Raw genomic sequence first — 213,563 nt, 5'->3', positions numbered from 1 at the left:
TGTGTCCCAAATGGTAACTTCATAGAGCAGTTTAATACAGCCTCTGGTTGGTAGTATGTAGCCATTAATCTGGTGAATATGTTATTTTGCATCCCAACCAGATCAGAAAGAAGGATCACAAGGAATTTCATCCACGTGGGAAGTCTAGCGATATACACTTACGGTCTTACCCCAGGACTATGTTAACTCTCTGGTCCTCTGTCGTAATATAATCTGAAGGGAGCTTGACTATCTGGACATTTTGAAGAACATCATATTGGTCCACTATACAATGGACCCTTGAACAACACAAGTTTGTACTCCTTGGGTCCGCTTACATGTGGATTTTTTTCATTAAATATGTATTACAGTACTACATGATCTACAGTTGGTTGAATGCGAAGATGCAGAACCACATATACAGAGGGCTAACTGTAAAGTTATACTTGGATTTTTTTTTTTGTCTGCGAGGCATGTGGGATCCCTGACCAGGGATCGAACCCGCACCCTCTCCAGTGGTTAAGGCAAAGTCTTAACCACTGGACCTCCAGGGAAGTCCCTATACTTGGAATTTTGACTGGGCAGATGGTCAGAGGCCCTAACCTCTGCGTTGTTCAAGGGTCAGCTCTATATATAACATCATGCTAACCAGATCAGAAGAGGAAGAAATGGAAGTATATTGGAGGGCCTGGAAAGATAACATGTATTCAGAAGGTGGGAAACAATCTTATAAAGATTCAGGAAACTGCCACATTGGTAAAGTTTTGAGAGGTCCAGTGGTCTGGGACATGCTGGATATCCAATCTGAAGTAAAGGACTGATTATTGAATCTCCCACCTTCCATCACTGAGAAAAAAACACATCACCAATCTACTTAGGATTTAGGAGCGATGTATTTCACACTTGAGAATACAACTCTGACCATTGAAGGCTGTCAACTTCGAGTGGGACCAAAGCAGAAAAGGCCTCTGCAGACATGTGACCCAGCAGACCCAGTGAGACTAGAGTATCTGTAGTAGGAAAAGATACCATGTGTGGTTTGGCAAGCTCTAATAGGAGAATCATAATGTAGACCCACAGGGCTCTGGAGCAAAGCCATGCCATCTGCAGCAGAGATATACATACCTTTTGAAAAGCAGCTCTTACAGTGCTACTGGGTTCCAGTAGAGACAGAGCATCTGATTACAATTCACCAAGTGACCAAGTAGCCAGAACTGCCCATCACAAGCTGGGCTCTGCCTGATTCTCCATGTCATTAGGAAGGGTGGGCCCAGCAAGAACACATTGTAAAATGGAAGTGACATCTTTGGGTTCAGGCATAAGCAGGGTCAGAGGGCACAAGCCAGCTGAAAAGTAAGTGGCCCAGACTCATGTCATTTACCAGGCATCTCTCCCTCAGCTCACATGAGCGTATTGGGGATTGTCTTAGTCCATTCAGGCTGCTATAACAAAATACCATAGACTGGTTGGCTTATAAACAACAGAAATTGATCTCTCACAGCTCTATAAGCTGCTAATTCCAAGATCAAGGTGCCAGCAGATTCGGGGTCTGGTGAGGGCCCACTTCCTGGTTCATAGACAGCTGTCTTCTCACCGTGTCCTCACATGGCAGAAGGAGCAGGGAAGCTCTCTGGGGTCTCTTCTATAAGGGCACTAAGCTGATTCATGAGGGCTCTGCCTTCATGACCTAATCACTTCCCAAAGGCCCCACCTCCAAATACCATCACATTGGGGGTTAGATTTCAACATATGAATTGGGTAGGGGGGGCACAGACATTCAGTCTATGACAGGGATCCCTTGTGAAGAGGGATCAGAGAAGGAATAAGCTTGTTTCAGACATGAGTTGGCACGGTTTGTGGGTAAAAGCCAAAAATTGACTGCTGCTGCATTGCAACAAATCAGGAGTGTCCTTGAAAGACAGTGGTGAGGGGAAATCCCCCCAGGGGACAGAGATTTGGACAGTACATCTGGTCATCCACTTTGCGTGGAAAGAGAAGGTAAGAACATACACAGTCACAACTGGCCTGGTTGTTTGGTCAGGGGCTTGAAAAGACAAAGAGTGGAAGATCAGGGACAAGAAAGTCTGAGGATGGACCTATGGGAGTAGTCTTGAAGTGGAAAGGTCTTTGTATTACACGTTAACGCCCACCAGAAAGCATCCATCACAGATGCACTGAACAACCAAGTAGGAAGAATCACTTAGCCACTGCCTGTCATCAGCCACCCACTTCTGAACAATGAATACACTGAGTAGAGTAACTGGTGGTAGGATAGAGGCTATGCACAGGCCCAACAGTGTGAGCTCCTACTCACCACGGCTCAGTTAACCACTGCTGTGGCCAACGTGCAATCTGCCATTAACAAATACCAACACTAAGTCCCTAATACAGTGCTATCTCTCGAGGAGAGGAAGCAGACACTTAGGGACTAGATTCCCCATCACTTTTGACTGGGATTGACACATACTCTGAGTATAGGTTTGCCTTTCCTGACCATAGGGTCTCAGCTAATATCACTCTATAAGGACTTATGGAGTACTTGATCCGTTAATATGGGACCCACATTATATAATTTTTAAAAAATTATTTATTTATTTTTTGGCTGCGTTGGGTCTTTGCTGTGCGCGGGCTTTCTCTAGTTGCGGTGAGCGTGGGCTACTCTTCATTGAGGTGTGCGGCTTCTCATTGCGGTGGCTTCTCTTGTTGCAGAGCATGGGCACTAGGGCATGCGGGCTTCATTGGTTGGGGCACGCGGGCTTCGGTAGCTGTGGCTCAGGGGCTTAGTTGCTCCACGGCATGTGGGATCTTCCCGGACCAGTGATCAAACCCGTGTGCCCTCCATTGGCAGGCGGATTCTTAACCACTGCACCACCCTGGAAGTCCCTGAAAACTTTTTTTTTTTTTTTTTAATTTATTTTGGCTGTGTTGGGTCTTCGTTGCTGCGCGCAGCCTTTCTCTAGTTGCAGCAAGCAGGGGCTACTCTTCATTGCAGTGCGCGGGCTTCTCATTGCGGTGGCTTCTCTTGCTGCAGAGCACGGGCTCTAGGCACGTGGGTTTCAGTAGTTGCAGCATGTGGGCTCAGTAGTTGTGGCTCACAGGCTCTAGAGCACAGGCTCAGTAGTTGTGACGCACGGGCTTAGTTGCTCCGCGGCATGTGGGATCTTCCCGGACCAGGGATCGAACCCGTGTTCCCTGCACTGGCAGGCGGATTCTCAACCACTGCACCACCAGGGAAGCCCCCCTGAAAACTTTTTTAATGAGAAAAAGATCCAATAATTTTTTTTAACATCTTTATTGGAGTATAATTGCTTTACAATGTTGTGTTAGTTTCTGCTGTATAACAAAGTGAATCAGCTATATGCATACGTATATCCCCATATCCCCTCCCTCTTGTGTCTCCCTCCCACCCTCCTTATCCCACCCCTCTAGGTGGTCGCAAAGCACCGAGCTGATCTCCCTGTGCCATGCAGCTGCTTCCCACTAGCTATCTTACATTTGGTTGTGTATATATGTCAGTGTTACTCTCTCACTTCGTCCCAGCTTACCCTTCCCCCTCCCTGTGTCCTCAGGTCCATTCTCTACGTCTGCATCTTTATTCTTGTCCTGGCTTTAGGTTCATCAGAACCTTTTTTTTTTTAGATTTCATATATATGCGTTAGCATATGGTATTTGTTTTTCTCTTTCTGACTTACTTCACTCTGTATGACAGACTCTAGCTCCATCCACCTCACTACAAATAACTCAATTTTGTCTCTTTTTATGGCTGAGTAATATTCCATTGTATATATATGCCCCATCTTCTTTATCCATTCATCTGTCGATGGACATTTAGGTTGGTTCCATGTCCTGGCTATTGTAAATAGTGCTGTGATAAACATTGTGGTACATGACTCTTTTTGAATTATGGTTTTCTCAGGGTATATGCCCAGTAGTGGGATTTCTGGGTCGTATGGTAGTTGTATTTTTAGTTTTTTAAGGAACCTCCATACTGTTATCCATAGTGGCTGTATCAATTTACATTCCCACCAACAGTGCAAGAGGGTTTGCTTTTCTTCACACCCTCTCCAGCATTTATTGTTTGTAGATTTTTTGATGATGGCCATTCTGACCGGTGTAAGGTGATACCTCATTGTAGTTTTGATTTGCATTTCTCTAATGATTAGTGATGTTGAGCATCTTTTCATGTGTTTATTGGCAATCTGTATATCTTCTTTGGAGAAATGTCTATTTAGGTCTTCTGCCCATTTTTGGACTGAGTTGTTTGTTTTTTTGATATTGAGCTGCATGAGCTGCTTGTGTATTTTGGAGATTAATCCTTTGTCAGTTGCTTTGTTTGCAAATATTTTCTCCCATTCTGAGGGTTGTCTTTTCGTCGTTTTGATGGTTTTCTTTACTATGCAAAAGCTTTTAAGTTTCATTAGGTCCTATTTGTTTATTTTTGTTTTTATTTCCATTTCTCTAGGAGGTGGGTCAAAAAGGATCTTGCTGTGATTTATGTCATAGAGTGTTCTGCCTATGTTTTCCTCTTTGAGTTTTATAGTGTCTGGCCTTACATTTAGGTCTTTAATCCATTTTGAGTTTATTTTTGTGTATGGTGTTAGGTAGGGTGTGTTCTAATTTCATTCTTTTACATGTAGCTATCCAGCTTTCCCAGCACCACTTATTGAGAGGCTGTCTTTTCTCCATTGTATACTCTTGCTTCTTTTATCAAAGATAAGGTGACCATATGTACGTGGATTTATCCCTGGGCTTTCTATCTTATTCCGTTGACCTATAGTTCTGTTTTTGTGCCAGTACCATACTGTCTTGATTACTGTAGCTTTGTAGTATAGTCTGAAGTCAGGAGCCTGATTCCCCCAGCTCCATTTTTCTTTCTCAAGATTGCTTTGGCTATTCGGGGTCTTCTGTGTTTCCATACAAATTGTGAAAATTTTTTTCTAGTTCTGTGAAAAATGCCATTGGTAATTTGATAGGGATTGCATTGAATCTGTAGATTGCTTTGGGTAGTATAGTCATTTTCACAATGTTGATTCTTCCAATCCAAGAACATGGTATATCTCTCCATCCGTTTGTATCATCTTTAATTTTTTTCATCAGTGTCTTATAGTTTTCTGCATACAGGTCTTTTGTCTCCTTAGGTAGGTTTATTCCTAGGTATTTTATTCTTTTTGTTGCAGTGGTAAATGGGAGTGTTTTCTTAATTTCACTTTCAGATTTTTCATCATTAGTGTATAGGAATGCAAGAGATTTCCGTGCATTAATTTTGTATCCTGCTACTTTACCAAATTCATTGATTAGCTCTAGTAGTTTTCTGGTAGCATCTTTAGGATTTTCTATGTATAGTATCATGTCCTCTACAAACAGTGACAGTTTTAGTTCTTCTTTTCCAATCTGGATTACTTTTATTTCTTTTTCTTCTCTGATTGCTGTGGCTAAAACTTCCAAAACTATGTTGAATAATAGTGGTGAGAGTAGGCAACCTTGTCTTGTTCCTGATCTTACAGGAAATGGTTTCAGTTTTTCACCACTGAGAACGATGTTGGCTGTGGGTTTGTCATATATGGCCTTTATTATGTTGAGGTAGATTCCCTCTATGCCTACCTTCTGGAGAATTTTTATCATAAATGGGTGTTGAACTTTATCAAAAGCTTTTTCTGCATCTATTGAGATGATCATATGGTTTTTATCCTTTAGTTTGTTAATATGGTGTATCACATTGTTTGATTTGCGTATATCAAAGAATCCTTGCATCCCTGGGATAAACCCCACTTGATCATGGTGTATGATTGTTTTAATGTGCTGTTGGATTCTGTTTGCTAGTATTTTGTGAGGATTTTTGTCTCTGTGTTCACCAGAGATATTGGCCTGTAGTTTCCTTTTTTTGTGACATCTTTGTCTGGTTTTGGTATCAGGGTGATGGTGGCCTCATAGAATGAGTTTGGGAGTGTTCCTCCCTCTGCTATATTTTGGAAGAGTTTGAGAAGGATAGGTGTTAGCTCTTCTCTAAATGTTTGATGGAATTCGCCTGTGAAGCCATCTGGTCCTGGGCTTTTGTTTGCTGGAAGATTTTTAATCACAGTTTCAATTTCAGTGCTGTGGTTTGTCTGTTTCTATTTTCTATTTCTTACTGGTTCAGTCTTGGAAGGTTGTGCTTTTCTAAGAACTTGTCCATTTCTTCCAGGTTGTCCATTTTATTGGCATATACTTGCTTGTAGTAATCTCTCGTGATCCTTTGTATTTCTGCTGTGTCAGTTCTTACTTCTCCTTTTTCATTTCTAGTTCTGTTAATTTGAGCCTTCTCCCTTTTTTTCTTGATGAGTCTTGCTAATGGTTTATCAATTTTGTTTATCTTCTCAAAGAACCAGCTTTTAGTTTTATTGATCCTTGCTATTGTTTCATTTCTTTTTCATTTATTTCTGATCTGATCTTTATGATTTCTTTCCTTCTGCTAACTTTGGGGTTTTTTTTATTCATCTTTCTCTAATTGCTTTAGGTGTAAGGTTAGGTTGTTTATGTGAGATTTTTCTTGTTTTTTTTTTTTTAAATTTTATTTATGTATTTATTTATGGCTGTGTTGGGTCTTCATTTTTTTCTTGTTTCTTTTTTTTTTTTTACACACCACACTGTATTTTATTTTTACAAGAGATAAATAGACTGACACCAAGCATTGTACATGGATGACCACAACAAAAGCAACAATGATTGCAATTACCAAACATGAAACACACTCATACTATGTCATAATATTGACATTCAGTCCAGTAATCCTCCACTGTAACAGCTCCTTTACTTTGCAGTGAAAATTGATTTGTATATTCTTTGCCTCTGAGTCCTTGTGGGATTTTTTTTTTTTTTAAATTCAGACAAATTCACAAAAATTATACTCATCCTCATCAGTTCACTCAGTCCCATGTAATTAATTTTTTTTTTCATCTTGATCTTTTGTTAGCAATTTTATGAGTTCATCAGTTTTTCATTAGAGTTCTGAAAATGCTTATTCATTCAGTTCAGCAGTACAGTCAGTTACCAGAAACCTGTACTTGTCAGAGTCTTTTCCATGAATTTCTTAAAGATGAAACCCTTTTATAGGAACATATTTGCAAAAGCATCAGAGTACACACAGAACTGTCTGTAAATGACAAAAGACTTAAAAATGACCACAGTTAAAAATTTGATGAAAGTTCATAATAATGCAGTTGACAAGAAAATTAGTTATTTCTGAGATATACATTTTAAGGTAATAACTAGGATTATGACTTATAACATTATACCAGAACATATAAGATTTTTAGAAATTTCATGTAATATCTGAAACATTTATATTAACATATTTCCATACAAATAACCCAATGAAAGTTTAGTATTAGTTGTTTTGTTTGTTTGATTTTTTATACTGCAGGTTCTTATTAGGCATCAATTTTATACACATCAGTGTATACATGTCAATCCCAATCGCCCAATTCAGCACAACACCATCCCCACCCCACCGCAGTTTTCCCCCCTTGGTGTCCATATGTCCGTTCTCTACATCTGTGTCTCAACCTCTGCCCTGCAAACTGGCTCATCTGTACCATTTTTCTAGGTTCCACATATATGTGTTAATATACGATATTTGTTTTTCTCTTTCTGACTTACTTCACTCTGTATGACAGTCTCTAGATCCATCCACGTCTCAACAAATGACTCAATTTCGTTCCCTTTTATGGCTGAGTAATATTCCATTGTATATATGTACCACATCTTCCTTATCCATTCGTCTGTTGATGGGCATTTAGGTTGCTTCCATGACCTGGCTATTGTAAATAGTGCTGCAATGAACATTCGGGTGCATGTGTCTTTTTGAATTACGGTTTTCTCTGGGTATATGCCCAGTAGTGGGATTGCTGGGTCATATGGTAATTCTATTTTTAGTTTTTTAAGGAACCTCCATATTGTTCTCCATAGTGGCTCTATCAATTTACATTCCCACCAACAGTGCAAGAGGTTTCCCTTTTCTCCACACCCTCTCCAGCATTTGTTGTTTGTAGATTTTCTGATGATGCCCATTCTAACAGGAGTGAGGTGATACCTCATTGTAGTTTTGATTTGCATTTCTCTAATAATTAGTGATGTTGAGCATCTTTTCATGTGCTTCGTGGCCATCTGTCTTCTTTGGAGAAATGTCTATTTAGGTCTTCTGCCCATTTTTGGATTGGGTTGTTTGTTTCTTTAATATTGAGCTGAATGAGCTGTTTATATATTTTGGAGATTAATCCTTTGTCCGTTGATTCGTTTGCAAATATTTTCTCCCATTCTGAGGGTTGTCTTTTGGTCTTGTTTATGGTTTCCTTTGTTGTGCAAAAGCTTTGAAGTTTCATTAGGTCCCATTTGTTTATTTTTGTTTTTATTTCCATTACTCTAGGAGGTGGATCAAAAAAGATCTTACTGTGATTTATGTCAAAGAGTGTTCTTCCTATGTTTTCCTCTAAGAGTTTTATAGTGTCCAGTCTTACATTTAGGTCTCGAATCCATTTTGAGTTTATTTTTGTGTATGGTGTTAGGAAGTATTCTAATTTCATTCTTTTACATGTAGCTGTCCAGTTTTCCCAGCACCACTTATTGAAGAGACTGTCTTTTCTCCATTGTATATCTTTGCCTCCTTTGTCATAGATTAGTTGACCATAGGTGCGTGGGTTTATCTCTGGGCTTTCTATCTTGTTCCATTGATCTATGTTTCTGTTTTTGTGCCAGTACCATATTGTCTTGATTACTGTAGCTTTGTAGTATAGTCTGAAGTCAGGAAGTCTGATTCCTCCAGCTCCGTTTTTTTCCCTCAAGACTGCTTTGGCTATTCGGGGTCTTTTGTGTCTCCATACAAATTTTAAGATGATTTGTTCTAGTTCCGTAAAAAATGCCATTGGTAATTTGATAGGGATTGCATTGAATCTGTAGATTGCTTTGGGTAGTATAGTCATTTTCACAATGTTGATTCTTCCAATCCAAGAACATGGTATATCTCTCCATCTGTTGGTATCATCTTTAATTTCTTTCATCAGTGTCTTATAGTTTTCTGCATACAGGTCTTTTGTCTCCCTAGGTAGGTTTATCCCTAGGTATTTTATTCTTTTTGTTGCAATGGTAAATGGGAGTGTTTCCATAATTTCTCTTTCAGATTTTTCATCATTAGTGTATAGGAATGCAAGAGATTTCTGGGCATTAATTTTGTATCCTGCAACTTTACCATATTCATTAATTAGCTCTAGCAGTTTTCTGGTGGCAGTTTTAGGATTCTCTATGTATAATATCATGTCATCCGCAAACAGTGACAGTTTTACTTCTTCTTTTCCAATTTGTATTCCTTTTATTTCTTTTTCTTCTCTGATTGCCATGGCTAAGACTTCCAAAACTATGTTGAATAATAGTGGTGAGAGTGGACATCCTTGTCTCGTTCCTGATCTTAGAGGAAATGCTTTCAGTTTTTCACCATTGAGAATGATGTTTGCTGTGGGTTTGTCATATATGGCCTTTATTATGTTGAGGTAGGTTCCCTCTATGCCCACTTTCTGGAGAGTTTTTATCATAAATGGGTGTTGAATTTTGTCAAAAGCCTTTTCTGCATCTATTGAGATGATCATATGGTTTTTCTTCTTCAATTTGTTAATATGGTGTATCACATTGATTGATTTGCGTATATTGAAGAATCCTTGCATCCCTGGGATAAATCCCACTTGATCGTGGTGTATAATCCTTTTAATGTGTTGTTGGATTCTGTTTGCTAGTATTTTGCTGAGGATTTTTGCATCTATATTCATCAGTGATATCGGTCTGTAATTTTCTTTCTTTGTAGTGTCTTTGTCTGGTTTTGGTATCAGGGTGATGGTGGCCTCATAGAATGAGTTTGGGAGTGTTCCTTCCTCTGCAATTTTTTGGAAGAGTTTGAGAAGGATAGGTGTTAGCTCTTCTCTAAATGTTTGATAGAATTCACCTGTGAAGCCATCTGGTCCTGGGCTTTTGTTTGTTGGAAGATTTTTAATCACAGTTTCAATTCCAGTGCTTGTGATTGGTCTGTTTATATTTTCTATTTCTTCCTGGTTCAGTCTCGGGAGGTTGTGCTTTTCTAAGAATTTGTCCATTTATTCCAGGTTGTCCATTTTATTGGCATATAGTTGCTTCTAGTAATCTCTTATGATCCTTTGTATTTCTGCAGTGTCAGTTGATACTTCTCCTTTTTCATTTCTAGTTCTATTGATTTGAGTCTTCTCCCTTTTTTTCTTGATGAGTCTGGCTAATGTGTTATCAATTTTGTTTATCTTCTCAAAGAACCAGCTTTTAGTTTTATTGATCTTTGCTATCATTTCCTTCATTCCTTTTTCATTTATTTCTGATCTGATCTTTATGATTTCTTTCCTTCTGCTAACTTTGGGATCTTTTTTTTCTGCTTTCTCTAATTGCTTTAGGTGTCAGTTTGGGTTGTTTATTTGAGATGTTTCTTGTTTCTTGAGGAAGGATTGTATTGCTATAAACTTCCCTCTTAGGACTGCTTTTGCTGCACAATAATTTTTTTAATTGTAGTATAGTTGATTTACAATATTATGTTATTTTCAGGTTTATAGCAAAGTAATTCAATATTTTTGCAGATTATATATTCCATTATAGGTTATTACAAGATAATGGGTATAATTCCCTGTGCTATACAGTAAAAATCCTTGTTCCTTTATCTATTGATATTTTATACAAAGTAGTTTGCTTCTGTTAATCCCTTATTCCTAATATGTTCCATCTCTCTCCTTTAGTAACCACAAGTTTTTCTGTCTGTGAGTCTGTTTCTGTTTTGTATATACATTCTTTTGTGTTATTTTTTAGATTACACATATGAGTGATATACAGTATTTGTCTTTCTGTGTCTTATTTTACTAGGCATAATATTCTCTAGGACCATCCACATTGCTGTAAATGGCAGTATTTTACTCTTTTTAATGGCTGAGTAATATTCCATTATATATGTGTGTGTGTGTGTGTGTGTGTGTATATATATATATATATATATATATATATCACATCTTTTTTTCACCATCAAACGTCATTTATTAGATTCAAAATGATGTCATCGAAGCAAACGAAAGATTTGTATACATTTTTCTTTTTTTGGCTTCCTTGCAGAAATCACATATTATAAAAAAATTTTTATTATAGTTGATTTTCAATGTTGTGTTAGTTCCAGGTGTACAGCAAAGTGATTCAGTTATATACATATATATAATCTTTTTCATATTTTTTTCCCTTACAGGTTATTACAAAAGAGTATGGTTCCCTGTGCTATACAGTAGGTCCTTGTTGGTTATCTATTTTATATATAGTAGTGTGTATATGTTAGTCCCAAACTCCTAATTTATCCCTCCCCCGCCTTCCCCCTAGGGTAACCATAAGTTTGTTTTCTATCTGCAGGTCTATTTCTGTTTTGCATGTAAGTTTATTTGTATCTTTTTTCTTAGATTCCACATATAAACAGTATATGATATTTGCCTTTCTGTCTGGCTTACTTCACTTAGTATGATAATCACTAGGTTCATCCATATTGCTGGAAGTGACATTATTTCATTCTTTTTTACAGCTAATATTCAATTGTATATATATATCACATCTTTTTTAATCCAATCATCTGTCAATGGGCATTTAGGTTGCTTCCATGTCTTAGCTATTGTAAATAGTGCTGCTAAAAACACTGGGGTGCACGTATCTTTTCAAATTAGTGTTTGTAGTTCTTTCCACATATATAACCAGGAATGGAATTTCTGGATCATATGGTAGTTCTATTTTTAGGTTTTTTTTTTTTTAATATAAATTTATTTATTTATTATTTTTGGCTGCATTGGGTCTTTGTTGCTGCACACGGGCTTTCTCTAGTTGCAGCAAGCAGGGGCTACTCTTCGTTGTGGTGCGCGGGCTTCTCATTGCGGTGGCTCCTCCTGTTGCAGAGCACAGGCTCTAGGCACGTGGGCTTCAGTAGCTGTGGTTCACAGACGCTAGAGCACAGGCTCAGTAGTTGTGGCACACAGGCTTAGTTGCTCCGTGGGATGTGGGATCTTCCTGGACCAGGGATCGAACCCGTGTCCCCTGCACTGGCAGGCGGATTCTTAATCATTGCACCACCAGGGAAGTCCCTACATTTACATCTTGAGTTTTTCTATCTGGTATGAGGGAATGTTCTAATCTACTTGTTTTACATGTGGCTGTCCAGCTTTCCCAGTACCACTTGTTGAAGAGACCAATAATGTTTTGCTAGTTATATTTTCCCTAATATATACAAAAAAATAAAAATAAAAACATAGCCAGTAAAGGAAGAAATATTTGCCCATGTACTTCATCAAATTATCTCATGAACTACCCAATCATAGTGCTCCCACACCTAGGGAAGCACTTATACACATACTTCCTTTTTTTTTAATCTAATGCATCCCCATGGAGAAATTCCCCTGGAATTATCACTAGTTATCTTATCTCTTCATAAGGAAAATCATCTTCTAGAGGTACCTGACCCTTACTTACCAAAATCAGGTTTTGGAAGTAAAGCAAAAAATTAAGAAATAATTTTTTGTGGGCCAAGTTAATTTGGGAAGCCCTGGATAGTGTGAGAAAGTGGAACAGCCATGACAAAGCCAAGACTAAGAAATTAGCATAAATAAAGGTTTTATTGGTCAGTCTGGGTGAGTGACATACTGACATACCCTCAATTCACTGTTCCACACACCCAAGGTGCTGAGGCGGCAGGAGGAGAACTAAGCCCATTGCTGGTGAGCAAAGGGTGGGAGGGGGAAAGAACCTAAAGGCCTCTGAGGGTTAACAAGGCTACCGGGACCGGAACCAACGTCCTAGGAACAAATCCAGGATGGAAAAGGCATCATCCAGGGATGGAGGTGTTGGTGATTCTGGACCTAAGGAAGAAAGTGATACACAGAGAGTAAGTGAAAGAGACTAGATAGGGGCAAAGAAGAGGAGTAATATTAAAGGGTAGGAGAGTTAAGGGTTTCCCTTTCCCAAGGAATTAAGAAATGGATCCCTTTGATTCATACTCTTTACTTACCATCCCTAGGAGAGCCACCTGCTTCTTGATGGGTTACTGTGGTCTCTTTCCGGCCCTCACTGTCCACCACAGTCCGGCGCTCCTCTACTGTCTACAAGGAGAAACCCCCACCATATCCCTAACATCACTAAAGGTGAGTTAACTGATTTCTTTACATAGGTCTTCCTTTCCAGAACATTCTCTGCCCATAGTTCCCTTTACCCGACTCTCCCAACTCACCCCATCTGGCTTAGTGATCTTAGTCACAGAGACGCTCTTGAAATAGGATTTGGGCTGGGGCTGCAGAACTGGGCCAAGGCCCTCCTCGGAAACCTGGGTATCAAGATCTAGAAGGGCAGAGAGAGGAAAGAAAAAAGAAAGAGTCCAAGGGAAAGAAGGGAACAAGTGTGGCAGGAAGAAATTTCAGGGAGGGAGAACAAAGGGCTGGTAAATGTCCTTTCCCTCCAAACTCACCATTGTCCTCTCTGGCTCTAGAATGGGGGGTCACAGGCCATGTATCATCAAACTGCAGAAGAAGCCAAAGTAGGTTAAATGACACCTTTCAATTAAATTTGAGGGGATCACAGAACCCAAACTATTTCCAAGTTCCAAAACTACTTTTCCTCAGGAGAAATAATCCCAGCCAGGATAGCTTTATTTACTTACACTTTCCTCCTTCCTGTTTTATGTATCCCTCTACCAAAAAGCATTCCTCAACTGATACTTTTCTGTCCTCCCTCAAGAAGTCTGCTTTGTCCAAGAATCATTTAAACCAGCAATTTTTTTTAAACAGAAAGCAGAACTCACATTTCCCCCCAGAGAAAATCCTACAAGAAGCTTAATACAGAAAACAAATAAATAACACCAAGTGGAGGGCCTAGGACTCCAACCCAAGACTGTTAAGATTCCAACAAGGTTTCTAGTCTTTGCAGTCAGTTTTCTCCACAGGCTCCCACTTCAGGCCCAGATGTACTCACCCTATGAAAAGGTCTCTGGGAGCCCCAGCCTGGTGCTGGTTTGGAGGATTCAGTTCTTGCATCACTCTCCAAGGCCCCACGAAAGATCCTAGGCTGGTGACTATCTGGATACTTAAGCATTGAGTCCCGAAGCGTCTGTCCTTCCTGCCGTCTCTCACCAGGTGTCTCTGACTCAGGACCTGGAAGTTCTGCAGAAAGGTGGCAGGTGGATGTTGGGGACTTGGGACTCCTTTAAATCTCCTTGAAATCATCACTTTTCTCACACTTCCCAACCCCCAACTACTCTCTGCAGGTTCCTTTTTTCACCCACCGACCCAGCAGAAACCACAGGGCAACCACACACCAGGAGGGCGGGAAGGCAAGGTCCAGGCCCCCATCTCGCTGAAGATGTTATTGAAATCCCGTACTAGGTCATCAAAGCCGAAGTTATCGTGGAAACGCATCCCTCCTCCTGGGCTGAAGCTGAAGCCGAAGCCAAATTCCTCGGGGGGCTGGGGACCCTCAAACCTCGAGCTCCCACGGCCCCACGTGGCTCCTTCTTCTTCCTCATCATCTTCATCTTCATCGCGAGTCATCCCTCCAAAAAAGGGATCTCTGTGGCTAGGGGTGGAGGCAGATCGGCCACCAAGATTTCAGCACTACTTAAACCATAAAGTCAGTTAGTGGGTGACAAAGTGAGACAAGAGTTGCGATCTAGGAAGCTGAAGTGAGGGTTAAGGGGACTGGCCATCGGGTTTGTTTTGTTTTTACCAAAGTCAGTCCTCACCTCGTGGCTCCCCCAAACGCTTCCGCTCGGCTTTTCTTCACTGTTCCCCAGCCCCTCCCTTCTCTCCCAACGTCCTGCTCACTTGCTCATTGTTCTCTTCCCCAGAGCCCTATTGTCTTCCCCACCCGCGCCCCTGTTGCACCACCCCAGACTGGAGAAAGGTTTAAGCGGTTGTTTCCTCTCCTCTTAACGACCGCCCTGGTTACTGTCGCGGGGTGAGTGCTCAATGTTGACTTCCGTTCTCTCCGCAGGAGTTGAAGGAGCAGGGAAAAGGATGTTTTTCCAAAAATAGGGTGTCAAGGGTCAAGCTCCCCTCAGAGGATCCCGCCCCGCCTTTTCTGGTCCGGACCCGCTCTCACCTCCGAGGTCCAGAAAAGCCGAAAAAGCCCCGAAAGAGGTCAAAGAGGCTCATTCCCGCAGTGGGACTCGAACCTTCGAACCCCACAGCTGGTGGCAGCCAGAGCTACGCTGTCGGAAATTGAGCGAAGCGTCAGACCACGGTACCGGAAAGCAAGCCTGCGATCGGACACTGTCGTAAAACGACCGTAAGCCGGACTGGGTGGGGGGGGCACGGCAGACGGGCCTATCACGTTCCAAAGGCTCTTATACTCCGTTTCCTGTGAAGGGAGCGGGCGTACTGAATTTTCGTTTTCCAACGATCACCTGCCTCCTAAGCCAATTCTCCTTCCTGCCGATCAACCCGCTCCAACAGGGTGTTTCGAGGGTTTGACACTGGATGGCACCAGAGGCAGCCGCCAGAGGGCAGCCCACCCGCACAAATGAACCGGACCGAGACCCTCCCTCACCGCCGGCCCACCACACCCATGGGCTACCAGTCTTCCTTCTAAACCCACCTCGCCCCTTTCCTCCGTCCAGTTTGTTTCTTGACTGACACAATTAAGTCTAATATTAGAGGGATGGATAAAATGTTGCATTAAGCTCCTTCTAGTATAGTGACTTCCCCAGAGTTGAGTATAAGATAAAAGACAGAGGAACGCATGGATTTAACTCCATCTCTCCAGCTATTAAGGAGTTTGTCATAACTATAAAGGATTCTCCTAATTCTTCCAGGCAGGGTCTGCAACCACCAGGATAAAGACTTTGTAAGAGAGCAAGGGAAATCTATTGAAGAGTCTTGGGAGAGAATCTGGGGCTGTAAGTATCCCCTTTTTCGGGTCACTGACTTGAAAAGCCTCCCCCTCGCTCTACCCCCACCTCCATCCCAACCCTGGCCTTGCTCTAGACTCCTCCTTTTCAAGGGGTTGGATATTAGCTACTTGAAGTGAAAGCACTCAAGAAGTAAGAACTACTGCTTCAGTTTTGCTAGCCAACAGTGCATGTTGCCCTCATTTCTTTCCAGTTCATTTGCCTGGACCCATCTAAATTAAATTTTGATTCTACAAAGCCATTTCTTTCAACTCCTGCTTAATCCTCTCCCCTTCCACCCAATATCTTGCTCTCCCTTCACTGCCTAAAATCTGCTGTAGATCTGGAGGAAATGAAGATTTGCAGTGATTCTTTCCAGGCACCACGCTGTGTAATTCTTAGGGGAGGGGGGGGAAGGGAATGCCCTCAAGGGCAAGATGATACTAGCACATTAAGGTCAGAGGAGTTCTTAAAGGGCGAAGATTTCATTTTATTCCACTGCCTTCGGGGCCTGCTAGAGAAGGCCCAGTTGGTACAGTAATATTTATTCACCAAGCTGGTCATCGACGAGACTGAGGATATCCTAGACGGAGCAAGAATGGGCAGAGGCTGAAGGTAGAGGTTTTCTTTTTATATATACAAGACACATTAATCCATTAAATTTGAGGACACAGTACAAAAAAAAAAAAAAAAAAAACACTTCAACTAATTCATCTGACAATGCTGTTCATATTCATGACGCCATTTTTTTGTTGTTGTTGTTTTGTTTCCTAATAATAAAGGAGGAGACTTAGGGCTGTTGGGCTGATATATATTTGGGGGTCCCCCCTCCCTACCTCACCCACACACCACCAGGGTGAACAGGAGGAGGAGAAGGGAGGGCAGGGCCCACAGCAAAGTTTCATAATCTTGAATGCAAGGGGGGAGGAGAAGAGGAAAGGAAGAAAAAAAAAAGGAGAAATACAAATCCTATAATACATACAACAGAGTGGGGATGGTATGGGAATGGGACAGACATGAAGCTGAGGCATGGGATGGGCCGCTGGGGGTGGGGGCAGTGGAACCCCCCCACATTCCTTTCTCTCTTTGATGCTGTTTCCATAGTTGCCAGGCTGAGAAGCCCTCTCAGAAGATGGGACCGGGAGAAGAGAGTCAGGGCCTCAGTTGGCCCCCCAGCTGTAGCTGTTGTAGGCAGACTTGTTGGTCTGGGGCTTCTGCGGGATGGAGCTGGTCTGGCTACGTTGCCCGCTGCCCGTCTGCAGGGGAATGGGAGGGTGAATGGGGAGGAAAAAGATGTCTAGTTAGTGGGACAAATTTATGACATCTTCAGGTGGAAATCTGGAAATTGTTTTACTCTCCCATTCCCCTTGCTTAGAAACTACTCTGAAGCTTACTTCTCAACCATAGGAAATTTGTTTTATACAGCAGTTAGAGCACCTCTGACAAGTAAAAAAACACTCTCAAACTTTAAATAAGGGAAAGATGAAAAGAGGGCGGGATACTTTTAGAGACAAGATAGTGCATCAGTTCTACTAATTTTCAATTTCACCTTCTCCTCACCCCCCAAACCCACCTTGCCCTGATCCGAGGAAAGGCTACTCTCTAGAGAGAATTACAGCCTCTTGGAGATGAGTGATCACAAGGTGATTTCACTTTCACTGATCCCCATGAATGCCTCAATTTGGACATCTGTCTTTGAGAGCAAGGCAGCCCTTATTCTAGCTCCGCAACCACCTATGAGGAAGGGGGAGAGGTCACCTGCACCACCCCAGGGCTCCCCACCCCTACCACACATCTGCGAGCCCATTTCAGGAAAGGTAAGAGAGACAGTCTGAGGCCCCAGGCTCCAGATGCTGCCCCAAGAATCCTTTCCATTCCGGTAACCAAGTGTTTCAAGAGTTGGGGAAGGGTAGAAAGAAAAAGAGGACACTGAGGAGAGGAGGACAAGAGAGGAACGGGAGGCCAGAGAGCTCAGCAAGGTGTCTGTGTTTGTGTATCCCGATTTGTGACCGTGCAATCTTTTCTCTTCAAGTTCCCTGAGACTGTGGAGGTGAAATGGGGACTGAAAAGGAGTGGGTTCAAGCATATCATCATTCAGTTTCATTACCTGCTCCTCCTGCTGGCGCTGGCAACAGAGAATCATCTGCAAATATGGTAGCTGAGGCAGAACCAGGATATATGGAAAATAAAGGGACAAACTTTGACAATAGAACTCCACCATTAGAAGGGAAAGCTATAATGTCAGGGAAGGGGGAAGGCTGGGAGAGGTAAGAGGGGAGGTGTGACCCAGGTCTGATAGGATGAGGACAACTGTGCTATGGGAGGAGGTGGAGGAGAAAGGCACCAAAGGAACTGGGCAAAAAAGGTTTCAATCTGGCCTCTTCTCTGACATCTCCTTTGCCGGCCACTCGTGTTGTGTGCGCTTGTGTCTGTATGTGCTGTGTGCCCATGGCTGGCGCTGGGGAGGACTGGGTGAAGGTGGTGGTGAGGAAGGGTAAGAAAAGGAAAGGGGAGGTAGTTTTAGGGTATAGGAAGGAAGAGGAAGGGAAAGGAAAGAGGGGGAAGGGCTATTACCTGGCCATCCTGCTGCAGGTGATGGTGAAGGATCTGGGAGTGCGGTTGCTGATGGGGGGTCAGAATGTGCATAAAGGGGGCAGGTGGGTAAGCAGCAGCTGTGGCCGGATTGATGGGCCCCCCACTTCCTAGGGCTGAAGGCAAGTTGAAGGAGGCAGCAGGAGTACCGGAATGAAAACCTTGTTTCTCAAAGGACTGCTATCCAGGAGAATGGGAGGAGAGAGAGTAAAAGGGATCAGCAAACTAATCCTCAGAATTTCTGAACCCAAGATCCCCCACCCTCAGAAAGCAGCATGGTATCATAGAATGAATGCTGCACCTGAAGTCAGACATTCAGGTCTCAGCCTCAGCTCTACCCTTTAACAGCTGTGTGATCCTGAGAAAATTAATCTCTCAGCTTCATTTTCTCTTAACATAAATCACGGATGCTATTAACCTCTCAGTTGTAAGGACCAAATGAGAGGATAGATGTGAGAGCACTTCGTAAATTCTAACATGGTTCATGAACACAGTGAAATCTGCTGACTACTCTTAGCACAAACAGGGATACCCCTGGAGTTGGGTAAAAATTAGAACTCCTTGGATATTTCAAAAGAAATGAATACACACTGAGGTATCTTGAGTGTTAACGGTCTTGGCCATGAAAGACTCCACCATAACTCCTCATACTTTACATCAAACTTTTAATTATTTATGGTGTGTGTTGGGGGGAGCAACACAATACAAATCTGTGGATAATTCAGATGCCTCACTTTAGCTACTGGGTTGTGTCCTCTCCTACTCTGTTTATAGATATACTTACAAAAAGAATGGAAAGAACTAGTTTCCCTTCATTCCATATCTGTTCTCTCGGAAACTTATGAAAAGGTTGGGAGTGGGTATGTAAAGGGCCAGGATAGTTGCACAGTAAATCACATGACATATCACAACAATTTACCACACTGCACCTTCCTGTAACATTTTTCTTGCTTTTTCCCAGAGGGCTAAATTTAAACTTCTTCAAGAAACTGAAGTTTAGAGACACTCATTTTCTAGTAGAATGGATTTCCTGACACCTCTCTTAGGGTTGTTCTTCACTGTATTTTTTTCCCCCTTTGGCCGCGCCACTCAGCTTGCGGGATCTTAGTTCCCCGACCAGGGACTGAACCCGGGCCATGGCAATGAGAGCGCCAAGTCCTAACCACTGGACCGCCAAGGAACTCCCATGTTCACTGTACTTCTATCATTCCAACTCCACCTCCTCTATGTCATTTCTTTTTCCACTTCTATCCAGAGCCAGGCACCTACCTGGGTTTTGGAGTACACAGAACCCGAGATATCTGGCACGCCTGTGTTACTGGAGGTGACTGATACACCTGGGGGGAGGAGGAAACAGACAGGAGGATTAGCTCAGCTAGCTGCCTGGCCCCATCCCTGGGAGATGATGTGTGTAGTAGCCCTTCTAGCTATAGCACTGCAAGGGAATTTTGGTCTGTTTTTCCAGCTTCATGTCAGTCCTGAGGGATAAGAGTTCATGACACAAAAGCTCCCTAGGTTCTCCTGCCCTTTCCAGATGTGTACTGAGTATTTATGTGAGAGTGAGGTGTGTTGTATTGGGGAGGACTAGGGAATATAGCCAAACCTCACTAGCATATGGTTTTCAAAACACTTTTCTGTGCCAAAGCCCAACAGGATTGTATTAAACTTTTAACGTCCATTTCAAATCAACTGACCCAAACTCCACTCAGTTCTGCAGTCCTGCTCATGAATGGGCTCAAAATCCATGCCTCCACAGCATAAGGTAAGTATTAGAGGAGCACTCCTATTCAACCCCCAAGAGCACTTTCATTCTCGGAGCCTCAGTTTACTTAGTCCAGCTTCCCCAGTCTTGGCACTTCTACGCTACAGACTTATGATTTAAAGAGCTGGCACAAAGGCTAATTTCCATTTACTCAGTTTAAGCCAAAGCATGGAGAGAGAGGGGTAAGGAAGGTAGATAGGGGTAGGCTATCTCCTACAGCCTAGGTGGAACACAAAAATCCAACTGTCATTCTAGTTTACAACTTCACCTTTTCCACGAGATAAAAGCTCTAATCCATACTCGAGCAACTTGCATGTTTCCTATTGAAAACCTCCCTACCACCAACTACAATTTTAAGGAAACCACAATAGTACAATTCTCCATTTTGATTTGTACTCCTTAAACTGAACTACACATACTGTACCTCCTAGGGTATGGGGCAAAAAGTCAAGGATAGGAAAAAGCCATCAGGTAAAATAACCCAGCAACTTACTTGAGAAATTGTATACCAATATTGAAGGAAAAGTAACTCAAATTTAACTAGGAATTTAGAGCATCCTTTCTAAATATGTTAGTTTTCAGGAAGTGAGATAAAATGAAATCTCAGAAAAACTTTGCATTTCAGTTTATGTCTTTGGATCATTCTCCTCTGCTGTTAGAACACTTTGTTGAGAGTTTTTTTGAAGCCCTAAACTGACCAAATCACAAATGAGGAATTCTCCATTCACCCACAATTCAACAGTAATCTCCCTTCAAACTCCAGAACCCAAATCCTCTCTAGACCAAGGCAGCCTTCAAAAGCTAAGCCCACCTTGGACAGCCACTTTAGAATCTTCCCAGTAGAAGTGGCATCTTACTCTGGAGAACCCTCCCACATCACAAGGCCAGATAGTTCTAGGGAGGAGCAAATACCAACTAGGAAAAGAACAGAACTACAGAAACCAAGCATGAGAAAATACTTCCCATCTCCAAAGTATCAACTCTACACTTTAAAGGCACTTAAGAAAAAGGGGACAATACAGGAACTAACATGATAGCTTTTTCCCTTCCCTTTTCAAGCCCCAGGTGCCCATTTGGCAAATCACTAGTAATAGGCATAACTTTAAGAACAGGAGTTCATTTATGTAAAAAGCTAAGCTAATGAGGAGGTTTGTGTGGAAGGGTTGAGAGTAAGGTGTAATAGGATATAAATGGAACATTTTTGAGAGGAACCAGAAGAGACAATGATCTTTACTGCAAAGGCTCAAACAGCTTGCTGACACCACTTGGTCACCCCATACAGAATGGGAAAAATGGCCGATTCTCAAGCCAGGTGGTAGGGAGGAATTTAGTTCCAATGTGCCCCTACCTGGTCTCATTCTTTCCAGAGGGTGGACTAGCTAAAAAACAGCTTCTAGTCTAGAGGCCTTAATTGGCCTGTTGGTTAAAACAACTGGAAATGCTGGAAAAAAGAGAATACTTTGTGTAGTAGCCCTAAATGGCCTCGGTGTAAGCATCTGAGACCCTAGAAAATAATGGGCATTGGTTTCCCTATCATTCACCAGTAATTAGCAATCTCCTCAGACTACAGTTTTCTTGCTTTCCTTCCAACAGTCAACACCCCCTGATTACCCCCACTCCCAAGCAGGGATGATCATACAAACACAATGTGGATGGCCGGGAGGAGAAACAAGAATCTTCCTCCAGAGATTGGTTGAGAGAACCAATCTCTCCCAGCATGGCAGCCCCTGGGAAGGCTGGTCACACTCACAGGACAAAATTACTCCAGAGGGCTGGGAACAAATACAAAGAAAGTGAAATATCTAGGTTTCCAATTAACCAAGGACAGAGTTCTCACTGTCCAAGTTAACTATATGAACGAAGGGCTGACGGTGTACCAGTTGGATTGAGAGGGGATGAGAATTTCCATAGTCAAGGAGATGTCTAACCAAACCTCTCTCACACATTCTTAGCTATACCCACAAGTGCAAAACAACTAATAATCCACAATCCCTGAAAAGCCATCGAGGGACTAAGAACAATGTTCCAGGCTAGAACAGTTTCCACAGCCTGAGTCATCAACTAGCTGGTCACTAATGACTTTATCTGATCTCAATCAGCCACTTGGCCTTTGGGAACCAGATGTGGGAATTAAGCCTTGGGAGATACTTTCCTAACAAAAGCTCTGAACACCATCTCTTCAGCCTTTCACAATGACATGACACGAACTTTTTTGTCCTTTCTCCTCTGCTTATGTCAGAGACAAGGGGAAGATCTAAATGGAAAAGTGAAGAGCTATAATAAGCATGGAGAATCGGGCATTTTCTACAAATAGCTTTCTTGACTAACCAATCAACAGGCTGGGAACTGAGGCCACTTCCCCTCCCCCACCTTAATAAAATCACCATACTGAAAAGTTAACAGTTCTTTGGCTATGCTGGGGTTTGATTGAAAAGGCCACCCTCCACCCTTCATCCACAGCACAACATTGGCTCCTAGTGTCCAGAAAGACATGCACGGAAAGAACGCCAGAGTTAGCTAAAGAAATACCACAGTTTATTGAAGACTACAAATATTTTGTTACAAGTTGAAACTACATGCCTTCCAGAAATCAAAAGCAACAGCAGGTGTGTGCATTGATGCTTCGGAGGAGGTGCTGCACCGCTTGAATTCGAAATGGGTAAGACAGGGTCAGACACATGGGGGAGAGGGAAATGGGGGAAGGGCAAGTTCAAAAGCCCAGAAGGTATCCACCAACTCATTTCCCCAAGCCACGCAGGCCATGGCCACAGCTCAGCAGGCTCTCCTCAGTGGTCTGGTTTCTGAAACAAGACTTCAGTGCAAATTTACACACACACACAAAACACAGCCCCCAGCCTTGGGCCAAATTAGCTCTCTGCCGTCCAGAAATGCTTGTAAGGGGGTGGATATTTTCTTCCTAAAAGGAATCAAATACATAAAAATAAATGAATTCAGAGGTTGATGAGGAATGGGATGACAAGAGCCCTCTGTGGGGTTGGGAACTGGGGATTCTTAAAGGGCTGTTATAGGAGGTCTCTGAAATCTTAAGGGAAGTATGAAGCTAGGATTTCCAAAATCAGCTATGCCATTTTCTTCTATTACCAATCATCTACCTCTTCAAATTCTTGAACCTGGTCCAGCTAAGACCTAAATCTAACATTCTTGGAATAGGGCCACTCCAAGACAAAAGCTTATAATCCTCCCCACCAAAGACTAGGGTGGACCTGCTCAGTGAGAGGGGGCCCTAGGCACAAGGAGTCTGGGTATTATTAAATCTCAATGGGGTCTCTCAGGATTTCTTTAGTTTAAATCTTGACCCACTCTAAGTCATACAACACAGTTCAAAGCTCCACCTGTTAGATCCCAGACCTACTGCCCTCTTTGCTCAGCTCAGTTTCCCAATAATTGAAAACCTTGGGCAATTTTAACCACCTGGAGCCCATACAAGGGTGAAGAACACAGATGTAGCTCCATCCAAATCACCATGTAACCATAACTAAGCTAAGAATTTTAAAGGACAACCCTCAACTCCAACCCCAAGCAATGGCAACCACCTCCTCCCCATACACATCTACAAGGCACTGAAAAAAGTAGATGGAATTGTTTTATTCGAAGACTCTTACTCCCTGTCCTCCAAAAATGGAGAGTAGGTGTCAGGTATGGGAGCAGGGATAGGCTAAATATCTTTTAGGTCAGCACCCATTCAGAGGATTCCCGTATTTCCCTCCCTGCCATCAGAGGTGCAAATGGACTTTGCAAAGAGACCAGCCATACAAATGAAGGAACATAAAGGTCCAACTCTCCCTCTATTGAGTATTCATGCCTTACTCCTTTCTCTCCACATCTTCGGCCCTCTAGATAGGCAATAAAAAGGGGCCACATGAGAAAAGCAGTACTACAAAGAGATTTAAGCCAAACCTACCACAGCATGCTAGCTAAGAACCCATTTAACTCTTCTATTCAGTGAATATATCCCCTATTGTACTACCAGTACCTTAAATGTTAACACTTGCCTCCACTGACATCTCAGTAAAATCTTGGGGCCCTCTGCTTCCCACCCAAAGTTTAGGCCAGCCAACATATTCTAATAGCCAACTCATGCGCCAGGGCATTCCCGTCATGAGTAGTGGATACACATTCTAGCATTAAGCTCCTCTGTTGGTGCTGCTCAGACAGACACCCAAGTCAGGCAGACATTAACAATCATACACGGAGCAGCAGCACACCCTCACCAACCCTGTTTTCTCAAGCACCAGATCTTCCTCCCTGAAGCTCATTTAATGACATCCCACAGACACCAATGACAGCCAGGGTCAAGGTGAGCTTACCAGTGTTGTATCCATGAGACCCATATCCACTTGGCTGTTGGAAAGGGGTGGCTGATGCATTCACACTGACATTCACACCATGCTGCTTGGAAGAGGTAGGAGCCACCTGAAGAGCAATAGGCCAGAACTACATTGAAATGGCAGCAAAGTACCACTCAACCGACCCCTTCTACTCCAGAGACTGGGCATTCAGCTGGCTACCCACTCTGATGTATGCTGTCCACAGTTTACTTAGCAAAATGGGTTCAGGGAATGAATGAGAGTCTGAGGGAAGCAAAGCTGTACATTCCCCCTTTAGCTAATTCTATGAATGGGTAATCCCTTATCCCAATCCCAGCCCCACTCCCTCTCCCAGGCCAGAAAGAGGCTAGAGGTGGAAACTGTTCCTCTTCATTCATTATTAAAAAGTCATCTAGCCTTGAAAGCAGCTAGCATAGTGTCCAGGGCTAGGATTCTTCACCACAAGTAAAGACCAAGCCCAAGTACTTACAGGGAACACAGCAGGCCCATACTGGAAGGTGCTGGGGAGGCCCGGAACCCCTGTGTAGTATGGCAGGCTGGTGTAACTGTAGCCAGGAGGCAGCGCCGGGTTCAGGAATGTCTGCTGCGTGGTATGGTGAGTCTGTGTCTGGTTCTGCTGGGGCTGGGCCAAGGTTGTGGCCGGGGCCGGGGAGGAGGCATCCCCACGGCCGAACTTTGTGAGGTCACCTGTGACACGAGAGGCTAAATGTATCTGCCTCTTTCACCCCCCAACACCAATGCAGAATTTCCTCTTCTGGTTTCACATGATTCCAGGAGAGCCTTCAGAGACTATTAAAGTTCAGTGCTTTGAATTACATTTCTTTGCGGCTCCATTTAGCACTGCTCAGCACACACTCCGCACAGTGCTAGTCAAGGACTAATGTTGCATGACTGCGCAATACTGTGGCAGAAACCGGCTCCCAGAATAAAGCTCCTGTATGATTTCCCTGCCCACCTGTTTTCTTTCATCTCTTCCCCACCCCACCCCCTCCTTTCCTTCTCTGCTTCCCCTCCATGGGGAAAACTCCATGCTGGACTTGAAAAACAATGCTAGGTCAGGGAAAATGACAGGTCAATAAGGTCAACAATAGGTCAGGCCCTGGCCTAGCAAGGCAATGAGACTGCCACATGAGTAAGGAACAGAAGCAGAGATGAGTAGAGGAAGGCCAGTTCAACCACAGTACTTCCTGGAAAAAGCTAGAGAATAGCTGAGGAGTCAACACATCATCCGGAGTCACAGGGAGACAACAGAAAGCGGGATGAGAAGCCAAGTTGCTACATGCCCATCTTCAGCAGGATTCTGAATCTACCAACCCTGATTTACCACATCCATTTTGTACTTCTGTCAAAGATCTTAATTAAAGTGAGAACTGGATCCCTTCCTTCTACTAATCAGGTTTCTGCCACCAAGGCCAACACAACTTCCCTTTATTCAGCCCCATCCCAATCCTACCAGAATAAGGGTTGCTGGCCAGGCTACCATCCCTCCCAGTCAGCGGAGTGGTGGGTGTGGGAAATGGGATGCTGTAGTAATCCTGAAAGAGAGAGATAAAAGAGCAGAGACTCAGTGCCACTCATTCCCAGAAGTGAGGACGTGTCATTCAGCGTGAGAAGCAAGAGAATGTTGGAGTACTGCAATTTATCCAGCCATTGATTAAGCTGGCTTGAACTGGCACAAACTCCATATTACTCTTGCATACACTGTCACCCCTGCCTGGCCATGGGGACAGTCAGGCAAGGTCTACAAGTATGCCCACCAGGAAACACTTCAAGTCCATCAGTACCAATAATATTCTCAAACCTCTAGATATTATCCCTAATATTCTACTACTACTGAGAAAACAGATCTTCCTTCTGGAATTCATCAAAGTGTTTGAGACATACAGGAAGCATCCCAAGAGCTCCACAGTACTCTGAGCTTTAGAACAGGTTAAAATGTGTTTACTTCAAAGATGCCACAACTCTGATTAAAAAAAAAAAAATTACCTTCTGTTGGAACCACTCTCTAAGTACATTCTAATATATCTTAAAGTATGTGTATGGAGGTATGGCTTGAGAAAGAGCCAAGTCTGTGACTTATCAACTGAACATTTGGAATAATCCAAACATTAATTTTAAGATCACTTTCTTTTCCTAAGCTCTACAACCATATACTCACCAATGGAAATCTTGTCTGAAGCATCTGCAAGTCATCATAACCATATACTTGTGGCTGAAAGATACAAACATGTAACAATATTAATGAGGACTGGTCATGATGGTAGCAAACCAAGGAGCTAACAGACAAGATAAATCAACATTCATCCTCATTCTTAAGAAGAAGAGGACATAAATTATTTCCTTCATTTTCTTTAAGAAAGAAGTGAAATACAAAGAGATTACATGATTCATGAAAGGTCTTGAAGCTTTCCTCGAGCTACACAGTGATTCAACTAGGCTGGCCTCTGGGTAGCAGTAGGGTATGCACAAGTCATACACACATAGCCTGCTTTATTCTACCTGTCTTTGTCTCCTTTGCCCTTCAAAATATGGCTTAAAATTTATCTCCTTCAGAAAGGATTCACATTTTACTCTACTCTTTAATGTTTGGGTACTAAGGTAGTGTGTTAGATATTAAAAAAGTGCTAATGGATGTTTCATTTGTATGATATTCTTCTAGACTCTCTGAAGGCAAAAACAAGTTGTTTTTTTTTTTTTAATTTTTATTGGAGTATAGTTGATTTACCATGTTGTGTTAGTTTCAGGTGTACAGCAAAGTGAATCAGTTATACATATAACATATATCCACTCTTTTTAGATTCTTTTCCCATATAGGCCATTACAGAGTACTGAGTAGAGTTCCCTGTGCTACACAGTAGGTTCTTATTAGTTATCTATTTTATATACAGTAGTGTGTATATGTCCATCCCAATCTCCCAATTTATCCCTCCCCCCCCCCACCCCCGCCCTAATCCCCTGGTAAACATAAGTTTGAAAAACATGTTTTTTAAAAAATTTTTTAAATAAATATCCTTCATCTTAATAGGCACTGAATACACGAAGCTGATAGAAGACACAACAGAGCAAAAGGCTACTACTGTCAGTCATCTATTCTCAGATAGCCCCAGACTAAGTCAGGGAACTCTACTCCAACTAGGTCAGAGGCAGCATAGACCCCCAGAAATTAGGAATCAATCCAACTAGAGAAAATAATTTCCTAAGAAATTGAAAGGGATTCAAGTTAGACACTCTGGCCTTTGGCTTCTGAGGCCCAGAAATTGTGTTTCACCCGAGAAAATACACAATAGAGGACCTGGTCTAGGTTTAGTCCTTCCTCTCTAAAAAATTATTTTTTTCCAAAACTACAAAGATTAAAAACTTGTTTATATGTGACAACCACTCATTTATTATTTAATTATATTCTTCCACCTGAAGCCATAGCCATAAAGAATAGCCATACCACCTTCCTCTTTTGGAGAAGATCCTTCAGTCTCACTTACCGGGTAGGCATGTAACAGCCCTGGAGCCATAATATATGGATTAGGCAACAACGGCGGGACCCCAGGAGGGAGGTTGGGAGGAGCTTTTCCTGAAAGAGAAATTATATTTTTATCTTGTCACACTATTACTTTGCTCGTCCATACCAAAGGAATGCAATTCATCTTCTATGCAGGGTTACCTGAAGTCGTAGCAACTGAGCTTCGAGTGGAGGCTGTGACGGTAGAGTTGCTGCCTAGGCTGAGGCCCAAGCTACTGCCACTATTGAGACTGGAAGAGACACTGACCACTGGGGGAGGTGCAGAGACTGTGCTGGATGTGGTGGAGAAAGTGCTGGAGGAAGAATGAAGATTCGCCTCACTCTCCACGTTTGTGTGCTTCAAAAAGGCCGTGCAGTGGAAGAGAGGAGGAGGAAACAGTGATTAGTATAACAGGTCAGGAAAGACAATCCCTTCTGTTGATTATATCACACCAACTTCTCAATTAAAAAGACTGAGGCAGGGTACTAGGGTGCTCTCTGCCAAAGTAATTAGAAGAAGTTACTAAATACTGTCTGGCTACACATTCCCCAACATTCATCTGGTAAAGATGGTAACAACAGACCCACTGCACATTATCACCCTGTTCAGAAAGGCAGCAGAGCGAGTAGGGACAAACTCTCTAGAAACCAACACTGACTAGTCAATGAGGAGACAGAAGATAGGTCTGAAAAATATATCATAGTCTTCTCTCCCACATTCTTCTTCACTAGGCCAGCACAACGGACCAGTTCACAAGCTAGAAAGAAGTACAAGTTCTAATGAATTTAAACCTGAAATAGTATACTTGAGGAAAGAGAGATTCCTGAGAAAGCCTTAACCCTCATTACCTTGCCCCAGGCTTTTGACAAACCAGACACCTTTGCCCAAAACAGGTCCTTCTGAAGTTAGTTTCCTTCCTTACCATCTCAGCTTAATTACACAAATTGTTATAAAATCACAACAGTGAAATTAATTCTTTGGCCAAAAGCTCTCATCTGGCCTCTACTTTCATAGGATGCCCAGACTCAAACTGATTATTTTCAGGACTCATGTCTGCCATACTGCAGACCAATGAATGAAAATGGCTGTACCAGTAAGAAAGGGATGTATGTTCTTACAGAATTTATCATAGCACACAAAGCCCCACCCAATTACAGTGTTAAAAAAAAAAAAGGTCATATATTCAAAAAAAGTCACTTCCAGGGCTTTGAGAATTGGCCTACAGCTCTGCAATATTTCTGGATTCTTCTGCCTCTCTTGGCTTCAAACATCCTTTTACTCCTTTCCTGAAACTTCAGATGAATTATCATTTTGCCACCTCATGAAGAAATTTTCAAGAGTCCCTTCTTGGGAGACTCTTACAGTTGGATAGTTGTTTAAGTGTAACAGGACCACACTTCCTCTTTTATAGCATCACACTTACCAAAAGAGTGGATGTCGAAGTGCGCCCAGAAGATGTTGATGATGAAAGGGTATTCTGCTGAGTAGATAACGTGCTGTAAGGTAAAAGAGGTTGCCATTAGCCATAGGGCTATGGTTACCTGACCTGAAGCTTCAGTCAAGAACACAGGCCAGACACAGAGAACTGACTTGTGGTTGCCGGCAGGAGGGGTGGGGAGGGATAGCGTGGGAGTTCTGGGTTAGCAGATGCAAACTAGTATATAAACAATGGATGAACAACAAGGTCCTACTGTATAGCACACGGAAATATATTCAATATCCTGTGATAAACCATAATGGAAAAAAATATTTAAAAAATATGTATATGTATAACTGAATCACTTTGCTGTACAGCAGAAATTAACATAACATTGTAAATCAACTATACATCGATTGAAAAAAAAAAAAGAACATAGGTAAAGAAGGCAGAATATGGGACCAAGGAGATCTGAGATCATATGGTAAACACAATGGCCAGCCAGGGGTAGTGAGCAGTTAAAGCAAGAATGGGTGTTGAAAAAGGGGAAAAAGCCTCCTGTCTTTACTTTCCATAGCTTTTAGGTCACCCACTTAGCTAATGTGGTCTCTGCTAGGCAGAGAGGACAAGATAGAACCAGAGAGCTCTGTTATTACTACTCACCAACCCAAACCTCCATCCTCACCCCAAATCACCTGCTGTGTTGTGTGGTGGTAGTATTTGGAATCTCCTCATTGTGGCTCAAGCCACCCAAGGAAGATGAGTGCTGATTGGTTGTCGTCAGTAAGGAAGCTGCAGATACCGTTTCACTGAGAGGGGGGATGCTAGAAGTGGAAGGTGAGTCAGATTTCACAGCAGAGCCTGTAGCACCTGGAAATAAAGAAAGGAATTCACCTCATCAGAGGAAGTTATTAAGAGGTGACGACAGCCCTAGGCTGTCCCAAAGACAAGAGTGTGAGTCATTGAGTAATGGACCAGTAACATTTAGGTACAATCTTTTCTTTTTTTTTTTAATTCCAAGCATTTCACAGCACTGATCTCATTCGTCCAATAAAGAGAACCCAGAGGATTATCACTGTTACAAGACAGAGAACCTGAAACTTACGATAGTTTGAGATTAAACAGCAAGGTAGAAAGAACCAAGCTAAGACTATACCAGGAGTTTTGATCACTGAGGCAGGGCTCTTTTCACAACAATCTACGAAATGCAAAAATATTTAAAGGGGAGTAAAAACACTACAACTGAGAGGAAAAAGCCTGGAGAACACTCACCTTCAACAGATTGCGTGGTCTGTAACTGCGTGGCCTGCACAGAACTGAAGCCATTCTGGTACAAAAAACAGAGGAATAAGAAACAGACAAACTCAAGTGAATAGGTCAAGTTAGCACACTGACTCAGCTTAACTTCTGTCAACCAATTTCTTTCAGAGAAATTCTACAAGTTAATGAAAGGATTAACATAATGTATACTACCTAAACAAAATAAAAACAACAAAAATTTAGAAACAACAAAAATAAGATATACCAACCCTGTGTGACCCAGGGCAACAGAAGGCAATGCCCAAACTGCTGAAGAGATCCCAAACCCCAAACAGATACAGGAAAGGTCCAAATCCAGTGATCCCTGGGGGAGGATGTGGGAGTATGACAGTTCAGCCAAACCACCTATTCTGCTGGCTGCATCTGACAGTCACTCCACATTGCCTCTAGCATATGCTGTCCCCCTCACCAAGCCAAGACATAGCAAGGTGAGGTCTACTGATATGCACCCACAGAAGGCTGGCAATCAGATCTTCCAAGAAAACAGGTAATTGAGACTGATTCTACTAAAGAGAATGAATCTTTAGTGCAGAGAGAATGATCTTCTGGCTCTAAGTCTCCAAGGTTAGTGAAGAGAACTTTTATTTCACCAACCACAAAAATGTGGTTCAGCTTCTCAATCAGCACTTCAGAGGTGTCTTAGCACCATTTGTCAAGAAGTAAAACACTTATATTTCAGAGATTTTGCCCACTATTCTCCTAACCAATGCCCAGGGGTTCGTGAAGCCAATACCTTTGCCTGAGTCAAGTCCTTTTGGGGTGATGAAGAGATGGAGCTGGGGTACCGCCGAGTCTGTGTGGATCTTTGTTCATATAGAGGGCCCTGAGCATTATTTTGGGAGGTATAGGTTGTCGGCTGAATTGGGCCACTCTGATAACCGGACTCCTGACTCTGGTTAGATGAAATTGTGGATGAAGATTCACTGTGCGGAACGGAGAAGGAAAATCTGAGAGTGACGAATAGAGCAGATCTGCTGATACTAAAACAGTGGAGATCTACTACTTGTGTAAGTTGATTACAATCAAAAAGAAAAATTCCAGCAACAAATAAAAGAAACTGCCACAATTTTCTCTTGACAACAGTAGGAATTTCCACCTCCTATAGAGCCAGGGATCTAAGCTAAGAATCGAGTTTAAAAACATTTTCAACTCTTAAAGGAAGAGAAAAAATTCTTGTTTCCTTACATCCTGTTGTTATTAGAAAAAGAGGCTAAAAGTCAGTAGAAAGGATATACTAACTCTTGGTCCCTTTGATACCATCATAACATGAACCCTAAACGCGGGAAAAATCACCTTTTGCTCATGTTCATTTTAAGGAATTCTGAGCTCTTGGCCCTCTCAAAAACCCTATGAAGTAAATTCTCTTGAAAGGAACTTTTAAAATATTCATATGCATTAACAGCAATTATGATTCAAAGGAGCTAGGCTGGGGCAAGACATCTCTATTTTTAAATTCTAAGGATTGAAAAAAATACCCTAGTACTCTGGAATTCCTCCAGGATTTTCTACTGCTTAAGATGGCCTTCCCTGACAGCTATCAGAGGAGGCAGGGAAGGTTCTACTGGAAAGGTTTCTTTTAATTGTGTAATATATTAATGTTACCTCCTTCCTAGGAGTTCAAAGCTACATCCTTCGTAGGCTTAAGTCCACACCAAGGGGCTAAAAGTGTCAAAAGCAATTTTAGCTGTGGTAGATGCCAAGGTACTCTGTTAAAGGTGGGGTACACGTCTCTAAGAACTGTGCTTGGATATTCTAGAAGTGCCCAAGGGATACATTTCTGTTTAGAGTTAGGAAAAACCTAGTAACAATATCTTAAAGTGCTCAACAAAATGCTACAATTGGCTACTTTTCCCTCACTCAATCAGAGGCTTGGCCTGTCCAGAGTTCTGGGAATCAGCAAGAGATTTAGAAAAACTGGTAAAGGTCTGATAAAAGAAGTCTTATGACAGCTGTTTCCTCTACCTGGCCGTGCTGGTATAGAGGCTACTTGGAGCCTGGCTTGAAGAGGCGCTCGTGGTGGGGGTGGACTCATAATCAGAAAGGACAGGCTCTGACCCAAACTGCAACGCCCCAAACTGCAGGTTTAGCCCTGAGATATCTGCCGAGCCAGGCATCTCCACAGCCAGAGCAGGAATCTGTAGAGAAGAAAAAGTAATGGTTTACTATAAGCTTACTGTAAGACTAATAAAAAACTTCTGCTTCAAACCTCCAAATTACACCCTTACAATCTCAATTCTCAAATCCCACACCCCTTTGCCCTAAAATAATATCTATCTAAAAGTTCAAATATACCTTAGAAGTCAAGGAGGCTTTTTTCTTCTGCTGTTTCAGTTTTTGCTGAGCCGGCTGAGGGCTGGACGATTGGTTGTCTGAAGACCCAGGAGACATTTGTGGAGCCGAGGTGGATTTGCTTGGCAGAGGAGAAGACGGAGGTGGAGGTGCAGCAGTGGAGGTAGCCACTGCGGGTGGCTTCTCCTGAAGGAACACCTCCATCATGGTTGAAGATGGGGTGAAAGCCTGGCGCTTTGTAAAGGGGCTGTGCACTGTTGAATCATTTGGGTTCTTCAAATCTGCACGAGGAAATCCAATAAGCATGAGGCCAGAGGTGCTCGTGAACCTCAAGAAAATGCTATTATCCTGCTCTAGAGCCATGAATTAGGGCCCCAGGAATCAGAAACTCATATAAACAGGTCCTCTTTTAAGATTTAATCTCATTTCTATAGATGGCAATCATAGGATTTTATTTGTTAAGTAGAACCGAATCAAATCAAAACTATTACCCTGCCTATGTAAGAAAGGAATCCAGGAATTGTCCATGTTTAAAGTGTAAGGTCCTAAAATGGAAAAGCCCAAAGGCAGTATGATGTTTTCAAATACTGAAGATAAACCTAGGGAAAATCCAAACCATCCTCAGGTCAACAGAAGACTGCAAATGTGTACAGGGCTAAATTTGATGAAAGAGATATACAGCCTCAACTTACGTATTTATTTATTATTCCCCAGCTTTCTCAACTGAGCCTATCTCACCAGGGGAAATCACTGTGGGAAAAGAGCCAGTTGGCTGCCCTTCTCCTCACTTCAGAACACATTCTCCACCCCTACTCCTGCCAGCCTCTTGGCAGTAATGCTCCAATGCTTAAAGAATTCAAATCACTTTCCATATTTCTCACCATACTGCACCAGCGATGGGGATTGTGTGGTGGAGCCCATGTCCCAAGAGGAGGTGGTGGTGGTTCCAGATTGAGAATGCTGAGCTGCCAACTGAGCCAGGGCCTGAGCAGTCTTGAATTGCTCCAAGAACTGGGAGCCTGTGGTGCTGCTGCCTTTAGCTTCACCGACATCACCAAATCCTTTCCCTAACATGCTCACCTGTGTAGATCAACACAGAGATTAGAGAAATCCACAGCCAAGCAACCTTGTTCAGCTACTCAAAAAACAAACAAACAAACAAAAGCAAAACACTTATCCTGGTTAAGAGCCAGCATAGGTAAGACAAGTAAAGAATGTCCAGGGGGCTTCCCCGGTGGCGCAGTGGTTGAGAATCTGCCTGCCAATGCAGGGGATACGGGTTCGAGCCCTGGTCTCGGAAGATCCCACATGCCGCGGAGCAACTAGGCCCGTGAGCCACAACTACTGAGCCTGCGCGTCTGGAGCCTGTGCTCCGCAACAAGAGAGGCCGCGATAGTGAGAGGCCCGTGCACCGCGATGAAGAGTGGCCCCTGCTTGCCACAACTAGAGAAAGCCCTCGCACAGAAACGAAGACCCAACACAGCCAAAAATAAATATAAATAAATAAATATTTTTTTTTTAAAAAAAGAATGTCCAGGGCTTCCCTGGTGGCGCAGTGGTTAAGAATCTGCCAGCCAATGCAGGGGACACAGGTTCAAGCCCTGGTCGAGGAAGATCCCAGATGCTGCAGAGCAACTAAGTCTGTGCGCACAACTACTGAGCCTGCGCTCTAGAGCCCACGAGCCACAACTACTGAGCCCGCGTGCCACAACTACTGAAGCTCACGTGCCTAGAGCCTGTGCTCTGCAACAAGAGAAGCCACCACAATGAGAAGCCCGCGCACCGCAACAAAGAGTAGCCCCCGCTCGCCAAACCTAGAGAAAGCCCGCGTGCAGCAATGAAGACCCAACACAGCCAGAAATAAAAATAAATTAAATAAAATTTTAAAAAAAGAATGTCACCAAATAGAATAGTCCATTACAGCATAAGCTCTGGACTCAGACTGTCTACATTCAAATCCTGGTTAAATAATTGTGGAAAAATTACTTGTAATTGGTCTGTACCTCATTTTCCTCATCTGAAAAGAGGAATAAAAGTAGTACCTCATAAAGGTGTAGGAAGATTAAACAAATACTATATAAAGCATTTAATATGTGCATGGCACATAACAAGCAGTCAAAAAAATAAGAGCCATTAAAATTTATACCATTACTGGGGCTTCCCTGGTGGCACAGTGGTTGGGAGTCCGCCTGCCAATGCAGGGGACACGGGTTCGAGCCCTGGTCTGGGAGGATCCCACATGCCGCGGAGCAACTGAACCCGTGAGCCACAACTGCTGAGCCTGCGCTCTAGAGCCCGCGAGCCACAACTACTGAGCCCACCTGCCACAACTACTGAAGCTCCCATGCCTGGAGCCCGTGCTCCGCAGCAAGAGAAGCCACCGCAATAAGAAGCCCACACACTGCAACGAGGAGTAGCCCCCGCTCACCGCAACTAGAGAAAGACTGCATGCAGCAGCGAAGACCCAATGCAGCCAAAAATAAATTAAAAAAAAAAAAAATTTATACCATTACCATCACTTTCCCCTCCCTCCTTCTCAGGGACTCCTTTAATGACTGGAGGGGTTTCCTCCCCTTTGAATTTTTAAATCAACTAATACTTGATTATTAAGCTAACATGAAGGTGATATAAAATTTCACTTCAGCCATTAAAATCTTTGCCCCTTCCACTGAACAGCTCAAAAGGAACAAAAACAGCTAACTGAGCTTCATCTCAATGTTTCTAATAACTAGCACAGAGACAAAGAAGCAAAGTTAAGGGGCTATCTCAACTTCTGCACTAAAAGATCAAGTAATGAGTCAATATGATTTTCTTGTTTTCTGTGTATATCCAAGTTCTACAGGGTAATCATGATGACAAAACAAAATTTACTCTTAATGTTTCTGGGGGATTCTCTCTATTCCCTACTACCAAGTAAAACTACCAGCCTAGACCAGAAGATTAACCATGTGGCCTTGACTATTCTAAAGAATCTCCAAGGAGATTTAGTCTAGTCTCTCTTAGGTTCTTACTTAAGCACATCATGATCTTCTTCATCATTAAGCGGTGCTTATACAAAACCAATCTGTCCAACCCAAGGTAAGACTTTTTTCCCCCACTTCAGTCTGTATCCCAAGACTATACAAACAAGAACAGAAACACTGGAAATCTAGTTGAAAGTACAGGATTGCGGCAGAGAGATGATCCCGCACAGCAATGATTACCAAATATTCTGCAAGCATGAAACACTGAAGGTATAGAAAACTACCTAACATTCATATATTATGATAATGGGGAAAGGCTCCTATATTACTTACATGTATTAAATTTCAAGGGAAATTAATCCTCTAACCTCTGTCCTCAATGGAAAAGAACTACATTAAATAGCATACTGATTAACACAGGTAATGAGAAAAAAGAATAGTACTTATGTTTAGTTTCACATATCACACGATACACATTAAACAGAATGTTAAAGTGGAAGTATACTGAAAACTTATTTTTGATATGAGAATTTGGATTTAGGTGTAAATCTTCAACTCCAGACATTAAAGGCAATTAAAAGCGACACAGAGCACTTAACCCATTTTCCAGTCATGTATCTCAGGTGTTGATAGTTATTTTCTGATCTTCATTATATCTTCCTACATTTGTCCCATTTTGTTTCTTCCTTCTTTTTCTTTTTAGTCCCAACACTCCTCTCCCTTCTCTGCCACCTTTTCTCTCCTGTGACCACTCATACATGGCAGAATATCAACCAGCAAATTACTATTAACACAAAAAACTATTTTAAGACAACAGTTAAAAACTAACAGAGTGGGACTTCCCTGGTGGCACAGTGGTTAAGAATCCGCATACCAATGCAGGGGACACGGGTTCGATCCCTGGTCCAGGAAGATCCCACGTGCCGCAGAGCAACTAAGCCCGTGAGCTACAACTACTGAGCCCTTGTGCCACAACTACTGAAGCCCACGCGCCTAGAGCCTGTGCTCCGCAACAAGAGAAACCACTCCAATGAGAAGCATGAGCACCACAATGAAGAGTATCCCCTGCTCGCCGCAACTAGAGAAAGCTCGCGCGCAGCAACGAAGACCCAACAGAGCCAAAAATAAATAAATTTATTTTTTAAAAAACCTAACAGCTCTTGGATTAGAGGCTGACTTAGCAGTTTTACAGCTGAAGTAACTACTATAACCTTACTACTAGAAAAATAAAAGTATATGCACACATGTAGTTTCTTACCTCTTACAACTATAGTAACCCTCCACCAAAAAATAAACAGGAAAGTAAAAGCAAAGAGGAGAGAAAAAGCAGTACTTTTAGGATTTACTGACCATCTTTGTTTAGTTATTTAGCCTTTGCTATAATTGATGACCCTGAATTTTAAAAAATATTCTGAATCAACAAGTCATTTGCCGTAAGTGCTCTAGGTTGTTAATAACCAATACCATTACTTCCACATTTGTGGAGACTTTACCCATTATCTTATTTATCTTCCTGAAGCCCTGTAAGATAGGCACAGCAAGCACTCTTATCCCCACTTAGAGAGAAAGGGAGAAATAGCTAGTAAGTGGGCAGATTCAGGAAGACCCCAAGTTTTTAGAAGCCTAGCTCAGAAATGTCTGGTTTAAATGAATACATATGACAATTCTGCTCTCTCAAGAAACAGGGAACTGCTGGACTTCCCTGGTGGTCCAGGGGTTAAGACTCTGTGCTCCCAATGCAGGGGGCATGGGTTCAATCCTTGTTCGGGGTACTGAGATCCCGCATGCCGCAGCCAAAAAACAAAAAACAAACAAACAAAAACAGGGAACTGCTACAACCTTCCATCAAAGTTTAGTTAGTATTACTAATACTAATTAGTATTAAAATTGGTTGTCATTGATTTTCACTCTTCAAGAATAATAGTGGGGGCTTCCCTGGTGGCGCAGTGGTTAAGAGTCTGCCTGCCAATGCAGGGGACACGGGTTCGAGCCCTGGTCTGGGAAGATCCCACATGCTGCGGAGCAACTAGGCCCGTGAGCCACAACTACTGAGCCTGCGCGTCTGGAGCCTGTGCTCCGCAACAAGAGAGGCCGCGACAGTGAGAGGCCCGCGCACCGCGATGAAGAGTGGCCCCCGCTCGCCGCAACTAGAGAAAGCCCTCGCACAGAAACGAAGACCCAACACAGCCAAAAATAAATAAATAAATAAATAAAATTTTAAAAAAGATATTTCCGAATTTAAAAAAAAAGAGTAAGTGAACAATGTTCGCACAATAAGTATTCAGTAAATGATATTAACTCATTTTTTTAAAAAGTCTACACATTTAAAAAATACAATTAATTAATTTATTTATTTTGGCTACGCTGGGTCTTAGTTGCGGCATGTGGGCTTCTTAGTTGTGGCATGCATGTGGGATCTAGTTCTCTGACCAGGGATCGAACTCGGGCCCCGTACATTGGGAGCGTGGAGTCTAACCCACTGGACCACAAGGGAAGTCTCCTAACTCATTTTTATAAGATGACTCAGTCTGTCCAAAGCTAAGTCCTCTCCTAGAGCTATCCCCTACTACCCAACTCAACATCTCTACACCCAAGTCAGCTTAGGAAGACAAAAGAAGACGCTTTACCTTGCCCCAAACCTCTGGGTATCACTGAAAGGAATTACTGTATGTATGTGCTGGGGTTGCAGAAAAGTTTGGTTAGGATACACCATGTTTCCTACTTACCATACTGTGATGAGAAAACGTGTTCCCTGAAGCAGGCTGTGATATGGCACTCTGCTTCGAGTTACTGAACACCAGAGGCTGGGCAAGAGAAGGAGCCTGAGATGGATCCAGATTAGATGAATCATTCTCCATTGAAGATGGTGTCTTCCCCAACAGAACAGCAAGGTCAATTCTGGTGGAGAGATGGGATCTTGATGAAGAATGAACATTCCAGCATTCCCCAACACCCAACTCAGATTATGGTTAGATCAAAATGAAGTCACTCCCCAGAAACCCAAAGCCCTGAAATGCTTAATTCATCAAAATAACAGATGTGTAAGAGCCACAACAGTATCTACCTATGCTCCAATGAGGCTGCCAACCTTAATAATGTTAAATATTTTAATTTTAGTGAAATTAACTTAGTGAAATATCAAACGTTAACTTTAATACAGCAGCTCGATAATTGGGCCAAAATTTACAAATTTTTACCCATGATTTTAATACTGAATACCTGTCATTACCAATATCTAATATATAAAACCACATACTAGAATGCTGGCTGGCATCCTCAAGCAGCTTTGGAACAAGAAGGGTTTGGGGAATTTTTCCCCAAATTTTTAAAAAATTTCAAGTTACTTGTGGTATAATGAAAATATATACTAGGGGCTTTGCAAATTCCCTGAGTAGTAGGAGTGTCTTTTGTTTTTCATAATTGGTCTCTTTCAACCAGTTTATGCTAATAAAGTTACTCAGGGTGGGACTCCTCACAGAGTTTCAAGAAGGTGGCTGGTCACCAGAAACACCAAGAAAGTGATTAGAGTTGGAACTTTCAGCCCCATCACACTCCACCCACTTCTAGGGAAGGAAGAGGAGCTAGAGATTGAATTCAATCACCAATGACTTTATCAATCATGCCTATGTAATGAAACTCTGATTAACAACTCTTGAACAATGAGGTTCAGTGAGCTTCTGGGATGGTGAACACATCGATGTGCCAGGAGGGCAGCACACGCAGAGAGGGCTTAGAATCTCTGTGCTCCACCAACCCCCACACCATGCCCTATGCATCTCTTCCACCTGGCTCTTCCTGAGTACTGGTTATAATAAGCCAGGGACAGCAAGTAAAACTCTTTCCTGAGTTACGTGAGTCATTCTAGCAAATTATTAAACCTGAGAAGGGGGCTGTGAGAACTCCCAAATTTGTAGTCGGCTGGGCAGAAATGTGCAGGTGGCCCATTTGCAGCTGACCTCTGAAGTAAATAAAGGCAGTCTTGTGGTACTGAGCGGTCAACTTGGGTCTGCGCTAACTCTGGAGAGTTAGTGTCAGAACACCCAGCTGGTGTCAGAGAATTGCAGAATTGGTGTGGAAAAAAAAATCACAGATATTTGATATCATAGGGGAAAAAAAAAAAGTATGGAGGTTCCTTAAAATACTAAAAATATAACTACCATATGACCCAGCAATCCCACTACTGGGCATATACCCTGAGAAAACCATAATTCAAAAAGAGACATGTACCACAATGTTCACTGCAGCACTATTTACAATAGCCAGGATATGGAAGCAACCTAAATGTCCATCAACATGAATGGACAAAGAAGATGTGGCACATATACACAATGGAATATTACTCAGCCATAAAAAGAAACGAAATTAAATTATTTGTAGTGAGGTGGATGGAGCTAGAGTCTGTCATACAGAGTGCAGTAAGTCAGAAAGAGAAAAATAAATACCGTATGCTAACGCATATTTATGGAATCTAAAAAAAATGGTACTGATGAACCTAGTGGCAGGGCAGGAATAAAGACGGAGACATAGAGAATGGACTTGAGGACACGGCGGAGGGGAAGGGAGAAGCTGGGGCGAAGTGAGAGTAGCATCAACATATATACACTACCAAATGTAAAATAGCTAGCTAGTGGGAAGCAGCAGCATAGCACAGGGAGATCAGCTCGGTGCTTTGCAATGACCTGGAGGGGTGGGATAGGAAGGCTCAAGAGGGAGGGGATATGGGGATATATGTATGCATATGGCTGATTCACTTTGTTGTACAACAAAAACTAACAGCATTGTGAAGCAATTATACTCCAACAAGATGTATGAAAACAAAAAACACATTACCTCTGGTAATGACATCCTGAACATCCTATTCCTATCGCACTTCTCTTTGGGACATTCTGAATCAACAGCTATCATACCCAGGTCTAGAAATAATCCAAGAGTCTTTCAGGGGATAAAAATATTCCCTGACAAGTGTCATCTCCCTCTACTGACCCCAATACCTATGTTCAAGTTCTAAAAATTTCATAAGCCAGATCCTAGGGAAAAAAATTATCACCATACTCAGTGGGCTAAGCAGGCAAAGATCATAACTATTAAGCAAGAGATGAAACTGTTGAACAGTTCTGCAAATTCAGAAATATATGAAAACTTTCCACTTTCAGCTTCTCTTTACCTGACTTACTACAAGTTCTAAGTTCTAAGCTTTAATCAATACCTGTGATGCTGACAAGGCTGACCTATGTATTAAAGGGCTATTTGGGGGAGAGTTAGCTTTAAAATTGTAATATATGGATTTCCATTCAGTAGATTACTAATATCAACTCTTACAAATCTACCAATCAACTTAATAGGACCCTAATGTGATTTGGTTATCATCATTACCGACACCATGGGAGTCTGAAGAGGCCCAGTGCCACTCTTCCTTACAACTAACTTAGCAGATACCCTTGGGAAAAGATACTGAATTATACCACACACTTGCCTCTGACCAGCAGTGATTGTCACATTCTCCGCAGGCAGAGGCACTGATGACACATTAGAGGCAGTGAAGATCTTGGTCTCAGAAAGCTGGAAAACAGAGGAATTAGTCACTCCTAGTGTTAGGTAGGTTTCAGTCAGAAACCTTGGCATAGGTAAGGGGAATTCAACATCAAGAAAAAGGGGGAAACCCTTAGAAGAGAGAACTATCTACTCTAAGGAATCCTGAATGGACTGACCTTCAAGCCCCTTCTATCTATGCACAATGGTTTTATCAAAAGAGAGGGTAGAATCAAGAAACCCAATAAAATCTAGTGAAGTCACATAATATGTGCACTGAACTGACAGGAAGGTGAATATGCTAGACAGAAAAACAGAGAAAGCCCCTTTATATTTTCCCGCTACAGCTCCCAACACCTACCTCAATCCAAACCATACTTTATCTTCCACTACTCCTCTCAAAGAAAGGAAGATCACAGCCAAGATGAAGACAGAAATAAGTTAATTCTTGGCTTTTGAGCAGTAAGGGCCCAAGTGCTGATGAGTTGATATATGGAGGAGTAATTTTAACATGTATTTTTTGGGGACTTCCCTGGTGGCGCAGTGGATAAGACTCCGTGCTCCCAATGCAGGGGGCCTGGGTTCGATCACTGGTCAGGGAACTAGATCCCTCACGCATGCCACAACTAAGGAGCCCACGTGCTCCAACTAAGGAGCCGGCGAGCCCCAACTAAAGGAAACCTGGAACCGTGACTAAGGAGCCCGCCTGCCACAACTAAGACCTGGTGCAACCAAATATACATATATATATATTTTTTTCTTTTAAGGCATTTTTTGCCTTAAAACTGACTTTGTTACACCTAGTCTCTCCACTATAAAACACTAAAATTAGGTAAGCAATTGTAGGGAATAAATCTTCCTACTATTCAAAAGTTGATTTTTTTTGAGGGGGGGGCATGCTGCCCGGCCTTCTGGGATCTTAGTGCCCCAACCAGGAATTGAACCCCGGCCCTCAGCAGTGAAAGCGTGGAGTCCTTAACCACTGGACTGCCAGGGAATTCCCCAAAAGTTGATTTTTTTAAAAAACTTTTTGATTAAAATCTCCCCTCTAAAAACAGGGAATCCACTCCCCCAAATATATCATTCTCTGGAAGGTGGTTAAGCAGACAAGCCAAATCTTAGAAAGTATTCACAAAGCAGTCTAGCTCTGCTACAATAGAAAAGAATCACCCTCTGATGCTGATACATCCAGAATTTTAAAACTCAGGCCTGAAAACCAAAACAGTTTGACACATCATTTCCTCTTATCATATTCTGTCTTGACTGAATCAATACAAGTACAAGAAAGTTCATCCATGATCACGGGAAACTGTAATTCACAGCAAAAGCTTGACTGTGACCAGGGATCAGCAAAATTCTTTTACTCAGGTACTACTCCAGTGAATTCATATAGCTTGTTTATGTGCCATCCATCTATGAGGTTTCCTAGTTTAGTCAATCTGGAAGATAGCCAAACCTACATGTTCATCTCAATTACAATCACCACGTTGGACTCTTAGTACAAGAACAAAAGGGGTCCCAGAGTCAACCAGACTGTAAACTTAAGAACTTGGTACTGTAACTCTCATCTGTACCCATCTCTAAGCCAATTACAGCACCATACACCAATGCCTGAATGTGAACCAAATAACTGATTTGCTCCAAGGAGAGTCATGTGCCACCAGAAGCTGTTACTCAATGCACTACCTGCCTAACTCCATTGCTAGTGCCCTACCCAACCACCATCTCTTCCTGGGATAAATCCGACAATCAGATATTGGACTTACACAAGTGCACTTGCCCTTTCCATAGTCTGGTTCCACAGAGTCCTGTTCATGCCCAGTCTCCTTCATATAACATATGTGAAATGTTCTGGCTCAGAACACTATTTTGGATGTAAAAGTTTTGGGTCAGAATCTTACGGGTGAATTTTGAGGGGTAGAAACATACCCATTTTCTATCCCTAAACACCACTTAGGGATAGAAGGTACTAATGAGGAATGACCTGGGAATACCTACATCTTCATTCCAATCTTCAGTTCCCCACTCCTCTGTTGCAGTCCTCCATGCACCTGGGAATAAAGGAAAAACAATGAAGTAATTTTAAGTGCCAGTACCAAGCATAGGCAGAAAATACGGATGTATTAAACTTTTGGCAGCCAGAAGTGTAACCAGAATTTAGTAATCAGAAGGGATTCTTGGGCTTCAGAGGGAGGAAAGGACTTTTTAGAAAGGGATACCTCAGAACAACCAGGGTTTTAATAAGATTATGATTTCACAGCTATTTTCAGTTCTTGTTACACAGCTGTAATAGGAAAGAGAGTGAGACAGTAAGAAAGAGAGAGAAAATGCAAGAGAGAGCAAGACACCAATGGACCCAATGCTCCAAGCAATCTCTTAAGGGCCTTCAGTCCTCTGACTTAGTAGTCCATTCAGTGAAATGGCAGCAGACAATTTAAACTGAAACATGCAAGCTATACTTATTTGGTGTAAGACAATACTACAGGCAGTCTGAAGAAAGATGGCAGCAGGGGCAGAGGAACACAAATGGCTGCCACATTATAGTCAAAGGGCAGTGAAGAAGGAAAGGCTTGAAATCCAAACTGAGAGCACTGACACCTACCTGCTATGGGAACTGAATTTAAAAATGCATACTCAGGGCTTCCCTGGTGGCACAGTGGTTAAGAATCTGCCTGCCAATGCAGGGGATGCGGGTTCAATCCCTGATCCGGGAAGATCCCACATGCCATGGAGCAACTACACCTGTGCGCCACAACTACTGAACCTGTGCCCTAGAGCCCGTGTGCCACAACTACTGAGCCTGTGTGCCACAACTACTGAAGCCCGTGTGCCTAAAGCCCATGCTCCACAAGAGAAGCCAACGCAATGAGAAGCCTGTGCGCCGCAACGAAGAGTGGCCCCGCTCTCTGCAACCACAGAAAAGCCCACGCGCAGCAATGAAGACCCAACGCAGCCAAAAATAAAAATTAAATTTAAAAATGCATACTCAGCAGAAGTCAAGTTTATAGATCGTATTGATTTAACTATAAGAAACCCCAATGGATCTGTTCTTTTCAGAAGACACAAGATGAGATTGAAAAATCAAATATGTGTAATAGTTACCGTACTGGTCCTAACTATACAAAACACAAAATCTGACCTGCTGAGGTCATGGCACAGTCTGTAAATAATCAAACCACCTTCCACATTCCCCTTGTTTTGCTTCACGTATACGCATACCCTCAGAAAAGGAACCTGTCATTTTTTAAGGAACATAGGTGAGTTTCTATGAGACCTAAAATTCTTCCCTTCAACCAAAGAACCACACTAAGAAATAGGAACCTCTGTGTAGCAAGGACCAGAAAACACCTTATTTTCTTCTTCAGAATAACAGTATATATTTAATAATTCTTAAAACATTCTCTACAAATGAAGAAAACTTCTTACAAGAATGAAAGAATGAAGGCGTGGCATTCAGATTTCACTGTCACTGAAGAGAAATATTCTAACACCTACAAAACCGTCTGAAATTCTCCTGAACATTTAATAATGAAAAATCCTATTTCCTAGAGAAAAATATGTTCAGTGCAATGCCCTTCCCAGGAAAATGTTAAAACTGTGCCAGGGAAATTCCAAACCACTTAATAATGACAATGTTCTCCAAATCAAACTAAAGTCCAATCTCAGTTTAGATAAGTTACAAACCACATTCTCTCCTTCTCTAGTGATGGCATTTTTCCTCCCCATTGACAACCATCCCACCCTGGCTAACTGGAATCCAAAATCTGGGTTAACACATACACACAATCCTAGAATTGGAAGTGATCTAAGAAGTTATTTACTACTGAGAGGCTATCTCTCAATGCAAGAATTTTTTTTCCCCTGCACTCTGGCGACTGCATCTGGAATGGAAAGGAAGACTGTAGACAGCTACTTGACACCTTCCTATATAGGACATATGGTCTTGGCTAAGGAGAAGGACTACACTGAGGAAGCGTTAAGGCGCAGAAACAGTGCAAATGCTCTGAACAAAAGATTAGGGCTTCCATTCCATCAGCAAAAAGCACAGACAATGTAAATGTTAAATATTCATTAAATAAACTAATTTTTTTAAGGAGGAAAAACAGGCACAGAATATGAGAGAAAAAAGCAGAAAAATAAAAAGCAGGAAGACAGAAAAATGACATATCCACAGATATTTCAGTTCATAAAAATCTATTAAATATCCGGGGCAGTTAGGCGCCTGGATGTATCATACCAGGAGCAGTCTCAAATTTTCGGGGATAATTTGACCCCTCAACCCCAATGAAATCAAGTCCTGAAACAAAAAAGAAAAGAAAAGAAAAAACAACCAGTGAAATTTTGCTTGTGAATGAGAATGTTTGCCCCCAACACACAATTCCCACTGTACCTGTGGATATTTTAAGGGTAGATTTGAGTCTCTTTTTAAATTAAAAAGGGAATTTGTAATTTGCTATCATGAAAACACAAAAAGAGATCATGCGTGAAGGTAAGTTCAAATCATGAAACTTGAAGGGAATGCATGAAACTATACTCAACACTTTCACACTAACAAGATGACAGCAGCAATTCACATAATTTTTCATTCAGCCACAAATCAAAGATTTCTGATTCTAGCCTCCCAAATCTGCTGTTCTCTACTCGGTATAAATAAACACACACCTCTTCCTTCCCTCTCTCTTTTCCCAACCAGATCCTTGTTGAAAATAGCTAAGGCTTTCAATCTAGGACTGGGACTCCATGCCTGATTTTCTATCCACAACTAAAAACAAATCTCTCGACTTCTATTATCTTTTCTGCCAATGATAAAAAGCCAAATATCCAAGAACGAACTAGAGCTCAGAAACATATCTGTTATTCAGACTGTTACCAATGCTCTACAAAGCCATCAAGAGATGAATGAAGAGCAGTTCTAATGCCTCCAAAATATAATAAGTTAAAACAGAAGAGGATATTTCACAGCCAAATGGTTAAGGGACTTCAAAAAGATATCTAGCTTGCCAATAACTCAACTTTAGCCTCCACCAATGAGAAATCTGTATTAAAAATGAGTTTATAAGATAGCTTGATGAACAAAAAGCAAGTAACATTCAGGACCTGAGGTACAGCATATTGTCGTCAGTAGATGAGAAATGATTTGTGCCAAAGACCTTCCTAAAGACGCGGGATTAAGGTAACTGATCTTTGAAAGGGGGCAACGCAAATTTAAATGGATAAGGAGTCAAAGAGCCTATTTCATGCTCTACTATTAACCCTTCCCCTACTTTGTAAGAGGAAAAAAGTCTCAGGCTTTCCATGTGCTGGCTCAGCCAGAAAGAGGTAGCTGATCTCATAAGAAAGTACTCTGGAACCAAGAGGCTGCTCTTATTTAAAGTAGTAAAAGTTATCTCTTACTCCCAAACACATCTTGGTGTATCCCACAAGCCTAACATATCCTCAAACATATATACGCTACCCAAATATGCATCAAAGTCAGCTAATAAAAAAAGCGAATCCCATAATACTCTACCACACCCAGAAGACTATCCAACAAAGAGAGGCAGAATGTCTCCAGATTTCCTTCTTGCCCAGATACTGAGATTTCCCAAAAATTAAGGGAAAAAGATACTCCTATCTCTGTATGCAGAAACAAATAAATTGACAGTGGGCTTTGATTCTGGGCCCTATTCATCTTTACAAGTAGTGGCTTGATTAATTAATTCTGGATATCTTTTCAAAAGGCAAAGCTAAGTAGCCAAACAGAAACACTAGGAAATACAATTGGAGCTAATGGTATAATGGAAAGAGCATGAGCGTTTAGAGTCAAAAAATTCTGAGTTCAAATACTAGCAAATTTCAAAACCACTCTTGCAGTCTAAGTCTTGTTATTTGGAAAGTGACGATAAATAATGTCTATTTCATAAAATAGTGATGAAGATCAAGTGAAATAGCATGTATAATGTGCCCATGGGCACATAGTAAATGAAGAGAGTACACTGTAATTCAGTTGTCACCCCTTTCTCTCTCTGACTCAGCAGCCAAAAACTACTCCACTTTTTTGTTAGTATAACCTCAAAAAAATTATTTCCTTAGATTCCCAGAGACAAGAAACTAATAAAAGTCACTCACTCGTCCCATCATCTGGTTCAAAGTGGCCAGTGTTGTTCCATGTATTGCCGCTATTATTGCCATAGTTATCATCAGTATTGGCTGGCTCTGCATAATCAGCTGGGTTAAAGGTTCTGGGAGGAGGAAAAAAAAAAGCTTAAAAGAGCCTCTGAGCTCTAAGCAGCACCAGTGAAAATTAACTCAAAAGGAGGGCAATCAAAATCTTGACTGTCTCTTTCCTAGTACAGATCAACCATGGCCCCATTCTATAAGCCTATAAGCTGCCTACTTTTCCTCACTTACCAGCTTACCTAAAATTTCATGGTATAAGCTTAATTTATATCCACTATCCCTTTTGGGTTAGGACACCAATAAAATCCACATGAAGATTTTGGGAAAATAGCAGGTATGTGTATTCAAATGAAGCTATGAGATAAAATAATCCAGGTAGTAAATGCTTATCTCCCAAAAATAAGCCCTATGCCTATACACACCTGATGAAATAGTCCAGTAATCTTTCTGATCACATTTTGCTTATAGCTGCCTATTATCCTCACGATACCAGGATATTAACCATGCTAAGACATTATGGTAATGCTTAAGGAAAAATAAAAATTAAAGACTTTAACACTGGATCAATGAAACTTACCCCATTCCTTGAGCAGAAAACCTTCCTCCCCGCCTACCAGAGCCACCTAAAGAATGAGAAAAAGAGGGAGAAAGAAGTATTTTAGAAGTTGATATAAAATCACCCTGTCAACTGAGGCAGCTTTGGAAAGTAAGTGGTTGACATCATCAGATATTCCTTCTCTCACTCTGTAGCACATCAGTTAATATAACACAGCAGGACAATTATTATTGACAAGGTTGTTCCTTTGCTGATCAAACTGCTGGATCCTCAAGCAAATACAATAATAGCAACAATAAAGAGCAGAGGAAATGACATCTACCTTCCTTCCCACTGCCCACTCAGTAATCTCTAGAATTTGCATGACATCTCAACAATTAAGGTATCCAGAGTCCATGTGAATTTGTCTGGTTTTAAATAAAGCAGACCCCTACTAAACTAATAAGAGTAGCTTGCCCCCAATATCCATCCCACCAACAAACTGATCACCTCTGCCTCGGCCACGACCTCTTCTGCCTCTTTCTGTGCCTCTTCCAGAAGGCCCTCCACTCTTGGTGCCATCTAATCCATTTTCCTGACCTCGAACTGAAATTTAAAAACAAAACAAAACAAAACAAAACAAAACACCACAGATGGCCAGAGCAAAGTGAATAGAAAGTATGTACATAAATGGTATGTATACATGGTGGTGGGGAGACAAAAACAAAGAAGAGAAAATGAGCTGGAAGGATGGAACATGATGATTACTAAGGGAATGGTTACTAGTCAAACAATTTTACAAACGGCTACAAGGTAACTTCATGCTAAACTGGTGGCTGTTGCTAGAAAAGGCTACATGCAAGAAATACCAAGGTCTCAGAACAGATAATTTGAAGAAAAAATCAAAAGGATATAATGGTTACTAGATCCAGCCTCGCAGGGCCCTGACATCCCTCAAGTCTAGACATTACTAACCCACAACCGTTTTTGTTAAAGCCCCATGCATACACTCTCGTCCGCGGCTGGCACCTCTCCCCCGTCTTGGTGGCCCACCACGTCGCCGACTATAGTCTCTGTCCCGGTCTCGATTTTCTTTGCCTTCCTCGTTGGATTCCGTTTGGCCACCGTCCTTCTGTCCTGAGACTCCTTTCTTCTTCCCAACCATCTCCCAGGAATGCTAAAGAAGAGCAGAGCATTCATGTCTAATCAATATAGGTTGCTACCAGGAAACCAGAGATAAAAGCTGGGACAACTGTTAACCATTCTCCTCTCAGCATCCACATCTAAGATAGCTTCTATTAGTTTATTTCTGTTTAAGTGGAGAGTATAGACAGAACCTCAAAACAAATTCTACACCTATCACTGCAAAATTGAAGCCCTTTTTGTAGAAGAGGTGCTTACAAGCAAATGGATTGCAGGGATCACATCCAAAAGGGTTACTGAGATCTCTATCCAGTTCAGTCACTCGGCGTGGTAGTCAAAGGACCTAGTTACTTACTGGTCCTTTCTTTCAAGTGTGTTTCCTGGGCTGAAAAAACTAATTCCCTTTGGATTCAGTGACTCCCAGTTTTTTATAGCCTTATCCATGTCAAATAAAGCAGAAAAGAAAACTGAAAGTTTGTAAAAGTTAACTCTGAATTCATAATGAATGAATAGCATTTGACTCTTGAGTATATTCTCTAATTCAGCAACCTAGAATTTAGGAGGAAAACAACTATTACCTACAGCCCAACCCACCCCCTTCACACAACACCAATTTCCTTTATTTAAAAGAAGACCAAATAGCAGTCAGGAAAGCACAGCCTTGGCCTTGAGACATGCTGACTATAGGAAGCCTTCCATTCCTGGTTTTATTCACTGTGTTCTCCTCTATACATCCTGAATTGCTACAATACGATTCAATCTTCCTCAAAGCAGTTCATTCCAGATTGCAGGAGGGAATATTTACAGTAAGGAAAATGAGCTAAACAGTCTTGCAAAAACTCATTCCTTAGGAAAATGAGTTTTATAAATTTGAAGTTGTTTTTTGTTTTGGCCTCTCCGTGAGGCTTGTGGGATCTTAGTCCCCTTACCAGGGACTGAACCCAGGTTCTCAGTAGTGAAAGCGCAGGGTCCTAACCACCAGCGAATTCCCTATGAAGTTTTAAACACACAAATACATTGACTTACAAATTTTTGCAGAAAATATGTACAAATAAAAGTTCCAGTTCAAACACCAAGACTATCAGATCTTTACTATCCTAGACACCATCTAACCCAAACTACAATGGCCCTGTTCTGTTGCTCAGCAACAGGTATCTAATATCCAATGACTTTGAAAATATGGAATAGTAATATGAAATTACTATTAATTTTGTCAGGGTTGATAATAATATTGTGCTCATATAAAAGAGTATCCTTTAAGGGAAACATGCCAAAGAATTTAGGAAATAAAGTACTATGATGTCTACAACAACTTATTTCCAAATAATCCCAAGCGTCCACCAGTGGATGAGTGGATAAACAAAATGTGCTACAAACATACAACGGAATATTATTCAGCCTTAAAAAGAAGTGAAATTCTGACACAAGCCACAATATAGATAAACCTTGAAAACATTTTGCTAAACGAAGACACAAAAAGACAAATATTATTTGATTCCACTTATATGAGGCACCAAGAACAGGCAAAACCTTACACGAGGTAGTGAAAATACGTGTTACCTCAACCTGGGAGTGGGGAAATGGAGAGTTAACTGTTTAATGGATACAGTTTCTAATTAGGAAATGAATAAGTTCTGGAAATGGATAGTGGTAGTGGTTGTCCAACACTGTGAATGTCCTTAATGCCAATGAACTGTATACTTAAAATGGATAAACTGGTCAATTTTGTTAAGTATATTTTACCACAATTTAAACATTTTTAAGTTCAAAAACAGTAAATTTAAAACTATACTAAAAGCATACCTACATACTCTGTAAAGTCCACAAGAAATAGTTTACTAAAAATTAAGTATCTGCCTAGGACTCGGCAGTTCCTTGTTGCCTACTCTTTCCACCCACCCTGATTCCACATTAGAGCTGGTAGGTCAATTTTTGCTCACAGTAGCTTCAATTCATAAATTATAGTAACCTTGTAGCTAAATCTACATCAGGAACACTGGAAACCAGACTGGACACAGGTCTTTGAGTTTTTGCTACTCTGTCTCAAAGCCTGATAGGTTTCAGAAACCTGTCACCTTTTTCTTCTCTATGGTTATACATCAGCTGCTGGCACCAGATGGGTTCTGTAAGTAAAAAGAATTACTATAATCTTCCCGAGGCACTGCCAGTTTTCTAATACGATCTCATCCAACCAAATACATCCAACATTGACTCCCACCGGTTTCACTAGTAGCTGGTTTATTTGTGGCATAAACCTACATTCTCTACCTTTTTTCTTTTTTGATACTGTGAAAGGTCAGACTTGTAGCACTAGGCAGGAGATGCTAGAAGGTGAAACAAAATATGAGTCGTGCAAAAAAAAATAAAAATAAAAATAATTCACTTTTTTTTTTTTTTTTAAGCCGTGCCATGCAGCATGCAGGACCTTAGTTACTCAACCAGGGATCGAACCCATGCCCGCTGCACTGGGAGCTCAGAGTCTTAACCACTGGACCGCCAGGGAAGTCCCCCAGAAATTCACACTTTTTAAAAGTGTAAGTAGATTCACCTCCACCTCTACCCCACTCCCTCCAAAATACAGAGGCAATTACTCTGGAGTAAACTCAAGATGAACCAGAACCGCTTTCTGTTTATCCAGGCAGTAACTTTCAAACAAGGCCCATAATATAAAATCTAATTTAGGACCACACTTTTGAAGAAAAAAAGCTACAAATTTAAATTCAATGATTAAAAATAGTTTTTCACTATTATTTCCCATTGCTTCAAGGAAACTGACAAACCTCCAACATTCAGCTAAAGTGACACTGTAACATCAGTAAGTTAATCTCTCTAAGGATGAAATCTGGTTATCAATCTCAACCAAAGATCCCCTGAGTAAGACCAAGTAAATAAAAATGACTTCAAATGATACACTCCTTATTAAAAAAATAATAATAAAGTTCTCTACTAAACACTGCAGGAACATCCCAAAGATTAATTAGTAAGGCAGAATCCCTGTTCTTAAGAGGCTTAACAAAATTTGAAACAGTAATAAGACAATAACAAAACACAGGATTCTCATTAAACGGAAAGGAAAGGAGGAGGTGAAAGCAACTCTAAATTCTAGGGCAAGAGTTCCTCCAATATCCCCTATCATCTCCAGGGATGGTCAACAGGCTCTAAAGTTTGTTTCTCTGCTAATTCAACAGAAGTAAGTTCACATGATGAAAAGGTATTGTGAAATGTAAAGCTGATATTGGTGGGAGTGTTCTGAAATCAGAATCCAGTAGTCTGTGGCTTTGTTCAATAGCAATAAAACATGTGAGAAGAAATCTTCCATGATTAGTAACTAAGGCTATTAAATAGCACCTCTAACTCAGACTAACCAAATCTTGAAAACAGTCACTAGCCTAGAATGAATAATTTATTTCCAGGCCAACTAGAAGAAACTGATTTTATCTGTTTTCTCCTATTTATTGTACATAAATTTTAAGTACCTGCAACCTGCAGCAAATAAGCTCCAAGACAGTTCCTTGCTTTATTTGGAGAATAAGATACTCTGCTTTAAGGTGAGTTACCCCACTTGTTATTTCTGGAATTTACTAGCCTCTCAACGAGGGACCCACTTTCTAGAACACTTTATTAGCACTCTACCGTATCTGGGTTTCCTTCCAGCAGTACATTGATGGCTCTGTTGACATCTCCATTGCAGTCATGCAGAGCAATGACACATTCATCCTGGTTCTTGCCTGTGATATCAATCAACTGAAAGAGAAAGATCAGCAACCATCATGAACAAGCTTGTACTCCCCACAAAAGAAAACTAGGTGAAAAATAGGGAGAAGACACAGCTGAGTTTGAAAGAACCAGGCTTAAAAAAGTAAAACATGCAGAATTTTGGTACTCTAGTTCCAAAAGCAAAATATTAACAACCTGTGATTAGGGATGGGGCAAAAGTATTTATAAAGCAGTTAAACGATACAGCATCTAACAGAGAGTCAAATGCAGAAGCATACAGGATCCAGAAGCATACAGGATACCATGACTTTCCACATTTCCTAGATGCCACAACTATTCAAAGCTGCTGTACAATGGTACCAAAAAAATCATTCAATAAACAAGAGGTTAAAATTAAGGTAAAACCTCTTTGAACAAGGTATCTGTCCAAAGGGGTACAATCAGACAATAAAAGCACTCATAATTCTTTTAATACTATAGTGGAAAATATCCTGGTAGGCATCAATTCTATTTAACTGTGCTTTGATCTTGATGTCTTTTCCCACAGCTTATGGCAAATGAGCGATACACTCACTTGTTTCACCTTTTCCTCAAAGTCAGCATCATTATGGTCCGAAATCATCTGTGCAAGTCGAATTTGTTCTGCAGTGGCCTAAGAAAGCATGATCAAGAGACAACAGTTTAGAGAAATAAGAGGGACCTATATAGTTAATATTCATCATCTCCCACCCCAATTTCCTTCTCCTTGTTACAAATACCCAACTAATAAAACGCTACCACCATGACAACAAAGAGTGAAGCTGTGACTATTTCAAGCTACAATCTCTAAAAAAGCAGGGAGTTTTTTCACCTATGTTCACAGCTAAAGAGACTTTCACTTTGGGGTCACAGCACCACTTTGAAACATCTGTGCCTTAATTCAATTTCATTTATTTGCAAAGTCATGTGTAAACCCTGTTCCTGATTCTGCAATGACCAATGCCACCCTCTTATTCCTTAGGGATGAGAATATCATTAAGGTTTAGTCTGAGGATACACTCAGCATATCTTCCAAGTATCCAGTGTATGTTTATAAGACGTCAGAAATTTAGCCCCAACTGAGATTAAGTACTAAAATTCTGCTAGAAATTCACCTGGAAAAAGAAGTGAAAGAAAAATGAGTAAGAGGAAAGTTCTAGTCTTACATATTCAATTTAACTGACCATAACCAAATACAAATTAATTCATTCATATTAGGTGCCAACAAATACCAGACTGGTTATTAAAAAAAAAAAAAAAAAGATCATATCTAAATCCAACTTAAAAAAAAAGAAAAAAGAGAGAACTCATAAACCTCAGCACCCAGGTGCCAAGGAGGTTAATTTACTCTTTAAAACTGAGCAATACTCTAGAGTGTCTCATTTGTTAATCTTGAAGCAACATAGTAAAGATGCTAACTCCTCATGGGAAAGGAAAAATCAGATTAGACCTCAATGAGACCAGAGAGGAAAACAAAAGACAAGTTAGGGAAAAGAAGAGCAAAGGAAAGGAAGAAGGTGGCAAGACAAAGATTGAGGGCTTCCCTGGTGGCTCAGTGGTTAAGAATCCGCCTGCTAATGCAGGGGACACGGGTTCGAGCCCTGGTCCAGGAAGATCCCACATGCCGCGGAGCAGCTAAGCCTGTGCGCCACAACTACTGAGCCCACGTGCGTAGAGTCCATGCTCTGCAACAAGAGAAGCCACCGCAATGAGAAGCCCGTGCACCGCAGCAAAGAGTAGGCCCCATGTGCAGCAAGGAAGATGCAATGCAGCCAAAAATAAATAAATAAAATAAATAAATTAAAAAAAAATTTTTTTTTTAAAGACAGATTGGCTAGAGGGATGTCAAAGTGCAAGGTCTAGGAAATAAGAAACGTATTGCTAAAACAACCCAGATGAATGAAGGAAAGTGCTATCTTAGAGATACAAAGCACAGGACCCATTCTTTCCAAGCCTCATAGTGCAGTAAATTAAGCACATTGCATCACAGCATGTCATTAACAGTTATCAGGCCCCAAGTGAAAAGAGGCAGGGATTAGAAAATAAGAATAAAGAACCCAAACTAATAATCCAAAGCACAGAATGATGCTGCACTAGATGGAAACCAGTATCAACCAGTAAGGCTACCCCATGGATCCATATCCCTTGGGTTCTTTACCTGGGGCCGCTGCTTGTGCTGTGTCTGATTTTGGTTTTGAGGTGGTTCCCAGTTTCCCCGGGCTCGGTTAGTGCCCACCGACGTCATCATTTACAGTATATACAAATAACAGTATTTACAAGGTAGAATACTGAAAGATTTAAGGAAAAAAAAAAGTTTAGATGTTAAATGTGGGCAAAATGTTTTCAACCTCTCTTTCATCAGCACCTTCACCACTTTCATTTCTTTAAAGAGACAAACCAACATTCACCTGTTCTTGAGACAGATTTCCAGTATGATAAATTCCTTAGGGAACTGTAACTATTAATCCATTTTTGTAAAACAAGAAATATATAAAACATGTGTTAAGTGATGGTTTATTTTAAAGTTATGAGCATGATTTGGTTACAGTCCCCTATAAGCAGCCTTTGTGAAGTTTTGCTAAAGTAAAGTAAGCAAAACAATGTTAATAATCAAGTCTTCCAGTAGGTGAAAATACCCGAAGTCCCTTTGACAGAAGGAAAGATAATCAGCAAAGCCTGGAAACAAAAGCCTTCCAGGAAGGAGATTAGTCTATACTCCAAATAAAAACAATTTAAAATGCTGTACTCAACCTACCTTTGAAAACAGCTTTACCTGCCTTACAACCTTTTAAACGTAAGTTGCATGTGTCCTCCATCATTTCGGAAAGGACAAGCTCAAGTCTAGCCTCTTTCTTCCTCCCTCAAGTTTCTATCTCTCAGTATGGTGTGGGGGCTCCCCCACCTTTCAGCAAGGCACGTATCAGCCCCAGTGACTTTGCCCAGAATCTCAGTTCCTTGGATAATAATTCTAACACGCTGCTTTTGTGGCTGCTTCTGTTGGTTTCCTAAGTCTGCAGTTCCAAGAAACCAGAATTACAATTACCCTCCACCACTCACCTTAATATATAGAGAATCCCAAATTTGTCCCAAACCAAAAGCATCTAGCACAGAGTTTTATTTGGAAGAAAGTGCTTCTGGGAAGTCATTTTAAACTTGAGACATTATTGCCAGCAAGATGACTTTGTTGAGTCTTTAAAGAGACATGGAACACACAGGGCCTTCCCAAAACCAGATCAGTTTTGTTAATAACACTTCTAACAAGCAAAGATTCTACTGAATTTAAGTTGCCTTCATTCATACTTTGTTTTATAATGCAATCTCAGCTGTTGCATTTAGTAAACAAAGAAAACATTCATCATATGATGGAGTGCTCAAAATAAGGTTACATTGCATTGTTTTAGTCCCTGCCAAAGAGGAGAAGTTTATACTTTTCTGCTCTATATTTAATTTTTTTTCATTAATGAAACTTCATATAGGGTAATTTTAAGCTGCCCAGAAGACATTGCTGGATTTGAAGGACAGGTAGGCTGGGCTTCTAAAGAAATATGCAAGGATTAATATTAGGAGAGGGAATTTCACTTGTTTCTTGGGTCACAAAGCCAACTTCCCTGTGGATAAATTCTTCACCCAGTTGGGTCAATATGTTACATAGGTCTTTGTCGTTTGATGCAGTCATTAAGAATTGAGTTTTACATTCCCTGTCACCAAAATATTTTTAAGGAAAGTTCACGGCTAATTTTTAACCATTACCTCTTCTCCCTACACAAATGTGCACAAAAAGGCCTGTAAATATGTATAGGTAGTACAGGATTATTTGATACACTGTAGTCCATTTTCCCAGGCTGCCATTATTGTCAAGTTCCAACACTTAATTTACAATAAACAAGTATTATTCAACCAAGTACGCCTGGATTCAAATCAAAGAGAAAAAAAAAAAAAGAAAGAAAAAACCTAGAGGAAAACTATTCGGCTTTATTATAATTGACTCTAAGATGAATATTCTAGCATGGGAGTAGCCTCTCCTGTAACTTACAAATATTGATTGCTTTCTACTCATCATGTGATTTCAACTTGTGAGCATGAGTTACACTGTGGATATGAATTTCATGACTACCTGTATGGACAACTGCATGTACAGTACTAATCAATGTAAATACATTAAAAAGTCATTTTGAAAGCCAATTACTCAGGAAAGGGGAAAAAAAATCCTCCTAATGACTCTTACTATTAACTTCCATTTCTCTCTTACAAATGCTTTGAAACGTGTGACTAAGAAAATTCTACCACCTAGATAGTAACAACACTGACCAAAAGATCAAAAATAAGTGATCTGGGATGGATCACTGGAGGGCACAGAATTAGTAGCCTTTTAGTAGCAAGCAGAGACACATACCCAGAGTTATCACAGTGGTGATGAGGAATCTTGTTAAGTACTCTTTCTTAAAACATAAAAATATTTAAGGGAAGTAGGTGACAAGTATTGGAGACCAAGGGAATAGTGCAGGAACAAATACAGGTTTCAACACAAGAGTGCCCTTGACTGTTTTCTGAAAACCAGCTACTTAAAAAAATAGCCAGAGAAATTTTACAGAAAAAAATAAATAACAAGTATTTATTGAGTATCTACTATGTGTCCAATACTTTAGAAAATACAAAAGCAATATGACTTGGTTGCTGCCCTCAGGGAGCTTACAATCTAATGTGAGAAACAATTCAGAAACTCTGAAGCTGGACGGGGGTGGGTAAGGCTTGCTATTTCTAACAGAGCAACTAATTCCCCTAGATGCTCTGTGGAAATGATCCCTGCATCCCCTTCCCCATCAACTTGAATCTAACTTAAAAAAGAGTACTTCCCAGTTAGGACACATTTGGCAACAATGGGCTTTAAAAATCAAAATCCAAACAGTACATTTTAAGGCCTTTCATCATTAGTTTACATGCCAGCAACACTTCCCGACTTCCCATTCACAACGGAAATAATCACTGGGATAGTCTAATCTTTAAGGACAATGGTTGTAGGATCTCAAAGCAGTTTTAACAACCCATACTCAGCCAAACGTTTTACTTCTCCTGTATTTCAGGTTGTCACTGACCCTCATCACATTCCAGCAAGTCACATCAGACATTCATTCTCAAAGCAGAATATGGGTGGTGGAAGTGGTTGGGGAGAAGACAAAAAGGATTTATCCATCTAATAATCAGGGACAATCAAAGGCAAAAAGGGTAACAATAACAAAAAAAATGCCTGTTACTGTGGTGTTTTTCTTTCCATAACATCCTACACCAGAGATGGCTACATTTCAAGAACGGTGGAAAAGGAGCGGCCTCCTGTTTGTGACATCAGTTTGCAAAGCAATTTAAGGACTGTCCACAAGGTGAAGGGTCGAAGAAATTTGGAATTCCTGTCCCATTATAAGAAGAGTGAACACATACCCCACTGCTCTAATGACGTCCCTTAGGCGTAATATACCCTATGGGGGCTTTCAGGCCCAGCTTCCCAAATAACATCATTAATTGTTTGGGGTACCCAGAACTACAGTATGGAAGACAGGAGACTAAAGACAGCAGCAAAAAAATATATTCCAAGAGCTGGAGCGGTGAGCAAGAAGGAAAGGTAATAAGAGGAGCTGACAAAGAGGCTGGAAACGGAAAGGGGACGCAAGCCCACGCGTGGAGGATGGGAGGCTCACCCCGCTCAGCGCCACATCGGGAGCTCCCGGGGCCAATCGCCTCCTTACCTCCCACCCGGAACAAATTAATCCTCCGCACTCCAAACTGAGGGCCACATGGGGGAGTTTGGGGCAGCTCCACCCCATCGCCCTCCCTCCCCCCCCCCAACCCCGCCACCCCCAAACCAGGCCGGATCCGGATCAAAGGAGGCCCGCAGAGGATTGGAAAGGGAGGAGGCCCTCTCGTCTTCTCCACAGGCACCGGCCAGGGTAGAGAGAGTGCCCTACCTCAGGCGGGGCCCAGGCCTCGCTCGCTCGCGCTCTTTCTCGCTCTCCCCTCTCTCAGGCTCTAGCCGCATGGCCCCCCCGCTCCGGCTGCCCCAAGCCCCGCCCCGGCCACGCTCCCAAATCGAGGCCCCGGCTCTGGCGCGGCCCACTAGGCCGCGAACCCAACCATAAACAAAACCTCCAGCGGCCGACTCGGGGGTGGGGGGGGGGCAGGGCTCGCAAGACTAGGAGGGGGGGTGTACAGTGGGGAACACACGGTGCGGGGGGGCCTACCGAGGGAGGGGGATACGGCGGGGGTAGGGGAGAAAGAAGGGAGGGTAAAAGGGGGATCGTGGATTTAAAGGGGCCGCGGACAATACCCGGCCCCGCCGCGCTGCCGCCGCCACCGACACCGCCGCCAACGCCGCTGCGCTCCCAACTTTACCTCAGTCTCCTCCACACTGACACCCCGGGCCGCGCCGCCCCTGTCACGTGATATAAGGTTCCCTCCTCCCCCCCCCCCCTCCTTTTCCCTCTTGCGCTCGCTCTCGCGCCTTCCCCTCCCACTTGCCTTCCTGCGTCCCCCAACACGTGACGCGAAAAAGGACGCGCACGCAAGCGTGCGCGTGCCGCCTCGCCACGAGACACCTCATTCCGGCTCCGCGCGTCCGCCCCGCCTCCTCCGCAGCGGCCCCGCCTCCACCACGTGACGCGCCGATAGCCTCCGTTTCCTCTTACTGGCGTAGTTCCGCGTCTCCGCACTCGTCGGTCCCGGTTGTCATTGCGTGCCTGAGTCACGTGCTGAGGGGAAGCGGGAAGGCATCGTTCTTCTTTCCTAGCCCCCGCCCCCCCTGTCCGCCATGTTTTCAGGCCCGGTCAGCCTTGGTCTTTCCCCGTAAGGAAATGGCCGGGGCGCTTCAGGGAACCCAGGCGCCGTTGCCTCGGCGCAGCCCGGACTGACGAGGCAGGGCAGCGGGGTAAACCGGAGCGGTTCTGCGCGGGGTGGGGAGGCCATGGCGTCCGGCAGTAACTGGCTGTCCGGCGTGAATGTCGTGCTGGTGATGGCCTACGGGAGCCTGGTGAGGAGATTCCCCCACCCCATTTCCTGCTGTCGCCTCTGACCCAGTAGAGACCCTCCTCTTGAGCAGTTCCCGGTCCTCATTCTCCACCCACTCACCTGCGCTTTTTCTGGGCTTTGACTCCTATCCCAGGAGTACCTGGGAGCATAAGTCACCGACCGCCCCGCCCCTGGCCGAGAACCCTCCCCCTAAACCCTAGGATTAAGACCCCCAAGCCTCTACGCTACAGGCTTATCTATGTCCACGCCATCGCTGACGGCCTTGCTTTGTCCCAACTTATACCCCGAAGCATTCGTGAGAGCCCGAATTGAGAGATTTGAAATGAAGGCATGCCTTTTTTTTGTCTAACTTTTTAATTCAAGGTTCTTTACTTCTCATATCTTTTGGACAGGTGTTTGTACTGCTATTTATTTTTGTGAAGAGGCAAATCATGCGCTTTGCAATGAAATCCCGAAGGGGACCTCATGTCCCTGTGGGACACAATGCCCCCAAGGTAGGTCCTTAAGGCATGAGATAGGCCTGGTTCTCCAGATCCATTAGGGCCCAGAATGAGATTTCCTTTGCCTTTAGAAATGACTTAATTCCCCTATTTCCTGGTCCAGTTACCCATGTGTATATTAGTATATTGAGCAATAGAGGTCATCTTGGGTCTTGGCTTACCTGCTCACTGCCGTGGCACAGCAAGTAGCTTATCCAGGGACTTCAGTTTCTGCATCTGCAGAATGAAGGACTTGGATGAAAATTCCCAACTCTGGTATGATGTTTCCCAGTTCAATTTAAACTACCCAGTGTTTTCTGTTTTGGGTTTTTTTTTTTTTTGATTTAGGATGGGGTTAGAGTGGTTAGAATTAGCCCCAGATCAGTGAGAAGGGTTGCCATTGCGAAACTTTAGATTTATAAGGGCCCCATAAATCATCTAGTTCTATCATTCATGTTACCAACTGAAATCTAAGAAAAGGAAGCAGCTTACTGGAGGACATACAGGAAGTGAATAACCAAGCAGTCTCTGTCTGTACTTTCTCTTTAGGTAATTGCTTTCCTTTCCTTGGCTTTAAATATCTACTGATGAAATTTTATTTCTATCCCATCCCTCCTTCCTGAGTTCCATCCTTGTGTATCCAATTGCCTACCTAACATTTCCAATTAGATGTCTGATAGGCATCTCAAACCTAACATGTCGTAATGCCCCACAGAACTCTTAATACCCCAACTGCCACCCCCATCCTGCTTCTTCCGCCTTACACTTCTGGGTAAATGTTGCCTGCTGTCCTTACCAACCTCCTTTTGTATGGCTCTCCCCTGATCACTGGGATCCAGCTACACTGGTTGAATTTCTTATCTTTATGTGTGCTGTCACTGTGGCCTAGAATGATCTACCTCTGGTTTTCACTTGGCTAGCTCATTTGATCTTTAGAACTTACCTCAAATACTATTTCCTACAAAGAGGAATGCTTATGACCCATTATAAAGTAGGTCTTCTTTGTTTCCAGATAGCATTTTACTACAAATATTCTTTTATGTTTATTTGTTTAATGCCTCTCTCTTCCCTAAGCTCTAAGAATGTATACACCATGCCAGTTATGTTCACTGTTGTAGAGCCAGGGCCTACACATAGTAATAATTCATTGTTGAGTGAAAAGCAGGTTGGTGGGAGGGCTAGAGCTAGGACACAATTCTGTCAACTCCTAGACCAATGTTCTTTCATTAACTAGTACTGTAACCCTCCTCTCATTGTTCTTTGCTGATATATTTCATGGAAAGCCTCAAAGAAGGTGTTGTGGCCTGAAACCTCAAAAGTGCTTCCACATTCTCCCAGTTCTCCAAATGCCAGCTGCCTCCCATAAGAAGGATATAGGGTTAGTTTCCAGTATGTCATGAGCTAATCAAACCTTTGACTATTTAGGACCCCCCAACCTCAGACTAGATGAGATCAAGATTCCTTTTGCTCTAAAAAGTTCTGGCTAAATTCTCATCCACTGCTGGTGGAAGTACAAATTAGTAAAAGTGCTTTGGAAAATATTGGGGTATTGTCTAGTAAGATTGCAAATGTCCCTAATCCATAGCCCAGCAATTCCACTCCTACCATAGAGAAATTAATTTTTGTTCATGTGTACCAGAAAACATGTACAAGAATACTCACAGCATTGTTTCTAATATTTTTTTTTAGAAAAACTGTTACTCTAAATGTCCATTTGAGAATGGAAATATAATAATGTAATAGTATTCTGGAATACTATAAGGAATGAAAATAAACTGAAGATGAGTATATGAACACAAGTGAATCTCCAAAATACTTTTGAATGGAAAAAGTAAATCACAAATATGAATGAATCTCAAAAACATGCCAGGTGAAAAAAATGCCAGAAAGCCATTCACAAAAGAATATGTACCGTATGATTCCATTCCATTTGTATGGAATTCTGGAACAGGAAGGACTATATTGATAGCATATCAGTGTTCCCTGGGGCATGAAAGGGGAGGTTGCCTGCAAAGGGGGATGAAGAACGTTTTGGGGTGATGAAAGTGTTCTGTATCTTTTTTTTTTTTAATAAATTTATTTATTTATTTATTTATTTATTTATTTATTTATTTTTGGCTGCATTGGGTCTTCGTTGCGTTGCGCGGGCTTCTCATTGCAGTGGCTTCTCGTTGCAGAGCACGAGCTCTAGGCGCGTGGGCTTCAGTAGTTGTGGCACGTGGGCTCAGTAGTTGTGGTCCGCGGGCTCTAAAGCACAGGCTCAGTAGTTGTCGTGAACGGGCTTAGTTGCTCCGCGGCATGTGGGATCTTCCCGGACCAGGGCTCGAACCCACGTCCCCTGCATTGGCAGGTGGATTCTTAACCACTGCACCACCAGGGAAGTCCAGTGTTCTGTATCTTGATTGGGATGGTGGTTGAATGGATGTATTCATTTGTCAAAATACGTCAAACTACACACTTAAAATGGATGTATTTTATTGCGTGTAAATTAAACCTCAGTAAAGTTTATTTAAAACTTTAAGGGGCTTCCCTGGTGGCGCAGTGGTTAGGAATCCGCCTGCCAATGCAGGGGACACGGGTTCATGCCTTGGTCCAGGAAGATCCCACATGCCGTGGAGCGGCTAGGCCCGTGAGCCACAACTACTGAGCCTGCGCGTCTGGAGCCTGTGCTCCGCAACAAGAGAGGCCGCGACAGTGAGAGGCCCACGCACCACGATGAAGACGATGAAGAGTGGCCCCCACTCGCCGCAACTGGAGAAAGCCCTTGCACAGAAACGAAGACCCAACACAGCCAAAAATAAATAAATTTAAAAAAACAAACCAAAAAAACCTTTAAAAGATAGGTTGCAGAGCAATTCAAAAAGTATTTTTCAAAAATATATATATATATATTTTTTTCCATTTGTATAAGGTTCAAAACCAGGCAAAGCTAAACATCTTCCTCAGGGTGATGTGATAAAACAGCAAAGAAAAATAAAACTTGAGAAGTTAAGGTTGGAGGTTGCATTCAATCGGGTGGACACACAAGGCTTCCAAGTCATTGGTCATATTCCAGTTCATAAATTGGATAAGTGCATAGAGGTGTGCATCTTAATGAATTTTGTAATCAAGATGTATATATATGTCAAATGTATTCTACGAATGACATATTTCACAATAGAAGTTCCTAAATGTCACAAGAAAATACTTGCTGGGACTCTGGCAACCCTCATAAGACAGATGAATATGAAACTGTTAACAGTGGTTGCTCTGGGTAAGTGGGGGTGACACCTTTCGTATCTTTTTGAATTACCTACTTAAAAAATTAAATGCGCTCTAGAAGAAAGCCTCTAGAAATCCTGTGGTCCACCAGGTAAGGATAACTCCCAGACTTCTAAACCACATACAGATCTTCTTACAGGTTTTTAGAGTAGATTATGACTTCCAGTTGATGTCCATTTTTTCCCAGCTCAGGAAATTCTTTATGACACCTAACCAAGATTCTTCTAAATCCTGTCAAGGGAACTTCCCTGGTAGTCCAGTGGTTGAGACTGTGCTTCCACTGCAGAGGGTGCGGGTTTGATCTCTGGTGGGGGAACTAAGATCCCGCATGCCACTCAGCGCCCTCCAAAATTTCAGTTGAAAATCAGAAATAATGGTGTAGAGCTTGAAGGAATTCTGGCAGGTTAAAAGCTCTAGCTTAGAGATATGCAGTTTGGAGAGGTTCCTAGCGAACCCAACTCCATTCTTTATTAAATTCTTGAGTCTTATCTGGCAATTTCATTAGCCAAATGAGCATTTTCTCTGCTTCTGTTGTCTTAGTTGTTCACCTGCTCTGCCCCATTTCCAGACTGATGGGAAGCAAAGTACAGGCTAAGTGACTGTATTCTTTTCTCCACATGAACAGGACTTAAAAGAGGAGATTGATATCCGACTGTCCAGGGTTCAGGATATCAGATATGAACCTCAGCTCCTTGCAGATGATGACGCAAGACTGCTACAGCTGGAAACCCAGGGAAATCAAAGTATGCGGCATGCTCTTGGAGGATACTTCAGTGAGGGGTCTCACAAACTCAGAATTCCTTTGTTCTCAGAGTTATAAACATAGCTGCTGGCAGACTCAGCAGCTGTGGTTCCTTGTTACTGGGTATATGTCAGATGTGGGAGGCACAATAAGCTTGCTAGAGTTTGGAGAATCTTTTGAGGGTTATGCCTGAGACCAGTCTCTTTCTTAACAGATTGCTACAACTATCTATACAGGATGAAAGCTCTGGATGCCATCCGTGCCTCTGGTAAGGGCTGCTCAACAGCCGTTCCGGATCCTGAAAGCTCACCTGGGGAAGAGAGGGAGGAACCCACTTTATGTGTTAGAATTTGTCCTTTCTGCACATCTCCGGCTGGTAGGAATTTCCTAGTTTTGAGAGTACTGGGTTACTATTTTACCTAAGGAAATGATGTATGTAAGTTATTTTTCTCCAAAGAGTCTGGATTTGTTTTGTTCTTTCTAGACCTTTAGTTTCATGAACTAGATGGTGGTAATTTGCTTGTTTTCCCACAAAAGACAGGCAGCATCTGCTTTTTCACCAAGCCTATTTAGATGGTTCTTGAATTTTTTTCTATATGACCATTGTCAGAAATGCTCTTGAATTTTTTTCCATTTTTTTCATATGACCATTGTCAAAAATGCTCTATCTCTACCAAAACATATATATTTTAAACTATGGGTAAATAGGGTAAATAGGAAAATGACACTATTGTGTGTCGTTGGTATAGTTTAACAGTTGTATTGCCACCACCATATGACCACTCAGACACAGCTCTATATCTCTGGTCTTCTGAATTCTCTTAGAATTTCCCCCCAACTCACTCATTGGACCTATTTGTAAGTTTGGGAAATTAATTAGAAAGACTAAACAAATGGGAAAGGGGGTATCATTGTTCTATTATCTCCATAGAGATCCCATTTCATGCTGAAGGCCGGCATCCCCGTTCCTTAATGGGCAAGAATTTCCGCTCCTACCTGCTAGATCTTCGAAACACTAGTACTCCTTTCAAGGGTGTGCGCAAGGCCCTCATTGATACCCTGCTGGATGGCTATGAGACAGCCCGCTATGGGACAGGGGTAAGCCAGATGGCCACTCTTTTCCTTCAGGGAACTAAAGGGATGCCCCAGACTGAGAGATTCTCATTCTCCCTTCCTCTTTCTTCAGGTCTTTGGCCAGAGTGAGTACCTGCGCTATCAGGAGGCCCTGAGTGAGCTGGCCACAGTGTGAGTTTGGAGGGGAACATGTCAAAGGGAGCTGGTTAGAGAATACAGGTAGTGCTGGACTGTTCCCACAGTGAGATGACCTTCAAAAGCACTGTGAACAAAATCTATGATAACATAAGAGTTGTCAGGTCCTAGACTGTTAGAGCTGCTGCTTGCTCACATTGGAAAGCAAATGCTGCTCTACAAGCTAATAAGGGAAGTTTCTCCTATTGTGCATCTCTTTTTCTCCTTGTTTTTGTTTTTTGTCCAACTCAGTAAAATGTCAGAATTGGTATAACCTATTACACCAATAAATGGAATAAAGTAAAGTTTTTCAGCACACAAAGATGCCTTCTTTTCAGGGCCCCAGTGTCATCCTTTTGTGCCTTGGTTCGATAAAAGAATTAAATGCCAACCATTTTTATTACCACTTAAAGTATTAGTAACCCTATCTGAAACAAAAGGTATCACTAAAGAATCAGCTGCTGAGGGCTTGTGTTATAGAAGAGACATCATGATTTTTCTCTGGGAACTTTTTTTTTTTCCATTTATGTTATGACCACATCACAATTCCTCTTTTTTTTTTTATGTTATGTATTTTATTTATTTATTATCTTTTTTGGCTGTGTTGGGTCTTCGTTTCAGTGCACGGGCTTCTCACTGCAGTGTCTTCTCTTGTTGCGGAGCACGGGCCCTAGAGCATGCGGGCTTCAGTAGTTGTGGCTCGCAGGCTCTGGAGTACAGGCTCAGTAGTTGTGGCACACTGGCTTAGTTGCTCCACGGCATGAGGGGTCTTCTCAGACCAGGGATCGAACTCATGTCCTCTGCATTGGCAGGCAGATTCTCAATCACTGCACCACCAGGGAAGTCCCTCGCTGGGAACATTGTAAATACATACTAACAAATCTTCATTATGTTGTTTATGCATACGTGTAACTGAAAGAGTAAAGCGGGAAAGCCAGTCTAGAATAAAAAGTTAGTTACCAGCCATGAAAAGAATACATCTGTTTTCTGCTGTGTTGACTATGGCTCTTTCTCAAAAGATAAGGGGTATGTCTGTCCTGTCCTCTCTATTCTTAAAAATAAACTACCTTGTTCTAAAGACAAAAGGTCCTAGTAAAAACTACTTAGAAAACTAATGAAAATGAACATGTGGAAAGGATGGAAAAGAGCATTTGGTCTAGAAGTCAGGCAGGAGGCCTGTTCAAAATTCAGTTTCTTTGAAAGACAAATACTGTATGATTCCACTTATGTGAGGTATCTGGAGTAATCATATTCATAGAGACAGAAAGTAGAGTGGTGGTTGCCAGGGGCTAGAGGAAAGGGAGAATAGGGAGTTGTTTAATAGGCAGAGAGTTTGTTTTACAAGATGGAAAGAATTCTGGAGGTTGGTTGCACAACAATGTGAATGTACTTAACACTGCTGAACTGTAAACATTTAAAAATGGTTAAGATGGTAGATTTTATGTGTATTTTACCACAGTTTAAAAAAAATTGTCTCTTTGATCTCTAGTTTCTAGAAAGTTTCTGAAATCTGACAAACTTAGGTTTGAATCCCAGCTCTCTGTCACTTACTAGCTTTGTGACCTCAGGTAACTTACTGGATGGACCCTTGGTTTCCTAACCTGCAAAAGAGGATGATACCACCCTATAGGAATAGTGGGATGTTAGTAAATTACATGTTGGTAAAGCACCAGGTTTAATGTCCTAATAAGTACTTAGTAGTTAACTTCAATATTATTTTTTGTTATTCAGTTGTTTCAAGGGACTGGGAGTATATTAATGGCATGCACACATTAGGTGAATCAGCAGAATTAAAAGTTTGCTTTAAGCACAGTGAAATGAAGAAGAGGTTGAGTCAGAGGCAGGGACTCAGTGGGAAAATTGGTTTCTCTGCTATTTCTAAGCTACCAGATGAGATTTTAGTAACTCTAGTAACTAGTTTATAAGGTAGGACAGAGACCATTTGTGGCTACAGCTGCATTTATAGGATGGATAAGCCTTGAATTGTTTTCTTCCATTAGTCCTCATTCTGTCCATGACCTGCCCTCTTTGTATTCTTCAGGGTCAAAGCCCGAAGTGGGAGCTCTCAGCGACAACATCAGTCAGCAGCCAAAGACCTAACCCAGTCTCCTGAAGTCTCCCCAACAACCATCCAGGTGACATACCTCCCCTCCAGTCAGAAGAGTAAACGTGCCAAGCACTTCCTCGAATTGAAGAGCTTTAAGGACAACTATAACACACTGGAGAGTACTCTGTGATGGAGCTGAAGAACCGTCACTGTTGATGGAGCCAGACAGACCGCAGTGTGCCTGCCGGGCAGCCCTCGGGTCATCTGGCTCAGCAGCCCAGACTGGATCAGCTGAAGCGCTGGTTGTGTTCAGAGCTCTTAGAGTTCATGCCTAGAGGATCATTCTGCCACCCTCTCTTACGACCAGTTGCAGAACATGAGTTAAGACTTTATTTTCCCTTGGTAGCACTTTTCTCTGGAGTTGAATTCAGATGTTTTTCTTAATATTTCTGTTAAAGCTTCTTTAAAAATCCTCACTTGGTTTTAATCATGGTTCATCTGTCCTTTTCCAGACTATAAATAATCCCAAGGGTGACAGTTGGGATGACGGGGCTTGGTGTCTTGTCTTCTGTATCTATCCCTTCGAACACAGTTGTATGGGAACCACTTGGGTTTGAGACATCTAAGAGTTCATTGGTGGGAAAGGTATACAGGAACTGGTGGGGAGATTGGGTGAGGCCATGAGTGGTATGTGGAACAACTTACCCTGGTGCTCCACTTAAACCAGGATGTGTTGAAACTTTAACACAACTTCCCTGGCGTGCAAGGATCTGCCTTCTACTTTCATTCCATAGTGTCATGAATAAATTGAAAAGGGAATGTTTTGACACCTGACATAATCTCATCCCTCCTCATGTGTGGGGTAGTGTGAAGGAATGGTCAGACCAATATATTGGTCTGACTTTATATAAACTATTTAATAAAATGAACAATTAAAAACTAAAGCATATGATTCATTCCTTTATAGTTGTCTTTTAATAAAACAGGCATGTGATATGCTCTCTGGACCTAGAACCATACAGATACTCCTTGGGACCACAAAAGAAGAAATCCTGAAATGTGAGCGTGGTCCTTGCTCATAGAATTGCCTGTGTCACTAATAGAAGGCTGGAGAACCAGGATTCCCTTCAGGTCTCCAGGGCAACAGGGCAGGTGACCAATCAACTCCTAGGCCTAGGCTCATTGTTGGAGGTGTAAATGTTGCTATGACTACTGAAACCTTGGTGACTGAAAACAAAGTTGAGCCTGCTCAGTCTCCTAAGACTACATCAAGCAAGTTTGAAGACATGTCTGTGGAAAGGATGGTAAAAGTAGAAGAGGTATGCAGAGTTGGAAAAGGGGCTGGGTTGGATGTGTTTCCCTGGATAAGGTTTCCAGATCAATTTACCAGAAATGGACAGATGTAACAGAAGGGTAGTAGCAGGAGTGGGAGATTATGTCTGGCACATAGTAGGTATTCAGATATTTGTTGCATACTAACCGCTGCATGTTACCTTTGGTCCATTCTGAAAGGAGTAGGACTTTCTCCCCACCTCCCCTAGGAAATTGGCTACTCCCTGTCTCTAAAGAAAAGGTCTATGTGTCTCCCACTATGATAGGGTACTGAGTGAGGTACTGGAGATCAAGGCAGATCAACAGAACTCCCTTTTCTTGCAGAGTTTTCAAAGGGCCCTGGGACTTAAGAAGATGGTGGACAGGTAATCTCTGCTTCTATCCCTTCCCTTAGCCTTCAGATTGACCTTTTCACCCTCCTGTCCTCCTTAAGCCACTTCTGAGATCTCCATCTTGTTAGGGGCTCCTCAAGAATGCAAACAGGTATGGGAGGGGCAGGAAGCACCCCTTGTTCTCACAAGCAGAGATCAGCCTCCTAGTGCCCACTCGGTTAGGCTACATAGGCAATGGTTTCTATTCTCCCTTGCTTCCCATCCTCTGAAGGAAAATTGGAGCAAGTTTTCGTTGTTTTCTTTTTTAACTTTTTAAGGAAAATTCAAGTATTTGTTGCCCAGCATCGCACTAACCATGTGGTAGGTATGCAGTAGGTATGTATTGAATGAATGAATGAGAAAACTCAAAAGATTAGGCTGTATATCTCCATCACCTGGGGAGCTTTTTTAAAAAACACAGGTCTTAACCCAGAAGATTCTAAAATGGTCTGGGATTAGATAGGATAAGCCTGTTTTTTAAGGTTTCATAGGTTATACCCAGAGGTAGCAAGGATGTGAGGTAACAAGAATGCATATAGTTTTAGTGGGAATCAAGATTGATGCAGCCTTTTTTCTTTTAATTTTATTTGTTTATTTTTGGCTGCATTGGGTCTTCGTTGCTGTGCACGGGCTTTCTCTAGTTGCGGTGAGTGGGGGCTACTCTTCATTGCAGTGCGTGGGCTTCTCATTGTGGTGGCTTCTCTTGTTGCGGTGCATGGGCTCTAGGCACACAGGCTTCAGTACCTGTGGCATACAGGCTCAGTAGTTGTGGCTCACGGGCTCTAGAGCGCAGGCCCAGTAGTTGTGGTACACTGGCTTAGTTGCTCCACGGCATGTGGGATCTTCCCGGATCAGGGCTCGAACCCGTGTCCGCTGCATTGGCAGGCAGATTCTTATCACTGTGCCACCAGGGAAGTCCCTGATGCAGCCTTTTTTATGAAGCCTTTTTTATGAAATCTATCAAAATTTTCAATTCACATATCCTTTGAACTGGCAACTCTACTTCTAGGAATTTACACAGATATACCTGCAAAAGCACTAGAATGTACACACACGAGTATTCATGACAGCATTGTTTATAAAAATAAAAAAGCTAGAAACAACGTGTAGCTGGTTAAATTATGATACAGAAATACTAGGCAGCCTTTAAACAGAACAAAGCAAATCTCTATGTGCTGATATGAAAAGTCCAAATTGTTAAGTAATACTGCTTATGTAAACATATGATTTCATGTTAAAAAAAATTAAGGGACTTCCCTGGTGGCGCAGTGGTTACTAATCTGCCTGCCAGTGTGGGGGACATGGGTTCGAGCCCTGGTCCGGGAAGATCCCACATGCCGTGGAGCAACTAAGCCCGTGCACCACAACTACTGAGCCTGCGCTCTAGAGCCCGCAAGCCACAACTACTGAAGCCCGCGCACCTAGAGCCCGTGCTCCACAACAAGAGAAGCGACCACAATGAGAAGCTTGCGCACCACAACGAAGAGTAGCCCCCGCTCGCCGCAACTAGAGAAAGCCCGCACACAGCAATGAAGACCCAAGGCAGCCAAAAAATAAAATAAATAATAAAAATTTAAAAAAAAAATTAAAAGATAACACTTGCTGATATAGAAAAGTTTTCTGTAAGGATACACAAGAAACTGATAACTTTGTTGAGAAGGACTGGGGCAGAAGAATGAAGCTTTCACTTTTCGTTTAATATATATTTCTGTATCAATTTAATTTTTCAGCCATCTGTAAAAAATACTTGATTTTTTAAAAAAATGTCAACAGGATTATCTGAACAGAGGGTGTGTGTGTGTGAGACATACATATATTCCTCTTATATATTAGAAAACCTTAATTAAGACCTAGCCAGGACTGAGTATCACTGGTATGATGGAAGGAATTAATCCTTAGATTGGATTTGATACCCAGGTCTGCCATTAAGTGACCTTGGGCAACTCACCTGAACTTTAAAGTTTCCTTGTCTGTATAATGCAAAAATTAATATCTATGACACATGGTTATTTTGATGATTGAGTGACATAATATACTAAGTTCTAAGTCAGTTCTAGTTATCCTTTCAAGGAGTTTGCAGTCTTCTCACGATGGCACAGAAGTTCTGGTGAAGAAGCAGCCTCACTGATGGCGTTTTTGTCTCCACTCCCGACTCTAACCCATTCAACCCCTACCTTTCTGCCTGGGACAGGTGGCAAAATTCACACACTCACTGTCTGTGGCAGATGACATTAAACCAGAGGAGAAACCCATATGCCATCCTAAGGATGCAGGACACTATGGTGCAGGAGTTGGCACTGGCCAACAAGCAATTACTGATGGTGAGTTCTAGCAAGGGTGACCTGAAGTTTCATCCCCTACTGCCCTGTGCCTTTGCCCACTGGGATTCCCAAGCTCTTAGTCTCTGCCGTTATACCAGAGCAGCAACTCTTTAACTGTAAAACCAAAGCTCCTTTTCATTGATTCTTTGCATCCAGCTGCAGAGTCCCAAACTTCAGTCTAGTCTTTGCTCCTCTCGCCTTGGTAAGACTGCTTCTTAGTGCCTAACACCTGCCTCTTGGAACCTCTCTCTCTCCCTGGAGTCCCCAGTTGCTGTCATGTCACCATCTTTGTATCCAAGGTGCCTAGAAAAGTTTCTGGTTCATGGTATGTTCTCAGCAAATATTTGCTGAACATTGGAGCTTCACCCACGGGGAAAAAAAATCGGTAGGCTTCCACTCCAGTGGTTCAGCCTCTATGCTACTGCCTAGCTTATGTCACAGCTAAGTCCAGATCCAAGAGAACACAGGTGATGGGAAAGAAACCAGGGAGAAAGAATGAGAAAGATGGGTAAACAGAGGGCAAACATGACACTCTATTCTCCCCTCCCCACTAGGTCCGTCAAGCTGCCCTGCACCAGCTGTTTGAAAAGGAGCATCGGCAGTACCAACAGGAACTAAATCAGATGGGCAAAGCTTTTTATGTGGAGAGACTCTAATGGCATTTGAAACATTGTCCTTCCATTCTCACCATACCTGCTAACCTAGATTTCTTGAGCCCCACCACCTTCAACTTCCTTCCCAAAACTCACCTGGATCTAGTTATGTGCCCAGGACTCCAGACAGTGCTCCAACTCTCACCTCTCGGGCCCCTGTCAACCCCCTGGTGCTATAGGGGAAACAATCTATGAAACAATGGTAAAAACAAGAGTGACGCCTTGTGGTCAGAGTGACATATGCAGTGTTGATGTAAGTGGGGGGAGGGGAGGTGGATAGAGGCACAATGTGAGAAGCGAATCCTGATTTGGTTTAACAAATAAAGCTAGTTCTTAAAGGTTCAAACCTGGACTACTGGCTCATTCTTTCAGCCCTAAATCTTGATCTGTTTCAAAAGTGCTTATTCACAGCTGCCATAATCTTAATAGAGCTTTCTGGATTTTGCTCACCACCTCTCTGATCTCACTTCCACTGATCTTCTGTATACTTGGACAAATAGCTCTGAATATGGCTATTAATCCACAGGCACTATGGTGCTTGATGTCAGGAGGCCTGGATTTTAGGCTCTGACTTGGCCAGTTATTGTGAGACCTTGGACAAGTCTCTTTCCTCTGGATTTCCACCTGAATTCCCACCTCGGCAAAATAACAGGGTTCCAGACTCAAATGCCTTCAGGAGTCCGGCAGTTATAAGGGAATAAGGGATGGTGGGATTTATGGGGGACTGGAAAGAGCATGTGAAATCTAAATGCATTCAAAATTCTGAAAAGTACTGATTAATCATTTGCATCTATAGGCCATAGAGAACCTTACTTATAAAGATCCGCTTTACATACAAATGACATCTCAAGCCAGAGAGACTCCCACTCTGCAGCCAGTAACAGGTGCAGGAACACGCCATCACTCTCTGATGCAATTGCCGTCATACATACTTTTCCCTGTTCCCTCACCTTGCCATCTGCATGCTCACTGGTTACTCATCCTTTCCACACTGATGGTTTCCTGCCCTCAACTCCATGTGGCTCTGTCTGCACTGCAAAACTCGCACCTTTTCTTTCCCCCCTCCCACAAGTCTGCCTCTGTCCTTCAATATGCATTTTTCATCTTAGCTCGGAGCTTCTCCTTCCTCCTTTCCCTACACACCCCGCTGATGCGGAGCACAGAGAAGCAGCAAGGTATAAAGAGAAGAGCACACGCTATGGAGTCAGGTGTGCGTTCGAAGTCTGGCTTCACCTCTTAATTGTGTCACCATGTGTAAGTTACTTCTCTGAGCCTCAATTTTCTCTTCTGAAAGTGGGGATAATACCCATCTCAGAGGAACATTATGAGGATTAAATAAGATTATGTAGACAGCAAGCCCAGCGCTTGGCACGCAGTAGGTATCCTCCTTCTTCCCTCTTAGGAGATTTCCCTGTGACCAAGCCCTTCACAGGTCCCCTACTGGCCCCCTGGCCAGACCCCTTATGCAGCTCAAATGTCATTCTCCATCCCAGGCCTGTCTTTCTGTCCTATATATCCATTCATCCTCCAGTCCCCATCAGCCCTGCTTCCCAAGCCGTCTTATCTTTAGTCAATAACTACTCAAGTGTTGTGACACCAAACAAGACACGGAGCTCACAGGCTGGTCGGGGAGGCAGGCGTTGACCAAGTCATGACAGGTATGATGAGAGTTTTATAGGAGAAAAACCACACACGTGTCCTGGGTTTGACCCGCAAACCTGGCTGAGTCTCCCATTCCTTCTGCCTGTTCCCCTGCCTTCTATTCCCTGCAGGTCCACCTCGCCTTCACTTCTTTCATCTTCCCTTGTATCTATCTCCCAGCCGCCCCCCACCTCTTATATATGGCAGCATAGCCTGGCGTTACGAGAACAGGCTTCCACATGACAGAGCTGGGTTTGAATTCTGTCTGTCACTTACTGCCTGTGTGGCCTTGAGCACGTAACTTTAACTTTCTGGGTCACAGGGGTTTTTTTATATGTAAAATGGAGATAACGCCTACCTCACTGGATTACTGTGGAGATTAAATAAAGCACTTAGCAGAGAAGTGGCATATAATATCCAATAAATGCTAAGTCATAATGATGTTTTCCTGCCCTGTGATAGTCTTTCTCTTTTTATTTCCTCTCCATTACCTGGCTGCCCCCCCACATCCCACCACACTCTCTCATCAACCCCTTTTATTCCTCTTTCCTCTGTTCATTTGGGCCCACAGAATGCCCCGCCCCCTGTGCCTTGATCCCTGACCTTGGCCTCTCTCCCCAGGGCTTGTCAGTGCCAGGCTGGCTCCAGTATTGGCAGTCCGGCCCCCTACGGAGCCCATCTCCTCTGATCCTCTCTGCCTACTCTGTCCGCTCTCATCACATCAACTGAGTAGTTCACCCCATCATACCCATCCAGCCCCTTTTCCCTCTGTGGCTGGTGCCTTACCCAGCTCCTCAGGCTCAGAAGGACTCAGTCTTGCTTGAAACGACTACACAGAAGTTACTTCCAGGAGAGCTAGAAAGCTTTCATCAAAGGCAATCTGAGATTTCAGCCTGGATGTGCCGTCCTGTCAGTCTCCTTCTAAGAAAGCTGCTCCTCCCCTACATCGATGTTTCCTGTCTCTGCCTCTGTTTCCTCAGTGCCCCAAACACTAAAGTCCTTTCAGTTCCTGCTAGTCCCTTTCCCAGCCTCTCTCCCTCCAGCCTGTGGTTCTCCAGGACAATCAAGATTCCCAGAGAAGGGAACTAGAACTTGGGGGAGGGGGTGTTAAGGATAAAAAGGAAGGTCAAGAAAGTAAAAATTACACACAGATTGAAACCCATAAGACAACACCACAGGTGCCTACCTCGGAGCTTGTATGCCCATTTGTAAGTCTTCCCCTGGAAGGCAAGAGCCACACAATAGGAATTGACTGGGGCTTGGGACAAGCTATCGATCTAGATCAAGGGCACTGTCGAGTTGGCATATGTGTTTGTGTGTGCGTGTGTTGAGGGGGTGTGGAGGTGTCCGGCCTAATGGGAACAAGGACACATGGAACAGGCCTGGGGGCTGAAGCAGAGCATCCTCCTCCCACCCCACACTTCCACCCAAGCCCCCCACCCCACCAGTGTAGCTATAACTCGGGCTCCTTTCTGCCACAGTAGAGAGAAGAATCTGCCTGCCACATGACATTCAACAGACCTGATTCTCTTCAGAAGAAAAATCTCCCAGAAAAGCAGGCACCAGGCTGGATCCCTGTGAGGGAAGACCATGAGAGAAGCCGGCCCAGGAGCTTGCGTTTTAAAAAGCCCCAGAAGCGGAGGAGAGTCCCAAGGAATGCAGGCTGTTTCCTGGCAGAGGGGGTTTCCTCCCTCCCTTTGATCTCCTAAAGTCTTACTTCTAATTCCGCCAGGCAGGAGAGACCATACGTCTTCTCTGGAGCCCAGGCTGGAGCCTGCTAGTGAGACAGGTCACTCTTCTCTTCTGGACACCCAACGGTGACTTTAAGGAGGATGCCTGGAGGACATGGGGAGAAGGTGAGAAGGGACAAGATGGTGGGAAGAAGCAGCCAAGCCTTCTGGAAGTTTCCCATGGCTACTAATCTGTCGTACTTAAGAGCAGGAGGGTTCCAGGAAGGTGTCCGCTGAAAGGCCTTCAGCAGCCTTGTGTGGGTGTTGGAAAGGGAAAGCAGGTTGTGCAAGTCCCCACCCCCACTCTGGCAAAGCCTTGGGGCAAAGGAGGGGAGTTGAGAACAGGTGGCAAGGTTGATGAGGAGCTGCTGACACTGCTGATCCTCTGGGCACTGGGGCCGTGACATGTTGGGGAGAAGCTCCGTGTTGGAGCTTTGGGGAAGGATAGGTGCCCAGATGTGGAGCCCTGCCAGATATTCTTCCTGGTTTAGGCCAACGTGATCCAGCGAAGGCCAGGCACTAGTAGGAGAGGAGCCGAGTCAGGGATGGCACGAAGAGAAGATGACTAAGAGCTGGCTGCCTTGGGAGGCAAAGAGCAAGGGTCAGTGCCCCTCCCCAAGGAGATGGCTCTCCATCTAGCCATGCTTGGTGCCTGGTGTCTCTGCTCTGTCCTTTGTTTGCAGTGGGGAGGAAAGCAGAGGACCACCAAAGCTCTCCTGCCTGCTTCTGTGTGATATGTTTGATATTGGGTTGTTTAATTAGGAACCAACTAAATGTCAAACATATTCTTACAGCAGTAGGCAATTTGGCATCACACTCTTTCCTACCTCAACCTCTGGGGCTCTGGGGCTCCTGTCTGTTTTACTGAACCTCTTCTCTCCAGGACCCCTTTGGAAGACCAGTCGCTGCAACCTATGTGGATTTCAGTCTTGAACAGGAGGGCTAGTGAGGGAGCAGGAGAGAGCTGAAGTCTGAATATCAAATCTTCCTATACCTTTCCCTTATACTAGAAGGGATATGGCTCTGATCCTCTCCTGTCCTTGTATTTTTCTCCTCCTTATTCAATCCCCCCACCTTATTATCCACTGCTTCCTGTCCCTGGGACTCTCTCATTCCGTTCCCTAAGTGCAACAGTAGGGGTCTTTGGTTTTTCTGCTTTCCTTCAAGAGTCAGCTGATGGTCCATCTGCGTATCTACCTCTATTGACTGGAAGCTCTCCTGAGTGGACTCCAGTTTTGCCCTCTACGCTGGTGGGTGTTTCAGTCACCCCATTGTTGGGGCCTAGTATTAATACTACCCATCTATCCTTGACGTAATGACTAATTAGAGCCATTTATATTCTTCCATGTTAGCTCTGGTCACCTTGAACAGTGCCCACCTCACCCTGGCATATTGTCAGATTGTACGGTGCCAGTGTCTGGGATTAACTGCCACCTGTCAGTAGCAAGGCTCCAAGTGGAATGAACATGGCCTGGAACTAAGCCAAGGGGAATAGAGTGGGTAATGATGATGATTATGATGATGAGTGGGGGGAGTTAAGAAGGGAGCAGAGGGTGAGGAGAAGAGTAGAGAGCAACACAGACCTTGGTCTGTGTTGCTATAAAAGTTCTATTTAAAGACCACTATGCGGAAAGGGAGAAATGGAGAACATTACCCTATCTGGATTACTGTGACCATCCCCCTCTTTTCTCCCCCGGCCCCACCCGCTTGAAGCTCTGGGATGGCCTTCTAGATCCCAACCTTACCCTCTTACTCCATCCCTGTGGCTCTTAAGGGGGAGGAATGATGTCTTCCTGCCAATTAGAGACTCTCAAAATAGCACAGTAATTTGATCTGGGGATCTGGGGGAATTGTCAAGGATCATGAGTGGCCTCCCCTCTTCACTGTTGCTCAAGCTCCCTGAATACCAGGAATCAAAAGGTAAAACTCAACCAGTGGAATTTGATTAGCATCCAGCACAGTCTGGGTGAGAGTAAGGGGGAAGCTGAAGGGCAACTAGGAGCCTCTGGGTGAAAACTACCATTCTAGAATTGCCAAAGTACCCTTCTCTATTTCAATGTCCTCCCCCTCCCCCTCCCTTCTCTTTTAAAACACCCATAGAGCTGCCCAGAGTGAGTGGAAAGTTTCAGGGTCAGGGAGAACCTTTCCCCTCCCCCCACTTTCCATTGTCTAAAATCAGCCTCAGCTGTTCCCTAATTTTTCTTTGCTGGTGATGTCAGTCCATCAAAGTGTCTCACCCTGTGTTCCCCTGAGAACAATGATGGGGCGGAGGGAGCTGGAAAGACCATATTAGGAACAAGAGGTGGAGCCATGGGCAGAAATAAAGGCTCAAGTCTGGGGAACTAGTCACTCAGCCAGCAGCCCCTTCTTTCTTACCCTAGTCTCCAGTCCTCCAGTGTTCACAGGTGAGCTCCCCAACAGCCACTGTTCACGATGGAGGCCATCAAGAAAAAGATGCAGATGCTGAAGTTGGACAAGGAGAATGCTCTGGATCGGGCAGAGCAAGCTGAAGCCGAGCAGAAGCAGGCAGAAGAAAGAAGTAAACAGGTAGGCCTTGGCCTTGGTCTCTCTCACCTGCTGGTGAACAAGACTGTGAGATGGAAGAGAGTTTTCATGGGAAAGGCAGTGACCACTGGTGCCAGCTCATCCTTTGGGTGGGAGGGACTCCTCTTCTTCCCCAGCCTCACTGGATAGGCAGGGGACATCTAGGGTATTTACCTCAGACTGCCTGTGTGACCTTGGGAAAATCGGTGGCGCCTTCTGAGCCACAGTGTGTCTGCTGGATTTAAGTGGGAGTGGAGCATGTTTTGGAAAAAACCCTGATTTCTAGAGGAAAAAGTGGGAGCTTGGCATGTAGCATCTCTTTTCCCTTAAATGGAGTCACGGACATCTACATCCTAAGTAAGTGTCTTAATGAAAACCCAGCATGGCTTGGTCATCTTAGGGTCAGAGATTACAAGGTCACAGGCGAAGGGCATAGCATAATTCCTGGGGCAGTTGGCTGAAACTGACTAGGGAGAAAGTGTGTCTCTCTGAGGATGATAACATAGAGGCTGAGCTCAGGGGTCTGTCAGGGCTCAAGAGCCTAGGGTCTGAGACTGCACTGTTGTGTATATATGTCTTGTGTGTGATTCTTGGGGCTTCTATAGCTGGAAGATGAGCTGGCAGCCATGCAGAAGAAGCTGAAAGGGACAGAGGATGAGCTGGACAAGTATTCTGAAGCTTTGAAGGATGCCCAGGAGAAGCTGGAGCTGGCAGAGAAGAAAGCAGCTGATGTGAGTATAGAGGAATGGGGGCACGGGTTTAATCTACACACATAGATCTTCATGTTAATAACTAAACACTTGGACATATACATACTTGTGGATTCAGAGAACATAGACATTGATACCCACATACATTTTGGCCACATGGTGGCATACCCTTGTAATGGCATATACTTTCTTTCTTAAAGACATGTAGAAGTCTCACCGTCTTACCCCCAATCCAGGAATTTAATTATCTTTCCCAGGACCTGGACAAAGGGAGGGGACTCCAAGTCCAGACTGCTATCACTTTTCCCACCTCCTCCCCCATGCCACATTCTTAGCTTTTGCGTCCAAGGATTGGCATGTAGATATGTGTATTAATAGGGAAACTCTCATCTCTCAACTGCCCAGCAAAGCCAGCTCAGATTTCACAATGGGACAAAGGAGGTCACACTGACCCTGGCCCTATATGGGTTTATTTATCTTGGCCAATGTGGGCATTTACCCTTATGTCACAGAGATGCCATAGAAAACATTGCTTATAGGGCAGCAGAGAGAATCTTAGAATGATATACTATAATAGAAATAAGGACTCAGGGGGTAAAGTTGTCACCACCAGAGCTTATTCTGTGACCTTGACTAAATTACTCAGCTTCTCTAGAGCTGAATTTTCCCATTTGAAAATGAAACAAATTCTCTTTTCCACTTCATGTTATCTCATAATCACCCACTTTCCTGCATCTTCAGTCCTGAAGTTAACCACAAAGATAAATGAGAGACTACACAGAAAAGATTTTTGGAAGAAAAGTAACATAGGAATCTTAACAGCAACAAAAGAATGTCCCAGTATTGATGGAAATACAGTCAATTCTCAGCACTGAGTTAATAGGAACATGTGTTTTTTAAAATTCCACTTGGTTTTGGAAAACAGCTAGAGACACAGTAGGCCGTTCAGAAGTGTTTTCGGATCCTCACATTCGAACGCTTTGCTATTAGGTTTCTGATCTCTTCTTTGGCTTTCTGCCACTTTCAGGGGCCTGGGGAAGTGGTGAGGGTTGCTGAATATATCATGCCAGAGGTCAGAGACACAAAGCATATCATATACATTATACATGTTCATAGTTTCCAAAAGTTTAGGCCACTGTAAACTATTAATTCTTCCTTCTTGCAAAACTGTGAACAACACAGGTTAATCCCAGGACTTTGGGCAAATGCTTGATGGCCTGCTGGAGTTGCCTAACCTAGGTTCTAGGTATAGATGGATAGATTTCTCTGGTTCTAATAAACGGGCATGGGAGTAAGTTTTCACAAACTGACATAATGTCAGGTTGATAACAATTTTGTGACATGTTGAGTAACAACTCTCTGAGAAAGTCCTTAGGCTGAAACAGCTAGTATGTGGGCTTGAGGAGGTGTTTCCAGGAACAATGAAAAGAGCCAACAAGCCTAACCTAAGATCTTGGGGGCGAAAGAATGACATAGAGGCTCTAAACAATATGCCCATATCATTGGGAAGATAAAGGAATTTGCTGGGGATGAATTCTATCTGTCCTTACACATACACGCAGACACATAGACACACGTCAGCCCCCACCTAGACAGGGTCTACTAAGTACATTCATTTGAAAGAAACTTCTCATATTTATATAGGAATCCACCAAAACCATTTAAATACGTAAAGTATGAGTAAAAAAACTAATTCAACTTCTCTCCCTCTTGTTAGCTTTCCCAGCAGTCATTAAGTACCCTCAGAGATATGTAGGAGAACAAGAAGTAGGAGGGGAAGGTTGTAGGCAAGAGGCAAACATCTGTTAGTCCCAGGTTAAGATGGAAACAGGAAGAAAGGTTTTTTTTTTTTTAATTTTTTTTATTTTTGGCTGTGTTGGGTCTTTGTTGCTGAGCGGGGGCTCTTCTCTAGTTGAGGGAAGCAGGGGCTACTCTTCGTTGTGGTGCGCTGGCCTCTCATTGAGTGGCTTCTCTTGTTGCAGAGCATGGGCTCTAGGCGCGGGCTTCAGTAGTTGTGGCTCGTGGGCTCTAGAGCGCAGGCTCAGTAGTTGTGGCGCACGGGCTTAGTTGCTCCGCGGCACGCGGGATCTTCCTGGACCAGGGCTCGAACCCGTGTCCCCTGCATTGGCAGGCAGACTCTTAACCACTGCGCCACCAGGGAAGCCTCAGGAAAAAAGGTTTCTTTTCTCAAAGCTGGGGTCAGCAAACTACCACCTGTGGAGTAAATCCTGCCACAGCCTGGTTTTGTACAAAGTTTTATTGGAACATTGCCGTGCCCATTCATTTACATATCGCCTACTGGCTTTCTCCCTACAAGGGAGTGGTAGCCACACCCTATGGCCCACAAAATCAGAAATATTTACTGTCTGGCCCTTTACAGAAAAAGTTTGCTGACTCCTGCCTCAAGGGCTCAAAGAAGGAAAGTGAGGTGTTTATAGAAATTGGGAAAAGTGCTGAATAAGGAGGAGGCAACAGGTTAAAAGTAGAAAGCAAGGGTCAGAGTCAGCAGCAACATAATATATGCATCTTTGAGGGGAGGCTGCTCTGTCTAATACGAAGGGAGTTCACAGCTCAGCTTTTGCCCTTGAGATTAATAAACAAGTAAACAGGGTATATTACTTTGATGTAGATATAAGGGGAAGAGAAGGAGGAGGGAGTCAATAACTGCATGTTTACGCAGGGAGTTCTGGTTATCTGAGAAGCCTTTTTGGAAAGTGTAGGATTTGCCAGGACTCCTTGAACAAAGAAAGGGTGAGGGTGTGGCAAGATCAGACTAAACTTATTTCCTCCCTGAGTTCATCCAAGGTCCTATTGGTTTGTTTCTTAATTGTGGAAAAAATATACATAACATAAAATGTGCCATTTTAACCATTTTTAAGTGTACAAGTCAGTGGCAGTAAGAACATTCACACTGTTGTGCAACCATGTCTAGGGTTCCTTTAATCTGAAATCAGAAGCTGTTGAAGGTAAAATAAGGGGAAAGAAGAGTGCAATAGTTTGGACATGAGAGTCATAACACCCTTTTTTTTTTAAAGTTTTTTTTTTTTTTTTTTTTTTTGGCTGTGTTGGGTGTTCGTTTCTGTGCGAGGGCTTTCTCTAGTTGTGGCAAGCGGGGGCCACTCTTCATCGCAGTGCGTGGGCCTCTCTCTTGTTGCGGAGCACAGGCTCCAGACGCGCAGGCTCAGTAGGTGTGGCTCACGGGCCCAGTTGCTCCGCGGCATGTGGGATCTTCCCGGTCCAGGGCTCGAACCCATGTCCCCTGCATTGGCAGGCAGACTCTCAACCACTGCGCCACCAGGGAAGCCCCATAACACCCTTTTTTAAGGACAGGAGGTGAAAGGGGTGGGGAGAAGAGGGACAGGACAGACATATACATCTGTTGATATACTGTTGTATTGCTGGTTACCAGGAAGACAGTAGCACTGGGCCCCTTGCTGCCCATCCATCATGCTTTTAAAGGTCATTAGGAGTCAATCCACCTGTTTCTCGGGATCAAGAGAAGATTATCTGTTCAAATCTACCAGCCTCAGGAATGCAGTGGTGCTCTCACCACTCCTTTGGTTTGTTTAAGATGAGGTCTTCTGATTCTTCAGTAGGGCAAAGCGGCGGGGCGGGGACGCGCAGTGTGTGTGTGCGCGCGCGCGCGCGCGCGCGCGCGCACACGTGCAATACTGCCCCCTGCTGATCAGCACCCAGATGACAAAGTCTCATTTTTGTTTCCATAGTCCCTCTCATCAGATTTCTCCAAAGAGAGTTGTAAAACTTCTTAGGCCATCAGGGCAGTTTACTGAGACTTCAAACCCTGCTTTTTCTTTCCAATTCCTGGGGTGGGGTGGGGTAATCAGAGTGTACAGGTAACTCTATCAAGCAAATTACTTACTGTTTGCGTTGTTTCTGTTTCCTCTGAATAGTCTCAATGCTCAGTATTTCTAAATGGAAATAGTTGAAGACACACCCTCTGGTGGGAGTGTCTTCAGAACCTGGCACTGAGTGCAGCACCTGACTTACCTATCAATCTTTTTGCGGATTAGGATTCTTAATTTAAAATCCTCTTCTACACCCTCATTCTCCAGAGGAGAAGAGAGCTGCATCACAGGAGAGACTTATTACTATTACTTACTGAGAAGGTGGCAGGAACACAACGAAATAAGAGGGAACAGTAAAATCTCCAAGGCCCAGTACTACTGTGCTTCTAAAAATCCTGCATGGCAATGCCTGTAGGGGCAGTTTCTAACTCATAAATAGCTCCTTGGGGTACCTGGAAGCAGAGCGGTGTGAAATTGGTGAGTTATAACATAGAATGGAGGCTGAGTTCCACAGTACTATAGTTTTTCAGGTGCTCATATCATGCTGTTGCACAAAGGATCTGGTAACAGTAGTCTGTAATAGAGGATTCCTTCTGACAAAATGGAGGCATAAGATATCTTCCTCACCTACAAAAGGAATTGTAAGCGATGATTAATTACCAAGTCCTGAATCATTCAAGGTTTGGAGAGGCTAGCAAATCACTGGCGCATATTGACTCTCAAAAGTAACAGGGGAAAAGACCAGTACTCTAAATAGAACACTTATGTTCATAACTTATGCCAAATAGATTGAGAACTTTGTCAACCTGCCCATCTCTTCATCCCCCATTAATTCCTTTCATTGATTTTCAGGAGATGGGAGAGAACCTACCTGAGCAGACTTTAAAAGGAGGCTGGAGAGGTCATCGTCTTTTGAAGATGAGACCCAGAAAGTCTAGGCTTTTCTTAGTACCTGGGTTTGGAGCATTTGTGGGGTGGGTGGAAGTAGAGGCTTGTAGGGTGTTTATGTTGTGGAGAGGACACAGGGTGCCCTAGCGGGTAGGTGGTGTCGGACCAGCACTGAGGGAGTGACGGGTCAACGGCGGGTGTAAAGGCCGCACGGGCCAACCATTGCGGGCAGCCTGCCCAGCGACTGGAGAGGCTTAACCACGACGCGCCTTCCGGTTACCATGGTAGCCCTCCCTCTTCCCAACCCCGCCCCCCTTTACTGGCCCGAGGGAAAGGCTGGGAGCGGTCGCCTAGGGCCACAAAGAGGTCCCGCCCCTCGCTCCCAGCCGCGGGTCTCCCTCCAGTGGACGGCCTTCCCGCCTGCCTGCGGTGGGAGGGCGCGGCAGTGGTGGCGTCACATCCGGGCGGGTGGGTGAGTTCCGGTATTTCAGGGCGGAGCAGGCGGAAGTAGGGGTGAGAAGCGGCTGCAACGCCGAGCGGAGGAGGCAGGAACCCAAAGGCAAGCAGGGGCTGGGTGGGGACCATGGCTGGGATCACCACCATCGAGGCGGTGAAGCGCAAGATCCAGGTTCTGCAGCAGCAGGCCGATGATGCAGAGGAGAGGGCCGAGCGCCTCCAGCGGGAAGTGGAGGGAGAAAGGCGGGCCCGGGAACAGGTACGGAGAGGGCGAGGCGCGTGAGGGAGGGGCAGGCGCTGGAGAAGATGGGACAGAAGTGGGTTCCATTTTTGCGGTGGAGCACGGTCCTTAGAGGGCCAGCATACTCGAAGATGAAGTTGGAGCCCGGAGGATGGGTGGGGCTTAGCTTCATTTGGACCTCGAGCGGGTGAGGGGGGAACTGGGTGCTCGAGCGAGCAGGCTTGACCTTTGAAGGAATTGAGCTTCACCGGGACTGGGGGGATGGTTTTCTTCCTCCTCCTCCTCTTTTCTCCCTGCTCATTCATTCAGTCCCTCTGAGTCGGGCGCGGTCAGGGGAGGGGCTCAGCGGCCTCTCCCTCCCCCACTTCCCCGTGGCGGGGGGCGGGGATTGTGCTCTCGTTTGAGGTTTCTGGCCCAAGGGGTGAGAGTAGGTGGATGCGTCTCTGGTCTGGGTGGGGGCAGAGCCGAACTTAGTGTGAAAGGGTGGGGAGTGGGGGGTGGGAACCGCCGGAAAGCCCCCGGCGTGGCCTGCTGGCAGCTTTTCCGCTCCCTCCTCCTGCTCAGGAAATGAGGCAGCAGTCGGCTGAGAGGAAGCGCGGTGCCCTCCCTGGAGGAGGTTGAGGCCACAGCACCGCCTCCCATCCTCCGTCCTGGGGCCCTTTCCTCTTAAGGGGAGCCCTTGCAACTGCTAAACCCACTCTCTCTGTCGTAGTGAAGCAGGAGGGGAGGAGATGGTACTTCACTCTCTCTGTTAGTGCAAATGTAGGAACCAACAGAACTTACCATGATAACCTGGAAGGCAGGAACTTCTGCCAGATTCAGGCGTTTATTGCTGAAGTGTGAAGAGTGCAAGTTGAACCGGTTAAGAACACTTCTTCCAAGCAGAGCAGATAAGCGAGTGTATGTGGTAGAGAATCTGATGGAGTGCCGATTTCTGTCAAGGTTTCTGGTTGACCTAGGCAGTATGGTTGATGGAGACAAAATAATGAGTTCCGAAGTGATGTTACTCTGCTACTTTCCCAATTACCCACTACCGTGTCTTCTTTTTTTTTTTTTAAGTTCAATAAATATTTGTTCAACTGAAAGTTGGAACTTAAAATGTTAATGGATTGAATGGTGATTCCTGAAACTGCTTTCTGTTTAGAAGTGGTGGACTAGTTTTAGTAAGCCATAAGGTTTTCCAAGGTCTAGGGTGCAGTTCAGTGGGTGGAGCTGATCTCCTGAGTTGAGGCTTTGGTTTTGGAGGATCTTGAGGCTGGAGAGGAAAGTAACTGTTGCTAAAATTTGAAGACTTAGTGAAAGAACTCTTGTGGTTTATGGTATTCCTTGTTGTTCTTTCCCCTGGTAAGTACCCCCCCCACACACACACCTTTCTGGCTGCTCCTTCATGGAGTGGCTGAGAATTAATGTTTTGGGGGAAAAGGGGGAAAACAGCTGCCCTCCAGGTTAATACTTAAAGATTGTTAGAATAGTCATTTCTTTTTATAGCTGGGCATGGAAATGCTGGGAGCTTGTCTTTCTCAGTCACCCATTTCTCAGCGGATTTTTCTTCCTTTCATTATGCCCGTAACTTCTAATTATAAATTCAAGTGAGATGGACTGGCTGGGTGACTCTTTATGACTAGTGACAGTTTCTGATCTCCTTTGTTCTGGAGACCAGATCCCCTTAAAGGGGAAGACAGGGATGGCTTGAAGGAACTAGCCATGTGTTGAGCTCCAGAATCAGGCTCAAAGTAGGGGCATGCTAGGAATAGTTCTGGGGTAGATGATGTCGTCCCCCCAGCAACAGCCCCCAGGATTTTGTTTTCCCCCTAGGATCCTCACCCACTCCCCCCAGGATTTGGTAATTTTCCTTGCAGGAAAATTTAACTCCTTTTTTCCCCACCCTTGGTGACTCTAGGGTAATAGGCAGCAGAGAGAGCAGCTTCAGATGTTTCTTAAGCTTCTCCCTCAGAGCCTGCCAAATTTGCTTATTGAGCTGAGTGAGATCTAGTGAGAAAGCCCTCAGATGGGGAAGTAGGGTTAAAGATTTATGAAACCAGTATCTTCTACTCCCTAGCTTGAGGGAGCCTAATCTTTTGACTTTCTGCTCTAGTGAACTTTGAATTCCTCCTGAGGAGACACCTGTGGGAAGGGAGGGGAGTGGTGCTTGAACTGCCTGTTATCCTCTTAGGGCATTCTGGAATGTGGGTTTTGCAGGCTCCTCCCTCCTGGAGCTGGAAGCTCTGCACTCCCTGATGGTATCGCATGCTGTTAGTGGGATTGTCACTTAATTCCTTTTCTGGTTGCTTTGTGTGAACATCCAACCCTTGTTGGGAAGCTGGATGAGTCCAGAGCAGAGACTGAGTTGTTCTGGAATCCATCTATCTTTTCTGCTCTTGGCCTGGAGATTGACCTTTTATAATGTAGCACCTTGTCAAATCCACTTTTGATTTTGAATCTCCTTTGCACTTCTTGCGAAACTGAAACAGACTGCAACATAATATGTAAATGCAGTGTTTTTCCTTCTCTGTGTGTGTGTGTGTGTGTGTGTGTGTGTGTGTATGTGTTGTGGTAGAAATACACAATGGTAAGTATTTACCATTTTAACCATTTTTAAGTGTACAGTTCACCTTATTTGTTGTTAATACCTGTCTCCTAACTTCTGCGGGTATTTCTCTCTCTGTCTCTTTTTTTTTCTGGTCTAAACAATTTAGGAATACTACTGAGGGAGTGAGTGGGCTTTGACTAGCAGTTTCGATTGTGGCCTTATTCCCAAATTCCTAGTCTGCAGGGGGTGGGTGGCCGTGGTTAGAATGTCTGACTGTTGTGTGGCTCTCTTCTGTTCGTAGGGTCTGGTGGAGTAAGCAACTGGCTTTATCACCTTTCTTTGGTTTAGGTTTGCTTTCCCGCTGATTACCTTTCTCTTACCTTCATACTAGAGCACCTACTCATAGGGGAGAGGCAAATAGCCCTTTGCTCTGAGTGCCTCCACTTAGACTCCACCTTTGTTTACTCTGGGACAGATAACTCTGCTCCCTTCCTTCCAACTTGCCTGCCCCTTGATGAAATTTAAAGTCCCCAAGGACACAGTATCTCCCTGGGTAGATATATTTGTGAACACAGTGAACTGGGGCAGTCCATTACTCACAGGGCTCAATCCTAACTTTTCCATTACTCTTTTCCTTTGAATTTCATCTGTGGCTTTTGTCTAAAAAGAGAAACCCCAGAGTGGCAGAATGCCAGATTTAGGCTAATCCCCTTCTGTCCTTGGCCCTGATCTGCCTCTGAACACCAGTCCCCTGTCCGTTTCTTGCCTTGACGGGTATAGCGCGCTTGGGGAATCTCTTCAGTGTGGAGGATGGTAGCATTTAAACCAAACTCATTTCATAGCTGAAGCTGTTGTCAGCCATCTTCTGATGTGACTGAATCGCTGCTGTGTTCCCCTCTCCAGCCTTGGGATTTTTGCTTCTTGGGTAATGGAGAATCCTATTATTACCTGAAGGAAGGACCTCACAGTGTACCTCCAAGCTGGGCAGAGGTGGGCAGGCTGAAAGATCAAAACCACATCTAGGCATGCTAAACCTAGGATGACAGAAGAGCATATAAAATTAATGTTTCCCAGGGCCATGTTTCCCATTCTCATCTGCAGAAGTTAGTCCCACTCAATCTCTTGGTACCACTTGATTGACCTGAAAGGGATAGGCATTGTGCATAGGTTCTGGCTGGAAGGAAAAGTCAGGTAGGTGTCTTCCCTTGTTCCTTTAAACATTAAACAGATCTTGATTTTGCAAGCTTTTGTTTCATTGTAAAGAGAACTGATCCTCTGTGGGAGGAGAAAAAAGAGAACAGTGACTGCCCTCCTCCCTTCCCTCCCCACCCAGGTCTCCAAAGCTTTTGCTGGGACTCCCATCCTGGGTTCTGTTTTTGGTACAGGCTTGTTCAATGTGCGCATGCTCTAGTTAGGGCATCAAGACGTGTTTTCTCCTCCTCCCTTTTCAGCCTTGCGAAGAATTCTATTGTAAATGCTGATTTGTGGGAGAAACTGCCCGAGCCAGCTTGTTGTCATGGAAACTGTACACCCCCGCCCCCATAGCCTGTTATCTTTACTTCATTTGGGTAACTTCTGGTGAGCTGGGTGGGGACTTAGATTTCATGAGCTTCCTTCAAATCTGGGTTCGATGTTGTTCTTTTTTTTTTTTTTTTTTTTTTCAGTTCTAGGCATCTGAAGGGAGCGGGGTGGGATAAATCATTGTACTGGCAGTGTTTCATAGTTCTTGGCTGATAAGCAGACTCGTTCTCATAATCTTGACCTGTCAGCCTTTTTGAGTTTGTGAGGCGAAATGTGTGTTGTCCTAGGGCGCATCTGGTTTCCTGAGACAGGACCGGAGAATACTCGTCTTTGTGATATTTTGAATAGAGACACAAATGGTTTTTTAGTAATTTCAGCTTACATAGATGTCTTGATTTTCTTTTCCTGTAGGTCAGTGGTTATATAGCCCCAGCCCCTGCAGTGCCTTGAATCTCCCATGTTTGTATTTGGAAATTTTTGTGCCAAATTACCTGATTCTTAACAGGAGTGTTTTGGGCTATATCCCTTCCCATAGGGGCTGGTGGCCCAGATTATTTCTCTAGCTACCCCCACCCCTGACTGCCAGGAGGAAATCAGGGTAATAGAATTCAGGCACAATCTGGGCTGTAGAAGAGAGATCGTGTTTACCAAGCACTTGGATAAGCATCGGAACCTGGGGAGCGTGCAGGGCAGATTAAATTCTTGTGCGGTTGTGGCGGTCAGTGTACTTGCCACCAGTAAAGGTGTGGGGAGGGGAAAGGCAGTCAGAGGAGGGAGGATTTTCTACCAGTAGAATTTATGCACATGCAGCTGCCTTCTTCTTTCCTTGTTTCTTATTCCATTGCCAAGGAGGAGGCATGGGATTACTTAGACTCTAGCCTGTGCCTTATTGTGGGGTGGAGGCCAGGGAGAGGATTGTCGTATGCCGTACTGGAGGGTTAGGCTAAAGGGATGACTTGAGGAATAGAAAGGAGTCACAATTCAGAAATTTGGAGGGGTGGTGGTGGGCATGAAGGAAACATTCTTTTCTGCCCCCAGTTTTTTTTGGTAATGCCATCAGAGCAGATAATTTTAGCCAGAAGAAGCTCCTTGTAGCCAACTTTTAAAAGGTGGGAGGAGGGGGCAAGTTGAAAGGGTGGGAGGTAGGTATCCCAATATTCCATCCTTTTGCTTTTTCTGTTCTGGAAGGTTCTTCTGGAAAACATTATTCTTTTGGCTAATCTCCTCCTGGTGTTAGGGTAAGGTGATCAGAGGGTTAACAACTTGAGTTAAGCAACAAATTAATAGATAATCCAAGATTCCCTCTTTAAGAAACCTTTCTTATTTTTCCACTTTATGTGACACTTATGAGAAAGCTGCTGCAGAGTGAGATACACCTTTAAGCCAGAGCTCAGGCAGAAGGACCCCTTTACTGGCTACCTTTTCTGACACTGGCGTGTTCAGGAATTTGAACTGGTAGTAACTGACACTGGGCTGGGCAAGGAGCTGAGTTTTAAAAACACTTTTCCTGTGGAACGAATGGGAATTCATTGATGGGAAAGGGAGGAAAATACATGTAATATTATAGAATATAAAATCATGTCTGCTAGGTCTTATGTGCATCTGAGTTAAGACATGTTCTACCCTGCAAGGCTCTGGCTTCCTCATGGTGGTAGTCAACCCCGATCTTAGTGTCATAATCAGTTCAGTTTCTTTTCACCATGCCTCTGCTTCCTTTTCCCATTCTTTCATTTACACACAGGCTGAGGCTGAGGTGGCCTCCTTGAACCGTAGGATCCAGCTGGTTGAAGAGGAGCTGGACCGCGCTCAAGAGCGCCTGGCCACTGCCCTGCAAAAGCTGGAGGAAGCTGAGAAAGCTGCTGATGAGAGTGAGAGGTGTGTAGAGGGGCCTGATGAAGTGTGGATTTCAAAAGAAGTTCATAATGGCTCTGATCAAACAGGTTTCTTATAAACCTGTTTTTTAAAACTGTAACCTATCTTTATAGGATCTTCTTTCCTTCTGCATATTCTCTCCATATGAAGACCGACAGAGTAGGGGTTACCTGGACCTGTGACCCTTTTATAATTGGTGTTTCTCTATAAATTGACCTAATGATCCTTAAATGGGGTCACCAGGATGGCCTCCACTTAGACGGCACTCACCCATAGCAGTTCTCAAAGTGAGCTTCCAGACCAGCAGCACCTGGGAACTTGGTAGAAACTCAAATCCTCAGCAGCCCCTACCCCTCATCTACGAATCAGAGACTCTTGAGGTGGAGCCCAGCAATCAGTGTTTTAATAAGCTCTCAACCCTGGCTGCACTGTTAGAATCATGGGAGTGTGTGGTGGGGATCTTTGGGGAGTTTAAAAAATATATCAGGGACTTCCCTGGTGGCACAGTGGTTAAGAATCCGCCTGCCAATGCAAGGGACACAGGTTTGAGCTCTGGTCCGGGAAGATCCCACATGCCGTGGAGCAACTAAGCCTGTGCACCACAACTATTGAGCCTGCGCTCTAGAGGCCACGAGCCACAACTGCTGAGCCTGCATGCCACAACTACTGAAGTCCGTGTGCCTAGAGCCCGTGCTCCGCAACAAGAGAAGCCACCACCATGAGAAGCCCGCGCACCGCAACTAGAGAAAGCCCTCGTGCAGCAACGAAGACCCAATGCAGCCATAAATAAATAAATTTATTTTATATATATATATATCTCAGAATGCCTGGGTCCTATCCCAGATCTGTTAGAATCCATTGCAAAAGAGATCTGGGCATTGATGTTTTTAAAGCTCCTCCAATAATTTTTTGTTTTTTTTGGGCCGCACTGAGAGGCTAGCAGGATCTCAGTTCCCCAACTGGGAATTGAACCCAGGCCCCGGCAGTGAAAGCCTGGAATTCTAACCACTAGGCCACCAGGGAATTCCCTCCTCCAATAATTTTAATATGTGCCCAGGGTTGAGAACCACAGTCCTTGAACCAACTCATTTTTGTCGAAAATAGCCAATTGGCTCCTTGTCACGTGTGAGTTAAACGAGAACAAAGGTGTGTGATGACTTCGATGGGATCAAACTAAGACGTTCAGAATTAAAAATACCCTGTTGGGAGTACATTAATGCAGTGCAGCTGTGAAAATAAATAAGACAGCTATGTGTGTACTATTACAGAGTAGTGTCCAAATTATAGAAATTGAGGAAAACCAGTTGCAGAGCAGTGTAGTATGATTCCTTTGGGGTGTGGGGAAATGGAGATGAGATTTTGGGCATATAAAACATATCTGGAAGGATTATGAATTAAGAGATTACTTCTGATGAGCAGGACTAGAATTAGGGAGGCTTACTTTTTGCTTTATGCTTTTAGACTATACACTTAAATATTTAGTTTTTTAAGAAGTATTATTTTTATAAGAAAGTTTTAAACAAAATAATTAAACTAAGGTGGGAGGGTGCTATGGAAATTCTTTTTGAGTGGCAAGCAGAGAGGAATGGGCTTTAAAAGGTGCAATTCTGGGTCCCTTGGAGTTGAGTTGATGACAGGCTCCCCAGGCTGTCAGTGCCACATTTGTCCGTATCGTTTCTGGCAGAGGTATGAAGGTTATTGAAAACCGAGCCTTAAAAGATGAAGAAAAAATGGAACTCCAGGAAATCCAACTCAAAGAAGCTAAGCACATTGCAGAAGAGGCAGATAGGAAGTATGAAGAGGTAAGACGCTTGCTTTTAGCTTGTCCCTCTCTCTTCAGCGATATTGGGCTTCTGAAAAGAATCATGAGAGGGAAATGGCTCCTTCTTTGCTTCACTGAGCTGTACCTGCGTCTTGTCCTGTAGGTGGCTCGTAAGTTGGTGATTATTGAGGGAGACTTGGAACGCACAGAGGAGCGAGCTGAGCTGGCAGAGTCGTGAGTATCTTGCCATACCATTCTGTTCCTTCCCCTTTGGCTTGGGCACTAATGTGAATAAACTAGCATTCCTTCAACCTTGTTAAACAGGACCTAGAGAGTGGGAGTCATCTAGAATGCTTTTTTTTTTTTTTTTTTTTTTTTTTAAGCCCTAAGAATGGCTTTGGGCTTTCTTACTCTCTTAACTAGTGACAAGTGACAAATGAGGTCACTTGTTCTTCAATGAGAGGAAAATGAAACCTAAAAAAATGGTGAACTGTTAACCGGCAGGCCCTACTGGGTCCTTCCAACTGGGTTCTGCTTCTCCTTGAGGCATTGAATTGGCTGTGCCGACTTAAGGTCTGCCTCTGTTTTTACCACTTTGCCAAGCTTCTGGGGAACTTTAGGGCAAAGGCAGACATGACCTGCTCCCCTGTTGGCACCTTCTGGGCCTTGTTTAACAAAGTCCGTGCTGATGCATATTTATTTGTGCTTCCCTTGCATTCCCCTCTCCTAGATGTGACATATCATGACCATGGTGATGTTTTCTTCCCATTTTTTGATTTTTTATTTTTTTTTTCCATTTTGCTGCTTGTTTCCTTGCTGTGTTCCTTTTTGACCTTTCTCCCTCCCCACAACCTGGCTTGTGCGATCCCTGTGACTATCACTAACAGCCGTTGCCGAGAGATGGATGAGCAGATCAGACTGATGGACCAGAACCTGAAGTGTCTGAGTGCTGCTGAAGAAAAGGTACTAACCATTGAACCCACAGAGAGGTTATACATATGGTGTGGTGTTGTTTTGTTTTGTTTTGCAGCTGCCTCCCCTCCACTGGTTGATTTGTTGAGTGCTTTTTCATCTCTTCATGGAATGCTCCATTCCTCTCCACTTACTTGGCATCTTTCATCTCTTCTTTCCTAATTGCTTCACTGCCTCTCCACAGGGTCTCACCTTCCCTTGGGTGATTTGGGGGACTATTTGGGTTGGGCATCCGTTCCCACCTCCACCCCAGGTAGCAGTTATGATTTGTTCCTGGTAGTGATTTCTGTCAAGTGTTTTCTTTATTAGTATCCAAACATTCTGAGTCCCAGCCCAGGAGGGTCCAGCTCCTGACATGTTCTATGGTAGAGGGAGGAGGGTTGATGCTTGCTCAGATTACCTGGGAACTTCTCTTTTCCCCAGTGTGCCTTCCAACTCTCTCTACATATAGGTACAATTCATGTCTGTATGTCTCTCTCCTTTTTTTTATTCTCTTCTTCCCCTTTCCTCTCCTGCGGTATTTAAAATATTCACAGTAAGTGTTCTGAGCTGGAGGAGGAGCTGAAGAATGTCACCAACAACCTCAAGTCTCTTGAGGCTCAGGCGGAGAAGGTAGGGGCTGGTTTGTAAAAGTGACAGGCTTTGGGGCCTGGGCCCAGCCCTGCCCTTGATGAAAGACTGGAGAAACCCATTCCTTATATAATCCAGTGAGAAGTATCCACCTACTCTCTCTCCAGATTCTGGGTTTAATGCTAATTCCTGTGCACATTGATTGCTGTAGTTAAAATAACTTCTTGGTCTCAGGTGACTGGGGTCATGTTCTCCTCTGGCTGATACTGCTATGCTGACAGAAGGGGGCAACAAATAGTATCAGATCTGAGACCTAATGAGCAATCAAGACAGATGACTTGTCTTTATCTTCTTGTGGGACTCTTTCAACCATGTGGCCTCAAGGTGTCACCACACCTACTCATTAACCTGGAGGCAGGAAGAATACCTTCCTGGGTTGATCTGAATAAGATCAAAGCTTAGGTCCATTTTAAAAATAAAGGTCCTGGGGACTTCCGTGGTGGCCTGGTGGTTAAGACTCCGTGCTCCCTATTCCAGGGGCACAGGTTTGATCCCTGGTCGGGGAACTAAGATCCTGTATGCCACTTGGCCAAAAATAAAAAAAATTTTTTAAATAAATAAAGGTCCCGGAGGATTCTGAGGGTATCATGGCTCTAAGGACATTAATTTATGGATTTTAAGGACTGTTGTCCCAAAATGGCCTTGCTCTTTCTCATGGATCATTCAGCACATTAAATCCAAGAGGATGTTCAGTGTAAAAGTAAATGTCAGGAGGGGGGTATTGTCTGTGTGAGTAATTTCTATTCTGAAATGTTTATTCTACTTCTCTTACAGTACTCTCAAAAAGAAGACAAATATGAGGAAGAGATAAAGATTCTTACTGATAAACTCAAGGAGGTGAGCTGAGGGGATTATAAGGAAGGACCCAAAACATTTAGAGGCATGTAAGGCATTAATGTAGACTTACTAGCTGGCTTTGGTTCTGAAAGGTATAGAAGTAGAAGGTGGAAGAAGAAGAGATCCTTCTCTGTCTTACTCATCTCTTGATTCTGACTGATTTCATGTTTCCCCCAGGCAGAGACCCGTGCTGAGTTTGCTGAGAGATCGGTAGCCAAGCTGGAAAAGACAATTGATGATTTGGAAGGTATGGAGCCTGGGTGAGGGATTAAAATAAAGAAATCTAGAGGATGACCTTGCCCTTTGACCGTTAGCCTCTTCCCCTGTACACCAAAGGGAGTTGGTAATGACTTGGCATGCATCCTACGCCCTGCCCTGTGCCACAGCTAGGTGAAGTGGGTCAAATCCTGGAAGTGGATTTTTATACTTACTCTTCCTGTAATAAGACTTTACCTAATATTCTGGAATTTGCATCCTTCCCTTGGAGGAGACTGGTAATAGCATGTACCTCCATGTCACCCCATGGCTACTTTTGGCAATCTTGTTCACCACTCAAGTTGTGGGGGACCTCACCAAGAGATGCAGCAGTGGAATGACCACTTCTCAGAGCTGACCGATGCCAGGGGCTTTCTAAATACTTCCTGCCCCCATAATTTGGCAACTGCATCTACCCTAACAAGGGAAAGTTTGTACTTTGCTCTGAGAACTCTGAGATATGCTCCTTTGGTACACTCTGGGTAGCAGGATATTCTTTGGGAGAGTTTTGCGGAGGCAACCTGTAGAGCAAAGGGGCCAACAATATTGGTCACGATGGGCAGGTAAAGAAGAAGTGTCTGAATATTAATGTGTATTTTCTCCTTTTTCTATGTTTGTTAAATTCAGCATTATCACTGCTAAGAATTGGGTTAACTGGGTGGGAATGGTATCCTCTTGAGTGCCTTTGGTAATTGGAATTTCTAGTCATGACTATGCCCAGGTTCTCAACCTTTACTGCAGTTGATGAGAGGCGTCAAGAAGTCCCGTTCGTCCTGGGGACAGTGGATCTGAAAATGGCCAGTCATGGCAACCAGGATAGATGTTCTCCTGACTGTGGAATTAGACCCATGGTCACACTTTCCCTAATTTCTAATGATTCCCTCTCTTCATCTGCTTCTGATACCTTTTACTCTGTCCCATCGTTCCTCCCTGTGGTTCCTGTGCCTGTCCAGATGAGCTCTATGCCCAGAAACTGAAGTACAAGGCCATTAGCGAGGAGCTGGACCACGCCCTCAATGACATGACCTCTATGTAACTATCTGACAGCAGAGTGGGGCTGGGACCTTGGCTTGTGGGTGGGTGGGGGTGTAGGCTGTGCATAGTGTGCTCTGGTTTTGTCTTCTGAAAACTAGAATCTCCACTCTTATCTTTAAAACACTGGTGCTGGTTACTTGTTGGCAAAAGCTGGGGAGGCATTTAATCCTGGATCAGTGGTAACACCCTGATCTACGAGTAATTTTTGTATTTTTTATTCATAGTCCCTTCATTATGACACCAGGATTTTTCTATCTGTTTCTCAAATTTAGTCTCAGAAGGGCTACTGATGAAGATAGAATCATGTCATCATATAAATTTAAGGAACTAGGGCCCAGAGAGCCAGTGACTTGGGCCCTAGCATCTTACAACAAAACTCAGACTTCATGGGTGTATATGATGCCCTGATATTAAAGTTTAGGGGAAACACCCATGATTGGAAATACCAAATTCACCTAAAAATCAAGCTGAATCCCAGAGCAAGCCAGGTAGTAAAAAGCACCAAAAAGAGTTGTTGGGGACTTCATCTGTTTGCTGTGGATCCCTGATCCTTGATGCTAATCTGCCTTTTTCCCACTAACCCTGAAAAGAAGCCAAATAACTCAGGTTGTAGTGTCTGGCTCTCTTTTATCATTCCTACTGCCACCTCTTCCTTTTTCACCTCTTCCTTTCTCCCAGATTGCTGTCTAGATTGATGCTAGTCCTTCTCACCTAGAGTCTCCTTACTTTTTCACACAGATAATTATCACCGTTTCTGCTCTGTTCTGGATCTGCCCCCTTTCCTCGGGGAACCCAACGCCCCACTCTCGCTCTGGATTCCATTTGGGTCAGCCTGGCTGACCCCCAAGGCATTAGGATGGGCGGGGGGACCACAAAGCAACTTATGTATTCTCTTCCACCCCTCACCCCAAATTAAAATGTTAAGCTGCCGGAAGCCTCATGCCACCCTGCATTTGTGTCATTGACAAAGCTGCTGCTGTCCCTAAAAAGGAGCCTTGGGGGTGTGATGTGGGGAGCAGCTATTGTAGGCTCTCCCTCCTCTGACTTATATAATCAAAGCCACTTTTGTGTGTGTCTATTTTTTCTTGACATTTAAATTCAACTGATCTGAATCTATCAGAGTGGTGGACTAGGAGAAGTTACTCAAGCTGAATAAGATCATCTAAGTCCTTTACTTCCAGGTTCTTAAATCATCCCGTCCGGAATGTTTGTCTTCTCTTTAGGTTCTCCTCCTTTGAGAGACCACAGAAGTACCTCCCAATATATATTCTCTACCGTTTTACCAGTTGAAGGTTCAACTGGTGCATCCTCGGAATACCCAATGAACCCAAATATGTTACCACTAAAATTGACTAATTATATTATCCCAAGTCACAGAAAATACGTAATAGGTAGAATTTCCAGCAGTTTTATGTTTTCTTTAAACCTTTCTTAGATACTTGAGGCTCACTACCATTTGCCTGCTAGTATGTGCTACCGGGATAGAAGACAAGTGATAAATGATTGTTACTGGAAAAATAAAAACAATCATGCATATTTCAAATATTACACACAAAGTAGTAATTTATTACATGCATAAATATGGTTAATTGCTTCTAGTAAGATTGTTCCTAGTTTATGTTGTGGAATTAAATATCAACCTTTCGGAAATTCCTACGCTAATTTACATAGCAGAGATGGTTTAATCTGGGTAGTGCAGTCATCGGTTGTACTTATCTAAGCACCTAAGTATTGTTCGCTTAGTATTTCAGTTTCTCAGTGGAGTATATATTTAAAACTTGCCTTTCTTTTAAACAGATACAACCAGGTAGAGAGGTTTTCCCTAGTTTAAAACTTTAGGTCTCATCAAATTCAGGTTTCTTTCTGTCTGTACCATTTCTTTTTGCCACACAGCCTTTGTGATTAAGGTACAGGTTAAGTTATTATTAATTTAGGCACAGGGTATTAAGGTGGGGACAGAAATAACCAAAGACGGAGGCATCATCCCTACTCTCAGGTTGCTCAAAATCCAGTAGGAGAGAGAACATGTGTATAAAACTAAAGATGATGTGTGATATGTGCCCCAAATAATAAAGTTTTGTGGGAGTTCAGAGGCGGGGAAGAGGTTGATTGCAGTGGGGATGATTAGGAAAGTCTCATGATAGGAGGCACGTAAAAGGTACTTAATAAACATGTTAAAACTTTCCTCTTCGTTTTTATTGGATTCCAAAAGATTGGATTTTTGACAACCAGAGTCTGGTTGAAGGAAAGTGGATATTGAGTATCTTCATTAAAGAGAAGCAAAAGAATAAAGGCATAGAGTTGGGAAGGACACCAGAGCTATAACCATTTAGTTAGAGTAGGGAACAGGTATGTGCTGTATCAGGCGGGGGAGTTTTAATTTTATTTTGTAGGTAATGGGGGTGCCACTGGAGATTTTGAACAAGGATATGTTCTGAGTAGCATATAAGAAGAGTTAATTTGGCAGCTACGAATATGTTAGAAGGGGAGCAGATTATCAAAGTGATCCATTAAGACGATGATTCCCAAATTTCATTCATTTGCATACCACTTTTGATGGCTTTTGCCATATTCACATGCAGCCTACATTATTTTTTTAATTTACTTGTTTTCAGATTTGTTCTTACGCTACACAATTCCAATTTGAAATCAAAAGTTTTGACGTGTGCTAGTGTTTTTTTCTAATGCACATTAAAATAATACAGCTAATAAATTTTTTTTAAGTTCACAAATGTATACTGTCTGCAGTCTTCTCACATATCACTAGCAGTGACTGTAGCACACTTTAGGAAATACTGGGTTAGGTTATTGCAGTTTCCCAGAGATAATAATATGAACTAGAGTAGTGGTAGTAGGGGATGGTGCTGAACCTGGGCATTGTGAAGGGCCTGGTCACTAAATGCAAGAAGGAAGTGTCAAGGATGACTGGCTTGGAGCCTAGGAAAATGGTAGTATTAAAGGGGTAGAGAGGTCATGTGGTCTTGGTTTGGGGAGGCACGGGAAAGTAGAGAAGAATATAAGTCTGAAAAACTGGCAGGTATCCAAGATGAAAACAAAATCCTAAGACTTGAAGGGGAGAAATTGATATGAGAGATTTGGGAATCCATGAGGTTGGCAGGCAGTTTAGGCCATGGAAGTAAATTTGAACCCTAAAAGACAATTACAAATGTAAAAAGGAAAAAATAGGCAGAGGAAAATCTGTGTAGAGGACAAAGCCAAGTGGAATTGGTTGGAGGGATAGAAGGAGAACGAGTAACTTTGATACTTTAAAAACTTCAAGGCTGGGTGATTTCCAGTGATTCTCAACTTCAGGTAGAGAAGGAAGATAACTGAAAATAGGACATTGTTGCTGATGTTTTATTAATCTGAGGGTATATACTGGACATTAAGGACAAGGAGAGGAGCCATATTTCAAGGAAGAGAAGAGTGAATTGGTGGAAAGAAAATAAAGGCATGAAGTATAGTCTGTACAAAGTCCAATAGAACTTTTGGCAGTGATTTCCAGTATAGTAGCCACTAGCCACATGTGGCTATTGAACACTCAGTGTGGCTAGTGTGACCCAGAAGCTAAATTCTCATTTTATTTACTCTTAGTTCATCTAAATTTAATTAGCCACATGTGGCTAGTGGCTGCTGCATTCATTGGATAGTACAATTCTAGATGTTTTAGTATGTAGGCAGAAGGAGTTGACTTTGGTACAGAGAAAGGCTTCTTACAAAGGAAAGAAGAGAGAGTAGAGAGAGATTAGAAGAAAAATGAGGTGTTATACTTTGGTAGCTTCTGTCTTTCCCCATGGCATGACTGGTGTGAGCAAGGATAGAGACCAAGAAGCCAGGGTAGCAGAGTGAAATTTGAAATACTGTACCATGATAAATTCACTCTTTTGTTTAATGCTTTGTATCCTTATAGAAACCATCCTATGTTACTTGAGCCAGGACTAGCTATGGGAATGGGGTGAAGCATCATTGGTAATCTCAGAGCAAAGTGCTTCATCTCTTAACTGTCTCTCATCTTAATTTCTAAGAAAGAACCACAGGCTGTTGTGTTGGAGTCCATTCTTCCCTTCCTCATTACCATTGTTGGGATGAGGAATAAAACAAAATGTGACTGGACCCCAAGTTACCTGATGGGTGGAACTGACCTGTTATGTTAGGCAACCTTGTCTTAGTCACACCCAGTTTCTTCCATTCACATATTGAACACTCCTTAGCCTTAACGTGAGGGGGGAGTTTTAAAAAAACAAAAAAAGAGCAAAATCTGTTTTTTCTACCTCATTCCTTGAACTTTGAGGCTTTAAAACTGATAGAGTTCCCTTTACTCCAAGCACCCCCATCCCTTTTCCTGTTCCTGTTACAGAATGAAATTGACCTGATTCAGACCAGTGAAGGATGTGTAGCATCCATGGGATTATTCCCTGAAAGGAAAGTCAGACCAAATGCGGATTCTCTGGCTTGTTTTTTTGTTTGTTTTATTTGCTCTTATCAGGGAACCAAGAACTTTAATGAACTAGTGTCTGGTCCTGAATTTTTAGTTACTAGCAATAACAGAGTTAGAAACCTTACTTATTACTAAGTTCAAGGTGAGAGAACAACCACATTTATCTTTTTGACCTTCTGCAATTCTTAAGGAACTATAAGTTCTGGGATTTAATTAGGCAATAAAATGCTCCCACTTCTTCTCTGTCTCTTTATTTCTTCCCTAAGTGGAACAAAACCCTCATTGAACCGGCTGCTTTTGGGGATATGATCCTAGTAACACCCTTCTTTCCCAGGGAGGAAGTGGGAGTCACACTGCCTAACTTGGATATAGGTGCTATGGATCAGTCAGGTTGCATATGGTCTTTATGTGTAATATAACACCAGAAAGTTCAAGAAATGAGAGTTCAACATAATTTGAACCCCTGCTATTTGTCAGAGTTGCCCCAGTGAATAAGACAGGTTGAATCCCAGGCCTCATGGACTAGTATAGACTAGTACAGTGTTTCTCAATGATGAACTTTAGTCCTTTAAGCCAGGATAATTCTGGGATATACAGAACAATCCTACTTATTGCTGTCCCCTGCCCAATAAATATCTGTAGGGCCCTCCAGTTATTGTGACAAATACACATTTCTAAATTCCCCTCTAGTGGAGGGGAGGGGCAGTATTCCTCCTACTGAGATACTGGTCTAGTGGGAAGTGCAATTTAAAAAATTGCCTCCAATTCTGCCCCTTAATACGACTCTTGTTTTTTGGTTATTCCGCCCAGGATCTTTTTGTACATATATGCTTTCTGTTTTGATTGGGTACACAGAGTGACAAGTATTATTGGGAACATACTGGCCCCCAGCTTCCAGGCAGAACTGGGAAAACCTCAGCCCAGAAGGCAAGGTACCTGAGCAATGCCCACAGTCAGCCCACAGAGGCAAGGCAGAAAAGTCTTTTTCATATTGAGGTCCTGAGACCATTTTGAAACAGACTGTAAAACATAGAAAGAAACTTGTTTATGAACACCAGAGGCTGACATTAGGAGTAGACCAGGAAGATCCATCCCCAATTGCCATTACCTCTGTGTTGGTCACATGGATTTGGATTCTCTCTACCCCCTCTTTTTTATTTATTAAAATTTTTTTTCTTGTGATGAGAACTCTTAGGATGACTTTCTTAACACCTTTCATGTATAACATACAGCAGTATTAATTATATTATGTTGTACATTTCATCCCTAGTACTTCTTTATCTTATAACTGGAAGTTTATATCTTTTGACTACCTTCATCTAATTCCTCCTCCCCCCACTCCCCACCTCTGGTAACCACAATGCTGATCTCTTTTCTATGGCTTTGTTTGTTGAAGTATAATTGACCTACAACACTATGTTAGTTCCTGGCGCACAACATAGTGATTTGATATTTCTATGCATTGCAAAACAATCACCACTCTACACCTCTTTAAGATGTGCTCCAAGTAGAAAATCCAGATAAAGCCAGGGGACTTGAGCGCTTAATTACTTGTATCAGGAATGCTTTTGGTTATAAGAAACATCTTAATAGCAGCTTAAATAAATATGGGATTTATTTTTCTCTCATAATAAAAAGTCTTGATTTGAGCAACTGTGGCCTGATATAGTTGGGATTTCCGTGATTCTCACGGCCCTTTCTTTTAAGGTTGAAATTTGCAACTCTAGTCATCACATCCATCATGTTCAAGGCAAGAAAGAAAGCTAAAGTTTTTCCAGAAGCCCCGGACAGACTACCCCCTACATCTCATTGGCCCAAACTGGATCACATGATCCCCCCAAGCTGCCAATGAGGCTGGAGAACCAGGATAGTCTTTTTTTTTTTTTTTTTTTTTTGATAATCAAACATAATTTTTATTTGGTTTTGGAGTATAACAGGATAGTCTTGATTGGCTTGTACCAGTAATTCACCTTACCTGGGGCTGGCTGGACACACTGTTGGCTCGGACAGGTTTGGGGTTCTTTTAGAAAAGGTGAAGTTGGGTTTTGATTCGCTGTGCCACTATGATGGGCTTGTCACCCAACACCTACAACAAGAAGCAGTAGAAAGTACAGGATTGAGTCTTGAGTGTAGGGATATTTATCCCAGTCTCCCATTCATAATGCTGTACTGAATGCTTTTATAGAAAAATGTTCAACCATTCACTTTGGTTCCTTACAGACCCCGATTATTATAAATGTATTTCTTATAAGCCAGGTGTATTCCTTCCTTTGCCGTGTTTCACTTGTCTCAGTTTCTCAACCCAGGGAATAAATACGGTGAAGGAGATACTTTTCTCCCTCAAAATGTCATTCTTTCAACTTGTCAGTCTGCATTTTTTATTTTATTCCTCTGTTGGTCTTTCCACCAACTGACCTAATCCTCCTCGCATCCATCGTGCCTTACAGATGCATGTTATGTATACCAGGTAGTTGAAAGTCTCAAAATTTACTTCTGGTACTCTACTAACCTTCCCTTTTTCTCTTTCTCCTCCTCTTTTTCCTCTCCTTCTCTTGTTTTCTCTCCTCTCCATTGCTGCTGCAGAGCGTCTCTACAGCCAACTTGAGCGAAACCGCCTGCTTTCTAATGAGCTGAAGCTAACGCTGCATGATCTGTGTGACTGATGGGCAGGGCTCACTGATGCCCATTAAACCGAGCTAACGGCTCACACCACTGACCTGGACCCCAGCAAAAAGCTGATTGTCTTTTAAAAGTTATTATTTTGCCCTAAGCAAATTGCTTTTTAGTTGGGACAGTTAGAATAGTGTCGACTTCCTAACTGCACTGTAAAGTGGGAACAGTTAAGATTAGTACTGCCTTTCTGTCCCTTTTCAAGAAATTGTGGGTGATGAAGGGAGGGACCTGAGAGACAGTGAGAAAACCTGGGAGAGTTTTCTGTTTTCCACCCTTACTTGCTGCTCTTTCACTTGTGCACTGACTGTAGGATATGTTCCCTTGCATGGATGTTTTCTAACAATAAAAGGACTGACTTGACAAGATGTTGTAACTGCTTCGTCTGCAGGCCCAGGGATGGGCCCTTCTGACCGGGTAGAAAAAAGGGAAGGGAAAGAAAGGGGTGTGGGATATGAATAGGTCTGCGTTGCCATCCCCTTCTCTGAGTTGAAGAGTATTTTCCCCACCTCCCTAGAGCAGTGAGTGGTTTACTTGCTGGGAAGCTTTGATTCTCCGTGATGTTCAGCTGCCGGTTTTCTTCCTGACATTTTTCCTCTTGCTGCTTTCTCCTGGTATTATGTTTAATTGTAAGTAACTATGTCACAGGCTAGTTCTGAAGAATAGCTCTGCAAAAATCTCAGTTAAGATTTTGCTTACAAGGATATGTTTTGTAGTATTCTTGACTTTGTTTTCTTTCGGGATTCTCTGACTTAGCTATGGGTGTTCTTTTATTTATCCCACTAATTATTCCTTTCCTCTCTACTTGTTGAGGAAAGCCTGTAGTGCATGAGGATCCTCCTGTACTCTTTTCAAGTTGAGGTTCTGCTGTTTCTACTGGTAGAAATATGCCCATCCTTGTTCTCAATGTGTCAAACTCCAGCGAACTATTTCGAGTAGGTGTTGTCCTGTGGGCAGAGACTAGAAGAGTGGATGGCTGGTGTTTAAGGCCACCTCCTTCAGTGACTGAAAGCTGAAAGCCTTGGTTGGGTGTGGGGAGGAGAGGAAATGACTGATAAGGTCCCCAGCTCCCTCCCCCAGAAGTACAGCAACACCTGTAACTTCAGTAGGCAAGCCTGAGGCCCTGCAAAACCGAGTGATGCAATGGCTCACTTCTGTGGCTGAGAAGGCAGCTGCTTTATTAGTCTGCAGTTTCTCTGCAACAGGAGCAATTCTCAGAGTGGGTAGACCTTGAAATTTACTTCTAGTTTTTATAACGTCTCTCCTTTACCCCCATTAGATAAACTGAAATGCACCAAAGAGGAGCACCTCTGTACACAAAGGATGCTGGACCAGACTCTGCTTGACCTGAATGAGATGTAGAGCACCCCAGTCCCATCCTGCCGCTGCTCCTCCCTCTGACCCCGACTCCGCTGAGGCCAGCCTGCCCGAAGCTGACCTTTAAACTGAGGGCTGATCTTTAACTGGAAGGCTGCTTTCTCCTTTCGCCACCTCTCCCACCCCCACCCCTGTGTCCTTTTCGCCAAACTGTCTCTGCCTCTCCCCAGAGAGTCCATTTGGGCTAGAGGCTGAGCACCTTTGGGAACAACGTTTAAGGGAATGTGAGCACAATGCTAAGTGTCTTTAAAAGCATGTTGTGATGTACACATTTTGTAATTATCTTTTCTGTTGTTGTTGATGTAGCAGCCATTTGTAAAACATTCCAGATAATTCCATAGTTTTGAAGCAGCAGTCTAATCCCTTTCTCACTTTTGGAAGGTAACTTTTCAGCTTAATGCATATTGCCCTCTCCGTAGAGGAGGGGAAAAGGTATGGGCATGCCTTACTGAGAGCCAAACAGCCCAGAGAAGGACTCCATTTTGGGAAACCTTATTGCTCTGTAAAAAGTACCCGCCAAACCAGAAAGGTGATTCCAGAATGAGTTAGCCAAAAAAAAAAAGCTCTGTTCAGGTTTTCAGCTTTACGGTATCTTTGGGCAACTTTTTTTTCCATCAGAAGTGACCAGATGAAATCAAGATGGTGAGACCTCTGAGACCAAATCCTTGTCCCAGCTCTACCCTGTTCCCAACCGCTCACAGAATGGATCATGTGCCCCTTATTTTGAGGCGACCACTTATTTGCTCTCCCGCCTCCTTGAAAGAAAGGAAAGAAAATTATGTTTTACCACTGATTTAGCCATATGAAACTCATCTCATCACCCTTTTCTGGGTCTGAAGCTGCTGTCTCTAAAAGTGCCATCTCATTGTGCATTGTATCAGTTAGTGCTGGAGAAATCTTGAATAGCTTATGTACAAAATTGTTTTTAAATTTTATATTATTTTGAAACTTTGCTTCTTTGGGGTTGGGGCACACTGGTCACCCCATCTGGCTGTGAGAGCTCTCTACAGTCTGGGCTGGCAGTGTGCTGATCTTTTAAAGTTTCTTTCCCTACCCAATCCCCTCTTTTTGGTGAGGTTTCAGTGAGGTCAGTTAGGTGTGCATCCTACAGCTTAATTGGCTTAAAATGTACTCCCCTTTGATGTGGTCTCTTTGGGGGCCGATTGGGAGAAAGAAAAAACAATAGTGTAACTGTTTTGATACTGAACATTGATAAATGTCTTTTTGAAATAAAGAACCAGTCCCTCCAACCCTCAGAGGTGCTTGCTTTTATTTCCTAATCCAAATGGGCTTTCTACACAGGAGCTATGAAGTTTGGGTAAAAATCAGACCTTTGTGGGTGGAAGCAACAGGATTTGATGTAGAGCACACACTTTGGAAGGTGACCAAAACTCGGGTCAGAACTCAGCTCTCAGATCCCTAGTTGTGTGTTCTGATGTCAGTCATTTAGTTTCATTATCTGTAAAATAAAGATAATATGTATTGTTAGGGTAAATGTGAAGACTAGAAATATTTATGTGCCAGACCTTTTATAGGTTACTTAACACTGGCATCTTCAGGGTGAGCTATACATTTCCTTTACAACTGTATTGATTCTTTCTTATAAATCTGGATTTATTAGGCTCTGCTCCCTAAACAACTTCAACAATATATGACACGGATTACATACTCCTATACCTTTGTGGTTTTAGTAAACCGTCCTGAGACAGCCTTCGAGCTGATACTCTGTTGGATATTTGGAGAAAACAAGTTAATTTAACAAGAGGTGCTCTCAGAGTATTTGCTTACAGACAGGCAGCGTGAGTGGATAGCTTTCTAAGCTGCCTGTGAGACGCCAGTGCCTGGCATTTCCTGCACTCTGGCCTTGAGGCTGGATGTGAAACTGACGTCCTAGTAAAAATGACACAGCTTCCTTGACAAAGTCCAGCTGTTTATACTAGAGACTGGAAAATTTTTTCCGTTTATATGTACGGGCCGATGCTGACTGGAAATTATTGCCCAAAAAAAAGGGGGGGGGGGCGTTGCTCTAGGAACCAAACACGTAGTAGGCAACAGAAGGAGAGATTTAGCTGGGAGAGATTATTTTTTTAGACTGTTCTGCTTGTTCTTTACTATTAAAAAAATCTGCCACTCAATATTTAAGAAAGTAGCCCTTTAAGTGGGTAGCTGGGTCTGTGCAGTAAAGTTTCCATAACGGCTTGCTGGAGCGCTTCCTAAAAACATTCCCATAATTCCCCGCAGAACGAGGGTCCGCCTCCTGCTGACGTCACGCCTGCGGATTGGCTGACGTTGGGGCTGAGGGCGCGGCTGTAGTTGAGCGGGAACCGAGAGCTGGCAGTTGCCATGAAGGCAGTTGGATCACCCGGGACCCGAAGCGACGGGCTGTTCTGCTTGCCTTTGCAGCGCCTCCTGTTGCTGCTTCTCGTTTTGCTTGGAACCCTGGCCAACAAACTTAACGTGCCACAGGTGTTGCTGCCCTTTGGCCGGGAGCCAGGCCGGGTTCCTTTTCTGCTGGAGGCGCAGCGGGGCTGCTACACTTGGTGAGGGGTGGAGGGTCACGAGGGTATGCACACCCCACGCCACCCAGGAAGAATGGGAGGGGTTCCTCAACCGAAGACGCCACAGGAATGCTTTGCGGTCACTCGGCCTGAAGAGCCCCTTGCCCGTAGGGGCTGGGGGTGGGGTGTCAGTGGGAGTGCAGTGGCCAGCCCTTCCGAAGTGGCCTGTCCTCGTTGTGTGGGATGTCTTCAGCTTATGTGTGGGACCTTATATGAGCACTTAGGGTGTGAGACTGGCCTTCTTATTGTGTGTTGGGAGGGGTAGACACTGTGTGAACAGCTATCAGGGCACAAGGAAGCCCTGTGTTGGAGGCCTCAGGCATTGATGGCTACCCAATGCGAAGAACTTTCAGTGTAAACAGCTAGAGAGGGAGTTCCCAAGGTGTGAGGAAATTTACCGAGGGGATAGAGAGGCTTAGGTTGTGAGTTCTCTACAAACTAAATAAGGTGGGGTTTTCAGTGTAAAAACACAACTAATTATTGCATACTTAACTAAGCACTTTGCATGTGTTAACTCATTTGGTTTTTACAGTCTTATGAAGCATTATTATTCCCATTTTACAGATGAGTGAATTGAGGCATAAACACCATGAAGTATAAACTTCTTGTAATATGAGAAGATGTATTTTGGGTGGAGATGAGATCTGCCTGTAATATTATAAGTTCCCCCCCTTATATGAGAGTACTCTCAAGGTGTACAGTCAACTTTGGGGTAATCAACTCTGGGGGGATGACTTTCTGACTGGGGGTGGAAAGACATGATTTTCTGGTGTGAGAGGACCCAAACATAGGTGGTGTGGTTTCCTAAGGTGTGAGGGAACCTAACGGAAGTGGGTTCCAAAGTATCAGAGGGCTCATCCTAATTGGAGTAGATTTCCCTTTACCATCACTTAAGAGAAGCACTAAGGTTTGTCCAGAGTATAAGAAGTTCGCCTCGCATTTTATGAGGAAGTACAAGGGAACCAGGCTTATATGATGATCCCATGTGATTTATTTCCTTACTGAGGATGATGGAAGGCATGAATCTTGCATTGAAAGCCATTCCTTCCATCCATCTAAAAATATTAATGGTTTTTTAAATTGTATTTTGAGTTGGACTCACACCTCATAATTTGGGCAACATTTCCACCTTAGATAGCAGCAGCCCAATTTCTAGGATCGGAGGAAATTCATTCCTCAGAGTGTGAGAAGCCAGGTCTCTCATTTTTGGAAAAACAACATCAATCCTATTTTTACATACTGAGGGAAGAAAGTAAAAATCTTATTTTAAATACTGAGGGAGGAATGTAACTTGGCACAAGGGATCACTGGAAAATGTTCTGATCAGTCTCTCCCACTTAAATCTTGTGTCCCTAAGCAATGTTTCTACTTTAAAGAATCATTTAAATACACCTGGTAGTATGTAACATGGAAAAACTATAGGAATCTATGTTATACCAAAAGTTAATTTTAACCCACATTCTTATTTCATACTCTTAAGTGTTTTATTCTGGCAGGCATTCCACCCATCATGATGCAGTAACTGTTGAGCCTTTATATGAAAATGGCACCTTATGTTCCCAAAAAGCTGTGCTCATTGCTGAATCTACCCAACCAATACGCCTCAGCAGTATTATTCTTGCTCGAGAGATAGGTATGTTGAGACAAAACACACTATGTAACAGTTCATCGAGAGTAGAATAGTCTGATATCTTTTATAGATGGTTAACAGAGACGGTGTTGGCTTCAAATGATAAGAGGTAAAAAAAGGATTCCTGCAATTGTGGCATCCTATTCTGTGATTTTTTTTTTCTTTTTTTTTCTTTTTTTTGGTACATCCAGCCCCTGGCATGGTGCCTGATACAGAGTGGAAACTCTGGTTGTTTGAATCAATGATGAAAGGAAGGAACTATTTATCAGAACTAGCTTGGGTGTTAACGTCTGAGGTTGGTCTTGAGTGAGGCAAAAGGCAGTATAAAAACTAGTACTTCTCAAAGTGTCATCTATGAATCTAGCATCTGCATCATCAGCATCACCTGGGACCTTTTTAGAAATGTAAATTCTCAGGTCCCACCTTAGATCTGCTGTATCAGAATCTCTGGCGTGAACCCAGGGATCTGTATTTTTAACAAGCTCTCCAGGTGATTCTCATACAGACTAAAGTTTGGGAAGCACTGCACTAGTCTATTTTAGACCAGAGCAGCTTAAGAAATGTTAATTGTGGGACTTCCCTGGTGGCACAGTGGTTGGGAATCCGCCTGCCAATGCAGGGGACATGGGTTCGAGCCCTGGTGCAGGAAGATCCACACATGCCGCGGAGCAACTAAGCCCGTGGGCCACAACTACTGAGCCTGCACTCTAGAGCCCGTGAGCCACGACTACTGAACCCGTGTACCACAACTACTGAAGCCCAAGCGCCTAGAGCCTGTGCTCCACAACAAGAGAAGCCACCGCAATGAGAAGCCCGCACACCACAGTGAAGAGTAGCTCCTGCTCGCCGCAACTAGAGAAAGCCCGCGCGCCACAACGAAGACCCAATGCAGCCAAAAAATAAATAAATTAATTAATTAAATAAAATAAAATTTAAAAAAGAGAAATGCTATTTGTATCCAAAATCAGAGCAGGGCTCTTTGTATACCTGAGTTTCTGGCACTTGATATTGTCATATTGATAGGCCAGAAATATCTGTATGGCTTTTATTTTTATTTACTTATTTTTTTCATTTATTTATCTTTGGCTGCATCGGGTCTTCATTGCTGTGCGTGGGCTTTCTCTAGTTGCGTCGAGCAGGGGCTACTCTTTGTTGCGGTGGGCAGGCTTCTCACTGTGGTGGCTTCTCTTGTTGCGGAGCACGGGCTCTAGGCTCATGGTCTTCAGTAGTTTCAGCACGGGGGCTCAGTAGTTGTGGTGCACGGGCTTAGTTGCTCTGCGGCATGTGGCATCTTCCTGGACCAGGGATTGAACCCATGTCCCCTGCGTTGGCAGGAGGATTCTCACCCACTGTGCCACCAGGGAAGTCCCAATGTATGGCTTTTAAATATTTTGATAAGTTATATATCTATACTATATTCTTAAAGATAAATTCAAGATGTTTGGTATACCATATTTCTTATTATTGAAGATGCCATCTATTGTAAAGCTATTTTTAACGTACCACTAAGAAAGAACAACATTGCCAACTAAACTATGCTTTTCTTCACTTAGAATTTTTACTTTATACCTACTGAAGAACTCTTTGACTTAGATGGTTATTTTTATTATGTATCACTCTCATGCCTAATAAAAAGGAAAATATAAATAAAATTAACTGGTTAAAATATTCCGAAGACAAATTTAACATTTTGCCTCATCTGAATCACTTTTTGACTGGGAATCATCAGTGTCTGTGTTTATCCCCACAACATCGTCCTTTGTGCCATCGAGACTGTTAGTGACATAGCATTTCTTAAAAGAATAAATTAAAACCAAAACCACCTAAAAGGTATTAGTATTGGGCTCATAAGTTGGCTTTGCAATTATATAGAGCTGGTCTGTTTTTGTCTCCAGCTTTGAAAAGGTTCCTACCACATCTGAGTCACCACCTTTCCCACCCTGTCTCTTTAACCATTTGGTTCCAAGGGAAAAAGAGTGCTCCGCCATTGTTCACCATGTTTTCTTCCAACCACTAATACCCATTCTGCAAGTTTGATGTTGGCCCTTTTAAAGTTCTCACATATGCAGTCAGTGACAACTATGTCATGACTGCTGCCTGGCTGACAATTCTAAGATGTCATCAGTTATAAAATCCCAATTTCAGAGATGTTAAAATGTCATAAAAATGAGTGTCTTAGAATCAATGAAATATGAGATCTCAAAGTGAGAATCTTTGAGGACCATATCATGCAGGGCAGCTACAATAGATAGAGAAGGATACCAAGGTCAGGAAAAAAGCATTGCTTTGGTCACATATGCTATTTTTAATGTAATTACTCTTAACTACATGAATTCATTCTGATATTGAAAGATTCATTCACACAATTGCTAGGGAAAATGTCAAATCTGGCTCTCAGCTTTGATTCATCTGACTTGTAAATATTCCAAAGTTAAGTATCTTTCAAATCAACTTTCCCAATTTTGCTATTAATACAATTGTGTACATAGGTGATGGAGACTCCCAGTAATGAATGGCAGTCTTGGTGTCCTACCAGGTGCATTCTCATCTGAATGGGAACTGGTACTGTGAAACGGGAGGTGGGGGAAGGGACATTTTGAAAGGGAAGAGCATGCTTTAAGAGAAACTGTTCATTTGTTTGACAAATATTTATTGAATTGCCTACTAACTATAAGGCTTCTGTAAGGGTTAAAAGATTTAAGCACTCCATTGGTGTTTAGGTGCTTAGGATTTTGTTTATGATGTTTTTGGTGATAGTGTAGTAAAGAAAATTAGCGGTTATGACAGAGAAAATGGATAGAGGTGAGAGACAAGTTGGGCATATTCTATTTGGTAAGAGTACCAGATTTCTTTTGATTTTTTGTTTGTTTTGTTTTGACTAGGTGTTACCTCCCTTTGGTAAAATCTTTAAAGAATATAAAAGGTTATAAAAATATATATATAAAAGTTTATATAGTTAAAAGTAAATCTCTAATCTCATTTCTCCAAGAGACAACCACTTTGCTGTATCCTTCCAGCGATAGTCTATGAATATATGAATATGTCTCTTTGTAGTGGGATATCTAGATTTTCAACCTTAGGTACAGGACAGGTAGAGGAGTTTGGAGATGAGGGTATAATTTTAGGTAAAAAAGCTCACATGGAGGATGAAGAAAGGGTTTGGACAACTGGATGATTTCGGTGGAGAGAGTAGAATGGGGTGATCAGTACATTTTGCACTGTGCTCAGCATGTGGTTAACGTTCAGTAAATACTTATTATTTGCTGCAGTGGGTTGTAATCATAAAATCAAGAGGAGTTGATTTGGAAGCTAGGATAAATATGAGAATCAGGGCAGAAATATTTGTTATTTCTGCTCCCTCTGTTTTGCCTCTGGCACTGCATCCCTTTGGTTCTCTCAGTCTTGGCTTCATTCTCTTATTTTTTTCTCCTTCCTTCTTCTTCTTCCTGGATTACCTCTCCTCTTCTCTGCCTCATAAATTTTTCTTTATTACCTCATTACTGTATGAACCTGAAGTAATATGGACATGTAAATAAGAATATTCATTATATTATTTACTGAAGTTATTTGTTTCTTTTTATCTTTAAAAGCAGGTAAGTTAAATGTTTGATATTTCTCCTAATCACTCTAAATTTACTTATAAATCATACAAGGTAATTTTTTTTTCTTTATGGTCAATGGCCTTATATTGAAAAGCTTTCTGCTACTGAAGTAGTCAGATGGATAGGCATTATGTACACAAGGTTTTTCATATTATTTATGTAAGGTCACAGCTGCTTCACATTTCTCCAGAGAAGATAAGAATTTAATTTCACATTTAATTGATGCTATATTATCCAATGCCTGATTATCTAGTGTATATTATTTAAGCTCACCCTTCTTTCCTTCCTTTGCCATCCCTGGAAGACTTCCTTAATGGTATATTCTACTAGCAGATTCTGTGAGATTTCAACTTCTCTTGGTTCTTGTCCATAGGTCTCATATCTTGGTCTTCAATTCTTTTAATTTCAGGTTCTGTTCTTCAGTTAAATTTTTTTTTTTTAATTAAGTGATTTATTTATTTATTTATTTTTGGCTGTGTGGGGTCTTCATTGCTGCACACGGGCTTTCTCTAGTTGTGGTGAGAGGGGGCCACTCTTCGTTGCAGTGCGTGGACTTCTCATTGCAGTGGCTTCTCTTGTTGCGGAGCACGGGGTCTAGGCGCGCAGGCTTCAGTAGTTGTGGCTCACAGGCTTAGTTGCTCCTCAGCATGTGGGATCTTCCCAGACTAGGGCTCGAACCCATGTCCCCTGCATTGGCAGGTGGATTCTTAACCACTGCGCCACCAGGGAAGCCCCTGATTCTCAGGCTTTTTAATCTCACGGTCCAGAGGAAAAAAAAAAAATTGAAAGAAAGTGAGAGAGAAAAATTTATGGGCAGGCAGGACTGACATATGGTTGCCACCCTCTTACTTTCCTAAATAAATATATTTTAAAAATCTACTCTTACCATAAGTTCATTAAAAAAATTTTTTTAACACTTCAGAAGTAATATACAGGGCTTCCCTGGTGGCGCAGTGGTTGAGAGTCTGCCTGCCAATGCAGGGGACGCGGGTTCGAGCCCTGGTCCGGGAAGATCCCACATGCCATGGAGCAGCTAAGCCCGTGTGCCACAACTGCTGAGCCTGTGCGTCTGGAGCCTGTGTTGCGCAACAAGAGAGGCCACAATAGTGAGAGGCCCGTGCACCGCGATGAAGAGTGGACCCCGCTCGCCGCAACTAGAGAAAGCCCTCGCACAGAAACGAAGACCCAACACAGCCAAAAATAAATAAATTAATTAATTAAATTTTAAAAAAAAAGTAATATACAGGGACTTCCCTGGTGGTGCAGTGGTTAAGAATCCGCCTGCCAATGCAGGGGACACGGGTTGGAGCCCTGGTCCGGGAAGATCCCACATGCCATGGAGCAGCTAAGCCCGTGTGCCACAACTACTGAGCCTGCGCTCTAGAGCCCACGAGCCACAACTACTGAGCCCACGTGCCACAACTACTGAAGCCTGCGTGCCTAGAGCCCATGCTCGGCAACAAGAGAAGCCACTGTGATGAGAAGCCCGCGCACAGCAGCGAAGAGTAGCCCCGGCTCACCGCAACTAGGAAAAGCCCGCAGGCAGCAGCAAAGACCCAACACAGCTAAAAATGAACGAATGAAAGAATGAATGAATTAATTAATTAATTTTTTAAAAAGTAATATAGAATGTAAGAATAAAGTATATTCCTTTGAAGTGAATATATTTAATTTTATTACTGTTTTAAAATTCTTATTTTTCTCATTTTTCCATGGATGAATGAAAACATCATTATAGATCAGTGTTTGGGAATCACTAGTCTAGTGTCTCTTTTTGTAAACAGATGCTTTTATATTTTGTTGCTATGCTGTTTTCTTCCACAAGTTGAAAGGAACTGTTACAGCCTTTCTTTTTCTTAGTATTTAGAATAAGCTCCTGAGTGTATGAGACATTTAAAAGATTCATGACCTGTTGAACTAAATTCTCAGTTTTGGGGTTCATTGTAGTGACTGACCATGAACTGCGCTGTGATGTTAAGGTTGATGTGATAGACAGCGTTGAAATTATATCTCGAACCCGGGAACTCTATGTAGATGATTCACCACTGGAACTGATGGTGAGGGCATTGGATGCTGAAGGTAAAGAATGTCAAAGGATTCAACAAAATTACATAGAATAAACACCTTTGTGTTTAGCATTTGGAAACAGCAATTTGAGAGAGAAAAGTAGATTGGAAATAATATTTATTTTCTCATATGAAGTTCATGTGCATGAGGAATTAATAATTCTGAGTATGGTTTGATGTATTAGCTACATACTTTCATTAAAATTTCCTAATTAAAATCCAGATTCTGCCACTGAGTTTTAATGGTCCCTAGATCAACAATTAAGAACATTTTTTGGAATTTATTTTTAGCTCTGTTTTGATCAGTCTACTTTCTATAGGCCAGGAAAATTAAATGTAAACCCGTGAAAAAGTTTTATAATTTTATCTTTCTTGAGACTGATTTTACATGCTTTTAATATACTATATTAATGTAATATGTAAAAAAAAGAACATTTAAATGCATTGCTTCTTTCTTTGTAAACTAGTAAAGAGTGATTTTCTAAATCTGAAAAATTAACGTATTAGAAATATTCAACTCTAGTTTTTATAAAAATTTTTATTGAAGGGATCAGGATTTAGAGATACCTGTCAACCCTGAGGTAGACTATAAGGTGGCCTTTATGTCGAAAGGAACAGAAAGAGTGCCATAATTTTGTCAACCAGAATTTAATCAGCTTGAGTCCTTTTCACTTTTAGAAGGCTTATACGACAACAGTACTTACATTGTTTGTGTAGGGGTCTTCCTGGTATTTGTGTTTTAATTCATTAATGATAGTGTTTCTATTTGTTAATGAAAGAAGCCTAAAAATAATTTTCTAGTTAGGTTTCCCTTTCTTGTTAAAGATACCTGAATATTTTTGAATATGTGATTCTGTCTTGTCTGCTTTTGGCTTGCTCTACAGGAAATACTTTTAGTAGTTTGGCAGGGATGATGTTTGAGTGGAGCATTGCCCAGGAAAATGAAACAGCAAGAGAAGAACTGTCTAGCAAAATCAGGTAACCTTGAAATCAAACATAACCATCTGACTTTGAAGGAGACATCTGCCTTTGGGTACCACACTGAACAGCAATCATTTGTGTGGGCTTTGATAATCTTTCTATCTGGAACTTTTTGGAACAGATAAATTTATCAGGGGGAAATGTCTTTGGTAGAATGACATATGGCATGGATTTAGGTACCTTTATGATAGTTTAATTTGAGCCACTGCAGAGGAGTTCATGAGCTCAGGACTGTACAATTATTTGTCAGGTGTATCTTCTGCCAGTTTTATTGTTCAAGCTATCTACGCATGCCGAAATACAGTGAGCAGATAATAGTATGAAATTTTGTCTTCAGTACCAAGTAACAGCTCTCAGACAATACAGGTTTTAGTCCTACAACAGTTTTAGCCAGAAGCATATTAAGTACTTTTCTTCTATCTAGTCCTTGTGGAAATTTAAAACTTTTGACACTATATAGACATTGAAGAGATTATGTTTAAAGTCTCTCAGAGCCTTTTGGAAGAAGACTCATTAATTTACTAGAAACAAACCTTATTTTATCTCTTTAGGATTTTGAAATACTCTGAAGCAGAATATTCTCCCCCTGTGTATATAGCTGAGATGGAAAAGGAAGAGAAACAAGGAGATATGATTTTGGTGTCTGGGATTAGAACTGGTGCTGCTGTTGTAAAAGTTCGAATTTCTGAACCATTCTATAAGGTAAAATGTTTGTGCTATAAAGTTTCATTTAATAGTCTTGCCTATGGAATATATAGTTTTTATGTTTTTCTTAGTAGAAGCCCTCTAACCTGATATGATTTGGGCCAATTGAAAAAGTCATTTGAAATGGATAAACGTTTTTTAAAAACTTGTCTTCCTTAAACATGTTATTACCCAATTACAACTGACATTTTCTCTTAAAACAGGTAACTGCATTTTATTCACCAATCCTTTGAAGTGTAGGTCCAAGAACTTTGGCTGTGAGTTCACTGGTTAGAAATATACATACTCGTTCTTGCATAAATTACAGCTTCTAGTTTCTTTTTTTTTCATTTTTCATTTTATTTTATGGTCAAGTGAAAAATTACACATGTGTGAAACAATTTGAGTGCAGGATTCTATATTTTTCAAGGATTTTTCCCCAGTCTTTTACATTTCTCACCTATACCTAATTTGATAGCAGTACATTTTAGCAGCTTACCTTTAACTTCTTTTCAAAACATTTAAATTTTTATAGAAACAACAACTCTTTTCATATAATGGTTTTTTAATGTAATTATAATTAAAAGTGCAACTGACATAAACAGGGTTGGGAAAAACAAATGTCTTTTGGTAAGCATTTAATTCAAGTGGCAGGAATGTGTGTGGACATCTAGAGAGCAGCCTATTAACCTTGTATTGGGTAAGCCTTCACAAGAATCAATATGTTCAACAAGGGATATAGAGTAACTTAATCTAATTCAGTTCGCTGGAAGTTGGTTAAAAGAGTTTCCATGGCATACCGTTGTCTTACCTTTTCCCATTTTAGCATAGTGCCTTTTTATTTACCTACTCTTCTCCTTTAGAAAGCTTGTCATTTTCTATGCTTTGTTTGAGTGACTTAGAAAGTTAATATAGTATTAATATTCATGATCACTTTTTTTTTTAACATCTTTATTGGAGTATAATTGCTTTACAATGGTGTGTTAGTTTCTGCTTTATAACAAAGTGAATCAGTTATACATATACATATGTTCCCATATCTCTTCCCTCTTGCGTCTTCCTCCCTCCCACCCTCCCTATCCCACCCCTCTAGGTGGTCACAAAGCACCGAGCTGACATGATCACTTTTTAAAAATTAATTAATTTATTTATTTCTGGCTGTGTTTGGTCTTTGTTGCTGCGCGCGGGATTTCTCTAGTTGCTGCAAGCGGGGGCTACTCTTCCTTGCGCTGCTCGGGCTTCTCATCGCGGTGGCTTCTCTTGTTGCGGAGCACGGGCTCTAGGTGCGCGGGCTTCTGTAGTTGTGGCTCGCGGGCTCTAGAGCACAGGTTCAGTAGTTGTAGCGCACAGGCTTAGTTGCTCCGCAGCATGTGGCATCTTCCCAGACCAGGGCTCGAACCCGTGTCCCCTGCATTGGCAGGCAGATTCTTAACCACTGCGCCACCAGGGAAGTCCCATGATCACTTTTTAAGGCTAACTGAAATTATGATCTGTGATTAGGAAAGCATTTTTTAAATCTTGATAAAATATTTTAGAAGAAACTTTTTTTTTTTTTTTTTAATTTTTATTTATTTATTTATGGCTGTGTTGGGTCTTCGTTTCTGTGCAAGGGCTTTCTCTAGTTGCGGCAAGTGGGGGCCACTCTTCATCGCGGTGCGCGGGCCTCTCATTATCGCAGCCTCTCTTGTTGCGGAGCACAGGCTCCAGACGCGCAGGCTCAGTAATTGTGGCTCACGGGCCTAGTCACTCCGCGGCATGTGGGATCTTCCCAGACCAGGGCTCGAACCCGTGTCCCCTGCATTGGCAGGCAGATTCTCAACCACTGCGCCACCAGGGAAGCCCTAGAAGAAACTTATTAAAAGTAAACTTTAATGAGGAAGATGACCTTGAGGATTTTGCCTATGGAAACTTTGTGTTTTTTTGTTTTTTTTTTTAAACTTTGTGTTTTTTTCCTTCTTCTTTTAGAAAGTGGCAGCAGCATTGATACGTCTGCTTGTTTTGGAGAATGTATTTCTTATACCATCCCATGATATTTATCTCTTAGTAGGAGCATATATTAAATATCGAGTTGCAAAAATGGTTCAGGGAAGAATGACAGGTAAATATCTTATCTTTTCGTAAGACTAACATTTCCCAAATTCTTTCTGCTGACAAGAGAAGCAACTCCACATTATGTATGCAAAATACTACTTTCTGTCTTTAGATTTTGTGATAAAGTACAGTTTACCCTTGAACAACACGGGTTTGAACTGTGCAGGTCCACTTATACACGGATTTTTTTCAGTAAATACTATAGTACTACACGATGCGTGGTTGGCTGAGTGCACGAGTGCAGAACTGGGGTTACGGAGGGTTGACTAAATATGCGGATTTTCAACTGCATGATGGTCAGGGGGTGGGGGGTGGTGTCAGTTCCTCTAACCCCTGCATTGTTCAAAGATCAACTATATTCCTCAATTGCTGTATGTGAGCTAATACTGAGCAGAGGTAGTCTCCATGTCTTAAACAGGCTAATGCTGCTTAGCTTCAGTGCCCATAGACATCTGAATTGTCTATTAAAACAACAACCAAAAGTTTACTAGCTTTTATAAGGCAAGTGAAGAAACTTTACCAGAAGGGACTTGAATGATCTTTGCAAAAGGTGTTTATTGAGAAACTCAGTTCATTAACTAAAAAACTGAATACTCTATTGACCCCCAAAGTCCCACTGAGTTTATAAAGTGTGCATTTGCTCCATTAACATTAGTCCTTTAACTTTAGTGGAGATCCCTCCTCCTACTCTCAGTTCACTGAGTTTTAAGAATATAAGCAATACCAACAATAAACTCATATAGCATTCTCCTCAAAATGGCTACATGTAGAAATTCATCATAGTGAGGGAAATTAAAAGCAGATTGTACTCTTATTTAGACCTGCTTCCTCTTATAATCCAACAATACACCATTGTCCGTTGGAATGGCTGCCCTCGTTACATTTATGTATCTTTCATGTCTTACAGAGGTGAAATTTCCCCTGGAACATTATACACTGGAATTGCAAAACCACAGAGTTTCACGTAATGTGTCTCTTTCTGGAAAAGTGGCTTTACTGGATGAGAAAACAGCCATGGTGACTGCTGTCCAACTGGGCCACGCTAACCTTGTCTTTATCCATAAAAGTATCCTTTTGCTCAAGTTTTCACTGCCAATCTATATTTCCTTGAGCATGCTATACATGTTCCTTGGTAAAATAATTAGTTAAGCATGATTATAATACTACTACATTTATTTTCTATAGGTTCTATTTTTAACAAAGCACTATAAATTATTATTGTCATAATTTCTAACAAAGGGTAGGTACAGAAGAGTAGTTGGAACTTGGAATCTGTTGACTTCAGACCTTATGTGCAACCTCAATCAAATTATAAATAGGAGACTGGGGAAAACAGTTTGGAGGAACTTGTGTAAATGTTATTTAATTTGTTCTTTCCTGTTTTCACATGAATAGAGAAAAGATGGTATTGTCTGAAGTGGCTACTTAATTAATATTTGTTAAATTGAGAGTCATTTTTAAAAGTTCACTAAACTTGGGCTTCCCTGGTGGCGCAGTGGTTAAGAATCCACCTGCCAATGCAGGGGACACGGGTCTGAGCCCTGGTCCGGGAAGATCCCACATGCCGTGGAGCAACTAAGCCTGGGTGCCACAACTACTGAGCCTGCTCTCTAGAGCCCGCAAGCCACAACTACAGAGCCCGTGTGCCACAACTACTGAAGCCCGCATGCCTAAAGCCTGTGCTCCACCACAAGAGAAGCCACCTCAATGAGAAGCCCGTGCACCACAACAAAAAGCAGCCCCCACTCAACACAACTAAAGAAAGCCCACGTGCAGTAACGAAGACCCAGTGCAGCTAAAAATAAATAAATAAATAAATTTTTAAAAACGTCACTAAACCTGCTCTGTAAGGTTGAACAAAGAGAGATACATAAAGCTCTACTATAGTCAATGAAAACAAAACAGTATAAAGATTAAAATTCTCAGAAAACTGAAATTTTCAGAAAATTCATAAAATTCTCAGTGTTTGATACTGAAATATTTCCTATTTTTGAATCTTTGAATCTCAAATAAATTAATTTATTCAGCAAATATCTATTATATTTCTACTATATGTTCAACATTGCTCTAAGTGCTAAGCATACAGACTATTTTACTCAGGGTAGTTAGGGAAATCCTCTCTGATAAGGCCACATCAGAGCAATGAACCATACAGATATCTGGGTGAAAGAGCTCCAGGAAGAGGAAATAGCAATTGCAAAGGTTCTGAAGCAGAAGCATGTTTGGCATGTTTACAGAAGAGCAAGGAAGACACTGCTGCTGAGTGCAGAGAATAAGGGGAAAGTAGTAGAAGAGGTAATAGAGTAGGAGAGGGAGTAATTATGTAGGGCTTAGTAGGCTTAACTCTGAGTAAGAACCTATCAGTCTTGAAAGGTACAGTATTTCTTGTAGAATAGTATTTGTTAATTAGCTGGTTATATTATTTGTCTAAAACACTCAGGAGAGGTTTGGTTCAAAGTTGTTTGTTCTCTAGTCATTTTAAGGTGCCTAGGACATTTGTGAACAAATACAATAGTACCTACAAAATAAACTAAGACATTTGATATCTACTGAGCCCCAGTTGTGTGTCAGGCACTACCCTGAATTCCCCAGGCAGACTTATCATGATTTTTTTTTCATATTCTCAGTTCATATCATTATTTATTCCAAAGTAGTAACTATTAAGATACACTACATTTATCTCTTGACATGGATGGTGACTATTCACAGCTTGTTCCAGCACCTGCCTTAGGGTGGCTGGTGGTACCGTTGTTCATAGAGATGGGTAATATAAAAGAAGGAGCAGGTTTAAGGGAAAAGGAAACTAGTTTAGTTTTTCACATGTTAACTTGAAGTATCTGTGGGATAGACATCCAAGCAGAAATGCATCTGGAGGAGAAAGATTCAGGATGAAGACAGATATTTGAAAGTTATCAGTTTATAGCCAGGTGATAGTTGATGCTGATGTTGTAGACAAAATCACCTAGGGAGAATATACAGAGTGAGAGGAGAAGAGAGCTGAAGACAGAACTGTGGAATGTTAGCTTGTAAGGTTCATATGGAAGAGGAGGAACTTTAAGGAGGCCCAGAAAGAATGTTTAAAAAGTAGTAGGAGGGGACTTCCCTGGTGGCGCAGTGGTTAAGAATCTGCCTGCCAATGCAGGGGACACGGGTTCGAGCCCTGGTCTGGGAAGATCCCACATGCCACGGAGCAACTGAGCCTGCGCTCTAGAGCCCATGAGTCACAACTACTGAGCCTGCAAGCCACAACTACTGAAGCCTGCATACTCTAGAGCCCACATGCCGCAACTACTGAGCCCGTGTGCCGCAACTACTGAAGCCCGCACACCTAGAGCCCATGCTCCACAACGAGAGAAGCCACTGCAATGAGAAGCCTGCGCACCACAACGAAGACTAGCCCCCGCTCACCACAACTAGAGAAAAGCCTGAGTGCAGCAACAAAGACCCAGCACAGCCAAAAATAAAAATTAAAAAAAAAATTAATAACAACAAAAAAAGTATTAGGAGGGGGACTTCCCTAGTGGCACAGTGGATAAGACTCCACGCTCCCACTGCAGGGGGCCCAGGTTCAATCTCTGGTCAGGGAATTAGATCCCACATGCATGCTGCAACTAAGAGTTCGCATGCCACAACTAATGAGCCGCCTGCCACAACTAAGACCCAGCACAACCAAATAAATAAATAAAATATAAAAAGTAGTAGGAGGGACTTCTCTGGCGGTCTAGTGGTTAAGACTTCGCCTTCCAGTGCAGGGGGTGTGGGTTCTATCCCTGGTCGGGGAGCTAAGATCTCACGTGCCTCGCAGACAAAAAACCAAAACATAAAACAGAAGCAATATTGTAACAAATTCAATAAAGACTTTAAAAATGGTCCACATCAAAAAAATCTTAAAAAAAAAAAAAGTAGTAGGAAAACCAGGAGAGAGGTTTCATGATAACCAAATGAGGAATTTACAAAGAGAATGTTCCTCAGGTGAAATAGGCAGAGATAAAGACTAAGATAAAGACTGAAAGACTGTAGTAACCAGTAAGTCTTGGATCACTTTTTCAATAAAAACAGCTTGGCTTTAAAAAGAAGGAGGCAAAAAGGTAGAACTTTGAAAAAAGCATGAGAACTTTTTTAAGTTAAGAGAAACTTGAATATGTCTATAAGTTAAACAGAGAGATGGCAGACATATGGAAGAAAAGAAGGCAGTTGATGGAGTAAGATTTCTGAGGGGCAAGAGAAAATGAGATTCAGAACAGATGGAAGGTTTAGATGAAAGGAAGATATCTTATTCTGATAATGGAGGAATGAACTGGTGTAGAGACCTATCGAGATCCGTTTCCTTGTCTGTAAAAACAAAAGGAATAAAAAACAAACAAACAAACAAACAAAACGAAAGGAATGATGTACTCCTGGATTCCTTCTAGCTCTTATATTTTATGAATACAGTACATATCAAAACCAAACCTACATTGGCACAGAGTTGCCTACAGTGTTTAAAAGATTTGCTCTACAACTAGGCCCGTGAGCCACAACTACTGAGCCTGCGTGTCTGGAGCCTGTGCTCGGCAACGAGAGGCCGCGATAGTGAGAGGCCCGCGCACCGCAATGAAGAGTGGCCCCCGCACCGCGATGAAGAGTGGTCCCCGCTTGCCACAACTAGAGAAAGCCCTCGCACAGAAACGAAGACCCAACAAAGCCATACATACATACATACATAAATAAAAAGAATGTAAGCAGAGAAGAATAGCATTAAAAAATAAATAAATAAATAAATAAATAAAATTAAAAAAAAAACCCCTTCCCTGAAAGCCATCAGGGAGTTTGGGTCTTTTAAAAAAAAAAAAAAAAAAAAAAAAAAGATTTGCTCTAATGAATAGATAAAAAGTAATTTTAATTAGCATATCAATTGTATGTATATTAGTAGCTCATTTGGAGTACTGGGACAGCTTTAAAAGTTTGATCCCTGAAATAGATTAAATATTTTGCTTTCATTATCACTATAGATAATGTAGTGCTAAACTGTACCCTAGTGCATGACTGAATTAATAGAACTTCTAAATTAGTGTACTTTGAAATAATGAGTGTTTTCCGTTAAGTCGTTTCAGAAATATATTTCTCAGAGCAGAAATAATTTCTTCTTAGCTTTTGGATGTAGTATATTTTTGAGAGGAAAGTACGTTACTAATTAGATTGTGTATAGGCTAACAGAATAAATTTTTATTTCTGCTAAAATTTTTAAAAAATATTTACTTCTTTGGCTACATCAGGTCTTAGTTGGGGAGGGCGGGCTCTTTGTTGCAGTGCAGGGGCTCCAGAGCGCGTAGGCTCAGTAGTTGTGGCGCACAGGCTTAGTTGCCCCGCGGAATGTGGGATCTTAGTTCCCTGACCAGGGATCGAACCCGAGTCCCCTGCATTGGAAGGTGGATTCTTAACCACTGGACCAACAGGGAAGTCTGTCTCCTGCTAAAATTTAATGAAAGAGAATAATGGGTAGTATGATGTGTGACCTAGAAGTATCTTTGCTGGCAAAGAGAAAACATTTTGGTATTAAAGAATTGCCACAGATAATAGAAAATCAACTAGTGATTTTTAAAACTGTCTGCAGAGCCCAAGGCAAGTTGCTGGGCTGGATGGCAAGTCATGCCTCTCCCTCCCTCTCCATCTACCACTGACCATTTCTTTAGCCAGGGCAATGCCACTTTGTCCTGCTTTCCATAATGGGCTCCTATGTAAGAATTTTGCAGGAGGAAAGAGTTCCACAGCTAAATGAATATTAAAAACATGGAGCATGATCTTTTTTCTCTCATTTCGTCTTCCTCATATTTGAAATTCAAGAATACCTGATTCCTGTGATTGCTGAGCCCTCAGATTTTTCTCAGAATATACACATTTAAGTTTTGCTTTCCAGTGGATAATAAAAGATGATAGAATTTTTATTTGCTTTCATTTGTGGGCTTATTTATTTATTTTTGGTAACTCATATTTCTCTTTTCACCCAACTGTAGCTCATACAATTTCCTTAAGCAAAAATTAAGATGTCCATATGCGATCTGTGTCTGGACTCCCAAATTGCACCATATATGTTGTAGAGCCTGGATTTTTAGGTATTTTTAGATAATAATTTTCAGAAAGCTGAATAGCTTAAAGTATTTCACTGAAATGAGTGCATTAAAGACTAGAGTGCTTCATTTTGAGACTTAACTAATTTCAAATTCAACCTTACTTGACATGTTTTCTCACATTGTTCTGGTTAAATGCTATCTGCAAGAGTAAAGCATCTTGAAACAGATTGTTAAAAAACATGAAGCTCCATGTAATACAACGTTGGGTTAGAAAAAGAGACTTTATACAAGGAAAAAAGAAACCTAATGTCCTTAAGCCATATGGAACAATGAATCTGACTGAAAGCAGCTGAAATCTTGCCTGACATATCAGAAATGAGCAAAATTGTGGATTTGGGGGTGGGTTGGCGTTTGTATACAGATATAAGTGAGAGTGTTTCCTTTATACCTGAGATGAGCTAAGTTAAGCCAGGATCTTTGGAACCCCAAATTATTATACAATTTTATAGAGGCAACTAAAGGATCTACTTTGGAAACCATCTCCATCTATTATTGAGTTTTGCTCTTTAAATGGCTTTTTAAAGTTTGTATTTTTTAATTCATTGTAGAAAAATGTTGGCCTCTTCTAATATTTTTGTTTCTTGATTTGTGTGCAGGTTTCACAGTCCAACCTGGAGACCGTTGGAGTCTAGAGGTGGGGCAGGTGTATGTTATTACAGTAGAAGTATTTGATAAAAGCAGCACAAAAGTCTATATTTCAGATGTGAGTCTCTCTTTTGTATTTTTCTAGCCCCTTTAAGGATAACTCCTTGAGTGGGCAGTCTTTCTGGCTAGGAAGACTTTTTTTCTTTTGCTTCCAGATTTTACCTTTGGAAATGCAAGTTACTACTTTATTATTATTATTATTAAATAGTTCTATCCTTGAGGAATGCTAAACCAGAAGTAAAAGATATAATCTGGTTAGAATTATAGAAGAGAGATGAAGTTGGCACCAATGATAACACTTTGGAGGGGATCCTCATTTTACAACTTCATTTCAGAGATGGTCACCAGAGTTTTACAGTGGTGAGAGTAATAGTGTGACCATTAAATGTGAAGTGTTGTAGTCACTCTCCAGTGTCCGTTATTTTTTTCCCCTGAGAACTGTCAATTTATGGAATAGCACAGATTACACTAAAATTTACATAAGCTTTGACTCTTCCTATTTTTGATTACTTGCCATTAATGGATCTTTCAAAAACTAGTACCATTTTAAAATGACATCTTGGGCTTCCCTGGTGGTGCAGTGGTTGAGAATCCGCCTGCCAATGCAGGGGACACGGGTTCGAGCCCTGGTCTGGGAAGATCCCACATGCCGCAGAGCAACTGGGCCCGTGAGCCACAATTGCTGAGCCTGCGCGTCCAGAGCCTGTGCTCCACAACAAGAGAGGCCGCGATAGTGAGAGGCCCGCGCATCGCGATGAAGAGTGGTCCCCGCTCGCCGCAACTAGAGAAAGCCCTTGCACAGAAACGAAGACCCAACACAGCCAAAAATAAATAAATATATTTAAAATGACATCTTTCCAACTTAGAATTTGGTGAGGGAGAGCAAGGATTTTGTTTTTGTTTCTTTAACCCCCAGAATTCATAGCCACACTTTTTTTTTAATGCTTTGGGATTAAGATGGCTTTAGGGAAAAAGCATGTCTTCAGGTTTGTGTTGATTTTGGGCTGATTTTCAGAATCTCAGGATTATGTACCAATTCCCAAGAGAGTATTTTGAAGAGCAGCTGACTACTGTGAATGGATCTTACAATGTAGTGAAAGCCCTGAAAGATGGTGTGGTCATGATCAATGCATCCCTGACTTCCATCATTTACCAGGTAGGAATTAAAAGGATGGTCTTTGAATCCTGAGAACACTGACTAGACTTGCCTGACTTGTTGATTTGCAAGCACATATATGGCATATCCCACCTTTATCTTTCACAAAATAAACTAATAAACAGTACACTTAGTAGTTTATACCTCTACAAATTTTCTGTTCCAATCTCTGTTAATGCATATATCTGCATTTGTGGTCATTGTGTATGTAGGTCATTTGAGGGTCCTTTAAAAATTATTTCATATGCACATTTCCTTGTGTCATCAGGTCCACATAGGAGTACTTTCTATTCTAAAAATCCAAAGGGTTAATATGCCAATTGTTCAACCATGCCACCAACTTTGAACTTTTGCATTTTTAACAGTTTTTTTACTTTGTAAATGGCATAACTGTGTATCTTTGTACAATTTTTATTCCTTTTGGTTAATTTTCATATGGTATAATAACAGAAATGGAGTTATGAAGTAAAGGGATAAGGAATGAATCTGTTTCTAATGCCTCTAAAATGTGTAAGTATCTGATTTTTAACTGTCTGTCAAATTTGTTTCCCTCTCCCAAGCCTACTTTTTCTCCAGTGATCCTTTCGCCCAGCTGTTTAAGACAAAATCCCAAGAGTCACCCTTGACTCTGCCTTCTCCTTCACCTTCTACATTCAGTACATTATTGAATGCCAAGTCAGTTCTTCTAAATGTCTCTCAAACCCATTTCTTACCAGGTGAAGAAGACACTGCTGTCTTTCACCTAGACTTTCACAGTAGCTTCTAAACTGATATTCCGACCTCCAATATTGTCCGTGGCTAGAATGGTATTCCAAAAACTACAAAAATTATTATGTATTTACTATTTAAATTCCTTTGGTGGCTTCCCATTGATTTTAAGGTAAAGTTTAAACTTCTTAATGTAGTTTTATAGGACCCTCTATGACAGAGATCACAATCTGGTGGCCTGCAGACTATCTTGTTTGAAATCTTGTTTTTTATTTAGGTGTGTAAGTTTCTTTTTAATTGGGAAATTTCAAATAAAATCCAAGATTTCTGATTCTCTAGATTATATGAAAATCTGACAGTGATTAGCTGGAAGAGATAGTGGCTACAACATTTAGACTATACTTTTCAGCCTGCTGTGTTTCCTGCCATTCCCTGTTATTTTATATTCAGCTTAATAAACCTGTTTATAATATCTACCTGATACCTGTAGGCATTTGAGTTTGTGACTCTATATGATTGGCCCCTGACAACTTCTCCAACCTCAGGTCTTGTCATGCTTCCTCTCTTATGTTTCAGCCATACTGAACTTACAGTTTCTAAAAAATGTCTTGTTTCTTTTTGCCTCTATTTTATTTTCATTTTTTTATAAACAAATGTAATTCCTTTTGTCTACAGCCCTTTCTCCCTACTCAATGCACAGGGCTAGCTTAACGTTGGTTCCTCAGGCATGTTTTCCCCTTTCATATGTTCTTAGGGCTCCCTGAACTTCTCAGATCAAAATATTCATCATAGTTTATTGTTATTATTTGCTTCTTTCATCAGATTATAAACTTTAAGGGCAAAGATTATGCCTACTGTATTCACAGCTGTTGCCCTAACATCTGAGTGACTAAACATACAGTTGGTACAAATAAGTATTTGTTAAATGAACGAAGGTGTTTGGATTAGTTATGGTCAGGTATAGATCTATATTCAGTATTAAAATATATCCAGTTTTTTAACAATATTTAATACACAGTGATTTTTAAAATCCATTGTTATGGTATTTCTGACAGTTTGACCCTATTCTACAATTATTCTTCAATCCCACCAATCCTGCTTTTAAAAAATATTACGTTTTAAAATTTGAGCTCACCCTTACTCCTTTATTTATTTATTTATTTATTTTTGGCTGTGTTGGGTCTTTGTTTTTGCATGTGGGCTTTTCTCTCTAGTGTGGTGAGCGGGGGCTACTCTTCGTTGAGGTGTGTGAGCTTCTCATTGCGGTGGCCTCTTTTGTTGCAGAGCACGGGCTCTAGGCGCGTGGGCTTCAGTACTTGTGGCACACAGGCTTAGTTGCTCTGCGGCATGTGGGATCTTCCCGGACCAGGGATCAAACCCGTGTCCCCTGCATTGGCAGGTGGATTCTCAACCACTGCGCCACCAGGGAAGCCCTGTAGATCACTTTTGAGAGTGTTGCCATCTTAACAATATTAAGTCTTCCAATACATGAACATGGGATGTCTTTCCATTTATTCAGGTTGTCTTTAATTTTTTTAAGCAATATTTTGTAGTCTTCAGTGTACAAGTCCTGCACCTCCTTGGTTGAATTTATTCCTAAGTAGTTTATTCTTTTTTGATGATATTGTAATGAATTTTTTTCTTAATTTACCTTTCTAGTTTGTTTATTACTAATGTATAGAAGTACAACTGATAGTTATGTGTTGATCTGCTATGCTGCAACTTTGCTGAATTAGTTTATTAGCTCTAGTATTTTTCCTGGATTCTATAGGATCTTTCATATATAAGATCATATCACCTGCAAATAGTGATGATTTTGCTCCTCCCTTTCCCATTTTGATGCCTTTTATTTCATTTTCTTGCCTAATTTCTCTGGCTAGAACTTATAGTACAATATTGAATAAAAGTGGCAATAGTGGGCATCCTTGTCTTGTTCTTGATCTTAGGGCAAAAACTGTCATTCTTTCACCATTGAGTATGATGTTAGCTGTGGAATTTTCGTATGTGGCCTTTATCATATCGAAGAAGTTCTTTTCCACTCCTGGTTGCTGAGTGTTTTTACTGTGAAAGGGCGTTGGATTTTTCTCAGATGTCTTTAAGCATATTTTTTTCTTTCATCCTACTAGTGTGGTATATTACATTGATTGACTTTTATATATTGTACTGCTTTTGAATTCCTGGGAAAAATCCCACTTGGTCATGGTGTACAATCCTATTAATATGCTGCTGGATTTGGTTTGCCAGTGTTTTCTTCAGGAGTTTTGTATTTATATTCTTAAAGGATACTGGTCTGTAGTTTTCTTTTTTTGTGATATCTTTGATTTTGGTATCAGGGCAAATGCTGGCCTCTTAGAATGAGTTAGGAAGAGTTCTCTCCTTTTTCTTTTTTTCTTCATCATCTTCTTCTTCTTTTTTCTTTTTTTAAAGGTTTGAGAAGCATTGGTGTTAATTCTTCTTTAAATGTTTCTGAAAATTTACAACCGAAGCCATCTAGGCCTGGGCTTTTCTTTGCTGGTAAATTTTTTTTTTTTTTTTTTTTAAATAAATTTATTTATTTATTTTTGGCTGTGTTGGGTCTTCGTTTCTGTGCGAGGGCTTTCTCTAGTTGCGGCGAGCGGGGGCCACTCTTCATCGCGGTGCGCGGGCCTCTCACTCTCGCGGCTTCTCTTGTTGCAGAGCACAGGCTCCAGACGCGCAGGCTCAGTAGTTGTGGCTCACGGGCCTAGTTGCTCCGTGGCATGTGGGATCCTCCCAGACCAGGGCTCGAACCCGTGTCCCCTGCATTGGCAGGCAGATTCTCAACCACTGTGCCACCAGGGAAGCCCCTGCTGGGAAATTTTTGATTACTGATTCAATCTCTTTGCTTGCTATAGGTCTGGTCAAATTTTCTACTTCTACTGGGTCAGTTTTTTTAATTGATGTGCTTCTAGGAATTTGTCCATTTGATCTAGGTTGTCTAATTTGTTGGTGGACAATTGTTCATAGTATTCTCTTACAATCCTTTTTATTTCTGTAAAGTTGGTAGTAATGTCCCCACTTTCATTTCTGATTTTAGTAATTTGAGTATTCTCTCTTTTTTTTCTTAGTCACTCTAGCTAAACTCAATTTTGTTGATCATTTTGAAGAACCAAATTTTGGTTTTGTTGATTTTGTGTACTGATTTTCTACTCTCAGTTTTTTAAATCACGGCTCTGATCTTTATTATGTCCTTCCTTCTGCTAGTTTTAGGTTTAGTTTGCTCTTCATTTTCTAGTTCCTTTAGCTATACAGTCAGATTATTGATTTGAGATTTTTCTTCTTCTTTTTTTGGTCACACTGTGCCCAGCTTACAGGATCTTAGTTCCCGGACCAGGGATTGAACCCGGGCCACGGCAGTGAAAGCACCAAGTCCTAACCACTGGACTGCCAGGGAACTCTGTCTTCTTTTTTAATACAGGTGTTTACAACTATAAGTTTTCCTCTGAGCATTGCTTTCACTGCATCCTGTAAGTTTTGGCATGTTGTATTTTTGTTTTCCTTCATCTCAGAATTTCCTAATGTTCCTTATGATTTCTTCTTTGACCCACTGGTTGTTTAGAAGGTTGTTTAATTTCCACATATTTGTGAATTGTCCAGTTTTCCCTATGTGAATTCTAGTTTTAGTCCATTTTGGTTGAAGAAGATACTTCATATGATTTCAGTGTTTTTAAATTTATTAAGACTTGTTTTGTGGCTTAACATATGGCCTATCCTGGAGAACGTTCCATGTGCACTTGAGAAGAATGAGCATTTTGTTGTTTTGGGGTGGACTATTCTGTATATGTCTGCTAGGTCTAGTTGGTTTATAGTGTTGGTCAAGTCCTCCATTTCCATATTGATCTTTTGTTCTGGTTGTTCTATCCATTATTGAAACTGAGGTATTAAAATCTTCAACTATTGTAAAACTGTCCGTTTCCCCCTTCAGTTTTGTCCATTTTTGCTTCATTTTGTGGGGGGCTCTTTTGTTAGGTAGGTATATGTTTATAATTGTTATATTGTCTTGATGAATTGACCCTTTTATCAATTTATAATGACCTTTGTCTCTTGTAACAATTTTTTAAAATCTATTTGTTTGATGTTAATATAGACTGCTCCCCAACTCTCTTTTGGTAATTATTTGCATGGAACATACTTTTCCCTTCTTTCACTTTCATTCATGAAACTAACATGAATCGCTTATAGATAGCATATAATTGGATCATGTTCTTCTTTATCCATTCTGTCAATTTCTGCCTTTTAATTGGAGAGTTTAATTTATTTACATTTAAAATAGTTACTGATAAGGAAAGACTTCTGCTATTTTGGTATTTACTTCTATGTGACTTTTTTTGGTAATTACTTCTTCCATTACTGACTTCTTTTGTGTTTAATTGATTTTTGTAGGTTCATGTCTTTTATCAAATTTGAGACATTTTCATCATTATCTCTTCAAATATTCTTTCAGCACCTTTCTTTCCCTACTTCTGGGACCCCTGTTTTGTATATATTGATTTACTTGATGTTCTCCACTGGTCTCTAAGGGTTGGTTATTTTTCTTCATTCTTTTTTCTTTTTGCTACTCTGAATAACTTCAATGGACCTCTCTTCAAGTTTGCTGATTCTTTCTTCGTCCAGCTCAAATATGCTGTGAAGGTCTTCTAGTGAAGTTTTCATTTCAGTTATTGTACTTTTAGCTTCAGAATATCTGTTTGATTCCTTTTTTATAATTTCTATCTCTTCATCGATATTCTCTATTTGGTGAAACATTCTTCTGGAGTGATGTCCATCGTTTCCTTTAGCTCTTCGATTTAAAATCTTTGTTTAGTAAGTCCAATATCTGTGTTTCCTCAGAGATCGATTGTGTTAATTTCTTTTTTTTTCTATGAATGGGCCATATTTTCTTGTTTCTTTGCATGCCTTATAATTTTTTGTTGTTGAAAAGCTAACATTTTGATATTACAGTGGACCCTTGAACAACATAGGTTTGAATTGCACAGTTCCACTTATACATTTTTTCACTTTTAATACATACTACAATACAACATAATCCATGGTTGGTCTGCAAATGTGATACCATGGATATGGAGGGCTGACTGTAAAGTTATACATGGATTTTGACTGCACAGAGGGTTGGCACTCCTAAACCCCACATTGTTCAAAGGTCAACTGTATAATGTGGTAACTTTGGAAATCACATTCTTCCCTTTCCTCAGGGTGTGTTGTTATTGCTTGATGTGGGTTGTAGTTGCTTGTATGTTTAGTGAGTTTTCTAAACTATTTTTGAAGATTGTGTTATTTGTCATCTGTAGACTATAAAATCTCAATTACTTTAGCTTGTAGGCAGTTAGTGGTTTGACAAATAATTTCTTTAATGCCTTAAGTCACCTTTTTCTTGGGGCTTCCCTGGTGGTGCAGTGGTTAAGAATCTGCCTGCTAATGCAAGGGACATTGGTTCGAGCCCTCGTCCGGGAAGATCCCACATGCCGCAGAGCAACTAAGCCCACGTGCCACAGCTAGTGAGCCTGAGCTTTGGAGCCTGCAAGCCACAACTACTGAGCCCACGTGCCACAACTACTGAAGCTCTCGCACCTAGAGCCCGTGCTCTGCAACAAGAGAAGCCACCGCAATGAGAAGCCTGGGCACCGCAACGAAGAGTAGCCCCTGCTCCCTACAACTAGAGAAAGCCCACGTGCAGCAACGGAGACCCAACTCAGCCAAAAATAAATAAATAAAATTTAAATTAAAAAAAAAATACAGAAAAAAACCACAGTTACAGAAAGATAGAGAAGATGAAAAGGCAGAGGGCTATGTACCAGATGAAGGAACAAGAAAAAACCCCAGAAAAACAACTAAATGAAGTGGAGATAGGCAACCTTCCAGAAAAAGAATTCAGAATAATGATAGTGAAGATGATCCAGGACCTCGGAATAAGAATGGAGGCAAAGATTGAGAAGATGCAAGAAATGATTAACAAAGACCTAGAAGAATTAAAGAACAAACAAACAGAGATGACCAATACAATAACTGAAATGAAAACTACACTAGAAGGAATCAATAGCAGAATAACTGAGGCAGAAGAACGGATAAGTGACCTGGAAGACAGAATGGTGGAATTCACTGCTGCGGAACAGACTAAAGAAAAAAGAATGAAAAGAAATGAAGACAGCCTAAGAGACCTCTGGGACAACATTAAATGCAACAACATTCGCATTATAGGGGTCCCAGAAGGAGAAGAGAGAGAGAAAGGACCAGAGAAAATATTTGAAGAGATTATAGTCGAAAACTTCCCTAACATGGGAAAGGAAATAGCCACCCAAGTCCAGGAAGCGCAGAGAGTCCCATACAGAATAAACCCAAGGAGAAACACGCCGAGACACATAGTAATCAAAGTGGCAAAAATTAAAGACAAAGAAAAATTATTGAAAGCAGCAAGGGAAAAACGACAAATAACATACAAGGGAACTCCCATAAGGTTAACAGCTGATTTCTCAGCAGAAACTCTACAAGCCAGAAGGGCTTGATATATAAGCATGATATACTTAAAGTGATGAAAGGGAAGAACCTACAACCAAGATTACTCTACCCGGCAAGGATCTCATTTAGATTTGATGGAGAAATCAAAAGCTTTACAGACAAGCAAAAGCTAAGAGAATTCAGCACCACCAAACCAGCTCTACAACAAATGCTAAAGGAACTTCTCTAAGTGGGAAACACAAGAGAAGAAAAGGACCTACAAAAACAAACCCAAAACAATTAAGAAAATGGTCATAGGAACATACATATCGATAATTACCTTAAACGTGAATGGATTAAATGCCCCAACCAAAAGACATAGACTGGCTGAATGGATACAAAAACAAGACCCATATATATGCTGTCTACAAGAGACCCACTTTAGACCTAGGGACACATACAGACTGAAAGTGAGGGGATGGAAAAAGATATTCCATGCAAATGGAAATCAAAAGAAAGCTGGAGTAGCTATACTCATATCAGATAAAATAGACTTTAAAATAAAGAATGTTAAAAGAGACAAGGAAGGACACTACATAATGATCCAGGGATCAATCCATGAAGAAGATATAACAATTATAAATATATATGCACCCAACATAGGAGCACCTCAATACATAAGGCAACTGCTAACAGCTATAAAAGAGGAAATCGACAGTAACACAATAATAGTGGGGGACTTTAACACTCCACTTACACCAATGGACAGATCATCCAAAATGAAAATAAATAAGGAAACAGAAGCTTTAAATGACACAATAGACCAGATAGATTTAATTGATATATATAGGACATTCCATCCAAAAACAGCAGATTACACGTTCTTCTCAAGTGCGCACGGAACATTCTCCAGGATAGATCACATCTTGGGTCACAAATCAAGCCTCAGGAAATTTAAGAAAATTGAAATCATACCAAGCATCTTTTCTGACCACAACGCTATGAGATTAGAAATGAATTACAGGGAAAAAAACGTAAAAAAGACAAACACGTGGAGGCTAAACAATACGTTACTAAATAACCAAGAGATCACTGAAGAAATCAAAGAGGAAATAAAAAAATACCTAGAGACAAATGACAATGAAAACACAATGACCCAAAACCTATGGGATGCAGCAAAAGCGGTTCTAAGAGGGAAGTTTATAGCTATACAAGCCTACCTAAAGAAACAAGAAAAATCTCAAGTAAACAATCTAACCTTACACCTAAAGAAACTAGAGAAAGAAGAACAAACAAAACCCAAAGTTAGCAGAAGGAAAGAAATCATAAAGATCAGAGCAGAAATAAATGAAATAGAAACAAAGAAAACAATAGCAAAGATCAATAAAACTAAAAGTTGGTTCTTTGAGAAGATAAACAAAATTGATAAGCCATTAGCCAGACTCATCAAGAAAAAGAGGGAGAGGACTCAAATCAATAAAATCAGAAATGAAAAAGGAGAAGTTACAACAGACACCGCAGAAATACAAAGCATCCTAAGAGACTACTACAAGCAACTTTATGCCAATAAAATGGACAACCTGGAAGAAATGGACAAATTCTTAGAAAGGTATAACCTTCCAAGACTGAACCAGGAAGAAACAGAAAATATGAACAGACCAATCACAAGTAATGAAATTGAAACTGTGATTAAAAATCTTCCAACAAACAAAAGTCCAGGACCAGATGGCTTCACAGGTGAATTCTATCAAACATTTAGAGAAGAGCTAACACCCATCCTTCTCAAACTCTTCCAAAAAATTGCAGAGGAAGGAACACTCCCAAACTCATTCTATGAGGCCATCATCACCCTGATACCAAAACCAGACAAAGACACTACAAAAAAAGAAAATTACAGACCAATATCACTGATGAATATAGATGCAAAAATCCTCAACAAAATACTAGCAAACAGAATCCAACAACACATTAAAAGGATCATACACCACAATCAAGTGGGATTTATCCCAGGGATGCAAGGATTCTTCAATATACGCAAATCAATCAATGTGATACACCATATTAACAAATTGAAGAATAAAAACCATATGATCATCTCAATAGATGCAGAAAAAGCTTTCGACAAAATTCAACACCCATTTCTGATAAAAACTCTCCAGAAAGTGGGCATAGAGGGAACCTACCTCAACATAATAAAGGCCATATATGACAAACCCACAGCAAACATCATTCTCAATGGTGAAAAACTGAAAGCATTTCCTCTAAGATCAGGAACGAGACAAGGATGTCCACTCTCACCACTATTATTCAACATAGTTCTGGAAGTCCTAGCCACGGCAATCAGAGAAGAAAAAGAAATAAAAGGAATACAGATTGGAAAAGAAGAAGTAAAACTGTCACTGTTTGCGGATGACATGATACTATACATAGAGAATCCTAAAACTGCCACCAGAAAACTGCTAGAGCTAATTAATGAATATGGTAAAGTTGCAGGATACAAAATTAATGCCCAGAAATCTCTTGCATTCCTATACACTAATGATGAAAAATCTGAAAGAGAAATTATGGAAACACTGCCATTTACCATTGCAACAAAAAGAATAAAATACCTAGGAATAAACCTACCTAGGGAGACAAAAGACCTGTATGCAGAAAACTGTAAGACACTGATGAAAGAAATTAAAGATGATACAAACAGATGGAGAGATATACCATGTTCTTGGATTGGAAGAATCAACATTGTGAAAATGAGTATACTACCCAAAGCAATCTACAGATTCAATGCAATCCCTATCAAATTACCAATGGCATTTTTTACGGAGCTAGAACAAATCATCTTAAAATTTGTATGGAGACACAAAAGACCCCGAATAGCCAAAGCAGTCTTGAGGCAAAAAAATGGAGCTGGAGGAATCAGACTCCCTGACTTCAGACTATACTACAAAGCTACAGTAATCAAGACAAGATGGTACTGGCACAAAAACAGAAACATAGATCAATGGAACAAGATAGAAAGCCCAGAGATTAACCCACGCACCTATGGTCAACTAATCTATGACAAAGGAGGCAAAGATATACAATGGAGAAAAGACAGTCTCTTCAATAAGTGGTGCTGGGAAAACTGGACAGCTACATGTAAAAGAATGAAATTAGAATACTCCCTAACACCATACACAAAAATAAACTCAAAATGGATTAGAGACCTAAATATAAGACTGGACACTACAAAACTCTTAGAGGAAAACATAGGAAGAACACTCTTTGACATAAATCATAGCAAGATCTTTTTTGATCCACCTCCTAGAGTAATGGAAATAAAAACAAAAATAAACAAGTGGGACCTAATGAAACTTCAAAGCTTTTGCACAGCAAAGGAAACCATAAACAAGACCAAAAGACAACCCTCAGAATGGGAGAAAATATTTGCAAATGAATCAACGGACAAAGGATTAATCCCCAAAATATATAAACAGCTCATTCAGCTCAATATCAAAGAAACAAACACCCCAATCCAAAAATGGGCAGAAGACCTAAATAGACATTTCTACAAAGAAGACATACAAACGGCCACGAAGCACATGAAAAGATGCTCAACATCACTAATTATTAGAGAAATGCAAATCAAAACTACAATGAGGTATCACCTCACTCCTGTTAGAATGGGCATCATCAGAAAATCTACAAACAACAAATGCTGGAGAGGGTGTGGAGAAAAGGGAACCCTCTTGCACTGTTGGTGGGAATGTAAATTGATAGAGCCACTATGGAGAACAATATGGAGGTTCCTTAAAAAACTAAAAATAGAATTACCATATGACCCAGCAATCCCACTACTGGGCATATACCCAGAGAAAACCGTAATTCAAAAAGACACATGCACCCGAATGTTCATTGCAGCACTATTTACAATAGCCAGGTCATGGAAGCAACCTAAATGCCCATCAACAGACGAATGGATCAAGAAGATGTGGTACATATATACAATGGAATATTACTCAGCCATAAAAAGGAACGAAACTGAGTCATTTGTTGAGACGTGGATGGATCTAGAGACTGTCATACAGAGTGAAGTAAGTCAGAAAGAGAAAAACAAATATCGTATATTAATGCATGTATGTGGAACCTAGAAAAATGGTACAGATGAGCCAGTTTGCAGGGCAGAAGTTGAGACACAGATGTAGAGAATGGACATATGGACATCAAGGGGGGAAAACTGCGGTGGGGTGGGGATGGTGGTGTGCTGAATTGGGCGATTGGGATTGACATGTATACACTGATGTGTATAAAATTGATGCCTAATAAGAACCTGCAGTATAAAAAAACAAACAAAACAACTAAAAAAAAAAAAAATACATATATATATATGAAAAAAAAAGTCACCTTTTTCTTGATTCGGCATACATTTGGTTGCTGTAAACCTTTGAGTAGTTTTGAGTATTTTCCGAAGTTAATTCTGACTTTTTTTTTTTTTTTTTTTGCATTTCTATGGAGGGACAGGTTCTTGGAGTTCCCTACTTTGACACTTTTGCAGACATCTCCCACCTGCTGGTATTTTTTATTAGGATTTATGAGCGTGATATTTTTTCAACTTATTTAGGACTTTAAAATTTTCTTTCAGCAATGTCTTATAGTTTTCATCATACAGGTCTTGAAGATATTTTATTAAATTTGTCCCTGTTTTATGTTTTTAAGCTATATATGTATTTTTAAATTTTCTCCTTTTACTTGATCATGCTAGTATATAGAAATACAGTGGTTTTTTGTATGTTATCTTGAATCTTGAAAGCTTGCTGAATTCATTATTCTAGTAATTTTTTGTAGATTCCTTAGGAATTCCTATATATACAGTTATGTTATATGAGAATAAAAACAGTTAACTCTGGACTTCCCTGGTTGCACAGTGCTTAAGAATCCGCCTGCCAATGCAGGGGACATGGGTTCGATCCCTGGTCTGGGAAGATCCCACATGCCGCGGAGTTACTGAGCCCATGTGCCACAACTACTGAAGCCCATGCGCCTAGAGCCCATGCTCCACAACAAGAGAATCCACTGCAGTGAGAAGCCCTCACACCACTATGAAGAGTAGGCCCTGCTCTCTGCAACTAGAGAAAGCCCGCGCACAGCAACGAAGACCCAATGCAGCCAAAAATAAATAAATAATTAATTTTAAAAAAAAGACAGTTAACTCTTTTCATTCCAATAAATATGCCTTTTAGTTCTTTTTCTTGCCTCACTGCACTGGCTAGGACCTCTACTACAATACTGAATAGAACTGTTAAGAGTAGACATGTTTGCCTTATTCCTGACCTTAAGTGGAAAGCATTCACCCTTTCACCATTGAGTATGATGTTGACTATAGATTTTGTGTAGATGCTCATCCTTAGGTTGAAGAAGTTCCTTTCTATTCCTAGTTTATTGAGAATTTTCATCATGAATTGGTGCTGAATTTTGTCAGTGCTCTTCTGCCTCTGTTGAGGTGATCAATATAGTTTTTCTTTTTTAGTCTTTTAAATATGGTGAATTAATTACATTGATTGATTCTCTAATATTAAGCCAACCTTGCATTCTCAGGATAAACCTCACTTGCTTATGATTTGTTATCCTCTTATACATTGCAGGATTTAATTTGCTAAAATTTTGTTAATGACTTTTACATATATGTTTTTGAGGGCCTATAGCTTTTTTTTTCCTTCTTCTGTTTTTTATTGTAATGTATTTGTCAGGTTTTGGTGTTAGGATAATATTGGCTTTATAAAATGGGTTGGGAAATATTCTTTTCTATTTTCTGGAAGAGTTTTGTAGAATTAGTGTTATTTCTTCCATAAATATTTGGTAGAATTCACAATGAAACTATTTGAGCTTGGAATTTTTTTATGGAAAGTCTATTATTATTATAGTGATAAAACATACATAACATAAAATTTACCATTTTAACCATTTTTAGGTGTACAGTTCAGTGGCATTAAGTATATTCATGTTGTGCAACCATTACCACCATCTCTCTCCAGACCTTTATAATCTTTCCAGACTGATTCTCTCTACCCCTTAAACAATAACACCGCCCCAACACCCCATCCCCATTCCCTGGTAACCACCATTCTATTTTCTTTCTCTATGAATTTGACTAGTCTAGTTACCTCATATAAGTGGAATCGTACAGGGAATTCCCTGGCAGTCCAGTGGTTAGGACTATGCGCCTTCACTGCTGAGGGTGCAGATTCAATCCCTGGTCAGGGAACTAAGATCCCACAAGCCACACAGCACTGCCAAAAAACAAAAAAAGGTGGAATCATACAATATTTGTCTTTTTTGTGTTTGGCTTGTTTCACTTAGCATGTCATTAGGGTTCATCCATGATGTAGCATGTCAGAATTTCATTCCTTTTTAAGGCTAAATAATATTCTATTAAATGCATATACTGCATTTTGTTTATTATTTATCCATTGATAGACACTTGGGTTGTTTCCACCTTTTGTCTATTGTGAATAATGCTGCTATGAACATGGGTATACAAGTATTTTGTCAAATCCTTGCGTTCAGTTCTTTGGGGTATATACCCAGAATTGGAATTGCTGGATCATATGGCAATTCTATGTTTGACTTTTTGAGGAATTGTCATACTGTTTTCCACAGTGGCTGTCATTTTACATTCCAGCAGCAATGCACAAGGGTTGTGATTTCTCCACATTCTTACCAACACTTGCTATTTTCTATTTTTGATAATAGCCATTCTAATGGGTATGAAGTGGTATATCACTGTGATTTTAATTTACATTCCTCTAATGATTGATGTATGGGAAGTTTTAAAACTATGAATTCAATTTTTAAAATTTATGTACAACTATACAGGTTATTTCTTCTTGAGTGAAATTTGGTAGGTTGTGTCTCTGAAGGAATTTCTGTTTAATCTTAATTGTTGAATTAATCACATAAAGTTGTTCAAAATATTGCCTTATTAATTTTTATGTCTGTAGGATCTGTAGCAATGTTGTCTCTTTCATTCCAGATATTGGTTATTTGTGTTTCTCTTGTTTTCTTCATGAATCCAGCTAGACATTTATCAATTTTATTGCTTTTTACAAAGAACAAGATTTTGGTTTCATTGACTTTTTTCCAGTTCTTTATCTACTTTCTCTTCATTGATTTATGCTTTTATCTTTGTTATTCTATTACTTTTTCTTACTTTGGATTTAAAATGCGTTTCTTTTTTAAGTTTCTTATTGTGGAAGAATCTTACGGTGGATCACCGGTTTTATATCTTTCTTCTTTTTAATATAAGCACTTCGACCACATTCTATTGGTCATTCAAACCATTCCTGACACAATGTAGAGGGAACTACACAAGGATGTGAATACCAGGGGGTGGGGGTCAGTGGAGGCCATCTTGGAGACTTGCATCTCCAAGTTGATTCTGGGTTCTCTATTATTAGATTTAAAGGCATTACTGATCCTGTTTCTTGTGATTAAGAAGTGAGCATTGAGGGACTTCCCTGGTGGCTCAGTCATTAAGAATCCGCCTGCCAATGCAGGGGACACGGGTTCGAGCCCTGGTCCAGGAAGATCCCACATGCCACGGAGCAACTAAGCCCCTGTGCCACAGCTACTGAGCCTGTGCTCTAGAGCCAGCAAGGCACAACTACTGAAGCCCGTGTGCCACAACTACTGAAACCCGCGCACCTAGAGCCCGTGCTCCGCAACAAGAGAAGCCACTGCAATGAGAAGCTCGCTCACCACAATGAAGAGTAGCCCCCGCTCACCACAACTAGAGAAAAACCCGCACACAGCAACGAAGACCCAACGTAGCCAAAAAAAAAAAAAAAAGAAGGACCATTGATAGTTCATGGTATGAAATAGCAAAACAGCTACTTAAATTATTACCTGTAGACACTATAGTTAAGTGCATGTAGAAGGCAAAGCTTTTGGTAACCAGGTAGTTGCTGGCATAAAACATGTTAGTGAAAGTCTGGGATATAATAGGGTTTATTGATTGTTTCTAAGTGTGCTGGGTAACTTTGGGAAAGAAAATGGTTAGTTCAGGGCTTTGAATTCCCAACTCAAGATCCACCTAAGAAATCTAAAAGATTTTATGACTACCCTAAAAGAAGCCCTTATGACAATATTTCCTTGTTCTATAATCATAATGCAATTTATTTTTTATTTTATTAATTAATTAATTTATTTGTTTGTTTTATTTTTGGCTGTGTTGAGTCTTCATTGCTGTGCGCGGGCTTTCTCTAGTTGCGGTGAGCGGGAGCTATTCTTCCTTGTGGTGCGCAGGCTTCTCATCGTTGTGGCTTCTCTTGTTTTTTTTTTTTTTTAAACATCTTTATTGGAGTATAATTGCTTTACTGTGGCTTCTCTTGTTGCAGAGCACGGGCTCTAGGCGCACGGGCTTCAGTAGTTGTGGCACGTTGGCTCAGTAGTTGTGGCTCATGGGCTCTAGAGCTCAGGCTCAGTAGTTCTGGCGCATAGGGTTAGTTGCTCTGTGGCATGTGGGATCTTCCCGGACCAGGGCTTGAACCCGTGTCTCCTGCATTGGCAAGCGGATTCTTAACCACTGTGCCACCAGGGAAGTCCGACGTTTAAAATTTTTATTACCTCTTTTCTTATTTTGTATAGTTCACTTTGAATTTCATCCTGCACTCAGCCATGTCCCACTTTATCCCAGTTTGTTGTCTTATCTCTGCTTTTACCTCTTATTTCATGTCCATGTTTTCTCGTGTGCCAAAGCAGACACTGTTGAAATCTTCTGTTCCCTGCGGTCAATATTTTTTAAGAGCATGTAATCTCCTAAAAGGGCATAGTGCCTTTTTAGGTACTATGTTCTTTCTCTTTTTCCTTTATGTTATAAAATGTCTTCCTAGGACCAACCCATTTTGTACTATTATTACCTTATTCTTGAATTATAAGAGTCCTCTCCAGGCCTAGCATATGCTTCCTACTCCCAATAGATTTCTTCTTGTTTCCCTCAGTGATCACCTAAATACCATCAGAATGATATTCTCTCTCTCTTTCTTTCTCTCTTTCTCTCTTTTCAGATCAAGACAACACAAATTTATTATCTTTCTTACAGTTGTGAAGGTCAGAAGTCCAAAATCAGTCTCAGGAGGTTAAAATAGAATGACGTTCTTTTAAACTGAAAGAACATCCAGCTAGCCACCTTAAGAGAGTGAAGAGAAAATCAGAGCCATTACTGCAGATGTGACACAGTTGCTAAATATTTCAGGGCTTCTTTAAAAAATAGATAGATAGATAGATAGATAGATAGATAGATAGATAGATAGATAGATAGATTTTTCCTTCAAAGAGAAAACGCCAACATAGTTGAGTGTGAGAACTCTATTTTACCTGTATGGGTATCCCCCTTAAACCCTGCTCTTGTTTTTAAGCAGGAGGGGAATGTCTTACCCCAGCATCTTTAAATGTTCTCTTTATTTTCTTCTGAATAGCTTGTAATATTCCTTTGCCTTTACAATTTATATACTTAGCTGATGGATGTCCAAGGATCTTTCTTTCTGAAACTATGATTGCCCTCTCTATGTTGATAAAACTCTTATTTCAGGAAATTTAAACTTCTTTCCATGACTGTGATACTTCTTTTAGGTCTATCAAAATCCCTTTCATTATTATTGAACTGTAGTAGCTGTGCTTCACTAATGAACAGGAACGTTTATTTCTTTCTTTTATTGATAGAAACTGGTTGAGTAATTTATTAACACACCATTTTGCTGATGCTTTATATGTGAATGTGGACCATAAGAACAGTCCTTATAAAATCTGTTTTGCTCCTTTTTTTCTGCTCTTATAGAATAAAAATATTCAGCCTATAAAATTTCCAATTATACATCAGCAAGAAGTGAAGATTTATTTTCCCATCAAGCTTACACCCAACTTTCTGGCATTTCCTCATCATCCCATGGGAATGTTATATCGTTATAAAGTACAGGTATGATGTCTTATAATGAGAACTCACAAAGAAATAAGTCAGTTTCTCTGATAGCTTAACTTATTGAAGGTTAATGTTAAATCTTATTTCCCTCTAATCCTAGTAGTATAACTCAGTTTTGGGTGACAACCAAATCATGCTCTTGAATACTGTCATCCTAAGAATACTTGGTGTACTTTCCTTCTCTTCCATATATCCTTTCCTTGTGAGTTTTATAAAGTTTTGTCAAGCTCCCTTGTGCTCTTTTTTGACATTTTGTGATACTGCCATTACATAATCTCCCTTTAGTATTTCCCTTCCCCATTTAGTTACTTTAGTATAGCATCACAGTTTCTTAATGTTCCAGAAATAATTTATTGTATAGTTTTATTATTTCATAAACTTTATTTCACCAGATTTTACATCTTCAGTTAAATTCCAATTTTCTTCCTATAGTAATTCAATATAAGGTTGTATTTTTTTCATAGGTAGAGGGTGGCAGTGGCAACTTCACCTGGACCTCTTCTAATGAAACAGTGGCCATGGTAACCACTAAAGGAGTGGTGACGACAGCTGGCCAGGTCAGGGGGAACAGCACTGTTTTGGCCCGAGATGTACAAAATCCTTTTCGATATGGGGAAATTAAGGTAAGCAACTCTCCAAACAACGTTCATATCTCCTCTGAGACATTGATGTCTAAATTTAAGTACAGTAATACATTAAATTTTTTTTTTCTTTTTCAAGTTGGCTATTTTTAAATGATCCTCAGGACTTCCCTAGTGGTCCAGTGGTTAAGACTCAGCGCTTCCGATGCAGGGGGCATGGGTTTGATCCCTAGTCAGCGAAATAAGATCCCCTGCTGTCAACAACAGGAAGCCAACACAGATTTTTCCTAAGGTCAATAATATGGTAAAGCCTGTGTTGAGAAAGATACCTAATTATTTTTATAGCCAGACAACAACAACTATAATATTTTTTAAAAAAGGAATGAAAGATAGTTTCTGGAGCTATATACTAGTAGACTAGAATAGAATGAAAGAAGAAAGTGAAGGCAAAGTATCCAGTTAAGCCTAAACTAACAAAATGGTATGAGAATAAAGAAAAAAGGACAAATTGAGGGTTATTTTAGAGGTAGATTAATCAGATTTGATGCCTAGTGGGGTGGGAAAAAGTGAAAGATTAAGCTTTGACAACTTGATGGATAGAAAACACAAGAAAAGGGGAGTTCCTTGGTGGTCTAGTAGTTAGGATTCGGCGCTTTCACTTCTGTGGCCTGGGTTCAATCCCTGGTTGGGGAACTGAGATCCCACAAGCCATGTGGCACAGCGCCACCCCCCCCAAAAAAAAACCAACAAGAAAAGGAAAAAGAAAAAGAGGAAGATAATGAATTCAGTTTTGGATACATTTAGTGTGGGACTACCCTGGTGGTCCACTGGTTAAGACTCTGCTCTTCCACTGGGGCACAGGTTCGATCCTTGGTTGGGGAGCTAAGATCCTGCATGCCTCGTGCACTGCCAAAAAAAAAAAAACCCCAAACATTTCGTGTGGTTCACCTATGGAGCATCCAGGTGAACGTTTAAAATTGGAAATAGGCATCTGAAGTACAACTGAAAGATTAGGGCTAGAGATAAAAATTTGGACTGATCAGCATATGGTTGGTCATTGAAGCTTTGGAACTGGATAAGATTTATGTGTCATTTTAAGGGACATTGGCAGAGTAAGAGGAACTAGCAAAAGACACATAGAAAGTGACCAAAAAAAGACTCTATTAGTCCATTCAGGCTGCTATAACAGAATACCATAAACTGGGTGGCTTATACACAACAGAAATTTATTTCTCACAGTTTTGGAGGCTGAAAAGTCCAGAATCGAGGCACCAGCAGATTCAGTGTCTAGTGAGGGAAAGCATCCTGGTTCATAGAAGACTGTTTTTTGCCTTAACCTCATATGGCAGAAGGGACTAGGGAGCTCCAGGGGTCCCTTTTTTAAGGGCATTAATCCCATTCATGAGGGCTCCACTCTCATGACCTAACCACCTCCCAAAGGCCCCACCTCCTAATACCATCATTTTGGGGGTTAGATTTCTACATATGAATTTGGAGGGACACAAACCTTCAATCTATAGCAAAAACAAAATAAAATGTTTTTTTAAAAGATATCAAGTAAGAGGAAGTGCTCTATATCAGAGGTCAGCAAATTTTTATTTAAAAAGGCCAGGTAGTAAATACGTTAGGGCTTCCCTGGTGGCGCAGTGGTTAAGAATCCACCTGCCAATGCAGGCGACATGGGTTCGAGCCCTGGTCCGGGAAGATCCCACATGTCGCGGAGCAACTAAGCCCGTGCACCACAACTACTGAGCCTGCGCTCTAGAGCCCTCGAGCCACAACTACTGAGCCCGTGCACCTAGAGTCTGTGCTCTGCAACAAGACAAGCCACCGCAATGAGAAGCCCACATCCTGCAATGAAAAGTAGCCCCCACTCACCGCACCTAGAGAAAGCCCACGCGCAGCAACGAAGCACAGCAATGCAGACAAAAATAAATAAATAAAACAAATAAATTTAAAAAAAATTTTTTTTTAAGTTATAAATATGTTAGTATTTGTAGGCCACATACAGTCTCTATCTCATAGTCTTCTTTTCTGTCATTGTTGCTTTTTATTTTACAGCCCTTTAAAAATGTAAAAGCCATTTTTAGCTTACAAAAGTCAAGAAAATTGTGCACTGGTCATATTTTGCCAGACTCGTGTTGAATGGTGTTAGATGCTTTAGAGAGGTCGATTGATTAAGGAATGAAATGAGTGACAGGTTCAGCACCTAACACACACACACAAACACAAAACATACATATATGTTATGTATATGTATATTTAAATATTTAAGAAATGCTTTCTTTTCTTCTAAAACTTTCCTAACATAACTTTCTTGAAAGATTAATTTTTTTCCTCTCCAGATATGTGTTCTGAAACTGAACAAAATGAAAATGTTACCATTTCATGCTGATGTAGAGATTGGCCAGATTATAGAAATCCCCATTGCCATGTATCATGTAAATAAGGAAACCAAAGAGGCCATCGCGTTCACAGACTGCTCTCATTTATCCTTGGATTTGAACATGGATAAGCAGGGAGTCTTCACTCTTCTCAAAGAAGGTAAGAGTAGGCTTTTTATTTTTTCCTTTCTTTGTCTTTGAATTAAAGGACCAATCAACAATTCAGAAACTATGAATTAAAGTCTAAATTCACATATTGGGGATTCCCTAGTGGTCCAGTGGTAGGGACACCGGGCTTTCACTGCCGAGGGCCCGGTTTCAGTCCCTGGTCGGGGAACTAAGATCCCATGAACCGCGTGGTGTGGCCAAAAAAATTAAAAATTAAATTTAGGTATTACCTTTCTTTATAATACTTTTATTTATTCTGTCAACTGCCTGTATTAGGTGTTACAATATAATGTAGAAACAAAGGCACAAAAATGGAATAACATGTCCAGGGTTCATTGTGGCCAGACAATATCAGTTTTTAGTCATATTAAAGGCTTCTCTTTCCAGCCTCAAGCTCTTCTTTCTTTCTTTCTTTCGTTCTTTCTTTCTTTAATATATATACTACACCTCTTTCTAAGAGGACTGTATTGCCATTTAATGTATGTATATATTAAATTTATTCCAAAAAAGAAAATACCTTTTTAATAAGAAAAGAATATGAATAAGCTATCCATAAGGATTAATATCATTTACTGTTATGGAACTTCATATTTGATCCTGATCACCATTGTTTTTTCATCAATAATAATGACATTAGTAGCATCTAACATTTGTTTAGCATTTCTATTTCCTAGGCTCTGTTCTGAATACTTTTCATATACTAACTCATTTAATTCTCACAATACATCTATAAGGTTGATATCAACTTGGACTTCTCTTTTGCCCTTGTTAATTATACTATATAATATCTCTCACCTCTCCTCTGTTCTTAGGCTGTCTCTCCCCATTTTTAGGCCCTCATTATCTCTCACTGAGAATTTAATGATATCCTCCTAACTGTTCTTGCCTTTGATAATCATGGCTACCAGATAGATCTTCATAAAGCTCAATTTCAAAATTAATTTTCCTGCTCAAAAATTTTGAGAGGCGGACTTCCCTAGTGACGCAGTGGTTAAGAATCTGCCTGCCAATGCAGGGGACACGGGTTCGAGCCCTGGTCCAGGAAGATCCCATATGCCGCGGAGCAACTAAGCCTGTGCGCCACAACTACTGAGCCTGTGCTCTAGAGCCCGCAAGCCACAACTACTGAGCCCAAGTGCCACAACTACTGAAGTCTGTGCACCTAGAGCCTGTGCTCCGCAACAAGAGAAGCAACCACAATGAGAAGCCCCCTCACCGCAATGAAGAGTAGCCCCTGCTCGCCGCAACTAGAGAAAGCCCGTGCGCAGTAACAAAGACCCAAAACAGCCAAAAATAAAAATTAATTAATTAATTAATTTAAAAAATATAAAGTATACAATTCAATTAAAAAAAAAAATTTTGAGAGGCTTCTCCCTGCCCGTGGACAACAGCCAAAATCCTTTTAGTTTAGTATTAAAGGCCCTCTACAGTGTAACCCAACCTACTTTTTGGAACTTCATGCTTTGGCTTCATGTATGGCTCAGCTAAACTAACTACTTTAGTTAAAATTTCCCATATATCTCTTTCATATACTCATTTGTATCTCATTTATATTTCTATCTTTGTTCATTTATTTGTCAGCTTAAGATACTCTCTTCTGCATATCTAAACCTTTCTTATCTCTCCAGCTAAAAGTAATCATTCTGTTTTCTAGGTTTCTATAATGCTTATCGTTTTCTACTAATAGTTTAATTTATGTAAATGTTCACCCTCCCCTTCTAAACTATATATGCCTTGAGGTCAGGATCTTTGCTCATATTTGTATCCTCACCGTGCATAGAACTGTGTCTTACATGATATATATTTGTTAATAGAAGGAACATTATTTTATATCAACTTAATATAAATAATTGGGGTCTAGTAGTTAGTGTGTGAGGTTAAGAATTTTTTAATATATTAAAATTCTTACATTTCTATAGACTGATTTCCTTGAGGACTGATTGCTTATTACCCTACTGAAGTCATGTTTTTTGATTTGCAGGTATTCAAAGACCAGGACCAACACACTGTTCCAGTGCACATATAGCAGCCAAATCTCTGGGCCATACTTTAGTAACAGTTAGTGTGACTGAATATGAAGAGTATTTGGAGAGCAGTGCCACATTTGCTGCTTATGAACCCCTAAAGGTGAGATATTTCATGCTAAGGAACTGCCATATCTTTTCACGGACCCCACTATGTCCACTTGGGGGCTTCCTACATATCTGTGATCTCTATTAAAGATCAGTGATATTTATGTTCTCTTTACTTACCACTCTCTTGTTTTTAGACCCACAGCTCCCTCATCAAATCTGAGTATCAGGGAGTTTACGCTCTCATGTTTCGGCCACAGGAATATTTATAAGTTATTTATTTATTTATTTATTTATTTATTTATTTATTTGTGGGGGGGCTGTGTCGGGTCTTAGTTGTGGTATGTGGGCTCTTTGTTGCAGTGTACAGGCTTCTCTCTAGTTGTGGTGCGCCAGCTTCTCTCTAGTTGTGGCGTGCGGCACGAGCAGGCTTAGTTGCCCCGTGGCATGTAGGATCTTAGTTCCCCAAACAGGGATCGAACCCGTGTCCCCTGCATTGGAAGGCGGATTCTTTTTTTTTTTTTTTTAATAAATTTATTTATTTATTTATTTATTTTTGGCTGCCTTGGGTCTTTGTTGCTGCACGCGGGCTTTCTCTAGTTGTGGTGAGTGGGGGTTACTCTTCGTGTGGTGCGCGGGCTTCTCATCGTGGTGGCTTCTGTTGTTGCAGAGCACGGGCTCTAGGGCGCACGGGCTTCAGTAGTTGTGGCACGTGGGCTCAGCAGTTGTGGCTAGTGGGCTCTAGAGCGCAGGCTCAGTAGTTGTGGCACATGGGCTTAGTTGCTCCACGGCATGTGGGATCTTCCCGGACCAGGGCTCGAACCCATGTCCCCTGCATTGGCGGGCAGATTCTTAGCCACTGTGCCACCAGGGAAGCTCCTGGAAGGCGGATTCTTTACCACTGGACCATCAGGGAAGTCCCAGCAAGCTTTAGATATTCTGCTTTCTTTCCTCTTTTTTACTGAGATATAAAAAACATATAGTAAAGTACACTAATCTTAAGGTACTATTTATTTTTTTTATTTGGCTGCACCGGGTCTTAGTTGCAGGATCTTTAGTTGCGGCATGCGAACTCTTAGTTGTAGCATGTGGAATCTAGTTCCCTGACCAGGGATCAAACTTGGGCCCCCTGCATTGGGAGTGTGGAGTCTTAGCCACTGGACCACCAGGGAAGTCTCTTAAGGTACTGTTTGAATTTTCACATATGTACGTATCTTTTTAACACCACCTGGAAGAAGATATAGCATATTAGTATACTCTCTTTTGAAGAACTCTGAAAGAAAACCTTCCACCCTAGGGAGAGAAGTCAATCATCTTTTACCCTTTATACTGACAAATTTTCAGCACAACAGTCATTATTTTGGACCCCAAGGATTGGTCCATTATAATTGGGATATTACGACAGGTGGCAGTTCAAAATAAAAGTAGATAGGGACTTCCCTGGTGGTCCAGTGGGTAGGACTCCATGCTCCCAGTGCAGGGGGCCCAGATTCAATCCCTGGTCTGGGAACTAGATCCCACATGCATGCCACAACTAAGAAGTCCACATGCCGCAACTGAAGATCCCGCACGCCGCAACGAAGATCCCGCGTGCTGCCACTAAGACAGAGCAGCCTAAATAAATAAATAAATAATTTAAAAAATAAAAACATAAAAGTAGATAGAGCCTGGCCTGCTTTCTATATATTTGAGTCCTTCAGGAGCTAAAATTGATGTCTAGGAGCTTCCCTCGTGGCACAGTGGTTAAGAATCCGCCTGCTGATGCAGGGGACACGGGTTTGAGCCCTGGTCCAGGAAGATCCCACATGCTGTGGAGCAACTAAGCCCGTGAGCCACAAGTATTGAGCCTGCGCTCTAGAGCCTGCAAGCCACAACTACTGAAGCCCATGCGCCTAGAGGCCATGCTCCGACAAGAGAAGCCACCGCAATGAGAGGAAGCCCGCGCACCTCAACGAAGAGTAGCCCCCACTCGCCGCAACCAGAGAAAAGCCCGCATGCAGCAACGAAGACCCAACACAGACAAAAATAATAAAAAGTAAAATAAAATTTAAAAAATAAACAACAAAAAAAATTGATGTCTACAAGTTCTTGCTGATACATACTGACAAATACTGACTCAGTGCCTCTTAGGATGAGGAGGCATCCACAGGGAAAAAGTTGTCAATGGAAGAAGCAAGGTAAGTTATTAATTTTAAAAAGATAACTTGTTCATTAATATTTGCATTTTAAGTTGGCCTCATTGTACATTGTGCAGCCTAAGTATTAAACATATGGTTTGAGCATATTTCATTCATTCTCTTAGCGGATGAATCATCCTACTTGCCTAATTAAGTGAAAGTGCTAGGCTGCAGCCCATGGCCATTTCACGAGGTCTTTTCTTAGTTTTATCATTATCCTTACCCTAATTTTATATTTATTGAATGTCCCACAAATCAGATCTCCCCTGAATGAAAACTATCCTTAAAGGAAGGGAAGTAAGATGGTGATTTTCTTTTTCTACCTAGTACTTTGGTCATGTATCTTTTTCTTTAGCTGCTGAAAAATATATGTATGTTTTACTTTTGTTATCAATCTTATGTTTCGGTACATGGTATATAGTTCTCAATTTGTCCTTTTATATATCAGTTCAATTCAGTTGATCTGATTAATTTTGGACTATATACATCTAGGAAAAAGGAATAACTCCGGTTTTGCTTTCTCAGGAAAGCCTTCCATGAAGCCTCTGACTACTTTAATTTCTTCTTTTTGAGGCTTGTTTGGCACTCTGTACTGTGCCTTTTTGTAACACTCATTATACTCTTTACCTACTTCAAATCTGTCTTTTCCAGACTATTAGCTCCACTGTGAGGCAGGACCTTATTTTGGCTTTCTATTACTGTATCACCAGTGGGCCATCAATGAATATTTGTTAAATTGAATTATATATACATTTTTAAGAGAATACTGCCATTAGACATAGGAATGTTTAATGTTAATAGTATTCAATAATAAATATGATTGACTAGTTCAGGAAAGAAATATTAAAACACAGTTTGCTTACATTTTCAGAATGATTGCTTCAACTCTATACTTCATTTTGTCACTTAGTCACTATTGTAGACACTGTGTGCCATACAAAAAAACCCCTACACTTTGAGAATACTTCATTCCCCAAAAACCAGTTTCCTCATCTATAAGTAGGATACAACTCCTCTGTATACTGGAGTGAATAATACCTGTCTTGACTACCTCTTAGGTGAGAGTTCTTTGAGAAACAGATGAACTGTATAGATGTATTATCTTCATATTTTTAGGGCAGGAGTTCTTTGATACTTTAGTAAAGTATCCATTTAAAAATCTTATGTAATATGGTGACAGATGGTACCTAGACTTATTGTGGTGATCATTTTGCAGTGTATACAAATATCAAATCATTATGTTACATACCTGAGACAAGTGTAATGTTATATGCCAGTTATACTTCAATTTTTTTAAAAAGAGAAAAAAAGAAAAATGTTTATGCACTTATTTATCAATACTTTTTATGTGCACAGCATTGTACTAAATCCCACTGAGGAGGAGAGATTCTTTTAAAAATTTGGGGTATAAGATACTCTTTTCTCTTAAGAAGTTTACATAACTAGACAGTGTAACAAGAATTATTAGATGTATATATATGAAGATTTGACATATTTAAATAGCATAAGGGGATAAACAAGTATACAAATTAATGGTAGAGATAATTACTATAAGAGCTTAGAGGATGCAGAAGTGGTTGTGGTCTGGAATGATTAGACATAAATTAATGGATAAGGTGACACATGAGTTAGGCTGAATGATAGGTGGGATCTAAATTAGTACAGAGGTTGAGAAGCATTCCAAATAAGAGGTATAACATACATGTGTCCTCATTTGGGAATTAAGTCTAATGTCATTTGCATTATAGTTATATAACCAGTTTTTCACTTTAGAAAATTGTTGAATTCTCTAACCAATCAGGGGTTAATTTCTTTAAATGTCATCAGGCTCTAAACCCTGTGGAAGTGGCACTGGTGACATGGCACTCTGTAAAGGAAATGATATTTGAAGGGGGCCCTCGTCCATGGATCTTGGAGCCCTCACGATTCTTTTTGGAGCTGAGCATGGAGAAGACAGAGAAAATTAGAATAACACAAGTCCGGCTGCCAGCTAAGAGAAAACAGAATCAGTACATCTATCGGGTCCTGTGCCTGGATTTAGGGGAACAAGTAGGAAAATCATCTTTTTCTAACATTTCTTTTAGCAATAATACTCCAAATCTTTTGTACTTCTAGCCATTCCTTTTCAGATTCTAATGGATTTAGTTTATGTACTAGATGGGAAAATTCTAATTATTGATTAAAAGATCTTTTTTTTTAAAGCTTACTATCCTTTAAATGTACACCAAAGGTTTTGGTTTGCTCATCTGAGAATTCTAACAGTTCACCAACCAAATGGTTCAAGATTTTTTTGTAGTAGGGGGCTTATTTCAATCATTTTATCACTATAATTCATTTCCTGTTGCCTAGACTAGAGGGTATATAGTTTTCCACCTCCAAAGAATGTGAGGAAGGGAAATTTAAAGTGTCATCTATGGTTATCAATTTTGAAGAATGAGTTAGATCTGTGTTGATAAGAGTAATTAGTATATTTCCCTTTATCAGTTTAATTAGTTTTGATTATTTTTAGAGGTAGTGATGGCTTTATCCATAGCTGCACCCTGCTTCTACCAAAACCAGTAACAAAGGTTTTCAGTTTGACCAGGATTGAGAATTTAAAGTATGACTATGAGGCATAGCCCAGCTAACCAGCCCCCAGGGAATCCATGTATGATTTTAACTTAAGAACTGTGCTATAATCAATTGAGCTTCATTTTAATATCTCTAGTGTACTGTATTGTATATATGACTAGCTATTAGTGATTTAAATCCTAATTACCCCCTTTCGAAGCTCTCTAGCTTCTTTTTGTTTTCACATTGTTATTCATTAGTATTTCCACCAGAAATGAGTTGAAACACAAATTAGTTTTTCCACTTTTTGCCAACTGGTAACAAAAGATTTGGTGGGGGAAAAGAACGAAGTAATTGGTCAGTTAGATTTTTTTAATGTTCCCTTTGTTTCTATGATACCCTTGTTTCTCTTAGCACAGATAATTAAGAACTATAGTGTCTTTAAGGGATTGGCCTGATTATAATGTCCAAAGGGACTCTATACTGGAATTTGAATAATTCTAACACATTTAGATTGGCACAACTGACATCAAGTGTCTACCCACAATTATCTCTTGCCCTTGTGTTTTCTTAAAGATTCTGACATTCCAAATTGGAAATCATCCAGGTGTCCTGAACCCTAGTCCAGCTGTAGAAGTTGTGCAGGTACGCTTCATATGTGCCCACCCTGCCAGCATGTCAGTAACTCCAGTATATAAGGTGCCAGCTGGTGCCCAGCCATGTCCTATGCCACAGCATAACAAACAACTGGTGAGTACAGTGTTTCCAACTAATTTACATTTTGTCTAACCTGATTTAAGATAAATGGTCTGAAATGTAGCTTTTGTCTTATTGAAGTTAAGGAAACTCTTTTATTTGTTATCCAATCTCTGATAGTGTCTGAGAAGTGGTGATTCAATTAGGTTAGAGTTGGCTATACTTAGTGACACTTAGTGACTTTGCTTGTTGTACTTAGGTACATAGTCAGCTTGTAACTATGACAATAGGCAATTGAGAACTCTCTAAATAACTTCCAAATTGTTTTGCTAGTATCCTTCCCTACTAAATCTTTTATTAGCATTATTAGTAACTTATAGGATTTACCTCTACTCCAAACCCATATGAGGAATAATGATAAGCAATAACATAGCTAGAAGGTAGGCAACAGGGAATGAGGAATAAATGAGTTATCTAACCTAGAAACTAGAACATCAGACTATACACTAAATGAGGTTAACTATGATTCCAAGCATGGGAAAATAGAAGTCATTTCTTAGCCTTTGCAGAATAGAACAATCCATTAATTATTCCCATTTTACAGATGAAGAAACTGAGGATCCTAGAAGTTGAGTAATTTTACCAAGGTCATAAAGCTAGAAAGTAGCATTTTCCATCTGACTCTAAAGCACACATTATTAACTTTCTTGCTATACTGCTTTTTTATTATAAAAGAACTTATGAGATGTTGCAGGTTAGGAACTCATTTTTTTTTCAGAACCAAATTCAACATTAAATACTATTATTTGAACTTTATAAATTATTCACTTTTTAAAAAAGCACTTAGATGGAGCAGAATAGAAGTTATATCTATAATGGCATTGTCATTCAATATCTTTTTTTTCATTTGAAATAATTTAAATTTATAGAAAATTTCCAGGAAAAGTACAACTTTTTTCCTGGAACCATTTAAGAGTAAGTTACAGACATGATCCTCCATACTTTAGCATTTATTTCTTTTTTTGTATTTGAGTATAATTAACATACCATAAAATTCACCTGTTTAAAAGTGTACAAGTAATATTGTTAACTAAGCTCTACTTCAATTTTAAAAAGTGTGCAAATCAGAGTTGTGCAACCATCACTACTATCTACCTTCAGAACATCTTCGTTTCCCCAAAAAGAAACACCACACCCATTAGCAGTCACTCCCCACTTCCCCCTCCCCTAAGTCCCTGAAAACCACTAATATACTTTGTTTCTCTATAGATTTGCCTATTCTGGACACTTCATATAAATGGAATCATACAATATATGGCGTTTACATGTAGCTTCTTGCATTTAGCATGTTTTTAAGATTCATCCAGGTTGTAGAATGAATCACTACTGCGTTCTTTTTTTAAGGCTGAGTAATATTCTGTTATATATATTACATTTTGTTCATCCATTTGTCAGTTGATAGATATATGGGTGGTTCCCATTTTTTGGCTCTTATGAATAATGCTACAGTGAACATTCATGCACAAATTTTTGTGTGAATATATTTTCAACTCTCTTGAGTATATATTTAGGAGTGGAAGTGCTGGGTCATATGGTAACTCTATGTTTAGCCTTTTGAAGAACTTCCAGCTGTTTTCCAAAATGGCTACCTCATTTTACATTTCCATTACCAATGTATGAGAATTCCAATTTCTCCACATTTGCCAATACTTGTTAATGTTTGTCATTTTGATTATGTCCTTCCTAGTGTGTGAGAAGTGGTATGTTATAGTGGTTTTGATTTACATTTCTCAATGACTTATGACATTGTGCACCTTTCCATGTGCTTATTGGCCAGTTGTATATCTTCTTTGGAGAATGTCTATTCCAATCTTATGGGTTGTTCGTCTTTTTATTATTGAGTTATACAAGTTCTTCATGTATCCTAAATACAAGTCTTTTTGAGATATGTGATTTGCAAAAATTTTCTTCCATCTTATGGGTTGTCTTTCACTTTCTTTTTTAATTGTTTTGCATTTTTAAATTGAAGTATATTTGATTTACAATGCTGTGTTAATTATTGCTGTACAGCAAAGTGACTCAGTTATACATATATATACGTTCTTTTTTAAAAATTTTTTATTGGACATACATACGCATTCTTTTTCATATTCTTTTCCATTAAGGTTTATCACAGGATATTGAATATAGTTCCCTGTACTATACAGTAGGACCTTGTTGTTTATCCATTCTATATATACTAGTTTGCATCTGCTAATCCCAAACTGCCAATCCATCCATCTCCCACCCCCTCCCCCTTGGCAACCACCAGTCTATTAAAAATATGGAATGCTTCACGAATTTGCGTGTCATCCTTGTGCAAGGGCTATGCTAACCTTCTCTGTATCATTCCAATTTTAGTATACGTGCTGCTGAAGCGAGTACTTTCACTTTCTTTTTTTAAACTTTCACTTTCTTGATGGTGTATTTTGAAGCACAAAAGGTTTTATTTAACGATGTCCAATTCATCACTTCTGTTGTTGTTTTTGTTTGTATTTTTGGTGTCATATCTAAGAAATCATTGTCTAATCCCAAGGGCATGAGTATTTACGCTTTTGGCTTCTTCTAAGAGTTTTGTAGTTTTAGTCCTTATATTTAGGCCTCTAATCCATTTTGAGTTTATTTTTGTATATGGTGTGAGGTTGGAGTCCATCTTCATTCTTTTGCATGTGGATATCCAGTTGATCCAGCACTATTTATTAAAAAGATTATTCTTGGGGCTTCCCTGGTGGTGCAGTGGTTGAGAATCTGCCTGCTAATGCAGGGGACATGGGTTCGAGCCCTGATCTGGGAGGATCCCACATGCCACGGAGCAACTGGGCCCGTGAGCCACAACTACTGAGCCTGCGTGTCTGGAGCCTGTGCTCCGCAACGAGAGAGGCCACGATAGTGAGAGGCCCGCGCACCGTGATGAAGAGTGGCCCCCACTTGCCGCAACTAGAGAAAGCCCTAGCACAGAAACGAAGACCCAACATAGCAATCAATCAATCAATAAATCTTAAAAAAAAAAAATTATTCTTTCTCCTTTGTTTTTGTTTTTTTTTAATGCTATTCTTGTCTGCTTACATTCTTTTTATGTATGTATGTATGTATGTATGTATGTATGGCTGTGTTGGGTCTTCGTTTCTGTGCGAGGGCTTTCTCTAGTTGTGGCAAGTGGGGGCAACTCTTCATCGCGGTGTGGGGGCCACTCTTCATCGCGGTGCGTGGGCCTCTCAGTATCACGGCCTCTCTTGTTGCCGAGCACAGGCTCCAGACGCGCAGGCTCAGTAATTGTGGCTCATGGGCCGAGTTGCTCCGCGGCATGTGGTATCTTCCCAGACCAGGGCTCGAACCCGCGTCCCCTGCATTGGCAGGCAGATTCTCAACCACTGCGCCACCAGGGAAGCCCTTCTTTCTCCTTTGAATCATCTTGGCACTCTTGTTGAAAATCTATTAACCATAAATGTGAGGATTTATTCCTGGGCTCTCAAATCTCTTTAGTTAATCCATACGTCTGTCCTTATGCCAGTACCATACTATCTTGATTACTGTAGCTTTGTGGTAAGTTTTGAAATTGGGAAGTATGTGTCCTCCAACTCTATTCTTCTTTTTCAATATTGTTTTGGCTATTCTGAGTCCCTTGCATTTGCATATGAATTTTAGGATTCCTTTGTCAATTTCTGCAAAGAAACTAGCAGGGGTTTTGACAGGAATTTCACTGAATCTGTAGATTCATTTGGAGAGCATTACCATCTTAACAATATTGTCTTCTGATTCATGAATGTGAGCTATCTTTCCATTTATTTAGGGTTTCTTTAATTTCATCCAACAATTTTTGTAGTTTAGAGCAGTAGTCCCCAAGCTTTTTGGCACCAGGGACTGGTTTTGTGAAAGACAATTTTTCCACAGATGGGGTTGAGGGGGAGTGTGGGGGGATGTTTCAGGTGGTAATGCAAGCGATGGTTCAGGCGGTAACGTGAACGATGGGGAGCGATGGGGAGCGGCAGATGAAGTTTTGCTCCCTCGCCTGCCGCTCACCTCCTGCTGTGCGGCCTGGTTCCTAACAGGCCGCGGACCGGTACTGGTCCATGGCCTGGGAGTTGGGAACACCTGGTTTAGAGTATACACTTGCACTCCTTTTGTTAGATTTATTCCTAAATATTTTATTGTTTTTGATGCTATCATAATTATTTATTTCATTTTCAGATTGTTGCTCTTGTATAGAAATACCACTGATTTTTGCATGTTAATCTTGTATCTTACAACACTGCTGAACTCATTTATTAGATCTAATAGTTTTTTTGGTGGGTTCCTTAAGGTTCTATACACAAGATTATGTCATCTGAAAATAGAGACAGTCAGACTTCTCCCTTTCCAATCTGGATGCCTTCATTTTGTCTTCTTGCCTAGTTGCCCTAGCTAGAACCCCCAGCACAATGTTCAGTAGAAGTGGCAAGGACAGACATCTTGTCTTATACCTGATCTTAGGGGCAAAGCTGCCAATCTATAACTATTAAGTATGATATTGGATGTGGATTTTTCATAGATACCCTATATAGGTTGAGGAAGTTTAGTCTGTGGAATGTTTTTATCACCATAGAGTTTCACATTTTGTTCAATGTTCTTTCTGTATCTGTTGAGATGATCGTGTGTTTTTTTCCCTTTTATTCTATTAATATGGTGTGTTACATTGATTGATTTTCATGTGTTGAAACAACCTTGCATTCCTGGGATAAATTCCACTTGTTTATCATGTATTAACCTTTTTATATACTCCTGGATTCAGCTTGCTAGTATTTGGTTGAGGATTTTTGCATCTATATTCAGAAGAGATTTTAATCTGTAGTTTTATTTTCTTGTGGTATCTTTGGTTTGGTATCACAGTAATACTGGCCTCACAGAATGAGTTGGGAAGTATTCACTTCTCTTCTACTTGTTTGAAGAGTTTGTGAAGAATTGGTATTCATTACTCTTTAAACGTTTGGTACAATTCACCAGTGAAGCCAACTGGGCCTAGGATTTTTGTTGTGGGATGTTGTGTTGTTTTTTTAAATTACTTATTCAATCTCTTTACTTGTTATAGATCTAGTCAGATTTTTTATTTCTTATTGAGTCAGTTTTGCTTGCTTGTATATTTTGAATTTTCCTATTTCATTTAGGTCCTCAGAGTTTTGGTGTCCAGAACTTTTATAGGGGTTTTATTACATAAACATAATTGATTAAATCATTGACCACATGTTTAAACTCGATTTCTAACCCCCCTCCCCTCCCTAGAGGTCAGGTTGGTATCACCTGGCTCAAAGTCCCATCACTATAATCACATGGCTGGTTTTTCTAGCATGACCAGCCCCCATCCTGAGTCATCTTATAAGTATAAACTCAAGTGTGATCCAAGGGGTCCATCGTGAATAACAGATACACTTCTATCACTCAGGAAATTCCAAGGGTTTAGGGTTACTTCTCAAGAACTGGGGACAAAGACCAGCCAATTTCTTTTATTTATTTATTTTTGGCTGCATTGGGTCTTCATTACTGTGCGTGGGCTTTCTCTACTTGTGGCGAGTGGGGGCTACTCTTCATTGTGGTGCGCGGGCTTCTCATTGTGGTGGCTTCTCTTGTTGCGGAGCACAGGCTCTAGGTATGCGGGCTTCAGTAGTTGTGGCACGTGGGCTCTAGAGCACAGGCTCAGTAGTTGTGGCTCATGGGCTTACTTGCTCCATGGCATGTGGGATCTTCCCAGACCAGGGCACGAGCTTGTGTCCCCTGCATTGGCAGGCGGATTCTTAACCACTGCGCCACCAGGGAAGTCTGTCAAGATCAAATTTAGATCAAAAATTTAAAACAGGTATAAAAGACGTTTTGGGGGACATTTGGGGAAATTGAAATATTGACTATACAGTATGTAACACTGAATTAATGTTAATATTCTTATGTGTGATAATGTAGTTTTTGCTACTCATTCTTAGGAAATGCATGCTGAAATATTTAGGGGTAAAGTGCCATGATACCTAAATCATTTGGCAAAAAAAAAAAAGACACACACGCATACAAATACGCACACACAGAGTATGAAAGTAGAGGGAGAGACAGAGAAAGCAAATGGTGGATTGAGATGAAGTATATATAGGTATTCATTATACCATTCTTTTAACATATCCATACCTTTGAAAACTGTCAAAGAAAAAATATTGGGAGAAAATATGATCCCTAGCTTCAGGAATATCTTACCACCTCTTAAACTATTGTTTCTTTTCTTACTTTTTATTTTAATACAGATTCCTGTATCAAGCCTGAGAGACACAGTCCTGGAACTGGTAGTGTTTGATCAACACAGGAGAAAGTTTGATAATTTCAGTTCACTGATGCTAGAATGGAAATCCTCAAATGAAACACTAGCTCATTTTGAGAATTACAATTCAGTAGAGATGGTAGCAAAGGATGACGGCAGCGGGCAGACCTGGCTACATGGTATTGTAAATATTTATGAATCCTTTCATATACCTACTAAATGGTTCTGCACTAAATATTTCCTTGTGGGTGACAGTCTATTTATCCTATCTCACCTTTCACCTTCGATCTTTGTATTTTTTAGAAAACAGCATAAAGGTAGATTCCCTTGTTTGCAAAGCTAGGGTCTAGAGTCCAACGTTTCTCACAAGAACACAAAATTAAATTAATTTTAAAATGTATTGGTTACCTATTATTTGCCTAAAACTTTGGAAATATTATTCATTTGTTAGGCAGTGTTTATTGAGTGGCTACTACATGTAAGGTCCTCTGCTAGGCGCTTGGAGATATAATGGTAAATGAGACACTCACAGCTTCTGCCCTCATAGACTTACAGTCCAGTTGGGGAAACTGGACTTTAAACATTACATTGTGTTAGGTGTTTTGAAGGGCAAATATGGGATGCATTAAGAGCTTATAACAGGAGAACCTAACCTAGTTTAGATCAGAGAAGACTGCCCTAAGAAAGTAGCATGTACTCTGAGACCTGAAGAGATGGCAGAAAGAGGAAATAGAAAGAATGAACTAAATAAGTCAAGTGAGACCGACTTAGAGAGGGGGCAAGAGGCACAAGGTGAGGTTCTAAGAGGAAAACAAGCCCTCAGGGGCAGCAGCCCATCAAGCCTTTGCTTGTATCACATTTGCTGAGGTCCTATTCTCCAAAGCAAGTCACCTGACCAAAACCAGAGTCAAGGTAGGCCAGGACTACTCAAGAAAATGGATACCACCAGGCATGATTCACCACAAGCCATTAATATAACAATCTACCACAAATCAATCCCAAAAGTAAAGAAGAAAGTGGCACAAAGGGTAACTTTTAGGTTTCTGGTATGAGTATTTGGTAACCATTCTTTTCTTTTAACTTTTTATTTTATATTGGAGTATAGTTGATTAATAATGTGTTAGTTTCAGGTGTACAGCAAAGTGATTTAGTTATACATATACATGTGTCTGTTCTTTTTCAAATTCTTTTCCCATTTAGATAACTATTCAATTGAATAAGAAACACTAAAGAAATAAGATTTAAGCTTTCCCTTACCCACAGGGAGTTTATACTCAGGACAAGTTTAAAGGCTTAACTAGAGAATATGATAACATAATATTAATATGTATATGATACTATAACACTATAATACCAATAATATGATACAGTTAATGTAAAAAGTGGTAGGGAAGAAAGAGATGCTCCTTATATCTGTAACAATCCATCATCAAATACCATCCATTTTATTTTCTAAAGGTTTTCTCTCTTCCTCTCTATCTTCATCACTAATGTCCTCATAACCTCTATCCTACATCACCATAGTAGCCTCCTAACTGATCTCAATGTGTCTCTCCTACCCTCTAACCCACCCTCCATACTACTGTCCAGAATGATCTTTCCTTTTTTTTTTATTTTAAATATTTATTTATTTATTTTGGCTGTGCCGGGTCTTAGTTGCAGCATGCAGGATCTTTAGTTGCAACATGCGGACTCTTAGTTGAGGCATGCATGTAGGATCTAGTTCCCTGACCAGGAATCGAACCGGGGCCCCCTGAATTGGGAGCAGAGAGTATTACCCACTGAACCACCAGGGAAGTCCCCAGAATGATCTTTCTAACATACAAATCTGGAGACTTCCCTGGTGGTCCAGTGGTAAAGAATCTGCCTTACAATGCAGGGAACGTGGTTTCAATCCCCGGTCAGGGAACTAAGATCCCACATGCTGCAGGGCAACTAAGCCCGCAGTGACACATATTGTCACTGTGTCTTTCTGAATAAAGTTCTTATGTTGCAGCTTAACATACCGACCCCTGCCTACTTCTTTGGCTTCACTTCTTATTACCACCCACATGTATTCTACATTTTTCTCATACTCAACAATTTTAGATCCTTAACCATGAAAAGGCTTGTCATACCTCTTTCCTTTGCATATGTTTTATTTTCTCTTTACTTGCATCTTCCCTAGGCTAAAATCTTCCTCTAGTAATCTAGGAGTTTTCTGTTCCTCTATATTCCCAGTCTAAGGAGAATATTCCTTCTTTGTGCTCTTATATATTCTGTATTATGTGCTCTGTACATACTTCTATAATAGTACTTACCACACTGTATTGCAGTGGTTGCTTTACCTCTCAGCCACCCTCCTAAGCTGTGGGTTTCTTTGAAGGCAAGAATTGTGTTGTTTTCTTCTTCATCTCTGTATCCTAATTACTTTCCATAGTGCCTAGCATACAGTTAGGCCCTTAATAAATCTTTGTTGAATGAATGAATGTAACATCATGAGAAAATGCTTTACAGATTTACGCATGATCATGTGTTGAGGATAAAATAAGAGTTGTCCTAAGTAAAGTGGCAGATTCATGTTAGTTAAAAAGAAAGAAAAAAGAATGAATGAGTAAAGCAGGGTCAGATTATGGATGGCTTCAAATACTAGTTTAAGGAGTTTGAATTGCTCTAATAAGGACTAGTTAGCGATTAAAAATAAATTTTTTTTGCATTTAAAATTTTTGAGTAAGGGACTGACATGACATTTACATACACAAAACAGTTTAGAAGCGTGAAAAGTCCCAAAGGACAATCTCTTTATTTCTCACTTTTATTTTTAAATCAAACAAAAATTTCCCCATACCCTATTGTCAGCTTATTTTGGGACTCACAAACCATTAGAGCTGGAGAGAATTTTAGATTTTGCCTGTCCCAACCCCTCATTTAATAAAGGAACTGAGAAATAAAGTGATTGCCCAAGGTCACATAGGAATATAATTGCAGAGTCAGCATGGAACCCCAGTTTTCTGTTTCTTGTGTATTTCCCTATTCACTGTTTTTTGTTTTTGTTTTTCTCCCTGAAATAAAACACCATTTGGAAAAAATTAGGGCAGATTTTTGGTTTTCTGGAGACACTTTTGTATTCTACATGTTACTGCTTCTGACAGGGTACTTTTTTGCATGTCTCCAGGTCAAAGGATCCTTAAAGTACATCAGATAAAAGGGACTGTACTCATTGGAGTCAATTTTGTGGGCTATTCAGAGAAGGAAAGTCCAAAGGTAAGTGGAGACTGTTATATAAAAAATATTAATTAACTGAAATTTAAGGCTCCTTAGAAGTCATTTATATAACTGATGTAAATCTGAGAACTATGCACCTCTATGAATCTGTTATCTTTGGCACTTGAAAGAGTACTGGAATCTTCACTCACTGAGCTGAGGAATTAAAAGTTTGTATTTACCTTTGTGGTTCTTATTACATTTCTAGGAACTTTCCAACTTGCCCAGATCTGCAGCTGTAGAGCTGCTCCTGGTAGAAGATGTAACAGTATCGCCTGAGAACGCTACCATCTATAACCACCCTGATGTGAAGGTAGAAGCTATACGGGTCTAGCTAAATGGAATCATATTGGAGGGGAGAGTACTAGGTTATTAAAATTAATAGTATAACAATAAAAAAGCTCACTTATGTGTTGAAAATCAGTGATACACATATATAATGCATATATAATAATTATCCTTAGCAGTTATACTTTAATAGTCATATTTTGTCTTTGGTCCACTGACTGTAATCTTCTAATGTCATACTCTTTCTTAGGTAAGTAGAAGTTATTTTCTTTGAATTATTTATAAACCAAAGGGAACGGAATATTGTTTGTCTGATTTTTCCATAGGAAATATTTAGCCTTGTGGAAGGATCTGGTTATTTTTTAGTCAACAGTAGTGAGCAAGACATTGCCACCATCACTTACCTGGAAGCAGAAAGCTCTGTCCAGGTGAGTTCTAGAGATATTCCCAGACTGATGGTCTCAGGTCAAAGCTCATTCTTAGGAGAATGATTGGAAAATTTTTATTGGGTGTCTCAAACTTGTTACAAAAAATAACATTTGTGTCTTTTTCCTTATTTAACCTACATAGATTCTTCAACAAAAAAAGAGGGTTTTTTGTTTGTTTGATTTTTTCTGTAACTAGCTACAATATGTTGCAATTTTTGGCTCTGATTGAATGGAAACAGTGTAGGAGACATCTAATTATAAGATTTCCATTAAAAGAAGGTTCATTTTTATAAATTTAAAAGCACAGAACTGTGTGGATAGTTAGATATACTATTGACTTTATAACCTGAGTATATGGTATTTTCAGCCAGGACATGGCAACTTAAAATATTAAGCTGACTCCATAGTCAATATGCCAAGAGATTTGCTTTTAGTTGACTTGTAATAATAAAAAAATAGATTATATTAACATATGTATTTATTTCCTTCAAAGAGCTCAAAGGAATGTAACTTACTGTCGTCATAATGTTGCTTTTTAAAAGAGGAGATTGAGGCCCTATGGGAAAAGGATGTGAAAAACCACGCTGCTGTGCAGGAGCTGTAGTACAAGAAGGAAAAACAAAGTATCAGTCCGCCCAGTGCTTTCTCTCCCTCCTTGTGATTGCATATAAATGTACATGATTTTCTTCCTGACTCCTTTCCCTGTTGAGGATTCTGCTTGAAATCAATCAATTTAAACTCTGCTCTTTATCAGTTAGTATTTTTTAAGGGTACATATTTTGCCACAAACTGAAACATCACTTTAAGGGTACATATTGTGCTATGCCTGAAACATATAATGTGACCTCTCAGAGTTCCCATCACAAAGAAAGTAAGATATTGTATTTTCCACTTTGGGTGGAAATAATTGCTATGATTATGCTTGGAGCATGTTTGCTTCTTTACCCAGCTACCATCTTCTTCCTTCTAGTTAGTTCCAGTACATCCAGGATTTCTCAGCTTGGAGGTCTATGACCTGTGTTTGGCTTTCTTGGGTCCAGCAATGGCTCACCTCAGGGTGTCAGACATGCAAGAGCTGGAGCTTGATCTGATTGATAAGGTGAGAGATGTTTGCTTTCTCTCTTAAATGAAGCAGGCATCATTCTCACTCACTAGCATCACCTAATATAGTCTGTGCTCAGCTACCATGTGTGTATACCAGGCCCTTTGATGATGTGAATGGAAGTACCTGCCCTTAAAGAACACGATTCCAACACTAAACATGATGAAGATAAATAGAGTGTTAAAGCACAACTTAGGGACTTCCCTGGTGGTCCAGTGTTTAAGACTCCATGCTTCCAATGCAGTGGGTGTGGGTTCGATCCCTGGTCAGGGAACTAAGATCCCACGTGCCACAGGGCATGGCCAAAATAAAAAAATTAAAAAACAGTTAAAAAAAAATAAAGAACAACTTAAAAGAATACACATAGATTAGGCTTACTCAATCAAAGGCTGACCAGGAACATTTAGCATGAAAAAAAGAGCTTGCCACCTCTAAGAGTTAAACGGCCCTAGGTGAATGAGACATCTCTACTAAAATTACCTTAAAAAAATTATTTTTTTTAATTTTTGTTTTTTAACCACTAGGTTGAAATAGGTAAAACTGTGTTAGTAACTGTGAGGGTTCTTGGCTCTTCCAAACGCCCATTCCAAAATAAATACTTCAGGAACATGGAGCTCAAACTGCAGTTGGCTTCTGCCATTGTCACCCTGACGTGAGTACCATTTCAATACTCCTTTCTTGGGGACTTCCCTGGTGGTCCAGTGGTAAAGAATCCGCCTTAAGGACTTCCCTGGTGGTGCAGTGGTTAAGAATCCGCCTGCCAATGCAGGGGACATGGGTTCTATCCCTGGTCGGGGAAGACCCCACATGCCGCGGAGCAACTAAGCCCGTGCGCCACAACTACTGAGCCCGCATGCCACAACTACTGAAGCCCGCGCACCTAGAGCCCATGCTCTGCAACGAGAAGCCACCTCAATGAGAAGCCCACGCACCGCAATGAAGAGTTGCCCCCTCTCGCTGCAACTAGAGAAAGCCCGCATGCAGCAGTGAAGACCCAACACAGCCAAAAATAAATAAATAAATAAATTTATTTAAAAAACCCAATCCTCCTTACAATGCAGGGGACGTGGATTAAATCCCTGATCAGGGAACTAAGATCCCTCATGCCGCGGGGCAACTAAGCCCGTGCGCCACAACTACTGAGCTTGTGTGCCTCAGCTAGAGAGCCTGCGTGCTGCAAACTACAGAGCCCACGCGCTCTGGAGCCTGTGTGCCACAACTGGAGAGAAGCCAGCGTGAAGATCCCGTTTGCCGCAACTAAGACCTGACGCAGCCAAAAATAAATAAAATTAAATAAATGATAAATAAATCTTAAAAAAAAATACTTCTTTCTCCCTATGCTTAATATCACAAGTATATCCCTCCTAGTAGCCTGGTTAGCTCTCCCTTAGGTTATTTCAGATTTCCTTCTTTCCTTTTTTTGTAACGGTACCTTTCAGCCCATACTCTCTTCCCATATTCAGCTCTCTACAATATACCCCTTCCAGATCCTCAGATGTCTTATTTTGGGCCTAAAATCATGTGTCTCATTAATATTTCCATTTTATGAAACTTCTCCTTGGATGATATCCTTTGGGGGTGCTTCAGACTTGAGGACCTTCAAAAAATCTAGAAGTAGAGGCACTGGTATTGCCCTCTGCGAAAGGGAAAATACAGGAATTCTGAGGCAATTTAGTATTTGCAGTTTTGCCAGTCTATGTTTATATTGCTCTTATTCCTTTGGAGACTTAGAACAAATTTTTGCCCTTCAGGAGCCTTCTGCCATTGCTATGAACTTTGTCTTGACTCTGGAAGTTATTTTCTGGTAGTTCCTTCTAAGCTGAGTTAAAATGAGCAGAAGACTGGGAATTCCCTGTGATTAGGACTCTTCGCTTTCAGTGTCGTGGGCCCGGGTTCAATCCCTGGTCGGGGAACTAAGACAAGCTGCACCACATGGCCAAAAAAAAAAGAAAAGAAAGCAGAAAATGTTAAGCATCTTAGAAAGATGCATAACTGTCCACTCTTAAAACCAAATCTTTCTCACCTAGAAATCTGTGGGTCTTTGCAGGCTAATTGAGCAACAGGACGAATACTCTGAAAATTATATCCTTCGAGCTATCACTATTGGGCAAACCACACTTGTAGCTATTGCCAGGGACAAGATGGGGAGAAAATTCACGTCAGCTCCTCGGCAAATTGAAGTAAGGAAATTATCTCATCCAAAATTCATACTTTGTCTTCTTTATAAATTTATAAATTTTATAAATTTCCAGTGGTTAGGACTCTGCACTTTCACTGCTGAGGGCGCAGGTTCCATCCCTGGTCCGGGAACTAAGATCCCGCAAGCTGTGAGGCATGTCCAAAAAAAAAAAAAGTAGAAAAGAAAGGTAATTGTAAACATAATCTTAATGACCACTTTTATTACAGTGAGTGGATATGTAATAACTTATTTAAGCATTCTCACTTAAGTAATTTATAATTTTTTGCTATTATAAATAAAATCTGCATTTATAAATAAAATAAAATACATATTTTTGTATATAACTTCATTGTACATAATTAGGATTTTTTTCCTTAGAATAAGCTGCATGATCATTTGCTATGAACTTGACTGTAGTTAATCACTGTTGTCCTTTTGGTTTTCTCCTTCAAGGTGTTTCCTCCATTCAGACTTGTTCCAGAGAAAATGACACTGATTCCAACTAATATGATGCAGGTGATCCTAAAGCCAGAAATGAGGCTTTCTCCCCATCCCACCTCTGCTCCACCCCAACACACATATACACATACACCTCTTCCTGTTGACCTTCCCTTGTCTACTCTCAGCCAAGTACAACAGGATTTGATAAAGAAGAAAATTAGTATTTTCTTTGTTCTATGAGAAACATGGTATGAACTACTTCTTGGAATCCCATGGATCATTTATAGCACTTCCATTTCATGTGCATTTGAGTTGATGTGACATATGCTGGTTGGAAAGTGGGGGAAGATGAAAAAGTCGAGTTACTTGGACAAAAGGTTGGGAAAGGCGATGTGACTTCTCCCCAAGGTCCAGGCATTCACTGGCGTGTTTACATTCCAGGTAATGTCTGAAGGTGGCCCTCAGCCTCAATCTATCATTCACTTCTCCATCAGTAATCAGACCGTGGCTGTTGTTAATAGGAGGGGCCAAGTTACAGGGAAGGTAGTTGGCAGAGCTGTGGTCCATGGCACCATCCAGACAGTAAATGAAGATACTGGAAAAGTCATTGTGTTTTCCCAGGTATTGGTTCTTTGTTCTGCTCTGCTTCTACTCCTCCATCTGGGAATCACTGGGAGGTGGAGGATGAAATAGTGATGGGGAGGGTGTCAACAGCCCAGGAAAGTCTTTTCAGTCCCCTCATTTGGCATTCTCTTAACCAGGCATGGGAAATATGTAATCTTCAGTGAAAAACCCACAGAGTACTTGGCATTGTTATAAGACAGTCCCTATACTTAAGGAATTGTTTCAAGAACAAATACAAAACAAAAACAAAAAACCTATACCTATGGCATGTTTGTTGTTGTTGTTGAATGCCCCAAACAACAACAAACTAGTTATCATAAGCATCCGCCCCACAGACACCCCCTCTTAGCCTAAGCTTGCTCTCCACGCTGTTGAGCAGGATGAAGTGCAGATTGAAGTTGTGCAGCTAAGGGCTGTTAGGATCCTTGCAGCTGCAACTCGGCTCATCACAGCTACTGAGGTCAGTATGATGGCTCTGTTCCAGGTTCATTATTTTGATAATGCCAGCTGGACAGGATGTATAGCACAAACCACTCTTCGTTTTCAGATGCCAGTTTATGTCATGGGAGTGACCAGTACCCAGACCCCTTTCTCCTTCAGCAATGCCAACCCTGGGCTCACATTCCATTGGTCCATGAGCAAAAGGGATGTATTGGATCTAGTGCCCAGGCATTCAGAGGTATGAACTTATCTGTTTATTATATTACCTTAGGGATCTTGATACTAAATTTATTTTATTTCATCATAAGTTTTAGACTAACTAAAATAGCTATTTTCAACAGAGGGAAGGGCACAGTGTTTATTCATGAATATTTCTTAATCCATCCCTTCACTGTCTAGGTTTTTCTACAACTCCCAGTAGAGAATAACTTTGCCATGGTTGTCCACACAAAAGCAGCTGGTCGGACCAGTATCAAAGTCACTGTCCGCTGTATGAACAGTTCCTCTGGGCAGTTTGAGGGGAATTTGTTGGAACTGTCTGATGAAGTTCAGATCCTGGTAAGGTCCCAAAGCTAAATCTTGTTTTTGTATATCAAGGAGAAGAAAGTTATATTCTCTTACCATCCATGAAGAGCTTAGTCTGGATAGAGATAGAGAAATTGCTAGAGGGATCTCTAGAATAGGCTTATGGTTTCTAGATCTTTGTTATTCCTGCTAATTGCTTCTATGAGTACTGACATTAGAAACTACAGCACATGCACTCCCCTCAACTCCCAACACGGTGAATACAGTATATGAACACATAATAACTAAAGAGGAATTAATTTCTGATTTGTTCTGCCTAACATAGATATTATGATACAGTCCACTTAGCTATACTCACAGGCAGAATGAAATCCTATCCTAACTTCTGCTAAGGTATGAGAGTACGAACAGTTTCTACAGATGTTCTCAAGCTGAAAGCTAAATGGCCCTATTGTTTTTAGAACTCAAAGAAAAACTATTTTTTGTGTGGGGCAAATAAGTTTCTCTACCTCTGAATTTGGGGCTAATTTTTTTTTCTTTTTTCTTTTTTCCTTTATTTTGGCTTTGGTTCCCTGATTCAGTGAGGGGTAGAGGAAAAAGCACTTTACCAGGAGGCGGAAGACCAGAATAGTGCCCTTGCTAATTAAGTACTACAGGTTCTTCATTCTCAAATCTCTTTTCAGGTTACTAGAACTAAAATTAGAAATTTCAAACTTATTTCATACCTAATATCTAAGTAATATAGGGGATGTAGTAAGTGTAAACTATGCCGAGTCTCTTGTAGTCAGAAGCAGGGCTAATATTAGGTTATATATTCTACACTACCTAAATATGTTTTAAATGCCTGGCTCATTTTGGAAAGCAGTACTGTGGGACATTGGGCTAAATTGAAGTTGGGCAGACTTGATTTGTAGTTGTCCATTTGTGAGTAAAAGTCATCATTTGTCTTTTCCGGAAATGAGGAAAACATCATTTTCTCATTCTAGGTGTTTGAAAAACTCCAACTTTTCTACCCAGAGTGCCAACCTGAACAAATTCTGATGTCCATGAATTCTCAGCTCAAACTCCATACCAACAGGTAAGGAGAATGGAGAAGAAGGCAGGCCAGGATCTAACTTTACCCTCAGAGAAACATTGCACATGGAAAGAATCATTGCCTTCTAGGTGATTTTTCTAACCCACAAATAAATTTTTTTAGTTGAAGTGAAATTCACATAACATAAAATTAAATTGTACAATTCAGTGGCGTTTAGTACATACACAGTATTATACAACCATCACCTCTAGTTCCAAAACATTTTCATTACCACCAAAGGAGACCCATACCCATTAAGCAGTCTCTCACCATTCTCCCCTCCTCTCAGTCCCTAGCAATCACTAATCAGCTGTCTCTGTGAATTTAAATATTGTATATTTCATGTAAATGAAATCATACAATACGTGACCTTTTCTGTCGGCTTCTTGCAGTTAACATGTTTTCGAGGTTCATCCACATTGTAGCATGTATTGGTACTTCATTCCTTTTTATGACTGAATGATATTCCATTGTATGAATGTAACACATTTTGTTTATCCAGTCATCTGTTGGTGGACTTTGGTTTGTTTTCCCCTTTTAGCTATTGTGGATAGTGCTGCTATGAACATTCATGTACAAGTATTTGTTTGAATACAGTTGGTCCTTGGTATCCACCAGGGATTGGTTCCAGGACCTGCACTCCCACCAAAATCTGCAGATGCAAAAATCCATTCTATAAAAATGGTGTAGTATTTGCATATATGCACATCCTCCTGTATACTTTAAACTATTTCTAAATTACTTGTAATACCTAATACAATGTAAACGTTACGTAAATAGTTGCCAGTCCAAGGCAAGTTCAAATTTTGCTTTTTGGAACTTTTTGAAATTTTCAGCCTGTGCTTGGTTAAATCTGCAGATGCAAAACCCATGGATATGAAAAGCTGACTGTACCTGTTTTCAATTCTTTTAACCAAATAATTTTTTAATGATAAATATGTAATAGTATTTGATTTTTAAAGAGATAAGCATAATCCAAAGGCTGACTTTTACCTGAGGAAAAAATAACTACACAACATGGAGAATGGCAAGCAGTTTTCTCAGAGTACAGCCTCTAACAGTAATCCTGGCAGTCTCTACTCCTTTCTTTCTTGTCAAACAGAACCCCCAAGAGATGCCATTTGCCCCGTTTATTCCCTAGGGTAGGGGCCGCCTTTGTGAGTTCCCGTGTTCTCAAGTGTTTCCCTAATTCATCTGTCATTGAGGAGGACGGTGAAGGGCTCCTGAAAGCTGGTTCCATTGCAGGTACTGCTGTGTTGGAAGTCACTTCTATAGAACCTTTTGGAGTCAATCAAACAACTATAACTGGGGTTCAGGTGAGTTCAGGGACTTACTCAAAAAAATAAAAGGAATACCATGGCCCTAAGAGGTAGATTTCCTTTTTTAAGAACTAGAAACTTCTCTGGAAGTCAGAAATGAACTGTAAGATAAGAGGACAATCTTGACATGAACCATCAAATTAAAGTGGACTTTACAGTCCTTGTTATAAGAGATTAGCCTCAAACTGGTATGACTGTCTTCTGAGCAGCTTTGGCAAAAGGGTTGGTGTGGGAGAAGCATAGAACTATTGCTATCTATTGCTAAATTAGGCTTTGTTTTTAGAATTTTTTTTTTAATTAGAAGAGACCTTAGAGGTAAGTTAGTCTAAAAGAAACAAACAAAAAATGTTTTGGGCATTAAAAATCTAGTATATTCCAGCTTCTGTGTTGCTCCTTTTACATATATTATCTTTTTTAACTACCACAAAAACCCTATGATAGGCATTATTAGCCCTATTAAACTGATGATAAATATGAAACCTAGAATGGTTAGATGAAGATATGAAATAATAAAGCTAGGATTCAAACCTGGACTTCCCTTATTGTATCACAGTTTATCTCTTGCAGTGTGAAAACAAAACCTACAGTATTCTTGATAAATGATCAATTATTTAACAATAAATATTGACACTTTGCACAAAATAGAAGAAATTCAGTCCTTTCCTCAAAAAGCTCCAGCTTCTTTTCACATTTCCACTGTTTTAGTAATTAAAAAGCCGTTTCCTGTACTGTCATATTTCTTTTTCACTCTGTCATCTGAAATCAAGAGCTATTTCCTACAAAAGAGGAACATCATTTTTATCATTGATTATAAGTCTCAGAATATGGTCTCAGCTCGTCTCCAATGCATCCTTCTCTGTACTAGAGGGTTTTGTCTCCCACAGGTAGCACCAGTGACATACCTGCGAATTAGCAGCCACCCCAAGCTATACACAGCTCAAGGAAGGACCCTATCAGCCTTTCCCTTGGGCATGTCTCTCACCTTCATTGTTCAGTTTTACAATAGCATCGGAGAGAAATTCCACACACACAATACCCAGCTTTCTCTGGCTTTGAACAGGTATGGAAGGCAAAGGAATGGTGTTGACATTGTGGTAGACATCTTATTGATTAACCTGGTATTATCTGAAAGCTCCAGTAAATTCCTCTCATATTCTGCACTTGGAATCTGATCTTTCTTTCATTAAGATGGGGAAAAGACCAGAATTAGTTGTTCAATGAAGAAAAATTTCAGTATGTTTTGAATTTGACAAGTCCTAGTTCATACAAAGCTCCTGTAGGGAGCCAACTGGAGTATTATCAAAAAGCCATACTAAAAAAAAAAAAAAAAGAAGCCATACTGAAAAACAATTTTTTTTAATTTAAAAAAAAGCCTAGGGACTTCCCTGGTGGTCCAGCGGTTAAGACACCGTGCTCCCAATGCAGGGGGCCCAGGTTCGATCCCTGGTCAGGGAACTAGATCCCACATGCCACAGCAAAGATCCCACATGCTGCAACTAAGACTGGGCACAGCCAAATTAATTAATTAAGTAATTAATAATGATTTTAAAAAAAGCCTAGCTGGGCACTATATATATAAATGTAATTGACCTGATCCCTGGCCCTAGTTGCTTACTCTCCATTGTATAATTCCATCCGAACTTTTGAGCTATTGAATATAAAATGTTGATACGGTCTGCCCCCAGAACTGTTTCCTAACTATTGACTCTTTTCAGAGATTTCTACCTTTGATGTCTGCTTTCAGAGATGACCTGCTGCTTATTGGACCAGGGAATAGGAACTATACTTACATGGCTCAGGCTGTGAACAGAGGGGTGACACTTGTGAGGCTCTGGGACCAGAGACATCCAGGCATGGCAGACTATATTCCTGTTTCTGTAGAGCACGCCATCGAGCCAGACACCAAGCTTACCTTTGTCGGAGATGTCATCTGCTTCAGTACTCACCTCCTCAACCAGAATGGTTTGGATACCTTCCCTTTCTCAACCTCACAACTGACAGGATTAGAAAGCAACTCATCCCTTAGAGGATTTTTTTTTCCCCAAATTATCTAAAATCTAAGGGGCTCTCTGAGAAAGAAAATACTTTTGTGTGTTTTATTTTTCATGTTAACTGATAATTCTCAGTTTAGTGCCCATTCCTCTCCATAGCCAGCCAATTAGAGGTCAGCCAGTAATATTTACCAAGTGTCTATTGAATATATAGGCAGTGTAGAGTACTGTGCCTTCTCCTCCATTCCCAGCTTCTGAAGGAGGGTAATTGCTAAGTTGAACATCAGTAAAGGATGAAATAAAAGGAAGGAAAGGGCAATAGGCTTTAGTTCTAAGAACCAGTTGTGTGTGCACTGTTTTGTGAAGCACATCTGAAGGCCTAACTTCTACATATACCATCACTGTAAGAAGGTTTGGCATTGTACTGGGCTACACTATACTCTTGATCAGCAAAGCATTTCTGTTCTAAGTACTATTGAGTTACAGAAAATCAGTCTTGGGTTAGGAAATGTGTGTTATATCTTTAGGCTTCCAGGTAGCATATCCCAAAATGGTATATACTGACTGGGTATATGCTACCAAATAATCCATCCAAGTAAGGCTGGCTGGGGTGGTATGTGGCTTGGGCTTTGCGTCCTCTTTGGTGAACTATGGATACATATGTTTGGGTAAAGTGATGTAATACTGGACCTGACTTTAACATTAACTGTGTATTTTGGACTTGATACAAAGCGAATTCTATTCAGCCTAGGTCAAATCCTCCAATCCTGCAACAGTTGACTTGTAAGCAACCACTACTTACTAACATGTAATCCATGGCCAGTGAGCTAACTCTGCTTACAATACCATGATTGTTAATCTTTTGTCAGTGAAGCAGAGGCTTTTTTTACTCCCTTTTCCTAGGTTCTGTCAGGACTGTCCCTCTGTCTTCCATTCTGGAATTTTTTGGGCATCTCAAATCCATACCACTTTGGATGAGGAAGCAGAAGGGCCACAAGCCAGGATCAGTAATCTAATCTAATATTTGCCATTCCTCTGCTGCCTTGGGAATTAAACCAAAGTAAACGAATCCTCTCTTCTGCCAGTTGATGCTTGCAGTCTTCCTGCTGGTATCAATCAGTAGGTCAAAGCAGATTCATCCTTAGCAGGGTCTATACAAAGTTTAATCAGAGTGTTATTCCTATGTGTAAAAAGCATTTTTCTTTTTCCTAAGGAGAACAGTTACATTCTCCAACTAAGTAGCTTCTTTTGTGATTGTGAAGGTCAGCAGTTCCTATTTTATTTTGCTGGCATGACATACGAAGGGGAACCCAACATTAAGAAAACGTTAGGGACTTCCCTGGCGGTCCAGTGGTTAAGACCCTGCACTTCCAATGCAGGGGGTGTGGGTTTGATCCCTGGTCAGGGAATTAAGATCCCATGTGCCACGTGACGTGGCCAAAAAAAATTTTTTTTAAAGAAAAAAAACAGTTACCCTCAAAGCTGGGTGTTCCTCCTGGGAAGGGATATATGTATGCTTGAATGGTCTACTGACTTGGATTCTGAGTAAGGTTAGAGTGACCAATTTATATCAAAGGTTGCAGCCAAGTGCTTTCTCTTGTCTTTTCCTAGGTGAACCCGGGATGTGGATGATTTCTGCTGATGACAGTATTCTACAAACAGACATTGTCACTGGGGTAGGAGTGGCCAGGAGTCCAGGAATAGCAACAATTTTTCATGACATTCCAGGACTAGTGAAAACATATCGAGAGGTAAACCTAATGTTATGAGTTGAAGGGTTTATAGGAGTTCCCTGGTGGCTTTAGTGGTTAGGATTCCAGGCTTTCACAGCCGTGGCCGGGGGGTTCAATCCCTGGTCGGAGAACTGAGATTCTGCAAGCCGTGTGACGCGGCCAAAAAAAAAAAAAAAGTTGAAGAGTCTAGAGTAACTATTTCCATATATGGGAATATGCATATAGAAAGCACATCCTATGAAAAGAAATACACTCACATATCAGATATAAAGCCAGCCAACAAACTTTATTGGAACATAAAGGTAAATCGTGATTAAGGTTCTTAACCAAAAGAATGACTAGTCTGATTTATAATTTAAAATATCACCATGGGGGCTTCCCTGGTGGTGCAGGGGTTAAGAATCCTCCTGCCAATGCAGGGGACACGGGTTCGAGCCCTGGTCCAGGAAGATCCCACATGCCGCGGAGCAGCTAAGCCCATGAGCCACAACTACTGAGCCTGCACTCTAGAGCCCGCCAGCCACAACTACTGAGCCCGCATGCTGCAACTACTGAAGCCTACATGCCTAGAGCCCATGCTCCGCAACAAAGAGAAGCCATCACAATGAGAAGCCCCGTGCTCCATAATGAAGAGGAACCCCCACTTGCTGCAACTAGAGAAAGCCCACGCGCAGCAACGAAGACCCAACGCAGCCAAAAAACAAAAAAGAGTAGGAGCTGAGAGACAAGTTGGGAGGCTATAATTGCAGGAATGCAGCTGGGTATGATGGATCAGGGTGATAATAGAGGAGGTGGTAGAAAGTTGATCAGATTCTAAATATATTTTATAGGTATAGTTGATACAATTTCCCAACAGATTATATGTAGAGTGTGAAAGAATCAAGAATGACTTAAGGTTTTTGATTGAACAACTAAAAGGACAGAATTACCATCAACTGAAATGCATAAGACTGTAGGTGGAACAGTTTTGGAGAGAAGATCAGTTTTGGACATGTAAAGTTGGATGTCTATTAGATGTCAAATGGATGTGTTGAGGTAGCTAGATAGAAAAGTCTGGGAGTCATTGGCATAGATATTTAAAGCCATAAGATCGGACTCCCCTGGTGTTGCAGTGGTTAAGAATCCACCTGCCAAAAAAAAAAACAAAAGAATCCACCTGCCAATGCAGGGGACACGGGTTCAAGCCCTGGTCCAGGAAGATCCCACATGCCGCAGAGCAACTAAGCCCATGCACAACTACTGAGCCTGTGAGCCACAACTACTGAGCCCGCGTGCCACAACTACTGAAGCCTGTGCACCTAGAGCCCGTGTTCCGCAACAAGAGAAGCCACCGCAGCGGAAGCCTGTGTGCTGCAACTACTGAGCCCACACGCCGCAACTACGGAAGACCATGAGCTCTAGGGCCCGAGTGCCACAACTACTGAGCCCACGTACTGCAACTACTGAAGCCCGTGTGCCTAGAGCCTGTGCTCTGCAACAAGAGAAGCCACTGCAATGAGAAGCCCACGCACCACAATGAAGAGCAGCCCCCATTTGCCACAACTAGAGAAAGCCCACACGCAGCAACAAAGACCCAACGCAGCCAAAAAAAAAAAAAAAAAAAAAAAAGCCATAAGATCATCAAGAGAATGAGTGTAAATAGAGAAGAGGTCCAAGGACTAAGTTCTGGGGACACTCCAATATTAAGAGCTCTGAAAGAAGAATAGGAACCAACAAGAGAAATTTATAGGAATTTATAAGATTTATAAGAATGACCAGGGAATGGGACTTCCCTGGTGGCGCTGTGGTTAAGAATCCGCCTGCCAATGTAGGGGACACGGGTTTGATACCTGGTCTGGGAAGATCCCACATGCTGCAGAGCAACTAAGCCCGGGCACCACAACTACTGAGCCCATGTGCCACAACTACTGAAGCCTGTGCGCCTAGAGCCCATGCTCCGCAACAAGAGAAGCCATCGCAATGAGAAGCCTGCGCACTGCAACAAAGAGTAGCCCCCACTCTCCGCAGCTAGAGAAAGCCTGCATGCAGCAATGAAGACCCAATGCAGCCAAAAAAATAAAAATAAATAAATAAATAATAATTAAAGAAAAAAAAATTTATTAAAAAAAAGAAAGAATGCGTAATGGGAGGAAAACCTGGGAATCCTGCTGTCCGGGAAGCCAAGTGAAGAAAGTATTTCAAGGAGGGAGGGGGAGATCAACCACGTGAAAGCTACTGATGGGTCAAGTATGAACACTGAGAAATGATTGATGGTTTTTTGCAATATGGAGGCTGGTTACTTTGAGGAGTAGCTTCAGTGGAATGAAGGGACTGGAAGTTTGATTGGAGAATTGAAAAAGAGGACTTGGAGACAGTCCTCTTCAAGGAACTGGAGTCGAGTTTGTTTTGTTGATTGTTTTTTAAAATGGGAGAAATAATGGCTTAGTAAATGATTCAGTAGAGAAGGAAAATTTGATGTAGGAGTAGGGAGAATTGCTTAAGTGATACCCTTGAGTAGGTGAGATGGGTGAACAAGTGAATAGGTAAGCTTTATAAAGCCTTTCCTATTTCCCCCTTAAATACATGTAACATCTCCTTCCTCTGTGCCCAAAGAATTTGCTTGTTCCTCTTTTCATTCCTCTTAATAGCTATTATTATTTTTTTTTTTAATTTTTTTTTTTTTTTTTTTGGCTGTGTTGGGTCTTCGTTTCTGTGCGAGGGCTTCCTCTAGTTGCAGCAAGCGGGGGCCGCTCTTCATTGCGGTGCGCAGGCTTCTCACTATCGTGGCCTCTCTTGTTGCAGAGCACAGGCTCCAGACGCGCAGGCTCAGTAGTTGTGGCTCACGGGCCTAGCTGCTCCGCGGCATGTGGGATCTTCCCAGACCAGGGCTCGAACCCGTGTCCCCTGCATTAGCAGGCAGATTCTCAACCACTGCGCCACCAGGGAAGCCCCAATAGCTATTATTTTTTGAGCATCTACTATGGGCTTGGCACTCTGCATCTATTTTTTTTTAATTTTTTTATTTTATATACAGTACAACTATCATTTTTAATCTTCTCAATCCTGCAAAGTATTATCCCAATTTTATAAATGAGTAAATTGCCCAATAAGTGCCCACATGGTATCTGGTACCTTCTTTTATAGAGCTCTAGTCGTAACATAAATAATTACATATAGATGGCATGGTAACATAAATGATGTCAGAAATGCTCTTAGAATACAGAAGAAATCACTAATTCTGCCTAGACATTAAGGCTAAATTTTCCACAGATGACATTTAAACTGAATCCTGGGATTAGGAATTTGGCAGAAAAGAAAGGGAGAAGGCATATATGTACAAAGGCAAATAAAAAGTGTATGTTGTGTTTGAAGACCAATGAATAAATCAGGGTGGCTTCAGCGTAAGTTTTAAGGGTAGAGAGGGAAAAATTGGATAACATTCAAAGAGAGCTTGTATCATGAGCAGATAAGAGGGTTGAGGAGAGAGGCAGTATGAGAAGACAACTAGAAAAAGGGGCTGAGAAGGTTCTAGGTGCTAGAAAAGCAAGGAGAAAGGTGTCACAAAGGCAAGGGAGAGAATGAGCTATGATGTCAGAGGTGTACTTCGTAAAAATGCTCATTTAATTATTCACTAAGTGGTAGACAATCACTGAGGCCTGTTATATGTCAGTGATTATGCTAGGCTCTGGAAATACAAAGATGAAAAAGACAAAACTCCTTTCCTCACTGAGCTCTTAACATAACTAACTTGATTTAGTTACCGAGTCTAAGCTCGTACTGCTCGCTGCACGACAAGCCAGTAATCGACAGGAGAGTTGTTGGGGCGGGGCAAGGAATAACGGCTTTATTTGGAAAGCTAGCAAACTGAGAAGGTGGTGGGCTCCTGCCCCCAAGAACCATGTTGCCTGAGTTAGAATTCAGGCTCCATCCATACTAAAAGGGGAGGGGGCAAAGTCAAACACTTCCTGGTTCCCATCAGCCTCCAGTGAGGGGATGTGTTCATTTTTTCATCCCTGCAGTCGCTCACTGGTGGGCCTGGTCAAGATGTTTCCTGTGAGCTAAACAAAGGTATTTTAGCTTAATGCTCATTTCCTGGGAAGCAGGGTTCCCAGAGATGGGCCTTTATGTATAATTTAAGCTTTTAGGCAACATCCTAAGTTTAGTGATTAACTTGTAGTAGAACACAAAAGGTTCTTCCCTATTACAGTTTTAAGGTCCTTGAATATATAGGAAAAAATTAAAAACTACGGTAGTACTGAGGAGACTGGACAGTATACTGCATATAAATTGAAGGAATTTGGGAGGAATCCCCTGGTGGTCCAGTGGTTAGGACTCTGCACTTCCACTACAGGGGGCATGGGTTTGATCCCTGGTCGGGGAACTAAGAACTAAGATCCTGCATGCTGTGTGCCACAGCCAAAAAAAACAGACGGACTGGATACCCAAAGGAGTTAGAACCCAAAAATAAATAAATAAACCAGTAAGTTGAAGGTATTTGGGGGGAAAGGGCCATCATTATCACCATCTTCTCCCACTGTAATCACTAAGCACTTGCCTTATATTCAAGGCACAGTACAGGATGTACAAAGATATGTTAGGGTTCTAAGTTGAAACGCAGAATCTAATGGGAGGGGTTTTAACAAGTATAAAAATACCTACAATATAAGGCAGAACATTACAAGTATTTTGAGAGAAACAATACTTTGAGGTTTCAGAAAAGGTTGAGATTATATGCAACTAAAGAGAGAAAAAGAAAACTTTCTAAAGGAAATTGCAACTGTCTTCAAAGACATCTAATAGGGAATCATACAAAGGGAATATATGTCAGAAGGAATAATGCACAAAGACCTCCTTTTAGAAAAAAATGTTATTTTCTTCTCAAAAGTAAACAAATTTTGTGGTTCTCAAATATGTAATCACTAGAAGGGCAATTTGCTCTTGTGTGAAACTGCTTTTAGCTAAATAAGTTATGAGGGATGGAGAAGAAGGGAACCAGATTCTCTAAGAACTTATGTACCAATTTTCCTTTGGTTTGCTGACAGGTGGTGGTCCATGCATCATCAAGATTAACACTCAGTTATGACCTTAAGACTTCTCTCACCAATACCCTCAATTCAACTGTGTTCAAGCTCTTTATCACCACTGGCAGAAATGGTGTCAATCTTAAAGGTCAGCAATCTCTTTATAGTTCTGGGTCATTATTCCCACCTTTCCCATTCTCCCTCAATTCATTTACCCCTTTGAATTAGCAATACAAGTTTTCTTTCATTTCAAAATTGATTCTACTTTTACAAAGAAATCACTGAGGGACTTCCCCGGTGGTCCAGTGGTAAAGAATCTGCCTTCCAATGCAGGGGACGTGGGTTCGATCCCTGGTTGGGGAACAACTAAGCCCATGCACCACAACTACTGAGCCCTTGCGCCTCAACAAGAGAGCCTGCATGCTGCAAACTACAGAGCCCACGCGCTCTGGAGCCCGCACGCCACAGCTAGAGAGAGAAAAACCCGCATGCCATAACTAGAAAAAAGCCCGTGTGCTGTAAGGGAGAGCCCACGCGCTGCAAGGAAAGATCCCACATGCCGCAACCAAGACCCGACGCAGCCAAATAAATAAATAAATGTTAAAAAAAAAAAAATTATTGAGAGCTATGAGACCTCAGAAATTATGACTGTATTAAGGTTTTGAAATAGGCTCAACCTAGTCACTGCTGTCTTTTTAGTTATAACCCTGAGATCAGGAGGTAGCCTAGACCAAGGATTTCCAAACATGGCTGATTTTTAAGGTTATCCAAAGAAATTTTTAAAAAATACAGATTCTTAGGCTCCATCCAGATTTAATAAGTTTGGGATAGAGCCTAGGATACAATTTTTTTTTTTTTGGCTGCATTGGGTCTCTGTTGCTGCGCCCAGGCTTTCTCTAGTTGTGGCGAGCGGGGGCTACTCTTCGTTGCAGTGCGCAGGCTTCTCGTTGCAGTGGCTTCTCTTGTTGCAGAGCACAGGCTCTAGGCGCACAGGCTTCAGTAGCTGCAGCATGTGGGCTCAGTAGTTGCAGCACGCGGGCCCTAGAGCGCACAGGCTTCAGTAGTTGTGGCGCACAGGCTTAGTTGCTCCGCGGCATGTGGGATCTTCCCAGACCAGGGCTCGAACCCGTGTCCCCCGCATTGGCAGGCAGATTCTTAACCACTGTGCCACCAGGGAATCCAAGATATAATTCTTTTAAAGCTTCCCAAGATTTGAGAATTGTTGAACTAGATGATATCTGAAATGTTATTCACTCAGCAAATTTGCCTTGTGCTTTTCTTTTTTTCATTCTGTATTGGGCCATGATTTACTGTCAAAAAAAGTGGGAGGACAGATAACTAAAATACAAGAAGCTTCTAATAGATTCCAAATGCTACGTTAGGAATTTTTATATCTTTTATCTCATTTAACAATCTCATCATGTAGTAATTATCATTTTAAAGATGAGAATACTGGGAATTCCCTGGCAGTCCAGTGGTTAGGATTCTACGCTCTCACCGCCAAGGGCCTGGGTTCAATCCCTGGTCAGGAAAAAAAAAAAGATGAGGAAAAAAAAAAAGATGAGAATACTAAGTCTAAGAGCAAGTAATTTGTACAAGGTAACAACCAGTTAGTGGCAGGAGTGGTGGATATGTTCCACTCCAAAGTGCATGTACATCCTTTCATTCCTCTTTTTTTAAAGAACAAATTCCAGATTTGGGGGCAGGGGGAAGGTAAGGGGTGGGGAGAGGGTAGGGGGCGAGAAAACACAAACCAACCAGAGAAGTCCAAAATATAACAGAATATAATTGTCTATAAAACAAGATAATTTAAACTCTAATTGCCCTTCCTGTCCTTCAATTTTAAGCACTTAATATATTTTCTTTTCACAGTAGATATTTAATCTTATAAATACACTCTATGTATGTATAAATAAGAACACTTGATCTTTAAAATTCTCCAGGTTCTTTTACAAAGTATTAAATGTTTCTTCATAACATGTTCACTCATTGTTGTCTACCTTATTAAATTTTACAAAGAGACTGTAATTTTTTTCCCCCCGCAGAATCTTTCTAAAATCACAACTTATTATGAAACCTCATGTAACAGTTCTTTTGATATTGCTGATAGTCTCCAAAAGATGAGAATGGTCACTAGACTGCTGGCAACTGAGAAAGAGCTTTAGCAAACTAAGACCATTAAGAAACTGTGCAGGGGAAAATCTTGTTAACAAGACATAGTTCCTATTTAATTTAAAATGCATCCATTGCAGCTGACCCAACCTTGGTGCCAGTCTGTTTCTTGCTGGCTATGTGGCTCCTGTTTAAGGCACCACTTGTAATGAACTTCTCGAGATCTTTGACTTGAATCATACTGCAAAACAGTATGTTTTGGAAAACAAACCTTCCTAGACTTAAAAGCTACCTCCCATGTGTAGCACTTTATTTCTAACAGCTGTCCAATTTCTCTGTAATCTTCCCACTGATGAATTCCAAAAACCTTTTAAAGAGGACAGCAGCTATGATATTGATAATAGAAGCCCCATTATAGTCACAGACTAGCAGAAGCAGATTTTTTTTACAATCTTCTTTCAACTTGATTGTGGTAGGACCCAACAGAGCTGGCAAGTAGACAGCTGTAGCAAGTCAAGCAGAACTGATCCTCTTTGTTGCTTTTTTTTTTTTTTAGTACCAAACTGCCTCTATAAAATAGTCTCTCCTTCTACAAATTCCTCTTAGTAACAGAGCTATTTCTCTTTTCTGCTCATTAGGATCCTGCACCCCAAGTCAGGCCTTGGCCATTACAACAACACTTCTTCCAGAGACCCTCATGCTGTGCCATGTACAGTTCAGTAATACTTTACTAGACATTCCAGCAAGTAAAGTCTTTCATGTCCATTCAGATTTCAGCATGGAGAAAGGTGGGTTCCACCAGTTGAATCTGGTTTCCCCCTTGTTTTCATATTTGTGCAAATGTCACTTTCTTATTGGATTGCATTTCTACTTTCCAGTTTCATCTGCTATATAACTGTGGAATCTTTCTCAGTCAGCATTTTTGTTCTATCCATTCAACAAACTTTTAACACATGTCTATAATATGCTATGCTTTTCTATTATAACTTACTATTTTCTCCTTTGTTAGCCTGTTATCTTTGTGAGGGCTTGGATTATGTCTCATTCATCTTTTATCCCCAACTAGTAGCACAGTGTTTGAATGTTGCTGAACTGAAGGATATTCCAAGCAGAACAGCATTAACAAGTGGAAAGCAGAAACAGGCATGACACTGGGAGGACTTTAAATAAATCAACTGATCTAAAATGAGACAATTCATGTCAAATGTAAATAGGTAATGCTATATCATGGAAGAGCATCTACTCCAAGGTCAGGCAGTTTGAATGGTATGAGTAATGAGAAACCACTGATAGAAGGTTCATTCAGCAAACCGTTGAGCACCAAATAGAATGCATGGTACCAGGACAGGCCCTGGAGGTACAGCGGAGTAAGACAAGGCTTTTAACTCTTACTAGAATTGCACAGGGCGATTAGTTATAGAATAAAGGTATACATGGGATGTTACGATGGCAGAAAGAAAGGAGTATCTACATCAAACCTGGCAGTTAGAGTGAGGTTTAACAGGGGAAATAACCTTTAGAAGGATGACTAGGACTGAGGTAGATGTGAAGAGAACAAGACATTCCAGGCAATATAGAGCCCTGGAAAAGTTTTCAAAAATAAGTTTAAAGTATATAGTGGCAGTACACAGAATGGATAAGAAAGAATGGGAGGCAAGGAGACTAGTAAATGCAATTTACATTGCAATAATCCAAGCATGAATTGATGAGTGTCTAGACCAGACTAACAGCAATACTAACAGAGGAGCCAGATGTGAGACATTTCAAAGGATGAGTTAGCAAGATTTGGATACAGGAATGAAGGAATAGATGTCAAAAGACAACTGAGGTTGAGCATGGGTAACTAGAAAAACAATACAATTGACAGAAATAAGGCCATCAAGAGGTGGTTTGATAGAGAAGTGATTAAACCATGTTCAAAGCTTGCCTTTCTTCCACAAAACCCTTTACTGATCCAACTCTACTTCATCCTATATCCCCTTAATTTCCATTTACACTATATTATTTAATACTCCCTGACATGTCCAATTTACCAATAATGGTATCCTTAAGTTCAATTGTGGGTTCCCTGGGACTGTTTCATCTTTGGTAAACTCCTCCATAGTGGCCAAAAGTGTGCTAATAGTGAATACTCAAAACTTGAGTTCACATTCTGAATTTGCATGTAACTATTTTTCCTTCCTATCCTAATCCAGTTGGCTAAATAGAGCCTCTGAACCTTCCTGCTCAGTTTTTCCTCTTTTCTTCAGGGGTTTATGTCTGCCTAATCAAGGTTCAACCCCAATCAGAGGAGCTACTCCAGGCCCTCAGCACGGCTGACACCTCAGTCTATGGTTGGGCCTCGCTTGTCAGTGAGCGTAGCAAGAATGGAATGCAAAGAATCCTCATTCCTTTCATCCCAGCCTTTTACATCGATCAATCAGAATTGGTTCTTAGCCACAAAAACGAAGTTGGGGAGATAAGAGTACTGGGAGTGGACAGAGTTCTTGAGAAACTAGAGGTATGTTAAGGACTGAAGCAAAACAGATCAGGGTTTTGAAAAAGATTTTTCATTCTCAGTCCAGGGTAAAGGAACAGTTACTGAATGACTTGATAAAATTCACCACAGGAAATTCTTAAACAAAATGAAGAAAATCTGTCCCCTTCACAATGCCAGGGGGGCCCCCAGAGTCCAAAATCTAGGTCAAGAGCCTTGTCAGTCTGGAAGATAACACAAATACTTTTATGTATATATATATTACACCAATGCTATCTTGAAACAATTTTAGAATGCTAGCTTAAAACTTTTTTTGAAGGCTATATTATTCACAGATCGTTTTCTTCCCTTATCCTTCAACACATCTAAGTGAGAAAAAGTGACTTGTCAGACAGCTAGCTAGAACTAGAAATCCAGATGTCTCACTGTATATGTTTAAGATTGGAATGTATTGACACAAAACTGACTTTTCTTTCAAACATGTTCCATTTCCTTTTCTCCAAGGTCTTCCCCAGCTCCCCAGTTCTAGTGGTCTCTGGCCATAGGCACTCTTCCCTCACACGTGGCCTGGCTATCTACCCCATAAAAGTAGTCAACTTCACTTCCCTCCAGCAGATGGCATCACCTGTTTTCATCAATATTTCCTGTGTGCTCACCAGTCAAAGTGAGGCTGTGCGAGTGAGAGCTATGAAAGGTAAGTCTGGTTCAGGTGAGCATTGGGGGTGCCTATTTTTAATCTAGAGGCAAAAAGACAGAATGCATTACGATTTAGTCAATGGGAAACATTCAGCCACTTGACCAACATTATTCAAACTAGCTGGGACATGGATCTTTATTCTCCAAGCCTACTCTATAAAATGTAACCTTCAGGAAGCTTTCTTACCACTAGCTAGATGTTATACTTAAATATATAAGTTATGTCAGTTTGTCAGCTGCATAAGTATACTTCTTACCCTGTTTTAAACCTCTTGATAAATGTTTCATTTACTTCAAAAGTATTTAGCAAACCTTTGTGCATCAATGGGCAAATGGTGGTAACCCTAGAACCAAGACTTAGCTTCCCCAAATCCTGATTCTACCATTACCCAGTTTAGAAATGATGTCAAGTTTGGGTGGGATGGGAACCGTTATGGAAAGAGGTGTTAGGAAAGCCAGAGAACCATCCTCCTTATACTTGTCACTCCCACTTGCCCATGCCTCAAGGGAAACAGTATTTGTCTTAATTACTGGGAGTGAATTAGGCTGAACCTTAGTACATCTAATGGGAGAAAGGTTTTTGCTTCTATAAGCACCCAATTTGTACGGGTCAATAAATATTCTAAGCATATTTATATGCATTTTGTTTTAATTCTTATGATTCTAAAGAGTTTTCTAAAACTTTATAAAGATGTTTTTCCCTTTAAAGAGTTGAGAAAATTGAGGTGTTCAGGGTCCCACCAACTAGAAAGTGTTCAACTCCAATCTGTGCTTTCTGTGAGAGCAGTTTTTAAATCTAGAGTTCATGGACCTCCACAAAGGTCCACAGATAGAACTCAAGGTGTCCATGCCTTGAATGGGGAAAAAAATTGCATCTTTATTTTCAATTAACCTCTAACTGAAAGTTAGCATTTCCATTGATTATGAATATAGGCAACAAATCACAGCAGTATTATATGTGACTTTGTCACCAAGGGAAACCATAGATGTTCTCATGTTCCAACTGTCACATCTCAAAATATTTCATTTCAAAATTACATCAAAATTACAGTAGTTATCAGACCTAAAGCTACAACTTTTTTGTTATTACTAGAGCACACATACCACTGTATCACAAATTAGGCCTTTGAACATTTTGCTAACTGTATATTACAAATTAGGTTTTTTCCCTATTTTCATCAACTCTTGATATTAATTGATTTCCTTTATTCCTACTACATTTTATCTTTTGCATTTAAAAACATTCTGAATTGGGATCCATTGACTTCATCAGACTGCTGAAGTTGCCCATGGCAAAAAAAAAAAAAAAAAAAAGTTAAGAACCCCTGCACTTCTTAGAGATAAGAGGGACAAGCAGTAGAACAGTACAATCACAGTAGGTGGGAGTCTTTAGATACAAATATCCAACCTTCAGCTCATTCATACAAGTGTGTGCCTACAGTTATGTGCCAAGCACGGTCCCTACTTGCAGAAATCAGATTTAAGACAGGGCCCAGGGACTTCCCTGGTGGTCCAGTGGCTAAGACTCCACGCTCCCAATGCAGGGGGCCCAGGTTCGATCCCTGGTCAGGGAACTAGATGCCACATGCTGCAACTAAGAGTTCACATGCCGAAACTAAAAAGATCTCGCATGCCACAACTAAAAAGATCCAGCGTGCCGCAACTAAGACCCGACACAGCCAAATAAATATTTAAAAAAGACAGGGCCCAACTAAGACAGGAATTAGTTCAATGCAGCCAGAACAAAGGGGTGCTATAAATTAATGTGCCTAAGTTTTATTGGGACTTCCAACAGTGGGACCTGATCAGGGATTAATATAGTCTTGTTTCTACTAATAAGCAACCTCAAATTAGTCTTCAAAGTGAAGCAGTTTGTAAACAGTATGAAGTTGTTACAATAGTGTGAAACAGAGTCTGGTGAGAGGTAAGACCAGTTAAGAGCCCAGAGGTAGAGGGACTACATAAGGGATGCAGAATAGGAACTAGGTCCAAGGGCCTGGTGACAGTTTACCTGGGAAGGCCAGTTAAATTCAGGCAGTTTTGTGGGGCAGGGAAGAGTTCATTTCTAGACACTGAAAAGTTTGAAATAACCAAAGGCAAGTGCCAAGCATGCTTCAAACACAGAAGTCTGAAGTTTTATTGAGGACAAGTTTATAAACATATCAGAATGTATCTGAATAAAAAAGGACAAGTAGCCCCTGGATTTAAGAGGTCATTGGTGATCCAACGAAATATTTCATTCAGGTTAGAGGGATTAAAAGTAGAAGCTGAATCACCATAGACTATCACAAACTTGGTGAAGGGAAGCAGTCACCTGGAGTTCAAGTGCACAGGAAAGGTAACAGGCATTTTAAAGTGGCAAAGAATTTAAATATTCTTTTGTAAGCGGAAAAGAAATGAGACTCAAGAATTGTAGCTTATTGTTAGAGAGGTAAAAAGCCTAAAAAAGGTAAGAGGAGCCAAGTTCAGTTCACCCCTTTTTCTCTGGTTAAGAAGCAAAAGAATTTCCTAGAGGGCTGGGTTTTGACTGTTTCAGCTAGATACTCTTAGGACCACACAAGTTTTTAAATGCAACATCTGTCCTGGATAACTATAACCTTCTTTTATTCTGCCAATGTGTAGATCAATGTGAAGATTCAGGTGTCCTCCAGAAGCTCATGGGTTCTTACCAGATTTTCTTTACCCTCTTTGCGGTGTTGGCATCAACAGCTTTCCTCTTTCTAGGTAAGGAGTCCTTATATTCAGCACCGTGGCCTTTTGACTTGGAAACTGCCTTCATTTTATTTCACAAACTAAATGAGGATGAAAATTAGCTGTTTATCACATCTAATTTGGGACATGCAATTGAACCTGATTTAGCCTCCCTACCCCTAGTCACCAGTGGACCAAAGATCCCACCCAATTTACTAGGAAGCAAGGAACTGCATGTGGCCAACAAATACCACTCAGAAGTGGAAATTACTACTAAACCTTAGATTATAGCTAGTTTTGCTCAAACACATAGCTAGACATGATGGAAGCAACACAACATGTACTATCATCTTACACATGCATTTCCCATCTTTCAACCAGAAGTTGGAATACCTCTAAAAATCACTGAATAAAAATTTCCTGGAAATTTAATTATTTAATTTGAAGCCTTTTTTTTATAGCAATACTTGCCCCTTAAGGCCTTCCTCCAGTGAAAACAGTTCTCTTTGGTGACATCTCCCTTATTCTTTTTCCAGCATACAATGCCTTCCTAAACAAGATGCAGACAGTTCCAGTTGTTTATGTACCAACTCTAGGTGCACCACAACCAGGTAAAGAATCACCATCTTTATTGCTGAAAAGCTCAGGTATCACCCTCATTCACTTTTATTCACCCTTCATCTATTTCCCTTCCTCCTTTACTTCTAGGTTCTTACACATCCACACGTTCTCCTCCTCCCTTCATAAGTCCACAACCCCCACCAGCGCAGCGTCGGCTACAACATTGGCTTTGGAATACAAGGCACTAACCTCTGCTTGGACAAGTCCCCTTAACTGCAGGGGGCTGGAGATTTCTAGCCCTAGACCAGGAGCCTAGCAGCAACCTCTACACTCATAAGCCTCCAAACAAGCCTTCTGAGAACTGTAAATAAAGGATCCTAAGCTGTTTTGTGTTAAAGTGGTGTGCTGGATTGCGTTTTAAAGATCAACTGTCAGTTCTTAATTCTAAGAAAACATAGAAGTGAAAGCAAATACCCCATTTATATATCATTCCAGTTTTTAATCAAGCTCTGCAGATTTACTCAATGAGCCTAGGTATAGGAATGTCCCAAATGGACTTTTTAAGTATTTGACCACTTACTTGCCCCAAATGACTCTACAGTCCACTCTTCTGATTGCCCCTGAATACGTGAGGTAGGAACTTCCTAGCAGTAAAACAAGACAATAAACAGGACGTATCCAAAATGTGTTTATTGGGATGGTTTCCCATTCATCTTGATTCCAGGGGCTTTTAGTGCTGCTTCCGTCTGAAGGAGCACCCTGCAAGAATAAGTTCCGAAGGTTAACTGACAGCAGCCTACTTACCCTGTCCCACCCCCACAAAACAAAATGATGCCTGATACCCACAGGAAACCTACATCTGTAGTTTTCTCAACTCTTTTAGCTCCTGCCTACTCACTTAAAGACAACATCACCTTCAGCTCATATGAAGCCCCTTTTATCACCCATCCACCCCAGCCTTAGACAGAAGCACTGAGATTAGTGCTTTCTAATTATGCTTTAGGAGAGAGAAAAAAAAAAAAAGACTATCAAACCCAACCCTCTTTGCAAGACAGCCTGATAATTTACATTATACATGACCTCTCTTAAGATTCAAACCCCGAAATCACAACATTAATTAAACCATTTACCTTCTGTAAGCCTTGCTTTTCCTCCTGTAGGCTGGCAGAGAACGGTAGAGCAGCCAACACACAAAACTACTGTTTGTGCATGGCTAAAGACGGTGGTGATTTTATAGCATCCTGTGAAAAAACATCGAGTTACCCTATTTTCCCCAAACCTTTCTTCACTTAAACATATGCTGTCATGTATTAACTGTACAACAAGCATGTTATGTAAATTCTTGAAATTTACTTTCCTATTCTAAATCGATTACTTGGCTCTAGGTATACATTAAAGCCAACTCAGAAGCAACCTGGACTATCTGCCCCCACCTATGAATATTTTGTTAATGCGTTACCACCATCATCCAAAAAAACTATCCAAGAGTTAAAATATAGACAATCCTCTATTTGGTGAGGAGGCACGCTCAGTAACTGGTCAACATATCCACCCCCTTGCCTCCAGGTACAAGTATATAAATGACCATAGCAGAAACCCAACATAACATTCCAGTGTTTTTCAACACAAAGAAATGTTACGCTCTGCACAAAAAGTTTTGAAGGGAGATCAATATAGATCACTGTTCCTGAAATGCAAAATTTTACCTATCTCAAACATTCAAATTTTAAGAAATCAGAACCGCTTCAAGGATACCTTTGTCCAATTCTTGGGGTCCAGTGCTTTCCCCACTACTGCAAGTAATCTCCTCACCTGGGCATTTCACATCCATGAAATAGGAATTGGGGCTCTGCACCAGGCGCTTCTTCTTGTGTTTCCTCTTCTCCTCTTCTGGAGAGGGATGAAGGAGATCCTTTGCGAGCTAAGAGAGGCAGAAATGCAGAGACTTAGAAACCAACGGCGAACACGGGATGATCGAAAACAGCCCCCACTGCCACACACCGGGGAGAGCTCGCCCCTCGCCGCCCCTGGTGTCTGCGCAGCTGGGCCGCCATCTTATCGCCTCTCCGCTCCCGTCTATGCAGGGGGCCCCACGGGCCTCTGCGAACTGCGGAAGGCAGGTGAGGGCCCTCTGCGATCCGAAATCAGCGTGAGGAGAGCGCGCGGACAGAAGAGCGAGATCTCCGCGGAAACCTGCACCGAGGAACTCACAGGCATGTTCTCGTGGGGAGGTCGTCACCGTCGGAAAGGAGCGAAAGCGGAAATCCTGCTCCTTAAATCCGCCGTCCCGCAGGAAGTGACGCCTGGGCCTTCTGCCGCCATGTTGGGAAGGTCCTTCTCTCACCGTGTGTGGGCGGCGGGGCGAGGAGGGGGCTGCCATTTTTGGAAGGTCTCTAAATAACAGGCCATAGATGAGTCGCCATGTTGAGAGAGTGAGCATGTTCTCTTAAGGTCAGCGTTTGATCTCTATTGAGGGGTAAATGGACAATTTTTAAATTTCGCGCTACACTTTAACAATGGGAACTGCTTAGGAAAACAGCGAGACTGAGCCATGTCTGGGACTTATTAAATTTCTTTACTATTTTTTTTTTTTTTAAAGGCAGGTGGATTAGGGTCTGGAGGATATTTATTTATTTATTTATTTTATTTTTGGCTGTGTTGGGTCTTCGGTTCGTGCGAGGGCTTTCTCTAGTTGCGGCAAGCGGGGGCCACTCTTCATCGCGGTGCGCGGGCCTTTCACTATCACAGCCCCTCCCGTTGCGGGGCACAGGCTCCAGACGCGCAGGCTCAGTAGTTGTGGCTCACGGGCCCAGCTGCTCCGTGGCATGTGGGATCTTCCCAGACCAGGGCTCGAACCCGCGTCCCCTGCATTAGCAGGCAGATTCTCAACCACTGCGCCACCAGGGAAGCCCATTTACTATTTTTCAATTGGTTTAGTTTGCCCATTTTTAACAATTCAGAAATGTAAATATGAAAAAAGAAAGTCCTCATATTTTCCGCACCTCCAGCCTATTCCTAGGGCTAACCATTGTTAGATTTTATTCTCTCCTTTCCATCTTTCCCTCTAATACTAATTACATCACTCACTTATGTAGTGCTTATTTGTGCATTGTTCTGACTGCTTTTCACAAGTTAATTAATCGTCACAACAACTCCATCAGGTTGATACTATTATTATCCACATTTTACAGATGGGGAAAGTGATGCCCAGAGACATTAAACAAATTGTCCAAAGTATGCTACTAAACTGCCTTCCAAAAAGGTTGTGCCAGTTTACATTCCCACATCCTTTCCCCCACATTTTCACCAGCGCTGCCTTTCCAAGATTTCTAATCTTGGCAGCATCGACACTCTAGACAGGGAATGAGAAGAAAAAATGAAGAACAAATCATGGTCTTCTACAGTAGTGATCAAAGGGTTAGAATGTCCATTTGTCATAAAGGAGGGGCGAAGATGACCCAAATGGCATCTGGGGACCTGTTTAATTCCAAAGGAATCTAATAGGGCGAGGGATGTGAGTTCTAGTCAAGGCTGTACTGGTAAACGTTTAACACCTGACTATATGGAGGGGAGCCCTGATTTGTTGTCTTTGCTAATTTCGATGGCGTAAATACTCCCACCGTGGCCAATTGCAGACTATCAATGTGATATCATTAAACACGGATTTGGAAAGAGATAAGCACAATCTGTTCTCATGAGCCAGTAAGGATTGGTTCCAGCACACTACTGATGGGTGAGAAAAACCTCTGAGGAAGTGACATTTAAGCTGAAATCTGAAAGACAAGGAATCAATCAAACAGCAGTTTGGGGAAATAGAATTCTAGGCTGAGGGAAGAGCTTGTGAATATAAAACCAGAGACCGAATGAGCCTGCCAAAATTGATGGGGGGGAAGGCATTGTTGCAGAAGCTCTGAGAGCTAGGGGGAGAGTACTATGGAGATGAGGCTCCAGTGAAAGCAGGTATACAGCAGCATAAGTACAATTTAGAGAGGTGAAAAAGAATAATATATTGCTGGTGATGAAGAGTCCAGATCCAGACAAAATAAAATGAAATGAAAAAGAATTGATGGATTTTTATCAGAACAATCCATGAACATTGAAGAATAATTTAAAAGACTGGAGAGAGATGGTTTGGCCAGCAAGAAGTAGAGGACACTCAAGGTTAGTAATACAGCTTGAAGACATAATGGGTGGTGAGATAAAGGACAAAAGGGGATTGAATAGTTGTGTTTGAGAAAGGACAAACATTGGCACACAAGGTGACGAGGAGGATAGGTGAAGTGACAAAAGATGCCTTCTCACAACCAGTACATTATCCTTACACAAGGACTATTCTACTGACCTGCTTTTAGAAAAGCAGATATTTTGAGTAACTTTTTCCAAAGGCAAAGATAAATTTGTTTCTTTATAGCTGTGTTCTCCATATTTCAGCTTCCTGGTTGCCAAGGCTACACATTCATAGTCTGTTCAGTGGGGTGTCAGTAGTACTGTCTCAGGGCTGTGTTAAAAGATCCAGATCTCATGAAAAGAACGAGACCAGACATTTGTAGTCCCAATCTCTGTCTTCCTGAGCTGGCTTGTCAGAGAATTCACACACAGGGTCCCAGAAGAAAGACTGTTCAAAATGAAGCTCCAGAATGTATCTAGGTGAAGTCTGTGTGTGTGCATGTGGGCGCGCGCCGGCGCGCGCCTTGGGATATGTGTGTGTGTGTGTGTGTGTGTGTGTGTGTGTGTGCGCGCGCGCGCTGATTCTATAGTGTAATTACTTTTAATTTTCACTCTGTTCCACCAGGGGGCAGACTGACTCAACGAATAGCCACCAACTCCAGGCATCCCGCTTTTTTCAAAAGGAACTGGGATTCTAAAACTAAGGGCTTGGAACACTACCACCAGAATTCTAGAACTGCCCCAGAAGGATTCTATTTTCCCTGAGTCGCCCCTCCAAAAATCAGTCCTCAATTTTGGCAACTCCTAGTGCTGTCCTGGCCTTCACCCTTATTCCCCCAAACTTCCCTTTCCCTTAATTCCTCTAAAATTCCTCTTCCCCTGGTCATTTTGATTAAACTTCTACTTCACATCACCCCAGCGTCGCTGGCTTCAGACTGGAAGAGTGAAGTCAAAAGAGGGGGGATGGGGGCTTCCCTGGTGGCGCAGTGGTTAAGAATCCACCTGCCAGTGAAGGGGACACGGGTTCGAACCCTGGTCCAGGAGATCCCACATGCTGCAGAGCAACTAAGCCCGTGTGCCACAACTACTGAGCCCGTGTGCCACAACTACGGAAGCCCGCGCGCCTAGAGCCTGTACCCTGCAACAAGTCACCGCAATGAGAAGCCCGCGCACTGCAACGAAGAGTAGCCCCCGCTCGCCGCAACTAGAGAAAGCCCACGCGCAGCAACAGACCCAACACAGGCAAAAATAAAATAAGTAAATAAATAAATTAATTTTTTTTCAAAAAGGGGACGAAAGTAAGCAAAAAGCTATGGGAAATGGCTAAGGAGACAGGCCAGTGTTGGCTGGGAAAGGAAAGCCCAGAGAGCCGAAGACCGGGCTGGCCTCCTTGGCCAGCAGACAGGGGTGGGCGGGCAGGGGGTGGGGCCCAGAGGAGTGCCGCCTCTCCTTTTTCCCGGAGCCTGGGCGGAGAGGGAGGAAAACTTCCTGGCCTAGGCTCCGGGGCCGCTCTGTTTGCCAGCCCTCCAATCCCGCCTACCAGTGCACGGCGCTTCCCCACCCCTCTCCCGGCACCCCCAGTGTCCGCCATGGCCAAAGCCTACGACCACCTCTTCAAGTTGCTGCTGATCGGGGACTCGGGGGTGGGCAAGACTTGTCTGATCATTCGCTTTGCAGAGGACAACTTCAACAACACTTACATCTCCACCATCGGTGAGCCCACTGGCCATACCCTAGATCCCCAACTCCCCCATGCCCTCATCCTCAGGCTCTTGGATTATTTGTGGCCCACTTTTAAGTCCCCTTAGAGTCAGGCTTCTGAACTCCAGTCCCTCAACCCCGTTTCAGACCCATCCCCCTTATAAGTCTCCGGATAGTACCCAAACCTCTAAGCTCTCTGAGACCTCCAGGTTACTCCTCAGTTGTGCCAGCCCCTTATTTTCTTGGTACCACCTGTTTCCCTTGTCTCCCCAAAACCACATGAACCCTTCTTTACTTCCCTCTCAGCTCCTTTTCCCCCACCCCCATCCACCTAGAACTCTTGATCCACTCTCCACATTTCCTGTATCCCCTCTCCCTGAACATCTGTCTCCCAATTCTGCTAGCTTCTTTCTGTCCCACTGAGTTTGCATACTCTCCCATTGCATTCCCACCTTACCATCTACTTAGCAGTCTCCAGTCTCCCTGCCCCTCAACTTAATAGGGGTTGGGGAAGATGGAACAGAGCGGCTGGGTGTGCTGGAGAGTGGCCCAAGGACTGGGATCAGGAGCATGCAGTCAGCCTGGTGAGGAAGGCAGAGTGAGGGGACTTTTGGGGTCTCTGAGTCAGCCTGGTGACTCAGCCTCCTCAGGCTTGGGGGAGGTGCACAAGTTTCCACTGAGAACGTTGTCTTCCCTCCTCCCCTCTCATCATTCTTTCTTTTTTTTTAAAATTTATTTATTTTATTTATATATTTTTGGCTGTGTTGGGTCTTCGTTGCTGCGCACGGCCTTTCTCTAGTTGCGGTGAGCGGGGGCTACTCTTCCTTGAGGTGCGCAGGCTTCTCACTGCAGTGGCTTCTGCTGTTGCAGAGCACGGGCTCTAGGTGCATGGACTTCAGTAGTTGTGGCACACGGGCTCAGTAGTTGTGGCACACGGGCTCAGTAGTTGTGGCACGTTGGCTCTAGAGCGCAGGCTCAGTAGTTGCAGCACACAGGCTTTGTTGCTCCGCGGCATGTGGGATCTTCCTGGACCAGGGCTCGAACCCGTGTCCCCTGAATTGGCAGGCGGATTCTTAACCACTGCTCCACCAGGGAAGCCCCCCTCTCATCATTCTTAATCTCCTCTGGCCTGGGAAATAAGACAAGGAGAGTTAGAAAGAGGAGAGAAAAATGCCCCTCTCTCCTAATTCAGTCTTGGGGGAATCTTGTTTAGCCTCAAATTTTCTTGTTTCCAAGCCTGGCCTACTAGTTAATTCACATAGACTGTCATCAGCTACCTTTTTCCTTGCTCTTTACCCTGTAGGGCCAGGAGGGTAGGTGGGAGAACCGAGAGTAGAGGGTTCTAAGAAAACAGAAGGAAAAAGGAATCTGAAAGTAATATTTTGGGGGAGACAGATTGAATTGAGAGAGTTGTCAGCTGGCATGGCTAAGTGGACCCAATAAGTGCCTTAGAGGCCTTAAGCCTCCGTGCAGAATTTTCATCACCTTCTCCCCTACAAAATCCATAAAATCTAAGTAAAAACAATATGCTTGCTATACAAGTACAGCTTTGAGAAAATCCCCCTAGTTTTACACTTCCTACAAGATTGCTTCCCGAGTGCCTGCCCTGCAGAATTTCTGGCACTGCCACTGCTCCATTCCTGTCCCTCTCACCACACACTTTTACATACATGTGTATACATGTCTCAATTTCAGTGTACACTCTCCACCTCTAGGAATTGATTTCAAGATCCGCACTGTGGATATAGAGGGGAAAAAGATCAAACTGCAAGTCTGGTGAGTGAATCCCTCAGACCTCCTAAGACAGACTTCCTCATTTACCTCCTATAGGTGTTTCTCTTCTTTTTAGCTTCATTTCTCTCCCTTTCCCAATGCTCCTTCCAGTACATTTTCTAATCCATTTCTGTCACCTCATTCAGATGTCCTTTCATCTCTCTTCCTGCTTACTCAACTATTTTCAGCTTTTTTGTAATTGTCTTGCCTCTCCCGGACCTGGAGCACCCTCTGAACTTGGCAACTGTCTAGCTAGATCAATTGTCTGTTGAACTATAATGTGGAAACAGGCTCTAAACAATTAAATAGCAAATAGCAGAATTAAGACTTGACTCTCAGTCTAGTGGAGAGGCCATAAAGCCAAGTGTAGAGGTTTGACCTGACCTGACTTCAGGTTTGACCTGAAGCTGGAGACCCTAAGGGTGTCAAGTGGTAAAAGGCTTAATGGAGGCATTATGATACAACAGATAAGAGGAGAATGTGGTTCAATCCTGGTTCTGGTACAGAATGACCTTCATCAGTTATTTGGCCTCTCTAAATCTGTTTCCTCATTTGTAAAATAGAGACAATAAAACATGTCTCACAAGGACAGAGTGAAGATTACATAAAATGGCACAAATAAAATGATATATACACAATGCTTGGCACAGAGTAAACAATGAATAAAACAGAAAGACCTGTTTCTTAGGCCTTTACCATCACTCAGTATCAGCTCAACTGTCTTTTATCCCTTTCTTCCTTTACTGTTTCCTGATTCTGTTCCTTTCAGTTGCAAAAGCTAAATTCTTAGGGGGTGGGGGTGGGATTCTCTCTTTGGAGACCTCTTCCCTGTATCCCACCCCATGAAATATTCCACCTCTTCAGGGACACAGCTGGCCAAGAGCGATTCAAGACGATAACTACTGCCTATTACCGTGGAGCCATGGTAAGAAGTGTGGTTCTGGACAAGGGATGAGGCATGAGGCACTAGAATGTATGAATATAGAGGGACAGGAGTTGGGGCAGAGAAAAATGGGGAGGGGCACAGTATGGGTTGCAGAGGGCCCCATGTGGCCTAGTGATTAGACTTGTGGATAGAATTGGCAGGGTCACCTAGAGGGCAGTGGGAAGCCTAAACAGGGGAATATGGTACAAGGCTCCATTATGAACTCTGCCATTCCCCAGGGCATTATCCTAGTATATGACATCACAGATGAGAAATCCTTCGAGAATATTCAGAACTGGATGAAGAGCATCAAAGAGGTGAGGACCCTCCCGGAGAGACAGGGGAATTGGGTAGAACCTGGAGGATGAAGGAGACTGTGAAAATGAGCAGGACCCAACTTTTACTCTTACCTTTTGTCCCAGAATGCCTCGGCTGGGGTAGAGCGCCTCTTACTGGGGAACAAGTGTGATATGGAGGCCAAGAGGAAGGTCCAGAAGGAGCAGGCCGATAAGGTAAGAGCAGGCTGGGCAATGTTCTAGAACTGGGCCAGGAGGGCCAAGATGAGGCCGGATTGCAGAGGACCTGGCTGCTGCCCTTCATCCAACTCTCTTCGTACCACTTCACTCCATGCAGTTGGCTCGGGAGCATGGAATCCGATTTTTCGAGACAAGTGCTAAATCCAGCATGAATGTAGATGAGGTGAGACACACCCCATCCTTCATCCCTCAAAGAGATGAAGTATTGGAAGATAGACTTATCCTCCCCTCCAACCTGTTCTGACCAATCTCTACTTTCCCCATTAGGCTTTCAGTTCCCTGGCCCGGGACATCTTGCTCAAGTCAGGAGGCCGGAGATCAGTGAGTTGGTTCTGCTGGGCTAAGTACAACTGTGCGTGTGTGTGTGTGCGTGTGCGTGTGTGTGTGTGTGCACGCGCGCGTTGGGAGTAAAAACTGACGAGAGCAGTGCTAAGACTGCCCATGAGGGTGACCCCAGACCCGCTAGCCATTCTCACCCTGACCCCTGTACCCTTCTCCCTCTAGGGAAACAGCAACAAGCCCCCCAGCACTGACCTGAAAACTTGTGACAAGAAGAACACCAACAAGTGCTCCCTGGGCTGAGGACTCCCCTTCTGCCCCTCCGCCCTAAGCCTGGAGGCTGAACCTGAGGGAGGCAGGGCTGAGGGGCTGGGCAGGGGAGAAGTAGCACGTGGGGCTTGGAGGGATAGAGATGGGTAGATGGTGGAAGAATGGGGAGAATGCGGGGAAGAAAAAAGGAAGGAGCGAGGAGGAAAGAGGAAAAGAAGGAGGTAGACTAGAGAGGGAAGGAGAGGCAAGAAGAAGGGAAAGAACTGAGAAAGTGAAAGAAGGTGAAAAGGAGGTAGGAAGAGAGGGAGGAGGAAAGGAAGGATAGATGGCCCTAAGCCTCAGACCTTCTGTGGGTTTCCAGGGCAAATATAAATGTAGATAAATAATTGATTTATTCTGTTACTGGAGCAGGCTTTAGGGTCCTGTGAGAGGCTGGCTCAGCACCACCCTCTGAAGGTTTGGTCCTATCCTGTCACTCTGCATGGTCTTTCTCAGTATTAAAGGCCACCATTTGCACAAATGTCCCTGCTTTGGGTAACTTTCATCATTGTCGGAATTGCTCTCTACTCATAAACCTAATTCTTGTCTCTCTGAGGTGGTTGGTCTGCTTGAATCTGGCTGAGTTCCTGTGATGTCTAATCCTACAACTCTCCCTTCCCCAGCTGTTTAATTGATGAGGGAAACAAGGAGCAGAGTTTCTTTGAAACTGAAGGTCTGGACATCCTCTTTCCAGCATGGGATTTAGAGGATCCTTGTGTGCAGAGTCTTGTCCAGGAGATTCTAAAAGAGCAGGACTCTTTCTTTGGCCTCCCCAGAGGAGTGACAGCCCTAGCCTCAGGGAAATAGCAGAACCAGTATTTTTTATCCAGTGATTTCTGCTAGCATCTTTGATTCTGCCAGGAATCCCTTTAAGTAACTAGTAAGCATTATTATCTGCTTTTATAGGTGAGGAAAATGAGACACAGAAGAGGTTCATTTAGTCATAAATATTTATTGAGCGTCTACTATGTGCCAAGCACAATGGTCAAGTTAACATAACCTCTGGGTGGTACTTACTAGAAAAGGGACTAGTAAAATTTAACAAAAACTGCCCCTAACTACTGAATAACAAAGAAGCAAAACTATTGGCATGCAAAAGAACCACGAAAAACAAACTTAGACTTGGGACTTCCCTGGTGGTACAGTGGTTAAGACTCTGCCTCCCAATGCAGGGGGCACAGGTTTGATCCTGGTCAGGGAACTAACATCCTGCATGCTGCATGGTGTGGCCAAAAAAACCCCCAAAACCTTAGGCTTGAGTTCCCTTAAGTATACGTAGACCCCTTTCACTCTTACACAGTACTTTTAAACAGCAAAATTATCTCACAGACTTGACCTTTTATCAGGATAATGAAAATGTCAGGTTTGGTTTAGACAAAGTACCATTAGAAGTTTTATTCATGGATATGATGTTCAAGGCATTTAAGAAATCCCCAAGCCTGCAGTGTGGAAGTGGATGGCACAACCCTGGAGCTGTCAGCAAAGCCTTTTTGTGTGCTGCTGTTTCTGTTGGTAAAAGACAACGCTCAGAAAAAGTCTGACAGTGCCAGGAAAAGGACTCAGAAAATAATTTGATAAATGTGGAGAATAATTTGATAAATGTATTACGTATCCAAGCTTCGATGGGGTGATGATCCTTATCTGTGGCTTATGTGTGAGCTCTGTAGTCAACTGCTCAGCTAGTTTAATTTGCTCAAGAGATGAGGAAAGACTTGCATTTTGTGAATCCCAGGAAGAAGACTGACCGACATCTTTGTCATACCCCAGAGCAGATATTTTAAAATCCAGTTGCAGCATGGAGACCCTATTCAGTTGCTTGGTACGGTTATTGGAAGTGAGATCTTACAAAATCTTCCAGCTTGTCATGAGGCACAGTGGGATTGGGTAAGGAGTAACAGAATACTGTATTTCAGCCAAAACTTTTATTATGGCTAAAAAATACTGGGAAAAAAACCAATATCCTACTTTCTATAACATACAACTATTGACATATACAGACAAATCATAACTTAAAGGAACAAATAGTTACAAGCAAAATTAAAGCTCAGCCCTCACCAGGTGGTTGTTGTTTTTTCAACTCCCGCCCAGTGATCTTTCCAGTCTGTTAGTTATTGCTCTTGAGCAGCCAGATTTCAGTCTGCTGGGAAGAGAGAATTTATGGGATGTAGCACCAGATATACTGTTGATCTCCAAAAGTGCGCTAGCTCTTAGGGCTGTGGGGGAGGGGAGTAGCTGTGATCTTTAGGCTAAAAAGACTTCCTGAGGGAGGAGAGTGTGGAGCAGAGTTAACAAGAAGAAAGCATGGGGATAAGTGCTTTGATCTTAAGAGGTGGGATACAGATTATTAATAGTGCCTAGATTTATATGAAGTTTATTTTAAATACCTCCTATCTATCTACTGAGCAACTATGAAAACTAAACTCATAGTCCAGTTGTCTGAGAGGCTGCAGACATACATATATGTAAAACTAGGAGGAAATTTTTGGCAGAATTAGGGTAGTGACTAATACATTACCAGAGAGTAAAGCATGAACCCAGAATGTGGGTCAAGTCACTGCAGTTCTGGATATATGTCAAGGTTTGGCTCCATGGGGAGGGAAAGCAGGCACAAATCTGTGGCCTGGGAGTTGAAAGTCTAGGCTTAGGTCGCAGCTCTCCTACTAGTTGTGTGCCCTTGGACAAGTGACACACTCTGAGCTTATTCATAAAATAGGCGTAATATCAACTCTGATTCCTCAGGATTACTGAAAAGGATCAAAATGAGTTAAACGTTGAATTCAAAAAGTACAATAGAAATGTGAGGCAATATAATTAGAAGAGAATAAAGGATTTTCATACACATTTCATTTGCATCTTGCAAAAAAAAAAAAAAACCTAGAAAATGCACATTAGCATTTCCGTTTTCCACAGAATACTGACAGCCAGATGCCGTCCTAAAGTCATGTAGCTAATAAGCACCTGAACCTATGAACCTAGACTCAACGCTTCTTGGGATTTCAAATCTCACGCTCTTCTAATTGCATTAGGTAGGAGCAAGGAAGAGCTGAGAACATTTAAGGTTATTCAAAGGACCGGTTCTGGGGAGTAACTTAGCAATTAACATGCGAGAAGGTGACGTCTGAGTAGAGCTGAGTGGGAGCCCGGAGACAGGGGAATCCTTCATTCACAGAAAGTCTCTGGTATTCCTGCCCCTGGAGGGAGGAGGAAGTGCAGTTTCGCCTCCATCCCTGGACCGCCAACACAGGTTCTCCCCTTGACCCTCGTTCGAGGCGGGAAGGGGGAGGGGTATCAGAAAGTCTGATGCTTAATGGTGAGTCCTCGGATTTTAAAGAGGGAGGAAAGTCCTGAGAGGGCGACGTATCGTTCTTTTTTATGTCTCGCTGTACACGTAGCCCAGAGGGGCAAAAAGGCGACAGCCCACGCAGCATCGAGAACGACCACAAGCCTGACAGCCGCCATCTTCTCGGTTCCGGCAGAAGACTACCAGGACCATAATGCAACGGTGCGCCGAGCCAATGGGTCGCATCTCGCTGCACAAATGCAGGGAGATCCAATTCCCAGGGAGCAGCGGGCGGAAGACTACGAGGCCCATCAGGCAAGCCAAGGGCCTCTTCTTCCGATGACTGGCCTAGCTCTGGCAAACCTGCCCGTGTCCAGGATCCTCCGCGCGCAAGATGGAGGCGCCGGGAGCGGAAGCGGAGCTAAGGAGGTGCTAGGCTCTACGCCCCCTCGGCCTTCCGTGAGGACCGTACCTGTCCGAAGAAGGAAGCTCACGGTCCTACCCAGCAAATGCGTATTGCCTTTTCTCGCCGTGACCATGGGGGCGTACTGAAAGAGCCTTTGATCTGATAGGCAACCCCAGCCTTTCGCAGCCCTGACTTGGAACCTCCCCGAGGACTGCAGTGTAAGCGCGGTCTTTGCGTTCCGACCGAGGCACGAGGCCAGTCAGGCAGGTTCCTCTGTCCCGACAGGTGGGACACTGAGCACTCCATGCCAGCGGGCGCAGGGAGGCGTGGCCTCCCCCAGGGCCGCCACCTCTGCTGGTTGCTCTGCGCTTTCACTTTAAGGCTCTGGTAAGGAGGGGCTGAGGGCAGGGAAAAGGAGGGGACGGGAGGATCGGGTCGTCCCCGCCCCCTGTGTCCCTGGACCGTGGAGATGGGGGGGGGCGGGTTCCCTGTTTTCCGGCTTCTGACTTTTGCCCATTTCCCCCCCCCTCACCCGCTTCAGCCAAGCAGAAGCTCCCGTGCGGGAGGAGAAGCTGTCAGGTGGGTGATGGTCTGGGAACCCGACGCCCCTATAGTTTTTTTGTTTTGTTTTGACCTCCTCCCATATACCTAGAGATCAGGTGGAAAAGGGCGGCACCACGTGGAGCGAGGGCATTCAGCTGTGCTGGGAAGTTCATGGGCAGAACTTAGGGGAGAAATATTTTGTGAACGAGGTCTGGGGCTTGCATTTCTCTCCCTGTCTAGTGAGCACCTCAAATTTGCCGTGCTGGCTGGTGGAAGAGTTTGTGCTGGCGGAAGAGTGTGCTCCATGTTCTAATTTCCAGGCTGTGAGTATCTGTTTTCTCTCCCCTTCTTCTCACATCGAATCAGACAGGGACTGTCTGACTATCTAAGTATGCCTTTGCATTGTCTTTTCGTCTTTTTCCTTGCAGTCTCAGTGTGAGTCCAAATCTGAACTGGTCTTCCCCCTGAAAATGTGCCCTTTTCTTTCCAAGTTAATGGCAACGTTCAGCTAATAACCGTGTTCTGTTCATTTTTAATCTAGTAGGTTCTGGAACCTGCCCTTGCCTCTCGTAGACTATTGCCCCTGAAGTGTTCTTAGTAACACGTACTTCTCATCCTGTAACCACCACCTCATCACCCCCATGAGAACTCTTCATTAGTTCTCTGTTGCCTACCAGCTCCGAGCCATAGCACTTGGACACCTGCCCATTCTGAATGGCAGCCTTCCTGTTTCTCCGGCTGCCCCTTCCTAACAAGTGCTTTGGTCCTTTCCTCCTGGCAGAAAACCACCCCCGAGTGTGGCTCCACCGGGTATGTGGAGAAAATCACATGCAGCTCATCTAAGAGGAGCGAGTTCAAAAGGCAAGTGCTGTTTCTCTTCTTGAATCCTCCTAGATCACCTCCTTTGCTGCTATGACTTTAGGTAGATAGTCCTGCCTCTTCCTCTTTGTATGGAGGTAGCATGGCATATTGGAAAGGGGAGGGGATTTGGAGGCAAATTACTTGAACCCAAGTCCCAGCTCTACTCCTCAGCACTAGATTATTGGCCATATTTTCTCATCAGTAAAACTGGTTGATACCAGCTCTGCTTATCTCACCAGAAAATAAATTAAATATTTGAATGGGATTAATGTACTGTAAACACTTTATTTTTATTTTTGGCCGCACCACGCGGCATGCTGGATCTTAGTTCCCCGACCAGGGATCAAACCTGTGCTCCCTGTAGTGGAAGCGCGGAGTCTTAACCGCTGGACCATCAGGGAAGTCCCTGTACTGTCAACACTTGAGAAGGCTGATGCTGGTTTCCTCTTTTCTCCTCAGATATATCTTGGTGAGGATGAAATAGGAGGGAGATTAGAGGGAGACGCAGTCTTGCCTTCCCTGGGGATAACTGTTTCTTCTTGCCCTCAGCTGCCGCTCAGCTCTGATGGAACAACACTTATTCTGGAAATTCGAAGGGACTGTCATAGGTGTGGCCTTGGTCTTTGCTTGCCTTGTCATTGTTCGTCAGCGACAACTGGACAGAAAGGCGCTGGAAAAGGTCCGGAAGCAAATTGAGTCCATATAGCTACCTCCTCCCCTTTCATCTGGGTCTTAGAGACCCTGCCTCAGACAGAAAGTGGGATGAACTGACTCGTGCCGCTGGTTCTCTGGAACCTTGCGGTGGCACCCCCTTTCTCCCATCTTCCTCGTCTAAATCATTAATGAGCAGAATAAAAAGAGTAAAATCGTTTCCTTCCCTAGTGTACTTTGGTTTGGGGCAGGAAGTCATGGGGGTAGAGAGGGAAAGGGGGTGGCAACTTTAGGCCCCAGTTTACCAGGTACCTATCTTCCTCCCTCTTCTACTATTAGTTAAAACTGTCAGGATACAATTTTAGCAAAAAAAAAATTTATTTCTCAGCCAAAATGTCATTTTCCCCTCAACTCTATCCCCAAAGAAGAAATAAAATCACAGATACATGACAAAAGTATTTGAGGTGCCTCCTGACATAGGCAGACTGAGCCATGGGGTACAGACATCTAGGGCATCCTGATGTGATTCAGACCCCTGAAGCCAAAGAGCCCTGAGTGGGAACCCCAGGAGGAAGCAGAACCACAGCGGAGCCCTGGATTCCTTATTGTGTTTGAGAAGTGGGCCAGGAAGTGTTACAGCTCACATCTCATCTGCATGCAACACAGTTCTGATGTGCCTGCTGGGGCCTGCCCTCCCTCCTGTCTTCTCAAGCAGTGTCCTTGTTGAGCCATTTACACCTTTGGCCCCAGGTGGCCCCTCCAATCTGGACTCTCCCGCTGGATTCTCCAGATTTTCTGTCATGTCCTTGTGAGTCAGGATGTTTCTGGAAATCACTGTGGGGTGAAGGAAAAAGGGCAGTAGAATAGTGCTCCCTTGGTTGGGGATCCTAGACAGAACAGGACCTCCCTCCCACTTCTTGACTACTCTGGAAAACAGAGTCCTTTCCTGCCCTTGCCTCTCACCTCCATGAGGCTGGTAATCCTCAGGCCCAGCTTCTGGTAAGCCCTGAAAGGGGCTGAAACTGGGCAGGATGATGAGAGCCAAGGAGAAAAGAAGGATCTGGGAAGAAGCAAGAGGACATTTGGGCTGTGGGGACAATAAGGGAAGGGAGCAGAGGGCAGAGTGACTAGGGGGCAGTTGGGGTCATCAGGGATGGGAAGATAGGTCTGGCTACGGAGTGGGGGCATCAGCATGGCAACCTGGCAGAAGATGGAGGAGGTGGCAGGGGAGATGGGAAAGAGATTAATGGTACCAGAACACAAGTGCTAGTCTGGGCAGCTTTGTTGGAGGTTTGAACAATAAGCATCTGCAGCTGGCGGAGCTGAGTCACCAGGGAGCTGGGAAACGAGGAATGAAGAGTTAGATCTCCTGGGAACCAGGGCCCAAGAATGGTATCCCTGTGTGCTGCACCCTTACCCCAACACACACACTATGTTTTCACTCACATGTTGTGCCTCTCCAGCTCCTGGACTTTTTTCTGTAGTTCCTGGTTCTGTGCAGAACAGGCAGCTACCCTAGGAAGGGTGGAAAGGTAGGATAAGGCTCTGTTAACACATGAGTCCCTGACCTTGCCTGCCTTGGTGAGGAAGGGGGCCCAGTCGTGAATCCAGAAATGTGAGTCCAAACATACCTGCTCTCTAGTCCATCGATGTACTCTTTCTTCCGCCGCCGACTGTCCTGAGCTGACTGCTTGTTACGGATTTTCCTCCTGACCTTCTTGAGGACCCTCTCCTCTGCCTGGGGGCCCAGGGTGTGTCAGTCCTGGGCCCTTAACCTCCCCCAACTCCTCAACTCTTCCCCTGCTATCCTGGCTCCTCAGAGGCCATGGTAGGGCCGCTGGGTTACGATACCCTTTGGGGAAGCATGTTACCTTGGTGAGGGGCAGGTGAGAGGGTAGGGACACCCCTTCCTGTCCCAGCAGACGCTTCTCCTCTTCTGTCAGGAACAAGGTTTGACAGGGCAGCTGGTGGGGGACGAGAGAAGATGAGAATGGAGAGAGGGTCATCCCATTTTCAGTACTCATGCTGTTCCCCTTACATGCCTCCTGGAGAGTGTTTCCTATTTGCACTGAGGAATAACAAACCGTAAAATGAGATGAGGGGCAGGGACCTTAATGCAGACAGACTGTTGATTAAACCACAGGGACTTCCTGAGGCTGACAAGGGAGAAAGGTGGTTTTGTCATATTTTTGCCCACAGACTTAAGACCTTGGTAATCACAGCAAGTTAGGAAGGGCCTATTCTGGTCCACATTTCCGCAGACCTTGGGGGTATTGGAAGAGGATGTGGAGTAACTCACTAAGGTAGGGTTTGCTTGATCTTACAGCAGGCAAATGATTCATTGTTGCCATTAACTTCAGCTTGGCAGAGTGTTACCATTACCTGCCAACCACAAGGAGATCCCTGGGGCGATGGCCCATCCTCCCCTAGGGGCTGAGCCCTACCTTTCAGACTGAAGTTCTGTCCCCTCTCAAAGAATTCCCCAAAGGCAACCAGACTGAACAACTTCTCATAACAAAGTATGTGGGGAACATAGGTGTCTGGTTAATGTGAGCCCATCAAGTGAGTAACTTGCTTTTCTAACTAATACTTCTTTTTGAAAGATTTATGCTTCACTTTGTGACTCAAGAGGAATTTGCTTTTGCCTGTTGATGGTCTTTGGCTTTTAGCTAAACCACTTCTATCTCTGCCTTATTCTGATGTTCCCTTCTTGCCTCTGTGACTATTTGGTGAATCGTTAGAGGGGTGTCCCTCCCAATCCACCTAATCAAAATCTCTAAAAATGAGGTCTAGAGGTATTTATGTATGTATGTATGTATGTATGTATGTATGTATGTATTTTTGGCCGCGCTGTGCGGCTTGCAGGACCTTAGTTCCTGACCAGGGATGGAACCTGTGCCCGCTGCAGTGGAAGCGCAGAGTCCTAACCACTGGACTGCCAGGGAATTCCCCTAGAGGGTTTTATTTTAAAAACAAAACCAAAAACAAAAGAAAACAAAACCGGGACTTCCCTGGTGGCCCAGTACAAACTCCCCAGTGTTTCTGATGCACACTCAAATTTAGATGCCTCGGACTTTTTAAGATTCCTCAGCCCAAGATTCTAAGATGCTTGGCTTGGCTTCTGGTCTCAGCTTCAACCACAGATTTGCAGGGAGGCTAGAACCTATTCCCTGCCTTTTGCACACAAGGAGTTCTTTTCAGGATAAAGGGAGGAACAGTGACCTGGGCAAGACCCCCTCCTCATCCCTGCTGCAGGAACCAGCCCAGCTAGCCTTGGGAAGGTGTGTGATGTGTTAACCCCCTACACTGTAACCATGGGCAGTGGGTGCCTGGTGAACCATTGTTCCAGTAAAAAATGTAGTTGCAGTTGCTTCTACATTCTGTGCCCAGTAACCAGTTGGATTCCCAGGTGGCCTGTCACATTTCCACATCCTGACCCAAAGCCGAGACGATGGCCCTAGCTGAGCAGACAATGCTCATGGGTCCGGGCTTTCTCCTAAGCCCTATCCCTGGATTCCCTCAGCCCACCCTCTCCTTAACTGAGGCATCACCCCCTTACCCCCAAGGGATTCTGTCTCTCTTGTCTTTTCCTGCTCTTAAAGTTGCCCACATCTCCCTGGCATTCAGGCCTGATGCCACAAAAATTAGGGCAAAGACAGTGTTCAGCATCAGTTTTCCCCTCCCTCATCCCCTTCTCCCCAGTTCTGTGTATCAGGGAGTACTGAACCCAGCTGACCCCCAGGACTCACCAGGGCTGCGGGAGGCACTGAGTTTACAGTGCCTGCTCTGGGCAGGATGTGGGCATGAGCATCGGGAGGCGGCTCACTGACCACACAGGCATCAGGCACCATAAATGGTGGGCTCCACTGATCTGAGGGAAACATAGGTGGCTGGGAGAAAGGAGATGGATGGCCGCAGGCCCTGGGTAGTGGCACAGGTTGGGGAAACTCCCTTAACCCCAGGGTTAGGGCTGGACCTGAAGGGCCATTGTCCGCTTCCCACAAAGAACACTGACCTATTTGGATGGAGATGAGCCCTACAGCTGGCCCAGCTTCCCCCTGCATCCTCTCCAGGGTCCCTGCCTCATAGACAACCTCATAGAGGGCAGGGGAACTGGGTGGCTTGGGGGCAGGGGGACTGTCTGGATGGCGAGGATCCTCAGAGATTCCACTGTCACTGCCAGGAGATGCTTCTGAGCAGTACACTTCATTGGGATCAATGAAAAGTTTCAGGAAATCTTCAGGCTCACTCTCTTGAAGACCCTACAGTAGAAGAGGGTGTATATGTGTATAAGGAAGAATTCTGGAAGTCCTATCTAACGTCAAAACTAGATCCTTCATGCTTCAGTTTCAGTCCCTTCTGTCCTTGGACATGAGGATAGTTACAGCTCATGTCTATTTTAGGGGCTCTGTCTTCAGACCTCTCGCTAAGTGGAAGCTGAAGCCTCTTGGACTTCTTATCACAGAGTTGTCTCAACCCACACCCACTCCCGTTCATCACACTCACAAAGCCATGGCCCCCACTGGACTCCCAGCCTTGCAGCCCCTGTTCCTGTAGCCTAGTTACTGGGACCTCTGAAGGTGGACCATGGAGTCCCAGCTCCAGGAAGGATCCTGTTGAGAAGACGTCTTCTGGAGGCTCCAGCCACATTTCCAGCAGGTCAGGGGTTCTGAAATCCATGCTTCTGCGGGGAGGCATGGGGGGGAGGGGGGCAGTTGCAGAAGGAGAATGATGGCTCTCCCCCTCCCCCACCCCCCACAGTTTCTGGGCTCCTCTCCCTCTTCCATTATCCCCCTTCCTCACCTGTGCAGCCCCCTCACCTGTCACCCGGAGATCTCGCCTTCGGCCTTATCCCTCTGGTTCAGACCAACAGGCACCCCCCTGGGTATTACCTGTTCCGAAGAGCCCAGACCTGCCAAGCCAGCCTAGCCCGTTGATGGCCCTAAACACTACACCTTTTCTTTCCTCCAGGATCTCGCATCCTGGACCTGCCTAGCCAAACCCCGCCCCCAGCCTTACACTACGTAAGTGGGTTGCACCTAGCCAGGAGCCACGATAGGGGCGCAGCAGCTGGAGCAGGGGGTTAAGAGGAGGAGCGTGCACAAACCGGTCTTAAAACAGCAGCCTGCCCTTTCTGCCTCAGTTTCTCCTAGCGATAGCAAATCTTCCTGAGGGTTTGCTGGCTCCTCAGGGAAGGATAGAGATGGCTGTGACTGGAGCACAGGACGCTTGAGTGCCTGTCCTCTGGACGTCAGTTTTACAGGCGGGAGACCACGGCGGGGTTGAAAACAAAGGAGGGAAGAGTCCATAGGATTGCCGAAGACTGACAGAGGCATCCCCTCCCCCACCCCGTGGCGCTCTTCCCACACTTGAGTCTGATTGGACGCTAAAGACATCCAGAGGTTTTGAGGGGTAGTGCATTGAGCCAATGGGATTACCGTCTCGAGGCAGGCTCCGCCGTAACTGGTCGGAATGGGCTGTCAGAGAAGGAGTGGGGCCAATGCGGCCGGAGCACTTATTTGTCTGGCGGGGATTTGGGTCTGAGGGAGGGTAAGAGCCAGAAGACTTACTGTAGGGAAGGGGTGGGGTGTGGGGGGTGTGGGGCGCCGGGGGAACTTCCGGAATGTGGGCTGAGGCTTGGTTTGGTTTCACTTGCCACGTGACTCCGAAGTGTTAGGGAGTAAATAATAACCTGTTGACCCAAGTTATGTGACAGCGCTTTGACTCAGCGGGCGGAAAGTCGCGCAATCGCAGGTTGTCCAAATCCGTAATCCATGCATTATGCTACTGATAAAGAACAGCAGTTATATACGCACACTCACAGGACTCTCTGTTAACTAACGGAGGGACAAGGGCCTAGAAAACTGCAAGAGGTTAAAAAATCATTCGGATTTGGTTTGGGAATGACTTATTTTTTGCGTATGATTACCAACGACAATACGCAATATGTGTCCTGCATTTGTATAGTTTACAAAATGTTTTTTATAAGCATTGTTCTTCATTTAACACACAACAGCGCTGAGGTAGACAGGGCAGGTAATGTTTTACTAACTTTACCAATGAGAAGACAGATACGTGACTAGAATGTAGTAATACCGAAACTCAGGACATTTTGCCTTGGTCCAGAGACTGATGACCCAGGAATTCACTTTAAATAAAATAATGGATAGAGGATAATACTGATATAGGTATGATTTTCATCTGCCTGCCTCCCCAGCATTACTTCAGATAAAGGATAGCTGAGTGAATAAAGCACAAAAATTTGGGTTGTGGATCCAGAGTTCAAACTGGTATTCTTCCCGAGAAAATTTAAATGGGCTGAGGGTAAAGACAAGAACAGGATCTAATATTTATTGAGTAACTGATACATGGTCAGGTATTCTCATGTTACTCATATAATTCTCATAACAACTCACAGCTGGCAGAGAGAAGTTCAGTAACTTTCTCAAGATTACTCTTGTTGACTGAAAAACATTGCACAACCTAAAAGTTGAGAATTTTGTTTTATTTGGCAGTCTTTCTGAGGACTTCAAGCCTGGGAGGCAGCCTCTCAGATAGCTCTGAGGGACTGCTCCAAAGAGGTAAGGGAGGAACCAGGATATACAGGAGTTTTTGCAACAAAGACCAGGTATTAGGAACATCAAAGGATTATTATTAATTAAAGAAAACCAGATATCTCAAGTTAATGAATTTAGCACTCTATGTATGGGAAAATGTAAGAGCCTGGGCTCACTGAAATTATTCCTTTGATTTGCACCTTAGCTCTCTAGGGCCAATTTCCTGTTCTATCCCATCCCAAGTCCCTCAGGGCACACCTTTGGGGGTGGCTGCAGTGGCTGAGGGCTTGGCAGCAGGGCAGCCCATTCCTATCCATCCTGAGTTCTCTCTGGGCTTACGAGGCGCCTGTAGTGGCTTGATGGCTGCAACATCCTTTGTTTACTCATATGGCAGGCAACATTTTTCAATCACACTTTGTAAGTAGCTGAACCAAGATTTGGATGCCTGAGCCCATATTCTTTGCACTATACGAAGCTACCTTGCTGGGGCTTTCTCAAATTTTCCCACTCTGGCTTTCCTGCTCATCTCCCCGCATCTTGCTCAAGTAGTGAGGAGACAAAGCAGGCTTCCTAGATTCATGCAGAGCTCTAGGAAAGCAGAGCTGTCCTTGCTGAGATCTTTCCTAGAGGAAGAAAGTTTTCAAAGGGCTTCCTGCAGGCTGCATGTGTAGAAATGATTAAGTGGAAGATATACAGTCGTCCCCGCTTATCCGTGGGGGATAGGTTCCAAGATCCCCCTCGGACACCAAAGTCCTCAAATGTTCAAGTCCCTTAAGTAAAATGATGTAGTACAAGCAGTCCTCTGTATCGCGGTAGCAGTTCTGCATCTGTGAATAGGGAGGGCTGACTGCACTCAGCTTCTGTTGTTAGAACTGGATGGAACCTCTGGCATCATCTGCTAGTCTAACTTCCTTCTTCCACCTGATTTATCAAGCTCCTGAGAGGGAAAATGACTTGCCTAAGATCACACATCAAATTAAGGTAGAGCTGGGACTAGAACCCAAGTGTCCTGACTCCCAGTCCATGATTCCTTGTTAATTTACTAATTAACAATCATCTTGAAAGCATAATTTGCGACAGACAAACCAGTGCATGCATAATATTCCCTTGAATAATCTGTTTTCCCTAATAGTAATTTTTATCTTTTTTATTTTAAAATATTTATTTATTTTGGCTGAGCTGGGTCTTAGTTGCGGCACATGGGATCTTTGCTGGGTCATGTGGGCTTATAGTTGTGGCATGTGGGCTTCTTAGTTGCGATATACGGACTTTTTTTTTTTTTTTTTAATTTGGCTGTGTCGGGTCTTAGTTGTGGCAGGCGGGATCTTTTGTTGTGGCGCATGGGCTTCTCTAGTTGCAGCGCATGGGCTCCAGAGCGTGTGGGCTCAGTAGTTGTGGCACGCGGGCTTAGTTGCCCTGCAGCATGTGGGATCTTAGTTCCCCGACCAGGGATCGAACCTGGGCCCCCTGTATTGGGAACGTGGAGTCTTACCCATTGGACCACCAGGGAAGTCCCAGTAATTTTTATCTTTTAATGAAGAGCTTGGAACAGCAACGATACTTTCATTAAGTGACGGGACACCAATACCACATTCCACTTACATCCTGATCTTAGAATCCTGTACGATTCTTTTCTCCTAGACCCCCTCCACCAAGAAGTCCTGATATTCCCTTTTCTTAAGGAAGTTGCTGGCCTGCATTTCCAGAGCCTTCTCAGAGGCATCACCTTGTCCCTTCTTTAGGTGAGGCCTTGTCACATTTGCAAAAAAAAAATAGACTGACCCCCCTTTATTTTCCTCCTTTGCACCCTACCCTCCCATGAGACTAGAAGAGGATTCCGATAGCACCGTGATGTGGGCCAAGACAATCCAGGCTAAGGAAGCAGTGAAGGTCCAGAGTCGAAAATACCTTGGTTCATTCAAGGAACAGAAAACAGAAAGGAGGCCAACAGGGCTGGAGGGAGAGAAGTTGGAGAGTTCCAGATGCGATTGGAGAGAACCCTGGCCAGATGCCTCGAGGCACGGTAAGGGTGATAAGCTGGAGTGTGCCGAGAGAAGCTCCTCACTGAGTGGGGTTTCAGCAACCTCTGAGAAGGGTCCCACCACTTTTTTACCCACTTGCAGGCAGAAGGCTGCAGGGAAGTCAGCTCCGGCCATTGGTAGTTCAAGAAGGGTTGATTTTCAAGAAATACCCTCACTTTGCTATTCCCCTTTTCCAATTCTTCCTTGTCTTTTTTCTTCCTTGTGGGCGCTGGCGAGGGAGTCAAGCAAGGAAGTCAGTCCTAAGAAGGGAATGCTTTCCCTTTGGTGCCCAGGTGCACAGAAGGGGATCTTAGAATCTTCTAAGAGAGATAAGAAGACTTCGGCCCAAGACCAGGCAGATATCCTCAGAGATGTGGGAGGCGGAAGACTTGGGAATGCGGGGGTTGGGTATGGAGCACCAGCCTTGACCGCGGGGTTTCTAGCTTCCTCTTTTAGAATCTTCAAAGGATCGAAGCCTTCG

The 213,563-nt window shown here is 42.0% G+C and overlaps 10 protein-coding genes, 1 long non-coding RNA gene and 3 other non-coding genes across 44 annotated transcripts; 7 read left to right on the top strand and 7 right to left on the bottom strand.

The window, feature by feature from the left end:
• Positions 1 to 12,628: 12,628 nt before the first annotated feature.
• HAX1 (HCLS1 associated protein X-1) lies at positions 12,629 to 15,268 on the bottom strand. 2 transcript variants are annotated; one of them, XM_059901935.1, is made up of 7 exons: positions 15,121 to 15,268; positions 14,339 to 14,595; positions 13,996 to 14,183; positions 13,493 to 13,544; positions 13,259 to 13,365; positions 13,040 to 13,130; positions 12,629 to 12,890 (listed from the first exon to the last, which is right to left on the bottom strand). In XM_059901935.1, the coding sequence occupies exons 1-7, from the start codon at positions 15,171 to 15,173 to the stop codon at positions 12,805 to 12,807; spliced, it is 834 nt and encodes a 277-aa protein (XP_059757918.1). In that variant the 5' UTR covers positions 15,174 to 15,268; the 3' UTR covers positions 12,629 to 12,804. The 2 variants fall into 2 exon arrangements, with proteins under 2 accessions (XP_059757918.1, XP_059757927.1); XM_059901944.1 differs by having other exon boundaries at positions 14,339 to 14,633; positions 15,121 to 15,220.
• A 1,008-nt stretch (positions 15,269 to 16,276) lies between these two features.
• Positions 16,277 to 59,646, bottom strand: UBAP2L (ubiquitin associated protein 2 like). Of its 15 annotated transcripts, none has more exons than XM_059932499.1 (29): positions 59,579 to 59,646; positions 55,356 to 55,485; positions 53,754 to 53,831; positions 53,096 to 53,206; positions 49,328 to 49,496; positions 48,830 to 48,925; positions 48,362 to 48,407; positions 47,734 to 47,846; positions 45,863 to 45,922; positions 43,624 to 43,676; positions 41,570 to 41,655; positions 38,823 to 38,994; positions 34,015 to 34,213; positions 33,137 to 33,414; positions 32,807 to 32,979; positions 31,578 to 31,767; positions 30,797 to 30,851; positions 30,220 to 30,394; positions 29,531 to 29,603; positions 28,269 to 28,464; positions 28,090 to 28,178; positions 26,769 to 26,822; positions 26,064 to 26,145; positions 25,080 to 25,297; positions 24,590 to 24,695; positions 19,769 to 19,836; positions 18,482 to 18,679; positions 18,015 to 18,065; positions 16,277 to 16,490 (listed from the first exon to the last, which is right to left on the bottom strand). In XM_059932499.1, exons 2-29 carry the CDS (start codon positions 55,443 to 55,445, stop codon positions 16,452 to 16,454), a joined length of 3,318 nt encoding a protein of 1,105 aa, XP_059788482.1. In that variant the 5' UTR covers positions 55,446 to 55,485; positions 59,579 to 59,646; the 3' UTR covers positions 16,277 to 16,451. The 15 variants fall into 15 exon arrangements, with proteins under 15 accessions (XP_059788482.1, XP_059788485.1, XP_059788488.1 ...); XM_059932496.1 differs by lacking the exon at positions 16,277 to 16,490 and adding an exon at positions 16,863 to 17,163 and having other exon boundaries at positions 18,482 to 18,676; XM_059932502.1 differs by lacking the exon at positions 18,015 to 18,065.
• LOC132354892 (small nucleolar RNA SNORA58) lies at positions 26,230 to 26,365 on the bottom strand. Its single transcript, XR_009499453.1, has one exon. It is a non-coding gene; the product is annotated as a small nucleolar RNA SNORA58 (small nucleolar RNA).
• Positions 31,157 to 31,293, bottom strand: LOC132354898 (small nucleolar RNA SNORA58). Its single transcript, XR_009499455.1, has one exon. It is a non-coding gene; the product is annotated as a small nucleolar RNA SNORA58 (small nucleolar RNA).
• A 273-nt stretch (positions 59,647 to 59,919) lies between the features above and the next one.
• On the top strand, positions 59,920 to 68,932 carry C1H1orf43 (chromosome 1 C1orf43 homolog). 3 transcript variants are annotated; one of them, XM_059932587.1, is made up of 7 exons: positions 59,920 to 60,212; positions 60,604 to 60,705; positions 64,577 to 64,694; positions 64,908 to 64,961; positions 65,625 to 65,791; positions 65,880 to 65,986; positions 67,983 to 68,067. In XM_059932587.1, exons 1-6 carry the CDS (start codon positions 60,147 to 60,149, stop codon positions 65,940 to 65,942), a joined length of 570 nt encoding a protein of 189 aa, XP_059788570.1. In that variant the 5' UTR covers positions 59,920 to 60,146; the 3' UTR covers positions 65,943 to 65,986; positions 67,983 to 68,067. The 3 variants fall into 3 exon arrangements, with proteins under 3 accessions (XP_059788570.1, XP_059788562.1, XP_059788557.1); XM_059932574.1 differs by having other exon boundaries at positions 59,927 to 60,212; positions 65,880 to 65,938; positions 67,983 to 68,932; XM_059932579.1 differs by lacking the exon at positions 60,604 to 60,705 and having other exon boundaries at positions 59,924 to 60,212; positions 65,880 to 65,938; positions 67,983 to 68,932.
• Positions 68,933 to 69,474: 542 nt separating this feature from the next.
• On the top strand, positions 69,475 to 72,918 carry CFAP141 (cilia and flagella associated protein 141). The gene is given in 4 exon segments (XM_059932599.1): positions 69,475 to 69,553; positions 69,556 to 69,685; positions 71,883 to 72,012; positions 72,567 to 72,918. Coding segments are annotated over 4 exon segments (441 nt in total). The 3' UTR covers positions 72,669 to 72,918.
• A 5,443-nt stretch (positions 72,919 to 78,361) lies between these two features.
• TPM3 (tropomyosin 3) lies at positions 78,362 to 105,836 on the top strand. 9 transcript variants are annotated; one of them, XM_059932353.1, is made up of 10 exons: positions 78,363 to 78,583; positions 79,186 to 79,311; positions 90,474 to 90,607; positions 92,289 to 92,406; positions 92,530 to 92,600; positions 93,254 to 93,329; positions 94,743 to 94,805; positions 94,983 to 95,052; positions 96,014 to 96,092; positions 96,834 to 97,029. In XM_059932353.1, the coding sequence occupies exons 1-10, from the start codon at positions 78,470 to 78,472 to the stop codon at positions 96,835 to 96,837; spliced, it is 855 nt and encodes a 284-aa protein (XP_059788336.1). In that variant the 5' UTR covers positions 78,363 to 78,469; the 3' UTR covers positions 96,838 to 97,029. The 9 variants fall into 9 exon arrangements, with proteins under 9 accessions (XP_059788346.1, XP_059788336.1, XP_059788327.1 ...); XM_059932335.1 differs by lacking the exon at positions 93,254 to 93,329 and adding an exon at positions 93,875 to 93,950 and having other exon boundaries at positions 78,364 to 78,583; XM_059932363.1 differs by lacking the exons at positions 96,014 to 96,092; positions 96,834 to 97,029 and adding an exon at positions 104,483 to 105,836 and having other exon boundaries at positions 78,362 to 78,583.
• An 8,573-nt stretch (positions 105,837 to 114,409) lies between these two features.
• NUP210L (nucleoporin 210 like) lies at positions 114,410 to 189,470 on the top strand. The gene is made up of 38 exons (XM_059932473.1): positions 114,410 to 114,449; positions 115,321 to 115,414; positions 115,969 to 116,119; positions 118,067 to 118,199; positions 119,100 to 119,258; positions 124,216 to 124,284; positions 124,899 to 125,005; positions 125,963 to 126,103; positions 143,070 to 143,207; positions 143,675 to 143,833; positions 146,137 to 146,335; positions 148,325 to 148,470; positions 152,420 to 152,641; positions 153,719 to 153,892; positions 160,135 to 160,327; positions 163,303 to 163,391; positions 163,600 to 163,704; positions 164,006 to 164,107; positions 165,078 to 165,206; positions 165,734 to 165,861; positions 167,257 to 167,389; positions 167,842 to 167,904; positions 168,271 to 168,450; positions 168,833 to 168,913; positions 169,001 to 169,132; positions 169,294 to 169,452; positions 170,406 to 170,497; positions 171,636 to 171,810; positions 172,698 to 172,873; positions 173,558 to 173,775; positions 175,416 to 175,555; positions 180,559 to 180,685; positions 183,288 to 183,437; positions 184,899 to 185,149; positions 185,630 to 185,819; positions 188,444 to 188,545; positions 189,049 to 189,123; positions 189,221 to 189,470. The coding sequence occupies exons 1-38, from the start codon at positions 114,425 to 114,427 to the stop codon at positions 189,319 to 189,321; spliced, it is 5,208 nt and encodes a 1,735-aa protein (XP_059788456.1). The 5' UTR covers positions 114,410 to 114,424; the 3' UTR covers positions 189,322 to 189,470.
• LOC132354455 (U6 spliceosomal RNA) lies at positions 156,156 to 156,262 on the bottom strand. The gene has a single exon (XR_009499319.1). It is a non-coding gene; the product is annotated as a U6 spliceosomal RNA (small nuclear RNA).
• Positions 189,471 to 189,745: 275 nt separating the features above from the next.
• RPS27 (ribosomal protein S27) lies at positions 189,746 to 191,377 on the bottom strand. 2 transcript variants are annotated; one of them, XM_059932453.1, is made up of 4 exons: positions 191,285 to 191,377; positions 190,829 to 190,994; positions 190,204 to 190,314; positions 189,746 to 189,832 (listed from the first exon to the last, which is right to left on the bottom strand). In XM_059932453.1, exons 1-4 carry the CDS (start codon positions 191,288 to 191,290, stop codon positions 189,804 to 189,806), a joined length of 312 nt encoding a protein of 103 aa, XP_059788436.1. In that variant the 5' UTR covers positions 191,291 to 191,377; the 3' UTR covers positions 189,746 to 189,803. The 2 variants fall into 2 exon arrangements, with proteins under 2 accessions (XP_059788436.1, XP_059788442.1); XM_059932459.1 differs by having other exon boundaries at positions 190,886 to 190,994; positions 191,285 to 191,376.
• Positions 191,378 to 191,482: 105 nt separating this feature from the next.
• Positions 191,483 to 194,510, top strand: LOC132371136 (uncharacterized). Of its 2 annotated transcripts, none has more exons than XR_009504763.1 (2): positions 191,483 to 191,524; positions 193,866 to 194,510. It is a non-coding gene; the product is annotated as an uncharacterized LOC132371136 (long non-coding RNA). The 2 variants fall into 2 exon arrangements; XR_009504764.1 differs by having other exon boundaries at positions 191,484 to 191,549.
• A 228-nt stretch (positions 194,511 to 194,738) lies between these two features.
• RAB13 (RAB13, member RAS oncogene family) lies at positions 194,739 to 199,244 on the top strand. Its single transcript, XM_059932424.1, has 8 exons — positions 194,739 to 194,953; positions 196,657 to 196,717; positions 197,579 to 197,639; positions 197,879 to 197,956; positions 198,062 to 198,151; positions 198,273 to 198,338; positions 198,443 to 198,496; positions 198,680 to 199,244. The coding sequence occupies exons 1-8, from the start codon at positions 194,830 to 194,832 to the stop codon at positions 198,755 to 198,757; spliced, it is 612 nt and encodes a 203-aa protein (XP_059788407.1). The 5' UTR covers positions 194,739 to 194,829; the 3' UTR covers positions 198,758 to 199,244.
• Positions 199,245 to 202,317: 3,073 nt separating this feature from the next.
• Positions 202,318 to 204,724, top strand: JTB (jumping translocation breakpoint). The gene is made up of 5 exons (XM_059932438.1): positions 202,318 to 202,836; positions 202,991 to 203,028; positions 203,233 to 203,315; positions 203,774 to 203,853; positions 204,403 to 204,724. The coding sequence occupies exons 1-5, from the start codon at positions 202,754 to 202,756 to the stop codon at positions 204,557 to 204,559; spliced, it is 441 nt and encodes a 146-aa protein (XP_059788421.1). The 5' UTR covers positions 202,318 to 202,753; the 3' UTR covers positions 204,560 to 204,724.
• A 168-nt stretch (positions 204,725 to 204,892) lies between these two features.
• On the bottom strand, positions 204,893 to 209,843 carry CREB3L4 (cAMP responsive element binding protein 3 like 4). 4 transcript variants are annotated; one of them, XM_059932312.1, is made up of 10 exons: positions 209,612 to 209,843; positions 209,011 to 209,188; positions 208,520 to 208,766; positions 208,254 to 208,375; positions 206,376 to 206,468; positions 206,136 to 206,242; positions 205,951 to 206,019; positions 205,758 to 205,842; positions 205,468 to 205,564; positions 204,893 to 205,338 (listed from the first exon to the last, which is right to left on the bottom strand). In XM_059932312.1, the coding sequence occupies exons 2-10, from the start codon at positions 209,182 to 209,184 to the stop codon at positions 205,145 to 205,147; spliced, it is 1,188 nt and encodes a 395-aa protein (XP_059788295.1). In that variant the 5' UTR covers positions 209,185 to 209,188; positions 209,612 to 209,843; the 3' UTR covers positions 204,893 to 205,144. The 4 variants fall into 4 exon arrangements, with proteins under 4 accessions (XP_059788295.1, XP_059788305.1, XP_059788275.1 ...); XM_059932322.1 differs by having other exon boundaries at positions 209,077 to 209,188; XM_059932292.1 differs by having other exon boundaries at positions 208,254 to 208,766.
• Between the last annotated feature and the right edge of the window lie 3,720 nt (positions 209,844 to 213,563).

The sequence above is a fragment of the Balaenoptera ricei genome, chromosome 1 (assembly GCF_028023285.1).
Source record: "Balaenoptera ricei isolate mBalRic1 chromosome 1, mBalRic1.hap2, whole genome shotgun sequence".
NCBI classification, from domain to species: Eukaryota; Metazoa; Chordata; class Mammalia; order Artiodactyla; family Balaenopteridae; genus Balaenoptera; species Balaenoptera ricei.
This window is presented reverse-complemented; position numbering and strand designations above follow the sequence as displayed.

Bases quoted from the DNA above. Each gene is read 5' to 3' on its own strand.
- HAX1 (XM_059901935.1), bottom strand. From the start codon at position 15,173: ATGAGCCTCTTTGACCTCTTTCGGGGCTTTTTCGGCTTTTCTGGACCT. The intron at 14,596-15,120 runs GTGAGAGCGGGT...CTCCACCCCTAG, and splicing joins GGCTTTTCTGGACCTCGGAG to CCACAGAGATCCCTTTTTTG. The intron at 13,545-13,995 runs GTGAGTACATCT...CTTCTTCTGCAG, and splicing joins CCCAGAGACCTTTTCATAGG to TTTGATGATACATGGCCTGT.
- JTB (XM_059932438.1), top strand. From the start codon at position 202,754: ATGCCAGCGGGCGCAGGGAGGCGTGGCCTCCCCCAGGGCCGCCACCTC. The intron at 203,316-203,773 runs GTGAGTATCTGT...TCCTCCTGGCAG, and splicing joins CATGTTCTAATTTCCAGGCT to AAAACCACCCCCGAGTGTGG. The intron at 203,854-204,402 runs GCAAGTGCTGTT...TCTTGCCCTCAG, and splicing joins AAGAGGAGCGAGTTCAAAAG to CTGCCGCTCAGCTCTGATGG.
- CREB3L4 (XM_059932292.1), bottom strand. From the start codon at position 209,184: ATGGATTTCAGAACCCCTGACCTGCTGGAAATGTGGCTGGAGCCTCCA. The intron at 208,767-209,010 runs GTGAGTGTGATG...CTTCTACTGTAG, and splicing joins CCAGTGGGGGCCATGGCTTT to GGTCTTCAAGAGAGTGAGCC. The intron at 206,469-208,253 runs GTGAGTCCTGGG...GTCCCCCACCAG, and splicing joins CAGTGCCTCCCGCAGCCCTG to CTGCCCTGTCAAACCTTGTT.
- RPS27 (XM_059932453.1), bottom strand. The intron at 190,315-190,828 runs GTATCCTTGAAG...GTTTTTTCACAG, and splicing joins ACCCCAAGAATTGGACAAAG to GATGCTATAAAATCACCACC. The intron at 189,833-190,203 runs GTAAATGGTTTA...TTATTCTTGCAG, and splicing joins AAAAGCAAGGCTTACAGAAG to GGTGCTCCTTCAGACGGAAG.
- TPM3 (XM_059932363.1), top strand. From the start codon at position 78,470: ATGGAGGCCATCAAGAAAAAGATGCAGATGCTGAAGTTGGACAAGGAG. The intron at 92,407-92,529 runs GTAAGACGCTTG...CTTGTCCTGTAG, and splicing joins CAGATAGGAAGTATGAAGAG to GTGGCTCGTAAGTTGGTGAT. The intron at 92,601-93,253 runs GTGAGTATCTTG...TATCACTAACAG, and splicing joins CGAGCTGAGCTGGCAGAGTC to CCGTTGCCGAGAGATGGATG.
- NUP210L (XM_059932473.1), top strand. From the start codon at position 114,425: ATGGTGAGGGCATTGGATGCTGAAG. The intron at 119,259-124,215 runs GTATCCTTTTGC...GCAAAAATTAAG, and splicing joins CCTTGTCTTTATCCATAAAA to ATGTCCATATGCGATCTGTG. The intron at 183,438-184,898 runs GTGGGTTCCACC...TCTTTTCTTCAG, and splicing joins AGATTTCAGCATGGAGAAAG to GGGTTTATGTCTGCCTAATC.
- RAB13 (XM_059932424.1), top strand. From the start codon at position 194,830: ATGGCCAAAGCCTACGACCACCTCTTCAAGTTGCTGCTGATCGGGGAC. The intron at 197,640-197,878 runs GTAAGAAGTGTG...GCCATTCCCCAG, and splicing joins CCTATTACCGTGGAGCCATG to GGCATTATCCTAGTATATGA. The intron at 198,152-198,272 runs GTAAGAGCAGGC...CACTCCATGCAG, and splicing joins AGAAGGAGCAGGCCGATAAG to TTGGCTCGGGAGCATGGAAT.
- UBAP2L (XM_059932496.1), bottom strand. From the start codon at position 55,445: ATGATGACGTCGGTGGGCACTAACCGAGCCCGGGGAAACTGGGAACCA. The intron at 31,768-32,806 runs GTAGAGGAAACA...CGTTCCGCACAG, and splicing joins CTCTATACCAGCACGGCCAG to TGAATCTTCATCCACAATTT. The intron at 17,164-18,014 runs GTAATGAAACTG...ATTCCCCTGCAG, and splicing joins AGCGCCAGCAGGAGGAGCAG to ACGGGCAGCGGGCAACGTAG.
- C1H1orf43 (XM_059932574.1), top strand. From the start codon at position 60,147: ATGGCGTCCGGCAGTAACTGGCTGTCCGGCGTGAATGTCGTGCTGGTG. The intron at 60,213-60,603 runs GTGAGGAGATTC...TCTTTTGGACAG, and splicing joins TGATGGCCTACGGGAGCCTG to GTGTTTGTACTGCTATTTAT. The intron at 65,792-65,879 runs GTAAGCCAGATG...CTCTTTCTTCAG, and splicing joins CAGCCCGCTATGGGACAGGG to GTCTTTGGCCAGAGTGAGTA.